Source organism: Colletotrichum chrysophilum (assembly GCF_026319265.1).
Source record: "Colletotrichum chrysophilum strain AFK26 chromosome Unknown scaffold_3, whole genome shotgun sequence".
Taxonomy (NCBI): Eukaryota; Fungi; Ascomycota; class Sordariomycetes; order Glomerellales; family Glomerellaceae; genus Colletotrichum; species Colletotrichum chrysophilum.
In genome coordinates, this window is record NW_026517290.1 from 480,723 (window position 1) to 721,521 (window position 240,799).

General features: G+C 56.7%; 66 protein-coding genes and 1 non-coding gene across 67 annotated transcripts; 34 read left to right on the plus strand and 33 right to left on the minus strand.

Moving 5' to 3' along the window:
• Positions 1–3,054: 3,054 nt before the first annotated feature.
• COL26b_000797 (uncharacterized protein) lies at positions 3,055–4,435 on the plus strand (the record flags this gene model as incomplete). Its single annotated transcript, XM_053173762.1, has 3 exons — positions 3,055–3,874; positions 3,919–4,141; positions 4,189–4,435. 3 exons carry the CDS (start codon positions 3,055–3,057, stop codon positions 4,433–4,435), a joined length of 1,290 nt encoding a protein of 429 aa, XP_053042319.1.
• Positions 4,436–4,824: 389 nt separating this feature from the next.
• Positions 4,825–5,582, minus strand: RIB3 (3,4-dihydroxy 2-butanone 4-phosphate synthase; the record flags this gene model as incomplete). Its single annotated transcript, XM_053173763.1, has 2 exons — positions 4,825–5,459; positions 5,519–5,582. The coding sequence occupies 2 exons, from the start codon at positions 5,580–5,582 to the stop codon at positions 4,825–4,827; spliced, it is 699 nt and encodes a 232-aa protein (XP_053042320.1).
• An 885-nt stretch (positions 5,583–6,467) lies between these two features.
• On the plus strand, positions 6,468–7,331 carry COL26b_000799 (uncharacterized protein; the record flags this gene model as incomplete). Its single annotated transcript, XM_053173764.1, has 1 exon — positions 6,468–7,331. One exon carries the CDS (start codon positions 6,468–6,470, stop codon positions 7,329–7,331), a length of 864 nt encoding a protein of 287 aa, XP_053042321.1.
• Positions 7,332–8,137: 806 nt separating this feature from the next.
• NIT6 (Nitrite reductase [NAD(P)H]) lies at positions 8,138–11,548 on the plus strand (the record flags this gene model as incomplete). Its single annotated transcript, XM_053173765.1, has 3 exons — positions 8,138–8,196; positions 8,242–8,392; positions 8,438–11,548. The coding sequence occupies 3 exons, from the start codon at positions 8,138–8,140 to the stop codon at positions 11,546–11,548; spliced, it is 3,321 nt and encodes a 1,106-aa protein (XP_053042322.1).
• A 1,516-nt stretch (positions 11,549–13,064) lies between these two features.
• On the minus strand, positions 13,065–14,657 carry COL26b_000801 (uncharacterized protein; the record flags this gene model as incomplete). The annotated part of the gene is made up of 3 exons (XM_053173766.1): positions 13,065–13,272; positions 13,350–13,614; positions 13,715–14,657. The coding sequence occupies 3 exons, from the start codon at positions 14,655–14,657 to the stop codon at positions 13,065–13,067; spliced, it is 1,416 nt and encodes a 471-aa protein (XP_053042323.1).
• Positions 14,658–15,567: 910 nt separating this feature from the next.
• On the minus strand, positions 15,568–16,824 carry COL26b_000802 (uncharacterized protein; the record flags this gene model as incomplete). The annotated part of the gene is made up of 1 exon (XM_053173767.1): positions 15,568–16,824. One exon carries the CDS (start codon positions 16,822–16,824, stop codon positions 15,568–15,570), a length of 1,257 nt encoding a protein of 418 aa, XP_053042324.1.
• A 767-nt stretch (positions 16,825–17,591) lies between these two features.
• COL26b_000803 (uncharacterized protein) lies at positions 17,592–19,037 on the minus strand (the record flags this gene model as incomplete). Its single annotated transcript, XM_053173768.1, has 1 exon — positions 17,592–19,037. One exon carries the CDS (start codon positions 19,035–19,037, stop codon positions 17,592–17,594), a length of 1,446 nt encoding a protein of 481 aa, XP_053042325.1.
• Positions 19,038–21,462: 2,425 nt separating this feature from the next.
• COL26b_000804 (uncharacterized protein) lies at positions 21,463–23,146 on the minus strand (the record flags this gene model as incomplete). Its single annotated transcript, XM_053173769.1, has 2 exons — positions 21,463–22,373; positions 22,861–23,146. The coding sequence occupies 2 exons, from the start codon at positions 23,144–23,146 to the stop codon at positions 21,463–21,465; spliced, it is 1,197 nt and encodes a 398-aa protein (XP_053042326.1).
• A 548-nt stretch (positions 23,147–23,694) lies between these two features.
• Positions 23,695–26,044, minus strand: COL26b_000805 (uncharacterized protein; the record flags this gene model as incomplete). The annotated part of the gene is made up of 3 exons (XM_053173770.1): positions 23,695–24,801; positions 24,845–25,375; positions 25,418–26,044. The coding sequence occupies 3 exons, from the start codon at positions 26,042–26,044 to the stop codon at positions 23,695–23,697; spliced, it is 2,265 nt and encodes a 754-aa protein (XP_053042327.1).
• Positions 26,045–27,650: 1,606 nt separating this feature from the next.
• Positions 27,651–30,629, minus strand: COL26b_000806 (uncharacterized protein; the record flags this gene model as incomplete). Its single annotated transcript, XM_053173771.1, has 2 exons — positions 27,651–29,747; positions 29,793–30,629. 2 exons carry the CDS (start codon positions 30,627–30,629, stop codon positions 27,651–27,653), a joined length of 2,934 nt encoding a protein of 977 aa, XP_053042328.1.
• Positions 30,630–33,006: 2,377 nt separating this feature from the next.
• Positions 33,007–34,623, minus strand: COL26b_000807 (uncharacterized protein; the record flags this gene model as incomplete). The annotated part of the gene is made up of 1 exon (XM_053173772.1): positions 33,007–34,623. The coding sequence occupies one exon, from the start codon at positions 34,621–34,623 to the stop codon at positions 33,007–33,009; it is 1,617 nt and encodes a 538-aa protein (XP_053042329.1).
• A 1,571-nt stretch (positions 34,624–36,194) lies between these two features.
• On the plus strand, positions 36,195–39,152 carry COL26b_000808 (uncharacterized protein; the record flags this gene model as incomplete). Its single annotated transcript, XM_053173773.1, has 1 exon — positions 36,195–39,152. One exon carries the CDS (start codon positions 36,195–36,197, stop codon positions 39,150–39,152), a length of 2,958 nt encoding a protein of 985 aa, XP_053042330.1.
• Positions 39,153–41,998: 2,846 nt separating this feature from the next.
• COL26b_000809 (uncharacterized protein) lies at positions 41,999–45,867 on the plus strand (the record flags this gene model as incomplete). Its single annotated transcript, XM_053173774.1, has 2 exons — positions 41,999–42,262; positions 42,310–45,867. 2 exons carry the CDS (start codon positions 41,999–42,001, stop codon positions 45,865–45,867), a joined length of 3,822 nt encoding a protein of 1,273 aa, XP_053042331.1.
• Positions 45,868–48,407: 2,540 nt separating this feature from the next.
• On the plus strand, positions 48,408–52,182 carry COL26b_000810 (uncharacterized protein; the record flags this gene model as incomplete). The annotated part of the gene is made up of 3 exons (XM_053173775.1): positions 48,408–51,818; positions 51,866–51,994; positions 52,060–52,182. 3 exons carry the CDS (start codon positions 48,408–48,410, stop codon positions 52,180–52,182), a joined length of 3,663 nt encoding a protein of 1,220 aa, XP_053042332.1.
• Positions 52,183–53,731: 1,549 nt separating this feature from the next.
• COL26b_000811 (uncharacterized protein) lies at positions 53,732–55,304 on the plus strand (the record flags this gene model as incomplete). The annotated part of the gene is made up of 3 exons (XM_053173776.1): positions 53,732–54,232; positions 54,280–54,522; positions 54,570–55,304. The coding sequence occupies 3 exons, from the start codon at positions 53,732–53,734 to the stop codon at positions 55,302–55,304; spliced, it is 1,479 nt and encodes a 492-aa protein (XP_053042333.1).
• A 213-nt stretch (positions 55,305–55,517) lies between these two features.
• Positions 55,518–57,286, minus strand: COL26b_000812 (uncharacterized protein; the record flags this gene model as incomplete). The annotated part of the gene is made up of 4 exons (XM_053173777.1): positions 55,518–55,646; positions 55,693–56,520; positions 56,567–56,929; positions 56,975–57,286. The coding sequence occupies 4 exons, from the start codon at positions 57,284–57,286 to the stop codon at positions 55,518–55,520; spliced, it is 1,632 nt and encodes a 543-aa protein (XP_053042334.1).
• A 4,452-nt stretch (positions 57,287–61,738) lies between these two features.
• Positions 61,739–63,660, minus strand: COL26b_000813 (uncharacterized protein; the record flags this gene model as incomplete). Its single annotated transcript, XM_053173778.1, has 2 exons — positions 61,739–63,391; positions 63,442–63,660. 2 exons carry the CDS (start codon positions 63,658–63,660, stop codon positions 61,739–61,741), a joined length of 1,872 nt encoding a protein of 623 aa, XP_053042335.1.
• A 706-nt stretch (positions 63,661–64,366) lies between these two features.
• COL26b_000814 (uncharacterized protein) lies at positions 64,367–65,165 on the minus strand (the record flags this gene model as incomplete). The annotated part of the gene is made up of 3 exons (XM_053173779.1): positions 64,367–64,543; positions 64,585–64,764; positions 64,812–65,165. The coding sequence occupies 3 exons, from the start codon at positions 65,163–65,165 to the stop codon at positions 64,367–64,369; spliced, it is 711 nt and encodes a 236-aa protein (XP_053042336.1).
• A 1,552-nt stretch (positions 65,166–66,717) lies between these two features.
• Positions 66,718–68,236, plus strand: COL26b_000815 (uncharacterized protein; the record flags this gene model as incomplete). Its single annotated transcript, XM_053173780.1, has 2 exons — positions 66,718–67,755; positions 67,805–68,236. 2 exons carry the CDS (start codon positions 66,718–66,720, stop codon positions 68,234–68,236), a joined length of 1,470 nt encoding a protein of 489 aa, XP_053042337.1.
• A 604-nt stretch (positions 68,237–68,840) lies between these two features.
• COL26b_000816 (uncharacterized protein) lies at positions 68,841–69,688 on the minus strand (the record flags this gene model as incomplete). The annotated part of the gene is made up of 4 exons (XM_053173781.1): positions 68,841–69,115; positions 69,175–69,297; positions 69,367–69,531; positions 69,676–69,688. 4 exons carry the CDS (start codon positions 69,686–69,688, stop codon positions 68,841–68,843), a joined length of 576 nt encoding a protein of 191 aa, XP_053042338.1.
• A 1,387-nt stretch (positions 69,689–71,075) lies between these two features.
• Positions 71,076–71,147, minus strand: COL26b_000817. Its single transcript has one exon. It is a non-coding gene; the product is annotated as a tRNA-Pro (tRNA).
• A 697-nt stretch (positions 71,148–71,844) lies between these two features.
• On the minus strand, positions 71,845–74,002 carry COL26b_000818 (uncharacterized protein; the record flags this gene model as incomplete). The annotated part of the gene is made up of 2 exons (XM_053173782.1): positions 71,845–73,624; positions 73,890–74,002. 2 exons carry the CDS (start codon positions 74,000–74,002, stop codon positions 71,845–71,847), a joined length of 1,893 nt encoding a protein of 630 aa, XP_053042339.1.
• A 1,145-nt stretch (positions 74,003–75,147) lies between these two features.
• COL26b_000819 (uncharacterized protein) lies at positions 75,148–76,176 on the plus strand (the record flags this gene model as incomplete). The annotated part of the gene is made up of 1 exon (XM_053173783.1): positions 75,148–76,176. One exon carries the CDS (start codon positions 75,148–75,150, stop codon positions 76,174–76,176), a length of 1,029 nt encoding a protein of 342 aa, XP_053042340.1.
• A 535-nt stretch (positions 76,177–76,711) lies between these two features.
• COL26b_000820 (uncharacterized protein) lies at positions 76,712–82,287 on the minus strand (the record flags this gene model as incomplete). The annotated part of the gene is made up of 5 exons (XM_053173784.1): positions 76,712–79,119; positions 79,760–81,852; positions 81,907–82,019; positions 82,092–82,158; positions 82,244–82,287. The coding sequence occupies 5 exons, from the start codon at positions 82,285–82,287 to the stop codon at positions 76,712–76,714; spliced, it is 4,725 nt and encodes a 1,574-aa protein (XP_053042341.1).
• Positions 82,288–82,891: 604 nt separating this feature from the next.
• On the plus strand, positions 82,892–83,799 carry NUO31 (NADH-ubiquinone oxidoreductase 30.4 kDa subunit, mitochondrial; the record flags this gene model as incomplete). The annotated part of the gene is made up of 2 exons (XM_053173785.1): positions 82,892–83,240; positions 83,291–83,799. 2 exons carry the CDS (start codon positions 82,892–82,894, stop codon positions 83,797–83,799), a joined length of 858 nt encoding a protein of 285 aa, XP_053042342.1.
• A 795-nt stretch (positions 83,800–84,594) lies between these two features.
• Positions 84,595–84,939, plus strand: COL26b_000822 (uncharacterized protein; the record flags this gene model as incomplete). The annotated part of the gene is made up of 2 exons (XM_053173786.1): positions 84,595–84,853; positions 84,908–84,939. The coding sequence occupies 2 exons, from the start codon at positions 84,595–84,597 to the stop codon at positions 84,937–84,939; spliced, it is 291 nt and encodes a 96-aa protein (XP_053042343.1).
• A 1,031-nt stretch (positions 84,940–85,970) lies between these two features.
• COL26b_000823 (uncharacterized protein) lies at positions 85,971–88,361 on the plus strand (the record flags this gene model as incomplete). Its single annotated transcript, XM_053173787.1, has 1 exon — positions 85,971–88,361. One exon carries the CDS (start codon positions 85,971–85,973, stop codon positions 88,359–88,361), a length of 2,391 nt encoding a protein of 796 aa, XP_053042344.1.
• Positions 88,362–88,547: 186 nt separating this feature from the next.
• Positions 88,548–90,278, minus strand: COL26b_000824 (uncharacterized protein; the record flags this gene model as incomplete). The annotated part of the gene is made up of 2 exons (XM_053173788.1): positions 88,548–88,978; positions 89,027–90,278. The coding sequence occupies 2 exons, from the start codon at positions 90,276–90,278 to the stop codon at positions 88,548–88,550; spliced, it is 1,683 nt and encodes a 560-aa protein (XP_053042345.1).
• Positions 90,279–96,450: 6,172 nt separating this feature from the next.
• COL26b_000825 (uncharacterized protein) lies at positions 96,451–98,502 on the plus strand (the record flags this gene model as incomplete). The annotated part of the gene is made up of 2 exons (XM_053173789.1): positions 96,451–96,876; positions 96,925–98,502. 2 exons carry the CDS (start codon positions 96,451–96,453, stop codon positions 98,500–98,502), a joined length of 2,004 nt encoding a protein of 667 aa, XP_053042346.1.
• A 1,976-nt stretch (positions 98,503–100,478) lies between these two features.
• Positions 100,479–101,748, plus strand: COL26b_000826 (uncharacterized protein; the record flags this gene model as incomplete). Its single annotated transcript, XM_053173790.1, has 3 exons — positions 100,479–100,497; positions 100,548–100,722; positions 100,770–101,748. 3 exons carry the CDS (start codon positions 100,479–100,481, stop codon positions 101,746–101,748), a joined length of 1,173 nt encoding a protein of 390 aa, XP_053042347.1.
• A 35-nt stretch (positions 101,749–101,783) lies between these two features.
• COL26b_000827 (uncharacterized protein) lies at positions 101,784–102,411 on the minus strand (the record flags this gene model as incomplete). The annotated part of the gene is made up of 3 exons (XM_053173791.1): positions 101,784–101,899; positions 102,010–102,150; positions 102,201–102,411. 3 exons carry the CDS (start codon positions 102,409–102,411, stop codon positions 101,784–101,786), a joined length of 468 nt encoding a protein of 155 aa, XP_053042348.1.
• A 984-nt stretch (positions 102,412–103,395) lies between these two features.
• On the minus strand, positions 103,396–104,069 carry COL26b_000828 (uncharacterized protein; the record flags this gene model as incomplete). The annotated part of the gene is made up of 3 exons (XM_053173792.1): positions 103,396–103,812; positions 103,854–103,991; positions 104,040–104,069. The coding sequence occupies 3 exons, from the start codon at positions 104,067–104,069 to the stop codon at positions 103,396–103,398; spliced, it is 585 nt and encodes a 194-aa protein (XP_053042349.1).
• Positions 104,070–107,121: 3,052 nt separating this feature from the next.
• On the minus strand, positions 107,122–109,045 carry COL26b_000829 (uncharacterized protein; the record flags this gene model as incomplete). Its single annotated transcript, XM_053173793.1, has 3 exons — positions 107,122–108,099; positions 108,156–108,253; positions 108,310–109,045. 3 exons carry the CDS (start codon positions 109,043–109,045, stop codon positions 107,122–107,124), a joined length of 1,812 nt encoding a protein of 603 aa, XP_053042350.1.
• Positions 109,046–111,104: 2,059 nt separating this feature from the next.
• COL26b_000830 (uncharacterized protein) lies at positions 111,105–112,996 on the minus strand (the record flags this gene model as incomplete). The annotated part of the gene is made up of 3 exons (XM_053173794.1): positions 111,105–112,411; positions 112,458–112,881; positions 112,931–112,996. The coding sequence occupies 3 exons, from the start codon at positions 112,994–112,996 to the stop codon at positions 111,105–111,107; spliced, it is 1,797 nt and encodes a 598-aa protein (XP_053042351.1).
• Positions 112,997–115,912: 2,916 nt separating this feature from the next.
• COL26b_000831 (uncharacterized protein) lies at positions 115,913–117,260 on the plus strand (the record flags this gene model as incomplete). The annotated part of the gene is made up of 2 exons (XM_053173795.1): positions 115,913–116,737; positions 116,787–117,260. 2 exons carry the CDS (start codon positions 115,913–115,915, stop codon positions 117,258–117,260), a joined length of 1,299 nt encoding a protein of 432 aa, XP_053042352.1.
• Positions 117,261–117,918: 658 nt separating this feature from the next.
• On the plus strand, positions 117,919–118,605 carry COL26b_000832 (uncharacterized protein; the record flags this gene model as incomplete). Its single annotated transcript, XM_053173796.1, has 1 exon — positions 117,919–118,605. One exon carries the CDS (start codon positions 117,919–117,921, stop codon positions 118,603–118,605), a length of 687 nt encoding a protein of 228 aa, XP_053042353.1.
• Positions 118,606–118,944: 339 nt separating this feature from the next.
• On the minus strand, positions 118,945–120,964 carry COL26b_000833 (uncharacterized protein; the record flags this gene model as incomplete). The annotated part of the gene is made up of 2 exons (XM_053173797.1): positions 118,945–119,796; positions 119,846–120,964. The coding sequence occupies 2 exons, from the start codon at positions 120,962–120,964 to the stop codon at positions 118,945–118,947; spliced, it is 1,971 nt and encodes a 656-aa protein (XP_053042354.1).
• Positions 120,965–123,548: 2,584 nt separating this feature from the next.
• On the plus strand, positions 123,549–125,342 carry COL26b_000834 (uncharacterized protein; the record flags this gene model as incomplete). Its single annotated transcript, XM_053173798.1, has 3 exons — positions 123,549–124,182; positions 124,241–124,633; positions 124,681–125,342. The coding sequence occupies 3 exons, from the start codon at positions 123,549–123,551 to the stop codon at positions 125,340–125,342; spliced, it is 1,689 nt and encodes a 562-aa protein (XP_053042355.1).
• A 163-nt stretch (positions 125,343–125,505) lies between these two features.
• On the minus strand, positions 125,506–126,513 carry COL26b_000835 (uncharacterized protein; the record flags this gene model as incomplete). Its single annotated transcript, XM_053173799.1, has 1 exon — positions 125,506–126,513. One exon carries the CDS (start codon positions 126,511–126,513, stop codon positions 125,506–125,508), a length of 1,008 nt encoding a protein of 335 aa, XP_053042356.1.
• Positions 126,514–127,270: 757 nt separating this feature from the next.
• Positions 127,271–128,660, plus strand: COL26b_000836 (uncharacterized protein; the record flags this gene model as incomplete). The annotated part of the gene is made up of 2 exons (XM_053173800.1): positions 127,271–127,468; positions 127,590–128,660. 2 exons carry the CDS (start codon positions 127,271–127,273, stop codon positions 128,658–128,660), a joined length of 1,269 nt encoding a protein of 422 aa, XP_053042357.1.
• A 66-nt stretch (positions 128,661–128,726) lies between these two features.
• COL26b_000837 (uncharacterized protein) lies at positions 128,727–132,480 on the minus strand (the record flags this gene model as incomplete). Its single annotated transcript, XM_053173801.1, has 3 exons — positions 128,727–130,570; positions 130,617–132,165; positions 132,214–132,480. 3 exons carry the CDS (start codon positions 132,478–132,480, stop codon positions 128,727–128,729), a joined length of 3,660 nt encoding a protein of 1,219 aa, XP_053042358.1.
• An 853-nt stretch (positions 132,481–133,333) lies between these two features.
• Positions 133,334–134,900, plus strand: COL26b_000838 (uncharacterized protein; the record flags this gene model as incomplete). Its single annotated transcript, XM_053173802.1, has 4 exons — positions 133,334–133,406; positions 133,473–133,594; positions 133,644–133,806; positions 133,855–134,900. The coding sequence occupies 4 exons, from the start codon at positions 133,334–133,336 to the stop codon at positions 134,898–134,900; spliced, it is 1,404 nt and encodes a 467-aa protein (XP_053042359.1).
• Positions 134,901–135,484: 584 nt separating this feature from the next.
• On the plus strand, positions 135,485–136,297 carry CHOL2 (Phosphatidyl-N-methylethanolamine N-methyltransferase; the record flags this gene model as incomplete). Its single annotated transcript, XM_053173803.1, has 4 exons — positions 135,485–135,545; positions 135,623–135,662; positions 135,717–135,733; positions 135,783–136,297. 4 exons carry the CDS (start codon positions 135,485–135,487, stop codon positions 136,295–136,297), a joined length of 633 nt encoding a protein of 210 aa, XP_053042360.1.
• A 1,112-nt stretch (positions 136,298–137,409) lies between these two features.
• COL26b_000840 (uncharacterized protein) lies at positions 137,410–139,311 on the plus strand (the record flags this gene model as incomplete). Its single annotated transcript, XM_053173804.1, has 3 exons — positions 137,410–137,845; positions 137,896–138,409; positions 138,507–139,311. 3 exons carry the CDS (start codon positions 137,410–137,412, stop codon positions 139,309–139,311), a joined length of 1,755 nt encoding a protein of 584 aa, XP_053042361.1.
• Positions 139,312–139,887: 576 nt separating this feature from the next.
• COL26b_000841 (uncharacterized protein) lies at positions 139,888–141,863 on the minus strand (the record flags this gene model as incomplete). The annotated part of the gene is made up of 4 exons (XM_053173805.1): positions 139,888–140,125; positions 140,177–140,561; positions 140,611–140,981; positions 141,034–141,863. The coding sequence occupies 4 exons, from the start codon at positions 141,861–141,863 to the stop codon at positions 139,888–139,890; spliced, it is 1,824 nt and encodes a 607-aa protein (XP_053042362.1).
• Positions 141,864–144,912: 3,049 nt separating this feature from the next.
• Positions 144,913–146,055, plus strand: COL26b_000842 (uncharacterized protein; the record flags this gene model as incomplete). Its single annotated transcript, XM_053173806.1, has 1 exon — positions 144,913–146,055. The coding sequence occupies one exon, from the start codon at positions 144,913–144,915 to the stop codon at positions 146,053–146,055; it is 1,143 nt and encodes a 380-aa protein (XP_053042363.1).
• Positions 146,056–149,568: 3,513 nt separating this feature from the next.
• On the minus strand, positions 149,569–150,652 carry COL26b_000843 (uncharacterized protein; the record flags this gene model as incomplete). Its single annotated transcript, XM_053173807.1, has 2 exons — positions 149,569–150,332; positions 150,379–150,652. The coding sequence occupies 2 exons, from the start codon at positions 150,650–150,652 to the stop codon at positions 149,569–149,571; spliced, it is 1,038 nt and encodes a 345-aa protein (XP_053042364.1).
• Positions 150,653–151,481: 829 nt separating this feature from the next.
• Positions 151,482–152,650, plus strand: CDC2 (Cell division control protein 2; the record flags this gene model as incomplete). The annotated part of the gene is made up of 3 exons (XM_053173808.1): positions 151,482–151,518; positions 151,630–152,305; positions 152,383–152,650. 3 exons carry the CDS (start codon positions 151,482–151,484, stop codon positions 152,648–152,650), a joined length of 981 nt encoding a protein of 326 aa, XP_053042365.1.
• Positions 152,651–167,476: 14,826 nt separating this feature from the next.
• On the plus strand, positions 167,477–168,622 carry COL26b_000845 (uncharacterized protein; the record flags this gene model as incomplete). Its single annotated transcript, XM_053173809.1, is given in 2 exon segments — positions 167,477–168,411; positions 168,430–168,622. 2 exon segments carry the CDS (start codon positions 167,477–167,479, stop codon positions 168,620–168,622), a joined length of 1,128 nt encoding a protein of 375 aa, XP_053042366.1.
• Positions 168,623–174,318: 5,696 nt separating this feature from the next.
• COL26b_000846 (uncharacterized protein) lies at positions 174,319–177,435 on the plus strand (the record flags this gene model as incomplete). The annotated part of the gene is given in 2 exon segments (XM_053173810.1): positions 174,319–176,673; positions 176,692–177,435. 2 exon segments carry the CDS (start codon positions 174,319–174,321, stop codon positions 177,433–177,435), a joined length of 3,099 nt encoding a protein of 1,032 aa, XP_053042367.1.
• Positions 177,436–178,741: 1,306 nt separating this feature from the next.
• Positions 178,742–182,218, plus strand: COL26b_000847 (uncharacterized protein; the record flags this gene model as incomplete). The annotated part of the gene is made up of 1 exon (XM_053173811.1): positions 178,742–182,218. The coding sequence occupies one exon, from the start codon at positions 178,742–178,744 to the stop codon at positions 182,216–182,218; it is 3,477 nt and encodes a 1,158-aa protein (XP_053042368.1).
• Positions 182,219–182,468: 250 nt separating this feature from the next.
• Positions 182,469–184,074, minus strand: COL26b_000848 (uncharacterized protein; the record flags this gene model as incomplete). Its single annotated transcript, XM_053173812.1, has 3 exons — positions 182,469–182,896; positions 182,959–183,991; positions 184,045–184,074. The coding sequence occupies 3 exons, from the start codon at positions 184,072–184,074 to the stop codon at positions 182,469–182,471; spliced, it is 1,491 nt and encodes a 496-aa protein (XP_053042369.1).
• Positions 184,075–184,926: 852 nt separating this feature from the next.
• On the plus strand, positions 184,927–186,087 carry COL26b_000849 (uncharacterized protein; the record flags this gene model as incomplete). Its single annotated transcript, XM_053173813.1, has 1 exon — positions 184,927–186,087. The coding sequence occupies one exon, from the start codon at positions 184,927–184,929 to the stop codon at positions 186,085–186,087; it is 1,161 nt and encodes a 386-aa protein (XP_053042370.1).
• A 1,979-nt stretch (positions 186,088–188,066) lies between these two features.
• Positions 188,067–190,286, plus strand: CLA4 (Protein kinase; the record flags this gene model as incomplete). Its single annotated transcript, XM_053173814.1, has 7 exons — positions 188,067–188,323; positions 188,381–188,427; positions 188,483–188,719; positions 188,865–189,100; positions 189,159–190,010; positions 190,064–190,220; positions 190,276–190,286. The coding sequence occupies 7 exons, from the start codon at positions 188,067–188,069 to the stop codon at positions 190,284–190,286; spliced, it is 1,797 nt and encodes a 598-aa protein (XP_053042371.1).
• A 371-nt stretch (positions 190,287–190,657) lies between these two features.
• Positions 190,658–192,169, minus strand: COL26b_000851 (uncharacterized protein; the record flags this gene model as incomplete). The annotated part of the gene is made up of 1 exon (XM_053173815.1): positions 190,658–192,169. One exon carries the CDS (start codon positions 192,167–192,169, stop codon positions 190,658–190,660), a length of 1,512 nt encoding a protein of 503 aa, XP_053042372.1.
• Positions 192,170–192,576: 407 nt separating this feature from the next.
• On the plus strand, positions 192,577–195,364 carry COL26b_000852 (uncharacterized protein; the record flags this gene model as incomplete). Its single annotated transcript, XM_053173816.1, has 3 exons — positions 192,577–193,038; positions 193,094–195,118; positions 195,182–195,364. The coding sequence occupies 3 exons, from the start codon at positions 192,577–192,579 to the stop codon at positions 195,362–195,364; spliced, it is 2,670 nt and encodes an 889-aa protein (XP_053042373.1).
• A 564-nt stretch (positions 195,365–195,928) lies between these two features.
• COL26b_000853 (uncharacterized protein) lies at positions 195,929–197,494 on the minus strand (the record flags this gene model as incomplete). Its single annotated transcript, XM_053173817.1, has 3 exons — positions 195,929–196,618; positions 196,675–197,123; positions 197,191–197,494. The coding sequence occupies 3 exons, from the start codon at positions 197,492–197,494 to the stop codon at positions 195,929–195,931; spliced, it is 1,443 nt and encodes a 480-aa protein (XP_053042374.1).
• A 5,900-nt stretch (positions 197,495–203,394) lies between these two features.
• Positions 203,395–205,655, minus strand: COL26b_000854 (uncharacterized protein; the record flags this gene model as incomplete). The annotated part of the gene is made up of 3 exons (XM_053173818.1): positions 203,395–203,952; positions 204,001–204,299; positions 204,350–205,655. The coding sequence occupies 3 exons, from the start codon at positions 205,653–205,655 to the stop codon at positions 203,395–203,397; spliced, it is 2,163 nt and encodes a 720-aa protein (XP_053042375.1).
• Positions 205,656–207,508: 1,853 nt separating this feature from the next.
• COL26b_000855 (uncharacterized protein) lies at positions 207,509–208,390 on the minus strand (the record flags this gene model as incomplete). Its single annotated transcript, XM_053173819.1, has 2 exons — positions 207,509–208,203; positions 208,264–208,390. The coding sequence occupies 2 exons, from the start codon at positions 208,388–208,390 to the stop codon at positions 207,509–207,511; spliced, it is 822 nt and encodes a 273-aa protein (XP_053042376.1).
• Positions 208,391–208,869: 479 nt separating this feature from the next.
• Positions 208,870–209,863, minus strand: COL26b_000856 (uncharacterized protein; the record flags this gene model as incomplete). The annotated part of the gene is made up of 2 exons (XM_053173820.1): positions 208,870–209,657; positions 209,722–209,863. 2 exons carry the CDS (start codon positions 209,861–209,863, stop codon positions 208,870–208,872), a joined length of 930 nt encoding a protein of 309 aa, XP_053042377.1.
• Positions 209,864–210,265: 402 nt separating this feature from the next.
• Positions 210,266–210,802, plus strand: COL26b_000857 (uncharacterized protein; the record flags this gene model as incomplete). The annotated part of the gene is made up of 2 exons (XM_053173821.1): positions 210,266–210,580; positions 210,626–210,802. 2 exons carry the CDS (start codon positions 210,266–210,268, stop codon positions 210,800–210,802), a joined length of 492 nt encoding a protein of 163 aa, XP_053042378.1.
• A 1,755-nt stretch (positions 210,803–212,557) lies between these two features.
• COL26b_000858 (uncharacterized protein) lies at positions 212,558–215,878 on the plus strand (the record flags this gene model as incomplete). The annotated part of the gene is made up of 2 exons (XM_053173822.1): positions 212,558–212,874; positions 212,923–215,878. The coding sequence occupies 2 exons, from the start codon at positions 212,558–212,560 to the stop codon at positions 215,876–215,878; spliced, it is 3,273 nt and encodes a 1,090-aa protein (XP_053042379.1).
• Positions 215,879–216,524: 646 nt separating this feature from the next.
• Positions 216,525–217,684, plus strand: COL26b_000859 (uncharacterized protein; the record flags this gene model as incomplete). Its single annotated transcript, XM_053173823.1, has 5 exons — positions 216,525–216,571; positions 216,626–216,654; positions 216,709–217,145; positions 217,195–217,453; positions 217,509–217,684. The coding sequence occupies 5 exons, from the start codon at positions 216,525–216,527 to the stop codon at positions 217,682–217,684; spliced, it is 948 nt and encodes a 315-aa protein (XP_053042380.1).
• Positions 217,685–218,555: 871 nt separating this feature from the next.
• On the plus strand, positions 218,556–219,079 carry COL26b_000860 (uncharacterized protein; the record flags this gene model as incomplete). Its single annotated transcript, XM_053173824.1, has 2 exons — positions 218,556–218,610; positions 218,685–219,079. The coding sequence occupies 2 exons, from the start codon at positions 218,556–218,558 to the stop codon at positions 219,077–219,079; spliced, it is 450 nt and encodes a 149-aa protein (XP_053042381.1).
• Positions 219,080–222,052: 2,973 nt separating this feature from the next.
• On the plus strand, positions 222,053–225,040 carry COL26b_000861 (uncharacterized protein; the record flags this gene model as incomplete). Its single annotated transcript, XM_053173825.1, has 3 exons — positions 222,053–223,028; positions 223,082–224,928; positions 224,987–225,040. The coding sequence occupies 3 exons, from the start codon at positions 222,053–222,055 to the stop codon at positions 225,038–225,040; spliced, it is 2,877 nt and encodes a 958-aa protein (XP_053042382.1).
• A 1,631-nt stretch (positions 225,041–226,671) lies between these two features.
• On the minus strand, positions 226,672–227,950 carry COL26b_000862 (uncharacterized protein; the record flags this gene model as incomplete). Its single annotated transcript, XM_053173826.1, has 3 exons — positions 226,672–227,149; positions 227,250–227,501; positions 227,601–227,950. 3 exons carry the CDS (start codon positions 227,948–227,950, stop codon positions 226,672–226,674), a joined length of 1,080 nt encoding a protein of 359 aa, XP_053042383.1.
• A 7,937-nt stretch (positions 227,951–235,887) lies between these two features.
• Positions 235,888–239,845, minus strand: COL26b_000863 (uncharacterized protein; the record flags this gene model as incomplete). Its single annotated transcript, XM_053173827.1, has 3 exons — positions 235,888–236,858; positions 236,913–239,154; positions 239,216–239,845. 3 exons carry the CDS (start codon positions 239,843–239,845, stop codon positions 235,888–235,890), a joined length of 3,843 nt encoding a protein of 1,280 aa, XP_053042384.1.
• Between the last annotated feature and the right edge of the window lie 954 nt (positions 239,846–240,799).

Here is a 240,799-nt window from a genome sequence, read left to right on the forward strand (position 1 = left end):
GAAAAAAAAAGTGAGGTGAGGGGGGCAGCAGCAGCGAGACAACGTCCCGAAGGGTTCGCACTTTCTCTTGTTTCCTCTGATTTGTGATAGCGCGCGTATATGGACTTTTGATGGCACAACGGGTAAACGATCTACGGAGTCTTGGCAAACTGGGTGTACTACTATCATGCGGCTGGATCACGAACGGTCTTTTAAAGTTATGGGCTGCATGGTCGGCCGTCTTTGAATGGGATGGCAGGAATAGCGAAAGGGCGCGGCGGGCGGATCAGGTCATGGCGATGACCATGTTTGGTTGGTTGGATGTTGGGCATCCAACCCGTTGTCATATGCGCTATTATGCGCGACGAAAGTATCAGACCAGTATGCTGGTTCCAACACGAATTCTCATCAGCACTTCATGGGTCAAACCCCGAGTGAAATGCCCCGAGTGAATGCCAACATTGACCGAGATCCAGTCAGCCCAATCGGTGGCCGTGGGCTCATCACCGTGCCTCTCATGAGCCTGCAACGTCGAGGTCTATGCGATGGCAGTGAAACATGGGCCAACCCATGCAGACGCCATCGCCGGTGGACAGACTATTGTCTTGTCTGATTCCTGTTCTTGTTGGTGTTGGAGCAGATGAGCCGCCTGGGCTGACTCGTCCGCGAGAGTCATCACCAAGGTTCCTGCCAGGCCTGAATTCCAAGATCGACTGATAATTAGGCTGCTAAAAACGAGGCTGCTCTTCGGCTGTCATGCAAGGAGACCGATCTTCACTTACCGACATGGCAGCAGGAGGGCGTGCTCCGGGTTTGCGGCAAGGGCACAGGGGAGCAGAGCACGGGAAGCAGGCCGAACGGGCTCTTCTCCTGTCCTCTGCGGCGCAGCCTCCTCACCGTTTGTTTCCCGCAAGGCGGGGCATCCCCCGGGGCTGGTTGTCGAGTGGGAGAGGGTTGACTGCCCCGGGAATGCCTGTCACCGTTTCGTACAGTCTTACACGGCATGCTGCGCAGAGCGTAAGGTAGGCGTGGCGATGTGTAACGCACCGCCGCGTGGGAAGGAAGATCTGATCCCAAATTGGCTCACGCGAGGCGCATCTGCCGCCTGGAAGGGTGTCTGCTGCATTCGCTTTTGTTATAAGCGATTGGTCGCGTACCGCCGTCGTGAGATTTTTCTCTTCGGCCTCGCCTGCGGGCATACACGAAGCCAGACGGATAGCCATGGCGTAATATACGGCAGGAGGATGGAAAAGGGCAAACGTACGTCTTCTCTGGCGCCAACGCTAACGCGACGACGAGGTGCTGGAGGGTGGCATAAAATGCCAGTCGTGGGCTTGGCCAATCGCCTGGGCCTTGCGGATGGCTGAGGTGGTACTACGTAGCTAAGCCGGTCTGGTCAGAGATGGGAAATAACGGGAAATGTGATGGGCTTCGAATTTCCCATGTGCCATGTCATAATCGACGGAGTCGGACATGAAGCCCGACTGAACCCCTCTTGGCTGAGCACATCTCCTGCTTCGCTCGTGTTACACCTAGAAGCAGGACGTGAGATTCAGCAGCGATGTTCTCGATCTGGATATGTCGAGGCATGGCGGATTGCAGATTCTGTCGATGGCGCATCATGGACCTGATTCTGGCCGCGAGATCAGAATGTGAAGATGGACAACCGAAAAAGAAACGACGGCCAGGAGACTGACACACACGTGTGGACATGATCCGGATAAGGAGCACAATACTGGGGCGGGCGGGAATCGCTGAAGGTTGCCCATCGAGGCAAGTTTCGCTGATATCGGCACCCCAGGCGGAGTCGACACCCGGCGATGTGATGTCGGGTGAGGGAAGGGGAAAGCTGGCTAGCGTGTCAGTGAACAGGGTCCTGGGAGAAGGGAAACCCAAGTTCCTCACGCTTTTTTTCTCAGTGGGCTGAGCTGGGCCGCGTTGGGGGCGTCTGGAGAGAGAATCTTGGAAGAAAGAGAAAGCAGAAAATAGGACGGCCATTTTGGTATGATTCTGCCTTAGCGATATGGGGACGTTTACCGGGTTCGTTTTAGCGACGAGACACCATGCACTAGATCGAAGGGGAGGTGCGGTGCGGATGGACGTGAAATGCGGTGCCCTGACTGTTCTCAGAGGAAAGAACGCTATTGACATGAAAAAGGCGGGGCGCCAATGGGAGCACCGTTCGGGCGCCCCAATCAGCGCGCGCGGAGCTCCCTCCTTGTCGAGTTGCGTTGGACCAGAGGAGGGGCGATGGGCATGGTGAACGGCGGCCGTGGTTGAGATCGTGCCTTCCAGCCACACCCACACAGCGACAACCCCCCTTGCTTGCCATACCATTCAGCTTACACACCCACTCTGGCAACCGTCATGTCACAACTCTTTTTCCACGAGCCCAACGTACCTTTTCAGGCACACAGAATGGACCTGTTGATTTGCAGATCTGTCTCCCGGAAGGCCTTCATCTCGAGCCGCGGGGGGCCTGGCTGACGACCTCTGGCCAGAGGTAGAGAGACACCGGATCATATACCGGGTATCTGCCTCACTTGTCTCTTTCTCAAGACCGAAACAATGACGGGGCGAGTGCCATGGCTTGGGGCCCATACGTGATGATGCGTGCTAGTTTATTCCCGCCCGTTCATGTCGCAGCCGCGTTAGTTTCTTTCTGCGCCGCGGCCGCTGGGATATGGATTGTTCAAAGATGCCAAAGTCAGATCATTCCATCCAGCTGACGACATGGAATTCTGTCCCTGCCCGGGATGGGAGATGCCGGTCTGCTGGTCTTGGATGGGGGTTTCCTGCACTGCCGCCGGGTGGGCGTCTCGAGGGGGAAGTTTGAAGCACCTTTCTCGAGGAACGGGGTGAGGTTGCGGTCGATGGCCGACGGGTACAACACCGGTGCGTATCGAGCTCTTTCTCCTCTGCCTGTCTTTTCCGTCTTGATGTTCCATGAGGAGAGTGGTGCTGACGTTTCTTGTATAAAAGGCTCGTGGCTTGCCCCTGAGATGGGAAAGTTTTGTCGATATCCAAGCAGCTCTCACTTACACAAGACACACTACTCATACATCGTTATAAATCATGGCTGTCAAGACGAGAGAGCGCATCATCGTTGTCGGTGCCGGCGTCTTTGGCGCCTCCACGGCCCTCGCTTTCCAGTACAGCAACACGTACAAGGACTACGACATTGTCGTTGTTGACCGTGATCCCCACGCGGACCCTGCCTCGGCGTCCCACGACCTCTCCAAGATTGTCAGGAGTGACTACGCCATCCCGGTTCACATCGAGATGGCGCGGGCTGCCATGGACATGTGGCTCGAGGACCCCTTTTTCAAAGAGTTCTTCCACCGTGTGGGCATGTACCGGTGCCAGCCGGACGACTTCAACCAGCAGAGCCTCCAGGCGTACAAGCAGCTCGGATATCCCACCAAGTCTCGGTGGATGACGGTCGACGAGGTGCGCAAGCAGACGCCCGTCTTTGCCAACGCCGACTTTGGGACCTCGGACAAGGTGATGTACAACCCTGACTTTGGCTACGTCGATGCCGCGCTTGCCTTGGAGGCGACCCGTCGGGAAGCCTTCAGCCACCCGAGAGTCGATCTCGTCGTGGGGGACGTGCAGAACCTCACCTTTGATGAGTCCGGCCACTGCGCGGGCGTCAACGTCTTGCTGCAGGACGGCACCACTCAGGAGCTCAGGGGCAAGGTGGTGCTGTGCACCGGCGCGCGAACTGCCACCTTGCTCGAGAAGAGCGCCCCCGAGAGGAAGGAGCTCCACGCTGGCGAGAGACTCAAAGCCACCGGCGCCATCAGCTTCACCGTACGCATCGACGGCGAGCTCAAGGAGCGTTTCGACGCCGGCCCCGTCCCCGTCTGGAAGAACCGAGTGAATGAAGTGATGGGTAAGTACGTTCATCATAAGAGAGGGCCGTGGCTGACTTATCAGGCGAGCTGGTGTCGTACAAGTACGGCTTGCTCAAGTTCAACCGCGACGGATGCTGGACGCTTGAGAAGGACAGGGAAATCCTCGTCCCAACCGACGCGAACCTGACCCGGTGGGTCGACGACATTGACCAGAACGACATCAAGAAGCTCTGTCGTGAGACCCTGGTTGGTCTGTGTGGCAAGGAGCTCGAGAGCTGCGAGATTGAAGAGTACCGTTTCTGCTGGTAAGTCGTGTCTGAGACAGTCGTGAACGTCTGCTGATGCCGCCCAGGGACTCGTACACCCCCAACCACGACTTCTTCATCGGTGAGCACCCCCGCTGCGACAACCTCTACCTCGCCACGGGCGGCTCGTTCCACGGCTGGAAGTTCCTGCCCGTCATCGGCAAAAAGGTGGTTGCCATGCTGGAGGGCAAGCTCTCGGAGCAGGAAAAGCAGATGTGGGCGTGGGACCGCACGAACCCCGACGCCGCCAACACCACATACCACGTCAACGGCGCGCTGGAGGAGATGCAGTAGGCGCGGCAGGCGTGACGCAGTAGGCGGGGAGGGAAGGCGGTCATTTGAGCAATACGGGTGCATGGCTGGCGTTACTAGACGGACACCTACTGGGCTGGTCATCATCATTTTGCGGGTACGGAGCACATTTGGGATCATGTCGCACATTTGGATTATGCCGAATACACATCTTACACGGTTGAACGACGCTCGCCGGTAACAGAGTGGTGTCTTTTGTGTGCCTCTCAGTGATGCTATACCAACCAGTACCCAATGCGCCGAAACGTGCGCAAACAGTGTATGTGACGAATTCCCAAGCGCCTTTTGCCAACCCGACATGGGTATATGTGGCCGGTCATGGACTCGGCTTTCTGCTGTTCTTCCTATGTCGCCTCCCCGTCCTTACCCCCCTACGACGAGCCATTGACGTCCAGCTTGCCCTGCGTCTTCTCCAGGTACGTCACCAGATCCGCAATCGTGCACACCTTGAGCCCGAACCGTCTCGCAAAGTCGATGCACTGCTCGCCCCTCATCATGCCCGGATTCTCGTGCACGGCCTGGCCCTCGACGACGGTGCCGTCGTCGACCAGCTCGCAGATGGCGGCGGCCTCCTTCTTGCCGGCCAGCCGACAAAAGTCGACGGCGGCCTCGGTGTGGCCCCTCCGCTCGCGCACGCCGCCCTCGCGCGCGCGCAGCGGCAGCACGTGGCCGGGGCGGCGCAGGTCGGCGGGCTTCGCTGCGGGGTCGGCGAGGACCCTGCATGTGAGGGCGCGGTCGTGGGCGGAGATGCCGGTGGTGACGGCCTCGTCGGCGGCGTCGACGGAGACGGCGTAGGCGGTGCCGCGGGGGTCCTCGTTCGAGGTGACCATCTGCGGCAGGTCGAGGCGGTCGAGGATGGCGGGGCTGAGGGGCGCGCAGACGTAGCCCGACGAGTGGCGGATCATGAAGCCCATCTGGGCGCTGGTGAGGCACTCGGCGGCGATGATGAGGTCGGCTTCGTTCTCGCGCGAGGGGTCGTCGAGCACGACGAGGAACTCGCCGTTGCCTGGGGATTTGGGTCAGCGGGGCAGTCACTCAGAAGGCGGGATGCGCGGGACGGCTTACGGAAGGCCTCAATGGCATCCGGGATGGAGTCAAACTTGGACTCGTCTATTGTCGAGGAGGGCATCGCGGCGTTTGGGTCTGTGGTTGGCGGTAGAAGGGTGAGGTTGGCGGCGTGGAGGAGGGGGACGTTGGAGGGGTAGTTGAAAGCGGCTCCGAGGGAAATTTAGTGGTGTTTTGCGGTTGCGGGCACACGGTTCGGGCAGGGGTCCTCGTTTTCTTCACTGCGCTAGGGATTCCGTCATGCGAGAGAGGGGCGACAACCGGCAGCGGGCAGATAGGTAATCTTGCAGGTGTAATTGACGGTAACCGCCGGCGGGTAAGGCACTTTTACAACGTGTTCTCACGATGCGCCGGTCGTTGCACTTAATAATCTATCGGCCGATGCTGAGCAGAGAGGACCCCAAGAAGCCCACCCGTCGCCAATCGGTTGACTCATGATGTGCCTGTCATCCATGGTTCCCATGTGCCTGGACCAGGGCGCCGACCACGCCGAGGATTCTCGGCCTGCGCGGGTTGTTTCTTGTTTGCTCGGTCGGCGGTCGGGCTTCTAGCTTCCAGGGCCCCTGTGGCGCCTTCTTTCAGATGCGAACGGCACCAAACCGATAGCGGGCTCGGTGAATTACGTAAGGATTGCGAACCGTCCGAGGGCCCGCCGATTACACAGGTGATGGCCTGGCTGACAAACCTTGGTGGAAGCACCCGCGCGGCCCCGTTTGATTGTTCATGAGGTGTTCCTGGGGCCGGGAGTGCACATCTAGGATAAGGGTCCGCCGCCGACTTTGCGGTGGAAATCCCGTGCCTGCAGAACGTCTGCCATCTAATGCAGTTGACAGGGGTGCACTGACGGTCGGCAACAGCGCCGACGGGAAGCTACAATTTCCAGCGGATCTCCTGCTTTGTCATCACCTGCCATTGATTCATTTCTGCACACACCACCGCAACACCAGCAATGGCATCGTCACGCCCAGCAGCCGCCCTGCTGCGCTCGTTGCGGGCGAGGCTTCTCGTCGCAGCCTCCCGCGCGGCTACGACGTCACCTCTCCTCCGCGCCGGGCTGCAACCCCGCCGGTTCAACTCGACCTTCTCCTCCGTCTCTCCCGACGAGGTCGAGCACTTCAACGCCCTCGCCGCCGACTGGTGGGACCCCCACGGCTCCTCGCGGCTGCTGCACCTGATGAACCCGCTCCGACACACCTTCATCCGCGACTGCCTCAACAGCCAGTACGACGCGCCGTCGACGCCGACCCGGTTCCTCGACGTCGGATGCGGCGGCGGCATCTTCGCCGAGAGCGCCGCCCGGCTGCCCGACACCACCGCCGTGACGGCCATCGACCCGACGCCCGGCGTGCTCGCCATCGCCAAGGCGCACGCGAGGAGGGACCCCGCGCTGAGGGGCAGGCTGGAGTACAAGTCCGCCACGATCGAGACGCTGCCCGTGCCGGCGCAGCTGTACGACGTCGTGTCTGTGTTCGAGGTCGTCGAGCATGTGTCGTCGCCGGAGGAGTTTTTGGACCGCTGCGCGCCGTTTGTGAAGCCCGGCGGGTGGCTCGTCGGCAGCACCATCGCGCGGACGTGGATGAGCTGGTTCACGACGAACCTCATCGCTGAAGATATATTGGGCATCGTGCCCAAGGGCACCCACGATTGGCGCAAATACATCAACGACCACGAGCTCAAGGGCATGTTCATGGGCAAGGGCTGGGAGATGCCGCGTGTCCTGGGCGTCGTCTACGTGCCCGGTCTGGGCTGGAAGGAGGTCAAGGGCAGCGAGAAGGTCGGCAACTACTTTTTCGGCGTCAGGAGGGTGGCGTGAGATGACTGTATGATACTGTACACTACTGGTGATACCCTAGAGGAATACGGGACTGGATTGCCATCTGGTTGAGTGGGCGTTCGTTATGAAATGATGGGATCGAGTCGGACGCAAGTGAGTTGACTGAATTCAGACATCGTCAGCTGGAGGCTCCAGGGAGGCTTCGTTGTCCAATCAAACGCCCTATAAATCAGATTAGCTCCCGCTTATCTGCCGTGAAGAAGAGTTTCCTTTCTCCTAGGACACAGCAGCAAGAAGAATCTCCCCACGTCCTTAGTTTCATGGGCAAAGAGAAATGCGGCTAGCAGGCCAGAGACGTCTTTCTCCGCGGGCGTAGCCAGGGCCGCCCGCTGCGGGCCGCAATCCTTCGTCTGTGATTGGTCAGTAGCAACCTTATCATCCGATGGCAGCTCACCTTATCACCTCGAGCGACCTAGAATGCGATACAACAACGAACCTGTAATGCACCCGTGCCACCCTCCACCAGAACGCACTCACATGTCCCTGCACGCCATGCGCAGACATGGCCGTGTGGCACGGAAACTCTGGTTTCGACCGTGGAAATGCATCGTTCAGACCGCCGCCGCCCAATCAGGTGCGGCCGTTCCTGGGACGTCATGGACCAACTCCCGGAGATGCTGATCCCAGCGGATCGTGCCAACTGACTTCATTGTGAGGCGACAAGACGATGCGCTGTTTATAATACTGTCCTGTAGTGTGGTCTCTTTCGATCTGTTCCATTTTGCTCCGTTTGCTCTTCGTACTCCCAACTCTGTTCGTGTCTCAGTAGCGTTTGGCATCTCACGATGGCGGAACGAAAGAGGCTCGTAGTCGTCGGCCTGGGCATGGTCGGCATGGCCTTCATGTGAGTCTGCGCGTGGTGTTGGAGGCCTTGGCTGACGTTTCACAGAGAAAAGATGCTGAAGCTGGATGCGCGGACAAATGAGTATAGCATCACAATCATCGGGGAGGAGCCCTACCTGGCTTACAACCGCGTGGGGTTGACGAGCTTCTTTGACCACCGCAAGATTGAGAACCTCTACCTCAACCCGGAAGAATGGGTATGTGGTTGTTGCTGCGTTCGTGGCTCGCGCTGACGTTTGTAGTATCGCGGCGCTCCCCAAGGTTCCCTGGGATACCACATCAACACCAAAGTGACGGATATTGACTCCCAAGCAAAGACGATACTTTGCTCCAACGGTGAAGTCGTCCCTTATGACGTCCTGGTCCTGGCCACCGGCTCAGACGCCGTTCTCCCAAAACACACCCCCGGCCATGACGCAACGGGTGTTTTCGTCTACCGCACAATCGACGACCTCAACAAGCTCATCGCCTTTTCCGGCACAAGAAAAGGCACCGACGGAGCAGTCGTCGGCGGTGGTCTGCTCGGTCTGGAGGCTGCCAAGGCCATGGTCGATCTTGAATGCTTCAACCAAGTCAAGATCATTGAGAGGAACCGCTGGGTTCTGAGTCGCCAGATTGACGAGGATGCCGGTGCCATGGTGGTGGACCAAGTGCGGAATCTCGGCCTCGACATCATGCTCAGCAAACGCGTTGGAGAGATTGAGACCACCGAGGACAACCACGTCAAGGGCGTGCGCTTCGAGGATGGCGAACGCCTCGACTGTTCGGCCATTTGCTTCGCTATTGGTGTACGGCCACGAGATGATCTCGCACGCAAGGCGGGCATCAAGTGTGCCGATCGCGGCGGCGGCATCATTGTCAACGACGACATGAGCACCAACGTTCCCGACATCTACGCCATCGGCGAATGCGCCAGCTGGAAGGGCATGGCGTTCGGCTTGATTGGCCCCGGCGTCGAGATGGCCGACGTCCTCTCCTTCAACCTCACACAAGCCAAGCTGCACCAGCCGCGGATATTCAAGAGGCCAGACCTCAGCACAAAACTCAAGCTGCTCGGTGTCGACGTGGCGAGCTTTGGCGACTACTTTGCCGACACACAAGGGCCGAAGTCCCTGCCCCCAAAAGCGGCAAGAAAGGCGAAAAAGGACGAGCAGAGCACTATCGAGACGTTAACCAACGGCCTGCCACCGGCCCCGGTCAAGGCGTTGACATACCGTGACCCATTCCAGAATGTGTACAAAAAGTACATCTTCACGGAAGACGGCAAATACCTGCTCGGCGGTATCATGATTGGCGACACCAAAGACTACATCAAGCTGGTGCCGTTAGTCAAGAACATGAAGGAGCTCGACATGCCGCCCAGCCAGCTGATACTAGGCGCCAAGAAGGAGGGCGAAGACGACGGGGACGACCTAACAGACGACACCCAGATCTGCTCGTGCCACAACGTGACGAAAGGAGACGTCGTCAACTCGGTAAAAGACGGCACCTGCAAGACCCTCGGCGACGTCAAGACCTGCACAAAAGCCGGCACGGGCTGCGGTGGCTGCATGCCGCTGGTCACCACCATCTTCAACAAGACGATGCTGTCCATGGGCAACGAGGTCAAGAACCACCTCTGTGCCCACTTCAACTACTCCCGCGCCGACCTCTACAACATCATCCTCGTCAAGAAGCTCAAGACGTTTGAAGATGTCATGAGAGAGGCCGGCAACGACCCTGCGTCCATGGGCTGCGAAGTCTGCAAGCCCACCTGCGGCAGCATCTTCTCCTCGCTGTGGAACCGCCACGTCATGGACACACCGATGCACGGCCTGCAAGAGACCAACGACCGCTTCCTCGGCAACATCCAGCGCAACGGCACGTACAGCGTCGTCCCGCGTGTGTCTGCCGGCGAGATCACCCCCGACAAGCTTATCGTCATCGGCCAGGTGGCCAGCAAGTACAACCTGTACACCAAGATCACCGGCGGGCAGCGCATCGACATGTTTGGCGCAAAGAAGCAGGACCTCTTGGATATCTGGAAGACGCTCGTCGAGGCCGGCATGGAGTCGGGCCACGCGTACGCCAAGTCGCTGAGGACCGTCAAGAGCTGTGTAGGGACGACCTGGTGCCGATACGGCATTGGTGACAGTGTTGGCATGGCCGTCCGGTTGGAGGAGCGGTACAAGAGCATCCGCGCGCCGCACAAGATCAAGGGCGGCGTCAGCGGCTGCGTCCGCGAGTGTGCCGAAGCCCAGAACAAGGACTTTGGTCTCATTGCCACCGAAAAGGGCTTCAACATCTTTGTCGCCGGCAACGGTGGCGCCAAGCCGAAGCACTCGGAGCTGCTCGCAAAAGACGTTCCTCCATCCGAGGTCATCCCCATCATCGACAGATACCTCATGTTTTATATCCGCACCGGCGACAAGCTCCAGCGGACCGCCCGCTGGTTGGAGAACCTCCCAGGCGGCATCAAGTACCTGCAGGAGGTCGTCCTCGAGGACAAGCTGGGCATCTGCGCCTCTCTCGAAGCTCAGATGCAGGAGCTCGTCGACAGCTTCTTCGACGAGTGGGCCGAGGCGATCAAGAATCCCCACATCGCCGCCAAGTTCAAGCAGTTCAACAACACCGAGGAGACGCTCGAGAACATGGAGGTCGAGCTCGACCGCGACCAGCCGCGTCCCGTGTACTGGGCCAAGGACTCGGCCAAGGAAGACTTCAAGGGCCTCATCAGCAGGTGGAGCAGCATGGCGTGGCAGCCGATGCTTCCAGCGAGCCACTTCTTTGGCGCCGACGAGACGCCCAACGGCATCTCCGCGACCGTCAAGCGGGGAGACACGCAGCTGGCCATCTGGCGAATCCGCGGCAGGTACTACGCCACACAGCAAATGTGCCCGCACAAGCGCGCCTTTGTGCTTTCGGACGGTCTCATTGGCGAGGACCTCGGGACCGACACGTGCAGCGACGCGAAGAAGCCCGACTCGGGATGCAGCACCAACGGCGATGCCAAGCGGTCCGCGCCGTGGGTGTCGTGTCCGTACCACAAACGTAACTTCGACCTGGCCAACGGCGACTGCAAGACGGACGCAGAGCTCAGCATCGCGACGTTCCCGGTGGAAGAGCGTCCGGAAGGCATGATATACTTGAAGCTGCCGCCCGTCGAGGAGCTTGACGCCGCGCTGGGGACCGCAAAATGGATGGTGAAGAAGGGCGAGGCGGGGAGCAGCCCGTTTGAGCAGCTGGATAAGAAGATTAACTTCAAGGGCCACCGTGGAAAGAAGCCTGGCGTGAGGCCACTGGGGACGTTGAAGATGCACAAGGCGGCGCAACTCGCTGTCGGTGGGGGGTGTGGGAGTGCGCCGGATTGGTGAGGGGTAGACATGGCATTGTTGAATATTGAGTGGTTGGGCGTACGCGGCAGGCGGCAAAAATAGAGCGTTTGACCTAAGATATGTCTGTTAGCGACGGAATGTTATGCGGGGTGTTACAGCTTCTCGATTCTTACCTGCCAGGAAAGAGCTAATTGAAACGCTGGTATTCGAAGATACGAAATCGATTGCTCTTGACGAGAGAAATCTTAGAACGACTAAGGCCTAGCTTGCCATGAAGACTATCATACAACGACTGCCTCGGAAGTGTCCTGCGAGCGGTAGATATGGGGTGCGAGAAGAGCAGTTGGTGTTACGAATGGTCAAACCCGTAAGTTGACGTGGTTCTCTGTGTTGAGGTCTGGTGTGGTTGATGTTAAGTTCGAGTGCTGCGCTCAGCGGGATGCGTCCGCTAGAAAGCAGAAAGCATTACACGCGATTGGCCGTTGGTATTGAATTATGGGTCCTTCGGACCAGGGGTTGAACCTTCTCCGACTGCATCTCATCGACTTGAGGCTATCATGCTTGAAACACGGTGTGTATTCAATTTTTGCTGATGAATCTAAGAATGAATATGGGACATGGCTTGGATCTTTTTCTCATCATCTGCGGCAGCTTTATTCGCGCGCAGCTTGTCGACTGGAATTCTAGTCATTCCAGACGAGGCACAGTGCAAGGATACTACATTCGCATGCCACTGTACAAGATTCAGGTTTCTTGTGAAGCAGGAAGGTGTCCTTTGCTACTTTGGTGTCTTACAAAGGAGTCTTTAGCCGTACAGTGTTTCCTATAACTTCAATCAACATACCTAATACCCTCATAAGAACGAGGGTAGTAGAGAAAACGACAGGGGGTGCAATAAAGACGACGACGCAGACGACAACAATAGAGACGACGACAATAGAGAAGACGACCATAGAGAAGACGTCAATAGAGATGCCGATAATAGAGGTGATGACGATAGACGATAACATCAGCGACGATCATAGCAGTACGAATAGTAGTATTGATAAAGACGACGATATATGGATTACATGCATGTGTGTGAACACTGTCCGGCCAGCAAAATCAAGCACACGCAAACCCCACATTGGCCCAAATGCACATGATTTTAAGCGACATCTATAGTCAACCGTTTGGCAACATGTCTAGAGGATGAGCGCCATCAACTACACTTATCACAATTAATGAATGGACCACTTTACATCGCCATGGAACAGGCACATGCAATTTCACACCAGAACCTTGTTTCTATTGACTACTGACTGCTGTTTATGACACCTGCTGCTGACCACCTAGTTCGAGAAGTCTCGAACAATTCCTGCCAATCTGCTAGTCTGAGAAGTCTCCCAGACACCCTACTCATCCAGTTGCCATCTCAACGGCGGCCGTGAGGGAAGCCGTGGGGTGGCCTAGTCCTCGAAGGCAGCGAGAAGGCCGACGCGACGGTCGAAGCCGCCAACTCAGGGGGCAGCCAAGACGTATGCACAACATTCGGCGTCTGCTGCTGCTCTTGCGTCTACTGCTTCTGTTGCGTCTGCTGCTTCTGCTGTGTCTGCTTCTCCTGCTTGCGACTCCAGTACCAGCTCGAAGCAGCCTTGGCGTTCTCTGCGACCTTGCCGTCGCCGTTGTACACACGCCACTGGTCGGAAATGACCGCGTCGACGTCGCTGGCCGAGAGTCGCATGTCATCCTTGTTCCTGAGGTTGAGAAGGCTCTCGCGTGGTCTGCCAGATCCGTCATGTAACTCGTCATGTCGCCAGGCATGACGTGATCCCGCAGGCAATGGAGTGCCAGCTCCGACAGCCTGCGGCGCTGGTCCTCAACGCGCGCGTCCTGAACAGGCTTGGGCGCGGGCGGCGCAGGCTGCACCGCACCGGCTGTCTTCATGTTCTGCAGAGGGCCCATCGCCACATTCTGCAGGGGACCCATCGCCCCCCCAGCTGCTCTCACGTTCTCCTGCAGGTAGTCGCGGAAGCGCTCGTCAAAGGGCTGGATGTCATTCACCTCCCATCTGATCACCTTGACGAAACCACTGTCGCGGAGAGCCCGGTACTCCGAATCCGTGACTGTAGTTGAGATAGTTAGCTATGGATCATTCAAATGAGACAGGAGCCTTACTGAATCTGCGATGCAGGCGAATTGTGGTCCACCAGTCGGTAAACGCACAAGAATACTGCTTCTCATTCCTTCTGGACAGCTCCCTGTAAGTGCCTTCCCGGATCGCGTCGAGCTTGAGCTTGACCTTCCTGACGGTCAACTTTGCCCACTTCGAGACGGCAATCTGAGAGACGGCGTCGGCGTATGTCTCTATCTCGTCGCCGTCCGCAGCCCATTCCCTAGTCTTGGGCCAGATGCTGTCGAGGGTCGCCTTGTACTTGCCCTGATCTATGGCCTCGTCGACAGTGGCTTCCAAGAACGTCTTGGACGAGCCCCAAGTCGGCGTCGGCTCAGCCGGCGTCTGCACATTCTCCTCATCTAACCCAGCGTCCTGGGCACCACCATCAGTTCCCACCGCGCCATCCGCGGTGGACTCAGAGTCGAGGGCCCCATCGGCTCCTTCACTCACCAGAGCTGCCTGAAACGCGGAAGTTCCATTCTCTGGACTCATCTTCTGCTTCTTGTTAGCAGCAACGGGGGTCCCCGTCATCTTTCTCTTTCCACTGATAGTCCGTTGACCGTCAGCCTCCATCGCCGTCTCCAAAAACCCACTGTGTCGATGTGCGCTGCTTGGGTCATGCCAAAAGTCATCATACCACACGTCAGGGAGCGCATCACGGCGCGGCCGGTCACCGCAGTCCCGGTCGTGGAAGTCATGCCGAGGAGCCGACACACTCTCTCTGCGGGGGGCTGCGCGATATCCCGTCGTCTGCTGCTGCTGCTGCGGCGGCGGCGGCGGGTCGCTCTGGGCACTAAAGCGGGTAAAGCACATGTTGTCGAGCCACCGCGGCTGCGCTGTCTGCGGAGGCGCGGACGGCCCACCCGTGAAACCACTGCTGAATGTGCGTATGCTCGGGTCATTGAAGCTGGCTCGAAGCAGGTTTGCCGCTCGGTTGTTCGCTTCGATATGGGCGGCAAGCTCGTCGCGGTCGACACGATGCCGGGAAACCATGTTCAGGTCGTACTGCTGCCTGCTATCAGTGTCCTGATACTGTCCGTTGGTGTTGGGAAAGTTGAAGAGGAAAAGATTTCGCAGCCGAGGGACTTTCTAACTAGACTAAAGAAAAGCAAGGCAGCAACAGGCATCAATCAATCGACGAGGTAGGTAAACAATGGGATTCACAGTTCTCCTCGGCCGGTGGGTCCCGCGGTGAAAGTCCTGACTCTCTCAAGGCAGGAGCCCTCCATGCTACCCCTACTTCCTCTCCTGAATTTTCACAGAGTCTCCAAATATTGCTGTTGCTATTATTCCTTTGATATCACCAGTTTGCGGCTTTCAGATGAAGTAAGCCGGCGCTCCAATGGCCCCCTTTTTCAGGCGCGGCCCGCCTCCGGCATATGCCAGAATGCCCACATCCAAGGGGTATAAATGACAATATTGTGGCCCAACAGAGCAGAACCAACTTTTCACCATTTGTATAAAACCTTCACTGTGATACATGGTGTGTCTTCATTATGTAAGTGGAAACTAACTATGAACGCTGAACATATTTCACCGGGCAGTGGAAGGAGGGATGATGGAAAAAAAATTTGGGAGGGAGGGAGCACCTAATCTGTCTTGAGAGTATTTGAATCCATGGGGTCTGAGGCTGAGGGAGATGAAGATATTGATTTACTAGCGGATTTGCGAGAGCGTCAGGGAAGCGGGCATGCTTCGACCATAGACATTGACGAACGGACTTGAAACCCCAATTGAGTGAGGAGACGTGGAGGATAGCGTTGGTAACACGCGGAATCCCTCGTGGACTGAGTGGCGTTCGTAATTTACTTAACAAGCAACATGAGATTCTCAGACTCTTGATGATCAATGCAAACTGGACCCTTCCCTCGTGAATATCTATCTATTGTAACATTAATACCACCTACACAGCTGTGGTCTGCTTCGTCTTTCTTCCCACGATGAGCTGTCTGTCGCCATTGCGAACTATACGTTTGAATCTGAGACATTTGTCACTCTTGCTGAGGCGTTTCTCCATCGTGTGCAAGGGGCACGTTGCCTTGGAGCTTTCCAGTCTGATGATCTCGTCTCCCTCCTCAGCCTCTACCACCTGCCAAAAACAATAGGTCGCGTTGACCTCCATAGTCGCGACGAACCTCCTTAGCTTATCGAATTCCGCGTCCCGCACGATTGCCATTCCAACTTCGTGGATGACTGACGAATGTGTGAGATGGCGACCGTCGTCGAAGATATTGAACGCGTTCAGTCGTGATGCCAGCAGTTCCACGGCCTTTTGCCAGTCAGACTCCGCGCTTCCAGTGCTATTTGGCCGTGCTTTTATCGCCTCGACAGCCGTCTTGAGACCTTTCAGCACAGTGGTGAGGCCCTGCACTTCGAGCCTTTCTTTGCTCACATCTTTCTGCGAACTAGACAGCTCCTCCCTGCGCTGGTCCACCTCAGCTATTGCTGAATTTCGCATAACCTCTATTGAGGCTACTGTTGATCTCAACCCCTCTAGCTCGGTCGTTACCGAGTCCCGCGCAGCCTCCGTCGATGTCAGCTTTTCTCTCACCTTGTCCAACTCGGCCTTTGCCAAATCTCGCTCAGCCTCTATCGAGGTCAGCGTCTCTTTCAGACGGGCCAGTTCGTTGTCCGCCTCTCCACGCGCCGTCTCGGCTTGGCGCAACTTCTCGGCGAGATCCGTTCTCTCCTTTGTCGCCTGATTCAATTTCTCCTCAACAATAGAGAACTCTTTCATGGCGTCGGCGAATGACTCATTGGTGATCCTGCGGGTCATGTTCTCTACAAACAGCTTGTGCTTGCTCTCGCTCATTTCCTTATACTCTGCCTGGAGCTTCTCGTGTTCCCTGGACAGCTTCTTGTTCTGCTCATCCGACTCCTGTAGGAGCTTGGCGTGTTCCGCCCGATTCCGAGTCTCGCGCTTGGCCGCCTCGTCGGCTCGGATGCCGGCGGTCTTGGCATCTTGCTCTGCCAAGTCCAGCTTCTTCTGGAGGGTCATAACCTTCTCCGGCGTCTCCTCTGCCTTCTTCAGCGCGTCTTCAAACCTCTTGAGGATTCTAGAGACCTCGATCTCTGTCCCGTGACTGCCTTCGGCCTGAGTGTCTCCAGGCACCCTCACCTCCGTCGAGGATCGCTCCTGATCTCCGCTCACAGGAGCCATGGCAACTGCAGAGACTCTCTCATACGAGGATAACCCAGAGTCCTGGGCACCATCTGCACCACTGACTGCACCTGCCTGAAATGCGGAGGTCCCATCCCCTGCGCTCGTCTTCTGCTGTTTAGCAGTTCTCATTGATGATGACGATGCGCTGCCCTCTCTCTTCCTTCCAACAGTCCGTCGACCGTCCATTTCTGCTCTGTCTGCTCCTACCGCAGTTGCGGTAGATACCAAAACCGCAGTCGCAGCCTGAGGCCGTGAAGCCGGCGTTCCTTCCACTAAATCGCGCTCCGGCGGCATCTTGGTCTCGGTGGGGGCGGTGGTTGTGGTCGTGGTCGTGAAAATTACAGAAGAAAATGCAGGGGTGATGATAAACGCAGGTGCGGGAAGGCGGAGAAAAGTTGAGGAAAGACGGAGGTGGAACGTTGCCACCTGGGAAAGGGAAGGAGCCTTCAACTTCGTTCCTTCTCCTTACACAACTCATCATACTAAGGTATCTCTTCAAACCACCTCTTTCCCCACTAGCCAACTTCCAAGAGGACACAGTAGGGATTCGTCAGTAAGAGGATCACTTTGGTTAGTCACAATCAAGGGTCAACTTTCAAGGGTTACGCACCACACAGGTGGTTCAATTGCAGAGAATGTGTATTGTTACAAAAGCATATTGGCTTCCCGAGTAGTAGGTATGGTCAACCCCGTGCCATATCTGGCAGTCAAGAGGGCGTAAGTCTGAACAAAGAAGGTGGGCGGTCGCCGCCGCCGCCGCCCTCTTATACGTAGCTGTCGTTCGGGTCCTCTATCGCATCCGAAGACGGGACCGGGTTATGCCCCTGCAGCCTCTTATATTTCCTTTGCCACTCGAAAACATCGTCTTCCAACTCCCGAATCCTCTCATTCAGCTGGTCGATATCGGTCTGAGTGGAGCCTGAGCCGGTCGCCTCGGCACTGACCGTAAGCCCCGTCAAAGACTCGACGGGCCTTCCTCGGTCCGCGAGCTTCTTCTGCAAGGCAACCCAGCGGCGCTCTTCGAGTAATCCGCGCTCGTAATAATCCAACATGTCGTCATTCGCTGGCAAGTCCTCCTTCATGTTAAGGTTGGCCGCTTCCATACTGTAGCCCTCGCCCGTGTACCTGAAGAGCGGCAGTCCTAGATGATCCGTGTCCGTCAGCGCCTCCAGAATGTCCCCAAGGTCAGTCGTCGAGACCTTGTAGGGACCGTTGTCTTCTGTCTGCCTCGGTGGTGGATTTGGATACTTGCCCTCTAGCTTCTCCATGAACATAGAGAACCAGCCACACGGGATGTCACGACCATGCATGTCGTCGCGGGCCATCTTGTGAAGCTTGGACACCTCCATGCCCTGACAGTCGGGCTTTTTGAGAACTCGAATCATGGTGTTGAAGAACTCATCACCAGTCGGGTTGAGGAGCTTCCATGTCCGGCAGTCGTTGGTGCGCACGATTACTGCGTACTGGATGGCGACGATAAGGCATTCGACCTTGCCCTGCCACAGCGGGTGGAACGCCAAATTCATCAGTCTCTTCATAAAGAGCGCAGTCCACGCCGGCGAGACCACCAGTTCATTCTTGCTGTTCCATCCCATCCTGGGACGCTTCTTGTCCGGATCAAATTGCAACGCGTACTTGGCCGAGATGACATCGGCAGGGCTCTTACGAAAGAGGCGCAGAAACACTTTCCAGAGTTTAGTGAATCTCCCTTTTTCTGGAATGTCCATCCAAACGGGCCGTTCGGGATCCTCATCCCACGCCCTCTGCAAGTCTTGCTCGTCCTGCTGGGTCCAGTTCGGAGGGAATAACGACTCTGGCAGTGTTTTAGGAGGAATTATGTTATCGATCTCGTCTTCTTCAAGCTGAGACACGGAAGCATTCGTCAAAAAGAACATCTTGTGCGACGCAGCTGGCTGCTTATCGACGTGAGACCTCTCAACAAGCGCCCACGCCTTGTCAGGGCGCACCAGACACCTGACGCCGCCATCGCCATCATCCCCGGTTGGTTCCTCTCTTCCAGCATCTGCCACGCCCTCCTCGAAATCTGTCTCGGCCTCTCCAGCATTCGTCGCCTTCTGCTTCTTATTAATAGAACCGGGTGTGTCCGCGTTCTTCCTCTTGGTTTTTTGACCTCGCGTTGCTGTGACAGCTGATGTCGCCGCCGAGGTCTTAGTCGCAGCCGCAGGCTTTTTTGTGTTCTTGGGAGGCATGATGGTGGTCGTCGTGGGAGGTGGTAATGGGAGGTGGTAGTGAACTCGCAATAGAGAATACACGAGCAATATGGGAGAAAGATGCGAAAAGCAAGTGTGGCAAACTAGAGATGTGATGTTGTGAGGAGAAGAAGAAAGACGTCGTTATAGGAGAAAAGAAAGCAGTCTTTTAAATACGCTCCTTCTTTGCACTCCTTATTGCAACTTCTCTCCCAGACACCTCCTTCCTTCCCCACTGTCCAACTTTTCAAGAAGGCCCAATCGCATCCATGGGGCAAGCACTGTCTTACAGAGGCAGGATGCAGCCTAGAGACGTCTCCTCTCAGTTGGACACATTGGATATTTGGACGAGCAGCTTTTAGAAGCCGTCATAAATGTAAGAATAGGACATGAGTCCATTTCGATTCAAGTCTTTCCTTCCCTCCTCCCCTTACTGAGCAAACACTGCCACCGGTGACGTCTGTCTCGGGAACTTCGAAAGCTATCCGGGCGGTTAGGAAATGGCAATGGTTGTTAAGGAATATCTGCCCGTGTCTCGGTACAATTACCATCGGATGAGCCCACCACTGGTCTCAAGTCCAGGCCTTCTAAGCAGGTACTTGGGTCTCCTCGAGTGCTGAGGCATCGGGCATGCGGTTATAAGGGAGGCACTGGTAAATTCAAGCATGGTCAGAATCACAAGGAAGACATATTGTGACTCGGAACCATCGAAGTCACTGAAGTGAGCACATTCGTCGTATATCATGTATTGCATGCTCGTTACTTCTGTACCCCCAAGGCACGATCGTAAACATACTCAATACCAGCCAACGCAAGCTCGCGTGCCAACCACTGTGCTTACAAATCAGTCTCCCCTTCCAATGTACCCGCGGGTGGATGCCGACTTCTCACGTACAGTATCGCAGGCTGTGTGTCAGAAGAAGCGATGCCACATGCAGCTGGGCCGTCACAATGGCCAAAAAGCTCTCGTCCCTGGCGTCACGGGGTCTTGATCTCAACCAAAAGAACTCGTCCCTGAGTCGGTCTCGACTGTTATAGAGGCCAGCGAGCCAACTTGGTTCGGATTGCTGTGTCCGGTCTTGCTGCGGTATAGGATAACCAAGGAGTTGCTGCGGTATGGGATAGCCAAGGGTTTGCTGCGGTATGGGATAACCAAGGCGCCTTCGATGCGAATAAGGGTACCGGGCCTGACCATGAAAGCCTCCAGCGTACTGATTCGTCGTTGGAAAGTAATTTCTGTGCTGATGTACGCCGTACATATTGAGACCGCCGGCTGGTGCGGGGGAATGCGAAGCGTTATGGGTCTCAACCGGACTCCTGGGGTCAAGTTGGAGAGAAGGAAGGTTTCCATAAAGCTGACTTCGCGGGCTGCCTACTTGCTGTCCAACATTGGAGATGGCGTTAGCCGGGGTTTGGAGACCAGTCGTGTTGAGGGCGGCGAGATTGTTATAGCTGTGGTGATGTTGGTGGTCATGACAGGGCTTCTTCGTAACATGGACCCAGTTTCTGCTACCGTCGGCGTTCTCATCTTCATCGACAGTATCCGACAAGTCTCCTTCGACACGATTGTGTGACATCTTGCGTCTGCTGTCTGCATAGGGACGATGGCGATAACGCTTCCGCCGACGACGTTGTTCTTCCTCGAGCGCGTTCATCCTTCGTAACGGGCCGCTGCCGAGTGGATCTCTTTCTTCAGACTGTGTTTGTTGGCCAGAGACATTGGTTTGAGCCTTCTGTAAGTCTCCTGAGCTGGAACTCTTGAGAATGCCACGTAGCCTAGGCACCGGCCTCGGACTGGAGGGCTTAATGGGTTCGTCGCCATCTATTTCGTCAGACCCAGCCATGGAGATGCCAGGCCAAGAATCACTGCTTGAAGTGGACATGTTATCACAATCCGTCTCCGAATTTGAATCTGCCACTTCGACGAGCTCGGTACTGAGAAGGCGTGGAGAGGGCATTTTGTCTATTGATGCCGCTCTGGGGAGGAAAGATGTTTTGTGTATGTGTACTGGATGTAGTCGTGCTCTTTTTCTAGACGTAACAAAAAAGTTGGACGTTATTGGAACAAATACCAGTTAATGGGGGGAATGATGGAGTGTCGTTGGAGAGAAGTTGATGGACGAGTGTCGGTTGAAAGAGGCGTATGCCCGGGCTTAGCCAGCTTCCTTCCGAATAGGGCACGTGAGGAACGTATCCGATTGGTCCAATGGGGGAAGTCGCTGCTTTAACGTCTACATCTCTTCAGTGAACAGCACCCGCGACTCAGCCATCGCGAAAATTACATGGAGATAACTTCACGAGAACGATGGCAGTGGATGCCGTGACGAATATAGAGAACGAGTGCTCAATCTGTGCCTAAAGACTATGTAAAGCAACCCAACAACGTTCTCTCAAACCCAATATTTACTTGCCACGGGAACCTCCACTAAAGAGTGAGCGCATTCTGCCCCAACCCAAGGTGCACCTCAGTTATGCGCAATCCCTCCACGCTGCTCAAGACCTTTTCCAAATTCTTCGTCTTGGGGTCGGTCGGCAGAGGCATCCTTCCCTCCTTTCCCGCCCTGTAGTCGTAGAACTCCCACAAGGGACCCGAGCGGTTCTCGTACTTGCACCAGGTGTGCCCCTGGCTCTTGGCAAAGTCCTCGGTCCAAGGAAACGGTCCCCCTTGTGGGTCCTTGATCCCGATGGAAGCAGTCGCGGCCTCCATGACGAGATCAACCCAAGGGGTCCTCGAGGCGATAGCTGGCCTGTTGCCTCTCCTATGGATGAGGAGATTGTATAACTGGGCCTTGGAGAGCTGCGATACTCGAGCACATTCATCCAAATGATGCAACTTCGTGTTGCACAATGGGCAGCCACTGATCTGGCCCGAGAGGTCTGGCCAGATGCAGTCGATCAGACGATGGCCTCTGTGGCCGCAGTTCCCACACCTGAGCTCAACATGAGGGTCGATTGACTGTCCGCCATGGGTAACGAGCTTCTCTGCGTCCTCCGTGTTGAGCTTGACCTTTTCGTGGAAAGGCGGCTTGTTGCAAATCTGTTGAGGGGGCTGGAAGGACGTGCCAGTGAACCGCCGTGGGTGGTGCGATTGACCTCGATCTGAGGTAACATCGGGCTCGCGTTGAAGTGATTGACCCCTGCCATGGCCACCACCTCTTGTCAGTGAGTGGTATGATGGCCGCTGGTCTCTATCACTGCCTTGTGTCTGGGGTGGCGAGTCAAAACGGGAAGGGGCAGGGCGGTCACGTCCTTCCCGGGCGAAATCGTGGTAGACCCCTCTGTTTGGGTTCTGGGGTCTAGATCCTGGTCCAGGCTTGATCTCGCGGTCGCGATCCTCTGGTCGTCGTGTCTGGTCTCGAGCCGGGGTTTGCTGCGGGCCGTAGCTGTCGTAGCTCTCTCGATGTACCTGATGCGAGGGTCGAGGCTGGTTGCTTGGACGATGCAGACTTGGAGAGAGCCGCGACGACAGTCTGTCATGAGTCGCCATGTCGTGGCGGGTCGTTGTGATGTTGAACCATGTGCTGTCTATCGCTGGCTGCTTGAGGCTGATTACTTAGGCGGCGCGGACCTGAGGATTGCCATGGCGACAGCCTGCCGCTTTCGCTCGTTGTAGCCACGTCGTGGCGCTGGTCGTTGTGTTGTTGCCTCCCGTGCGATCTATCGCTGGTTGCTTGGTGCTGGTTGCTTCGGTGATGCGGACCTGAAGAAGGCCGCGACGATAGTCTGTCGTGAGTCGCCACGTCGTGGCGATGGTCGTTGTATGGGTGGAACCTGTGCGATCTATCGCTGTTTGCTTGGTGCTGGTTGCTTCGGCGATGCGGACCTGAAGAGGGCCGCGACGACGGGTCGTGGCGTCTCTCGTTGTATGGTTGGAACCTGTGCAGTCTATCCGCAGAAACGTTCGCAAAGTCATGCGCCTCTGACATCGTCGATGTCTGGTGCTGAGTGGGCTGCTGTCTCTGGCGTCGCTTCCTATCCAGGCTGGCCTGGGCGCGAGCGAAGTCATCTTCTGCCTCCTCCAGCGAGTCGCGGCGAGGTCTCTTTGCGCGAGGGTATTCGCCAGCGGCGGAGCCCCTGCCTTCCTCCCGTTCACGCTTCGGTCTTGTCATAGTGTCTGTTGTTGCGTTGTGCTGAAAAGGGATACAAGTGCGAGGAATAAAAAACGAAGAGGTGGGAGTAGAGTGCGAGGAGTAGGAATGTGGTGGTGAGAAGAGTTCGAGGGGTAGAAATGTAGTGGTGGAGGGCCCGAGAAAAATCGAAAATGTGTGTTGTGTGTGTGTGAGAGAGAGAGAGAAGGAAGGAAAAAGGCAAGAGGAGTAGAAGAGTTTTCAACTCCCACGACGGGAGGAGGCTCGGGTTCGAGGTGCAAACAAGAACAGGTTCCGGGTGTTTACAGCGAGCAAGCGGGCCTGTTTCAATCACCCACCCATCTTCCATTCAAACGCGAGAACCCTAGCACCAAAGAAGCAACAGTGAGTTCATGTCGCGGATAGTCACCGTGGGCACAGGGCTTTTGTACTCTTTGTGACCATAGCCATCCATCAACTTACCAGGGACTGCAAACGACACATCTATCAACAGGACTGGCATAAATCGGCAACACAGATTAGACATTGACTATGAAATTTGTAATCCTGCACCCATGGTAGGAGGCATCTTAGACCAACGTAAAATTATTCGACGTCCCTTCAAACGCCGTGATGGACCCGATCAACGGCTTCGAATCGCCATAGTACTTGATCCGATACGTCCCCGCAGCAGCGCCGTCCCCGGCCGTCTCCCAGCTGATGGTGACCTCGCTGTACCCGAGCAGCCAGTTGGTGCGCGTCCACGTGTACACCAGAAACCAGTCCTCGTCGTTCCTCACTTGCGTCCACACACCGTTCTGCAGTTGCTCCACCGCCGCGTACGTCCCCTCGAGGCGCAGGTTGTTCCGCGGGTTGGCCGCTTGGAAGGTGGCGTTGACGACGGCGCCACGGGAGTACGACGCCGACGGCTGCGTGACGACGGAGCCGAAGGAGCGGCCGCTGGGGGTGCCGTCCACGACGACGCCGGTGATGAAGGACAGCGAGTTGCTGCGGTTGTCCGGGGGCGACGGGCCGGCGGGCGGCGTGGACGTGGCCGAGGGGGAAAGGAAGCCGATGTTGGAGACGGTGAGGTTGATGTAGGCCGGGAGGGTGCTTTTGCCAAAGAGGGTCGACGCGCCCTCGTAGCGCTGGATGGCGTACTCTTCAGGGGTCGCGATGTAGTGCGCGTAGGTGTTGGCAGGGCCGCCGAGGATGACGATCGGGTCGTTGTCGACGATTGACGTGGCGGCCTGCTTGACTGCTGCCTTCCAGCGGCGACCAGACATGGTTGTGGCCTCGCCGGGCGCGACGATGATGACCAGCTGGCCCACGCGGAGCATCTGGATGTCGACAATATTGGGGCTCCAGGCGTAGGGGGTGCTCATCTCGCCGACGTCGAGGAGGACGGGCTTCGGCTGCTGGCAGGCGGCCTGCGCCGCGCTCGGGGTCCTCAGGAGGCCGGACACGACCGCCCAGAGGGGGTTGGCGTCAGGGGTGCCCGAGTCGGCCTGGGTGAAGTCGAACGCGCCGGGGCCGTCGGACGTGCCGGCGGCGAAGGAGTAGCCGAGGGCGGCCGGGCAGGTCATGCCCTTGGTGCCGTCTGCCGCGGTGAAGTTGAAGTAGGACATGTCCTGGAAGAAGTGGAAGGACTTGACGCTGGTGCCGGTGACGGGGGTCGACGAAGAGCTCAGGGCGGTCTGTCTGGTCAGCCAGGCTCGGTGTGAGGATGGGTCAACTTACGTAGACGCTCTTGGCCCCGGCGTACTGCCGTTTGCCAATCTCATAGCAGCTGGAAATTCCCAGGTCTAGCTTCTGAAATGCCGGGCCTCTGCCGTGGCATGACTGGCTCTTGCCATCAGCGCACGTGCTGTTCTCGAGACTGCACTGCTGGCCAGATCCGTCGTCGCACCACGCGCCGAGGACGTTGGGGGTGGTGTCGCCGACGTTGGCTTGGCTGAAGCCAGCGACGAAGCCATCAGCCGTGCTCGAGTCGCCCGCGAGATCCTTCTCGAGGAGATACGCGGCGACGCCCTTGTTGTCGCCAGCCACGTGGGTGCTATTCTGAAGAATGGAAGTGCCATGCACAGGATACCACGTGAGAACACCAATGTTCTTGCCGTCAGAGGCACGCTGGAAGCGGAGAAGCGTGAGGGTAGTGTCGGTGCTGGCGCTGTACTTGGCCCTCTCCTCTTCGGGGTTGGCCAGGTACGCCCAGAGACTGCGGTTGATTGCGCCATCAGTCACCTCGGTGGTCCCAACGTCGAGGTAGCCCTGGATCGTCAGTCAGGTCTCGAGAAGCAGTGAACGACATACCTCGGCAAGCGACTCGTGCGCCTTCTTGATCGACAACACCGCGCCGTCAACGATGGCCTGGTAGCTCTGCTTGTCGAACCCCAGGCTGGTGACTTGCGGCAGCAGGTAGTTGAACCACGCTCCCGGGCCGGCGTGGCTGTGGGTGCCCGTGACGGCAATGTTGTCCTTGGTGTACATGGAATAGCCGGACCCGAGAGCCTTGACGCCCTCCAAGATGCCATTGCGCACGGCGGTGTCACCGCTCTGAGTGTCCAGCACGAGATACACAAACCGATCGTTCGGCTTGCTCACATCGCCGACAATGAAGGCGCGGCTGTAGATTCTCTGCCTGAGACCAGTCCCAACCTGGTCCAGGTCAGCATACCCGGCAAACCCAATCTCGACGACGGGCCCCGTGATGTCAGCCTTGCCGGCGCCGATCAGGTACTTGTCACCCGCCGCGGCGCGCGTCTTGGCCTTGAGGTGCGACTTCCACGTATCATCGCGGCGGATGTTCAGCGCGGGGCCCTGTTGAGCGCCGAGCTTGGTGAAAGCGACAGTGGCTAGGAGCACAAAAGACACGAGTGCAAAGACGGCGAAGAACGAGCGCCGGGGCAGCTCAAGGCCGGAACGAGAGTATCGAGGCATGGCGGGCGATGCGGTGTGCCCCTCGAGTTACGATAGGGGACGCCAGGGCAGCCGTCGCCCTTTATGACCGCACACCTCGGCCATCAAGCATCGTAGCCCCCTCGACAGCTACGGCCAGCTGTTCCTGGCCCTGGATGCCGGTGACGCGGGAAGGGGAAGGTATGCCGACACATCTCTCGCCGTGATTTGCCCATGCCCTGATGGGCGCAACGTTGAGCAGCCCCAACGGCAAGCGAGGTCAATAAAAGCAGGTAGGGGCGGTCATGTCAACACGACAAGAGATGGACACTCCCTTGCGCAGATGCAATCTTGCGTCACATGGTGGCCGGCGATGTCGCCGTCTGATTGGAGATGTGCGTAAGGGTGGTGTCCATTGGGAGTGCGGGGAGTTGTAATTGGGGTCACCCGTTGCCATCATTGGGCAGGTCGTCGTGAAGATGGGCATGTCCCGCTCGGCAGGATGGGCTCCGATTTGGCCGTCAGGGAGAGGAGCACGGTGAACTGGTGCGTCCGGGTGTTCGCAGGGTTGTCGTCTTGCTGGAAGAAGAGCTCAGCTCGTGGCTAATCGCCCGTCGAGAGGCATCACATCGTTCCAGGGCGATGCTGCAGGTGCCCGGTTTGCAGAGTTGGCATCCCGGTCGCAGGCCTTCAGTCAGCGTCAATTGTGTAGATAACAGCGATATGCCCGCGCGGCATGCGAAGCCCGTTCGAGCAGGACATTGCTGCGACGTTGATAACCCAGTCCTGGCCGGTGTGCTCCCCTTTTGGCCCGTCATGTGCCGTACGCAGGGAGTTGGCTCGGCCCCGATAGCGACGGCTATGTGTTGTTTATCTGGGTGGGGCCTGCAGCTTTGAAAGGTGGGGATGTGGACTCCTCGCCTGTGAGGACTGCCGTGCCGTATCCGCTCGACTCCGCTGGCGAGTCTCCGCTGGTGAATCACTCTCCAGCCCGTCAGGGAGCGGTCGTGGGCTGACGAGTGCGTGTTGTCGTATAAACGCAATAAACAGAAATACCACACATCAGGAGTTTCTCCTATTATTTCGCAGGGTCAGCAACGCGGTGAGTAATCGACAGACATAAACGTACCTGTGTAAGCCCTCCCACCACAGCCGAACTCTCAAGTCAGAGGGTGTCATCGACCATCGGCACCTCCTCAAACAGGACAGCCCCTCACCATCATCATAAATCACAATACAACTCATGCGCAGACCCGCAGCGACACATGTCGATATTGATTCTACATAGCGGCGGCCCACGGCCACTGATTATAGAGAATAAAAACATCGCAACTTTTTCAGCCGACACGTATATATCCCCTGACCGTATCCCTCGCCCAATTCCATATTGTGACAGTCCTCGAGGGGATCAATGCCAGCCCGAAGCGACATCCGTTGTCTCTGCTCATGCAAAATCCGCTGGTCCCAGCCTTTTCCAGCCGTCGTCACGTTGCTTCCGTACGAAACGCCAGGTCAAAAGACACATATATCCTCCCGGGTTGACGCCCAAAACCCATGTCCAGTCCGTAAAAAGTACAAATAAAGAAAAATAAATGCATCTAGTATGTAGTAAGGGGAGATACCGCCTCTAGACATAGGAATAAGATTGTCAGCACCCGTCCTCTTCGCACTCGCTCATACTGCCGTAGCCCGTGTCCGTCTCCATGCCGACGACGCTCTTGGTGATACTGAGGCAGCGGTCGACCATCTTGTGGCGAACGTCCTGCTCCAGACCGCACTTTTCACCGGGCGCGCTGCCAATCCAGATGCGCAGGCTGCCGGCGAGGCGCTCGAGGGATGTGCTGAAAGACTCGGTCGACGGACGGTGGGCGTAGAGCTCCTCCATCAGCTTGAACAGCGCGGTGCAGCCGAGGAGGGACATGTTGGCGGTGGCGCTGGGGCGGGCAATCTTCTCGACGAGGCGGAGGCCTTCCTGGGGGTAGGCGGCGGTCGACTTGGCGCGCTGCAGGTGAGCGATGGCCATGGCGCACTTGAGGGCCATCTGGACATCGGGGGACTGGACCATGGAAGAAGAGTCGATGATGGCGGCGATCTGGTGTAGTGACTTTTGCTCAGAGGTGGGCTGGACGTTCTGGAGGGCGGCGGCAATGTTGGCTCCGCGCTTCTCGTCGACGAGGACGGCGCGGGCGACGAGAGCACGAGCCTGGACGCCGGAGCCGATGGGTGCAGTCTTGAGGGCGTTTTCCAAACAGGTCGACACGACCCTGGGGGCGTCACCATCATCCTTGGTGGCCTCGAGGCTGGTGACCAGGGCGCGCTGAATGGTCTGGCTGGACCACCAGGCAGCGACGGCATCCAGCGGGGACCGCACAGCCTGATCGTCGACGACGGCATCCATGCCGTCGTTGTGCTCGGTGACACCCTCGGTCGTTGCCAGGTTCCACGCCAGGTTGTAGGCTCGCTGGATGACGCTGTTGTTGAGAACCACGTCACATTCTTGCTCGATGAGGGCGGCCAGGTGTTCGGGAAGGTCGTCTTCGACCTGCTCGGAGTTGCGGCGAAGCTGGGCCAGGGCACGGTTCATGTTCCTGGCGTCGTTCCAGAGTGAGCGGGCAAGCTTCTTGGCGACAGTGTTGTGCAGGCCCTTGGATCCAAGATCCCAGAGGAGGACGCGGACGTGAAGGGCCTTGAGCATCAGTCGGGACGGGGTGTCGGGGAGTGTGCCGGATGCCAAGAGGGTGAGAGTCAGGCGGCTCTTGTTGATCTCCACGTCACCTCCAGCCAATTGGGCGTCGAGGGCGATGGACCACGCCTTGACGCGAGCAGCCTCCTGCTCCTCGGTGAGGCCGGTGAGCATTTGGTAGCCGTGAACGCCAATAGCATTGCGGAGGCTGAGCTTCATCGTCTTGAGAATCAGAGCAGCGGCCTCGAGGATGAAGTTGTGTTTCGGGACCCAGACGGTCTGGATGGCCGTCAACCAGGCCAGACGACGCACGTGAATAGGGGACGCCACAGATCCGGCCGCCTTGAGAGACTCCCTGAGCTGGTGCGCCTTCTTTGGCTTCTTGTCGGACGGCACAAACAGCGAGGGCACAAAGACCCACAAGAAGGTGCCAAGGAAGAGCAAAAGTTTGAGATGCGAGATGATCTGGGCAGGGGAGATGTAGTACCCGCCAATGTGCATGTGTGAGTGCGATCCCAGGTAGCTGAGAAGCTGGACGGGGAGAGCGTACAGGCCGCGGCCCTCGGGGCTCTCGTTGCTCTGCTCGTTTTCTCGCACGGCCTCGATGATCATGAGACCAGCAAGAGAACCGACCATGAGCTTGCCAAAGTATTGGCTCGAGTTGCCCCAGCGGCCTTGCTGCTGCATCTGCTGCTGCTGTTGCTGGATCTGTTGCTGCCGCATGAGGGCGGGGTTTCCGCGGTACGCTTGTTGCGGCACGGGATACGGCTGGCCGGAGGCCATTTGCGCGGAGATGATGCGCTTCATGTCTTCGGGCACGGGAATCATGCCCTGGGCGGACTCGCCGCGGGGGGTGCCGATGGGCGTGTTGATGTACTGGTCCTGCGGGTACTGCATCGGGGTCGGCGGTTGCTGGAGAGGGCTCATCGCGCCGTTCATCGCGCCGGCCATGAAGAGCTTCTCGAACGCGGCGATTCTGTTCTGCATGGCGCTGTTCTCGTCGAGCAATCGGTTATTTCGCTTTTCGAGGTGGCGGATGTACTCTGTCGCCTTGCTCAAGACCTGTGGATGTTAGTGCCGTTTTACTTGATCTCACAGAATACATACCGTAGCCTTGTTCAGCTTGTGGGCAGGCGTCAAGCCGTGCAGCTCCTCGCGGTCCTCGGTGGTATCCTCTCCCCTGGCACTCTTGGACATGATCCTCAAACTGGGCACGCTGTCTCGGAGGGCGGCAATCTTGTCGTTCAGGTTGGTTCGATACCTCTTCTCAATCATGTTGTGTGCCGTCTTCTTGACGGGCTGGTTCTCGTCGTCCTCGTCATCTTCATCGTCAACGTCGGCGGACGACTTGCGCTTCCTGCTGGCCTTGCTCGAGTCGTGGGCATCCGGAGAGGACAGTCCTGCTGCCTTGTGGTCGCTCGTGGCAGATCCGGGGCTCGGCTCGCTCTTGGGTGACTGGTACTGGAGATGGGCGGGCATGGCGATATTCCGCAGCTTCTCCTGTTGGGCGGGCGTGAGGAGGTTCAGGGTGGTGTCGGGGAGGGTGTGAGGGTGGCCTCCTCGCTGGTGATGGTTGGAGGTGGCGGGAGTGGCATAGAAGCCGGCCGGAGCGACGATGGATTGATCGATGGCGGCGGAAACGTTGGGCGGCAGGTGTTGTTGTTGATGCTGCTGGTTCGGAGAGAGCTCCCACGGAGCGGTGGTCTGGAAGAGAGAAGTGGCGCCTGCGGCGGTGGTGGCAGCGATGCTGTAGGAGTCGTACGGGGGTGTGTCCTGAAAGCCCCAATTGGCGTCATAGAAGGACTGGTTGTCGGCGGCGATGTTTGGTTGACCGTTGGGATCAGATTTCACGGTCTGGGGGTCTTGATCGTCAAGGAAAGACGGCGCCACGCCGAGGTTAGACTCGTCGAGCCCAAATAAGGCATTCTGATCCTGGTCGGCCATGTTGCAGAGCGGTGTATATGCAACTATGGCCTGATGCTCAATTCATCGAAGTCGGTACCGTGGACGGCCCTTCGCAGGACTGGAGAACGGGGGGGCCAGGACCCGGCGAGGCAGTCGATAGGACTCGACGTGAGTGGCCGGTCGGTCGCGATGGATCGGTGTCGATGCCGCAGGGGGCAGATTACGAACAGGACGGACAGCGGTTGATTGACGGCAAACGGCGGCGTGGTCGCAGCGGGATTCGTTCTGGTCGTACGACTGTCGGCAGAAGGCGATGGGAAGGGATGGGGATTGCGAGGTGGTGTCAGGCGGGAGGGAGACGCGGGACCCAGATGGGCAGAAATCGGCGGGTGGAAGTCGTATGACGCTGGGCAGGTTTGGCGGTGCTCAGAGCTTGGGTTGCTTGGGGGTCCTCTCTCTGGTACGTTGGAGAGGGGGGGGTTACTGTAAGGTAGACTTCGGCACTGCACGGGGGTAAACTCGGTCGACGGGTCAGCAGCGACGAGGGGATTCGACGCGAGATGCACGAAATGGTTGGTTTGGGGGTCGATGTGCGTGGTGGGAAATTCAGGCACACGAATAGAGGTGCGCTCTGGAATGCTTGGATCGCGAAGAGAGGGCAGGGAATTGGGTGGGAGGATGGAAGGAGAGCGAGAATTGAGAAAGGGAAGAGAATGGTGGCAGATCGTACGATAAATGGGAAACCACAGCTGATAATGGGCCGAGTGGTACGGCCCCCGTCCTTGCCGTCGCCCACATCGAGGGCGTTGTATCTTTGCACGTTAAACACAGGCAGAGATACATCCCACCGAGTGACGACTGGCGTACAGTGCCCGGGGAGCCAGGAACAGCGCGCCGGCCTGCCTCATTTTCGACAGCTCCACAGCGAGAAACGCCACTGAGCCAAGAAAGCCACTGATAGCTGGCCTATGACAACGCGCGCAAGGAGGGGCTTTGCGCTGAACAACACGCTTCCAGTTCCAGCCAGGTTTGCCAGCCCAGCCAGCCAGAAACCCAGTGCCAATACGGACACAATCGACGCTGCCAGCAGAGAGCTTCTTCTTCTTCATGAAGTGAGTGATTGCCCGTGGTCCCGTCACATCCTCCCTCGTTGCCAACGGGCGTGAGCGTGGGAGCGGGCACTTTTTCCATCTCGTCATCCCGTCGGGCCTCATCAGTGTTTACTAGCTATGCACACATTATCCGTCACACACACACACATCTCTGCACAGCAAATAAACTGCCCGGTTTGTGTCTGCCCAGACTTGACGTCCCAATTTATTCCCATGTCCATCAGCCATGTCAGTCTTCTCCACGTGCCCCGGCGCTCGCCGTAGCGTCGTCCATTGGGTCCCATCGGATCGCCGAACAAGAAAAAGTCACTAGACCTCGAGGCTAGAATAACAAGAGAAAAAAAAACATAGACACACGAATGGCACACGCACCTACGCACGCTCTGTGGCCCCATTTCGTACAGTGCTTGGGCCGCTGCAAACAGCCATGGCCGCTGCTAGTTCCAGACCACTCCGATGCCCCATCCCCGCCGCCAATCCCAGGGACCGCATGTCGCCTGTGGCTGCCCTATCGTCTCTCTCTCCCTCTCTGGGTCTTGGTGCCTGGTGTGGGTGCGTGTCTCTCTCGAGTCTCTCATCTCTTTTTCCTCTGATCCGAATCCTCGCTCCGCAGTGCTTCCTCGGCCTTCAGAAGTTCAGAACAATGGGCAATGCCTCGCCCCGACCGTCTTCCCCTGCCTCTGCCCGCCCTCTCGACCAACCCGCCTCGCAAGTGTCTCACAATGGGCATGGCTGCGACTCGACCTGCCACGATCCCACGGCCAAGCACCCCCGCATGCCCTCGACAAGGCCGCTAACATACCCCAGCTTCGTTCCCTCTGCGTGCCCGCCAAACATGGCCGTCTGCTGTTAACCTCGCCGTACCCCTGCCGATCAGCACATGCAGACACACGCAGACGCGAGACACCCTTCACTCTCATTTGAATCATCTGAAACGCCTATTCGTCCTTGACACACATGGCACGAACCCTGAATGCACTCGACAAGAATGCAGAGAAAACCCTATTAAATACCTAGATGCTAGATTCGCGTTTCCAGAAGCATGACAGACCTGCTTTTCCTGACTCTCGCCATGCACCTAGGGCCATGACTCTGACTCTCGTCTACCCGTGTTTCCGCCAGCCCGGTGTGTGGTGGTGGTGTGGCATGTTTTCCGTGGACGCGGTGCATCTGCTGCTGCAAGTGTATGGACAAAGAAATCTCGAGATACACAACGCCCCTCTTCATCAAAGAAAATCGTAATCGCATTAACCCGGTCGCCCTTGCTATCCACAGTCTATATGGTATATCCCCTTTCTAACCTCTCACCAAATGTCGTCCTCGCTCTTGACCATCTCCAACGTCGGCGTCTTGGGCTCGAGCTTCTTCATCCGCTTGCGGTCCGCCTTGGTCACCAGCGACGGGGTCATTGGCACGATGGGCGTGAACGGCTGGTACGGCGAGTACGGCACAGCCATGCCTGTCGCCGGCGTGCGGGCTCCCGACGGCGACAGTGGTCCCGTGCGTGTGAACACGGTCTGCTTGGTGGTCTGCGATGCCATGGATGGCGAGCTGAGGGCCGGCTCGTATGCACGCAGGGGCAGGGCGCCGCCAGTGCGGACAGCCGACGGAGCCTTGGACCGGAATGTGGCCCCAGGCTGAGGAGACGAGGGGAACGTGGCGCCGGGTTTGGGGGAGGCGGGCAAGGTGGGGAAGCGCGCACCCGGCTTCGGGGACTGCGGCAGGCCGATGAGCGGGGCCGTTGACCTCTCTGTTGTGGCCGAGTTGGGATCCATATCAGAGGTGGCATGCGACGCGTGTGACGGCGCCGCGGAGATCTTGCGGGCGTGGCCAATCGGGAGCTGTCCTCCGATCCGCTCGTCAATGCTCTGCGTGCTCTCCGGCGAGTGGTCCGGGGTGATGGGCGACACCTGCCCGTTCTCCTGGTGCACCCCGTACGGGACCTGGTTGGTGGGTACCGGCGGAGGCGGCGGCGGCGCGTATTGCCGCGGCGGGATGGCGCTCATCTCCTGGGACTCCTGCCTCGGGAAACTTCCCGTCATGGGCGTCATGATCGGGGACGAGATGCTGATGCCCTTGACGTGCTTGTCCTTCTTGGGGGAGCGCAGGGCCGAGAAGATGGACGACGCGCGGGACTTCTTCTCCGGCTTGGGCTCCGCGCCGAGGTTGAGGTTGGCCGGCTTGTGCTTCTCCTTCTTGAGCGTCGGCTTGCCAAAGTTGGCACTGTTTGGCGGCGGGAACTGCGAGTTGCTCGCGAGGACCGGCGAGCCCTGCAGTATGATGCCCTGCGCCTTGGCCTCCTCCTGCTCCATCACGTACTTGTACATCTCCTCGAGCTGTGTCTGCGCCATCTTCTTGTCTTTTGCGACGATCCTCTGGTCCACGGAAGCGTCGATTCCAGGTGCGTGCAGTGTTGACGTGGGCGTCGGGGCCACGTACGGCGTCTGGGGAGACGGGATTTCCGGGGTCTGGTAGTCCTCCGGGGGCGGGTACGAAAAGTTGCGGACGGGGCTCCGCGGGATGCTTCTGGGCGAGTTTGGCACCTCCAAGATAAGTCTCAGCGGCCTGGGTGACGCCTTTGGTTCGTCAAAGTCGACCTCGTTGTCGCCAGCGGAGAGGGCCTCGCGACGTCTCTTGGACAGTACGAGCAGCAAAACGGCGACCAGCACCAATGACACGCCGTAAGAACCGACGATGGCGCCTATCTGATATGGCAGGTAGGCGGGATCTCTCAAAGCGTTTGCAGATGCGGGCGGACCGTCCTCGGGCGATGGTGCAGGACCCCACTGGATGTTGAGGGGATTGTTGTTGCGAGGCTCGTGGGCGGAGGGCACTGCGTGTGTATAACTGCAAAAGAAGAAAAGAGCGAGGGTCGAGAAGCGAAGTCGAGAGTTAAGTGTCGGGGCTTTGACGGGTTTCATGGTGGTGAGGACACCGGAAGTCTTTAAAAGTCAAATCCAGCTTTGATGATCTTACCTCCTGGTGGAGGGTCCGAAACACATTGTGATGGAGAAGTTACATGGAAAGGCACGGTCATGCGGCGCACAAAGGGTATATAGCGGCTGGTGAGGTTCGGCAGTGCGTCGAGATTGGCGCTGGCCATGTGCTCTCGACTCTGACTTGCTGAAGCCCCCAGGCACGAGTCTGCGAAGCGGTCGCACTTGCATGATGCCGACCTCAATGGAATTGCAGTAGCGCCCAAAATGGCCCGTGGCTATTAATGTCGTCTGCAGAGGAGGCGGGAGGACCAAGGGCTTCCCGAGATGTGGTTGGGCGGATCGACGTGATGGCAGGGGCCGTAAGCGCCGAGTAGGGCTGCCGGGGTCGTGATTGGGCTGCTTCGTCACATCTGACCCCGCGCCGTGCCACACACGAACTGACTCTGCCAACTCAATTCGTTGATGCAGGGCAAATGCATGCCGGCGAGGCCCCAATCCGCTGGCCACTCATGGCCGAATAGTCCCAGGAGACATGGTTCAAGATGTGAGAAGAATGTGAAAAGACGAGCGTCCCCGGGTCAGCTGTGCTGTCGTCTCGCTATCTCGTCCTGTCTTTTGGCTTCCCAGCAGTCGCCGCCGCGGGCATCCCCTGCGTCGGCCCATCACCCGTCTCTCTGACCGCATACGCACTGCTGCAATAGGCCACGACATATGGCACAGACCATGCCCTCTGCGGAATCGCTATCACAGGCATCCTCGAATGGGATCTCTGCGCAGTGTGACTTCACATTGTGGTCAGCATTAAAGCGTGATGATCGCAACTTTGCGGCCGTGATGGCATGCGTGATAGGATCGTCGTCGCCGTTCTTCTAGACTGATGGGACGTTGATTTGGAGTTTGCCCGTTGAGCTGCGCTGTTGCGAACCAGAAAACCTTGGGAAAACGTCCGCGTCGCTTGCAGCGGGAATAATGTCTCTTTGCGAGTCATCAAAGCGAAAACAAACTTTGTCCGAGCGATGCTTGACCCGAGTCCCGATTGAGCGTTCTCGACACCCTCTAGCTGGATGGCCAGAGGAAATCGAAACAATTTGGACGAATCAGCAGCGTCGAGCGCGAACGCTGCGGGTGGTATCTCTCTCGGGGGACAGCCGATGAACGTTTGATAGATATCCGGAGATGGATAAGTTCGTGAAGGCTGGTGTTGTTGGAAGCTTCTTTGATTCAATGATGACGTTTGTCGAAGCAAGACTGGCTGCCTGGATAGCCGGGTCGCCCGGTGGTCTGGCCGCTTGGGAACAGTTATCAATGTCTCGGAGGCGGTGGCAGTGGTGATGAAGCCGGTGGTGGAGTAGTGGTTATCCGGAGTGGGAGCGGACATCTCGCTTGGTCTGTGCTCAAGCGAGACACGTGCACGTGACACCGTATGGGCCGGGGATCTGCCGGGTCCTGGCGTGTTGATGGTCGCGCGGCGAGACGCGTCTGTAGTCTGATAGCCGGCACGCTTCCCTTACGACAACTCAGTTGCTTGACGTCTCCTATGACCGCCCTACACGATGAACTCGTCGAGTTCAGCCCCCGGCCCGGCTGAATCCATCCTGGCCACGCTCAACACTGCACAATGCCGAGCCGTCACGTCCAAGGCCGCGACGGTAGCCATCCTAGCAGGGCCAGGCAGTGGCAAGACGCACACGCTGACCTCACGTGTCGTATGGCTCGTTGACAATGTCGGATACGCGCCATCAGAGATAATTGTGGCCACATTTACAGTCAAGGCCGCTAGGGAGATGAAGGAACGCATTGGCAGGGCACTGGGAGGTGATCGCGAGAAGCGAATCGTTCTGGGCACATTTCACAGCATTGCGCGTCGGTACTTGGCTGCATATGGCAAGCGGATTGGGCTTGATGAAAAGTTTGGCATCGCAGACGACTCAGACTCGAGGGCCATCATCCAGAGGATATGCAAACGCTTCCAGCTCGGAGTGGAACCCCCGGCGGCGAGGTCCTGGATCAGCAAGAAAAAGGCCAAGGGTGACGTCCAAAGCCCTCCCAAAGGAAAGGCCTCTAAGCCGGAAAGCCCCGATCTGGAGACTTGCTACCGAGAGTACCAAAATCACTTGGAGCGGTCGAATCTCTTGGACTACGACGATCTCTTGACCAAGTGCGTGGAGCTGCTGCGCAAGCATCCTTCCTGCGTCGCCAACGTGCAGGCTGTGCTCATTGACGAGTACCAAGACACAAACGGCATCCAGTACGAGCTCATGAAACTGTTTGCGCAGGCCCGTGAGAGAATCACCATCGTGGGCGACCCGGACCAGAGCATCTACGGCTGGCGATCAGCCGAAATCAAGAACCTCTACCGCCTTCTGAGGGACTACCCAAAGACTGATGAAATCTCCCTGGAAGAAAGCTACCGATCATCGCAGGCCATTTTGGATGTATCCCTCAAGATTATCCAACAGGACAAGCGGCGATACCAGAAAGTGCTGCTACCAATCCACAATAAAGGGACGCGGCCGGTTTTGCGCCGACTGAAATCCTCCGCTGTCGAGGCCGAATGGATGGTCTCGGAGATTAAGCGAATGCTCTTGATGGCAGGCAAGATGTTGAACTACGACGACGTGGCGATTCTGCTGCGATCCGCCTCGCTCTCCAGACATATCGAATCGGCTCTTGGCAAGGCAGGACTTGCTTACCGCATGGTTGGTGGATTCAAGTTCTACGACCGCGCAGAAGTCAAGGTGATTCTTGATTACCTGCGCGTCATTTACCAGCCGGACAACAACGACGCCGTTGCGCGCATCATCAACGTGCCCCGTCGCGGTATCGGCGACGCCACCATCAAGTCGCTTCTCGAAGAGGCAGAGAGCGCCAAGCTTAGTGTCTGGTCTCTGCTGAACAAGCACTGCCGAGGAGACCGGACTGCCAAGACCAACATCAAGAAGGCCATGGAGCAGAAAATCAGCGGCGAACTGATTCGGATAATCTCGGGCATTAGGAGGAAAATCGAGGAGCCCCCGACAGGAAGCCCCTATTACCATCTCGTGGACATGATCGAGAGCCTCCTGAACCAGCTCAACTTCCAAAAGTACCTCCAGGAGAACTACCCGGAAGACCACGAGGCACGGTGGGCCAACGTTCAAGAGTTCATCAGCTTAGCTGGCGACTTCATGCGGGATCTGAGTGCCACGGCGGATGAGGATCGCCTCCCAGAGGTCGATGGGGTTCAGCAGGTCCAGGAGAACGACGCTCTCGGCCGGTTTCTGGCAAACGTCTCCCTGGCATCAGACGCGCAAAAGGGTGATACCGAAGGCAAGCCTCTGGTGACCATTTCGACGATTCACGCAGCCAAGGGACTCGAGTGGCCGGCCGTCTTCGTCCCGGCGGTGTACAACGGGTCCATCCCGCATGCGCGGTCTGAAGACATGGACGAAGAACGCCGGCTCCTGTACGTGGCCATGACGCGAGCCAAGTCCCTGCTCTACCTCAGCTGCCCCATGTACAGTTCGTCAAACGGAGGCAACGGGGGCGAGCGCACCGAGCTGTCCAAGTTCATCCCTTCGGAGATCCATCCGTACTTTAGGAAGCGCGGTCCGTCGTTTGAACCTGGTGTGCTACAAGAGGTTGGCCGGATACTCGGGCGAGAGTCCGAGGTTCCCTCGCAGAACAAGGTCTTTAGCGAGATGCCGCTGATGGAACGACCGGAAGACAACTTGTACCCCGAGAACCCAGAGGATGCGTTTGGAGATGGGGGCAACGACAGAAATCGTCAATGGCAGCGGCGCGCTAGGCCGCAGATGGCGTTGGCTTCAGAGGAAGACCCTCAGGTGGCCCCATCATGGCATACCTCTGGAACGGCCACGACAATGGATGCGGCATCAAGCTTTACCATGTCGTCCCTCCCCGGCTTCACAACCGCGACCGCGGCTCAGTCGGCGATACAGGCTGCCGCGAAAGAAATGGCAGCGTCAGTCCAAGGCCCAGACCGTCGCCAGGCGCCGCAAAAGTCGACAGGCCCCAGGAGAGGGACAACTAAGCGCCCGGCCGATCAGCAGAGCCTCCTGGGATTCGTCAAGCGATCGAGGTCCGACATGTCAGACACTAGCAGCATGCCCGCCCCTCCCCCGCGGCATCCTCTCCAGGAGATGCCCGAGCTGCCAAATCTGCACCGAGGGCAGGCCCCCACGCCAGCTATCGAGCCTGGTCTCGCCAGTCACAAATTAGGCGCCAACAGGATGCCCTCCAAGCCGTCGAAACCAGCATTCGACGGCGATGCAGGGCCAAAGAAACATTACGCAAACTTCTCGAGCTCGCCACCGAGACCAGAGAAGGAAAACGAAGACAAAGATGTGCCGCCGGCGATACGGGAGCGCCCGGCGAGCTGTTTGCATGCTACGACAACGACGAACGGATTTGGGGGTTTTAAGAGACCCGTGGCGTTGAAGAAGGAAGGGGGGATTGCACCCATAGACCGGCTGCGAAAGCCGTTCAAGCCGCTTACGATTAAGAAATGAGGGGCGTTCACGTTGCATTGGATTGGCGTTGCTGTGCGGATAGATTATGGCTCACGGGCAGTTGTAGAACATGTTGCACCAGGCGCGAAATATGAATCACCTATTGAACCAAGAATGTCATCTTCCAAGCAGGTTTGATTGGCGAATGAATGAATAAATCTGACCCGATGCGCTCCGAGGGATCGGGTTCCGGGCTCAGCCGGTCTCGGTGGCGCCTCACGCCTTACCATGCCGTTTAAGGATGACGCCTGACGCATCCTTCGTAAATATCGTAGCAGAGACGCTCGGGTCGTAAATAGCGACGAGAAAGATAAATACGACAGATTCGGCGCGTTATCAATGACCAAGAGATCAGAATAAATCCTACTTGATATTCACAGTCTTCAAACAAGATCAGTAATTACTGTACCCGAAAAAAAGACTCCAAAATGTCTCCAATGGCCGCGCGCATCACCAACATGGCCCTCCGCACTCCACTCCGGTCGCCGTACCCCGCGTTCTCCACCACCGCCCGATCCCGAGCCGGAGCAGGGAAGAGCACCAACGGCAGCAAGCCAGACGACGTCGAGATTCCGGCGTTCAACATCCGACACATCACATCGAGCCCCAGGGCGAGATTCTGGTTAATCTCGGGCTTCTGTGTGCTTGCGTCGATTGAGGGTTACGGGTGGTACAACTTTGGGCCGAAGATCTTGGGATGGGAGAAGGGTGAGGAGGAGGCTGAGAGTAAATAGGTGGATCATGTCAAGCCGTCCCATTTGGGCGCGGTTCGGGTGTAGCGTTTTTGGTTCGAGACTTTGTAACTTCACTCTTTTGCGTTCTCACGGCTGGCTTATTCACCAGTCTAATCACTACTCTTCAATACGTTCTTAGTCTTGGCATCTCTGTAATACATCCATAATGCCTGGCACAAGTTTTTGCCACGCATCGAAAATAGTGCAAAAGGTGCGGACGTAGAACCGAATGGACAAGGCTTCATAATTGAAGACCTTGAAGGGCACTCATACGCTTGGCGAAATGGGAAACTCAAATCACGAAATGATAGCCTTGACCACGGGATCATGGGCCATTTTCTATGACACGTTGGAAGAAGATTTACTACAAGATATAAAATAAACCTCACAGTGATTGTTGGTTTGATCGCATCATCCACAAACCTCTCCAACTTCAACCCCACCTCATTTTACGCTATCAAACACATCATGGACTCCGTACCGGAAAAGCAATCACTGCTTGATAAATCTACAGCAGATTTTGACAACATCTACGACGCCGAGAAGAATGTTGTGAAAACAGATCACGACCTCTCGGCTTCCAAGCGATTTCTCTTAAAACACAAGCATGTCATCATACGCCATGTTCGTCTGTGGCAGACTCGACTACGCTTGCCACACCTTTTTGACGACGACTATTACGACATGAGTGACAGGCGCTTTCTTGATATCATGGATTCGGTGATCTCAGGCACCATCCTTGTCACTATCTCCGCACTCATGTTTCTGGCGCTTTTTTCGATTTCCCATGCAATTCAGGAGGAGGTTATCTGGCTGTGGGTTGCCCTCAGTTGCTTCCCGGCAGTCTTTTCTCTGGAATGCTGGTTGTATTTGGTCTATGGACCAATTGAATCCCAAAATCAACCGAGAGCAGGAACTTTGTCTTGGTATGGTACAAGTGACCCAAGATGGATACTTGATGTTTAGCAACCGCTCCTCGGTATACTTGAGTAGGCTTGGGTTCTAGGTCAAGAAGACCCCAGACGGGCATCACCTGTCTGGACGATGTTCACAATCGACAAAGGAATCAACAAAAGGAAGAAAGTAAATGTCGGAGAGAGATTCACAAATTACATGCTGCAGAACCCTCTCTCCTGTCAATTGATGGACATCAACAACCAGTTTAGCAGTTTGCTAGTTTAGTGGTTTTGAGACAGAATTCGATTCATGGATCTTCTGCCTGTTAAATGGCCAAAAAAGTTGAAGCCTCATGTAAAAGTCTTCAAAGACTGGCTGCCTCTCTCAGAGCGACCTGAGTCAAGGGCTTGCAGGTCATTACCGTGTAGGTGTTAACTTGACCCTGCTTCCAAACTTACGATGGCTTATTGCGTCCCAACCTCCGTGGATTTCTCATGATGCCACCTTTCGTACAAATTAATGCCAAAATTCACTTTCAAGGTTCATCGCAAAGGTGGCAGAACAACAATAGGTACCAATGAGAAGAAGGGCACTTACAAGAACCTTGGTTGCGAGGCGAGGTAGAAGACTCAATGTATCGACCATCTCATACAACGGCACGTAGGAAAACAGATTCAAATCAAATACGTTCAAAACCCGGCTGCATTACCCGAGTTCAACTTCAACTCCTACACCTCACGCTGCCAATGAGGCAGAAGCAAAGACAAACACGCCTTCCGCATTCGGCAGGTGCTTCTTCCCCCACGTGACTTGTTTCGTGACGACATTGACATCCGGGCCGAGTGGCTGGGGCCCAGCCCGCCAATGGAACGTTGAGCTGGAGGTCTCCACTCCTCCTGCACGCCTGTGGCAGGTGCGTGTGGGCGTAGGTGCGGATGACGCAGGGCGGCACGCGGGCGGTACCTGGGTGTCGCAAGTGCCTGGGCTGACTACCAGACCACCGCTAACGTGCCGGAGCTCCCACGAAGCTTGTTGGCGTCGTACACCTCACCTCCGACACATCACCATCACCATCGCCGTCGCCATATCTCTGGCCTTTCCATCGTCGTCTTTTCTTTGGGTTCTGCCATATTTCCTCATTCTACATCTCCCGCCTATTCCACCACATAGTCGCCGATAACAGCCCAATACAGCCGCTGCGCGGCAACACTCGCAATGACCCTGTGGAAGCTCTTCGGAGCCGGCGGACTGCTGATCGCCGGCCTGAACGGCGCGGCAGCAGAGCCATATACACCGAAACACGAAGCCGGACGATGTGCGATTCGAGGCCACTGCGGTTCCAAGAGCTTCTTTGGCAAGCAGCTGCCCTGTGTTGACAACGGGCCTGCCGAGGACCCGGACGAGAAGCTGCGACAACAGATCGTCGACCTCTGCGGAGAGAAATGGAAATCGGGACCTGTCTGCTGCGATGCTGACCAGGTGAGCACACTCAATGAGCCGTTCGAAGCATTGTCTAACCCGCGTAGGTGAAAGCGCTCGCGTCCGAGCTCGGCACCCCGAACCAGATCGTGTCCTCTTGCCCGGCCTGCAAGGACAACTTCTTCAACCTGTTCTGCACCTTTACGTGCTCTCCGGACCAGTCGCTCTTCCTCAATGTCACAAAGACGATGGAAAAGAACAAAAAGGAGATGGTCACCGAGCTGGACCAGCTGATCTCCGAGGAATACGGAACGGGCTTCTACGACAGCTGCAAGGAGGTCAAGTTCGGGCCGTCCAACTCCAAGGCCATGGACTTTATCGGAGGCGGAGCCAAGAATTACTCGCAGCTGCTCAAGTTTTTGGGAGACGAGAAAATCATTGGATCGCCGTTCCAGATCAACTTCCCGACCTCCTACACCGAGCCCGAAATGTCCCCCAGGGAGATGACGCCGAAGAAGTGCAACGACGAGGACCCCAACTACCGCTGTGCATGCGTCGACTGCCCGTCCGTGTGTCCGGAGCTCCCCGCCGTCAAGAGGCCTGGCGAGTGCCACGTCGGTCTTCTGCCCTGCCTCTCGTTTGCCGCCATCTTCACCTACAGCATCCTGCTCTTCTCCGCGATTGCCGCCGTCGTTGGACACGTCTACTGGAGACGCCGTGCCAGGAGAGAGAGTGAGCGTCTGAGACTTCTGCAAGATGCCTCTCCCAGCGACGACGAAGACGAGGGCGACTTGGTCCAAAACGGTGCCATGTTTGACCGTCCCCAGCGCTATTACAAGATCAACACCTGGTGCGACGCGGCCTTCAGTAAGCTCGGACACGCGGCGGCAAGATACCCCGGCATCACTATCGGTGTGTCGCTAATCTTCGTCATCATTTTCAGTGCTGGCTGGGTCCGATTTGACCTTGAAAAGGACCCCGCACGTCTCTGGGTCAGCCCGACCTCCCCTGCCGCGCAGGAGAAGGCGTTCTTTGATGAAAAGTTTGGCCCCTTCTACCGCGCCGAGAAGGTCTTCCTGGTCAACGACCGGGACGGTCCGGCTCCCGTCCTCAGCTACGACACGCTAATCTGGTGGATGGACGTCGAGAAGAGCGTCAAGCAGCTGAAGGGTGCCAAGTATGGCGCCACGCTCAACGACATTTGCTTGAAGCCCACCGGCTCTGCCTGTGTCGTCCAGTCCGTGGCCGCCTACTTTGAGAACGAGCCGGCGCTCGTGGGCCGTGACTCCTGGCAAGACCAGCTCCGACAGTGCGCCAAGTCTCCCGTCGAGTGCCGCCCTGACTTTGGCCAGCCAATTGAGCCGAACATGATTCTTGGAGGCTACGACGAGGACCCAGCCAAGGCCACCGCCATCACAGTCAACTGGGTTGTCAGCAACGCAGCCGAGGGAAGCCCTGCCGTCGAGCGCGCCATGGATTGGGAGAATGCTCTCCGAGACCGTCTTCTCATCGCCCAGGAAGAGGCCAAGGAGCGCGGACTTCGCCTGTCCTTCTCTACGGAGGTCAGCTTGGAGCAGGAGCTCAACAAGTCCACCAATACCGATGCCAAGATCGTCATCATCAGCTACATCATCATGTTCCTGTACGCTTCTCTCGCTCTGGGATCCACCACTCTGTCTGTCAAAGACATGATGAGAAACCCCGCCGTCGCGCTGGTGCAGTCCAAGTTTAGCCTCGGTGTCGTGGGCATTCTCATCGTCCTCATGTCCATCAGCGCATCAATCGGTCTCTTCTCCTGGGCTGGTCTGAAGGCCACCCTCATCATTGCCGAGGTCATCCCCTTCATCGTCCTCGCCGTGGGTGTCGACAACATCTTTTTGATTGTCCACGAGTTCGAGCGAGTCAACGTCAGCCACCCCGATGAGATGGTTGAGGAGAGAATCGCCAAAGCACTCGGCCGCATGGGCCCGTCCATTCTATTCTCTGCCCTGACCGAGACCGTTGCTTTCGCTCTCGGAACCTTTGTCGGCATGCCCGCTGTCCGCAACTTTGCCGCCTACGCCGCGGGTGCCGTCTTCATCAACGCCATCCTGCAGATCACCCTGTTCGTGTCCGTTCTGGCCATGAACCAGATCCGCGTCGAGGACCACCGCGCCGACTGCATCCCCTGCCTCCAGGTCAAGGCTGCCCGTGTCCACCTCAGCGGCAGCAACGGAAACGCCAATGCCAGATTCTACGAGGTGCCCGAAGAGAGCCTGCTCCAGCAGTTCATCCGCCGCACGTATGCTCCGGCCATCCTCACTCGACAGGCCAAGGCTGCCATCACCGCCGTCTTCCTCGGTATCTTTGCCGCCGGCATTGCTTTGATCCCCGAGGTCAAGCTCGGTCTCGACCAGCGTGTCGCCATCCCCGACGGGTCCTACCTCATCCCGTACTTCAACGACCTGTACGAGTACATGGAAACGGGCCCTCCTGTCTACTTTGTCACCCGAGAGTTCAACGCCACTGAGCGAAGCCACCAGCGGGAGATTTGCGCCAGATTCACCACCTGCGATCAGTTCTCCCTAACCAACATCCTCGAGGGCGAGCGCAAGAGACCCGAGGTGTCCTTCATCTCTTCGCCCACGGCCAGCTGGATTGACGACTACTTCCTCTGGCTGAACCCGGACCTCGGCGACTCGTGCTGCGTCGAGAACGGCAAGGCCTGCTTCGCCGACCGCAACCCGCCGTGGAACATCACCCTGTCCGGCATGCCGCAAGACGGCGAGTTTGTCCACTACCTCGAAAAGTTCCTCACGTCTCCCACCAACGACGACTGCCCTCTGGGCGGCCAGGCCTCCTACGGCCAGGCTGTGGTGATTGACTCCGAGAGGGACACCATCCCTGCCAGTCACTTCCGAACGATGCACACACCTCTGCGTAGCCAGGACGACTTCATCAACGCCATGTCCGCCGCCCGCAGAATTGCATCTGATATCACGCGATCGACCGGCGTCGACGTCTTCCCTTACAGTCTCTTCTACATCTTCTTTGACCAGTATGCCAGCATTGTCTCGTTGACCGGTGCCCTCCTCGGCTCTGCGGTGGGCATCGTCTTCATCATCTCGGCAATCATGCTGGGCTCCCTGCTCACCGCTCTGGTCGTGACGGTCACGGTCTGCATGACGGTCGTGGACATTATCGGTGCCATGGCGGTCTTTGGCGTGTCGCTCAACGCCGTCTCTCTGGTCAACCTTATCATCTGCGTGGGCATTGGCGTGGAGTTCTGCGCCCACATCGCCAGGGCCTTCATGTTCCCGTCCCGCACCGTCATGGAGCGAGCCAAGAACCGCTTCCGCGGACGTGACGCGCGTGCCTGGACGGCCTTGGTCAACGTCGGCAGCTCTGTCTTCTCGGGCATCACCGTCACCAAGCTGCTCGGAGTCTGTGTGCTCGCCTTTACGAGATCCAAGATCTTTGAGATCTACTACTTCCGTGTCTGGCTCGCCCTGGTCGTCTTTGCAGGCACCCACGCCCTCATCTTCCTCCCGGTCGCCCTCAGCTTGTTCGGCGGTGAGGGATACGTCGACCCCGAGAGCGAGGGCGGCATCGAGGAGGACCTGGCCAGCCGCAGATACCGGGCGTTGGTGCCGGATGAGGACACCGACTCTGACGATGATTATTAGATACGAATTTGCTGTAATATTAGTTTTGGGTGAATAAAAATTGTAGTCTGTTTGGTTTGATCCAGTCTTTTCTTCCTCTTGATACATACACGTCCGTCCCATCGTCACTTACACGACAACATCCACAGTATCTGGAAATTCCACAGAATCGCGATGCGAGTCATAGCGGGGCGCAAGGGAGAGATGATGGCGCCAGCAAGGAGCGGCCGCAGATCAGATTAGGCATGGAACACTCAGGCGCCGTCTCTCTGGATTTCTCCGATGAAGAGTTCTGGGTCGGGCTCCCTGGGCTACGATGCAGGTCAGTTGGTTGCGACAGTCCGACTGAGGCGGGCCAACGGTGAGGTGCCACATCGCGGCGGAGTGGGCTGCGGTAACATGGTGACAACGCATCGGCGATTGGGCGGCTTGGGCTCGGTGGACAGGCGGGCGGTGGAGTGGTTCATGTGTCTTTTGCTGTCACGCAGGATCTTGGATGCGAAACATGTTCATGGTGACATCAACTCGACGCCCAGCAAGGTTCTTTTTAAAGGTGAGGCGGAGGAGGACCCCTGATCGGTGCTTTTTGCGCGACGGAAGCCAGCAGACCCATGCCGGGAAATGGACGAGGATGGAATGAGGCTGATTCCAAGTGACAACTTTTTTTTACGATTGATCTAAAATCTCTCAATTCGACAGCGCACAATGGGAACAAAACATGTGCTTCCATCCGATGGTGGATGAGGGAATATCAGATGAAAGCGCGGGGGTTCTCGAGCTACCTGAGGACAATTTCCCGTCTAGATTGGACCGGTCGCTCGTGCCCCTTTGCGACTCGTAATCTGGTCGTTTTTCCTTTTCCGCAGGGGAGTTGACACGAGCCAAAGAGGCAAAGACAGGCGTTCGCGGGGCCGCACGTGAGTTGCTAATCATGTTATTAGTTCAGGGGTTCAGGAGGGCTCGTTGATAGCTCCGGGTGGCTTGCCGCCGGACAGCAGCGTCTTCACAGTTGACAGCGACCGCTAGAAGGGCATCCGAGTTCGGGGGCATGCATCTTGGCGAGCGAGCGAGGGCAAGGCAGAGAGAGACGTCCGGTCTGATATTCGGTGGCCAGTTGCATCGGCGTTGGGCAGTCGTCAATGCCATACCTGTGTCGATCCCGCGAGCGTCTGGCAATGGCGAATTGAAACGGCCAGTCGCGGGTGCATAAAGGTGCTGGAACAGGCGCTTCCCAGGCCGAGATGAAGACGATGGGGACCTGGAGGTTTGGAACGTGGAGGTGGTGGTGGTGTTGGGAGACACTGGTGGAGGCGAGGCGACCTCAAGGTACCTCCCGAGTACCGAGAGACGTTGCGGTACGTACCGCGAAAGCGAAAGCCAATTGGCGTCCAATGTCGCGTCGGCAAATGACAAGCCTGAGATGGGCCCACTGCCCGAGCTCCTGAGCGCTGGAGCGAGTGCCGCTGTCAGCACCGTCCGTTGGCTGTTTGTTTGGCACCTTATCGCTGGGCTGTCAGGGGCTGCCGGGCCTGTACCTGAGTATTCGTTCCGTCGGGTGCCTTAGCTGCAACTGAGGTAAGTAAACCACTGTGAGAAATCATTGACGATCCGTCAACAGGAACTTGGGCATGAAATCAGAGAAGAGATACAACCGTCTACAGTGCTCACGCACTTCGTACAAACGGTCGACCGCCCTGTCTCTTCTCCAGTGCTCCACCCCACCTCTGCTGCGCAGCGTGCAGACCCCGGCTTCGTTGCCGCTGGTGGCCGTCCCTACAGGCGGCTTCGCTTAATCTGGGCGCTGCTCTCGTCGGGTGCCAGTGCTGCAAGGGCCGCCTAATGCCAGTTCACCCGCACCTTTAGTGCAGTGCCCGCCGTGCCCGCCGTGTTTTGCGCCTGTCCCCCATGTGCTGCCGCCCATCCCATGCACCACCCATCACCTTATCCAAAGGGGAGAACTGGGGGACCTTCCAATGTGGATGTGGACGTGTCCAGGCCAGAGCGACTCCATCCACGCCGCCAGCATCGAAACAACTTTTTTATATCCTCGCCGTTGCCTTACCTAATAAGACACCTTACACCTCTTCCTCCCTCCATCCCGCACCTCCCATTCCAATTCCTTTCTGTTCAGCTTCGCCACTGACCAGAGCTTCGAAGCTTGTAGACAGAACGACCCTCTGCGCCGTTCCCCGTACCTTTCTTTGCTCCTTTTGTGTTGTTTTCCTTGTCTCGTTGTGTGTCGCCGTACCTGAAGCGCGAACCAACGCCCAGCTGCGAGGAAAAGAAAAGGAGAAGGCCTCATTGTCAGACGTCGCGAGGTGAGTTCCATTCCATTCCGTCCTTGTCGAGCCCAATTGCCCTCCTTGAGGGGTCAGTGCAGCTTGCCACGAGCTGCTCCCACCAAGACATGCCGTGTCTCCCACCCTCTCCACCTGTCTATCAATTCCTGCAGCTACCCGCGCCCGCGCTCTATTTCCTGAACTCCTGGCTGACCCGACTCGCGCCGACAGAATTGCCCAACGACACACACATCTTTTGCTGTGCCACGATAATCTCCAGCCATGTCCGACGCCGATAGCTTCGAGGTCGTCCAGCACGACGATGCGCCCAAGGCCGCGCCCCGCTCCCCGAGCACCAAGTCGACCGCCTCGGCCGCTTCCTCCCTGAAGAAGCCTGCCTCGAGCTCGGGAACGACGGCCACCGCTCGTCGTCCTGCTGCGTCTGCGTCGAGCACCGCGAAGCCCGCCGGCACTTCCTCAACCACCCGCGTGGCAGGCGGCCTCAGCAAGCCTCCCACCCGTCCTCCCGGTAGCAGCACGAGCACGACGAGCAGCGCCACCCGCAAGGTCCCCAGCAGCACGTCGTCCACCGCCACTCACCGCTCGCGGCCCAGCGTGTCTGCCTCTGAGGACGAGACCAAGAGGACGGTCCGCCGCACCTCGGCCGTCCCCAGCAGCGCCGGCTCGCCGAGCAAGGAGAAGAGGACGTCGACCACGACCACCGGCGCCGCCACTGCTGCCGCCAGAAAACCCGCCAGCTCCGTGAGCAGCTCGTCCGCCCCGAGGACCTCGACGGCTTCGCGACAGTCCATCAGCTCCGCCCCGCGCCCCTCTTCGACAACCTCCCGATCCGCCGCCACCGGCACCGGCGCCGTCGCCGAGGCCAAGAAGCGCCTCTCGACCGCTGCCGGCACAACCTCCTCTGCCACGCGAACCTCGCGACCGTCGATTCGACCCGACTCGTCCGGCGCGTCCGAGGCCTTGACCAAGGAGATTGAGCAGCTCAAGGCGCAGCTCACCGACAAGGAGTCGCAGCTGGCCGAAAATGAGACCCAGCTCACCGAGCTCAAGGCGCAGGTAGAGCAGTCGCAGTCGCGGATGGCCCAGATGGGCGAGGCCACGTCCCAGGAGGCCGCCCAGGTGCAGAGTGCCGTGAATGACATTCAAAAGGCCCACCAGGACCAGGTGGCGGAGTTGCAAGCTAAGCAGGCCGAGCTCGAGACCCAGGTTGATGACGCCAACGAACATCTTGTCGCTACGGATGCTGACTTGGAGAAACAGCAAAGCGAGTACAAGGAGGCGATTGCCGCCAAGGAAGCCGCCGAGACTGAGCTCGCCTCGTTGAAGCAGTCCCTCGAGACTCTCCAGGCCGAGCACGAGGAGAAGCTGAAGCAGAGCGAGTCCGACCTCAACAAGGCCATGGAGGAGCACGCCAGCAAGCTCGAGGAGCTGCAGAGCTCCCTGACCGACCAGCACAAGGCCGCCATCGAGGCCCTCGAAGCCAAGCACGCCGAGCAGCTCGACCAGGGCAAGTCTGACTCCGCCGGCCACGAGGAGGCCCTCGCCAACATGAAGTCGAGCCACGAGAGCGCCATCGCCGAGCTGCAGAAGAAGATTGACGACCTCACGTCTTCCCAGAACGACCTCGAGGTCGCACACGAGACCAAGGTCAGCGCCGAGCTCGAGGCCCACAAGACGAAGCTCGCCGCCGTCGAGGCCGAGGTTGCCGAGCTCAAGAGCAAGCTCGAGGCTGCCGAGCAGACCGCTGAGCAGGCCAAGGCCGACCTGGATGCCAAGATTGCTGAGCTGGCCGCCGCGCAGGCCCTCGTCGCCGAGGTCGAGTCCAAGCTTGCCGTCGCCCAGGCCGACCTCGCAACGGCCCAGGAGGAGGCTCTCGAGTTCAAGAAGCAGATTGACAGCATCAAGGAGGAGATTGCCGCCAAGGACGAGGCCCTCGAGCAGGCCAAGGCGGAGCACGCTGCCCACGTCCAGAAGCACGACGAGGCGCTCAAGCAGGTCTCTGCCGACTACGAGGAGGAGATTGAATCGCTCAAGGGCGACGCCTTCTTCAAGCGCAAGTTCCTGGATCTTGAGACCAAGCACAACGAGCTCGAGGCTCAGCACACTGAGCTGGCCACAAAGCACGGCGACCTCGAGTCGAAGCACACCGAGCTCACCACCCAACACGGCGACCTCACCAAGGCCCAGGCCGACAGCAGCGAGAGCCACACCCAGGCCCTCGAGGCGGCTAAGGCCGAGCTCGCCGCCGCCGTTGCCGCTCTGGAGGCGCGGGAGGCCGAGCACCAAAAGGCCCTGGATGCCCTCCGCGCCAGCCACGCCGAGGAGCTCGAGGGCGCTAAGAGCGGCGCTTCCGCCGACAAGGACGCGCAGCTCGCCGAGCTCCAGAGCCTGAAGGACAGCCACGCGAAGCAGCTCGAGATTCTCAAGAGCGACAGCGAGTCCAGCCTGGCCAAGGAGATTGAGGCGCTCAAGGCGTCGCACGCTGACATTGTCGAGGCGCTCAAGGCCGAGACCAGTGGCGAGAAGGAGAAGCTGCTGGCCGAGATTGCCAGCGAGAAGGAGAAGGCCCTTGCCCTGACTGAGAGCGCTGGTGACAAGGAGAAGCTGATTGCTGCGCACAAGGAAGAGCTCGCGTCCACCACCGAGAAGCTGCGCGCCGCCCACGAGGCCGAGCTTGCCGAGGCCCGCGAGAAGATCATCGCCGCCCACCAGGCCGAACTCGCCGACGCCAGGGAGAAGCTGCTCGCCGCTCACCAGGCCGAGCTGGCCTCTGCCAAGCAGGCCGGCAGCGCGCAGTCCGAGGAGCTGTCTACGCTGAAGCTCCAGCTTGAGGAGGCTCTGACGAGAATCAGGGAGACCGAGACGTCGAGCGCGGCCGCCCTCGCCGAGGCCAAGCGAAACCTCGACGACACGCACTCCGCCGAGGTCGAGAAGCTGATCACGATGCACGCCGAGCAGCTCGACGCGCTGAAGCAGCAGTCCGCCTCTGGCGCGCAGATGGAGCTCGAGGAGCTGAAGCAGGCCCATGCCAAGGTTGTTGCTGAGCTGACGAACCAGTACGAGAACAACAGCGAGGCTCTCGCCGAGGAGATTGCCAAGCAGAAGGCGCAGGCGTCCGAGCTCGAGGCTGCCCTCAAGGCGGCCAAGGAGTCCGTCGCCAAGGCCGAGGCTGAGAAGGCCCAGGTCGAGCAAGAGAACGGTGAGCTCGGTCAGATGTTTGCGCAAGAGAAGATGGCTCGCGCTGAGGCCGAGGCAGCCCTGGACGCGGTCAAGAACAAGTCGCCGACGCCCCCGGACACCACCGAGCGGGACCAGCTCCGCGAGCAGCTCGCCAACGTCAAGAAGGGTCTCGAGGACGAGCTCCACGTCGTCCAGACCAGCCTGGCCGCGGCCAAGCAGGAGGTTGCGGACGTCAAGGAGGACCTCATCCTCGCCGAGAAGGAGCTCGAAGCCTCCAAGCTCGAGGCCGACAAGCAGCTTAAGACGTACAAGGCCGACTACGAGGAGCTCAACGACACGATGACCAAGATTGTGGAGGAGGAGCAGGCTAAGCGCCGGGCCCTGGAGGAGCAGATTGACGGTCTGAAGAAGACGCTGACGGACAAGGAGAAGGGCGTCGAGGAGCTGCAGGCGCAGCTCAAGGTGAAGGACGCCGAGATTGCGGAGGCCAAGGTGCGTTCATCACTCATGTCTACTCATTTCTTCACTAACAATCACAGGCCAACGCGGCCGTCGCGAAGCCCAAGGGACTCGCGGCCAGCAGGTACGCCGACGGGGACGACGAGGCGAACGGCGCGAACCAGCCCGAAGGTGAGGAAGAAGACCATTCCTCCGAGGCACTTGCTGTGGTGGGATCGCCCCCTGCTTGATGCTCCCCGTCTACGCTGGTGATGCAGTCGCTAACAGTCCGCAGTTGCAACGAGCTAGAGTCAACGCCAACCAGATCCACGCAATGGACCGCGACATGCAGGAGAAGAACCTGGCCATGCTCGAATCCATCACGGACTTTCAGCAGTCGCCGCGGGCCGACAACTGAGCAATCGGTAGAGGCACGCGCATGTTCAGTGGCTAGCAGGCTCGCCGCCTGACTTGTACAGCAAGCCAGGGCCCTTGGCCCGTTTCTCCTTGTCCCGCCCGGCCGGGTTTTGAGGTTTTCGTTTTAATACAGCGCGGGGGTTATGCATTCCGGCACGGGGCCGGTCTGGCATCGAAGAGGGTGCTTGTTTTGCGTACTGGTACCAAATTGATCCTTTGCAGGAGATGGATAGAGAGAGAGAGACAGAGCTGTTGAGTGCTGTATGCGTTGCGTCGGACGCGATGTAATTATGGAGGAACGCGTGTGATGGGACGAGGTAGCAATGGACGATACCCCCTTTTCCTCTCGCTGCAGATGCGGGTCGAGGCCGGTCCAGATGAACTGATTTTGAGAGTGAATTGATTTGATGCGTGTTCGACAACGCGAGTCCAGAAGCCACGAGGTGGCAGTGCCAAACCCGGCGTGGTAAAGCGGGTGCGGCCACGATGTGCGCCACGGCCAGGCTTCGTAAGCGGCCGGTCCGGGGTGTGCGACCCTTGCACCCGCTAGCAGTTGACGAGTATCCATCCGTATGTGCGTGTTCCTGAGCCAAGACCCCTCCCGCATCCCGTGAAACGAAACGATTCTTGATCGAAGGGCGGGGAAATCGTCTCCTCCTCTTGCTGCAATTGCTGCAATTGCTGCAGAAGCACGAGTCGTTCGGTGACACGGAGCCAATGAGCCATTGACGTCCAATGGAGGCGGATGGGTGGGGGATGGCGAAAGGCGGTCCCGCTGCCTCGTTGGAGAAGAGAACTGAAGTGAGCGGGAGTGGAGGATGACTACGCCGGAGAGGGTGACTTCGTCTGCTGGCGCGATGAAACCCATTTAACTGGGCTTGCCATCCGCTGCGTTCCGCGGGAGTCCAATTGATCTGATCCTTGTTGCACTTGTTTATCGATAAAAAAACCAACTCTTTGACCTCTTGCAGACGCATCTACCGAGGGGATTGTGGTACGATTTTTCTCGTCTTCTACCTTGTCTGCCTCGGAGGACGAGAGCTTATTTGGCTTAAGCTTGCCCCGCGGGAGATTTGAGCTGAGCTCCTCCGATTTGTCTAGAGGTACGCTCCGTAGCAGTTGATTAGCTTGCATCCCAACCGCGACCCTTTTTAAAAAGAAGGGAAAACCCAGGGAGCTGACCTTTTGCTGTTCGAGAAGATTGCAGCTGAGATCCCCGTTTACGCATTCGTACAAGACCCAGGTTCTGGACTGGTCTAGCTGGACGAGCTGCTCTTTTGTCCCGCCTTTGTTGAGCCTCCACGAGCCGTACTCTTGGGTTCAGCGGACTGCAGCCTTATTTACGGTATATTCCTTCTTCTTTCTTTACTGCCACGAGGCATCGCCCGCAACCCCTCGTCGATTTCAGCCCCGATCCAGATCCCGGGGTTGGAGGAGATTTGCATTGTCTTAAAGCTCCGCGGATCGCACGCAGTGCTGAAGAAAAGATGTCCAGACTTGGAAACCGCATACCCGCCGCACGCAGGGAACAACTACTCGCCGCCGCAAAGATGCCCGCGCCGCCTCTGCCGATCCTCTTCGCCGAAGACACGCCGTTTTCGGAGTACTCGGCCGCCGTCTGGGGACGCGTGTTCAACGCCATGCGGGACTTCCACCGGCGGCCCGTTGCCGTCGTCCAGGCCACGCACCGGGCGCACGTCGTCGAGGCCGTTAAACTGGCCAAGGAGAAGGGCTGGCGGGTGAGTGTGCGCAGCGGAGGCCACAGCTGGGCCGCGTGGAGCGTGAGAGACGAGGCGCTGCTGATTGACCTCGGAGGGTTCGGCAAGGACGAGGGCGGCGAGGACGGGCTCGTGTATGATAAGAGCACCGGCGTCGTGAGCTGTGCGCCGGCGCGGACCGGGAGAGAGGTGAACGGGTTCCTGGCCGGACAGCTTGGCGGGCCCGGGGACGACAGCGAGGAGGGCGTCGGCAGATTCTTTCCCGGAGGACACTGCCCCGACGTTGGGCTCGGCGGTTTCTTGTTGCAGGGCGGTATGGGGTGGAACTGCAAGGTAAGCCGTTTGCTTCCCCTCTGAGACTTCAAGCTGACGGGCTGCAGAACTGGGGTTGGGCTTGCGAGAACATTGTCGCCATTGACGTCGTCACGGCCGACGGCAACGAGCTCCGGTGCTCGGAGACGGAGAACCCAGACCTCTTTTGGGCGGCGCGCGGTTCGGGCCCCGGCTTCCCGGCCGTCGTCGTCCGCTTCCACCTCCGGACGCGGCCTCTGTCGGGCATGTACCAGTCGCTGTACTTTTACTCGCTCGACCGCTTTGAGGAGATCCTCAACTGGGTCATCAAGGTATGCCACCCTGCTGCGTATGGAAGACCAAAAACTGACCGTCCCAGATCTGCCCTACCGCGCCGCCGTCGACGGAGATCGTCCTGCTGACGCTTACGCCGCCTGGGGCAGATGCCCCGCAGGTGATGGCCAACTTCCTGTCCTTCAAGCCGGACCCCGAGGACCTCATCCCGCTGCACTCGTCCCACCCCTCGCGGCCGCTGCAGACCGTCTTTGCGAACCCGACGTCCCTCCCGCAGCAGTACGTCGACCAGGACGCCAGCAACCCGCCCGCGCACCGGTACATCTCAGAGAACTCGTACGTGTCCAACGACGCGGACGTGCCCAAGGTGCTCAAGAAAGCGTTCACGACGCTGCCGACGCCGCAGTCGTTTGCGCTGTACTTCGCCATGAACCCCTGCTCCCGCCGCGTGCAGCTGGGTTCGGCGGCGGCCAACGGGGACGTCGACGAGAAGGCCAAGACGATGCCCGACATGGCGCTGAGCATGCAGAGCGACCACTACTTTGCGCTGTACACCATCTACCCGGACGCCGAGGACGACGAGAGGTGCCACGGCTGGGTCCAGGACGTGATGAAGGACGTCGAGAAGAAGTCCGTGGGCAGCTACCTTGGCGATGCCGACTTCCGCCACCGCCGGACCAAGTTCTGGGGCGACGAGCAGGGCAAGAAGCTGATGCAGATCCGCAAGGAGTGGGATCCCGAGGGCAGGATCTGCGGGTACCTCGATGCCGACGACAAGAGCGGTGCTGAGGGGTTGAAGAATGAGTTTGAGTGGGCTTGAGTTGAGCATTCCGAGTTGCTTTTATCCTGTTGCCGAAAGATATCCTGTAGAACGGCGGGTTGCATATTATACCAGGGGCCTATTTGAAATTGGTTGTGTAGATGGCGTAGATTCAGCATCAATGGAGCCTGTTGAAATTGCGTGTATAGATATATATATGTGTGCAGATTGATTTGATACTTCTATGGTCATCATCTCATCACTCATCGTCTTTTATGAACTCTTTTCGTTCACCTCCGGCTTGACGATATCCCTAGGCGTAAACATGGTGTAAAAGTTGACTTGCTTAACAAACCACGCGTTGATGAGCTGCCACTCCTGGTTGGGGTCCTTAAACTTAATCTACGAACTGTTAGCGAGGGTCTGCAGAAGGTGACAGATTACTTACGTCGAACCTCCTCAACAAACTCGGCACCACCTTGTAGATTTCCAACAAGCTAATGTTCTTTCCGATGCACGTGCGGCTGCCCATGCCAAACTGGAACATGTGGCCGTTCATCTCCTTGATGCGCTGCTCTTCCGCCTCGCGGTCCTTTGTCTCATCCACCAACCACCGCTCGGGCCGGTAGGTGTCGACGTCTGCGCCCCAGATCTCGGGTCGGCGGTGGATGATCCACGCACTGCAGCCCACAATCGTTCCGCCCTTGACAAAGGTTCCCGCAATCTCGGCGCCCTGCTCGGGGACGATACGCTCCAGGGGAAGACCGGCAGCCGGGTGCATGCGGAAGGCCTCCTTGATGCAGGCGTCGAGGTAGACCAGCTTCTGGCTCTCGGTCCAAGTGACCAGCCCCGTCTCAGTGTCGCTGAAGCCGCCCTCGCGGCCAAACTGGTCCAGCTCCTCCTTCAACCGCGCCAGCGCAGTCGGGGTGCGTAGCAGGTAGTAGAAGACGGCCGCCAGACTGATGGCGGTGGTCTCGGAACCGGCAAACGCCATGCTGACGGCCATCGTCTGCACGAGCACATCTGACATGAAATCGGGGCGGGCCTCACGGGCGGCCAGGAACTTGGACAGGAGGTCGGGCTGCTCGGCCAGCTTCTTGCCGTTCGTGACGGGCAGCAGGGGCTCCTTGCCGTTGAGCTCGGGGAGACGCTCGGCCATGCGGGCACGAGCGAAGCGGGCAACGGGGAACGTCGAGTCGATGAAGCCCCATTGGGACAGCTTGAGGTAGATGGGGTTTTTGAGGAAGAGGCGGTCGAGCAGGGGGATTTGGCCAATCTGCTCACGTCAGTAAGATTCTGCGACGTGCTGAGGTTAGACTCACCGGCGCGACGTAGAGGAACAGCTTGCTCAGGTACGCCACGATTCCGTCAATGTCCTCGTTCTTCTCGATGAATCCATGGCGTTTGCTGTAGGTGATCTCTCCAATAACGTCAAACGCGTAAAACTGAAGCCACGTCGTAAAGTCACACCCCTCAGGGTTTCCAGCAAATAGCTTCTCCGTCTGTGATAGAAACAGCTTGGTCGTGTTGTCGACAAACGGCTCATACTGAACCAGGGCCGACATGGAAAAGGCCGAGTTGACACATCGGCGGAACTGTGAGTGGAAGCTGTTGTCTGTTGTGCTGAACAGCGACTGCAGGCTGTGGCCCTTGACCACGGACTGCTGCACAATGTAGAAATCAGACTGACATTGTTAGCTGCGTAGCATGACGGCATAGAGAGAGCCTACCTTGACGAATCCCTTGTTCAGCCCGTAGATGGTCTTCAGGGCAGCGGGGTCGGCGAACGACAGCGTATTGGGACCCAGCCGAACAACGTTGCCATATTTTTCGTGTAGTTTTTGATGTGTTACCTCTGGGCGTTGTCCCTTGACGTCGAAGAAGCGCCACCAATCCGTCAACGACGCCAGGAAAGGCCCGGGATACTTGTTGAGTCCGTTGTTGTAATGATTCTTAACCAGCCAGGCCACAATAAGTGATGCACCTATTGACAGCCAGTGTGTGGCTAGGGTTTCTAGTAACGTCTCTGTGATGCCGTGCATGTTTGCCAAGTCGTATTGAGGTTGACTAAGAGTTGCAAGAGTCGAGTGCGCCAGACCGGGCAATACCAACGGGGCGGTTATGGGGTTGATGTAGCCGGCGACCAGACGATTACCCGGGCCAGGTACCGAGAGTAATTTATCCAGTTTCTATCTTGGGACGCATCGACCGGATCCTATGGGGCTGGGAGGTATGCGAGGGGGCATGCCGTGTGGTCAACGTGCAGCTGCACCTGTGCCTCGGCGGTGGAGCAAGCGAGCGTCACTCGAGATGGCAGATGCGCCAAAGTTTGCGGTGACTCTGGTGAGTATCCGGCGACAGGCACGGCAAGTAATGCAGCGTGCGGGTTCCGGGGTAGCCAAGATAGCCAAGATCAGAGGATTCCCACGCCGTTGAAAGTGAGGACAGAAAGGGTAACCCTCTCAGACGACGGTCCGCTGGCTTTTCTCGGGGACCAGGACACGCAGCGCTGGCGTCGGCGTTTGTCTCGTACGAGATGAGACAAGAGGGCGGGCGAAATAGAGTTAGAATTCGCAAGGGTTCTTGGGTTTCTGGGATCCTGGGTTGGGGGAAAACGGGGACTGGCGGATATGGATGTGGACGTCGATGTGGGTTTGGAGGAGGGATGAAGTGAGTGACTGAGTGTACCGAGTACTAGAAGGAGCGGCGGTTGTAGACGCCGTGCCGACCTAGAGCCACCACCACGCGAGATCGGGTTTGCAAATCTCGCAAAAACCGATCAACAGCGGCAAATTCAGGCTCGGGATGACCTGGACTAGGACATTGCAAACCGTCCGGAGCACGCGAGGGGCCCAGATGTGGATTTTGACTACTCGTTAGGCCGGTCGTCGTGCCGTCGCCGTCGTTCCAAGCAGACTTGATTTGGGAAAATGCTAGACTTAGAGGCTCCGGAGGTAAGAGAGCTCTCCCAGAGAGACGCTGACCTCAAAAAAAGGACCCGTCCGAGTGTTTGTGGCCGCAGACTAGGTGCGGCGGTCGGTAGCGTGGAAGAGTCGGTGGAATCGCCGCTCGAAAGGCACCCCACGTCACCACGGCGCAAATCAGCAAATCGAATGCCACACCTTACGCAGCAAGCCTCCAAAGCCAGCGGCGTCAGCGCACCCTAGCATTTAGGGCCCAGAGGGAGGCGACACGGGCTAGGCACCGCACCGCAGGTCGGTCGTCCTCAGGTACAGCGGCGGATGGCGGCCACTCAGAAGCTCGCAGAATGACGCCGGGGGGAGGTCCAGCCAAGGGCAACAGATCCTGGGGTAGGGAGGGGCCCCCCGGTCGATGGGCCCGCAAGCCCGTCACTGAGGAGGGGGAGTTTCCGCTGCCGAGGGGACCGAGCCGGGGGTATTGTGCCTCTGGTGATGTGGTGTGTGTGTCCTTGTGTGTGTGTGCCTCGAGACATGCAGCGAGCGTATCGGTTCACAGCAGACGGCAGATCGGGGTCCTTGTCGTCGATGCTGATGCTGTCATGGTTGAGACAGCTACGAATGAGGGGTTGCCCGCTTGCCTGCCGATGGGATTGATTGCCCTCTCGCGTTGCGTATTGGGACTGCGATTGGCACGAGACGCGCGCGGGATTGCGACAATAGCGCAGCTTGCAATACGATGGATGATCTGATGGAGGGGGTCTGGTCTTGGTCGGTGGACACTGGTGACACTCTTCTGGGTGTCGTCCAGGTCGTCGACTTTCGGCAGATGCATTTCGCAGTCTTTCGTCCCAAGAGCGGACGAGGTGGCCCGGAAAAGAGGGTGCGTGCTGGCCGTGGCCATGGCATGGCTGCCATGCGGTCGATTCATTGCGGACTTGAGAGATCCATCGCTCGCTGGTCGGCCGGCATCTCCGAGACTCTGTTGGTGGCAGACAGGGCCAGGTGACTGACTGTCCAGGTCGGCTTTGACACAAGGGGACAATGGAGCCGCCTCTTCCCTTCTCCCACCTCAGCATCAAACTCACGACAAGCCTTCCAAACCACAGCGCAATCCTGCTGACGCTGCCAGCGGTCAATTGCCTTGCCGTGCCGTCCTCTGCGCAAATAATACAGGGCCGACGACCCACCGTTGGAGCACCTTATCTGCGGGGGAGGGGGTCGGCGGCTGCTGGAAACAGGCATGACTTGGTCATGGCATCTGGTGGGGGCACGGCAGTTGAAAACGAGCAGCAGTGTGGTTCAGTTCACTCTTTGCAGTGTGTTTTGGCTGCCCTCGTTGTGTGTCCGGCTGTCTCTATTGTCTCTGAATCCGATTGTTTGAGCGGTCTCTCGGAACCTTCTCCGGGAACGAGGCTCTTTGTTGGCATTTGAATTCATCTCGCTGTGGTGAGATCTGACGCTGCTGCCCTTTGTCTCGCTGTCTTCGCCGCCTCGCCGCGAGACTCAAAGACATTCGAGGGCTCAGAGACACTGGAAATGTAATTCGATCCGATTCTCACTGCCGACTCTCTGGCCCGAAGGTTCAAGACACCCAATGGGTCCGCCAAATTTGCCCACTTGGAAACTCCACACATTCCAAGACAAGCTCCATGCATTCCACCCCAGCCTCTCTCTCTCTGTCTGCCTCTCCAACATCTCCCAAGACGCCAATCAGGTCTCGTCTCAAGCGACTCTGCTTCCACAAACCGTTTTCGGCCCCGAATAAGACGCGCGCCGACGGCTGACCGAAGACTGACTGACGGTCGAATGCAACACTCCCTGATGCACAGTAGAGCCTCAGTCTGCACAGCTTGCCGCGGCACTTCTGCCATTCGTCCATCGCCCATCTCGGCCTTCAGCTCTGTGTCGCCTGTCCAATGCCATCGCTCTCGGCCGTCCTGCGTCTCCGCCGCCCGAATCCTCCGCACCGCATACCCGCCCCGGACGTCTCCCAGTTTTGACAACTCAAGGGTTCCCCGCACCTGCATCCCTCCAAAGCCTAGCCGAGGGGACGGGTTGGTGGTGGGTTGCAGCGCAGCACGTTTGACGTCTCCCACTGACGCCCGTCTTGCTTTTCGCTTTTCAAGCTTTGAGCGTCTCTGACTTCCAGCGTTCGACTTCAGCGCGGCGGTGGTAAGCCCAGCCCAGCAGGAGAAAGCCTACCGCGGCAAATCAGAACGTTGCCGCCGGTCCCAGACTTCCCAGGCGGCACGAAGGCGATGCTAGATTCGCCGCTTGAGGCATGTTAAACGCCTACTAGTCCTTTGGCCAGAACACACCACCACCTCGACGGTCCAGTTTCATCGGCAATTGATTCCGTCCCCCAAATTGCCCGACCAGCCCAGAAGAGACCGCCCGGTGGTCCTTAACCCTTCCCCAGCACGTGTCGACCCAAGATCCAGTGCAGTATCCGAAGACTGCCCGCTTGTGCGCCGCCCCTACTGCTACCATGTGTTCATTAACAAGGCCGCCGGTCTCTTATGTGCTTATGTGATGCGATACCGCCGGAGAAACGACGGACTGGCGCTGCCATTGTCCTCATCGAAGTTTCGGAAACAAGATCAGCGTAAACGCATAAGCAGATGCGGCTCGCAGCTCAAGCCAAGCCCCTTCAGGCTTCCCGAGCGCCCACGAGCAGCACCAAAGCTTCCTTCGCTCGCACTCGCGATCCAAGATTCCTCGTCCATTCCTCTGATCCGTTCCATCTCGCCTTTTCGTCCCATAACGTAGCCCGTAAACCCATGAGGCCGACCTCCAGGGACCAACCCTCATGCCTCTCACCCAAACAGCACTCATTCTCATCTGCCGAAGCCCCACGGCCAGCAAACCAGCGCACCTCCCAAAACCAACAAGCCCGCAGTGTGCCAGTGTCACCTACGTGGCGTATCAGTCGCTGAGCCAAAATCTTCGGCAGATGCGAAAATGGCGGCCGCCCAGGGCGTGTGCGCCCCCCTCCTCCCCAACTCTGGAAGGGTCTCGGTGCGCCCCCTGGCCTTGTTCGTGTTGCTTCTGCCCTTTGCCGTGTTGCGCGCCTCCGTCCGTTTACTGCCGCCGCCCGACCGTACCACCCCTATGACACGAACAGGTGGGATCGATCGGAGGGCCACGTGGGAGGTGCTACACGCCTGCCGTTTCCGTGCTGATGTAGCGTGCGAAGATCGCGGCGCCGTCGACTTGGACCATCATCCTGATGCCATCGACGGCGGCCGTTTTACAGCTCTTCTCTTCTTCTGCCGCCGCCCGTCGCGGTGGGTTTGTAATCGTGTTAGCCTAAAGCATGATTCATGTTGGACCGTCGCTGCAACCGCAGGGAGTCACAGTTTGATGACAATGGGCGTCGAAACACCAACGCCGAGTCATCGCCGCCGGCGAGCGAGCGAAACCCTGTGCGCAGAGATGACTGTGTTTGACATTTCCGGGCCGGCAGAATGAATCAAGTGTTTGTACTGCGGATTCGATAATTGCGCGCATGGCGCAGACTGGGTATCATTTAAACCACACGCTTCTAAGCTAATATCGTAATCATTGAACGCCTCAGGTGGCCGCGAACGCTGGCAGCGGCGTGCCCTTGTTGGCAGCGTTTGTCCTGGCGGCTTGCTTCAGCACCTCCACTCTGTCTCTCACATCGTCGATGCTGCGGTCCAACTCCCACGCCAGGAACTGTGGCTGAACCTTTGGGTTGTTGAGCAGTATTTTGAGCAGGTGCTTGTCAGCTTCGAGCGACCAGGAGTCGTTAGTACCGTCCTGCTGCGATGTGCCTTGTGATGTTGCTGCCGGTTGCAGCCCCTGATTTTGCCGTGCCGTCGAAGTCTGCTGCGCTGCTTGAGTCTGCTGTGCGGCAGTTGCGCGATGTGCGAATCGTTCAGCAATTTGCCGGTCAACCAGTTCTCGCTGCCAACGTCTCCTCTCCTCCTCTTGAACACGCTGTCGCTCTTGGGCCTCCAAGGCTCGCCGTACTCTCTCGTCGTGAGCTCGCTTGCGCCAGGGGGCCGCCGTCAGCTCTGCGTCCAGGTTCTTGAATTCCACCTTGAGGTCTGCCAGGTGTCTAGAGAGTTTTTCTCGGCTCTTTCTCTGCGTCCCGGTCTGGTCTCGCGGCCTCTTTGCGAGACTATCCATCATGGTCACGTACAGCCGATGAATCCATGCTAGCAGTCTCTGCATAATCTGGAGAGTCGACTTCGTAAAAGTCCCAAGCCATTGCTGCTTGCCGGCCACGCCTCTCTGGAAGACGCTGTTGAGAGTTGCTATAAGCATGGGTATAATCTTTTCGTATAGGTCTTTCGTGAGTGGCTTTGGGGGCATGAGCTCTTCAAACCCATTGGATGTCTTCTTGGCCCGCTCGACGGTCACGGTGACGAAGCTGTCAATCCTCTTGATGGCCTTTTTGGCCCGAGACGCCAAATCGTCGTTGTGCAAATAGTCGCACTGTTCGTCAAAGTAGGGTGCCCGTGGCATGCCAGACCAGAAGCTCTTCAAGAAAACAAAATCATCCCAGAACTCGCGGCTCACTTTCGACTTGGGCAGAGACCCTGCGACGTGTGGATTGATTCCTCTAGCCCAACCAGACCCGCTCATCAGCTCAGTCATGTACTTGAGGGTGTGAGTTTTGAAAGGTGCTGATGCCGTCTTCTCGTCGCCCGTAGGCATCGCGAAAATATAGTGGTCGTCGGGGTATGTGAAGTCGGTGGGTTCAGCGTCGGGCGCAGCCGGACCCATGTCAACGACGATATCTCTGAGTTTCTGGATAGACGGGGAAGGTTGTTCTTCAGCTTCTTCGGGCGTCTCTTCTGAAATCTCCTCGTCGTTTCCGTTTCCCACTCCCGTCGGCTCCTCGTACAGATCCGCATCACTGGCCTCTTCCTGCGGCACAAAGAGCTCGTCCTCAGGGTTCGATCCCGTTTCTTCAGACTCGTCTTGAGACGCGCGGGGCCTCGGCTGGCTGCCTCGTGGCGGACTCACGGGCACATCGTAAATGTCTTCTTGGTGCTGAAGCTCTGGTTCGGGGCTCTCTTCTTGCCGCGGTGGAACACGCCGCTTCTCCAACGCAAACGACCTCCTCGACACCCGTTTCGTGGTCTGGTTCGCCTCAGAGGCACGCTGCGTCCTACGATGCGTATCCTCTGCGACTTTTCGAAGGGTGTGTACCCTCAGATTCGAGCCAGGACGTCTTCGAGTGGACTTGTTTTCCTGCAGGGCATGTGAGCGGCGATCGCACCTCTGGACATGATTTGGCATACTCTTGTGGCAACATCTTCGCCCCCCGCCTCATACTGGTCTTCGGGCTCCTGCTCGACATTCTCTTGGCTCTTCCTCGGTCTCTTAGGTTTCGGTAGTTCGCCCATCTCGACGTCGTCCTGCCTCAATCGCCTACTGCGACGCGCTCCGGCGTCGGGGCTTGTCACCTGGGCGGGGGCGGTGCTTGCGTCATCGGGTTTGGCAGTTCGTGCTCTTGCCATTGTGTCACTTTGTCGGCTAGGTGCATGACAGTAGCAGTTGGGATCGTCAGAGCATTCCGATTGCGGGGTTGTCGTTCGAGACGCGGTAGCTGGATCGTGAACGCGTCGGACAGCTCAAGCTAGATGTGAAGCTAATTGGACAGACGATTGATGGGTGGGTCTATCCCGCTTAGTCAGACAGCAGCCACAACCCAAGATCACGGACGACAATGCTCAGCCACTCTTACATGCCTCTATCCACACGGTTATGAAGACCATCAACACCGAGAACTTCATCGAGTCACGAAGCTTTAAGCTTACACATCCAATTGACTTTGCGATCGACTGGAGATTCCCGGAGAGCTGCAGCACACACCAAACTCGGTCATGCGAAACCGACAACGTCTCTAAATACGGATTCTCGATTAATTACGTCTATGCTTAGGTTCTTCAACCCAACCCTCGGTCGGTCTGAGCGCCGTCTATGGCACCCTCTATTAAGAGACGTCGGGATATTTACTTTGCGGTCTGGCCGAACTCGGTTGTAGGAGTTGGAGCTCGGCAAAAGCAACTCGAAAAGCACAATGCCCTCCCCACCCTCCCGGGCATCTATTATATCCAGGAACGCGCGGCCGAGAATTTTGAGGGTGTTCTGTCATATCCGCACGTGTCCGAGTGCGAGCGCGAGCAGTCGCAGACTTTGCTCGCGATGGTCTCGTATCTCTGTCTACTTTAGTTTATCGCTGACAAACTGCTTGATCTGGTCGCCGTAGATGTTTGGATACTGCAGGTGTGCTACTGGGTCGTTGCCGTTGCAGCAAAAGGGGTCTGCCGAGTCGCAGAAGGACTTGATGTTATTCCCAAACGGGCATTGGAAGCCCTGGGGTCGGGGAGCGAACTGATCCTGTTAGTCGGTGAAGTGCTTGACAGACCCGAGCCACTTACTCCCTTCGTTTGGCAGGTGCCCACTTCATAGGGCAGCCCGGCAACGTATCGCGGGTCTCCCATGAAGATGGCAACCTTGACTGCCCCCAACGCTTGCTGCGAGATGAGCACGTTGGTGTTTTTGACTCCTTCGATGCTGTCACCGCCGCCGCAGTATGCGTTGTCCATGATTTGAGCACCCTGGTTTTCGTTAGCTTTTGTGCTGTACGCGCGGACAGATGACTCACCTGCGAGAACCCCAGCATGACAATCTTCGTTTGGGGACACCGCTTGTTGAAATCATTGATAGCCGTGGCTACAGAGTCTGTGCCGTTCTTGACCGAGTCGGCGTAGCTCACACCCAAGCAGTCCGTACCACCGCCGCAAGCAGGGTAGTTGATGGCCTCATTCGTGGCTCCCTGATTGGCTTTTGTGAGATCGTCGACAATCTTGGCTGCTGCCCCGAACCCCGGGGGCGCAGTCGTCTCCCGCGCTCCAAAGATGTGAATGGGCGGGCAGTCGTTGCCCTGTCTTGTTTGAAGAGAGTGAGGCGTGGCCAAGGCTTGGCCGACGAGAAGAGCGATTCCAACGCTGAACCACATTTTGGACGGCAACGGCTATCGAAAAGAGCTTCTGAAGGAGTGACGTGAAAACGATCAGACATTAAGACCGCCGGGGTACCTGTTGGCATATATAACTTTTTTCAAAGGAAGCTCTCGACAACGACAATAGCGGCAATCGCGCCTAGTGCAAAACCCGCCTCACTTTCGGAAGCTTGCAGCTGTGCTTTTTCGTGATGGTTGTGTGGTGGATAGTTGAGAAGGCATCCGTCAACTGCCTTGGCAAAAGACTGAACTGACGGATGAACCGATTACTCCGGCACGGCGAGCACAGCTCTCAACAGACCGCGAGAAGCACCATCCATACCACACACACACTCACGGCAAAGGCGGCTGCGCGTTCCCTGCTTTCCCATCGTCCTCCCGCCCAAGGCCCGAGACGGGACGAAACGGATGCGGTCGCCACCAGTATGCGCTCCGACAGCTTATGACGGTATGACGCTCCAGCTCCGGGAGGCTGAAAGGACGGGAACGGGACACGTCGCACCATTCAGACGAAAGGCTGTGTCTGCTTGGCTGAATTGGAGCCGCATAATGCAAGGCCAGGAGACATGTTTCTGAGAACCATATTGAAGATGGAATATCAGACAACGAGACCAAGCAGCAAGCGAGATAAGAGCTTCCACTGGTCGTCCGAAACGAGGTGGAGTTGTTGATTGGTCTGGAACATGTTGCTGTTTGACATGGAGGTCCATGTCCGCAGAGTCAGTGCTGCAGTGAATGATTGAGCTTCCCAACGGAGATACGCCTCGGACTTCGCAAGTGACTGCGTTGATGCCAGCAGATCTCGCATCGAAGGCTCTCAAGAAGCTTGCCAAAGAGGTTTAGCCTCGATAGTCGTCTGGTTCTCATCAGACCATCGCGTTTGAAGCCAGGCTCAGCCCGCCTTGCGGCAAGTCGGGAAGACAAAACCAATTGAAAATCTTGTATAATTTCAATTCAAGATTGAATTGATCGCCTCGGGCGGCTGCGAGGCTTTGGAATTGCAGATGCGAATGACGTCCAGCAAATCGTATTCGCTGCCGGCTACGGCGGACGGCGCGGAATCGAGATTCATCCGAGGGGTTGGACGACAGCGCTAGCCGTGCCGAAGCCCAGGGAAGAAAGCAGGTCGTCAAGAGGTTGTCAATGGATTCAATGAGGTGAGACTTCTCACCTCCAGAGTCAATCGGGGAGGCATGTGAAGTTGCCGATGGGAAAGTTGCGAAGCAGGTTTCCGACGTGACTCGAGAGAATCCGGGACGTGAATCACTCGAAACATTTCCGGTGCAGAGGCCAGCCCGTTGCCTGTGTAGTCTCGCCAAAGAAACAATGCGCTGTTGGTGTGTCGAACGTGCTGAGAACAGGTGGTCGTGGTGTTCTTGAAGTTGCTTTGGAGGTGTGGCTTGTTCTCGTCTTCATCACCGATGACTAAGCAGACACTTTCGTCACACCCCTCCATTGAAGCTCCAGAAGCTTTCAAGATTCAATCGTCACAAATCTCATACCACGTTCTCAAACCAGCTTCGCCCAAGCTGGAAACGAGACAGCCATCATGGAGCTTCCAGCATCAGTATCAGCGCCGCCAGCGCAACCCTCCTCCTTGCCTACCATCAAACCTCTGCCAAAGACGACCCCTCACACCTTCCAAACCCCCACCAAGCGCATCAACACCGGCACCGACCTCGCGACATTCCTCACCACAACCGCATATCGCGACATCCTCCTCTTCCTCCTCCAACTAAACCGATCTCTCTGCCCGCGCCGCTCCCCCTCGGGCGGCCCCGCGACAACCTACCCCCTCACCTCCGTCCCGCCGCCCACGAGCGACCGCCTCCCGGCCCCGATCAAGGCCCTCCAGAACCTCCTCTCCGCCGCCGAGTCCCTGATCGAGCTCGCGCCCCCGGATCCCGGACCCCGCCGCTTCGGCAACGTCTCCTTCCGCAAGTGGCACGAGCTCCTCTCCGAGCGCGCACCGGCCCTCCTCTCCGAGCACATCCCGTCCGCCGTCCTCTCCTTCCCGACGACGCCCTCCTCCGAACCGCCCTCATCCGAGCTTCTCTCCTACCTCCTCGGCTCCTTTGGGTCGTCGCAGAGGCTCGACTACGGCACGGGCCACGAGCTCGCCTTCCTCGCCTTCCTGGGCTCCCTCTACAAGCTGGGCTTCTTCGGAGATGGCTCCGAAGCCGACCCCGCCGCGACGGACCGCGCCATCGTCCTCGGCGTAATCGAGCCCTACCTCCGCGTCGTGCGCAAGCTCATCCTCACATACACCCTCGAGCCCGCGGGCTCGCATGGCGTCTGGGGGCTGGACGACCACTCTTTCCTCCCCTACATCTTTGGCTCAGCACAGCTCACAACCACGATCACCCAAGGCTCCGCGGAGCCGATGCCGATGGAGGGGTCCGTCCGCGGGGCGCCCAAGACGGGAGACATTGTGAAGGCGGCCGTCGTTGAGGAGCAGAGGACAGAGAACATGTACTTCTCCGCCGTGGGGTTCATCAACGACGTCAAGAAGGGCCCATTCTGGGAACACAGCCCCATCTTGTTCGACGTATCTGGCGTCCAAGCCGGCTGGGGCAAGATCAACAAGGTAAGGTCTTCGTCTCCGGTGCTAACGAGTGGTTACTGACACGGCGCAGGGCATGCTCAAGATGTTCAACGCGGAGGTCCTGCAAAAGTTCCCCGTCGTCCAGCACTTCACCTTCGGCTCCCTCTTCTCCTGGGACCAGGACCCCGACGCCGCTCCCGTCGCCCCGTCCGTCCACGCCGCGAACCAGCCGTCGTACAACTACCCTGCAACGACAGCCCTGCCACCACCGCAGGGAGCAGGCACAGCGGCACCGTGGGCGGCAGGCCGCGGGCAGGTGATGCCGCCGAGAGTACCCGCACCGCCATCTGGTGCCAGAATACCCCCGCCTGGTGGTATGCCGTACACGAGACAACCGCCGGCGGCTACATCGGGTGCGCCGCCAGCTCCGGGCATGCTCCCGATGCCTGCTCCCGGTGCGCAGGCCCAGGGCGGCTCGACGGATGCACAGGTCACCTTGACCAAGGCACCGTGGGCCAAGTAGGGAAGCGATGATCATGATTATGAGACCAGCCTGGCGAGAGACGCCAGAGCAATGAATCAAAGGATATACCCTAAAGAGCCGTAGACGGCTGAATGCAAGATCAATTGAATCAAATAAACCATACCTTACCAGAGTACAACACTCAGCGTCATCCGTCGTCTTATACTTGTCGGTCCTGCACAGCTGTGCCCTCACCAACACTTGAAGCATCACAATTCAAGACGTAGAAGCAAAACGCTTTGATTTAACTACTCAAGTAATGGGTATCCGGCAATTAAGCAAATAAACAAAGTAGCCCGCGGGCTTTCATCGCTCCCTTCAGCTGTTTTCTCTTCAGAACTTGCATACAGAACTTGCATACAATGCGGTGACGTTTGCCCACCTGGATCCAAGCCGGACCAACATTGGGGACTTCAACCTTCTGGTAGGCAGGGTGATCTTCATACCAAGCTTTCTCAGATCCGCCGGACGTGAAGTATTCACCAAGAGCGTAAGGTTCCTCGGGCTTGGCCAGCGTCGTGACGCTGGGAGTCAAATCATGGTCGAAATCATAGGTGAGAGGATCAAAATCAACTTCAAGGTCATAAGGAATACCGACTGTCAACTAGGCGGGGGGAGCTCCAGAAGCCGGGGCGGGAGCAGCGGCGGGAGCCGGAGCGGGAGTCTCCTTCGTCTCGGTCTCCGTCTTGGCTGGCTCTGCCGCCTTGGGGGCCTCCACTGGGGGCTCCGCAGCCGGGGGAGCAGCAGCAGGAGTCTCAGCGGCCGGGGCGGCAGCCGGGGCTGCGGGAGTCTCCGTCTTCGCGGGCTCGGTGGCAGCCGGTGCAGCGGGTTCAGCAGCCTTGGGGGCTTCAGCGGGAGGCGCAGGTGCAGGTGCAGCAGCTAAAAACGCGTCAGTCTCGGGTATCTGTGCCGGGTGGATCGCCAACACGTGAACGTACCGGCCTCGGGGGCCTTGGCGGGCTCGGTGGTCGCCGGAGCTGCCTCCGGCTTGGCTGCGGGCTCGGGGGCCTTGGCGGGCTCAGAAGCGGGAGCGGCAGCGGCAGCAGGAGCTGCGGGCTCGGCTGCGAGAAACGTCAGTCACTGATCTGAAGACGCGTCTCCTCTGATAGGAATGCAAGGCAATCACGTACTCGCGGGAGCAGCGGCGGGAGCGGCCTCGGTCTTGGTAGGCTGGGTAGCGGTCGAAGTGGTGGCAGCAGGTTGTGCCCCGTTAGTCGGCTGGGTTGTGTTGTTGGTCTTCTTCTTCTTGAAGATCTCCTTGAGCTTGTCCTTGAGGTTGTCAAGGGCGCCGAGAGCTGCCATGGACGTGTTAGTGATTTGTCTTCGCATTGTGATTTGAACGACATGGAGATCGGCCACAGGAGAGGCGTTTCCGAGGTATCTGAGCATGATGCTCTCGCAAGCTCATGGGCCGCGGACGCAACGACGGGGCTACTCACGAACTCCACCCATGATGGCGGTTTTGAATGACTTAGTAGAGCTGTCGGTGGTTGAATACGCTTATAATGGTAGCGATAGACTGGCAGGTGGTTGATATTGAATACTCGGATGATGACAGCGAGAACAGACGAAGGACGTTGGATGTAAGGACGACGACAACGACGATGCCGGGGCCTCGAGTAGAAATAGCCACGCGCCCAGCAGCAGCAGCGGCAGAAAAGGGTCTCTCGTCTCAGCAGAACGGCGGGAAGGAGCTGGGGTCCAATGGTGCGTGCCTCGTTCCCTGCTGAGGCAGTGACAATCAATGGAGAGGGGCCTGTGGCGGCCAACCGTGCAGCTGCCATCCCTACCAGTGACACCGACTACAGCACACTTTGGTCTCCCTAGCGCATCACCAGGTGCGCCCTGACTCCTCCACAACGGCGGCCAGTGGGCGACATTGGCGACCTCCCCACGCGGTACGTACCCGGGCAGAGCTTAGCACTTGCCATGGCTGCTAAATTAGGATCCAGAAGCACCTCACACGCCAAGGACGACCTTGACTGTGGGAGGCGAAGGCGGCCGGAGGCATCCAGCGAAGATGGCAGTGAACACTGAACAGCAACAGAAGACGTGATTTCCCGCAGATAGAGCACGCCTCCCAGAGTTCATCCGTCATCGGAGATTCGCGCCGTTCGTATCGCAGCAAGTCTGGCAAAGTTTGATGAACAGGATGGGCGGGCAGCGGCATGCTGAAACCCTGCTTTTCCAACGCCCTTCTGCTTGCTGGAAGCTGTGGCTGCATGCTGCATGCTGCGCGCCAAGAACGGCGTCGACCTCTCTGCCGCAGCAACTTCATCTCACTGCACTCGCTCTCGCTCCAGCTGGCTCCTGATCAAGGCGATGGTGCCGATGGATTATGCAGCGTTGTTATTACCACCCACCAAGAGCCTGGCCCTGATGAGTGGCATTCGTCCATCGTCTGGAGCTGCAGGTCGCCCACACAGCTCCAGAACAAATCTGACAATATGCCGTCATTTCATCAGACCGCAAGCCAGGGTTGGCTGGCACCAGATAGCCATAGACTCAGGGCCGGAGGACTACACCGCTTCGGGTTAAAGAAGTTCTGATAATCAGATGCAGCGGTGGTCAAACATCGGATCAAGAGGTTTGAGATTGCTCGAAATTGGTGCGGATGCCCGCTGCAACGTCGAGCAATCTCGACTCGCCCGTTGATCCTCACATGAGCGTCTCGGAAACGCCCAAACAGAGCAGCTCTACATGTCACGTGCGGACAGAACATCGACCCACTCGTGCTAGCACAAATGATTCTGCACGATTCCGACAATCACAGAACGTCGCGAGAATCATCATTGGCACCATCTGCAAAAAAAGAATTCATCAATTCAGCAAAAGAATGGGGCCTGACCGGGGATCGAACCCGGGACCTCTCGCACCCAAAGCGAGAATCATACCTCTAGACCATCAGGCCGGAAGAGCAGATCTTACTCATCAGCTGCCAACCGATTGGCGATGCCGGGGAGGCTAGATTCAGCGCTTATGTTTGACATGCGCCGCACAGTGGGTGCGCAGGAGAAGGAATGTGGGTGCGTACCACGGACGCCCAAGTTTGTGCCAGCCTGCGGCCAGGGATGTCATCGCCGAGTGCAGGAGCGGGTCGGCGGCTGCAGTGCCGCTGCGTGGGTGGAGTCGGCTGGAAACCTTCGAAGATGAATATGGGACGAATTCGGGAAGAACAAAGTTGTTTGTTTTTCTCTCTGTCGGATTCAGGTCGGGAAAGTAGCGTCGAGAATTCAGATTTTTATTTCTTGCACGACGGGCGGCTTGTTGTGAAAATAATGCAAGTGGCCCCCTCTTGGCGGCGAAATTTGAACCGTGACCAGATTGGTCGGCGGAGCCAAGCCAGGGTTGATTGGATTGCAAAGTAATTATGCCAAGGGCTGGCCTGTCAATGCCTGCAATTCATTGGATACAGATCCAGCCAAGGTCGACCTGCCGGGAGTGTGCAGCGTCGTTGTTTGACTTGTTGTAAGAAGGATAGGATCGACGGCCAGGTGAAGCTGTCTAGTCCTTTGTCGAAATAGGGCAGTCTTTGACTTGGTGCAGTGAATGGTCGATATCAGGTTGTGACAGAAATACAGAAACATCGTTGGGTATCATTCGCAAAACTACATAATCTCATCCCCGGCGTCCTTCTCGCCTCGCACGTCGCTGCTGCTGCTCTCGCCACGGACAACATCAAGCTCGTCTCGCAACTTCTCCGTCAACTTCTCGATAATCCACTCGCACTCCTCCAGGCTCCCCATCAGCGGCGACTGCGACCCGACCCACGACCACTTGTCTTCGTCAGGGCACTCCATATCCTCATCGCGCACCTTCCTCCGTCTGCTTTTCTTCTTCTTGGAGTGGATATGCGGACGAGCCTTGCGGTGCGTGGCCGAGCTGCTTTCGTCCTCCCCAATCAGCTTCAGGTACCACGCCCACTCGGCGAACGAGTACTTTTTCGCGGGCTTCTGTTTGGAATGCTGGCGGACGGCGGCTATCTCCGAGATGAGTAGGAAATGGTACTCGGCACGAGAGGATGGCAGCGGTGCCGTGGGGTCGCGAGATCGGGACTGCTGTCGGCCTGAGGTGGGATCGGGGACGGAGGAGTAGGCGTCCGTGTCGTTGTCGTCCTCCTCGGAGCTGCCCTGCTCCAGCCGGTGGGCATTCCCAAGGAAGCCCGGGGGCAGCTCGTCTTCCTCGTCCATGAGCGGCCCTTTGAATATCACGCCGCAGGTCCATCGGTCCAGCAGAGCGAGGAGCTCCTTGCGGAAGCCGCGTTCTCCCGGCAGGATGGTAACGTTTCCAAGCTCGAGCGTGGCGTCGCGGACGGCCTTGACGACGGTGTCTCCTGCATTCGAAATCATGACCGTCATCGTCGGCAGCGCCAGGAGCGACCAAAAGACGAAGAATGCCTTGCCCGAATTAGAGACAGGGGTGCGGTCTCCGTAACCGATGGTGGTCAGTGTGACAAAGGCAAAGTAGAAGCCCTCAAAGTACGACCAGTTCTGGTACGGACGTTCGCACTCCTGGAAGATCTTGGCGCCGACGAGCCAGAGGATGAGCCAGGACGAAAAGGAGATGGACATGGCCATCCAGCGGCGACGGACAGAAGCAGAATCTTGGATCTTGCGCATGAGGTTGAACTCTTCCTGGCGACGCTCGAACTCGGTGGCCGGCAGGGGCGAGGCATCCGAGATGGGAGACTCGACGTTGGACGGGATGGGCTTGAGGATGTCGTCCTTTCCCTTGCGGGTCATTGTGCGGATCAGCTGCCGGCGCTTCTTCTCGACCATGCGCGCATCCAGTCTGCGGCGGCCGCGTTCGAGAACCAAGCTGCGGATGGAGCCGATGACCAGACCGAGGCTGATGACTCCGATGAGGGCGTAGGGGATGAGCAGAGCCCTGCCCAGGGGTGAGGCGGCTGCAAAGTCGCCGAAACCGACAGTGAAGAGCGTCACGTCGGCCCAGTAGACAGCATCAAGGTAAGACCAGTCTTCGATGGTGGAGAATATGAGAGCGCCGAGGAGCAGATAGAGGAGGAAGAGGATCGTCTGCAGCATGAGGGTGCGCTGCGCCGTGGTGAGTTGAAAGTCCTCTGCGTAGTGGCGGGTGTAAGCGCCGTACACGGTGACGACCATGAGGGAGGCGGTGACGAAGTATAGAATGGCTGCGAACATGCCATAGTAGAAGGCCTGGGAGTTGATGTACTCCTCTCGCGGTTCAATCACGAGTGGTCCCGAGGCAGTGGCATTGAGAGCGATTAGGCAGATCGCAGAGAGATACCAGCCCACGATAGTGATGGGCTGGGCCAGGGAGAAGCGGACCCGGCGGGCCATGTTCAGCAGGAGGAATACATTCGAGATGATGGCGATGGCCAGCTGGATGGCGTTGACGATGATAAGCCTGGTCGTGTTAGAAAACTCCGGGAGCAAGGGGACGACACCAACCATTTTGGATCCGGGACAAAGGTAGCGGCATCGATATCGGTTCCTGGCGGGAAGTGCTGCCGCCAAGGGCGAACGAGAGCGCATATACTGAACGCCGATGCAACGGGGCCAAGGGTGCCGGCAATCATGGGGAACGCGGAGGACGCGAACCACCATCGGCTAGGCAGGTCAGCGACGGAACAAATACTGTGATGACAAGCCCATGTACGATGGACACTTACCTCGGATCCAAGTGGGCATCGTCATTCTGGAAGCGCTTGTCTCGTTGGGCCTTGGCCTGCTCCGACTGGGCCACGCGCTGCTCGATATTATCCCCCAGATCGGCGTCGTTCATGGTGCCGGCTTGCGGAGAGGTTTGTGGCCAAAATAAGCGGGTTCAAAGCGGCGGAACCACCAAAACGAAGGCATTCCCGATGTGGTCCAAAAACCGCTTCTGAGCAGAAACGACGGCGAGATCGTCCAGGGCAATGCTACCCAGAATAAAAAGACACACAAATTCAAGGGATGAGTGCTTCGAAAAAGGAGAGGCGTCACTCGACCTCAAAATCAAGGTCTTGGCCCGGCCGGACCTCTAGACCCGACGTACCCGGGTTCCCCCCGAGGGAAGATGGTGGTACAACGCGCTTCGGCGATGACGTCGGCTGGTGGACGTGAGGGTGTGCAGCTCTGATGCCCGCCTCTTAGGTTAAGACGGCCGGGGCTTTCTTAGCGAACACGGGGCTAGACGGATTCGATGATCGGGAACGTGGAGTCGGGTGCGAGCGCAGACCTGTATCAACATCAAGTCGTCGAGTGTGTGACTGTGCTTGGCGAGCATCCTTTATATGTATCTTTCCCCCCAGACTCGCCCAACTCGTGAGGAATGGAAGATCAGGTTACCCATGCTTGCAGAAACGAGCTGATGATTACTGCTCCAGTCTTGTACGAGTGAATAGCGCACGTTGCTTGGCCGCCGGTGATGCCACGCGCTGCCCTTTACAGCGTCTTAGCGGTTTGCTTGAGCGCGCTAATGAGGGCCACGGGGGACCCTTGGCGAGAGCGACGGCAGGGATGTGGGGGGCTGCGGCGGTGCAGCACACCACGACGGAATGGCCACTGGCTGGCCAGGCCGCTCGCTGTCAGGGGGTCGCAAAAACGCGTCAGGGTGTGCTGGCGAGCGCCTCGTCTACGTCTTGCATCCATTGTTGGTGAATCGATTTCAAGCCTGTCGATATGGAATGAGGAATAGGGTCTCTGATCCCACGCCGGCTCTTATTTTTAGACAATGAGAAGATGGCCAAGACTGTGGCTGCCGTGTCGTCTCCCACGTGTCCAACGGCGATGCTTCCACTCCGAGCAAACCCTTGACGACTCTGTCGAGGTGCCGATCGGCTCATCTGGCAGCATCACAGTAGAGTATGTCTCGCTAAAAAGCTCAAGATCGTGTCTGACAAGCCCAGCCTTCACAACATCGTGCGGCAGTCCTCTTCAGCCCCTCTGATGATATACATACCACCACACTCGCCACTCCCGGGCACTCACCCGTCCGTCCCCGGGTTTCTTCGCCCATACCCGACGGCCATCATCAACTACCGATGGTCCGCCCCGGACTCCACTCCCCCGGACGCATCGGGGGAGCCCAGCTTCACCACGCCCCTGCAGTGGCCGACGCCCATCCACGACATCCTGGCCGGCTACACCTGGATCACCGAAAACCTCCGTCCGGAGAGCACCTCCCGCCGGGACCTCTACGTCTACAGCTCCCACGCTGGCGCCAGCCTCGCCGCCTCCCTCGCCCTGACCGAGTCTCACCACCACGAACGCGTGGCCGTCCGCGGTCTGGTCGCCTGGAACGGCATCTACAACTGGTCCATGTTCCTCCCAGACCACCGCATCAACAAGCCCGCAACCCCGCGCGGCCGCAAGCTCCCCTCGCGGCCGAAGGAGGGCTCGGCGTTGCACGCCCTGCAGATGGAGATGACCGATCTGTTCAGGAAACCCGCGGACCTGTTTGACAATTTTGCGAGCCCGAGTCTCTTCTTCCAGACCTCGGGGATGCTTCCGCCGTCTACATTCACGCAGGCAGCCGTGATGACGGAGATGTTGAATCGCATGTCGTCTTTGACGTCTGGCGGGAGTGTCAGTGATCTTCTGGCCGCGACAGGCAGTGCGTTCACGGCACCGAGGCGGAGCGCGCTCATGTTTCCCCCAAGAAAGTCCACGCTGAAGCTGCCGGCGTCGTTGTTGCTCCACGATAGCCCGCCTTTGCAGACAACGAAGAGGGGGAAGCGCAGGGCCGCGGGGCACACGTTCGAAGCCCAGGCGTCGGAGTTGGCCTCGCTGATGAGGAAAAGCTTGGAAAAGTTGGAGTTCAAGTCGCGATTGCAGTGGGATGAGGACTTTGACGCCGAGACTGAAGCAGAACGGCGGGTCAAGCTGGTGGACGTCGGGGACAACGAGTACTTGCAGCTGGGGGAGCGTGGTCAAGAAGTCATCACAAGATGGCTGGAGGACAGATTCGAATCGTGATACCCATTCCACTCTTTGTACATACTGAATCAACTCTGATTAAGCACTAAGCCGCTGGTGCCGTAGTTGGGCTGGGTGAAGCACCGTTCAAGAAGTCACGTCATCACTCAAGCTCATACGTCCAGGCGAAGCAGAGCACGTAACCATCAATCCTAAGGGTATCGATACTATCATTAAGTTTATGAATCCGGTGGAGCCATACTGCCCCACGCTGCCTCATCTAAGGCCAAGACGAACCCAAAGCCAGGGCTGTCCAAGCCTCCCAATAGAATACAAATCTTTGTACAAACGCTACGGCTCAATGCCGGTAGCAAAAGTCATACACAAAATCGTTACAAACGTTGGGGCCAAATCCCCGTATCTGCTTCGTTCCATCGCTTCCTTACGATGGCAGGATGTGGACTCACCACATCGCTCGTCTGGCACCTGCCAGCATGTCCACCACGGTTCCAACGACTCCGACTCCAAGCATGAGAGTCTGAATCGTCACGGCCAAAACAATCCTTTCCACGACTCCCACCAGCTCTACGGCTAGTCATCTGCTTCCGAGCAGGATTCTGCGGTTGCGCTTGATGGCCTGGTTGAGGTTCTTCTCCAGCTTCTCGGTCTCCTTGCGCGCCAGGGCGAGGGCGGCCTCGGCATCCTCGACGCTCATGAGAGTCATGCTGTTGAGGGGGGTGCCGGGGAGCTTGGGGTGAGAGCTGTGCTGAGCGTGGGCCTGCGCGGCAGCAGCGGCGGCGGCAGATGCAGAGGCAGCGGACACGGAGATGTTGGGCATGGGGCCGACGGCGTGGTGCGGGGAGTCGAGGCCTCCGAACGGCGTCTCGTCCTCGGGAATGTCCTTGCCGGAACCGCCACTCTCAGCAGAGTAGATGCCCGCGCCGGCGGCAGCGTCGTGTCCGTAAATGTACGGGGCCAGCGAGTTCAGGCTCTGGGCGGCGGTCTCGCGCGCAGAGAGAGCGTCCTTGGCACCCGGAGCCGACTTCCAGCTGCCGGGGAACAGGTTGGTGTTGCCGAGGTTGAGGCGAGGCAGGACGTACTGGTTGATGTAGCTGATGGCTTCCTCGCGCTGGATCTTGTTCACGGGATCGTCAGAGAACATCTTGTGGGAGGTGGGAGGAGGCGGGAAGTAAGACGGCGCTCCGTTGGGCACCGCGCGACCCTTGATGAGGGAGAAGCCGCCAGGGCGAGTGTGGTGGCGGGGCGCGACGAAGCTGTCAGGCTGGTCGCTGGTCTCAGCAATGCTCTTCTGGAGCTCGAGGTACTTCTCCTCCTCTTCTTCGGTGAGGTTGCGAACGCAGTCGCCATTGGGAGTGATGAGCACGCGCTGACCCTCAATCACCTTGCGCACCGGCTGCCCAGACAGGAGCACGGCATGGTCTGCATCGTTCACGATACCCTTTGTTGTTGTGGAAGGAGGCGGGTTGGTTCCCTGGGCTGCGTGCGCGCGGTCGAGACGGATGTTCTGCTCAACAAAGGGTCTCAGCAGACTGAGAATCTCCTCGGGAGGAGCTTCACCGCTGCTGACAAGGTCGTCATAGACAACCTCAGGGATGGTCTTGGGGTTCTCAGCCATGTCCTGGGACTCCTCAGGCACGGCAGTTGCAGGGGGTGTAGCTGGCGAAGCGACGGCAACAGCAGCAGCTTCCTTGGCCTTGCCCTTCTCCTCTGCAGCCTTGGCAATCTTGAGGGCGGCTTTGGCGGCCTTGCCCTTGGGGGGAGGCAGGTCGACGACCGTCCGCTCGATGGGAGGCTTGGGGACGGGAGGCTCCTCCTTCTTGGGGGGCGCCGGGGGGTTGGCAGCACGCTCCGCGGCCTTCTTAGCGGCAGCCGTCGTGTCGACCGGCTTCTCCTTCTTCTGCTTCTTCTTGCGGCCGAGAATGGGGGCAATCTCCTCGGGCTCCGCCTGCTTGGCCGCCTCGGCGACGGCCGCGGACTGCTCCTTGTGAGCCTCCTTGCGTTGTTTGCGCTGTTGGCTTTTTGTAGCTGTACGCACAGGAGCAGCACCGACTCTGGACGGAGGGGGCGAGCTGGTTCGAGACACAGAGACGGACGTGGACACGATGGACGCGCTGTCACTGATGGCCTCGCTCGCAGGGGTTCCGGGCCGACCAGAGGCGGTGGAAACGGCTCTGGCGGCGGCGGAGATGGCACCGGAAACCAGGGGGGGGGGGACTTCAGTCTTGGGTGTAGGAACGACTCGCAACGTCTTGGGGGCGGTTCTCGTGATGGGCGAAGCGACGGCTGTCGTGGGAGTTGGCAGGGCTGGGAATGCAGCCGAGTCTTGCTCCGTCGATGCAGACTTTGCAGACTCTGCGGGCTTGGTCTGGGCAACCTTTGTGGCGGCGGCAATGTTCAAGATGCCAGGCACTGGCTTCTTCTCTGCCGCCTTGGGCGTCGGAGTGGGAGGCTCTGCAACAGGAGCAGGAGGCTCTGCCTGGGTCTTCTTGATGCTCGCTGGGGCGATCTTGGGAGTCGAGACGACAGACTTGGCCGGCGTGCCGGGTCTTTGAGCGTTGGCCTTAGCAGCGCTCGCCTTGATGGCATCCAGAGCGGGAAAGTCTTCCTCCTGGAGAAGAGTCTTGCCCTTGGACGGGGAACCCTGAGAGGCAATGTCCTTTGAAAGCCCACTCTCGACGGCCAGGGCCTTGATGTTCTTCTTGGCCTCTGATCCAGGGGCATTCTTGCGAGGCGTGACGTCGGGTGTGGATGCCCGAACGACGTTGGCCATCGTGGGCGTGGCCTTGGGAGCGCCTGGCGTAAGAGGAACGGCAGGAATCGGTGCCTGCCGTGGCGCCGGCGATGCCAACCTTGCGGGAGTCCCGAGACCTGGAGGCGTCGGCACCGTGGGCCTTGAAAGCCCCCCGTAAGGTGGCATGGGGTCATCTGACACCAGCGCGTCGACCGAAAAGGTGGCTTCGTCGAGTGAAAGCAGCTCGTCATCTAGGGAACCAGTTAGCCAAGGTTCCCTAGAGCCATGAAGGTCGCAAAAGCAAAAAAGCCGCAAAAACGGGAAACACATATGTACATGCGGGAGGTCAAGTCACGGCTGCCATCATCGTCTTCTTAGCGATCTGCGGGTGGAGAGCGAAATATGTGCGCAAGATATAGTATTTGTCCTTTAGCCACCTCCCATCCTCGTCGCCGGAGAATGGGCTGCAAGTTAACGTACATTAGGCGATTGGAAGACGATGATGGCTTGCCTGACTGTCGTGACCCCATAAACCATGACATGCGAGTCCAAAAGAAAAGAGGTATAATGTCGGGGCGATTGTAGGTGTCGGTCCAGCCCCTAAACGCGAGACGACGCCAAATGCAACCCTTGCCACTCCCCTGAGCGGCCCTGATTTTTTTTCCGCAATGCTCGCTGAATCAATGCGTGTAATGTGCGGTTGTTCCCGGTCCCTCGAGGACGGTCGTCCGCTGATGTGCCGCGACGCCCTCCCTCTCATGATACATGAATGTGTAAAACAAAAATCCCTTGAACGACCAACACCGCCCCAGATCTATCGCGCTCCCTCCCGGCTTCACCAGCCGGCGCCAGGGAAGCGCGTATTGTACATCATGTTCGGGTTGTACCCACCTTGGCTCTGACCACCGAACAGTCCCTGTCCGACTCCGGCGTTGCTCTGCGACTGGTGTTGCATTCTCGCTTGCAGGATACTCGGGTCCGCAAGATCAACTAAGCCACCTCCCCCAGAGGAGGAAGTGTTAGCATGTCTGTGCTTCTTCCCCTTCTTCTTCTGCTTGGGACCGAAGTCTTGGAATGCTCCAGGCTGGTTACCGTAGAGCGACGCCAGGAGGCCCGAAGCAGGAGCTGGGGTGGAGGAGGTAGAGGACGGGTACTGATTAGAAAAAGAAGATAACATGTACTCACGCTTACCAGCATCATGGCCCTGACCATTGGCTCCTCGGCCCCGGATCAACGTCTGAAGAAGCTCGGCAGAATCCTTGGACTGATTGAAGCTGCCACCGAACGAGTGGCCCTGTCCAAACATGCTTGGCGGGGTGCCCGTCGACTTGAGGCCCGGAGGAGGGCCGGGCATGGACGACGCATAGTACTGGCTGCCGGGCTGTGTCTGGAATGTCGAAGGCATCATGGCCGTCTGCTGCGCCATGATGCGAGGGTTGGCGGCCACCTTGACCGAGGCGGAGGTGCCCGCGCTGTCGTTAGCAAAGCTGAACCTCGATCCCTGTCTGTTGTGGCCGTTGCCTCCTTGCTGCTGCTGCTGCTGCTGTTGCTGCACCGAAGGCTGGACGGTAGCGATGCCAGGCGGCAGGTGATCGCCAAAGCCGTTCTGCGAGCGGATGAAGAGCTGCTGCTGGGGGGTCATGGATCGGCTGCCGGCAACAGAACCAGAAGTGACAGAGGCCTGGCCGAAAGCCGAGCCGAGCGCGGGACCAAACAGGCCGTCGGTGTTGGTGCGCTGAATGGGAGGCTGCGTACCGGGCCTGCGCTGCTCAAATGCCGCCTCTCTGCTGACGTCACGGTCTTCAGGCTCGCCGCCGAGGGCGAGGCTACCGCCGGTCTCTGGCTCGCCCTCAGAAGGCTCCTGTGCCTCGCTCTGCTGTTCTTCAACACCGAGGCGCGACTCCTCCTCCTCGCGCATCGCTCGGCGCTTCTCGCCACCACGCAGATCGAACATGGGCGGGTAAATCGTCTCGAGTGAATTCGTGTCGGGGGCGTGATAGGTAAACGGGCATCCTTGCATGGCCATGAGAAGCGTCTTGAGCACCGTCTCGGGAAGGCTGTTAGGCTTCTTAATCTCAGCCTTGGGCGCCACCATTGGTACCTTGCTCTCAGTCGGGGGTGCGGGAGTCTCCTTTCTTGACGGCGTCTCATCAATGGCCTCGGGTACTGCCTCGGCGGTTACGGGGAGCGATGTCGAGATGGCGGGGCTGGAGGCGGCACCGCTCGTGGCGTGGCTTCCTCTGCGACTGCGCTGAGGATTCCTGGCCCAGTTGGCCGACGAGGGAAGCGCCGAGCCATCACCGCCGTTTTCGGATCCCTCTTTACTCGACGAGCGGGCCATGGGTTGCGACATGGTGGGAGCGGGGGTGTTCTGCTGTCGAGAAGCAGACCGCGAGGGACCGCCACCGCTGTTTCCACCGCTGTTTGATGATCCACTGGCCAGGGGCCGCTGCGTTTGCGAGCTGATGCTGTTCATCGATGACAGGTCCTGTCGAGTGTAGCTGTCCTCCTCGTCGCCGAGCTCGTGCAGGAACATGCATTGTCTGTTTGTGCACTGCTCGTGTCGCAGCCAGGCGGAGCAGTACTTGGTCGTACCGAGCTGAGCTCTAAGCACACGGTCGCCGTTCTGGGATCCGTTGACGGCCTGGATGCACCGCTGTGCGTCCTCCTTCTTCTCGAACGTCACGTAAATGCCGAGTGATTGGTTTTGGCCGTCCTGGCTCTTTCGGTTGCTGATCGAAATCTTCTGAATGTTGCCGTACTGGCCAAAGAATTCGGGCTTGCGCAGCGTCTTGAGCAGCTCGTCCTCTCGCACTGTAGGTGTCAGACCGGTCACGTAAACCAGGTTCTTCTGAACGACCCGCACGCCGACGAGGTTCTTGCGGTTCTCCTTTTCGGCCTCGCGTTTTTGGACCTCCTTCTGTCTTTGTTCTTGAGCTCGCTTCTTCTGATTCTTTTGGATGTTGGCTCTGAACTGGGCGACCCTAAAAAATGCTTGTCAGCGTGGCGTCGCTAGGCAGGGTGGGGGAGGAACGCACTCTTCTTGGGTGACGACCTTCCACTCTATCGTCTTCTCATCGTAAGGTCTGCGGCAAGCGGGACACAGGCCATTCATGTTGTTCTTGATGTTGTTGAAGCAAAACTGGCACACCTATGAAACTGTCAGAGATCGTCCTTTGACGATGGAAAAAAAAATATAGCATCGGGGAATCGGACGGCATACCTGGTAACCGCATGGGCATGGTCGGAAATTCCGATCTGACAGGTCGAACTCCTCGATGCATAGCGGGCTGGGAGGCAAGTTAGTTCGTGGTGCCCAACTGCAGGCGTGCGGCCATCGCGAACGGCGCGCAATGACGGCAGGGGTCGACATACCAGGTATCTTCCTCCTCGTCGAAGAATGTGTCTTGGGGCGCCATGGTGACAGTCTGCGGGGGGTAGTGATGTGTTGCGGGAGGGTAGTCGTCGATTTGTGAGTGGAGGTAGTCAGGAGAGGGAAGTTGTTCAATACGGATGAAGCCAAAGCCTTTCTCAGATGGGTCGCCTGCTGCGCTAGCACCTTAGGTAAGCCGGTTGACGTGAGGCAGTCTCACGTGATTCTGAAGGCGCCTGGAGCCAATGACAACACTCTGAATGAGGCGAGTCAGCAGCTGCTAGGCACACCCTGTCCGTGGATAGCGGCAGTAAGTGATGGTAGAATGGAGGATGAAGGTGTGGAAAGGGTAGGATGGTGTTGTGGGAAAATTCGTGAAAGAATAAATCCACAAGGTGGTTGCTGGTTTTTGAATTTGTGAAAAGGTAAAGTCTTTTCGAGGGTCTGCGTTTGTTGTTGTTAAAAAAAAAGTCCTTCGAGGCATGTCAGGTACAGTGAGAGTCTGGTGAAGCAAACAGCGGGCTAACCCCACCCCGGGTGTGCCTAATCCGGCTAGCTTCTTTCAATCCCCAAGCATCGCAGAAGCACAGCATCATCAATCAACTCCCACAGAGGCATCGAGCCCCCCCAGCATTGCAAGAACCGCGACAATGGCGACGAGGCTATACCGTAGCAGGGCTCTGGCGGGCTTGCGCAACTGCCGCCCTACCGAGATTCGATGCTTCTCGACCTCGATCCCTCAATTGGCCGGCTTCCCGACCGGCCAGCCCGACGTCGCGGACGTCAGGAAGTCTCCTCGCGAGCACATTGGCACCCTCAAGGCCCCCCTCGTCAACCCTGCCGACAAGTACGGCTCCAAGGCTGAGAACATGCACAAGTACGGATCCTGGATCATGGGCTGCCTGCCCAAGTACGTCCAGCAGATCTCCGTCTGGAAGGACGAGCTCACCATCTACGTCTCTCCCTCGGGAATTATCCCCCTCTTCTCGTTCCTGAAGTGTAAGTACCAATTGGAGGTGGCGTTGCGGACTCCTACTAACACGACACAGACAACACCTCGGCCGAGTTCACCCAGATCAGCGACATCACCGCTGCCGACTACCCGACCCGAGACCAGCGATTCGAGGTCGTCTACAACCTCCTCAGTGTCCGCCACAACGCCCGTATCCGTGTCAAGACCTACGCCGACGAGGCCTCCCCCGTTCCCAGCGTCACCCCTCTCTTCGACGGTGCCAACTGGTACGAGCGTGAGGTTTACGACCTGTTTGGTGTCTACTTCACCGACCACCCCGATCTCCGCAGAATCATGACCGACTACGGTTTCGAGGGCCACCCCCTGCGAAAGGACTTCCCCCTCACCGGTTACACCGAGATCAGATACGACGAGGAGAAGAAGCGCATTGTCACTGAGCCTCTCGAGCTCACTCAGGCGTTCCGCAACTTTGAGGGCGGCACTAGCGCGTGGGAGCAGGTCGGAGCCGGCACGGACAGACGCCCGGATAGCTTCAAGCTGCCCACACCGAAGCCGGAGGAGAAGAAGGAGGAGCCCAAGAAATAAATCAGAAGGTCCTGATGTGTATATAACTAACCGCGCTAGAGTCCTTTTGTACAACCATTTCGCGTTGCACTATTGATGTGTGCGTGTGAAATCTCGTGGCTAACCTTTCATTTTATGACATGCAAAGAGTTTACAAAGTCGTTCGATCAGCCGGTTGGTCGCATACGGGAAAAGGCAATCCTGCTTCTCAAGGTCATCGGTTGAAGCTTCGTCTGGTCAATTGGTCTCATCACCGTGGTTTCGGAGCGTCAGTGCACTCGGGAATCAGGCCCAGTAAGGTAGAACGTTTAACCTAAGCTGTTGAACTTTTATCTCAATTGTCTTTTGCTACTGGCTAGGCAAGAGAGTAAAGTTGTTTCTGTTTTGTTCGTTATTCTCCTTTTTTTTCCCTCCTTTTTTTGACCTTGCTGCGCTCCATTCCACCTTTTTGGCTGATGCCTCTCTTGCGGACACTTTGACGGGTTGGATGTTGCTTTGACGCTGAGGAACACCGAGGACTTCCCCATACATACCGTGAGGTCTAACCACACCATCTCGGTCCTCAAGTTGTATCGGGTATGCATACACTTTCAGCAACTGTCAGTGTGCCGCTGTCAGTGAGAAAGTCAGTGTAAAGTGAGTCCATGTCCGGCCAGCTTTGGATGGTATATAACACTGCGATTTGTCCCAAATCCTCCGTCCCAGCTCTTCATTCTCTTCATCATCCGTACACGAATTTCTTGATTTCAACCTTTTCTGACTTCCGCTTCTTCACTTCACATGACTACCTTGCCAAGCTTCGTTAACATCAACAAGATGTCTGAATTTTCTGTTCCCCGTTCTGAACTTCTCTCTAGCGCCCAGCTCATAGAGCTTAGACGCGAGGCCAAGGATCGCTACTACATACAACACATTTGCGACCTTTCTATCAACGATGTCGACCTCGAAGACTTTGTTAACGACTATGTCGAGGCTCACTACAGAGCGATGGCCAAGGCTGCGGTAGCACCAGTCGCTTCTGACCCCTCGACGAAGACGGAATCCAAGTTTAGACGTCTTCTGCGCCGTATCAGCGGTAAGCAGACATTGGGGAGTGATAAGATGTCTTCCATTCACTAACACTGCGAAGGTGCACAACTCCGGCCGGCCCCTACAATATGACGGGCATCCGAGACTCAGTCGACCTGAGGATTCTCCATGAACCTCCTCTGACAAGAACGTACAGCCACAAGGGTACACATTCCATGGCCATGAAGCAGGCTCATTTCTTAAAAAACTACAACTTAAACAACACTACCTTGACGGTACACGACTTGACGATTCACGGCTTGCGTTCTATGATGTACGACGAATGATTTACGATCTCTAATTTACGACTTATGACTTACGACTCACGATTTATGACTTACAACTTACGAATGACGATGCACGAGTCCACGAAAGGTTTCCCAAGGACCGGTCTCACGACTCATCAACACAATACAGAGCTCACCACAAAACCACAAATCCATGACTCTGGTCTAGGAGACACGCTCATTCAATGAAAGGATAGAAGGCTGCCTTCATGTGCCAGTCTGGAGCTGCGCAAACATGAGGGTGGTCTTAGAAAGGCTCGGCCTAGGAACTAATGGGATTATGAGATAATGATATGATGAAATGATGAAATGATGATCAAGTATCAATCGGACCTAAATGGTCTGAAAATCAACACTCTTTGGCATGTCTGATTCAAGTCGTTCTCTCTGGGAGATGCGACTGCTGGCTACTAGATCGACATCGCTGGAGGAGGGGATGAGCTGCGCCCGTTAGTAGATGCGGCACATAGACTATAAATTCCAAATAATTAATACCCCTCCAATCAATGAACCTTAGTTCATCATGCCGAATATCGAATGAAATAAAGTCAATTCGTCTCATGATGTATCAAATCAAAAGTGTGATGTCGCCGTCGTGATGCACCTACTGGAGGACCCCGGCTCAGTGCCCCGCTATTTGCATGTGATGTCACTCCCACACGCCACCACGCGTAAAGCGATTCCACCCACACGCGACGCGACCTCAACGCCGCACAGGGACTAGTCGGCATGCACATCGCGGGCTGACATCTCCTGCGCACCCAAGAACTTGTCGAATATACACGAACGATTGACTATCCGGCGTAGATTCGCCGTTTCGTGACGACCACGTCCAACATGCCAGCGCAAACTCGCTCCGGCGGCCGGGCTCCTGCTGCCCCTCCCGACCGAGTCTACAAGTCCAGCAAACCACTCAAGCAGGCCAAGCTCCCCCATCGAAAGACCGAAGTCCGCACCTACAGCGCCCGCAAGCCAACCGCGCGAGTCACCAGCCACAAGCAAAAGACGTTGACCCAGATGTACGAGTCTACGCGCTCCTCGCCTGTGCATCTCGACCTGTCAGATGACGAGGAAGAGCCCGCGCCCAAGAAGAAGAGGAGAAAGACGATGGGGGATGAGCCAACCCCGAGTTCGTCTTTCCACACGCAGACATTGACGCAAATGTCGCGGAGGTCGTCGGAGAAATCGCCCGAAGAGGAGGAAGACATTTGGCAGTTCCAGCCGTCCGACGACGAGGTTGACAAGCCGGTCCTCCCTTCAGCGAACGATAAGGAGAACGTTCTCCCTGTAAAAAAACCTACGAGCAGGCAGCCATCCGTCGTGCCGCAGACCCCAACCAACAAGCGGACTGTTCTCGAGATTCCTTCATCGCAAGGCAGCCCGCTTACACCGATGCTGGCTAGGTACAGCCCGGCCCCGAAGAGGTCTCCCTTGAAGGACAAGTCTACAAATACCAATACGCCCATCAAACTCACAGGATCTGTGAAACGCCCGCGGACTCTCGAGATTCAAGACTCATACGCGACAGTCGGCAGCCAGAGCCCAAGTCAGCGGTCGTCTCCCCGCCGGCCACTACAACCTGCCAAGAACGTCCGCTTCATCACGCCACATCCCACGGCCAGTCTGGTACCTGTGGAAGAGGAAGAGACGGAAGATGAGGAGAATGAAGAGAACGCGCGTGAGGTCAGTCCATCCCCTCGAAGGCCGCCTAGATCACCTCTGCGTGAGATTGCGGATTCCGAGGATGAGTCGGATGCGCTGGACATCTTGGACGAGGAGGCCGAGGGGTACGATGCGGTCGGCGAAGAAACCCAGTTCCAAATGGATGAGCTTCTCACCTCGTCAGAAAAGGAAGCCACCAGGGAACTCTCCCCTGCAGAAGAAGGTGACTCGGATAAGGAAAACGTCACCCCTGCTGCCAGCGAGAAAGAGGAGGAAGCTACGGTGATCCTATCTAAGCCATTCGTTCTACCAAAGCTGCACCATACGAACTCGGCGGAGTCGGATCGCAGGGATACAGTGGAAGTCATTACTTCTTCACCGGAGCCCACCCGGAGCAGTGGCTCCAGTGTCCCCAAAGCATCTGACGAGACGGTCGAAGAGTCCATCTGTGAGACCCCAACCAGAAGCCAAAAGACGCCCAAGGCCAAGAAGACGGGCAAGGCTCCTGAGGAGACACCAAAGACCCCGCATACACAAGGCCTCGAGAGTCAGCGAATCTCTCTGGACACAATCCGCTCCATGGCACCCCAGACGGACAGATCTGACATCTTCATCTCAATACACCCAGAACACATGGACAACATTGTAGCGGGCACCAAAAACCACGAATTCCGCGCCTACAAGATATCAGGCACCGTCTCGCGCATGTGGTTGTACATCACCAAGCCGGTTGCCGAATTGAGGTACATGGCTTGCATTAGTGAGGCAAAGGCGCCTGGCGAGATTGACGGTGACGGCATCGGCAACGCAGAGTTCAACCAGCGCAAGTTGCCCGGCGCCAAGTTCGCGTACCAGTTGCATGAAGTGTACGAACTGAACGATCCAGTCTCGCTGCACGAGATGCGAGAGCAAGGATGGCTCAACGGGCCGCCGCAAAAGTACAACTTTGTCCCGCCAGCAGTCGTTGGTCATCTGATGGCCAACCTGCGGTGCTCGCTGTTTGGCGGCGACGATGAAGAGACGCAAGAAGATGAAGAGATTGTTTCCCAGCCAGAGATTGGCAGAAGAGAGACATCTCGGACGTCAGCCGATCTCACAGTGTCTGAGGAGCTGGCGGAGCAAATTCGAAGCGACATCGAGCACTCGAACGTACATTCGTCCGAGGCAGATATCCTGGTACCGGCGAGCCAGACGCCGACCCGTAGCCGGAGGGCGTTTGGCACCGAGCTCTTTCCCAAGCCTGCACTCCCTCCGACGCCCATCAGTCGGCCACCAAATCCCACGCCTCGACGCGCTATCCGGCCCTCCCAGGCGACCACCGTAAGCCAGGCGTCCAGTCCTTCACAGTCACCTCTCAGATCGGTACCGCGCCCGGCTCAAGCGGGTTCCAGCATGCCGATATTCATCGATGACGAGGACGACAGCCCCATCCGTCTGCCGCTGGGGACCATCCAGCTGGACTCGTCTCAGCTTCTGACCAAGAGCCAGATGCTGCCGGACAGCTTGCTGATGGAAGAGGAGAGGGAAGAAATTGTATACGATTCGGAGCAGGATGACGGACTTTGAGAGATTGATCATTTGTAACTTGCGGGTAGGGCGGTTTGCTCAGCGATGGAGATGTATTGTTGGCTTATATGGCAGTGGAGGGTCGGAAAGGGAATGGACACAACGGTAAAGGTACCTTCGCGGGATAGGATTCATGGACTTGCTTCACTTTTTAACTATCTTTCTGCATATCTTCTCCAAAGTGCATCATCCCAGCCTTACCTGCCGCCACATTCTTAAACATTCCTGTAAGTCCATGCTCAACGACCCCTCCGCGGCGGCCCCGACGTCCTTAATCACCGCAACCAGCAAGCTCGCCAGCGCAAAGCTCTTCAGGCTCTCCCGGAGCGTCTCGAGATCCGACTTGCGCAAGCCGCCGTTCTCGGCCCACGCCTTCCATTGGTCGAGCATCCTGCTCATCTCGCCGGCAAACTCGCCATCCAGGATCATCCGATGCAGGAGCCCTGCGGCAACGGCTCGCAAAGAACCGCTGATCGGGTCCGAGGAGACCAGACCATGCTGCTGGAGCCAGCGGAGGTTGTGTGATGCAACGAGCGCGGCGTCCCATTTCGGGGACTGGATCGCCTCGTGGGCGCGGGTTTCCCGGCGTTGCGTGTCGAGACGCATGCGATCGCGGACTGTGGAGGCTGTTAGCGGTGCTCACGGGGTTGGCGAGGGCTACTTACGATCGTCCAGTCGCTGCTCGTTCTCCATGCGCATGCGGTCCCGCGCGGCGTGCTCTCGGTCAGCCTGGCTCATGCGCGACTCCGCTGCCATGGCGTTGCGCTGCTCGCGCATGCGGCGGCTCATCAGGTCGAGGTGATGCCTCGAGTCGTCATGCTTCGAGGCCCATTCTGGCGTCTGGGAGTCGTCGACGATGCCTAATAGCTCCAACACGCCGCATGGCACGGAAGAGCCGCGGGCAAGGGCGAGAATGTCCTCTGGAATGCGGTAGTTCCACAGGATCGTCGAGCTCGAGGTGCCGTAGGCCGTGGCGGCGCTGGCGAACCAGATACCCGTGGAGGAAGCGGGGCGCACGCGGACGTGCTCGATGTAGAGGCTGGTGGTCGGGTGGTCGTCGTCCTCAGGGATGGCGCTGATGAGGCCGTGGCTGGAGATTTTGCAGGCTATGGGTTTGTGCGCGTTGGTTGCGACGGCGCGGGAGATGGAGTCAAGCGAGGAGGTGTAAGACGGTGCCTTTTTGGTACCTCCGGCGTCGTCCTTTGTTTCGGTATCCCTCTCTTCTGTGATTGTGTCTTCCGAGATCTCGTTTGAGTCAATTACTGGAGCGGGTGGCAGGCGAACCCAGTACGGAGGGAGGGACTCGTAACTCCTGGTCGTCCAGTGGGAAGACCAGCTCAGTGACAGAGACAGATGGCCATCCGAATCATTCAAGGACGCAATCGCGAGGGCTTTCTCTTGGTCGTCGGGACTCTTCATGAGGGTGCAACCCACCGGAGTCCATAGCCCGGTGCTTCGCAGTAACCTCCAGCCATGAGGATCCGGGACGGCGCCGAGATCGAGGAGGTAGCATATAAGCTCGTCGAAACTTACGTCGACCTGCGGCTGGCAGAGCTGGTCTGCGTATTCCACCCGCTGGGTCTTGAGACCGATGGTGTTGGTGCGCCAGTTGAACACCGTCCAGCTACCACCGGGGATGGACGACGGATGCCGCGCGAGAGACCAGTACTCTTCACGGTTGTCGAAGCGATCCCACGGCGTGACGGCATAACGCGGCAAATCAACTTCGATTACACGGTTCACGACGTCTGAGCGGGTGAGCGCTGTTAGTCGGGCATGGCGGAGCATGCGCAGGATACGTGAGCGGGCGGCGAGAGTTGCTACGGTATTGTAGAGGATAGGCAGCACACCAAGCACGGCGAGAGGCACACCGATGTAGGTGATGATGTCTGCGGAGGAGGTGCCGGAGTCGGACATGGTGCCGGGTGGGGCCGTGGTCCGGGGGGTGCACGGAGTCGGATGAAGGAGCGACGGCGAGGGAGTTCGTGTGTTTTCTTGGCGAGACTCGCGATTTAAGCAAAGTCGTCAAGCAATTGGGTTGACACCGAAGAATTACCCCTGAACGATCGATTCAGCCGCAGCAGCTTTAGGGAAGCCATTAGCGACGGCGTTGTCCGACCTTGCCTCTTTGGTCTAGGCATTTTACACTTGGAGTTTGCACCATTGTCACATAGGCAAATTGTCCTGGCTATGGCTTGACGATGACTAAATCGTGTTGGACGTCTTGGCAACGTCTACTAGTCGCCTGGAAATGAAGGTATACAGACCTGTCATGATGATACCTTGCAATCCATCTGCCTCAATGCTCATTGGCTTGTTCTGGCTTTCTTGGCTAGGTACAAGTCCGGCACACTCCTCGCGACGATGCCTATTGTCGATAGAGCGGCGAGGTGTCTGACAACGGCCTCGTACTTCCCGAGGCCTGCCTTCTGTCCAGCGGTGGAAATGTAACATGATACCCTCTCAACGGCGAGTACGTTCACTGAATCAGGCGCCTCGGCAGGCGGTAGACCCCTTGCTTCAACTCTTGATGCAGCACCGTGAGACATCACCGCCCTCCGCTGATCGCGATACCTCGCTCTCAATGACCACCAATACCCTGGTCCTGATCAATGTTTCATCTCGAATATAAGAGCTGTTCTTCAATTTGTAGACTCCTCGTTGATGACTCCATTTCTAACCCCAATTCCTCCGGGCAGAAGCCTTGCCGCGAAATCCCATATTGATTATCAGAAACCGGCCTTGGTACCTCTTCAGCGATTGTGGTTAGCCCAGGCTTACCAGCGGTCACAAGAAGCAGACCCAACGTGCATACACGCATGACATTGGTCGAATAGACCGCCAATATTGCCTCCTAAGGTCTGACAACAGCCACAGCCTCACTTTTCCAAGCTTACCGCGTCAGGCTGCTTTCCAAAGCATTTGCAGGTTTCCTGTTTCTTAAAGTCTCACCATTTCCCCGCTCATACTCTCATCGCAAAGCTTGAGTCTCGTCACCAGTATTCTCGAGAGTCATTCCGCCTGTGTCCCAAATATGTCGGACCCGCTGATATACCATATCGGATGGATCTGCGCCATCCCTACAGAATTCAGAGCAGCTGTTGCCTTCCTTGATGAAAGACACCAACTTCCCAGTACGATCTCTCAAAATGACCACGTCTACGCATTAGGCAAAGTGGGCATACATAATGTCGCTATTGCCGTACTGTCCAATGGTGATTACGGTCTGGCATCAGCTGCAGTCGTCGCGGGGGACATGTTGCATCACTTTCCCAACATCCGGCTCAGCTTGATGGTCGGCATTGGAGGCGGTGCGCCAAGTCTGAAGCATGACATCCGTCTCGGCGACGTTGTTGTCGGTAGTTCGCGCAGTGGAAGAGGTTGTTTTATTCAGTACGACTTACGCACGGCAACGCTGGCACAGAAATTTGTTCAGACAGGTTTCATAAATCAGCTGCCAAAAGCAGTCAGCATGGCTGTCAGTGAGCTCGAGGCTTCGAACATGATCGAAGGTCATCGGCTTGACGGCAACATCAAAGAGAGTCTGGAGAGGTCCCCACAGCTCCAGAATAAGTACTCACGCCCGCCTCCAAGCGCCGACAAGCTATACAAGTCGCACATCATTCACACCGGGAAATCAGGCGAGTCCTGCGGCGAAGCGTGTGGAAATGGTCCATCACATCTGGAGCTGCGCCATGAACAAGGGAGATACGGGGACAGTCCAGTGATTCACTACGGGCTAATCGGCTCTTCGAGCCAGCTTATGAGAGATGCACGTACACGGGACCGGCTTGCGGCAGACGAGGACATATCATGTTTTGAGATGGGAGCAGCTGGTCTCATGAATGACTTCCCATGTTTAGTCATTCGGGGAATATGCGACTACGCCGACTCCCACAAGTCCAAGGCGTGGCAGGGTTACGCAGCCATGGCGGCTGCTGCATATGCGAGCGACCTTCTTCGCCAAATCCCGCTAAACAACATGGAGGCGGAAAGGATAATAACAGACGTTCTGTATGACAGTAAGTGCTCTCTGAAGTCCTGAATATCAAGCCTTGAGTAGTACCCAACTAACTGTCTTCTGTGGAAAATGTCCTAAGTCACATCAAGCCTGCCCAAGTTGAACTGGTAAGAAAGTGGCTTTCACCCACAGACGCATTTTCCAATTCCAACCATGCGAGAAACATCCAACACAACGGAACTATTGCATCGTTTCTGGACAGCCCTGCTTTCAACAGGTGGAAAAGTGAAGATAATCAACTTTTGTGGATTCGAGGGCATTCAGGAAGCAAGAACACCGCGATTGTCGACACGATTCAACATTGCATATTGCAGATAGATGACCCCAGTTGCACCATTCTCTCGTACAGGTTCAACAGCACAAGCAAGCAGAATGCTAGCTCTATGTTTCGGTCTTTTGCGTTTCAACTCTACACGCAGCAGGAACAAGCAAGGAAGGCCCTCGATAAGATCTACGCATCACACGATAACGGGCGGAAGCAGCCAGCAACAGACACGCTTTCTAGGGGCCTGCAGACAATGTTGCCCGAGGGGGAGCCTGTTTATCTATTCATCGATGCTCTGGATGAATGCGAACACCAGGGTGATTTTCTCGAAACATTGATTCCTTTCTTTTCCAGTCTTCACCTTCTTAACGTCAAAATCGTTGCCTCCAGCCGGCCAATGGGGGAGTTTGAACTCAACGTTCGCAAATGCCTCGGCGAATCGAATCGCGTCTCACTTGAACCCGAAAACGCCCAAACGGCTCTCACCGAAAGCTCTTCCAGTAGTGGCAGTCAGATATCTAGCCAGGGATCTGACAAGATTTCCGTCTCTACGAAGCCGTCTTCGCTTGAAGAAGACGATGAGGTAGTTGTCGAGGCTTACACAACGAGGCAGATCGCAAACACTTTCTACAATCACAAAAAGACCGAAAGTCGTTGTGATGACATCAAGGACGACATCAGATCCCTTATATCGGGACCTGAAGATATTCAGTCGCAAGATGGATCACACTCAACTCGCTGGAAAGTTAGAGAAGCTGCAGCGAATTACTTAGCCGAGATGTTGACCAGCGATTCCAAACTCGGCCCCTTGTATGAGAAAGCATGTAAGTGTTTGGGCGATGCACGCTTCGTTCGGAACCATACACGGTTGCTCAGGAGATACTACGATTCGCTGCTCTCACATGCTCCAACCCAGAAACAAGGTGCAGCGGTGGACTTTCTTAGGCCAAGATCTCACAGAGATCTCATCTCGAGAAAGATTACCAATAATGCGAGGAGGGAGATAGTTCCCTTGACCCTCCCTCAAGAAAACGAGCGAAACTTATACCTGGAACGCTTTCTTAACAAAGTAGACGACCGTTCAGATGTTCAGACAACTGCGCTTATCGCAGAACGGGAAACATCGCTGGATACTGATGAAGGGGCGAGGATGAGGATTCTGTGGATAGTGATAACGAGGAAGGTGATCACGAAGGACTCTCTTTCGTTGATCTTGATGATGCTAGAAGCTATTTCGTTTCTGGATTACCGCTCATACAATTCGAAGCCGAGTTTCGAGAGTTTCTTCATCCTTCTCCCAAGGGTGTTGTAGAGACGCAGGAGGAGACAGGGAGTCAAGGGCAGAAGGAGACAGAGCCAGTGGTGAGGCTTAATCCAATTGGATGGTTTTGCGACATTGTCCACTGGAAAGACAGATTATCCTCCTGGCTTTGCGATAAGTGGCGTCCACCAAAACAGGGGTATCTGAGAGTTCGGTACATTTGCGTGAGTGGCTGATGCTCGTTATGCTCCTTGTTACTTCTCACATGATTGAATCGAGACTGACGAGGTATTACAGGAATGTGGCGATCATATGTTTCTAGACGTCAAAGAGCTTAGCCCGGGTGGGATTCGGCGATTTTGGCGAGGCTTTGAGAAAGATGGACTTGCTAGGCTTCTTAACCCCAGTGATCCGATGACAGATCCAGACGTGACAGCGGGTGACAATTCTCGGAGTGGTATTTCTGCCCCTCCTCCCGCGCATCTTCGATCGGAGAGGGGCCAATCTACCTCATCACCTCATAATCCTGGACTGAGCAGTTCTCAATTAGGAAAAGGGCCGTCAGCACCGGTAAACGACACAGCTGAATCTGGGGAGGTGGCGTTAGCTCCAGGACAACGAAATACTCCTCAGTACTTGCTGTTGTGCGTTAACGAAAAAAGCCTGCCAGTGCTGGAGCACATTAACTGCGGCTGTCTCATCAATGACCAATTCCTTTTCCAACAGATCTTGGGGAGATATCAGACAATACGTGAGAAATCAACCTGGAGAATATCTTTGATTTTCCCAGCATTTGTGCGCGCGTTGGTAGGCAGAGTGGCAACCTTTCTCAGGAACAACACTCCATGCTGGTTGGAATGGATATTCCATTTCTTTCAGGAACTGTCTGAGGCTAGTCTTTACAAGATGAGCAAAGGCGACTACGTTCAGGTATGGTAACAAACCACACTATATTGCCGTGGAGTACTGCAGCTAATGTAATAATACGAAAAGTTCGAACTTGTGCCTATGGGAGCCGAATCTAACAATCCACAACATTTCAAATATGGGGAGTACCCCCCATATGTCGAAGTTGAAGGAAAAAGGTATTTATATAATCCAGTGCCAATGGATGTCGCCATAGATGGGATCGACTTGCCGCATCTGACGCGACCTGATCGGCGTCACCGGACCAAGTACTGGGTCACAAGGTTTCCAAAAAAGCTTCAAGGCCGATTGGAACGCCATGAAGACGACAATGGGATTGTCGTCGGTTGGGGAATCCGGACTCACGAGCGCCTTAACTGGCACCTCGTTTTCTCTCTCTTGTTTGTATCCCTCGTGGTCATCTGGGCGATCGTGGCCATTTATCTCGCATGCAAGGCCGATGACTCTTCGGGCTTTGGCCTGGGTGCTTTGCTTGCGGCATTTGCTGCAGTTTACGTGCCTCTTCAGTATCAAGCTTGGAAGGAGAAGCTCGATTGAGACTGTCTTAGATCAGTGTTGAGATGAGAAACCACACGGTCGGTCCTTCTTCATCTGTTGGTCGTATATCATACCTCCTTTTGACGCCCTTCTATCATCTTCATCTTATGGCTGGAGCACTCCTGAGTATCTGGTTCATTTCATGAGAACCTAAAATAAGTGCAGAAACCGAGACAAGCAGGCTACGTGCTCGATCACCGAGACAGCCAATGCCTCCCGACCGAGTGCAGAATTCCAGTCAAATTGCGGGGATGTCGCAGAAGATTATCGTACGCAGCGCCCTACTCGGGGCGGTCGCATCTGCAAGTCGAATCACCGACATCCAGCGCAGATGCCTCTGCGCACCGTCCGATGCCGGCAATTGACTTTTGAAGGATTCGGATTGACGTCTACCAAATGCCAAGGTGATCCCATGGTCGAACAAAAGTCTCGTTGGCGGTGTCCAATCCGAATCCTTCCAGCGCTCTCTCAGGCAATCCCGGCGAGAGTTCATCTCCCCCCCTCATATTACTTGAGACGAACGCCCGGCATCGCAGCGGGTAAGGCGGCAGGATACGGGACTTCCAGGATGAGCTGCAGGCTGCAATGCACCTCATTGAGAGGGGATGGTTGCACATACGGTGGTTGGGGCGACGACTCAGGTTCCTGCTCACCTTAGCGACTCCCCCAGAGCACCTCCAATCCAAGAACACAGCCCCTGCCAACACTGTCGATCCGTTAAAACTCCCCGCGGGCCGCGTGTCAGCCAGTATCCCCGAAGGTTGAGGTCGGGCGAGGTGGGCTGCTAATTTGGGTGTCCGGGGCTCCGTAGGGCACTGTGGGCGCCCGTTACACCAACAAAGGGCCGCTAAATGCAGGGGCGCACGTCTGCCAAGGCGCTACGGGGGAGGACCTTCAAAACCTCGACATTCCCGTCGTCGCAGCTGTTTCCATTCCGCGCTTCCTGGTTCAGCTAATACGGAAAAAACATTGTCGGCGCCGATTCAAAACATCTCTACGCCCCTCCTGTGCGCGTGCCGGCCCACGATATCCTGTAGAGACTACTATGCGCCCAGGACACGATGCGGGTCATCTCACAATGCGCTTCTTCCGTTCTTTCGCCGTCGGCAGCCTGCTGCTCTGCGGCTTTGCGACTGCCCAGTTCCCGTCCACGTCGGTGAACCTCACCACCATCACCTCGCCCGTCGACGGCAACATCACCGTCAGCTACAAGATCCCCAAGGGCGCCTGCAAAACGGCCTACGAGAGCCAGCAGCAGTACACAGGATGGGTCAGCGTGCCGGGGCCGTTCCCGGCCAACATGTTTTTCTGGTTCGTCGGCGCCCGCGAGCCCACGGACACCATGACGATTTGGCTCAACGGAGGGCCCGGCGTGAGCTCTCTGTTCGGCATGTTCACGGAGGTGGGACCCTGCGAGGTTGTCGAGAAGGGCCTGGACAAGTACGACACGATTGCGCGGGAATGGGGCTGGGACCGCGCCTCCAACATGCTGTTCATTGACCAGGTAAGCTCCAAGAACTATTCTCGTCGCACCCGCATGCTAACCGCCCAGCCCAACCAAGTCGGCTTCTCCTACGACATCGCCACCAATGGCTCGATGGACCTGTTCACTGCCAATCAGTCCACCCCGCCACAGCCTGTGCCGAGCGGACAGAACCCGGCGACATTCCTCAACGGCACATTCAGCTCGCTGAACACGAACAACACGGCAAACACCACCGAGACGGCCGCGATGGCGATATGGCATATGCTGCAGGGCTTCCTCGGCGCCTTCCCTCAGTACAACCCGCCAAACAACAGCGCGCTCGGCATCAACCTCTTTGCGGAAAGCTACGGTGGAAAGTACGGGCCGGTCTTTTCAGACGTCTGGGAGGAACAGAACGACAAGCGCGCGAACGGGACGCTGTCCGCTAACAAGACGCTCGAGATCCACCTGACGTCTCTCGGCATCGTCAACGGCTGCATTGACGACCAGATCCAGCAAGAGTACTACCCCCAAATGGCCATCAACAACACGTACGGCTTCAAAGCCATGAACGATGTCCGCGCCAGCCTGGCCAACGGTAGTCTCTATACGAACGGCGGCTGCCTGGACCTCATCCGACAGTGCCGCACGGCCAACTCTGTCTACGATGCTAACAACACTGGCGCGGTGAGGGAAGTGAACGACCTGTGTTCAAACGCGTATAGTACTTGCTTTACGAACGTCATGCTGCCGTACGCGGAGGCGGGCAGAAGCTGGTATGACATTGCTCGCGAGAACCCAGACTCCTTCCCCCCAAGCACATACCTCGAGTACGTGAATACGGCAGGGTTCCAGCAAGCCATTGGCTCTGTCGTCAACTTCACTATGACCAGTCAGGCGGTCTACAGCAGCTTTAGTGACACTGGCGACTATATGAGAGGTCCCCTGATCCCGAAGCTGGCTGATCTCCTGAAGCGAGGCATCCGCGTTGCGTTAATCTACGGCGACCGCGACTACATTTGCAACTGGCTGGGCGGGCAGGCTGCATCTCTCAACCTCGCCTGGCAGGCCGGGACCACGTACGGGCAGAAGTTCAGTTCCGCTGGCTACGCCCCCATCATCGTCAACGATTCCTATATTGGCGGCGTCGTTCGGCAGTTTGGCAACCTGTCGTTCAGTCGCATCTACCAGGCCGGCCACTCGGTCCCGGCGTACCAGCCGGAAACGGCGTTCCAGGTGTTTGCGCGCGTCATCCTCGGCACGTCCGTGTCGACGGGCGACCAAGTCAACCTGACCACCTACAACACCACGGGAGACTCTGAGGCTACGCACACGGACAAGCTGCCCGACTCGCCAAAGCCGACATGCTGGATCCGCTACATGGAGTCCTCCTGCTCCAGCGATCAGAAGAAGATGCTGCGAGAGGGGGAGGGCACCATCATCAACGGCGTGCTCTACAGCGCGGAGAGCGACTGGCCCCTGGCCACGAAGGCGCCCACGTCGACACAGCCTGCCGCTTCGTCTTCCACGACGGTCCTGACGGGCGTATTCACGGCCACGTCGACGCCCAAGAGCAGCGGTGCTATGCATGACCCGCGCGACTCGTTTGCTGCCTTGGTGGCATTCTTTGCTGGCGCTGTGTTACTCGGAACGGGAAGCATTTAGAAAAATTGACTCACTCCGTACATGACGGGTCTGGAAGGGATGGGAAGGCATCGGTTCGGCGTTTGGGTTTGGATAAAACAGAAAAAGGGCACGCAGCAGTGCTCGCATAGTGTTGCTGATGGCTTATGATACCCCTAATGATAGCTAATATTAACTAAAAACAATCTGTCTTTGGCATCATGATTCATGGGAACGACTGTGAGAGCTCAGACACGACGAAACATCACACAGCCTCAGTACCGCAGCTCTTCTTCATAGCGACGCACATGGGCGACGCATACAATGAAAAGACAAGATCCCGTAGGAAAGTCAAGACCTGGACGACTTCAGTTAGCAATTGTTTTCAAACCACGACTTTCAAAAACAACAAAATGAAGCGTCAAATATCAGTATGGGAGCCCTGTCAAAGGCACTATCATCAAAGCATATGGCTATGGAGACCGTCGTGAAAATTTTATGATCATCACATGAGACGATGGGGAGTGGGTTCTAAGAAGAAAAGTGTATGCTTACCGAGTGGTACATGCTCGTGAACGTGAACATGGAAGAGATCACAGCACTGGTGATCGGTTAGCCACCTGCATTCTCCAGACTTCCAAAGGCGTTGCATGTGAAGTGTCTGATCAGAATGACTAGTAGTCAACGTTTCTCAGCTTCGCCGTGAGGCTCTGACATATGCTTGTCTTTTGGTTTATCGTTCATCAGGAGAACGGAGCCCGGGAGGCTGGGTGTGAAGAATGATGGAACATACCCATTAGTATGGTTCCGGTGGAGTCTGAGAAATGAAAGTTAGCGATGTTCATGCCCATCTTGATAAACAATTGATTTTGTGAAGCCAATTCAGTGTTGCATGAATGGAAAGGTATAAAAGTTATCCGCATTGGGTAGATGCCCAAATCAGACTCGTCATCTAATAACTCATCACGAAGGCTGGGGGATGAAGCGAAAAGCGACCTACCATAACAACACCGGAACGGCGACTCAAGTCAGAGAGGCGATGCTCAGGACTTCCGACACTGTTGTTGGTCAGCCTCTGCTGCGCAAAGTCGTGGCCCGACAAGTTGAGTGTGCGGATCGAGGATCAGTGGGCGAGGTTTTCTAGGCCTGCCGCAAAGTGGCTTGTCTGCTCATGTAGCGAGTCCCATTGGGTACTCTCGGAGCCCAGTGCCGTTTCATCATACGATGATGAGGGAAGGGGGATGTGTTTGGTATGTACCTTGTCGGGAAGCTGGTGTCCATGTTAGCGACAGTTCAAGGTCGACGCGAGGCACAAAACAAGAGACAGTAGGGGTGAACAGTCAGAAACAGCCAGTTTTTATCGTCAATGGATTTCAGCCGGTAATTCCAACCGTGCAAAGCACGAAAAAATGAATCATCAGGTTCTTAGGGAGGCGGAAGAAGAAAATGCAAGAGCTTACCTTGGCAATCAGCCATGTGAGAGCAGCAACGTAGCCATGATGTGTCCAGCGTCAGAAGAATCTGCAAAAGCCTGCGTCGAGTCAGCGTCGTGTCGTTGCAAGGTGTTGAGCTCGAAACGCAATGTGAAATTGTCAAGGTCGATCAGACTGACGTGTAAAACAGAGTTTTCATTCCAGTGGTCAAAGACTCTAGTTTGCGGTGTTTGGTGTGTCATCAGAAGAGATTGGGAGGCGAGAAAAAAGCGCGACGTGCGCGCGAGCGTAGACTTACCGGACCATGCAAGGCTGCGAAGCCGTTGTTGGTGTTGTTGTTGGTGAAGAAAGATCGTCAGGTCGGGAGGAAGCGCAGGTTTTTTTTTTTTTAAAGGTCGACGAAAAATTGAGCCGCCCAATGTGGGGAAGAGCTGGAAAAATCCGACGCCCGCGGTCGGCCACGACCCACTTGAGCTGTTCAAGGTCACGTGCTACGCGAGGTTGTCGCGCCGGTGGGCCCTTTGACGTCGTCGCGTCATGAGCTGTATCCGTACTCAGTGTCCGAAGTGAGTGTGCGTGTTGAAAATGCCTGAAATCGCTGAAGGTGAGGCTTGATTTGCATGTAACGCGATAAATGTAGACTGACTCTCTCAGTTGCTCGGTGCGTGCACTTCTTGCGCCGTCACCTCTTGGGCAAGAAGATTGCTAGAGTCTCTGCCCCCGGTGACGCCAATGTGTTTGGAAAGGTCGGGACCAGCGGCCTAGCCTTCGAAGAGGCCGTCAAAGGCAAGAAGGTTGTGTCTGTTGGGAGCCAGGGAAAATACTTCTGGTAGGTCCAGCGCAGCCTCTGATAAGCCCTCTGGCTCACCCGTCCAGGATCACCTTTGACCAGCCACCTCACGCCGTGATGCACTTGGGAATGACGGGATGGATCCACATCAAGGGCGACAAGACCGCCTACACCAACTACTACAAAAAGATGAAGAAGAGCGAAATGGACACCTGGCCCCCCAAATACTGGAAGTTCTGGATCGAAACGGAGGGCGACCCCACAGTCCGGGCCGCCTTCACAGACCCCCGCCGCTTCGGCCGCATCAGACTCGTCGACTGCCCCGGCGCGGAGATCCGGAATCACTCCCCGCTCAAGGAGAATGGCCCGGACCCCGTCGTCGACGTCGACGTCTTCACGGAGGACTACTTCAAGCAGATGATGCAGTCCCGGCACGTCCCGGTCAAGGCGCTGCTGCTGAACCAGGCCAACATCAGCGGCATCGGCAACTGGGTCGCCGACGAGGTGCTGTATCAGGCGAAGCTGCACCCGGAGCAGTACTGCGACGACTTTACGAAAGCGGAGATTCGGACGCTGTACGAGAAGATCCGCTACGTGTGCCAGACGGCCGTCGACAAGCTGGGAGACTCGGATGAGTTCCCCGATGATTGGCTGTTCAACCATCGCTGGGGCAAGGGCAAGGGTGACGGTGTATCCAGTGTCTCGCCGAATGGGGAGAAACTGGCTTTCATCACGGTGGGCGGGCGAACTAGCTGTTACGCGCCGGAAAGGCAGAAAAAGACGGGCCAGGTCGCAGTTACGGCAAAGGAGGCGAAGGAGGCGAAGAGAGCGGCAAAGAGGGCGGTAAAGGAGGAGGAGGAGGCGGAGGTTGAGGAGAAGCCGAGTAAGAAAGCCAAGCCTTCCAAGGCAAAAGTAAAGGAGGAGTCTCCAGAGCCGGCTGTCGAAGCTCCAAGCAAGAAACAGCGGGGTGTAGCAACCAAGGCAAAACCCAAAGCCCCGCAGGTCAAAAAGGAGGAGGAGGTCGTTGGTTCTGGCAGAAGAAGGTCACTACGATTAAGGAATTGAACTATCGAGCCGGCGATCGATTAAAGTTACACTCCTCACGGCTCCGACTCCACATCCGGCGGGAACGTCCCGAACAGTGCCATCAAGTGCGCCGTATTCTCCCGCGACAACTTCTTGCCCTCTTCGATGGACTTGCCCATCATGCGGAAATCTGTACAGTTAGCTTGCCCATCGGTCTCCCGGGACGCTTTACTCACAGTCCATGTAATACCCTATCTCAGTCAGCGTCACTGTTGCATATCACAACTGGAAGCAACTTACCAGGGGTAGAGGTCATGAAAAACTCCGCAGGCTCCGTCTCTGACGGGTTGGCAAACGTGTGGATCGCTCTCGGCGGAACGACCATCAGTTCTCCCTCCTTGGCGTCGAGGTCGCCCTCGGGCGTCTTGAAGCGAATCGTCCCTTGACCAGTCGTGAGCGTACACTCTCCAACATCTCAAATGACAACCCACCCTTGGTCACGAAGAAACATTCATCGTGGAATCGATGCCAGTGCATCGGTGGCCCAGACGTCCCAGGCGGCAGTCCCAGCGTCATGCACCCGATGCGGTTGTCCGTGTTCGAGCCGTCCTCATAGATGTAGATGGTCATCGGGCCCAGGACGAGCTTTTCGGTGTTCTCTTTGTTGCACAACCTGACTGGCACGGGTCCGCGGAGAGGCATCTTGTCTGCTTGATTTACTCAGGATCTTACAATTCTTGATTAATGAGATGTGTGGATTAACATCTGCAATGGGAGCTGACGTTCAGAAGCCTTCGGACTTCCGAATATACAGTTTCGTGGCCAATCATATGGGATGAGATGCGGTAGGCTTAGGTAATACAGAACGCCTCCATGTGAGACACTGTTATGGTTTAGGACTAGATGAGTTGAAAGTCATTCTTTGTCACTTCTCGGGAGATGCACCACGGGGTTGCGATGAGAGAGTCAAGCTTATTGTGGCTATTGCTTGGCTAGCGCTGGTTTGGCGGACGTAGCTTGCTTGCAGGTATTTTATGACGCGGACAATCCGTCAGAGGAGGGGTTAGAAGAACACATGGGGGAGCTTGACCAGCTGAACTTGTTGTCAACGCAGAAAGCTATTGTTTCGGTGCGTCCGAGGGCACAATGCAGCCGCACAGATCTCTGCTCAAATAATACTTGTTCATTCGTGGACGGCCTGGGCCTTTGTGCTATGTATCCCATGTCGTCATGATCAAAATATCATGGCTAGTTCGTCAAAATGCCTGTCCAACACCTACCCCAGTCAAGGCCGATGCCGACTGGGATTGCAAACGCCATTCCCAAATGCTTGCTTTGCGAGTTTGTGTCTGTAAAACAAAACGCTGCCACCCATGAACCTCCAGTGAGGCGGGGGGGATGATATCCTTAACACCTAATAGTGATCCGATATCCATGCATCGCTTTTTTGTGTGTCGCTCCTTGTGACGCCGAATAGCAAAAAAAATCAACAGTTGTCGTGACCGGGAGATGCCTGAGCTCTAACTCATATGCGTGTCTGGGTATCGTAAATGCCTAATAGCAAGATGCCGCGCTCGTAAGATGTCGTAATGTCGCCGTATATGTTGACGTAAAAGGTTGTTGACAGTAGGAACGACCGGTCGAGTCAGATCGGACGGTCGGAAGTGTACGAGAATCGAAAAGTGTTCAGTCCTCCCGCTCCACCTGGAAGCCGACAGAGTACCGGAAGCCGGGGGAATCCCATCGGACGGGGATCATTGTGAGGATGTTGACAAACGGAGTGCCGTCCTTCTTGAAGTTGAGTACCTCGAGCTGAACCTCGGTGTTCGCCTCTACAGCCTTCTTCATCTTCTTGATGGTGGACTTGTCGACGTGCTTGCGTGATGACTCCTTTCGTACCTTGCCCCCAGGTGCCTGAAGGAAGCGGCAGTTCTTGCCCATGATTTCCTTGTTGGAGTAGCCGGTAAGCAGGCTGAAGTGCTCGGAAGCGTATACGATGGGGCAGTCGGGTTGCTCCAGGTCGCAGAGGAGCAGGGCAACGGAACAGTCGATAGCACCGAGTTGCACTTGTGGGTTGGGTCTGCCGGCAACGCGGAGCTGGTACTGTTAGACGTGGTATTTGCGTAAAACAAGAGTAAACTCACGAGAATGCTCATCATGTCGAACCCACTAGGAGCGTAGAGGCCGGGGTACATGACGGGGTCGGCGGCGGCAGAGGGTTGCCTCCATCCTGAGGTCGTCTTGCCCTTGGAGTTTTGTTCCGTCTCCTCGGAGAATTGATACTATGCAAGTTAGTAAAGAAAGCTTGGCGAGATTCCCGATCCACGTACCTGCAACGCGCAGGATTCCCACGGGTTCATTGTGCTTGGATTTTGGTAGTGCGCTCGAAATGACAGAATTCGCTCTGTTTCGGCTTGGATGTAGGCGGCGGGATATTGAAGCTCCTGGCGAGACATGATGAAGGTCGGCAGCACGATTCGTGATTATAAGGCGGCAATGAGGTAGTGAAAGTCGATGGACCTGTCCGGGGTCTCGAATGGGTCGGGCTGCGGGAGCCGGGCCTCGAGGCAGTGTGATGTGAAGTGACAGGGTAATTAGGCGGTTTGCATTATGCGGCTGGATGCGTTGGCAGGAAGGCGGCAGGAAGCTGGATATTGTTGGTTCGAAGACCAGCAATAGAATTCTCAAAAGAACTGGAAAAGGTGACAGGTCGTTATGAGGATTGCAACGGTGCAGGATGAGAGAGCCAACACGGAGTATGATGGCTGACTACAGAACGTCAAGAGGCGGGCGTGTATGGTTATGTGACAGAGGAGCACCAGGCAGGAGACGGGTACTTGTGGTAATTCGGTTACTGGTGGTGTGGGAATGAAGATACCGTTGTTCCATGGGAAGCGGAGCGATCGTTCATGTCGTTGGGCTGATCGCGAGTCGATGCAGTAGACTCAGTGATCGGGGAGGGAGGGAGTGGGGATAGTAAACGGGAGGCCCAGCGGTAAGGGTCTGCGTCTGCCTTTGCGTCTCCCGCTGATCGGTAAAGAGCGTCCGACGGCTAATAGGAACCTCCTTCGCCCTAGCTTCTTCGCAGAAATATACGACTTGGGGCCAATGAGCGGGACGCCGGGCAGGGTGCCACTCGAGAGCAGAGTATATTCATCCAATCCAAGAGGGGGACAAGCTGTTCGATGAGCGATGGGCATTACATCAACGGTGGTGTCCTGACGAGTCCCATGTCGACGGTTCGCCCAGCTGTCCATCCACTTTTGCATGCTCTGCAAGGGGTTTGCCGTTGATGGCGTGGGAGAGCCGGAGAGGGGACTGCGGGGTGTGCAATGATGGCCACGAGCGTCATGCCTGGATGGAAGCGGCGTTTGAAAGGTTCCATAACGGCAGCCTAACAGCTCATCGCTGTGATGTGGTGTGAGGTCCCAGCGATCGGGGATGGTGGAATATGGCTTCGTGTTAAGCTCATGTCAGGGCCAGTTCGTGGCTTGGATCGTGTCTCGGTAGCATTCTCTGCTGCCGGCCTGATGGTTGCTGGAGCTGTTGCAGAGTGAGTGCGCCTGTGGCCCACGGGGGACCGCCGAACGCGGTGTGGGTGTTGGGCACCAGTAACAGAGAGGTGGGTGATGAGTCGGAGCGAAATCCGATGCCTCGATGCTCAGATTTGCGTTTGGCTCCGCGATCACGGCGATCGACGCAACGGCTTTCCCACAATCTCGATTTGGACAGACCCCTGCAGCCCACCCAAAGTCCCTCGGTTGGCTGCTGGAAGCGCATTTTACCCAACTTTGCCCTTTTGCCCATGCCGATTGCTGTCTATGTCTGCCGCGAGCGTGGCCTGTTTTTCTGAAGAATTTAGAATCAGCCATCGCGGCATCCTCTGCCCATCCTATCTCCCGTGCCCCCCTGCCCGTTGCACGGCGTGCGGCGTAGACATTAGACTTTGTCCTGACAGCCCGCGAGGTCGGTCACGCAGCTGAAAATGGGTCCATTGCATCGTCATTGTAGAGCAGAGATCAGAGTTGCAATGCATTCTTGTCCAGTCCGCGTTTCAGCATCGGGACGGCCGGCCGGAAAGGGGACGATTGAATTTCGAGAATGACTGCTTTGTGAATGATGAATATGTCCATCCGCAGGCGTGGTGCGTGCTGACAGCAATCGTCCGTGTTAGGGGTGTTTGGTACATCGAGATCGCTCACATTCTCACCCCCAGCAATCCGGCGAGTTGCCGGAGGCTGGTTGCAGCCTACGTTGCTCGCTTCGGTTGGCAAGGGGCCTAGAACGTAGCCTCTAATGCCTGCTCGGTGCTGATGAATCGATTGAAAAAAAATCGGCCGAGAGACAAGGGCGGACAAATGTACGGTGAATCTGGTCGTTGAGCCAGCGTGACAATGTCAGGGATGGTGGATAATTTCTTATTTTGCGAGCCAGCAGCGTCGTCTGTTGACTTTGACAGCATGCGGGTCGGCCCAAGAATGGCCTCAATCACCTCATTCAATGACCGTCTCTGCGTGATCGTGATGCCCCGATTGTGAGCCCCCCGGAGAGGAGTCCCCTATCGCATCGCATCCGAACCCGCACTCCGCATCCGCCGGGCTGGATGGGCGCCTGGGCTGGGTATCGGTAAAGCATTCCCCACCGAATCGAGAGTCAACCGGTGTGTGTTAGATGCGTCGACGCAGCTATGTGCTGGCATCACGGCATTGGCAGCAGAAGGCAGACGGGCAGCATCGATAGATTGACGTCGGGCGATGGGGGTCTCAATCGAAGACACTCCCGGCTTTGAGGCTGACTCCGACGCACTTCTCAAAGCCCGCGAAACGACGGCCAACCTCGTGCAAACCAACCACAACCCACGCCCTGCTTCTGTGTTTCGACGAACACTGGGCCCTTTGGGTGTCTCTCGGAGCCGTCCACTGCGTCGGGGGGCAGCCAGTAACGTAACCGCGAACCGTTCGGTTAGAACACGAGACGGGCTTGGCGCATGCGCCGCACATGCCCGTTGCGAGGGGATGCAAGAACATCGATGCGGCAGCATGGAAATCTGGAAATCGGGAATCCTGGGGACTGACGCACATCGAGAAAACGTGTGGCATCGTGGCTGTCGACGGAGATCGCGATTGGTGGCTGCGGCTGGTTGCAGCTGGTTGATCTGGATTGCCAGCTGGGTGGGTTACATGCATCGAGAAAAGGCGTATTACATAATCCGCTTTTCTGTCAGCATCTCGATGAAGAAAGTGCTCAAGCTGGAATCCTGGAACCAGTTCCGATGACATGGAGGTTCTCATTGGACGTGTCCTTGGTATGAATAGGTACGACAGTACTATGCAACCGCGATGTTTCTTTTGTTTCTTTTGTGATAACCAAACAAAAGTTTAGCTTCTATTGGATGAGCAACTCGCCAATCGTCTAGTATGCAAAGTCTTCCCAAGCAACCTCCTCTCCGTCCAGCCATTCGCTCAGCGTCCTCAACATTGCGGGCCCAGTGCATAGAAAGTACTTCCTCTTTCCAGAAGCAGCTTCCTTTACATCACCCTGTTCCATGCGTCTCCTCTCCACCGAAGCCCCTGCCGCCTTGATCTCCCCGATCAAGCTCTCCTCTGAGTCTCCCAACCGTCCCGTGACGAACAGCCTGGTAACTCCAGCAAGCCCCTGAATCCGGTCAAGAACATACTTGACAAACTTCAAGTCGTCGCTCTTGACGCTCCACAAGACCTTCAACCGTCCCCCGGACCTCAGTACCCCCTCCGCCTGAGCCATCACCGGCGTGATCCCCACGCCCGCCGCAACGAAGACCTCTTCTTCAGCACCTGGGGACCTCCCCATCCTGAAAGCCTCTTCACCGCCAAAGCCCAGCACCGGTATCTCCAGCGGCACCCTCGTGTTCCACTTCCAGAGGAACCCCGTCACGGGCCCCTTTTTCCTGGCCGTGATCTCCACCGTCTGCCCCGCCCCGCGCTGGTTCGACACCGTGAACGTCCGCACGTAGTCGTCGTTCAGGCTCTGCGGCTCGTCGTCGCGCATGTGACTCCATCCCACGTCCAGCTCCGGAGCAAAGTCGAGCGTGACGTATTGTCCGGGCTCCCACCGCCCTGCCGGCTCCAGCCCAAACGTGAACCTCGCGACGGTGGGTGTGATGATCTCACGGGACAATAGCGTCGCTGTGCCTGCGGCTGACGCTGCCGCTGCCGCTGGTGGCTGATGTTGCTCGGTGTGCAAGTGGCGAATGGGCGGGTTGTATGGCGACGGCTCGAGAGGGGCACCGGTGAAGGGCAGACCAGACTTGACAAAGACGGCCGAAGACGCGGTGATCTTGATCGCCAGCTTGGTGCGTGGCAGGTAGGCTGCCGCGTCCTGTCCCACGAGGATCGACGCCGTTCCCGTAATCTTGCATTGGTTAGTTTCTTCTTCGACAGACACAGCTGCGTTGGAGCGGGACGTACGTAAAGGACATCAGACGTGTCAAAATCTGGGATTGCAACGCCGACGCGGGGGTTGACTCTCAAATTGCCCAAGGTTTGGTATAACCTGTTTCCAGAGACTACGGCTTGTCAGCGGCCGTTCTGATGCTGCGCTGAGCAGGGTGATGCAACTCACATTCCGGGTAGATTATCTCCACGCCCCCGTCATCGTTCCTCGCAACCCGCACGAAGCCCTTGGAACCCCCACGGTGATTTGTATCCATGGTCTCGCCGGTGCCGCTGGATAGGAAGACCATATCAGCCCGTGTCACCACGGCGGCGGCATCCTCGGATAACGGCAGTCCCCGTTCGACCCGCCCCTTGACCAGCGACTCTCTTTCTCTCACATCCTTCTTGTTGAGATACTTTGGGCAGTTGCCGAGGCTCTCGTCAACCTTGACCGCAATCTGCAACTCGCCCCCTCCATTGCCATTGACAGTCGTAACAGCACCAGCAACCATCTTCCCACCAAACTTTACCCGATCCCTGGTGCTCAAGTCAATAGCCAGCCCGGAGACAACCTTCCCCTCCCCTCCTCCCGGTTGCACAACCTCGCCCTCTTTGATCTCCCTCTCCTCGCCTCCCCACAGGGCTCTTATAACGGGGTCATCCGCAACGTCAACCTTGCTCCGCACACCAAGCACATCCTCCGCGATAGGCCTCGCAACAGCCCCCGCGTTCCCACCCCAGAGCGTCGTCCACGGGCGGTCCTCGTTGTCGAGCGTGCCGAGAGCCAACAGCGGCGCCGCGGCGATGCGGTACCCGTAGGACGCCGGCAGCCCCGCGGACGTAGGGTTCGGGCGGGTGGGGACTTTGAGGAGGTTGTGCACCGCGAGCTCGCCCTCGTGCCAATCAATCGTCCTGGCCGGCATTCTTGTGAATGATCCGAAAAATATGCTATCGTGTGCGATGAAGTTTGACGCAAACAGGCTGCTGAGCAGAAGAGTGTAATTCATCCGAGTTGTGTGTCGTGAAGATCCAAAGTCGCTCGTCCGTGGACTGCGGAACGAATTCCTTTTCAGTTGCGACCCCCAATTGAGATCAAGCGCGCCCTTCGTATAATCCTACCATGACTACAGTCATGGCTGATGAAATTGTTTTCCTCGTCAGCTCGGGATCTGAGGTTGACATGGCGGTGACAAATCAAGCACCCAAAGGGCGCGCATCGCAGCACGCCATGTCGAGCACGTCGAGGGGACGCCGAAACGTCCCTGACGCCCCTAGCGCCGCACCCATTTGCGTTTAACATTTCCGAAACCCCTATTAATACGCGATTTTCAGGTTTTTTACCCGCCACCACTTTTACCACGTCACAACACATTTAATTATATTAATTAATACCTTCTTTTCATCGTTTTTAACTATTATTATCATCTTTCGTTATATCTATATTAATTATATTAATTATACGCTATATTAGAAGGGGAACTAATAATCTTAGCCTATATATATATATATATATATAAATATATTATATCACTTACCTTATTACCCTATTTAGTAATTAGCCTAAAGTATTTAAAAATCATATTAAAATATATTATAAAGAATTAAATTATTACTAGTTATAGAAGTTATAGTTATAATATAAAGTAATATTTTTATATTAATAGTTCTATAACTATAAAGTATTATAGCTTATTCTTTAAGCTATAGATATATAGTAGCTAATAGTATAATATAAATAAGATTATACTAATATCTCTATTCTTACTTACCATCTACTAACTATTCAATTATTTAAGCTAATAATAGTATTACCTCTTAGTAAAGAGTAATAAGAGTTACTTAAAAAAACTATTATTAATATTATTCTTTAATAATTAAGCTATAATAGATCTAATATAATACTCTAAATAAATCATTTATATTTATTATAAAGTATATTTAGTAATAAGGGATATACTAAAGTCTTTTAGTTAACTATATAGTTCTAATAACTATAAAATAATATTAATATATAAATAAGTAATCCTCAAACTACTTTATAATGAAGAGGATTACTATTTTAATAAGATATAAAGTTTCCTTATTAATAAGTTTAATCTATATACATTACTCTCTATTATTTTATATTACTTTTAGTTAATATAACTAACTATATATATATAATCTTTTTATTATATTAAATCTCTTAGTCTATATATCAAACTAGATTATATTAATATTAATATATACTTACTAGCTAGAGGTATTTTATATTGATAAGATTAGCCCTTAGATATAAATATAATACTAGAAATTATACTAATAGAACTTAATACTAATTATTAAGTATAAATAACTTTAATTACTATTCAGCTAGTTAAAAAGGATAAAAAACGCGTTATTAATTAACTGCGTTAACGTAATAAAAGTAGTAGCAAGCAAAAAACCCAAAAATCGCGCATTAACAGGGGTTTCGGAAATATTAAACGCAAATAGGTGCACCCTCTAGTTACTTACACCACACTGGACATTATTAAGGTTTCAGCCCCGCTGCTTACCCCAGCATTCCGGGGACCCTGCAGCTTTAACCAGGGGATGTCATCACGAATGCAGGCGTACAACAGATCGTCATCAACGTTGTATTTTACTAAAAGTACAAGTGCGATTCTTTCTCTCTCTTCCGGCCGTGAACATGACCCTTGCTGACGCCGAGGGATACGCCCTTTTCCTAATGGTACACTGAGAACTGGGTAGAAGTAAAAGTCGGGGGTATCGAAAGGATGGTTAGTCGTAAGGAAGAAGCGAATCCAGATCTTGGTCCAAGCTCTTTGATCCAAGTCTGCCAAGCCCAAGGGGGGCTGGATAGGTAGAATGGCTGTAAACCCGTTCGCGAAAGATGGAAGCGTCCTGTGACAACTGCAAAAAGTGGACGCCCAGGAATCATAAAGACATTATGAAAAGAAAATGCTGGTTTGAACCGAACCCAATGCTCCTCTATGAACCCTAGTACCGCGGGCCCTGTTGAGCCTCCACGTCGTCGTTGTAGCCGCCGTAACCCTGGTTGTTTCGTGGAGGTCTCTGGCTCTGAGACGTTCCCGGACGGGCAAAGTAGTCCTGCTGCGGTCGAACAGGCACTGGCGCCGTCATGTTCCGCGTGGGAGCAGTGGGCGGGCCGCGAGGGGGGACGGGGCCGGTGGCGCTCCGTTGGGGGTTGGCGTTGTACGGCTGGTAGGCCTGGTATCCCGGGCCGTTCATCGCGGGACCGCGAGGGGCCGCAGAGCGCGCCGAGTAGGTCGACGGCGCAGGGCTGGCTCGGCCGTTGGACTGACTGGAGTAGTCGTCGTAGGTGGCCCTGGGAGGAGGCCGCTGGTTGTAGCTTCTGGTGCTGCCACCAGTGTTGGTTCGGGCAGGAGGCGGGAAGGGTGGCATCGTATCCGGAGAGTAAGTTGCGGGGCTCTCCGAGATATTTCGCAGCGAACTTTGCGAGTTGGTGTGCACATGTGACAGCGCGGGGCGGAAGCTTCTTTGCGAGTTCGAGGTACCCGGGCGAACAGGTGGGTAGTTGTTCAGGTCCAAAGGCGGGAGAGAGGGAGCAGGGGATGCTGATCGCTGGTAGCCCATGTCCGCAGCGCCGCCAACGAGAGGAGCGCTGGAGGAGTAGCTGGCAGTCGACGTCGTGGTGCCCATTCTCGAAGGAGGCATGGGCCGCTTTCGATCCATGGCACCAAGCTCGATGCTGCCGGGGGTTCCAGGCCGGGACTCGTACGGGGGAAGCGTTGCAAAGGTATCGCTGCGACCAAACATGGGCATCTCGGCGAGCTTGTCTGGATCGCCCACGTTGGGTAGGGTTGGCAGAGTGGCCTGTCGCTCCGGGGCAATCTTTTCGCCGTTCTTCTTGGCTGCCCGCATTTCCGCCTTCTTCCTGTCCGCTTCCTGTTTGGCGAATGCTTTATTGACCTTGGCGGTGACGATCTTGGTGAGAGCCTTGTTGACCTTGCGTTCGCAGTATCCGGAAAGGCCACCGTCGTCCTTGGGGATCCAGTGCCAGAGGAAGAAAACGTAGAACATGACAGCCAGAATGAGGTACAGAGCGGAAAAGACCCAGATGACGAGGGTGAAGAGCATACCAGACAGGATCAGGGCCTGCTGGTAGTCCTCGGTGGCAAGAGACCTAATCTTTTCAAAGAAACCCAGCAGAGAACCCTCGACGGATGCCTCGTGAACGGCAAGCTTGGCGTCGTAGACGGACTTGAGCGTCAGGGCGTTGACGACCTGACGGGGACCAGAACAGACCATGACGCGGATCCAAGCTGTGAATGTCAGTAGGATGCTATGAGACATGCCGGTGTAACTCACATTGCAAGCTGAAGTAGGTGAACAGAGCGATATACTCGGCTCCCTTCTTGCTCTTCGTGAGCTCGGCGAATACGAGAAATCGTCGCCATCCCTGTCCTTTGCCCATCCGAGTACTCTCCAATCGGACGGCGATGTTGTCCAGGTAGCATTCAGCAACGTTTCCTCGCTTCATTACACGCATAGCCCGGAACTGCTCAAAGGCGAGGTTGACGAAGGAGGCGATGATGGAGACGGAAAAGATCCACTTCGATATCTTAAAGTCGATGGCGGGATCGATTTCGGATGACCACTTGTCGAAGGCGAGCAGGTTGACGGCCGTGAACATATCGACACCGTAGACAGCGACGGAGATGAACAACATGAGCCAGAGGTAAAAGTAAGCGAACGGGGTGAGGCATCCTCGCGAGCGGAAGTCGTTCAGAGACTGCAATTGGTTAGCACCGTCACCTTTCGTCAACCACGGTCGCACTCACAATGTAATCCCACTTCTGTTCCGCCTTGTACTGGATGCCCTTCCGGCGATGGTTGAGACACCCCATCTTGAACTAATAGCGAATTTTGATGACGGGGAAAAAGGTACCGATAAATTTCGACACAGTCGAGTCGAAAAGAAGAAGGGGAAAAAAGGAAACGGCGTCGTGAGTGAGTGTGATACCGTAAATCCGGGCCTGCCGCCTGCACACGTCGTTACTCGCCCGCGAAGTAATCGACTGTGCTTTCGTGTTGACGGGCTAGGAGAAAAATCAGTCGACGCAAGAGACTGGACGAGTGAAAGGGTAAATGGACGAGAAGTTGAACGAGAGGGAGAACGGAATGTGGGCCCAAGGGTCGAAGGGCTGACTTTGCGAGACAAGAGTTCGGACCGCGGGTCGTCAGGAAGGCATAGTCGAGCGACCGGGCGTTTGAGGGTGGATCAAGAGGGAGAGGGAAAACAGCCGCGACGACAACGTCAGCTCCGGCTGTCAATCAGTCAATCGGGGCTATCCGAAGTGCTTTGATTGACAAGGGAAAGCGAGGAAGGGCGGTGTCGTGGGCGCTGGTGTTGATGTTGTAAGTGATGTGGGCGTTATTGCTGGTAGGGCGAATATCCGCGTTTGATCGGCCACGCTGGGTTGCAAGGCTGAGTATCAGAATGTCGAAAAGGGCAGAGTGATACAGTGTGGACAGTAGCGAGACTGGTGAGTGAGCGGACGGTCGTCGAATCGATCGCGAGCGAGGGACAATGGCGCAGAATGAGCGGACGGTGAGGTTCTCACGCGAGACTGGAATGTTGGCGGTCGATGGAACAATCGACGCTTGCTGTCGAGGCCATGGGACTGCTTCGCGAAGCTCGAGAGAGGAATGCGGGAGGTGTCAGTGTCAGTCCAGTGTGCAGCACTGCGACTGAAGAGTGTTGGCGTGAGCGTGACCAGCGGCGAGTAAGACGGGAGTGGAGGCCTTCAAGAGGGATCGGCGAGAGGGGGGGCCCTAGGGACTTCTGGGGACCCAGAGGGACCAGACATGACAAGAGACGCTTAAAGAGGAAGGAAAGGGGGGCCTTTCTGGAAAAGCATCCAATAATTGCGACGAGTTGAGGTCGCAGCGACAGGGCCGGGCGGACGTGAGCAGTTTGGCGGTTTCGAGCATCCGAGGCGCATGTGGAGCAACAGCGACTGAAGCGCGGCCTTTAACGCAGGTACCGTGCCCCGGCCGTCCCGAATCGGAATAGCGCCACCATCAGAGCGTTTGAGGTCCCATTTCCCGTCCTGTTCTGGCTCCGTATTGGCCGGGGTCACATATAGGGTTGATAAGGGGTTCCACCGTGTGTTCCCCCTGTTAGCCTCCAGCGTCCAGGGCTGCCTCTTCGACAGTGTATCAGTCGGCCTGTCAGAGCCGTTTCTGCCCCCAATCAACGGCGGATCGTCTTACTCGCAGCACCACCAGTCCACCACGGCCTCCAAAGTATTGCCGCAAGGCTCTGCCACTGGACGAGTGCTCTGTACGAGACGGTACTTCCGTTCGAGATTAAACACGGCCACAGGTTCGCGGCCTCACCTTGACAATCAGCCGCGCAACGGACGCGCCCGCCCAACCCATCCAACCATTGACCCAAGTCCTGCGCCTCTCGAAGCGGCGGGACGCCACGCACTTGGGGGCCATCTGGCCGCGTTGTTTCGACCGTCCTGAATGAGCGCGGCCAGTCGCTAGCCACTCCCGCAGAGTGCAACGTCAGCTCTTCGAAACGAAAGTGCCGCCGTTCAGAATCGAGCGAGGCCGACCAAGAAGCGACCGTCGTCCAGATCTCTCTCACGAGCACCTCACTTGTCCCAGTGGCTTGTCGAACTCAGACGTCTCCGTGGTGAACTTACTCGTCCCTCTCGTTGCAGCCAGAATGGATAATCTGCGCCCGCCGGGAATCCCGTCTCAACTCGCCGCAGACTTGCTCAGCTTCCCCTCGGGACAGTCTCGATGAAACGCCGTCCCCCTTGGCCGTACCACGGTATGCATGATGTCGAGCACCCCCGGAGACGGGACCTGGCCTCGCAAGTGCTTCTTTTACCTCAGACTTGGCCTATGCGCCCCCTCCGCATTGATTGAGCCCTGGACGGCGATGTCATTCAGCTGAACTAATTCATAGCGACACTGCCAGTCGCCCTCCTCCCTCTCCAGCATAGCCTGACATTCAGAAGGGCTTCGCAACCCTCGCAAACAACGCAAGGGCAAAGGGCCAAGGGAGGATCCTCGCAAACAACCACGGATCAGACGGCAGGTCTTGGCCAACACGGCCCAGAGAAAACCGGGCACCTCCCACTTCGGGACAAGGACGCCATTTCGCTTTGCCAATGCCAATTTTCCCGCCCCGGAGGCACGTGGATTACCCCGGGCATTCGGCTATCTTTATCGTCAGTCTAATCTTGTTGAGACAAACGACAGTGAACGGCGCGGCCGATATAGATGCAATGTTTCTGGGAAAGACCATGTCTGCGTGTTCGCCAAGTGGCGGCGCGTCGGGCGCGAAGGCTTGAAATGTTTCTGGCTTTGGCCGCCGCTGCGGACTGAGGGATTGTGGCTACCGCGCAGTTCGTCCGACCGCTCAATGTTCCTGATGTATGTTTCCTGTTCTGCGGCTGCAGAGCGGCATCCAACGGTCGTGACACTAATTACGGACGGGGCGCACAGGGTGGCCGTTTCCGGGCTGCCAAGATGAAAGCCGTTGGACGACAAACGACAATGTCTGACTGCTCTTTGTGTCGATGCAGGAAGCCTGGATGACCCCATTCATAGTGATATTCTGACGGCTGGGACATTGGAGACAAGCCATTGATGCAGATGAAGCCCTGCCAAGTCATCGCAGCGTCCCGAAGAAGACATGCTGATTGCAAATCATCACAATGATCACAAGAGATGATATATGTCTACAGTTCAATCCCTAAACCCGCGATGCCCGTCTTCATCGATCCACGTAACACGCCGCAATGGACGACCCAGACCACCCCCAGCCGACCTTCCAGCTCGTCAAGAAAGTCCAGGGCAACATCTGGCTGGCGAGGAGGCTCGCACAGCACCTGGGATATGCCGACGGCGAGGAGTTCGTTGCCCGCAAGGTTGACGACTTTGACGAATACTATGACGCTGGGAAATACGCCGCCGGCTTCACCACCAAGAGGCAGCGAGAGGTCAAGGGCTTGATGGACCTGCTGTACGACTGCAACATCGGGCGCAACATTGCACACATCTTCAACCACGAAAACATCATCTCGCTGGCGGGCTACCTGCGTCAGAAGCCCTTCCACTCGCAGGTGGACGCCACCGAAGACTACCTCGTCTGGGACATTTGCGATGCCGGCACGCTAGAGCTCCTCTTCGAGGACCGGACGTTCGAGAAAGAGCCCGGCTGCCACATGCCCGAGTCGCTCTGCTGGCACGTCCTCACGTCCATCATGCGCGCTCTCGTCTGGCTCCACGACGGCTGTCGCCATGAGATTGATTGGGTTACGGGCCAAGGGCACTGGGAGCATGAAGACTTGGACTGGATGCCCATTCTTCACCGCGGCATCAACGGCAAGAGTATCTTCTTCCAACACCCGCGCGGCGACGAGACGTACGGCGTCTGCAAGCTGGGCAAGTTTGGCACTGCGTATGTGTCTGGTGCTCCGGCACGTCGCAATAGGAAGATCAACGATGACAGCAAACCTTTTCCCAACTCCGATGGACGGGCCGTGGCGCCCTTTGATGACGAGCACATGAGCTTGCCCGAGATGAAGAAGCAGTGGAGAGAATACATCATGAAAGGCGACCTGGTAAGCTCATCACTCCTGGTCCGAAGACTTGCCATCTAACACATGCAAGGCCAAACGCCTGTACACTATCAGCGACGACCATTGGGCCCTCGGCGCCGTCCTCTTCCGCATGATGCTCGGCTTCCCCCTCCCCTCGCTCGACGGGTGCGATACCTGCGACTGCGTTCACATCCGCCGATGCCAGGACATCCAATGCATCGGAACGAACCGCCACGTTGGCCGCGGCTGCGAGCGCGTCAACTTCCGGGGCTGTGAATGCACTCACCAGTGCGATGAGCGCGCAGATGTCCACATCGACGAGACACTCATGCAAGTCGGATACTCTCAGCACCTCAAGCTCGCCGTGCGGCTCCTCTTGAACTACGACCTGGTCAGCCCGGCTGCCGAGTCGCGGACGCTCTGCGACGAGATCCAGAAGCTGTACTGCGAGTGGCGGGTGAAGACGGAGGACGGGCGGGAGTACGTGGACGTCATGGACGACCTCCGCAGGCGCTTCATCTCGTTGAACGCTCCGAAGGCGTAGACTGGTGTTCTGAATTTTTCCTTCTGCGTGTTATTTCAGTCTGCAAATGAACCTAAAATAATACCCATGTAGTCGCTTCAAGCGCAGGATGACTCAGTGCACCTCAGCTCCTCCCGCTCGTCCTAGTTCGTCCAATGCATCACGGGACGGCATGACCATCGTAGAGCGCAGTAGCCCGCAGTAGACGCCGAGCACTAGGAATGTTCTTAAAATATAGCCAGGGCCGTGATGTCCGCTGACAGGGCCTACGTTCCCACGTGCCACACTAACACCGCCGCCGGGGCGGTACGTACCTCTTCCATGATGCTGCAGCTGTCGGGCGTGTGCCCCGCCACAGCCCAAATTTCCAGGTTGCCTGGGTGCACGAACACTGGAGGCTGCCACAGCTCCGATTCCGACTGCCCGGTGGATCAAATCTCGACCTCAACCCGCTACCTTCGCCAGCTACAGCTCGAGCTCGAGATTCTCCGACAACCCAGTGTCATCTCAGCTCGACGTACACCAGCAAACTACAGTTCAAAGCCAAACGACGCGCGACGACTCTCCCCAAGTCGGAAACGCACCAAACATCGCCCATCAGCCCACCGTCGGGCACCAAACTCTCACACATCCGAAGCCATCACCACCACGCGAAAACACACACAAACGACGGCTCAACATGTCCTTCAACCAACCAACGCCCCCGCTCCTCCTAACGAAACGCCTAACAACCTTCCTCTCCGCCAACCTCAACGCCCACCTGCACACGGCCCTGCTCGCGACCCCCTCGGGCCGGCTGCTCGCCCACGCCTCGCCGCACCCCGTCGCCCTCCTTCGCACCCAGTCGACCGTCGCCTCCTCCCTCTTCGCCCTGCACGGCTCCACGGCCCCGGACATCCCCGACGCCCTGCCCACCTCGCACTCCTCCCCGTCCGCCGCTTCCTCACCGCCCGTGGAGAAGCCGCTGACGATCACGGTGCAGCTGGCCGCCGGCGTCGTCGTGATCAGGAGGCTCAAGTGCGGGCTGCTGTTCGTGTGCATCGGACCTCTGGCAGAGCACATCGAGGAGGGGAGCGGCGGCGGCGGACAGCTGCAGCAGCAAGGTGGTCTGGCGGCGCACGGCGGACACAACGGGACTGGCGAGAGGTCCGGAGGCGCGACGCCCAGCCAGATGCCCGCGTCGCCGAGCGAGGTGGACAGCGTGCTGAGCGTGGGCGGCATCACGACGGCCAGTCTCGGCAGTGTCGGAAGCGTAAACACTGCGGGTGTCGTGGTCATGAGGCGGCATGCCGAGGAGCTGGCGAGGTGGCTGGATGATAAGCTGGGTAGTCTGAGGGTCCCGGAGGAGGGTGTCGGCGTGGAGTGAATGATTACAGGCAGTTTAGGAGGGGAGGGGACCTGTTTTTACTTTCTTCGTTGCCATTGGGAGCATTTAAAGGCGTACACAGGCGTTGGGAAAAGATACCACGACCACGAAATATCAACTTGTTCAAAACCAATGTCTGGTCATTAGATATGCCTACTTCATGCGCCGCCGTGTGATGCCGGGTACGGCTCTATGGATATTTCTTGTTCCTTCCGTTGAATAACCGCCGATTCGCCTGCACCGTACTTTTGTTCAAATGCAACCCTGACCCAAAAAAGAACTGCAAGAAACGCCTACTGACCAGCTCTGCTCCTGCCTCCCTTCCTACACCGCTTCAGGTCACTCGATGCTCATCCGCATCATGCCGTCGCTGGTGTCTACCATCCCCTGGAACCCGACGCGCCCCTTGGTGCCGTTCACCCGGCCGTTGGCGTTGGGGTTGCTCCCCGGCGTCCCGCCCAGACTTCCCGACTCGCTTGGCGCGCCGGAGCCTCCCCGGTCGCCGCTGTTACTGCCAGGGCGGGATCCCCACGGCGCGACGTCCCGTTGCATGGGGCTCTGCATGATGGGGGAGTTGTGCACGCTCATGCCTGGGCTGACGGCGCGTCGCTTGAAACTCACAGGGTCAAAGTCGTCTTCTCTCCTGCGCTTGCTGTTGATGCGGCGCGTGATCTCGGCCGCGCTCGGCGCCGGCTGCGGCCCTTGTGCCAGGAGGGGTGTGTCGCCTTTCTGGGACTCACCGCTGCTGGCGGCCATAGCGAAGCCGGCGGTCGGCCCGAGAGAGGGCGAGTCCATGGATATGTCCTCGCTGATGCCCGAGGAAGAGCCCCGGGGGAGTCCGCTGGGCGGAGGCGGTGTTGTACGCGTGCCGGCGCTGCTGGCTTCCGAGAATGTGTCCCAGAACTTGGTGCCCTTGGAGTTCTTTAGTGCCTGCTGCTTGAAGCTGCCTGAAAGGAGTGCGGAGTCGGTGATCATGCTCTCGGGGATGTCGTCCAGCATCGGCTCCTGGGTGCCGAGATTCGGTGATGAGTGAGTCGTGGCCGGCGCTGTTTGCTGACGGGGCGGCTCGAGGTCCACGTCGCTCTCCCGCACTTGCCGCACGACTTCGGCCTCGCGCCGGGTCTCCGTCTCAACAGGCGCGCCTTCCTCGAACAGAGCTGCTCTGATACGAGCAAAATTCTTCGTTTTGGGCTACACACGGTTAGTACGCATAAGTCAGAGTGGATGAGAGCCAACTCACCAAAAGGTTTGCGCGACGGGTGACTACGCGTTTCATAATGGTAGGTCGCTGCCCGTCGCGGCTGGGTGTGGTCAGGAGGTGGTCAATGTTATCTCCTCGCTCCTCCTCACTGCCGGATATATGCAGTTGGTTCGCCTGCCAGCTAATGCTTTCCCTCCGGTTGTGAGCAGACATGTCCTTGGGTCCATTGCTCGGCGGCGACTTTGATAGACCGGCCACGGTTGCGGGACTAAATCCAAGACCGAGCGGCGGCTTGTACTTCTTTTTGGGCTGTTTCCTTGCCCGTTGTCTCTGCTGAAAGCTCATCAGGCTGTTCATGGCCGGGGACCCCATCCATGGCGCGTTGGGAGCCTGAGTGCCGATCGGGGTCATAGACTTGTTGGCCTGCGGCGTACCAACGTATGGTTCGTCCATATCCTCGTCCATCAAATCGTCGTCGTCTGAAGAAGAGGAAGAGTCCGACCCGAGCGGGTGGGCGCTTCCGAGAGAGCTCGACACGGTCATGCGCTCGTGGTTGCCCATCATGGACCACAGCGAGTTCGTCGTCTGTTCGGCCTGTCCGTAGTCGTTGCTTCTCCTGCCGGGTATGTTCATTCCTCTGCCTCCGATCGTGGGCGATGAGTCGGGCGAAGACTCAGCGAGGGTTGAGTGGTGGAGGCTCGTCGCGGCACGGGAGAAGTCGAGGCCGCGTGAGCGACGCGGGAGTATGTTTGTCGGGCTCGCGTAAATCTGGGAGTGGTCGAGCTTTGGCGACAGCGGCGCGGGTTTCGTGAAGCCGGTGGACGAGGAGGACGGGGAGTTGGCAGGCATCTGCAGTGACAGGCCGCGGAGAGGAAACTCGGACCGATGGGGAGTGACGGGAGGCGCCACGGTCGCCGCGGCGGTGTTCCCGATGTGGCTATCATCTTTGGACGTATTGCGTTCGGCGATGTGCGGAGAGGGCGAGAGCTTCGAAGGGGTGCCGCCGTCGGACATGGAGCGCGTCTTGGACAAGGGCGAACGGCCGAGTATCAGGCGCTGAGGGGTCCCCGCGATGGCGGGAGGCTCGGCGTCCCTGTCATCCTCCATGATGGCGCTCTCATCGTACTCCATGTCCCTCATCATCATGGCGCGGTCCATGGCTGCGAAATGAAGGTCGGGAGGCCAGGCTCTCGACCGATGGGGAATGATATCCGGCGGCAGGTGGGTTTAAACGGTGGACCGTTCGTTCGGTTGGGGGCTCTCGTCTGTCGGTTATCGCTTCGGCGTGGTCATTGAGGAGCTATCGGCGATGGGTGGATATGCAAATGGCATTGTCTGTCGTGGACTGGCAAAAGATGCCCATGCGAAGGGGACGTCGACGCAGCAACTTTACGGACAGAGGTTGGAAAGGTCGTTGGTTTAGCGCAGACGCAGACGCAGCAGACATACGAATAGACGCGGCCGACGATGCGGTGCGGGCGGACGTGCAGGGTTCCATGGTTTGGATGCGCCGAGATTAGATAGGGCGCCCATCCACGGCCATTTACAGCGAACCTTGGCGGGTGACGCTGAGGCTCTGTTGCAGGCGTCACCCTGCACTCTGCCTCGCTTGCCCTGCCACAGGTATCTTCTCACCCAAACAACCAGCGTCGATACTTTCAAACCTTGAAGAGCTGCCGTTCTGCCCCCTCCTCTGGGGATTTGTTTCAATCCACAGCGGCACTTAGCCCGAAGCTCACTGGCTGACGGGAGGTGGTCCCCATAAACGGCGCCGAAACGCCGCGGGGATGGGCCTTAAAATACCTTACCTAGGTGCCCAGGTAGGCGGTGCCCCAAGACTCACGTCACGTTCTTTTACAGTAAGGCTCTCCATCTCCGAAATGCTTAAAGGCAACAAGCCCGTCCATCAGTCGATCCCAGGCCATCGCGTTCCATCGGGGGCCGTTTCAAGTGGATGGTGAGGGAACCTTTTCCTGACTTCTAGCCTCTGGCTCGGACGCCAGACTCGCAGTCTAGCCTCTGCAGAACTTGTCAGAAGGTCAGGTGTGTTTCCCCAAGTTGATGGATGGCGGCGGGATCAACCTTGTCTTATGATCCTGCTTGCACACACATTATGGCCATGTGAATAAGCTTAAGATGCTGGCTGCCATGGGAGCAAGACAATCTTTGTCAGCCACGTCGCGTGTAAGTGCCGCTGTTGGAGAAACGTCCCGAGCATGGGAGGGCGTGACAAAAAGGTTGACGCGGACGTTGCGCAGGCCCTGCAGCCATCGTAGGCTGTTCTCCTGAGTTGTTTGGTGGTGGTGGTGTTCTCGCAGCCTCATCTCACCGATGAGGCATGCGGCCACAGATGCGTGAGCATAGAGTAGGAAGACGTAGACTGGGCGTCAGCAACGCGTCGATCCGCGTTATATGACGCGCACGTTTGTGACACGATGCAAATCCAAGGACGTGGAATGGGGATTCGAGTCCTCGGTCTACGGTGCAACACTTTCATCGCCGTCCGACGAGGGCCGGTCAAGCCACCATGACTAAACACGGACGTCTCAGTCGGATAGATTTCAGCACCGCAAACATGAACGATGGCAGTACATTGGGCCACCGATGAGTCACGACGGGGTTCTGCACCAAAGAGATCTTTTGATGGGCAAGCCACAGCAGGTGCTTGCGGTGCCGCCGCTAGGACCCCAAAGTCCCTTTGGTGCTCCCCCAGCTGAAAAAAAGAAGGATTGGTCAATTTGGCGTCTTGACGTCGTAAATCCCAAAGTGGAATGACCAGGTGCGGTGCGAGGGCCGAAGGGCGCTGGAAGCGACCAATCACCGGGGACGGCGCCGTGTCAGTCGGACATGTTTACACGCCGACCTCCGAGAGGGCCCGACCGACATCTAGGCTTTTCCGCCGCCATTGCTTGCTCCTTTCCCTGCGGTCTGACTTGCCTCGCTACCGGCCCACTACCACATGGCTGGAACTCCCGAAGACTCACTCGCTCTACTCCGTATGATGAATTCCCCCCCGCTGCAGCACTCGTAAATCTTCTTTCGTGTGATCCATGGGCCCCCGGACTACTCAGACATGCCCCGGCCCACGTTGTTGCAGCTGGAGCATCCCACTGGCACGTAACAGAATATGATCGTAACTGCGGCGACGGCCATGTAGTCATCATCATCCATCTGGACAATCGGGCAGATTTTTCTTTTCCATCCGATACTGACCCCGACCCCTGCGTGGCCCTCAATTTTTGTCCGTACCCTCGTCCGCCCTTTGGCACTTTCCACCCACCCAAACGCAGACAAGCTCATGCTAATGGGCTAGTTGGCCCTTGGCTTCATGTACTCGTGCTTTGTGAGTCGGCAGCCTGGACCATCCCCCACCATCCCTGTGGCTTGCAAACACGTCCAGATCGGGATGGGGCCTGGTCATGGTCGGTGCTGGTCCGCGCTGCTACCCGATGTGATGTTGCACTTGGGAAATTTCACGATCTGAGATGCAATGTAGGGGACCGCCCGAGGTCGTTAAGTACGCCCGCTTCCCGCCGTCATTCTTTTTTGCTTTCGTCCGTTCTTGCTGTATCATCTTTCAGGGTTGATCTTTCCTTTTGCACGCCGAAAAGGTAGATCCCACCAAGGTCCTTTCAACCTTGTCTCGACTTATAAGTGATCCCCCCCCCCTTTGACCTTCACACCCTTTCCTCAGAGACAGCTTCCTTCCCACCTTCTATCGCTACTGGGAAGCTTCGCCAACATGGATACGAAGCATCGCGACGACAAACTCGGCGAGACCACCTCTGCCGACCCCTCGATCCTCACCGAGAAGCCTGCCCACGACCTCAACGCTGCCGATACAAAGGCACCCTCAACCCACCAGTCCAGCGAGGATGAGGTCGAGTACCCACACGGCCTGAAGCTCATTCTCATCATCATCGCCCTCTGCCTCGCCGTCTTCCTCGTCGCCCTCGACCAGACCATCATCGCCCCAGCTCTCGGCGCCATCACCTCGGAATATGGCAGCGTCAAGGACATTGGCTGGTACGGCTCGGCTTACCTGCTGACCACCACCGCCCTCCAGCCAATGTACGGCACCGTCTATAAGCTGTTCAGCGTCAAGTACATCTACATCGCCGCCATCGCCGTGTTCGAGATTGGTTCCCTGGTCTGCGCCCTCGCACCGAATTCGACCGCCTTCATTATTGGGCGCGCCGTCGCCGGCATTGGCACGGCCGGCTTGTTCTCGGGTTCCATTGTCATCCTCAGCTACACGATGCCTCTGGAGAAGCGACCTCTTGCCTTTGGTTTGATTGGCGGCATGTGGGGTATTGCGTCGGTCGCTGGACCATTGCTTGGAGGCGTATTCACAGAGAAGGCTACTTGGCGGTGGTGTAAGTCTCATTTCCTGCTGATTGCTTTCTAGAGAGCGTGTACTGACCATCAACGCAGGCTTCTACATCAACCTCCCCATTGGCGGCATCGCCATGGTCTTCGTCTTCTTCTTGCTTCACTTGAGCCGCAAGAACAACCCCGAGGGAAAGACGCTCGTCCAGCGCCTCATGCAGCTCGACCTCATCGGCACGGCCATCTTTATCCCGGCGATCGTGTGCCTGCTCCTTGCTCTGCAGTGGGGAGGTGCCGAGTACCCCTGGAAGAGCGCCAAAATCATCGGCCTCTTTGTCGGATTCGGTCTCATGATCATCATCTTCATCGGAATCCAGCTGTGGCAGGGAGACAAGGGCACGCTTCCCCCCTACCTCTTCAAGAACCGCAACGTTGTCTGCGCCATGCTATTCGCCTGCTTCTTCGGCGCCGCCTTCTTCCCCCTCATCTACTACCTATGTAAGTTTTGTCCACGGCCTGTCCGCTTCAACAACTAACAAATGCAGCTCTCTACTTCCAGGCAATCCAGGGCGTTAGCGCCGTCCAGGCCGGCATCAAGATCCTGCCCCTCCTGCTGGCGACCGTCGTCGCCAGTATGGCCAGCGGCGCGCTCATCTCCGTCATCGGCTACTACAGCGCCATCATCCTGCCCTCGCTCGTGCTCTTCACCGTCGGCTCCGGTCTGATCACGACCTTCGATCTCGACACCCCCATGCGCGAGTGGTTCGGCTACCAGGTCCTCGCGGGCCTCGGCATCGGCGCAGGCTTCCAGATCGGCGTCCTCGTGGTCCAGACCGTGCTCCCTCTCGAAGAGGTCCCCGTCGCGACGGCCGTCGTCCAGTTCTTCCAGTCGTTTGGCGGCGCCATCATGATCGCCGTCGCCCAGAGTCTGTTCCAGACCGGTCTTGTCAACGGGGTCGCCACCCGCGTCCCCGACCTCGACCCGTCCATCTTCATCAACGCCGGCGCCGACCAAGTCCGCAGCATCTTGACTCAGATGGGGCGTCAGGACGCAATTGACGCGGTTTTGGAGTCGTACATGGTTGGTTTGAGACACACGTACTACGTCACCGTTGCATGTGCTGCGGCCGCTTTTGTTGCGTGCTTGGGTCTGCAGTGGAAGAGTGTCAAGAAGGAGGGCAAGGGGCCCGCGGTTGCTGCTGTTTAGATGGATAACATCACTGTACGATACTTGTTTTTTTTTTAGAGGATACCCGGGCTAGACCTCACTCTACCTAGACTAGAGATTGTAATAACGACTACACATAGAGTCGATTAATGATTTATGTATCCAAGAAAACCCTCTATCCAAGCTTTGCTACTAATCAGTCTCATTGGGTATCATCAGGCGGCAAATCCCATCCTCTCTTCGTGCCCTTCCCCTTGCTTTCTGTCCTCGCCTCACCACCCACAAAGCTTAGCACCCACTCCCACACCCTCCTCGTCTTAACCAGCTGCGGATGCGCCCTCCCCTCCCCTTGGCTCTCCAGATCCTTGCGTCTGTAGTACCCGCCCTCGTCGCCCTCCCCCATCCTCCTCCGGTAGAGCACCGTAGTCCGCGTCAGTCCCTTCCGGAGACTCTGGCCGTAGACCTTGCCCCGGAACACATGCAGCGCGACATTCTGCATCAGCACCACGTCCTGCCTCCGCAGCTCCGACGGCAGCGTCGTCCCGGGCGCGCTCTTCGCCGCGGGGGCCAGCCAGAAGGTCACGCCGAAGCCGGCGCGGGTCTCGTCGCCGAGGAGGACCTCGACGAGGGCCAGCTCGGTGCCCCAGCGCGTGGTGATGGCGCGGGACGGCGAGACGGAGATGACCCCGGCGATGAGGTTGACGGTCACGGTCTGCGGGGCGAGGCGGAGCAGGGCGGGCGCCTCGGGGATGTCTTCCAGGTCGGAGAGGTGGTGGGATGTCGTCACCGGCGTGCGGATGCTTGTGGTGGTGTCGTCGAAGGAGTCCGCGGAGTCTGTGACTGTCGTCTCGAAGGACTGCGACTGTGACTGGGACTGAGATTGCGTGGGCAGCGGCAGCTGGGAGGAGGGGACGTCATGGTGCAGGGCCAGCGAGTGGTCGTAGAACTGCGACAGCAGCTCCTGGGAGGCGGAGACGGACTGCGACTCGGCGGCGGTGGCGTCTACGGAGAGACTGAAGAAGTGCGCTGGGGGCTGGAAGGCGGAGGGCAGGCCGTGGTGCTGGGAGTAGCCCGTCACGAGGGGCGCGCGTTGGAGGGCGAGGGAGCGCCAGGCCGGGCCGGGCGGGGTGGAGGTGGATGCCGGAGCGGATGGGGAGGTGGCGGACCAGTCTGCCTCCGGGGCGCCGGCGAAGATGAGGATCCGGGGCATGCAGGGCCGGGGAGGGATGCCGTCTGCTTCCGGGGTTGAAATGTGGGTGTTTGCTGCTGGGGGAATGTGTGTGGAGGTGCAGAATGAGTGGGGGGCATGCACTGCCATGGATCGCGGGGTAGATTATGAATCTGGGCGTTGACTGTAGCGGCAGCAGCGTTCAAGGGGCAGTCACACAGAGGTTCACATCAACCCCTTCGACCACCCGCCGTCTTACCCTGAAGAACAGATGAAAAAGGAGAGCGTGCCACGCCAGGCGCAGGATTGACAGCTAGGTTACGCCAGCCGTGCTCGGGAACTCAATTCATTCACACGCCCTCCCTTCCCTGTGTTCCTGTCCAACGGCGATACAGGCAGGCAAAAAGGAAAGAAGCGCGACGGTTGCCGGTTTCATTTGGTTTTACCGACGATAACTGCCGCCGCCGCGCTCCTGTCTCGGGGAGATGCAGAGTGGCTACTCTATTAGTGTTTTGAGCTGTCCCCGGGCTGTACAGTAGGCTGGGATGCCGGCGCTGGTACCTCGGCATCTTGCTCCACAGAACCCCCAGAATTCCCCAGACGTCCCAATGTTGCCGGGGCCCTCGGTCTAATGTCGCAACTTCAACTCCGAATCACCTCCAACGAACGCTACTTGGAGAACTTTTTGGTGTTTTCTCATCAATCTCAATCATCAGACGACTACTGCATCTCAGTGACACGCTTCGGCCACGCGTAAAGGTTGAACTAGCCAGAGTTTTGGTGGCGCCCGGAAGCCACAATGTCACCCTCGTCCGTCTTCCACATCAAGGAACACGTCCTCGACGCCTCACACATTCGCGAATTCCCACGCGCCCTCGCAAACTCACAAGACGATGTGCTCAAGCTGGCCGTGAAGGAGTACATCCCCAAGGATAACCCGAACCCGCAGCCTGGGGATGTGACCATCATCGGCGCGCACGCCAATGGGTTTCCCAAGGTAGCTCTTATCCAAATCTCATTTCATCGTCTCAACATTCAAAAGCAGCCTACACAAATCTACACATCTCATGACTTCCTTGATTTAAATGAGATCAATCCACCGCTGACACCGCACCCAGGAACTCTATGAGGCTCTCTGGGAAGACCTCCACGCCGAGTCCAAAAAGTCAAACTTCCGCATCCGCTCAATCATCATCGCCGACGCCGCGTGGCAGGGCGCCTCCTCCGTCCTCAACGAGGGCAAGCTCGGCAACGACCCCGGCTGGTTCGACCACCCGCGCGACCTCGTGCACGTCGTCAACACCCTGCGGCCCCCGCGGCCCCTCGTCGGCGTCGGCCACTCCTTCGGCGGCAACGCCATCGTCAACGTCGCCCTCATCAACCCGCGCCTCTTCTCCGCCGTCGTGCTGCTCGACCCCGTCATCTCAAAGTGGTCCTCCAACGCAAAGGGCACCATCGGCGCGAGCCCGGCGGCTGCGTCCGCCTCGCGGCGCGACGTCTGGCCATCCCGGGACGAGGCGAAGAAGGCCTTCCTGCGGAGCCCCTTTTACAAGGCCTGGGACGAGCGAGTCTTTGAGAGCTGGGTCCGCCACGGGCTGCGGGACGTGCCGACGCAGCTGTACCCCGAGGGCCAGGGGGTGACGCTGGCCACGACGAAGCACCAGGAGGTGTTTACGTATTTTCGGCCCAGCTGGGACGCCTACGACGACAAGGGGCAGACGATCGTCAAGCCGGACCTGGTGCCCGACCTGGACCCTTCGCTGAACGAGCGGTACTACACCTTCCCCGTGTACCGCTCCGAGGGCGCGAGCACGCTTGCGAGGCTGCCTCACCTGCGGCCGGGGACGATGTACGTCTTCGGAGGGACGAGCGATTTGTCGACGCCCGAGCTGAGGGAGGAGAAGATGAGGCTGACGGGCACGGGGCCGGGCGGGAGCGGAGGCGTGGAGAGAGGGCGGGTGAGGGAGGTCACGCTGCCCGAGGCGGGACACCTGTTTCCCATGGAGATCCCGGGGACGAGTGCCAAGTTGACGGCGGAGTGGATCGTCAAGGGGCTGGGAGAGTGGAGGAGGGAACAGGACGAGTATGAGAGGTGGGCAGCGCTGAGCGTAAAGGAGAAGACCACTCTCACGGATGAGTGGATGAAGAGGATTGGACGGCCCGAACGGCCTCCCAAGGCGAAGATGTAAATGGTCACGATAGATGAGCGGTTTTTTAGAGTTCTTTAGATGTAGAGTATGTATACAAGCGTGTGACTAGCTGTCTTTTTCTTCCTCCTCTTCCGGCGGGATCCATACCAGGAGGCCGTCCTTGTCGATCTTCATGCCCTCGGTGGGTATGATTCTGAGAACCTTTTGGAAGTACTTGTCCCTGACGACCAGGCTTGGCCGGATGAAGGCGCCTCTGACGAGCGGCAGGAGGCGGTATGTCGCCGATCGTCGCGACACGGGGAGAACGTGCATTGTGGTCTGCTTGGCGCCGGAGAAGGCGAACTCGTCGCTCGGCTCCATGCTCAGGCCAAACGTGAGGAAGTGGCTGGAGGCGTTCTCGATGGTGACGTTGAGGTTGACGAGTCCCGTTGCCGGGTTGGCGAGGGTGTACGAAGCCAGCACGCGCGGTTCGGTGCCGAGGACGATGTACCGCGGGACGAGCATCGTCGTGGTGTTGACGGTCGACGAAGTCGATGATGTGCGGCGCCATTTGAGAACAAACGCGAGGTCTAGCGAGGCCGGCCCCCGGTCGTCGAGGCTGTACTTATGAGCCACCAGATTGAACTGTGCCTCTTGCATTTGCTTTGGTGCTATGCGGAGACCATCTGCGGCTATCTCTGGGCGGGAAACTGTTGTGCAGCGGGCATTATTCTGGCAGGAGAGGACCTCCGCGTCCATGCTGATGATTTCGAGGTCTTCGGAGGCAAAAGATGCAAAGTGGCACATCAGGCACCACTTTTGGGCCAGGCCTCGGGGCTGGATTGCGGCGTCGTCAGTAATGTTTGGATCCTGAACGCCTTCGTGGTCGAAGAGGGAGGGCCAGGGGTCGGGGTGGAGGCGGGGAATGAGGTCGTAGTTTGCTTCAAAAGGGTTGACCACGTTCAGTTGGACAGGCAGGATTTGCATAACCAGTGTTGCCGGATCGGAAACGAGATGGTAAAAGACTCTGAGGGTCACGTCATACGACGTTGTCAGCTGTATGGGATCGAGCGAGACCTTGACACGAGTTGGTTGCGATATTCCCAGCGTGCCGAGCGGCAGACCCGTAAGTTTGGCTTCTTCTTGACCAGCTTCCGCCATGTGTTCGTCTTGGTCGGCGGCCTGGACTCGGAAGGCCGGGATCTGCTCGCCAAAAACATGGACCTCGAGCTTAGCAACAGCCTCCTCGTCTTCAGCGTTGAAGACGTCGAGGAGAAGCTCCATCGGCTCGTTTGCGTAGAACTGGTCCAATGGTTTCGCGAGCTTGATTTCCATTTTTGGTGGTCGGGGTTGTACTTGAATGATGTGCGCGCTCTGGCGTACAATTCTTCTCCTCGCGAGAGACGGGCTGAACCAAAAGTCCGCTGCGCCGAGATCTCGGAAATCGACAGTGTAGTCTAGGCGGAACGCGTCCGTTTCCAGGAGTAAAGTAACGGAATCAGCTCGAGCCTCACCGGGTTCTCGCAGTGGGATTGCCATTTCATAGACGTTGGTAGAGCCAGGCACGATGGTAAGATTGGCAGATCCGCTGAGAACTGATGCCCCCTCTTCGTCTTCTCCAGCGCGAGCGGTTTCTTTCAATGGAACATTCGACAAGGAAACGGCGCCCTTCGCTGTAGTCGCGTCGGACTCAGCTGCGTGGTCTAGAGTGATGGTTTTCAGGCTGCCCTCAAAGTCGACTCGCAGCCCTTTCAGAGTGATGGGCGCTGCATCTGAGAAGGCATCCGACTTGATTGCCAGTTGAGCTTGACAAGTCTCGCCGGCCTTGCCGTCCTCGCCCTTGAAGATGAACGACGCGGAGATGAAGGATGATATGTCGTCGTTGATTGTCACCGTGGGCTTTGACTCAATGGACAAACCCTCCAGCGATCTCGAAATGTCGTAATGCCACTTGGGGCGCCGCGTAAATCCTGCGACGAGTCAGATCGAGAAGGCCGACATAATTGAGCAACTTACTCTTGTTCATCAGCTCCCAGTCAATGGCAACCACGAGCTCTGCATTCCCAGTGTGCGCAGCGGCAGCCCGAAGCACCCAGCTGAGATCCTCTGCGATGTTCGTCCAGCCCTCTTCCCGGAACGACATGTCTTCCCATAGCGGTCTGAGTATTGTGACAATGTCTTTCCACGCCTTGAGGTTCACCATCTCCTTTGCACACTCCAGCGACAGCTCTGCCGATATCCGGTGCTGCCTCCTTGCCTGGAACTGAGACCTTGCCGCCATCAAAAGATCAATGATGAGCTGGGAGTGGTTTACACCCATCCCTTGGAGGGGAAACTCTTCATGGGGATCAGGACACATGTACGTGTCGTAAGTAAAGGCTTTGCTAGCAACTGCTGATGCTGGAGTGGTGTCTGGTGAGCGGCGATCCGATTCAGGGATCGAGCGAGCCAGGCGACGTCGAGCAGCGAGATGCTCTGCAGCAGTGCGGTACCAATATCCCGTATGATGCAGCATATCCCACGGTTGAAGCTTGTCCACCGCGGCGGCCTTTTCCGGTTGGAGATACAGGGTCTTTGTAGACGGCGCGAGACTGCGCACATCTACCCTTTCGATTAGGTTTGCCATGACAACAGCCCACCTCGACTCCCATGCCTCCCAGCCGTAGTTGTTTGTCCCGCGCCCTCGGCGATCTACAAAGTCGGCTATCCTATCACGGTGCATTTGCCATCGCCGCACAGCAGACGTGGTTTGTGCGCCCCAGAGCACACAGCGTATGCCGCGTATCGCAATGGTGTCAGCGAGCATGCGAGCTTCGTTCCAGCGTGGGCTCCAACTTGGAATGATATCCATCACGTCCTGGCTCAAGAGCTCCTCATAGGCTTGATCGTACGAGCGCAGGGCCGCATCCATCTCTTGGCGGAACTCTGCGAAAATGCCCGTCTTGAAATCATACCTCACGTTCCAGTCCTGGACTGAGAGTGTTTGCGAGGTGCTCGTAGGGGGCACCGTGGGCTGCGGCGCTATTCCACGACCGCGCTTCTTCCGCGCGTGACGGCCAAGGTCTCTGTAGTATTCTAGGGCTTGCAGAAACACTGCGGCTAGCATGGAATCCGCCGTGTGCTCAAGGTCGATGGACAGGTCGCCTGGTGATAGATAGAAAAACGTCTTTGTATCCAATGCGACACCCTTCCGAATGTTGTCCAGCCGGTCTTGAACGAGGTCTACCATGGAAGAAGAGGCCGTGCCGTCGGACAGAAGCACGACGGCGAGGCGCGTCCTATAGCCTGACTTACCAAGGGCGGCCTTCAAGTTGTTGATGTCGGTCTTTAGTTGGTTATCGTGGAGTGTCGCAAGCGTCGGGTCAGAAGTGAGGGTGTAGAAAGAAACGTAGACACTGGGCACCATGTCCTCGTGCTTCTGCAACCATTCGGTGTTCATAAGTCCGTCTGGGTACAAAGGTGAGACCGGAGTCAGGGGCGAGAAGGGCGAGTGCAAGACGGGAACGCCCTCGGGTGCCTCGATACCCTCAGGAAGCCTCGCTCGGCGTGGAGGAAGGACGAAGGACTGCCCAGGGTTAGTCTAGAGGACACATTTGAACGGTGTAAGCCGTACCCGACCAGCGACGGTGACCCGAAGCTTGTACGGCTTCCCGCTGTCTCTGCCGTTCCATGGCTGGTTCCTCCCGTCCTGGCGCACAATGTAGTCCCTCAGTGATTCGGCATCTGGGGTCTCGAGGCTCGGCAGCTCAGATCGCAGCAAAATCGCCTGGTCGCGGAGCTCGGCGGTCAGTGGTAGTTCTTTGGCCGGGGCCGAGGTCAAGCCGGCGAGAACAATGTGTGGGATGTTATGGTCCAGGCTTCCAACCGGATATCCGTCCATTTTCCTGGTGGTCCTATGTCTTCATAGGAGGGGGCAGTCGAGATATGGATATCGAGGGGTACTTGGAGATCGTCGCGGAAGCTCTGGCGCGGGTCAGCAGTAGCGCTCGATGGTGCCTCGGTGCGGGATGTACAGTGACAGACTCAAGGGAGCATTGTCGCTGGGCCGAGATTTGGACGTTTGGAGTGGACGAACAAGACAAAGCAGCAGGTTGGGCGCAAAAGAAAGCTTCCCCGTTCAGTTGCGAATCGCGGCATGGGTCCTCTTCTGGTGGCACGGGAGGTAAAGTACTCTGTCACAGGTATCGCAGCTCCATTCCAGCGCCAGAGCCAGAATCAGCGATCCCGGCCCACCGTGCCCAGTGACTTCACAGCAGGCGGGACCCCTGGGAGAGCGCTGAGCCCAGGCGGGTGCCAACCGGGCCACACCACCTCGGGATCGGGAAAAATGGGTGCCGACAGCGAGGTCGCTGATTGGCCACTGCCCCAGATGCGGTCATGGTGTATGGGCCCAGAGTGCCCTGAAGGAATGGGAAACTGGTTCTCGCAGCGCAGACGGCCAGCCTTGCCGCCCGCGTGATTCTCCTCCCGCCTCGTCACAGAGACTGCGCGCAGAAATTGAGGGCTACTCGTCCTACATCTCTCCCACACCACACCACCACGTTGTTCAAGCACGTAAATGCCTCCCTTTCGACCGTCCTCCGATCCGAATCGCATCCCGACCGCATTCTACTGAGTATTTTACTCCCATCACTCCAGAACCCTCTCCAAAGACGGGCCCTCTCGTCTTCGCTGCCGACCGACCTCCGTGATCGCTCTGGGCTCATCACCAGGTGCAGACGCACAACGGCGCAATGGCGACACAACAGATCCTCTTCGCCGAGACCGTGGCCGCTATGAAAAAGGCCCTCAAACGCAAAGCTTACGGTACGCGACCGAACACACTCTGACGCCCTTCACTGTCGACGTAACGTTCTGACGACTAGCCCCCAGAATCCGATTCTGACGACGAGATTGACCACTACGGGAACCGCGGCCACAAGCTTAAGAAGCGAGCCCTCTTCTCTCACCAAGGCCAGCTGGTGCCTCCCACTGGCCCCGAAGTCTACAGCGAGGTGCGTCGCGCCCCCCCTTGGGCGGGCGAAGCGGTGCTGACAACCACAGGTGATCGACTACGCTGGGCAGCAGCGGACAATAATCAGTCGCAATCCCCCGATTGTCGACGACGAGGGCTACGAGATTGACAGCGACGATGACGAGGAGCGCATTCAAGAAGCTGTCGCTTCCGCCACAGAACTCGACCCCTATGCCAATATTCGCATCGAACGTTAGTATGCTCTGTCGACACCGTAGAGACTCCACTGACCCTGCCCAGAGATTCTCGCCCCATTGACCGCGTCGACCGACCTCCCGACCCATCCCACCCTCTCGAAACCATTCACCGCCAAGACCCTGAACGAGATTACCGACCAGGGCTGCGAAGTCCGGCGCAAGGAGAACAGGTCGCTTTGGAAGGTCAAGCACCTCTACACAAGACTATGCGGCGACTTCACCTGGGTGCCGTGTGGCATGATGGTGGCGCCGGACGATGTGGAGCTCTACTCGTCCGAATACCTGGAGCGCGAGTATTTGCGCGGCATGAAAGTCCTTCCCGAAAAGTCAGAGGTCTCACCAGCGACACTGAACGGCGACGCGATCCCAGGACAAGCGCCGAACGGCACAAATGGGGAGCCCTCGGGCGACAAAGACAGCGGGGACGGGGACGTCACAATGACTGACGCCGCGTCAGACAAGCCGGAAGGCCGCAAACCACTGCCGGACAAATCCGCAAAGGATGGTGCCAAAGCGGAGGGCGACACATCGAAGCCTACCAACGGGGAATCATCAACCCCTACAAAAGAGGGAGAGGAGGCCACTGTCGACAAGAAGCAGAAGCAAAAGGCTACCGACGTAGAGATGCGACACGCGAGCGCAGCTCCTCCATCTCCCCACGGCACAGTTCAGGCCGGCGGCAACGGCACAACTGCGCCGTCAATATTGTCAGACCAGATGGAAGAAACCTTTGTTCACCCATTCTTCCGGCCGCCTCCCAACGTCCGTCCAGACCGAGATGTGGGTCTACCGGACCCCGAAGCCGAGGATATCCGCCGGTTGCTCGCGCTGTACGTGCAGAAGCAGGAGGAAATCTGCCGTGGAACGACAAAGCTTCACGAAGGCCTTCTCAAGGCCAATCGCCTGCGCAAAACGGTGCTGGCATGGTCCAAGGCGGAGGCGCACAGCGGGCCGAACAGGGACATGTCGGACGGCGAGGACTGGTACGACAAGGAGGAATGGGGCTTGACCGAAGACCTCAAGAAGGGCCAGGACGACGAAGAGGAAGACACGGGCACAGTGGCCAAGAAGACTAGGAATCGCAGGTGAATTGTGCCCAGGCATTGTTGTTGGCTTGCTCCGACGGGGTGGTTCTCTGTCGGATATTTTGAGGTTGCGGTTGATACCCATTGCGATTTAGCGACGGCGCCATGTCATATTAGACTCAACATTTGTTTCTTTGCTCGCCTTTGAAGACTTTGTGTGTGTGTCCTCTACCGGCCTTTCGGTATTTCCGCCCAGGCCTCTTTTCTCCGCGAGCTCGGGTGCATTGCCTTGAGGGAAACAACTGGGGCCTAGCTGTTCTGCCTTGCCCCCGTTTACAGCGTCCGGTAAGTATCGGCTACGGCGGGGAGGGGAGGTTGGCCGTACCCCATGCCTCCAAGGCCACCAAAACCCCAGCGAAGAAAAGCAACCCCATGCACTTGTGCACTCACTACTGCGTAATGATGCGACGCTATGGCCAGGTGTCCCCGCCGACATAAATACTGGTGGAGCTGAACTCTGTCACAAGCAAATGCGCACTCAGAACCTACAACTGTTCTCAACGGTTTTTCCCACGATTTTTGCTCAGCCAGAATTCGACCAGTTCAGCCATTTACCTCCAGGTTTTCCCCTGATTCAGATCCTAAACCATGGCGCCTGTCGACATTGAACCTAAGGCGGTGGTCGACTTTGACCAGAAGAGCTTGTTCAGTACGTCATGTCGTCTCAGTGGAGCTTGGGCCTCTGGAGCTCACATCTTCGTCGACTCTGCTGACCGCGCCGGATAGTCTCTGCTGCTGCTATTGCCTTCAATCCTCTGTTCTGGAAGTAAGTCGACTGTCCCTTGGTCTGCCGTAAAATTGTTGGCTGACAAGTGCATAGCATCGTCGCGAGACAAGGTTCGTTGCGCCGGCTCCGCCTCCGAGTGACCCCATCTAACCGAACCAGAGTACAACAACAAGCTCCTGACCAAGCTCTTTGGCGGACGCTCCCAGATTGCATGCTATGGTCTGGCAATCACGATCTTTTCGCTCGGAATCTTCCGTGATCTTCTCTACGAGCGGGCCTTGCGCTTCCAGCCCTCACACCCGTTGCTCGCGTCCGACGCAGTGACCTATGCCGGGTACGCCCTCGTCGCGTGCGGCAATGTGCTCGTTCTCTCCTCGACGTGGCAGCTGGGCATCACCGGCACGTTCCTCGGTGACTACTTTGGCATCCTGATGGACAGCATTGTGACTGGCTTCCCGTTCAACATCACCGACGCTCCCATGTACAACGGCTCCACCATGAGCTTCCTCGGCGCCGCCCTCATCTACGGCAAGCCCGCCGGCATCCTGTTGACCGTGTGGGTCTTCATCGTCTACAAGATTGCCCTGAGCTACGAAAACCCCTTCACGGCTGGCATCTACGCCAAGAGAGACCGCGAGCGTGCCGCCGGAAAGGAGACCAAGAAGATCAGGTGAATGCGTGAATAGAGGCCCGCAAAGCTTCAACAGCAACCCCCATAAATCTGCACCGTCGCTCTGGTTCGGGGCCGAACGTCAGGCCGGAGTGACATGGGTGTACGGAGACACGGAGACAGGGGCCCGCCCGGGGAAAACATAGACGAGATGGGTCCCGGTGAGCCAGGTCAGCCCGGTGAGCTGCTGACCGTCCCAATGTGCCGGCCAGAATCAAGTCAAGCCAAAAACGGCCCGCCAAGAACAAGAGATCAGCCTTCAACAGAGAGCGGCTGGTGAATAGCGTTCATAAAAGGACGAAGAACTTCGCTTCTAGTCAGGCCGAACCTAGAGGCCGACCCAGCAAATACAAAATTACTTGACAAAAAAGAGGGCTGCGCGCCTTTCTTCACGCCACAAACCCGTACCACACTCTCTAGCCACTCTCATACTGAATCTTGCAAGCCATGCCGTAATTGCAGTTTTTTTGCCATGCTGATTGCCTCTAGCATGTGCCATCTGCGTTCGCTATTCCGAACCCGGCGGCCGGGTCTCAGGCATTTCCGGTCCAGAAGCCATGCCCTGGCCACTAGTGGGCGGCCGTCTTTCTCGAAGGCAACTCGCTCACGGTCTCGCCCGACTTCACTCTAGCCAAGAAGGACCCTTGAGATTGATTGTCTGAACATGGAGAGCCAGTCACACTCTCCATCATTCCATGGCCCTGTTTCGGGGCGTCCCACTGGGCCGGACACGCTTCAACCGCGGCTTGCCTATGACGAGGGATATGTCTCAAACGGAGGAGGCCGGTTTCTCGCAACGGCCGCATTCGGCATGCCCTACCGTTGTGAAGGAAGTCGAGTTGTTTGAGGTGATGCTTTCAGCCGGCGAGTCCTTGACCTGACAAAACTACTTGGCCTCCAGTCCTTCCGCCTGGATCGGCCGGCTTTTGTCTCCCTTTCTTTTTTCCGTTTTGTCTGTTCCCTGATGTTGCCGAGGGGCATCTAACGCCGTACGCTCGCTGTCGCCCATGTTGACTGTGAGTCTTGCAGGATTAACACCTCGGGCCCTCTCGACGGAACTGATGTTCGACAGCTTCGAGAATCCGCACGTCTGATATCGTTGCTGCCCGGAATACGATGACGCCCGCCTGGCTAGAAGAGCCCCAGCATGGGAGCAACTCGCGCAGGAGCAGCGCGAACCCCTTCACAGCGGACTACACAATCGACCAGACCCTGCATGGGCTGTCACATACGGATCGTCGCCGCTCGAGTTCACACACTGACCGCCGCCGCTCGAGGCGGCTGACGATAGAGATTCCGCCAGATTTTGTCCGCCTCGATACCATTCCCGCAACACCGGGGCCGTCGGAGAGCACGTTCAAGCTCGACACGCCATTAGGGAAGGAGTCGAGGATAGACTTTGAGCCAGTGGCCCTCCTGTCGGGCCCCACGCTTCCTTTGCCAAGCCACTCCTACAACAAGAAGAGGCCGGGTTGGTTCAATCGAAGATGGAGTGACCTCGTCGTTTTTGGCAAGTTCGTTGGGCCAGGGTTCATGATTGCCGTCACATACAGTATGTTACTTGAAAGAATCACGGAACGCAGCCAAGCTTACAATCTGCAGTTGATCCCGGAAACTACGCAACCGACATCTCAGCCGGAGCATCCTACCACTTTGATCTCTTGTTCATCGTCCTCGTGAGCAACCTTATTGCCATCTTTCTCCAGAGTCTCGCCATCAAACTCGGCACCATCACCGGTCTTGACTTGGCCACCGCTAGCCGTGTGTTTCTCCCGAGATGGATGAACATCATTGTCTACGCCCTCGCGGAGATTGGCATCATCGCGACGGATATGGCGGTGGTCATCGGTACCGCCACCGCATTACATCTCCTCATCCCCAAGCTACCGCTCCTCGCCTGCGTTATCCTGACACTCCTAGACGTTGTGTTCATCGTGATATTTTACCGCCCAGACGGCTCCATGCGTGGTCTGCGGCTCTTTGAGATTGGCGTCTGTTTCTTGGTGCTAGGCGTCGTCGTCTGCTTCTGCATTCAGCTCTCGCTCATCCAAAACACCACTGTCGGACAGGTCTTCCGCGGCTACCTTCCTTCTGGCTCCATCATTCAGACTCAGGGGTGAGAACTATCACACATATTACGCTTTTCCCTTTGCTAACTCGGCCAGATTGTATCAATCCTGCGGCATCCTCGGTGCAACAGTCATGCCGCACAGCTTACACCTAGGCTCCGGCGTCGTCCAGTCCCGCCTCAAAGACTTTGACATGAAAGAAGGCAACCTCCAGGAACTCCCCCGCTCCGACACGATGACGACCGTCGACAGCGTCCAAAAGGTCTTCTACTTCCCCTCCATGGCCGCGATCAAGCACTGCATGAAGTTCTCCATCGCCGAAATCACCTTCTCGCTCTTCACGTTCGCCCTGTTCGTCAACTCGGCCATCCTCATCGTGGCCGGCGCCTCCCTCTACCAGGGCCAGACAAGCCTCGCCTCGGACATCTTCGGCATGCACGACCTCCTCGCGAACAGCATCTCCTCCGCCGCAGGCGTCATCTTCGCCTTCGCGCTGCTGCTCTCGGGCGTCTCGGCGGGCCTGGTGTGCACCATCGCCGGCCAGCTCGTCAGCGAGGGCGCGCTCAACTGGCGCATGAAGCCCTGGCTGCGGCGCCTCGTCACGCGCGTCATCAGCGTCACGCCCGCGGCCGTGATCTGCGCCCTGGCCGGGCAGCAGGGGCTGAGCAACGCGCTGAACGGCACGCAGGTGGTGCTCGGCACGGTGCTGCCCGTCATCACGGCGCCGCTGATATACTTTACGAGCTTCAACAAGTACATGACGGTCGTCCCCGGCGCAGCGAGCTACGGCAGCGACACCGGCGTCGTGCCGGCGCGGAGGTTCAGCACCGTGGGCGTGAAGATGGCGAACTCGTGGTACGTCAGCGTCGTTGCGGTTGTGATTTGGTTGGTGATTACGGTGATGGTCGTGTCGAACCTGGTCATGCTGGGGTTAAATACCCAGAATTAGGGGTAGTAGGTGTATGATTAACGATGTTATGACTCGGGTCTTGGATGTAGGATTACGGTACATAGTATTCTACGGGCGATGACTGGGTGATGGTTGTAGATAATTCCAATGAGCGAGCTGTTGTTATAATTCACGATAGGACACTAGCTGTACCTGCAGGTGAAAATGGAATCCTGGTTAGATAAGTTTCGCCCTCCAGCAACATTCATGCAGATAGAACGGAACCGAGACTTGTGCACATCACCCTTCGAGACATGAAAGGCCACGAGAGCTGAGTGAGCCTATTGATGTCTTCAACGTTCTGCCTCGACTGCGGCTTGTGTCAGAAGGGTAAGGTTCGTTCCTTCAAGAGTACGGAACTGCCTTTTCCAGTGGTACCTCACAGCCTCAACGCTTCTTACACTTCAACTAAGAGAGAAGTACCGCGCATGAATCACCAAGTACCAGTACCCTCGGCAAATGAAAACGCCCTCTTTTCTTTTTCATAAACATCGTCAAAAGTCGTCTCATCAAGTCCTAGGCTTCACCCTTGGTATCTCTAAATGTTGAAAGCAAAGAATCAGAGTAGAGCATGTCTCAAGCCGATGCGTTCAGCTTCTCTTCCTTGGGCTCAGCGGCATCGCTCCCGTGCGTCTTGATAATCCAGTCGAGGAACGCGTCCCACAGCTTCTTCCACTCCTCGGTCACCGCCGCGCGCTCGTGCTTGTCCATGCAAGAGTGCTCCAGGCTCCATTCGATGAGCTGCCTCCAGCCGTGCAGTGTCATGTCCGTCTTTCCCACCATGGCCTGGTAGAAGTCATGCGAGAGGCTCGATCTGTGGTGTTGTCAGCTGGGTGTCTTCTAAGCCCGTCGCGAGACTAAATACCTGAATATTGTTCCGTTGTCCGAGTTCAAAGTGCAATGCACATTGTTCGCGAGGAGGTTGTACATGGCGTGCCCCGAGATCCTCGGCGTCAGGCCAAGCTCCTCATTTGAGATCGGGCACACCTCGAGGCAGACCCCCCTCTTCTTCATGTGCTCCATAATGTAAGGATGTCTGGCCAGGGAGAACCCGTGGCCGATGCGCTTAGAGCCGAGCAAGAGCGCGTCCACGATGTTGCCGTCGGTGTCGTTGCCAATATCGAGCGTCTCTCCGCAGTGGAAGAGGAAGGGGATGTCGATGTCTCCGCAGTCCTTTTTGAACTCGAGGAACTCGGGGATAAAATCCTTGAGAGGCCGCCCCTTTGACTCTTCGCCAACCAAATCGAATCCTGCTTCGTCAGTATCGAGTGCTTGTCGACATAAGAGTTGTAGACTTACCAGCCACCCACTCAGGCCACATCTTTTTGAATTTCAGACACTCTGCCAGCGCGGCTTTAACCAGCGTATTACTCAAAGACCGAGGCGTGCAGTAGATAATCTTCATGCCGCCAAAATACTTGTCATTGCCGGCCTGAAACTTGCGGTACTCGTCAATGATGAGCTTCATGATGCCCTCGTTGTCGATTTGCTCTGTGCCGTCGTCGGTCCACAGGTTGTTCGCCGCCATGAAATTTGGGCGAATCTCAGCATACTGAATTTTATCACGTACAAAGTCCTCGAGGAGGGCTTTGGTATATTTACGATAGGCCGTTTCGTAGTTGAACAGACCCTTCATCATTTGGGTGCGGGTATTGAACTTGTCCCATGCCCTGTTCACTCCTGTTAGCATCATCAACCCCACACAGATAGGGGTGCAATTACCCCTGAACCGTTTGAAGATAGCCATGCGCTTCTTCTTCATGGAAAACCACTTTACTCTCGAGCCACTTCTGGGCATCGCGGCCATGGAGCCTTGGGAATTCACTGAGGAACTGAGAATACTTGTACCACAGTCGGTTCTTGCTGTCCGGGCAGTCATATTCAGGGGAGAAAATATCTCCTAGTTTCTCTTTTGAGGGCGCGATGATGGAAAATTGAATTTTGCAGCGGTCGAGGGCGTCGTCCTTCTTTGCACCATCATCTTCATCTTCAGCGGGCGGCGCCAAGGAAATATCGCTGCTTATGAACATGCGGTCCATGTCCTTGGCGTAGTTTAAGAGTACCGAGGGCTCTAGGCAAGCATTGAAATGAATATGGAGATGTGCTCCCTTTGGCATCGCGCATGCGACCTCGAACAGCTTGGTCTTTTTGATCTGGTCCAGGTTGGAAAGAAAGTGGTCGGCCGGGAATCGAGGGTGTTTCTGACCCCCCCACCCCAGCCTTGCGTCAGCCGCGTCATAAGTAACGCGCTGGTCGTCTGCCTTGAGCTTCTGGATGATGGCATTTGCGTTCCGCTCCTTGAGCGAGGCCTGGACGGTGGCTTTGAAGTCAAATGAGAGGGTGGCCTCGCGACGCTGGATCTCGTTTCTCTGGCGCAGGTACTCGTCGACGTCCATCTCGGCAGCGGCGGCGGAGGAGACGGCTCTCGTCCTCGGGCGGGGCTGATCGAGGACGGTGGTCCGGCGACCCTTCTGGCCGTGGCCGACGTGGCCGTTGCCGGTGCCGTCAATGACTCTATCATGGGCATCAATCATTTCCTGGGCCATTCTCATGTCTGCTTGATGACTGGGTAGGATGTCGGGTGTGAGTGCGGATTGGTGGCGACGGCGGTGGTTGGAGAGTTTCTTCTGTAAACGTTTAGAGGAGTGTCGTGTGAGTGTGGTGCTGTCCCTTCTACCCTGAGCATCTTTTTCGCCAGGCGCATCGTCCTTTCCAATGTTTGAGCATAGGCTCCCCATTAATTTTGATGAAGGTCGAAAATAAACTTGATGAAAGCTCTTTATGAGGTCTTTTGAGCGAGCGGTATCAGTGCGGCGGTAACGATCACCAAAGCGCTTTGTCGCAATGAATGAAGCCTTTAATTGTCTCTGTGTCGCACATGGGCTACGGTCGCAGGGCAATGCATTCAATTATCTCTTTTGGCTGTCCCCTGTCTCGACCCTCATGGCAAGTACAGCAAGTGGAAAAAGAGTGAGTCGCTAGTCTTGATGGTCAAAGAAACGGCGCAATGGAGTGAGTAGGGCAAGGCAGTGAATGAGGTGGAGGGAGAAAGGTACAGTGAATTGGAAAAGTACCTAACGAAAGAGAAATGAGTACACGTTGGAGAGGTCTGCAGCTGGTCAGCCAAGCTAGAGCGCGCGCCTTAAAATTGGCAGTAACTGAAGCCAACATCAGCCAACTGATGGAACTTCTGAGGCAACCGCAGCCCGGTCCAATGACTAGGTCCGGTTGTCTCTTCGCAATGCAGGCTAGGTAGAACCGTCGGCAGGCTCGTCGTTTGTAGGCCGTTCGGGGCTGGAAAGAGCTGCGGTGGGACTGAAAGTGAGCAGGCTGGGGAGCCGGCAGAAGGAGGGGCTACTGCCTGGTACTAAGCGCCTATTACCCCATGTGGTCTAGCGTCGATTACATAAATTAGGCGCGGCCATTGGGCTGATAGGAAGGCTTTTCTCATTCGCTCTATCTTTCCCATGTCACAAGTGTCACTTGCCGGTAGGTAGGGCAAAGAGAGGGAGGGATTTCAATCGCTGGCCAATGCCAGATCATTTCTTTCTTGGCATTTCTTTGCATCGCCAAAGCGGCACGTAACTATCTCATCTCACTTTCACCGGCAAACGCTTTTACGACTTGACGCTTTCGGCTTCATATCACAGCCGTTTGGATGCCGTTTGGAGATGTAATAGGCTTTTTGTTTCGTATATCAGCAAACAACAAACCGCAAAACCCAAACCGGCGTCGCCGCTTTGCCAGCTCTCTCCCTGCCGTATGAGTCTTCAAAGGTCTCGTGTCATCCACGGCCACACTCACTCGCTTCCCTGTCACTCATCGCCGCCATGCCATGACCACAACTCACAGGGCCCAGTCCGGAGACCAAGCCATCTGCCAGGGGCTTTCCGCATGGCAGCCACAATGAGGCTCTGTACAAATACCCGGGGTACAGATGGTTCCCAGGAAACTGGAAACTCTTCCACGCACCCCTGCTAGGTCGTCTAGACCGATTCATCGGTTTTCAAGCGGCCTCATCGAACGCACTACCAGGCAGCAAGGCTCATGGCTGCGCTAGAAGCATGGCTATTGGGTGGTTCCATCTCGCTACAGTCACAGCCACCGGACGGTCTTGACATTCATCTATCAGAGAGGCCGCATCGTATTTGACACACGCGACCCCGCGACTTCTTGGTAGCTGACTGGAGTGAGAAAAACACCACTTGTATGCGCAGCCACAACACCAGGCTCATGATGGATTCCGCTAGCCAGTCTAGTTCATGAGGTCTGAGAGGGTTTTGCGTCATGCGGCCGCTTTCTGAGGAAGAAGTGAAAGAAGTGAGAATCAGTTATACGGAATCCTTTAGCAGGGCGCAGAGCAGTGTCTCGCACCGGACTTCCACACGGTTGATCATGGACGCATTCATCGCCATGATCATAATGAACGGCCGTTGAAGGGAAGGCGAGAATCACAATTCCCACCAAGGATCGCCTTTTCGCAATTGAGATATCTCGAGAAACCACCGGTAGGGCATGACAGCCATCGCCTATCGATGAGCCACGAGCTACGAGGGAGCTTTTGTGGGGTTTCCATCAGTCCTGCCCGCTGACCAGAATCGTCCATTTTGCGCCGCAGAGATGCAGCTACACCAAAGCATCAGTCCATGAATGGTTTCTACTTTACGTTTCTTCACAATAGGATGTTGTCTGTGATCATCAACGGATGTTGCACCGATTGAGAAGGTCATCCCATGTGAGTGCAGTTGCTGATGCTAAGAGATGCATCGGGTGGAAGTGTGACGCAGGGGTCACCGCGACCTTCCTTACATCGAACATCAACAGCCGATTCCGCGCTCGGCGCTCGCGACCGCCGATACGACGGGGCGAAAATCCAACCATTTAATTCATGGACGATTCATCGCTGTGGCAGCAGACCCGGAATTCCCGGTGTGGATCCAGCAAAAGGAGGGCATCAATAACACGAATGACTAGGAAGTCCGGGATTTCCGCCGCAGCGTACGTCAACCGAGTGGAAACCAACTCCTTCTCATCACCATGATGTGCCGTCCTACAGACAACATCCCTTCCAGAATGGAGTTCCATTCGGTCTGAACTTCGGTCCCTATTCGCCGCGGCGATCTTCGGCTCATCTATGCCCTGGTTCACGTCATGCTAGATTCCCGTCACCCCTGTGATCTCTATCTTCAGAATGGGACGAACAGCGGGCCGATGGCTACGAAACGGGACCGTTTTGGTGGGCAACGGAAGGCTTTGCATCAAGAAACATGTTAGTCAGCGGGGCCTTGGAAGGGAACAGACGCGGTCTCGACGTCCGCGACGGCCTTGAGCGTGGAAACAAGCAACATCTGCTGCCAGGGTTACACTCGACGGGCGCCTCCTTTCGTTATGGAGCTGGGAAGAAGCGGCTCGGACTCCGAGCGAATTGTGTATAGTCCGGCCACATCCCGTGGCAGTTGTCTTTTCCCCTTTATAAGCCCTATCGTTCGCGATTCGGGTGCTTGTGAGATCCTCAACCTCAGTCGTCGTCGATCCATTCTCTCGCTCAAAGTCTCTCGCTAACCGTTCGAACCCACCCGAGTCTGAGTCCAAATCGCCAACATGAAGTTCATCGCGACCCTCGCCGCTGGCCTCCCCCTTGTGGCGGCAGCTCCCCAGGGCCCCTTTGCCAAGGCCAACAGCACGTCCAAGGACCTCGTTCTCGACCAAGCCCCCAACACTTCTCAGCCCTACGTCCTCCGCAAGGGTGCTGGCCGCGCCGTCTCGGTTGGCGACCAGGTCTACCGCTTCTCCGTCACCGGCAATGCCTCCGCCGGCGCCTTCACTCTGATGCAGACCAACGCCCCCGGATCGACCGAGCTGGGCGTTCTTCCTCACATCCACAAGGCGCACTACGAGAACTTCTACTGCTCCAAGGGCCAGTTCCAGCTCTGGGCCAAGACCAACTCGTCCGGAGAGCAGGCCCGCCTCCTGACCCCGGGCGACTACGGCGCGGTGCCCCACAACACCATCCACACGTTTCAGATCACCGACCCGGACACCCAGCTCACGGGCGTCATCCAGCCCGGCGGCTTCGAGGAGCTCTTCGTCGCCATCGCCAACTCTGAGTTCAACTCCTCCACCGGCTCCGAGTTTGTCCCCGCCACCTCCAACAGCTCTGCCGGCTCCAACCCCGACCTCATCTCTGCCCTCGAGGCATTTGACGTCTACGCGCAGCTGGACTACAGCCCCCGCAGAGACCTGGTGAACGGCACCGCCGGCGGCGCGTCGACTTGGCACACCGCCGCCAACGAGCTGGCCGCCGACGCCGTCACACCCAACTTCATCGCCAAGAACCGCGGGCCCAAGTACCTGAACGCCGACGGCGGCATCTACCACCTCATCGCCCCCTTCGCTACCGGCAACCAGACCGCCGGCAACTTCACCATGGGAACCGCTACCATCAGCCCCCTGCTGTCCAACCAGACCGCCACCGAGGCGAACCTGAAGCAGCCCGTCGCCTTCCAGCTCGAGGAAGGTGCCCTGGTCGTCGGCGTTGAGGGCTACGACCCCGTCACCCTGATCCAGGGCGACGTCGTCTTCGTCCCCGCCAGCACCCCCTTCACCTACTACGCCTCGGCCGCCTTCACCAAGTTCCTCTACGTCAGCGGTGGCGGTGAAGGCTTCGACTACCAGCTTCTCCAGAACGCCATCCCCTGGGAGTACGCCACGTACCCCATCTACGCCGGTCTGACTGTCCAGTAGATGGGCGGTAAGGAGGCAGACCGTGATCCTTCCCGAGATGTGTTTTTTCTACTTTCATGTACAAAGTTCATCTATTGTTGATACCCTCGGGATGAGCACCCGACAAGCCGCATGAGGCCCTTGGCTTGGTGCAAGGGTACCGTATGCATAGTCTAGATTCAATCCACATGAGGCCGTTTTCGTTGCGGTACCGTATGTACACGATGGTCCCTGTTCCGTTCATAAGCTAGTGACACTGCCCCCTTGTAGACTCGTGATGTCTGTTCTGTGGTGTTTTGGGCGCTAGGGATCTCTGCAAAGGTTTCGTCGTTGACGCCTGGCTCGTGTTCAACCAGGATTTGCAATGATCGTGGAGAAGCCAAGGCGCCACTGGTAAGCTTCGCGGACAACACAGGTGTGTTGGGATCCTGGATGACCCATTGAAGACCAAGGCTGACTGCTCAAGTTTAGTAATATCGGTATGCCTTGATGCGTTTGAAACCCAGTGATCCTTGGAATAGAATTGAAGCTTGTTCGAGTCTCCACGAAATCGAAATTGGTCGGGCCTCGGGGCTCCAAGCAAGGCAGATCGACTGCAGGAACTCATTCTCACGAAACGAGGTTTCCCCTGGCTTCCAGTTTCAAAACATCCGACGCGAGCATGTCATGGATACGAAATATCCATCTGATAATTTCTCGGTGCCACAGATCGATCTTCCCATGTGCTGGTTGCCCTCCCCGCAACGGGGCCAGAAAAGGGGCTGGGGTGAGGCGCAGTGCGAACCAAAAGGCCCTACTCATCAACTCAACTAAGCTCAGTCCGACTAGACCCCAGGCAGAAGCTCTTTCACCAGCAAACAAAATCAAGGAAACGGCCCTGGCATGGGATTTCGTTATTCAAGCGACACTGTTGATTGACATCGCCACGGACGGTTTTGGTTTGTGGTGGTGTTGAGACCTCACCATCTCACCACAAGTGAGCTGTGGAATTTGCCTCGATTGCCGCCCCGTGTGTTCTACCAGTCGACCAGAATAGTTACAGTTCATTTGAGTTGTTCGAGCCGGGCGATCGGAGACTTTCGACTTCAATATGTTTCTTTCGGGCTTTGGTGTAGAGGCTAGGGTTCATGCGCAAGCAGTCATGGGCCCGGCAAGATAGTCATCCCAGAAAACGGGAATCCAGAGGTGTCGGCAGCCACGCGACTTGAATCAAGTAAAGTGGATGTAAGCGCATGGCCAGCTACATGTGCGACGCATGAGATAGCTGAGAATCACCTCGTGCCCGTCTCAGGGTCACCCAGTAAACAGCCCAAACATCGAAGGGAGGACTACAAATTTCTGGCGAGGCTTCTCTGCTTCGATACAAGCACATGACTTAGCATCAGATACATGCCATTTAAGCCCGACATGCAGGCTAATATTCTTGGCCGTTCATGGTCGATTTGCGGTAGTAGGCAAAATAAAACCATTCACTTTACAAATGGCACGTGATGCTCAGATAACACAGCTAAGTTCAAGCTGAAATCATCAATTTCAGTACTGCGGCGCGGTTATGAGCGGTCTTGAGAAAACCCTTGGGTTATCAACCCCATGTGTTTGTAACAATGTGTGTGATTGCTCTGTAAACACGAAAGTAAACTTCTGAGCCGTATGGAGCACTACCTAAGGCATCACGACGCTGGAGAGTAGACGATTCTCATGTGAGAATATGGTAAGCAATAGCTATTTGATTAGCTACCGTACCTCTACTGCTGGTTGTCAAATCTGGACAATATATGGAGCTAAAGCAGTTGAGCGCTGAAGAAATATTTTGCATATTGAGCTGTCGAATTTGGTCTCTTGCAGCGCAACTCCTATGTCTCCGAGCCATGAGAACCCCAAAAGTGAGGTGAGAAGGTTACCGGAGGATTTTCGATGTCCCGTAAGAAGGACTGTAAGAAGGATGCCCAAAACAAGTCACGGTGGTCACATAAGGAAGAATTGAGTTATCCACTCGTTTAGCAAGTAGCGTTCGCCCGGGCAGCAAATTCCTTTCAAATTGAAAGTAAAACTATACATTTCGAGGACTTTACCTGAAATCTCATGTACAACGTGAATAAGGCAGGAGCAAATCGGCAAGCTCTTCTCAGGCGCATAAGGGGTCGGACGCCTTGCCAAATACCACAAGCAACCCCACTGGTGTCGACTTCCAAACAAATTCATCCACTCACGCAAAAGCATTGTCTCATGAATGGCTTTATCGTGTATCATAATATGGGGGGAAATATCGATGACGCCGAGAGGGCCTGGTGGGGTTGTTGATCAGAAGTTCGCGGGTAAAGGGGTTGAGCATCAGTGATGCACGTGTGCAGCTAATTGCCGGTTGTGCCTAGAATATTTATACGATTGTCGCAAGTGCAGTGTTATTGCTTCGTAAAACATTGAGAAGCGACGAGGTTACTTTATTTACAAAGTGGGTGTTGGAATTGGCCGTGGTGTGGGCGTGAGGCGTCGAGAGGGAGACACGCTGAGGGTGTTGAGCGTTAGTGTAAGCAAACACATATCTCACGAAGGAAGCACAAGAGTTTTATTCACCCATACGCACTTTACGAAAAAGGAATCTACACTCACGATGGATTGCCTCATCTCGTTTGCGCTTTTGCGGCTTCACCTGAGGTTGGGGTGTGGGGCCCAAGGGGGAGGCATCACGAGGCAAGGTCGAGTTGCCTCACCTTTACCGGTCACCTCAGGCACCAGCTCCACCGCAAGCGAGAAGAAAGCAAAGCATACTCACCTCACAGCAGTAAACATACACACGGCCTCTATCAGGAAGTCCAGAACCAAGTCTTTCGTCACCGGGCGAGGGACGCCTCGCCCGGTGGCACAATGGTATGAGGTCTAGGATCAAGGAGGGTGGTGTGAAGGATAAGGGTTCGAGCCTACTCGACGACAGGCAAAAATTACCGATCGACCGACCGATACCGAGCGAGAAAATTCCCAGCATGTGCACCAGAGATTAGCCCACACCGGTGGGTGAACTCTTTTGACCCTTAGCTTCTATTTTTTGTTCTGTATATTGATTGTTACTGTTCCTTCTCGTGCTTTAGCTTGTATATTTACTTCTGTCCTGAAATATTCTGTGTTACAGTTGTTATGAGGCGTCAGGTGGTTCCTTCCGCTTGACTGATCACGTCTTGAATGACTATATGTATGGATTGCCCCTGACCGGCTTGGGAGCGATACTAACTGATTGAGCGTCTCACGATGAAGGAACGACAGTCTTGAATAAAGTTCATCTCACATTGGATGTTGTCGCTCTTTGCAGACGACTGGCGCGACGATCCCTGGCGGAACTGACAAGTTCTCACCTGATCGCCCTGACAGAAAGTCACTGGAGGCACGATACAGACAACAATATCACGGAACATGGTCGCATGAAGCACATAGAGTACACGGCACATGACGTCCATACCCAAGTACGCAGCAGAAGTCTATATGGTATCTTACAGGGACGAGAAATCCAACGCTCGTAAATCCATCGTCTATGCGGCTCCATCAGTCCCTCATTTGCCTTACGTTTAGGTTTATCCTTTTATTCTGCATCCAACCCTTCCAGCCTTCATACTTGCCATCCTCTGAAGGCCAGTCGGCGAGGTAGTCCGGGCATGTCCCCTTGAGCACCTTGGGCACGCCATGCCATGCGAAGCGCGAGTCCTTGGTCATGTAAATGGCATCGCCAGAGCGCAAACGCAGGAGCAGGTACTCCTTGCCAGTAGCCTTGGCTTCTTCCGAGATATTTTCTGGACCGTTTGGTGCAATCATAAAGAGCCCGTCGCAGCCAAAGCTGAGGCTGACCAGACCCTTATCGACCTCTTCGCTGACGTCGCGGTGCATCATCATGGTGTCCCCCGGGGTGTAGAAGTTGACGATGGCGGCTTGCGCCAGCGTTTCGGGAAACAGGGCTTCGAGAAACTGAGCGATGTCGGACGGGAACTGGGGTGGGAGGTCTTCTGGGTATATGCGGTTCGTCCAGTCGTACTGTCCGCCAAGAGTGACCCAGTGCAGGCGACGCTCCATTACCTGCTTGATGGATAGGGGCTTGTGGACCGAGGCATCTTTCGGAGTAAACAGTGGTGTCTGATCTGGCGGATATGAGAAGAAAGATTCTGGAGACCCATCGGATGCCTTGGGATAAGGCATGTCGTAATGGAGGTGAAGGTTGGTCTGATGTGTTGGGACACTGAGATCACGGTTGATCATGAGAGAAAGGAGGGTCTTTTGAATTTCGGGAGGGACCAGGTTTGGAACGACAATAAGACCTAAACTAATCAGCAAAGTAGAATGTCGTCAGGTAATTATACATACCTGGCAGAAGTAGATGGTAGAGTAGTGGAACCTCTTGAAGGTTTGATGTGTCGACTGCGTTCGGACTTATGTGAGAAAAGGCGGCCTTGAGTTGATCGACTGAAATCTTTCCGGCAACGCAGAATTTCTCAGCTTGCTCTGGTGATCTGGGATCATCAAGAGCATCTCCGTTGATGAGATCCTTCTGGTCTGCCCTCGAGTATCCTTTCCACTTTGCCCGCATCGCCTCGGAAGGCTGCTCATGAGCGTCGAGCTCGACGATTTCGGCCGTCATGGTGGGTCGATGGTTCAATGTGTTCGGGGTGGATAATTGATATAAAAGTCGCCAGGATGAAGTGTCGTGTTATTGAGTCAGCATCTCCATCAGGAAATAAATATGAATGTTTGTTTTGCTGCTCTCTCCGGCCGTCGCATCGTACGTTGCCTCACTGAAACTGCGGGACAAACTCGGTCGAGTGAGTCGTCGGACCCCACCAACCATTGCAGCAGCGATCTTATCGATAACGCACACCCGTGCGATAAGGCTGCTATCGATAAGAATAGCGGGGCAGGCGACCGGGGCACCCACGCCACGGGAGAACGCGACCCTGCTGTCAGAGGCCTTGGTTGGGTGAGATCAGATCGCGCCTTGTTTTTCTTCATTGCTAGTAAACAACGACAACGAGGTGCAATTTTAGCACCACAAAACATCGACCAATCCGCCCCCGACGACGCCCTTCCCGCCCGGCCCTGCGAACCTCGTCACCGACAAACACCTCTCGTCGACCGACCGATTCCCATGGAGATTTTTCTCTCGTAGCGGCTCCCCGTATCTCGACTTCCGGCTTGTGTGTCTTTTTTTTCTTGTTCCCTTTGCGTTGCCCCCCGTCGTCCCAAAACGGATCCTCTCTCACACAGCTCTGCCCCTCGTTCGGCCCAGACCCTGAGGTGACTTGCGGATCTCCACGACCAAAACCCCCCGCCACAAAACATCGCCCCCCGACTCTGACGACTGCCTCCGACGCTTCCTCGAGCGGTAAATACGAATTGCGTCGAGAATTGTTCTTTCATTCTTTCTCAACTCTCTTTGATCACTGCTTCGATACACCCGCTGCACCGCCACCATGGAGAACTACCAGAAGCTCGAGAAGATCGGTGAAGGTAGGCTGCGAATCCAACCCTCGCCCCGGGACCGCTGCCCCTGCGCACAATGACGCAAGCATCGTCCATTGCATCCCGCAGTCCCAAGCTGACTCTCCTCTTTCTCTTTAGGTACCTACGGTGTCGTCTACAAGGCCCGGGACCTGCTCAATGGCGGGCGCATTGTGGCCCTGAAGAAGATTCGCCTGGAAGCCGAGGACGAGGGTGTCCCCTCCACCGCCATCCGCGAGATCTCCCTCCTCAAGGAGATGCGCGACCCCAACATCGTCCAGCTCTTCAACATCGTCCATGCCGACGGCCACAAGCTCTACCTCGTCTTCGAGTTCCTCGACCTTGACCTGAAGAAGTACATGGAGTCCCTGCCCGTCAGCGATGGTGGTCGCGGCAAGGCCCTTCCCGAGGGCAGCTCCGAGTCCCTTGCCCGTCTGGGTCTCAACCAGAACGTGATTCAGAAGTTCATGTGGCAGCTCTGCGACGGCGTCCGCTACTGCCACTCTCGACGCATCCTCCACCGCGACCTCAAGCCCCAGAACCTGTTGATCAGCAAAGACGGCGACCTGAAGCTGGCGGATTTCGGTCTCGCGCGCGCCTTCGGTGTCCCCCTGCGCACCTACACCCACGAGGTTGTCACGCTGTGGTACCGCGCCCCGGAGATCTTGCTCGGCGGCCGCCAGTACTCGACGGGCGTCGACATGTGGTCCGTCGGCTGCATCTTTGCCGAGATGTGCACTCGCAAGCCTCTCTTCCCCGGTGACTCTGAGATTGACGAGATCTTCAAGATCTTCCGGTAAGTTTATCCTCTTTGAAAGAAGAAGCCTCGAATTTTTGTCTCGTACATTCGCTAACATGTCTTCCTCGTCGCAGCACGCTCGGAACCCCTACCGAGGATGTCTGGCCCGGTGTCACGTCGTACCCTGACTTCAAGAGCTCCTTCCCCAAGTGGATCCGAGATGAGTCCCAGCCTCTGTGCTCGAACCTCGACGCCGAGGGTCTCGAGCTCCTCGAGATGATGCTGGTGTACGACCCGGCCAGCCGCATCTCGGCAAAGGCCGCATGCAACCACCCGTACTTCGAGACCTATCCCGAGCAGCACTCGCGGACCGGCCGCACGAACGGATACTATGGTCACTAGGAGTACCCCATTATCCAGCAGCAGCGCCGGGCCCCCATTCAGGATCGGCACATGGCCTTCTTCTGATGGGATTGACCACGGCTCTCTGCATACATTGTTTATTCATGTGTTGCCCCTCTCAACCTTCTGTGGGGGCCGGCCTGGGAGACACACATAAGCACAGCAGACTCTTATCCAAACAAAAAGTACCTTACTTGCTTTTCTGGATACTTGAGAGTTGGGGGATGTTTTGTTTTTGGGTCACTCGGGCGGTCACCAGCGCCAGCAAAACAGACCTATCATCAGGTGTCGAGGAAGGGAAGGCCGGGGCAACCGTTCGTTTCGACCATGCTGGTGAGAGCGCGACGGGAAGCGTTTGTGGCAGTGGCTGCAACGAGCAACAACGACAATACTAACGCGCACACCCCCTACCGAGATTGGCTGATGCCTCGTTGCATTAGAACACAGAACAGTTCACTCACAAGGCTCTTTCGTACCGTGTCATGAAAGATGGATGAGTAACCTTGTCACCCCAGCACATTTGTAGCACGAGCGTCGCTCTTGTCCTCCCCAGCCATCCCTCCTAACAGCGAGGCAGCCTGATACCTCCTCACCCAAGTCATGTCCCCCGTTCCACGCGAAAAAGAGATTCACCCACTTTCTTTCTCACTCTAATTTCTTTTGTCGTAAATCTTAATGCACGGAGTAAAGATGATGCATACGGTCGGTTTCGGTAGGACAGGTTAATGGAACAAAAAAGACACGTTTGGCATTCTGCCGTTTTTCCGCATTGAAGGCGTTCTTGTCTAATATCTCATTCTCACTTTTATGTGTTGTGTGAAGAGGATGAAATGATTGACTGTATCAGTACAACCCATCCATATCACAAGGCAAAGATCGTCTCCAGCATCGGAGATGCTTCATGACACCAGATGCTTCCAGGCCCTGCGCCTCGTCCACAAGATGCGCAACGTGAGGCTTCTGGGCTCAACCTTGCGTCGCCTTGCAGCCGTTTTGCCGATTCATCTGCAACGCCACCTAGTCCGGTTGGAGGAACGTCCCTTCTTTTTGGTGGGTTTTTTGCCGAAGAGGACCGACCTTGTTACGTTTGGCACAACGTGGGGGAAGAGAGTTCGTAGTAGCCCAAGGGCCAAGAGAATCACACCGCCCTTTGGCGATGAAGATCTATCACAGCTCCCCCGACATGTGGATGGTGAAGATCAGGAGGTGGTGGAGGAGGAGGATGGTTGTTCGGCTGGAGCAACTGCCGTGCCCGGTCCGGCGAAACGGTTTCCATTTCCGGGGGAATCACGCCAGGTACCGAGCATCAGATTTGATTTACATGACTCTGTTTTACTTTGAAGTGCGCGGCTTGAACTGTCAGCAGATGAAGAAATGTACTCCAGGTTCTCGCTATGTGTGGGAAAAATTGCATGTATGCCTAGAACGGTTGAGAAGAAGGCTTATCTGATCGGCTCATGGCCTCATCGTCGCTTGCTCATGTGGCCTGACGCGCCGCCCTGTTCACGGCACTGGCGCGGTTGGCGAGTCGCCCGTCCCCCGGAGCCGTGATGCCCAGTTGGCTAGCACTGCCGAAACGTCTTTTCGATGCTGCATGCTTCGTCTTCTTGCATGCGTTTCTCCTCTTACCTTTTTGTCATGTTGGTTGGGTGGTTTGGGGGCGGCCATTGGAATGGAGGGAGGGTGTGACTCGGAGAATGGCGACTGCATACGGATACCCTCACGTGAAATCTCAAATTGAATATCATGCCGCCCCACGGCCCCCAAAGCTGATGGCCAATTTCAATGGTATGGACGTCGGATAGCCGAAGGTGCGAGGAGGGATAGACGGGGGGCCAGCGACGGATGATATCGCATCCGCGAGAACGCCCATGAAACGGTTTAGTTGCCATCGTCATCTACTCACTCGCTCACAAAGATTTCCTCCCCCACATCGTCGTCAGGATTTCAAAAGGTCCCCATCCCACCGGTTAGACGGGACGTCCAGAAGGAAAAAGAAGAAGGGAGATGGTTCCTGTGTGTGTGGGTTGTTGGTTGTGTTTTCCAAATAAACCGAAACATGGGGTACTTTGCGGTTCTTTGAGGTTTGCGTGGGGCCAGTATGTCACTTTTTTGTCTGCCTCATTGTTGTTCCTGCGTTGGTGCGGTGTAAGCAGGTCGGCCAGGCTGCGTTGCTATTCTTGGCATCAAGCCTATACTCTGGCTCTCACTCGGCAGTCGACTGGTCTACATTTTGTGTGTGGTTATGTCCTAACCCCGGTCGAGGAGAAGAAGGACCGGCCAGTTCGGGCGATTCGGCCTCGTGGGAGGGTTAGGATCGACGGGACGAACGGCATCCCGTAGGAAAGAAGGTAGACACACTCCGTGTCGGGGGATGGTCCGGCCCAATGGGGCCACCAGACAGTAAGGCATCCCCCAAAAGGGCGTTTGTTCTTCTTTACCTTAGACGGAGATGATTGTAGTTTCTCTCGGGCCGTCGCCGCATGGGTTTTTGCGTTACTACCTACTTGGACGGCACGCACTGACAAGCAGAAAGCACAATCGCTGGAACCAAATTGACATCCGCCGGGTTGCATTAGTTGCCACGGTAGGGCTGTTTGCGGACAGACTTGTGTGAGGAATGTTGTGCATGGAGAATGGTTGGCTGGTTGGTTGGTTGGAGTAGGTAAGCAAACAAACCACATACACACGCACATACTCCAACAGGGCAAGGCACCAACATCAAAATAGGCCAGGGAGGAGGGACTTTTGCACGACCCTGACTTACGTGGAAGGAGGACGAATAACGTGCGGCGAGGCGCGTGGAGAGAACCGTGGGAACCAACGACTCTGGACAAACTGCCTAGCGCCCAGAGAGGAAGGGGAAGGGGGGTCCAGCAAGCACCGTCAGTGTCGTCTTTGACGGGCGTGAGAAGTGTCACGTAATAGCGGGCATCAAGGCAGGTTCCGAAAATCGACGGGGCCTGTTCTGTCCCAGGCTTGTGATGTCGAAGCTAAGATCAGGAAGCCTCTCGTCAGACTTTCGTCACGGCTCTCTGGTTGGACTTCTCGAACGGGCGCGTCGTCTTCGTCACGACCTAGAGTTTCACGAGCCTTAGCAATCCCACCTCAGGCCCAGATTATCACAAGCAGGCTGTTTTTCGCCAGGCTTCAACTGCCAACTGTGTCAACCCCAGAATCCCAAGGGAACGGAATCGCACGTAAGAATGGTAAGACATGGTTCCAACGAGTGTTGCAAACGTACGATTCCGAGAGTTGGGTTCAAACGGGGAGAGACATTGAAGGCACATCCCAGAAAACCGGATCTGTTCAGCAGCAGCACCGGTTCAGCTGTGCGTTCCCCTACACCCCCGAGAGGGCATCCAGGGCTTCGCAAGGTTACGGGGGTGGATGCTATGCCGTTCGAGGATAAGATGAGAGACATTGGAGACAGTAACTCTTGCCACCTTCACACAAATGCCTCTTTTTCCTGAAACTTACAGCAAGAAGACCTGCGGGCGTTCTGCCCTGCGCCCTGGATGCCCGGGCAGACAAAACTAGACGTGAGAAGGGAAAAAGAAGTGCGTAAAGGCGTAGAATGCACGAGGGCATCTAGGGGGAGAAAATCCATCTGAGGGAAGTAACATAACCCAAGGCGTACGTAGATAACACGCTACGGACTCTCGGGGTGTTGCTGCAGATCGTTTTGACAGAGTTTGAGCGTGAACATCTCCGCGGGCGCGGCATGGGCCGTTTTGGGGCAGCAAATTGTGCCCTGAATACACTCCTCAGCGGGAAGGCACGACGGCGGAGGACCGATGGGCTGGGCGGGCGTGCTAGTGTGGGCGGCAGAACGCGCTAGAAGGCGACGAAGAAGGTTTCTGGACGTCACCGGCGAGGCCGCAAACGGGAGGCTGATGGCCGGGGACCTAGGAACATGAGCGCAAGCTGGGTCGAGGCGTGAGTTGGCTTGAGGCTATCCGGATTTTCCACAGGGAGGGTGTGTGACTGCGAGAGCGCGATGAGAAAGCGAATACGATTGTGTAAAAAAACAAGGCACTGGGCTGGCTAGGGGCCGTCTCGGGGACCTGGAGCTTGCGAGAAAGCAGGTTGAGCTGGAGGTGTGCGCCATGAAAAAGGCAGCCAGAAAGCAGACATCGCTCGCGTTGGCAGCCCGCAGACGGGGAGGATCGTGGGATCTTGTGGAGGCTGTGCCCGTTGGGATGTCTTGGGTGTTGGTGAGGCAGGAGGCAGGAGGCTGCCATGTGCGCTGGCGGAAAATGTCTCGCCGGATGCGGATGGGAACTCGGTCGTGGATGCGTGTGATGGAGGGATTGGAGGAAAGGTTCTTTTGTCCTGGCTGCGGAGAGGCACAGGGCAGTGGAGCCCGAGGGTGATGCGTTTGGTGAAGGCTTCAATTCTTAACGGAAGGCGATGGCAAAATGTCTCGCTCCTAGCTGGTTGACTCTGAACGCCATTATCCAGACTGTCGGGATCGTAATTGATGACGAGGAGGTAGCAAGCAGCAAAGCGAGAAGTGCGAAAAGTGCGAGGTGCGCGCGAAGATGGCAACCTTGATCCCCAAAGCGTACGACTGCAGATTGGGTCGAAATTAAGGTGTGTTGTCTGGAGCTGTTTTCGTTCGAACAGAGTCGTCCCAAAAGATTGAGCATGTTTGCTAGCGCGCTCATCATGCAGGACGTGTCTGGGGTTGGTTTGGGTGACTGCGGCTGCGGGGCCAATGGCATCCCGTGAGAACTGCATTATGCATAGCTAGCTGCGGCGGTTGCGCAGATTGCCGTGGCTATTTCCATCGGTGCAAGCCCGTGCGGCGTTTATTTTTGAGGCAACGGGACCAACAGCCTTCGCTGGCCGGGCGCTTGTGGGGGAATCGCGGGCTCCCGCTGACATTGGACGAAAGGCCTGTTCGGACGATAGCTGCATAAGGTTCATGGCATGCTGCCCTGGTCGTACAGGCCCTGCAGAGGGTGAACAGCTCTGAGGCTTAGACGAGAGGACGCGCTTCCTGAAACGCAGCGGTTGGGGGCCATTGAGCGGGCCGGACGCGATGCGGGATGGTTCGTCGCTTGTCTACTCCGTCAAGACGGATGATGTTCGTCTTGTGTCGAGGCGGGGTGTAGACCTCACCTCATTCAGCCTTCCCGGTCCTTTTGCAGGCGTTTGAGAAATAAGGATTTGGGCTAGGCAAGGAGAGGAATGAGCTGCCTGCGGGTTGCTGATGCTGGCGCTGGGCTTCCCAATCCTAGCCTCCTTGACGTCGCTGTTCCTCAGGTTCGCTCCTTTCAAGGCCGGGTACGCGGGAGCTTGCTTGGCTTTTCCCACCGGGCGGGGGAAGATGGACAGACGCAGCGAGGGGGAAAGGGTGTCTGTGTAGCATGGTTAGTGGAAGAGAGCTGGCGAAGGTGCCCTGAAGATCGATGGATGAGGCGTGAAAGGGTAAGGCAGGTCTCAGTTCTCAAGATTGAGTATATGCTTTTTTGTTTGTCTATGCGGCGTTCCTTGGGAGAGGCGGCGTTGAGCTTGATTCACCTTCCCAGAGAGGAAGAGCGTCTCGGCGACGTGCCGACGGAAGATGCCTTGCTGGAATCAAGTTGGTCTTTTGCGTGCAGGCTGCTGCATGACGAGCAAACGAAGTTTATCCGCATCCCACGCCGGCGCCCGAGACATCAAAGAAACGGAGGCAGCCGGGCGACGCCACGACCCGGCAAGCGGCACGCCGCAGCGGACAGCCACTGGCCCTTTTAGGACCATTCTGCGATGTCGAGTATCGAGTGTTGACGGTAGAGGGGTTGCCTTCGTACGAAAGAGTGGCTTGGCAGGCTTCTCATTCTTGTCTGGCTGCTGAGCGCTGTGCAGTGCACCAGGTTTCTGGGACGCAAATTCTGGCTTGGATCGTGACGTTGGCTTGGCCGCACCGCCTTGGCGGTGTTGATAGCATTGCTTGGTGCATTGCGGCTGCGGCTGCTCGTATTGCGACGCTTCGTGGGGTCGAAACGGACGTTTGCCCTTCGGACACGACGTGACTTGGTAACCATGACCAGGTTCGGATCCGGGAAGTGGCGGTTCGGGCGGGACTGAGTGGGATACTGCGTGCTCACTACGGACACTTAGTAATTGACGGCACGGCGGCGTAGCAATGGCGGGAGGCGGAGGGGCTGAGGCAATCAGGGCCCGAAGTGTGGCTGGTGGCCATCTGTTGCGTAAACGCAAACGCAGCCAGCACCCAATCACCAAGCGGCGCAGCCCCGGGGCCGAGGTCGACGGCAACATGGGCCCAGGGCAGCCAGCAAGGCGAGGGCGGAACAAGGGCCACGATGCAGGGCAGCACGACCCCTGGTGAGCGTGATCGGGGAATTGTCGATCAACTGACTACCTGAGCCGAGGCCGGCGATCAGCGATGGGATGACAGATTGGGGGGAGCGCACGCGCCACACCTTAGGATCCCTGCCAGGCGAATGGGAGAGGGCGAAAAGGCCGACTGCGCAGGGGACGAGGGGGGCGTGTGTCTTTCAGACGACCGGGAAGTGTGGCTCGAAATGGAGGGACGCTGTCCATGCGGGGTACGGAGGTACGAGCAGGCATGGGCATGCTCACTCTCAATCAATCAGCTGGCACGATCCGAACGGCCAAGGGGGGAGACACACCTAAACCGGTTCGTCGCTTTCTACCTTTGACGGGCACGCATGAAATCCCAAATTCGCATCACGAACGGCTCCGTGGCGGGGACGGCCGTGTTTGCTGCATCAAGCAGCCAGCTGTTCTTCCCATATGTACGTTATATGTCTGACTCTGGCAACCTCCTATACGCCGGGCTGAGCTGAGCCTCGAAGCACCACGGGGCCGGGGGGTTGCAATCGAGCAAAGTTTTCTCTCTTTCAGATGCGTCAAAGGAGTTCCCGAGTCTCTGGGTCGTCTGTTGAGCAGCCACGACCGGTACCAGCCACAAACTGTCTCGGGCCATAGGGGCATAGCCACCTCGTGTGGCCTGCGCTGGGAGGCGCGATTGGCGAGTTGGCCCTGCGAAGAGGGTGTTTGGTTTCAAGGCCTCTCCGGCCAATCAAGCCATCTGCACGGCATCAGCCCGGAGTGGTCTCCGACGCACCAGCACCGAAGCGGCAAGGTCGCCCGGCGTTTTGTGGAGACGGAGTTTGAAGAGAGGGCGATGGAGCCGCGGGAGTCGTCGAGGGGAGGGAGGAGGGAGGCGGTGAGGAATGCGGACGGGAGCCGAGACGGTCTAGGCGGACGGACGGACGGACGGATGCTTGAACGATTGAACGAGAGATCCGGAGGGAGCGTCTGCGCTGGCCGTGGATGCAACGTGGGCTGCGAGAATGGGGGACGTCGCAAGGAATGAGCATGAGTCTGGCATGATGGGCCGACAGCTTGCGATGCCTGTTTCGTAGTGCTGCAAGCCTGCAACGGCATATTTTCGCATGAAGGCTTTGATGTCGAGTCGCCCTCACACGCTTTCGCCTCCATTGACGGGGTCCCTGAGGATGGAGCCCACCACCGACCATCGACAATGCGTGTGCAAGTACGATACCCAGTTAAACTGCAGCACACCCCGTCCCATGGATCAAGCCACAGTCCTCTCTGGCCCGTGTCTCCGCTGAGGCTGCCAAACACAGCATCAAGATCCGTTGCGCCATCCAGGGGGAAACTCGAGCTCGGCCGGGGAACTCGTGTTGCTGCATAACTCCCTGGCGTAATAGCACCGCATAGTATGCAAGCACGCAACGCCCTGATGCATGGTGGCGGATCTTAGCACCTTCCTGCCGAGATAAGTCGCTAGATGAAGGCACACCTCAAAACCAAGCAGTCGCACAGAGGCGGCCGCAATAGGCAAGAGTAGGCATCTCGAGAGGAGGTGAGCATCCGGGGGTCCTGATGGTGATGCGGGCATCGAGAGGGGGGGCAATTTGGCCATGCTATCTGAGCAGGGCTAGCAGACCTGACACTTTTGGCAATCTGGTCGGGAGTCCGCGGGTCATGGCGAAGCCACCGTCGCAGGAGCTCATTTGTGAAGAGTGATAGCGCGAAGCTATCGACGCCGCGCGCCATAGGGCTCGTGCATGTGGCAGTTGACGGTGTCTCTGCCCTTTTGTCAGCTGCCATCCGGTCCCTCTCTCGCTGCTCATTTGGCTGTCAAGAGGGGCAAAGATTCAGACGACGGGACTCTGCACGGATGCCGCAGTTTGTTCACTTCAACGATAGAGGGCCGCTGTAAACTGGGGGCTGTTTGACAGTGCTTGCGTTAGCTTCCCTACGCCTCCGCATTCTCAATCCTTGCCCTGCGCTTGGGCGTCGGTCCATCGAGCCGAAGACTAGAGAAAAAAAAGGGGAGAATAGGGGGCTGGATAGAGTGACTATTGAGGCTTCTGAACACGTCGAGCCGGAGGGGAGAAGGGATGCATTCGATTGGGAATGAAGAGGCAGGCACATGAAACCGTAACGTGGGGAATGATCTACCTCAGGGGAGGGCAGTAACAGTTTGTGCTTGAAGGTTATCGATATCGCCGACGGAGGATTGGGAGGGGTGTTCGCGCAGTGATTGAGAGAGACGAGAAAGCGACGAGCTCCTTCCCTGTCCCGGGGATGCCATGAGACTGATCTTGTCAATTGCGGGAAGGGAGCGATCAATCATGCGAACTCGAAACTTTGACTTTCTGTCTGATTGGTAAGGTTGAGCCTGGCGGTGGGCATTGACAGGGCCCGTATCTTGTCAACGACGGCTTGATGTAGTGTATCTGTAACCCGTTCTGGCAAAAGGCATAAGGGCTAATCTCTCGACGTTGGCTGCGTGCGCAAGAGGGGCCATGATTGGATGGGAGTATTCGCCGGTTGGCTCAGGCGACAGAAGTCCAAGAGCTGGCTGACGGTGAGAATTGGATGGTCAGCCAGCCATGTGGAGGAATCGCAGCGACTGGGGAAGTCTGTTTAGGATCCTCTGTACTATGCAGCAGTAGAGCGAGTCGAGCTGCGAAGCCACACGATAAACGGCTCCTTCGCCCCTTTCAGACAAGCCAGGGTGCGCCAAAGGGACTGGGAGAGTTCCTGCCGATGGGCACCGAAAGCCCGACAAAGGAGCAAGCTGTATACTCTGTAGCCAAGACGAGAGGTTCGTCGGATGAGAGCTGGCTGGGCTGGGCTGAATTCACGAGGTGTTGAAGCTAACAGCCTGCCTCTGCTGAGCATGTTGGTGGGCTGCGTACGCCTGGTGTCGTTGGCCGACGGTTAAACTGGTGGGAGGATTAGGAACTTCAGGATCTGTCTCAGAAGATGGCGAGGGCGTTGGATGTTTCGTTTCATGAACACCACCAAACGCTTGACCCATTCCGGCGGGATTCCTCCTTGCTGCTGTTGAACTGCTATGCAGAACAGGATGGACAACATGATTTGCGAGGACTCGGGGGGGACAAATGCCTTGTCTTGATTGGCCGTGTTGCACGATTGTAGTTTAGCGTAGCGTAGGAAGCCCAGCGGGCGTGGTCACGCCTTTTTGGAGGTGTTCATTTTGTTCATTCCGCTGCAGGGCGGGCGTTGCCACTCCAGAGTTTACGGACCGAAACTTTTTCTCAACTCCGAGCGCTTTTGCGGCTGGTAAACCTGAGGGAATCTGCAGTGCAGGCGCTGGCTGCAGGGCATCTGGCTTTGTCGGGTCCACCACGTCCATCCGGACCGCGGGCCAGGCATGCAAAAGAAGCAACGAAGCGCAAGCATGGCGTTTGTTTGTTGATCAGCTGTGAGGGCACAACGAGACTGGCCAGAGGCCGATGTGGCTGTTAACCGCAGTGGGCGGCGACGATAGATTGCAGGTGGGTAGCAGGCGGACGGATAGCAGAGGCGTCTCGAGAAACACACGATGGCAGCACAGCCAGGCCTGGGAAGCAGCCCAGCAGCCAGCGGTAGCAGCCAGCGGCCGAAGCGATAGCCAGACCCAGACCCTGAGTCTGCACCAGCACCAGCACCAGCGCCAGCAACGCGCAGCAGCAGCAGCAGCAGTAGCACGATAGAGACCTAGACGGGCTCGAAATAAGATGACTCACGGAGGGGTGCAGACGGCGGAAGAAAGACGGCGGCGTATCGGCGTCAGGTCAGGTCAGGATGGTCGCGACGCGGGCCGGGCAGTTGTCCTTCTTGGTGGTGGTCCCGTCGTGTCGTTGTGGTGGTAGTTTCACCGGCTCCTCCAGCAGTTGGACAGGCGTGACAGGTAACCACGCGGCGTGGTGCCAGACCCGGGCGGGCTGGTACCGTCGCTTCCCTGCCCTGCGACAAGGCAAAGGCAGGCCTTGTTGCTGTTTCATCCATGTTCATCAAAGGAGGCGAAAACAAGAATAGCAGCGGGAAACGCCCATTGGACCGTCGCAATTTCCAGTCGCCAACGACGCGGGTGTGTTGTGTTGACTTGGAGTGAGTTTGGCGGGATCGTGGGTGGAAGGGTTCCCTCCTGCTTGGCCGCGAATCGATTGGCAGCGAGGGCTCGAGAAAGAAGGCCATCGCTTGTTTCATCTGTCTGTTCGACGTAGGACGCGGCCACCAATGAGCCGCGCGCAATAGTCGTGTCCGAGGGCCCCTGACAGCGACAAGACAGGACGGCAAGGCAAGCTGACGTGCGTAGCATGGGAGTAGTGTAGCTCTCCATCGATCCATGTCTGCATTGCGTAAGCCGGGGCTGCTTGATGCTTTTTTGGTGCTGAGCTGGCGGTTGTTGACTCCATCGTCGCCTTCCTTGGTGGTGTTCAGCGGCTGCCATTGGACGTTGTTGCACCGCGCCGTTTCCACCGAGAAACACGAGAGGCGAGAGAGGGGCAAGGGAGAGCGAATAAGGTGCTCGGCCGAAGCGGTACGTACCGGCTGCGGACCTACTGCATGGTAAAGTGTGTGTAGCGGCGTTGGCCAGTCAGAGTGCAAGAAGCAACGATGGCAGCGACACTTTCAGCAGACAGCAGAGGAAGGAATGGCTGGGGGTGGGGCCTGCCCGCGTGAATGCGCTTTTCTTCTCTCTGCTGCAAGTCGTGGTCGTGTCGCTCAGTGAGGATTGTCGCTCGCTTCGCTTGGATGCTGTGGACGAAAAGCTCCAGCGGGCTTGTTTTGGCAGACATGGACCCTTGCTTGTGGGATCGTGTCTCTGTGTTTCTGCAACCACTGGCTGAGCGTCCATCAGCCGGCTTTGGCGCGCAGCGGCACGAGAGGCTACGGGGATGACGGAGCCCAACGGAGCGGCGATGGCCAGTCAACGGCCGTCGTGAGACACTGAGTGAGGTTTGGGTTGACGTAGGGTGCTCTGTAAGGTAATTACAGACGCAGATGCAGCTTGGAGCCGCGCTTGTCTCCGTCCTGTCCGCACGGAAACCTGTCTCTGTAGCTGATTTAGCTGCAGCTGCAGATGATGGCCATGGTCGTGAAATGACCGTGTTCTTGATTCGGCCTTGGCCTGGCCGTGGTCCTGGGCCGGGTCTTGCTTGGGCTTGCAAAAGTAAATATATCGATCTCACCCACAGGAGCCGTCCAATCCATCCCTTACCCTCGGCGCCTCTTGTCGTATATTTCATCCCTGTGTCCTCCTCCCTCTCGAGCCCTGGGAACTCTGAATCCTGTCTCTTGCCAGGACCTTGATTCTCTCCTCCATCTCAAATCATTTGCATCATCACCGGCATTCGAGGGTTGTTGTATTGAATACGACACCCGACTTTCCTTCGCCTATCGTGAGCAGGGAGACGACATTGACGCCGAGACATCAACATCGACAACAACAACAACAATAACAACCACAGCCGGTCTGCTAATACGAAATCGAATCTATTCAACCCTTGTTTTTTCTAGACTCGGCTCTATTGTTCAATCTTTTCCCCTGGATAATTCACGTCTGCACTATTGGACGTTGACACCCTTTCGTTGCTGCTGCTGGACACCAACTGCGATATCCCGCCCCACACCCACTTGCACCATTGCAGCTGCACCTTGAGTGAGCTCCGTCAACCTTTGACCTCGACCTCGACCCGAGTCCGCCAAGGCTTCTTCTTGACCCGAGAACTGGAACAAGTTCTTGCATCTATTGGATCCGCATCATCATCGTCACCGCCCTGGAGAAAATCGACGTTTGGTCAGATTTGCGTCGCATTCACTCCGCCCTCGCGAGATTTCTGGATTAAAAGGCAGACACCCGTCTGATCTATCAACCTTGATCACCACCACCACCGGCATCGCTTAGGCTTTCTTTTGGTGCTCATCTGCATCCATCTTGCAACCCGCATCTCGATTGACACCCTACCTCGTGTTCCGTTCCGCCTTCGATTCTGCCCGAGAGCCTCGACCGTCGACGAACAGAAAGCGTGTTCCGTTGACAACCAGTCAGAGTCGCTTCCAACCTGGAGGACCCCTGCTTTCGGCACCCCATTCGCAGAAAGCAGCCTGCACCGCCTCAGCGCCCAACTGCCCAGACTCTCAGTGACCGTGTGCCAAGTACCGGATACCCTGGCCGCCGGGCATTTTTGGTCTGAAGTCACCGTACCCCATACACCCCCACCTCACCACTCTTCCAGGTGCCGACCGCGGTGCACCTCCGCTACCAACAACCCACCACCAGGTGCAACAGCAACAGTTCCGCAGTCAGCCAGGAAAAGGTGGCTTCACTTCGGAAAAGCGCATAACCAACGCCCTGCCCTCACGGTTCACATTGCGGCCAACCTGGACGTTGCTGAGCCTTAGCGATACCGCATCACGACCTGCGTCATTCTCCCCAGCTGTTGACTTTATCCCCGTCGCATCGAGAAAGACTCGGCCAAGGTTCACCCCGCCAAGCTACGGAAAATCCAACAATATCTCCAGTCCTTCATTCAAACCCCATCTACCGGCGACACAGCGCGGCCGGACAAACTATTCACGCTCGCTCGCGACGTCCGAATCGAGACAGACAATCATTTCCCCAACCTGCTTCACGTTTCCGGTCTTCGGATCCCGGCCGAACAAAGCCTGCCTTACCTTACCACCTTGCGGATACCACTACAGTCGGCACAGCATCTTCAATCTGCTGCTGGCTTACACGACGTCCGCCCCGCGGCCCCGAGAACAATTAATCAACAATCGACACTCCTCCAACGCCCTCCTCTCCGCCGGCTCGGAAGTTTTGGACTGCTCCCTCTAATTGACCATCTGTGATTTTCGCCGTACTGCACTGTCACTCGCGAGTCGCTGGGATCTTCGCATCGCACCGGTTCCGCTCTACCGCTCTGCCGCCGTCAAACTCACACACCTTGACACCCGTCTGCCATCCGCTATTCCCTCGCGGCTGCGCGATCCAAGCGTCAATCAATCAATCCAACCCAACTCAAAATCACACCTGGACGGCTCAATCTGTCCTAGACGTCCATAATTTCATCACATCGCGGCCGTGGCTCTTTCTCCAAAACCCAAACCCAAACCGCCGTCCCCCTGACTCGCCCCGTTGTTTTACTTGACGCCTTCAACTCCTCACCTGCAAACCTCTCCAAGCACTCGACGGGCGTGACTCGGATACTTCATCCGTTTGCAGACGTTCAGAAAATTCGAGCGCCTATCCTCCATTCGTCATAGAGCACCGGGCATTTTCCAGAACTTCGGGACTTTCTCTCTCGCCCTTGGCTGCCATTGTCGTCAGTCGCAACAATCGCACCCGACCCTCGTCCACCAGGCCGTCCGTCTGCTTCCAGTACCTCCACGCTGCCATCGTCGTTGGCGTCCGCTATCCTCGCTACTTTCGCGATTTTTCTATTCTCAGAAAGAAATCGCCACTTGTTCGCCGTCGTCGCCGAACGACCCGCGCATCAGCAGCAGCATTCATTACACCGCCAACAATACACCAGCACAACAGCCCGCCTCTTCTAGGTCTCTTACTCTCGACTGCCTCACTGCCGAAACATTATCGTGTTCCGCAACGCAGAAAGCGCTCAACGTCCGACTTTCCGCCAAGAGTTGCATTCGAGCAGAGTTCGTGACCAGTTCGTCACAGCCATAATATCGAGTTAATCTGGAGATTTACCTGGACTCGGAGTGTTGAGAGTGTTGCGCCACACTCCACCTGTCGAGGTTAAATACAGTACTACATCTGCAACTCCAGCAAGTCCAGTTGCTGCACCCGCACCGACGCTGCATCCCGCGAAATCCAGACCCCGGCCGGCCAGTCCGCCCCCTGCGACTTCGCTTTTCTCGGAGTGTTATCACCACGCCCCCCAGCGGCCAACTCTTTCACTCCGACTAAAAACCAACCACCCCCTGCCGACCGTACCCAAGCACGCCCTCCCCCCTTGCACGCCTCCCACACCCTTGCACGCCTCCCACACCCCTGCACCCCTGGGATCTACAGCATTCCAGCCCACCCCAAGCATCCAAGCCCCAGCAGGCACTTCCGTCGGCGTCCTGCTGAGACCCCCTAAAAAACTAACCCCCTACTACCGCTAGCACTGACTAGTACCCCCCTGACAACCCGCCCACTCAGCCTCGTGGACCGCACGTCAGTGGGTGACGACGAGCTGCCCGCATCCCTCAGTTCCCAGGACCATCCCCAGAGCCTGGCCCCGTCACTTGCGACGAGGCACATGAACTTCGCCGCACACCACACCCGTACCCTCCTTTTCGTCTAATATATCAGCCCAGCCTGCCCTTCCTCACTTCTCCTGCCTTTCCTTATTTCGGCACTCTTCACGACAACATCGACAGCACAAAAGGGACGCTTCCTTCACAAAAGGACCCCTGCGACTATCAATACACCACACACGACTCCATCATCATCACCAACCACCTCGACCACCCCTCATATCCCATACACACACACATACACACACAGTCACAATGGAGTCAAGGTCACACCTCACCCAGGCTGAGCTCAACGCCGCCGCCCTCGACCACTTCGTCTACCAACCAGTCAGCAAGTCGATGATTTCCTACCTGGCCGGCGCCGCCTTCAATGTCATCTCCTGCGACAGCGCCCTCATGCCTCCCGCTTCCGCCGAGGCCTACCGTCAACAACAGCTTCCCCCGACACCGCCAAGGACACCCGAGCCCCGCGCTGTTCGCACCGAAGACGCCGACCTCCCCACCCTCGAGGCCTTCATCACCCAGCTTGTTGTCTCTTCCAACGTCCAGGTCCCGACGCTCATGTCCACCCTGGTCTACCTCACCAGACTCAAGTCCCGCCTGCAACCCATGGCCCGCGGTCTGCGATGCACCACCCACCGCATCTTCCTTGCCGCTCTCATCCTCACTGCCAAGTACCTCAACGACAGCTCACCCAAGAACAAGCACTGGGCCACCTACAGCCACGTCAACAACGACCTGTCCAACTTTGGCTTCAGCAGGACAGAGGTTAACCTGATGGAGAAGCAGCTTCTGTTCCTTCTGGACTGGGACCTGAGGATCACCGAGGAGGACCTCTACCGCGAGCTCGACCCCTTCCTGGCGCCCATCCGCGCCGAGATCGAGGCTAAGCACGCTCGTCGCATTGCTCGCCGCCGCAAGCAGGAGGAGGAGATGCGCAAGAGGCAGGAGGAGATGATCGCCATGCAGTCCTACCCCAGCCCGCCATCCTCGCGCGCCAGCTCTCGCTCGCGACAGGAGACTCCCGACCACGCTCGCTCATACAGCGGCGCCTCCATCACACCACCCGGCCTTTGCTACAGCAGCAGCTATGGCAGTTCCATCAGCTCTTACGCTCCTTCTGTCGCATCTAGCCGGTCTCAGTCCCGCGCCACCACCCCGCTCGACAACCCCGCCGAGGAGCCCTACATGTACGTGCCCAACGGCAGCTTGTACGAGTCTCCCGTGGAAGTGCACATCGAGCAGCCCGCATCAACACTGCCGAAGCGCAAGCCTCTCCTCCCGTACGAGATCAGCACCGAGGAGCTGCGCGACATGCAAGACGGCACCAAGGCGAAGAGGGCACGCATGGGACGTGGCATGTGGGGCCGCGTCTTCGGTGGTGCGGTGACAGTGCGGTAGTCTGCTGCATCGCACAGATTCTTTTCCTTTTGTCACAGCCTCAACAACTTTTTCACCTCTCACATTTTCCTATGTTTGGAGTCACCCCAAAAAAAGCATGGTGTTGGATTGCTTTATAGAGAGAGCACGGAAGGACAGACTTGTTTATCTTACCCGAGGGCGTTGGTAATGGGACGACTGGTACATGGAACACGGATTATGAGGACACGGCAATCCTCGGGGCATTTGCATATATGGAGTGGTGTTTGGGGCGGATTTCATGAACATGATTATCACTTGTTCCTTTCTTGTCGGTTGGGCTTTTTGGCATCCTCGCATGGTAGAGGCTTGGCCCCTGTTGGGATCTTGGGAAGAACTGTTAGAACCGGTTCAGCAGTATCATATCAGTCAGAGCTCCAAATGAGCATCAGCACACTCTTCTCAGAAGGTGTGCCGGAAATTCAAAGCGCGGGCACCAACCACACTGGTGCCCGTTTCCAAACAACTTTTACTTGTCTCCTTCCGCTCGCGCACATACACTGTGACTCGATGTCTTCGTGAACGGCACCTGGCTCCTCCCGTCCCGTGTCGAACACCCCGCTTGCATCGGGGTCTAGAACGGTTGGCTCTAGTGCACCTCGTGACGTTGGATGCAGGCGGTCGGGGTAAGTGTCCTTTTTTTTTTTTGTCCCTAATGAAAATCTTCTGCGGGGTGGAGAGGACACTGTAGCGGAGCGCGCAGCGCGGTTCGCATTCAGCTTCACATGCGAGACAATTGGGGACGACTGCGGCCTTTGCAGTGTGCCCGGGCAGCGGGAACATCCAGTCATCTGCAGCCGGGGTCGGCGGTGAGGGGGTCGGTCATTCTGGGTCAAGCTCGGAAAAGAATCAAAAAAAACCCTCGTGATCTTATTTTGTTCATTTGTATTCTTTCGCCATCTGCCATCCATGTATTTATCCCATGTGCAGAAAATTTTGCAATGCAGCTTTTTGATGACGATATGCGATGGCGGTATTGGAGGGGTTAAAACCACTTGGTTGGTTCTCGTTATCGCAACAAGCCCATGACTACACCCAGAGTTTATCGCCCCCAGGTCATGATTCGCATCTTGCTCGGGGACAGGACATGAGTCGGGTTCGCCGGGTTCTTGCAACCTTATAACATCATAGCTCGACCAGGGTGCACACAGCACACGCAGAATGAATCAAGGCGGGAGGGGGATGGATTTTCACAAAAGTTTGATGCCATCTTGTTACTTCCCGCTGGGCGAGTGGTGGTGGTGGTGATGGGCAATGACTTGGGAGGCGGCGCATAAACCGGCTAGAGTTGTCTCTCTCTCTCCCGCACCTTGGGCGCTCCCCGTCACGGCCGGATCAGAGACATTCTCTATCTCACCTTGCAAGATTGGGCTTGCATCCGTCCGTTGAGGAAGACCCAGCCATCTGGAAGCCGCAGCAGAAAAAAACGGCAAGTTGGGTTTGCAAAAGGCGGAAAGGGGAGGCTTGTGTGTGCCCAGACGCTTGGATTTTACAGTGACACATTAACGTTTGGATGCAGCTAAGCTGGCGGCGTCTCCTAGCTCCCTAGGTTCTCTGTCAAGGTAAAGGTACAGCTCCCCGAAAACCGGGGGCTTCTCCCCGATGGTTCTTCGTCTGCATGGAGTTTTCATGTTTGTGTGGTGTGCTGCGGAGGATCGGACATGTTCTACAAAAGTAATCGCTTCGTGAACTCCGAAAGAAGGAGGTTGTTTGGGCTTCCCCGGAGATTTCATGGGGGCGAGATTGTCGTGATCGACCGGAAGGGCGGATCGTGACGTCGACGTCGAAATCCCAACGGAGGGGGAAATCTCGGGTTGTTTTCGCTCGTCTTCGTGTTTCCTCTAGATGGTGTGTCTGCATATGTAACCCGCCGTTCCATCGTTTACCGTTAAGAGACCAGGAGAGAGAAACAGAGTTTCGTAACATCGAGATGCATGGCGTTTTGGGCATTGCAGAGAGTTGCGGAATGCAGCATGCAGAACGCCCGACTGGTTTTAGGGGTCCAAAAAGGTGACGTCTAGATGTGTTGGGCGTGCCAAAAAGTTAGATGGCTGATGGCGGGGATCAGCTTGTCAGCAACGGTACACGTAGCGTGCGTACTGGGACATGATCCAACGAGCAGAGGCGGGGTTTGAGAAGGGGGATTGGCTACACCGTCAGATGGGAAAAAACGAGATCCCGCCGTGGCATTCACACAAAGGTGCATCCTTGTGGTTAGGATACATTCAGGTTGCTATCGCGGGCGCTGGAGACTGCGTTTTGGAAATGTCGGTCAGTTGGGAGGGTGTGTGTGCGCGCTGCTGCCGGGCGTGTGGTTCGTGAAGGATGTGGCTGGGGGCGGGCAGCAGGAAGCAGGAATTAGGCTCCGACCCCACGCCGGATCGTGATGTGCATGCTGGGAACTCCTCTCCGCGATTATCGGGCTGTTGTTATTCATGCAAGTGCGATGGCGTGTTTACGTTGCGGTCGTGGTCGTGGTCGTGGGCTACGTGTTCGTGAATGGCAGGGCGCGCGCCTTGGGCCGGCGGTCGGGTTCCGGGTGGGTCTCGCGGCCGGCACGGGGGCTGGGAGGTTGAGTCACAAGGTCGGGGTCAGGTCGCGGTGTGGCGGTCGGATGCTGCGGTCGCGTTCCATTTGTCAGTAACAACAGTGAGATGCCGATGCACACGACAGTCTCAGTGTCAGGTCTGGCGACGGAACGCGTGCCTCTCAGTGGCATTCGACGTCGCGGGGTGCTGCACTGCTGCCGTAAGCTATCAGACCATCAGGTTTAGGCATTAGGTCAGCCCGCCCCGAATCCGCGGACACAGGCCGTGGTAGAGTGCTTAGAGCCAAGGTCAAGTGATTTCATCCCTGTCTGTTCGCCCGGCAGTCAGCCAGGCAGGCCCGCAACGCGAACCCGAGTGCTCCGGCTGTGCGAAATCGAGAAAGTGTCAAAGATGTGGTCTGCTGTAGGTTGGGTTGACTGGTGTGGCTTGGGCCAATAGTTCGTCGCCCCTGGGTGCTGTCTGAAGCGTTGCGAGTTACGCCTGATTGATTTTCTGGGGAGCATTGGCACCCATGCGAACGTCGAAGGCCTGCTGCGCCGACTCAGCCTCAACCCGAGCCCGCAGGCCACCTTGCGCATCGATTTCTTGGCGTTGGCAGACTCGCTTTCTGACCATTGGCATCATACGGCCCGGCGGGCTTGGCGAGGTCCGGAAGGCTATGAGCCTCTCAGCCTGGAAAGGGCCGGCTGGCTGGCCATGGTGTAAGCACCGATAACGAGAGGATGCCGAGTCCTCCTGCGATGCCTATGACTAGATCATCCTCGGAAGGAGTCGACAACAATGTGGAAGATGGCTCAAGCGGGCACTGTCATGTCGCCGTATTAGTCGCCAGGCGATGAGGACTCAGCCACGACTTCGGATGCACACGCTAGGGAAACCAGCTTGACCCGACTGTCCGTCGTGAAGCTGACGAAGCTTCAAACAACGTGGAATTCGTCTGAAAAGAGGAAACAGACATCGAAACAGGAAAGCGGGAGGGAGTCGCTGCGTTCGCGTGCGCGGGCTGAGTCGACTTTGGGCGGGTGTCTTTATAATTGACACCGTTGACATTGCCCAAGCGGTAGTGATCCGATCTCAGCACAGGCTGTGCCGCTCCCACTCGTTGACAAAGCAGCATATCCGAAGTTTCCGTTCCAGAAACTTCGTTGTATCGTGCCGTCGTTCGAGAAGCTCGCGTGGCACTTGTGCTGTCATGAAGGTTGTCGGCTGGTAGGCTGCTGATAGAGCATACTGGAAAGTCAAGTGCGGCATCTCCAGAGGCGTTCAATCAAGTGTTCGTAAACGAAGTCGACGTCCTTCCATGTTCGAGTATTTTCGGCATGCCGAACATATTTGCTTCTTCCTCTGGCGCATCATCATCTCCGTAGCACCGAGTGAGATGGAAGAATTCCCCATGCGAGTACTGGCATCGGCCTTTCCATTCGGTAAGCAGCGAAAGACCGGCAAGTCCAACGTTCTGCAGCTCTCATCAGTAGAGACGCTTCTGATCGGATTGGATTTGGGTTCTCAATGATCGACAGGAACGGCGACAAGGGTCGACGAGGAGGAGGAGGCAACAAGATCTGATAACCAAGGGTCTGCAAATGGAGCAATAGGAATCGAGACTGCGCTTAGCAATACAGGAGAGGCGTGGGTCATCCTGCAGCTAACGGCTAGCGCAGTGCGGGGAGACGCGGCAGACGCCCCAGACGCCATCGGTGGGTGTGCAACCTCCAATGGCAGGCCATTGATGTGCGAAGAGGGTGGGCAATGAGTCGAGATGACTCCAGATCTCTCCAATGTGGTGGTTCTGACAGCGGGTGCCCGTGAATTGTAATCGGAAGGTTCATGTCGATTCCAGACCCAAGCGCGTTGCTTTGGCGTATCAGCGCGTCGCTTGAGGCACCAAAATGAAACCTGGACGGACCCATAGTGAGCAGATTACGTCACAATCTGCGCTTTTTCTGCGGAAAAAGCAGTGCAAACACTGTGCCATGGCAGACATCAATACAGTGCCTGGACTGTGCGGAAGGAGGCAACTTCGGTCGCCGAATGCCAAAAATCTGCAAGGCACAAAACGCGCACCCAAAAAAGGCAAGGGGCAATCTGGTCAGCCAACATTGCAAAGCAGCACAATTGCCGCGGAATGAAAAGTCAAATGGGCTAGGAAAGGGGAAATGACAGATGGCATTGCCGTACATAAGGCGCCTTACTTTACCTGAGATAATAAAACCATGGGTGTCCTGCCTTTTCTGTTCCGTCGCAACTTCTCGGCTGGCAAGCAAGGGATTCCGGGCTTTGACCACACCCTTTCGGCCACTGACAACCTGGAACTTTACGCTCTGCGCCGTCGATCTATTACAACTACATCCACACACAGCATCGACTAGTAGGCCACCGCAGCTCATTACGCCTCCCTTCATCGCTGGTTTCTCCGGTATTATCGTCCAGTGTCGTCGTCCGTCTCCGGCGCCCAAGTATTTGGCACAAGTTTAAAGTTCACCGCCGTCTTAAGGCCGGGTGGGCCTGTGACCGGAGAAGAGAGAAAAAAAGAAGAAAAAAAGAAGAAGAAAAAAAACCCAAAGATTCTGAATCGTCGACATTGTGTACGCGCCTTGGCCACCGTGGATACAAAAACGAAAGAAAAATTCAAACTAACGACCAAGCAGGATTACAGCAACCAGGGGCGAGGCTGCTAGAGAAGAAGACAGAGGAAGAGGCCGACGACGGACGCCAACAACGGCGACAGAAGCAACGATGAATCCACGCATCACCACTTCGTTTTTGCTCGCCAACCTTCACTGCCCGTCATGTGTGTATTCGATCCAACAGGCTCTCAAAGAGTCGTGCAGTCGCGACGTGATTTGGGTGTCACCCAACGTGGTGACCTCAGTCGTCACCGTTGAGCACAGGCACACTGAGACCCCCGAGGTCACTATCCGATGTATGGCGAAGGCGCTGCAAGAAGCTGGCTTTGAGATCAGTGGTGTGACGACGACGGCTACCACCACCAGTGACTTGGACGTACTGAATGAGCCGTCCGCGTGGCCCGATGCTGAATCGCCGGCTCAGCGAGAGGCTCATCTTTTGAATTGCAAACAGTGTCGCGACTCTGGGGAGTCTACCCCTCACGGCTCCTGTCGCTCACTCATGCACGACTACGCGTCAGACGACGCCAGTGCCAGCGGCAGCGGCAGCGGCAGCGACACACGCCGAGGATCAGGAACAGAGACGCCCGTCAAGTGGAGAGCAACCCTATCCATTGGGGGGATGACCTGTGCCTCATGTAGCAATGCCATCACCGAGGAGCTCAACAAGAAGGACTGGATCGACACCGCCGTCGTCAACTTGGTCACCAACAGCGCAACCGTCGACATTTCCGATAAGGCGGATGCTGAGAAGATTGCAGAGACCATCGAAGACATGGGATACGACGCCAACCTCGACAGTGTCGCAGAAGTCAGGCAAGAGGAGTCGGGTTCCAATCTGTGGAGGGCCGCCGTGGCCGTTGGGGGAATGACGTGTGCTTCATGCGCCAACACTATCACCGAGCAGCTCAGCAAGAACGACTGGGTTTCCAAAGTTTCGGTGAACCTAGTCACGAACAGCGCCACCGTCGACTTCACTGTAGAGGGTAAGCAAGACGAAATCGTTACTGCCATTGAGGACATGGGTTACGATGCCACGCTGGACAGCGTAAAGAGTGTCAAGTCCGAAAACAAGGGCGCTCAAGAGCGGACGGTTCAAATCTCAATCCACGGCCTCTACTGCCAACACTGCCCATCCCGGGTTTCACACTCTCTGAGATCATTCAAGCGCGTCAAGGTCATTTCAGAGCCCACGCCCGAGAAGCCCGTCATCAGCGTCAAGTACACGCCCGACGCACCGTCTTTTACTGTGCGCGAGATTCTTTCTGCTATCGACGCTGCGGATCCTGCCTTTCGAGCTTCGATTTACCATCCTCCCAGTCTCGAAGAGCGCTCTAAACTGATTACGCAGAAGCACCAACAGCAGCTTCTGAGGAGAATCTATCTGACCCTTGTCGTCGCTATCCCTACTTTCGTCATCGGCATCGTATACATGAGTCTTATTCCTGACACGGATGACGGCAAGCACTGGTTGATGAAGCCCTGGGTTTCAGGCATCAATCGAGCACAAATCGCCTTGTTCATTCTCTCGACGCCGGTCTACTTCTTTGCGGCCGACGTGTTCCATACCAGAGCTATCAAGGAGATTAGCAATTTGTGGCGCCCGGGCAGCAAGACCCCTATCCTTCGGCGCTTCTACAAGTTTGGCAGCATGAACATGCTGATGTCCCTCGGAACCACCATTGCCTATGTCTCGTCCATCTGTCAGATGATATCTGCTGCAATCAACAAGCCGGCGGAGATTGACGACACTCAGTTCTACTTTGATTCCGTGGTCTTTTTGACCATGTTCTTGCTTCTTGGTCGCCTGATCGAGTCGTACAGCAAGTCAAAGACTGGCGATGCGGTCGAGCTTCTGGGCAAACTCAGGCCTACGACAGCGATTCTGGTCACGAGAGCTTCCATCGGGAAAACAACAGATGCGACTGTTGGTGTCGACATGCTCGAGTATGGCGACATTATCCGCGTGCCTCACGGTGCCTCGCCTGCCGCTGACGGTATTGTTTTGCAAGGCGAGAGCAGTTTCGATGAGTCTAGCCTGACTGGCGAGTCTCGTCTTATTAAGAAGGTCCCCGGCGATGAGGCTCACGCTGGAACTGTCAACAAGGACTCGGCCATTCAAGTGCGCATTACTGGTGCTGCGGGCGCATCCATGCTCGATCGAATCGTTTCCATCGTTCGCGAAGGTCAAACAAAGAGGGCGCCGATGGAGCGCATTGCCGACATGCTGACGGCGTACTTTGTCCCGATCATTACCCTGATTGCAGTCCTGACTTGGCTTACCTGGATGATACTTGGCTATGCCGGTGTCATTCCCGACCGTTACCTCGATTCTGGGAGTGGCTGGGTTGCTTTCGCGTTGCAATTTGCAATCTCCGTCTTCGTTGTGGCCTGCCCCTGTGGCCTTGCTTTGGCAGCCCCGACAGCCATCTTCGTGGGCGGCGGCCTCGCTGCGAAGCACGGTATTCTTGCAAAGGGAGGTGGCGAGGCGTTCGAAAAAGCGAGCAATGTCGACGTCGTCGTCTTCGACAAGACCGGGACCCTGACTGTTGGCGGCGAGCCCAAGGTCACCGACACGAAACTGTTCCTCGACTTGGCGGAAACCAACATTGAAAGCAGCTTAGTATTGGCCACACTACGGGCAATCGAAGAAAACAGCAGCCACCCTGTTGCCAAGGCGATCGTTTCTTACTGCACGGCTCAGACCGAAGTCTGGGCAGAGGTGGAAAACGTTCAAGAATTGCCCGGCAAAGGCATCAGAGCGACAAACCGAGGTGATAAGCAGAGCGAATCTTTCGAAATGATTGTCGGAAATGAGGCTCTCATGCGCGACTTCAATGTCGAGCTCGTAGAGCAGGTGACTACCCAGCTCCAGATTTGGAAGACCGAGGCCAAGTCCGTTGCTTTGGCAGCCATCAAGTCAAAGGCCGACTCGGATGCGCCTTGGACGCTGGTTTTGGCTTTGTCCATCTCAGACCCTATTCGTCCCGAGGCGCTCCCCATCATTCGCGCACTCAAGGATCGTGGAACGCGTGTTTGGATGCTCTCGGGTGACAATTTCGTCACTGCCAAGGCGGTAGCATCGCGCGTTGGAATCAACCCTGACAACGTCCTGGCCGAGGTCCTTCCTTGGGAGAAGGCAGACAAGATCACGTACCTGCAGAACGTACTCAAAGCGCGGGTCGGCAGGTCGAGAGAGCATTCAACGAAGCGCGCCATGGTTGCCATGGTCGGAGATGGCATCAACGACTCGCCGGCGTTGACCAAGGCCGACGTGGGCATTGCCATTGGCAGTGGCAGCGACGTGGCTATTTCGAGCGCCGACTTCGTCCTCGTGACGAGTGATTTACGAGCGATAGTGACCCTCTTGGACCTGAGTCGCAAGGTGTTTGGGCGTATTAAGGTGAACTTTGGATGGGCCCTCATTTACAATCTTCTCGCTATCCCTATTGCCGCCGGTTGTTTATACCCCATCACAACATCCGGAGGACAGCATATCCGACTGGACCCCGTGTGGGCCAGTCTGGCGATGGCATTGAGCAGCATCAGCGTGGTTCTCAGCTCTCTGGCGCTGCGGACGAAAGTCCCTGGTTTTGGTTTCCGCCCGCGAGGGCTGTAACGTTATCATCGATCATTGTTGCCCTTGGGCATGTATTACTGTAAAATGCACTGAATAGCGCGGGGGCAACCCAATGTACAAGAAAGGAATAGAGCGCAGCAACAGCCTAATAGAATGAGTCAAAGGAGTACGTCGTCGCCCATCTTCGTCGTCCCTCTTGTTGTCCTCATGTGTCGCCTTCTCTCGTCGTCCCTCTCCGTCGTCCCTCTCCGTCATCCCTCTCCGTCGTCCCTCTCCGTCGTCCCTCTCCGTCGTCCCTCTCCGTCGTCCACTCTGAAAGTTCTAATCACTTACACCTTCTGCCATTTAACCTACCACAAGGGATTCAAGGCATCCTCAAGTCCCGTGTACTCATTGATGATAGTAATTCAATCCCTGGATAGATGAGTTACTTGGGTCATCCGAGTCACATGTGCAGCACCCATGGCCGTGGTGTTGGGCGGAAGTGGTGAAATCATCGGGGCGGGTACTGATGCCGCGGCCGAGCGGATACCGCACCGAGAACCGGCCGGGGAACCGACAGCCTGGGGACAAAAGGGTCCGGCAATTTTGCGATCGGACGGGATTGCCACCGAGGAAGCAAAATCTGGGGCAAAGACCGCATTGAGGCTTGCAATTCCGGGACGAGGAGGAGTCAAGTCGAGCACGCAATTGCAGGCGCGACGCGGATTTGGTAAGCCAGAGGTCCGGCCAAGGGACCTTTAGTGGAGCCAAAATGGTGCAATGTGGGGCTGCAGCACATGTCCCCGGGGCGTTGATTGGCGCGCGATGGCGCAATTGTCCCCTAGTCAATTCTGCGAGCTTCAACAATTTCCAAACGCCGAGTTTCGCACGCCAACATGAGCAAGAAGAGAGAGGTTGACGAACCGCAACTGGCGCATGAGCATGGCTGGGGCCCGGGAGGAGCAGCAGCGGCTTCCATTGCTAGGTAATCTGCGGCAAAGGACTGGTAAGGTGAGCCCGGCTAAGGACAAGTCCCCCTTGTCACTCTCTTTTGCTTTGCTTATTTTTTTTTTATATTCCTTCGGACCCTGCTCGGAGTCTTCGACTTTGAGATACCTTCGTCTTTTACTTACCAATCCCCTTCCCTCCCACGATCCCAAGGTCCTCCTAGAACGAAGAAGCTGTCGTTCGGGTTGACGCAAGTGAGTTTGCTTGCCCTTGGTGAATCAATTGCTTGTTCGAGACCATTCTCTTGCGCGTGGTCCGGCTTCTCTTTCTGGTCTTTCGTCTATACTTGACCATCTTTAATCGCATCTTCTTTGCTGTATTTACTCCCACGTTTCTCTCGAGACAACCTCCAAAGATGCAGTTCAAGCAGCAGGAGAGCAGCGGCTCTGCCGCCGTTCTCGATGCCAAGTCTCCCGCCCCCGTTGCTCCCGTCAAGAAGGTCTCCTCCACTCTTCCCTTTGGCCAGCCCGTGGCCCTCGCCTCCATCTCCGGACCGACCTACGTGACTGCGCAGCTGCTCGTTCAGCAGGTCGCCTACCTCCTGTCCGACAAGATCTTCTCCTACTCCGCCCCGACTTTCGATCTCGATGTTGCCGCCAAGGCCTGGGCCGAGGCCAAGGAGAAGAACATCCACGGCGAGGCCACCGACCTCGTCCAGCTGCAGACCAGGACCGGCGCCGGCGCGCTCGCTCTGGGCTACATCTTCAGCCCAGACTTCGACCTGGCCAAGAGGCACCTGCCCCAGACTCTGCTCGCGCCTACCCTGAGCTTGAGGAACCTGCGCGCTGCTCTTGACCAGCTGAGCCTCCTCTACGGAGTTGCCTCCCCCTTCGTTGCCCACGTCGCGGCTCTCGACTACGATGCCGCAAACGGTCTGGTCTCCGACTACGACACTGCTCTGCGCACCGCCGAGGAGCTTGGCCTCGGTCTGGTTGCCAGCTCCAGCGCCTACGAGACCCAGCACATGGCTCTCTTCGCGACCCTCATGGCTGCTCTCATGCCCACTCTTCACATCTACGACGGTGTTAGACTCGCCCGCGAGACTTCCCGTATCGTTGACGCGCTGAGCGAGAGCGGTATTGCCGATCTCTACAAGAACATCACATCCGAGTCCACTGGTGTCACTGAGAGAGCCGCCATCTCTTCCAAGGTCGCCGACCTCCTGGATGTGTTCAACAAGCACCTCGACCCCACCGAGGACCACGAGAGCCAGCACACTGCTCTGTTAGCCACCCTCATGACCGCTCTCACCCCCAGCCTGGGCGTTGAGGACGGTGTCAAGCTCGCCAAGAAGACCCTCAAGGCGTCCGACCCCATGGGGAAGAAGGGTGTTGCCGAGACCTACCAGAAGATCTCCAGCGAGGTCCAGTCTCTGAACAAGAGGCTTGACGACGCCGGCAAGGTTGTTGAGCTCCTGAAGCTCTTCAACAACGAGCTCGGCACCAACTACGAGCTCTTTGAGTACTACGGACACGACGAAGCCGAGAACGTACTCGTCGTCTTCGGCAGTGCCGAGGCTCAGCTCGCGAAGCAGGTCGTCACCCGTCTCGCTGCCGACGGTGCCAAGGTTGCCGCCATCAACGTTCGCGTCTACCGCCCCTTCGTCGAGGAGGCCTTCCTGGCTCGCATTCCCGAGTCTGTCCGCACCGTCTCCGTCTTGGGTCAGGTCAAGGACGACATCTCCGTCAACGACGGCTCTCTGCAGTCTGCTCTGTACACCGATGTTCTGACTGCCATCTCCTTCGCCGGCAAGTGGCGCCAGGACCCGGCTGTCAGGGACGTCAAGTACTCCGCCTCGGAAGCCTTGACCCCCCAGACTGTTGCCGACATCTTTGGCAAGCTCCAGAACGCCCAGGCCGAGTCCAAGCCTTTCCCCTCTCTGGTCCAGGCCCACCAGTACACCTTCTGGGACGTCGACGACTCTGCCGCCGCCGACTCGCCCGTCGTTGTCAGCAACCTGCTGTCCCGCGAGTCCACCAGCAACGTGTACGTTCACGAGTCGTTCGATAACCTTACCCAGGGTGGTATCGTCCGCACCGACATCCGCAGCTCCAAGAAGGCTGTCGAAGCTCCTTACGCTATCGAGGAGGCCGACGTCGTTGCTGTCGGTGACGAGAAGCTTCTCAAGGATCTTGACGTTCTCAAGAGCGTCAACGCCAATGGCAAGCTTCTTCTGAAGCTCCCCAACTTCAAGGAGGAGGACGTCGAGAAGCGTCTCTCCCCTGTCGTGCGCAAGCAGATCCAGGACAAGGGCATTGAGCTCTACGTTCTCGATGTTGCCGCCTCTCCTGCGTTCGAGAAGGAGCCCCAGGTCGTCAAGTTCCTCTTTGAACTTGCGTTCCTCCAGATCGCCCGCCCCGACATCTCTGCCGAGGAGGTTGCCAAGATCGCCCTCATTGAGGGCTTCCCCAACACCCTCGCCGAGTGCGTCGACGCTCTCGGCCAGTGCCTGCGCAAGGTCGAGTCCCAGGCCGCCTGGGCCGAGCTTCCCGAGGACGTTGTTGTCAGCGCTCTGCCCTCGACCATCAAGCCCAACAGCTTCGTCGCCTTCGACAAGGAGGAGCCCGAGGTCGAGTCCAAGCTCGTCGACTGGCAGGCTGCTGCCAAGGGTCTCGCTTTCAAGGAGGCGTACGGCACCCAGGCTACCCTGCGCCCCGAGCTGCCCGTCAAGACGTCTACCGTCACCGTCAAGGAGAACCGTCGTCTTACCCCCGCCACGTACGACCGCAACATCTTCCACATCGAGTTCGACCTCGGCGACTCCGGTGTCACCTACAACATCGGCGAGGCCCTTGGCATCCACGCCGAGAACGATGACAGCGAGGTCCGCGAGTTCATCGAGTGGTACGGCCTCGACCCCAACGCCCTCGTCCAGGTCGCCGCCCGCGAGGACCCCAACGCCTTCGAGACCCGCACCGTCTACCAGTCCCTCAAGCAGAACATCGACGTCCTCGGAAAGCCGCCCAAGCGCTTCTACGAGGCCCTCGCCGAGTTCGCGACGGACGACAAGGAGAAGGAGATCCTCAACGGTCTCGGTGGCCAGACTGGCGCCGAGGACTTCAAGAAGCGCTCCGAGGTCGACACCCTCACCTATGTCGACATCCTGCAGGAGTTCCCCTCGGCCCGCCCGTCCTTCCACGACCTCGTCCGCATCATCTCCCCCCTGAAGCGCCGCGAGTACTCCATCGCCTCCGCCCAGGCCGTCACCCCCAACTCCGTCGCGCTCATGATCGTCGTCGTCGACTGGGTTGACCCCAGAGGCCGCACCCGCTACGGCCACGCCACGCGCTACCTCAAGGACCTCCCCGTCGGCGCCAAGGTCACCGTCTCCGTCAAGCCTTCCGTCATGAAGCTGCCCGCCTCCCCCAAGGCGCCCCTCATCATGGCCGGTCTCGGTACCGGTCTCGCCCCCTTCCGCGCCTTCATCCAGTACCGCGCCCTCCAGAAGGCCCGCGGCGAGGAGATCGGCTCCATCCTGCTCTACCTCGGATCCCGCCATCAGCGCGAGGAGTACCTCTACGGAGAGGAGTGGGAGGCCTACCTCGACGCCGGCGTCATCACGCACCTCGGCGCCGCCTTCTCCCGCGACCAGCCGCAGAAGATCTACATCCAGGACCGCATGCGCGAGTCCATGCGCGACCTGGTGCAGAGCTACATCAAGGACGAGGGCAGCTTCTACCTCTGCGGTCCCACCTGGCCCGTTCCCGACGTTACTGACGTGCTCATGGAGGCCATCAACACGGAGGCCAAGCAGAGCGGCAAGAAGGTCAACGCCCGCAACGAGATTGAGAAGCTCAAGGAGGAGGACCGCTACATTCTCGAAGTGTACTAGATTGTCGCGCTTGGACACATTGCTGGATTTGCGTGTTACATATAGTCATCTACGGCCGCGGGCCTTGCGAAAAGTTTCTTTGATTACATAGCGGGCTGTCCTACTTAAGCACTCATCAATTCTCTAAACAATTAGACTCATCGCACCAGCGTCGTGATATTTCCTTTCCAATTGGTGCTGCCATGCTAGCTTGCGCGTGCTTTCCAATCTCGCAATGCATATTTACGCTCATCGTATCCAATCCACCGTATTAATGCGTCAAAGAAGCCTCAAACAACCCCCTCAACTGCTCCCTCTCCTTCTGCAGCTCCGTCTCCAACCCGGGGGCGAGCATCAGCACCCTGGCCTGCGGGATGGTGCCCTCGACGAGATCGTCCAGGTGCTCCGTGCCGAAGCCGAGCTCCTTGATGCCCGCGGGCTGGTCGCCGAGGTCGGCGAGGAACTTTGTCAGCGCGTCGGCCAGCACAGCGCCGGCGTCCTCCTTGCGCACGCGGGAGACGTCGACGCCGAAGGCCTCGGCGGCTGCGAGGTGGCGCTCCGGGTTGGAGGCGCCGGTGAAGCGGAAGACGGCTGGGGCGGTCACGGCGACGGACACGCCGTGCGGGATGATGGGGTAGTTCACCTTGTAGCCGGAGTGCTGATAGCCTGGGTTCTGGCCCGAGATGGGGTAGGACATGCCTGTTGGGGGATGGTCAGCGTTTCCGGGGCTCTTTGGCATGTTCAAGGGGTACTGATCGTACCGTGGCAGAGGTGGACTCCGGCGTTTCCGAAACCAACACCGGCGAGCGTCGCAGCGAGGAGCATCTCGCTTTGGGCCTCAAAGTCGTCCGGGTCGCGGACGGCGCGGGGGAGGTACTTGACCGTCGCGCGCAGGGCGTGAAAGGAGAAGACGTCGCTGATGGGGTTGGCGCCCTGGTACGCGGGGCGGAGGATGGGGTTCTTGGGGCGGGGGACGCGCTCGTGGAAGGGGATGGCGGTCCAGGACTCGAGGGAGTGGCACAGCACGTCGAGGCCGGAGGCGGCTTTTACGGCGGAGGGCATGGTGCGGGTGTTGAGGGGGTCGCAGATGCCGAGGGTGGGCTTGAGGTTCCTGTGGGCGACGCCGGTCTTTGCGCGCTTGGAGACGAGGTCGAAGATGGCGGTGCCGGTGGTCTCGGAGCCGGTGCCGGCGGTGGTGGGGACGGCGATGAGGGGCTTCAGGGGCTTGTCGACGGGGCGGCCGTTGCCGAGGGGCGCGTTGACGAAGTCGAGGAAGGGGGCGTCGGGGTAGCACGAGTAGAGGTTCATGAGCTTGGCGGTGTCGATGACGGAGCCGCCGCCGACGGCGAGGAAGGCGTCCGGGGCGAAGGGGCGGGCCCAGTCGATGGCCTCGCGGACGGAGCTGTCCTTGGGCTCGACGCGGGTCTGGTTGTAGACCTTGTAGTTGATGCCCTCGCGGTCGAGGGCCTCGCGGACCTGCTGCATGGCGAAGAGGCCGTCGACGGTGGGGTCCGTGACGACGGCGACGCGCTTGGCGCCCATGTTGGCGAAGTCCATGCCGACCTCCTGCGTCGAGCCCGGGCCGAAGCGGATGGAGGAAGCGGCCATCTCGAAGGCGTACTCCTTCTGGGAGTGGTCGACCGGGGTTGCGAAGCCGCGAGAGGAGGTCCGCAGGGGCCGCGGGGTGAAGTTAAGCGGGGAGTGGTTGTGGTGGTGGCCTGGGTTTGTGTGGCAGGGGCATGATGGCGGATGGGCTTGGATTGTCCTCAGGAGAGAGACGGCGCGGGACGCGGCCTGGAGGATGTCGTGAGATGAGAGCTCGTGAGGGGGGTTGGGAGGCGACTTACGTTGGGGATGACGCGGAGTGAAGGCGTCATTGTGGGCGGTTTGTGTATGAGATGCTGATATACAAGGTGTAGCACTATGGTACAGATGGATGGCTTACAAGATTGGGTGAGATAGAGGCTGGATGCGAGATATGAGAATCACGAACGGCAAATGTGAGACGAGAGATGATGTGAAGCTCTCGGTAAACTCAAGGTGGAAAGGGAGCGATGTCGGGATTCAGGTCCCGCGGCTCCTCCGCACAGAGCTGCCCGCTCAGGCTAGGCCATGTTGGAGTGCCCATGGTCGACTACGCCGGGGGGAAGTGTTTGGAGGCGTCTTCCCCCGCATCGAGGCTCCACTTGCCGGCCGAGCGATCTAGATGTGGAGCCCGTTTGCCGAGGTACACTAACATGGATCGAATTCTCTCCAAAAGTGGCCCTACTTTTGAGTCTTGTTCTCCGTCATGTATCTCGAATGCATCTGCCTGAGGGGAGCAGTTTTCTTACTTACTGCAGCCTGAGCTAAACATTCAGGCAGGCGCTGGATGACCACGCGGATTGAAGCAGTAAGACGGCGAGACATCCACTTACATCCACGCAAGCGGAGTACGTATTCCCCGGTAGGCAACACTTCCTTGCACGACCTGCCTGATGAAGCAAGTCGGAGCCCTCAAATCGACCAATTGACCAATCATTCACAATGGTTCATGATGATTCATCCGCCAAAGTGGAGGTTCTCGCGATCCTTCGCACGACGATTTTGCGATGAGGACTATGTCATTGTGCAAATCGAATAGTATAAAACGAAGGCCATTGAATGGAAGAGAGAAAGAATAATCAATCAGGTCAAAGGGCAGCTCAGCACGCTCAATAATACCCTATTTGACTTATCAAAACATCGCCATGTCCACTCAATCAACCACCCGCGGCCGCATCCGCGACATCCTCCCGAATCTCCACCTCGGAACCTGGCCGGCCGGCCCCAAGAACTCCATCACCGATATCCCCGGCATCCTGGCATCCACACAAGAAATCCACACCGACGAGGGCGTCAACACCGGCGTGACCGTCATCCTGCCGCACAAGGACTGGTTCAAGGACGCGTGCTACGCCGGCGTCTTCCGCTTCAACGGCTCCGGCGAGCTGACCGGGTCGCACTGGATCGAGGAGACGGGCCTGCTCGCCAGCCCCATTGTCCTGACGAACTCCTTCTCCGTCGGCGACTGCTACCGCGGCATCTACGAGTACTCCATCAAGAACTACTCCAATGAGAAGGGCGAGGTGGAGTGGTTCCTGTTGCCCGTTGTCGGAGAGACGTTCGACGGGCATCTGAACGACATCTCGAAGCTAGCCGTCAAGCCTTCGGACGTGATCAACGGCATTGAGACGGCCACGGATGCTCCTGTGCGGGAGGGCAATACCGGTGGCGGCACCGGCATGATCTGCCATTACTTCAAGGGCGGCACGGGCTCGAGCAGTCGTGTTGTCGAAGGATTCGACGGCGAGGGCAACAAGAAGATTTACACCGTCGCGGCGCTGGTGCAGGCCAACTACGGCAAGGCGGCGCACCTGCGCATCGGCGGGTTCCCCGTCGGCCGCATCCTCGAAAAGGAGAAGGCCGACTCCTTCGTCGAGGTCGCCAAGCACAAGGACAAGAAGGACGGCTCCATCATTGTCATCATCGCCACCGACGCGCCCCTGACGCCCATTCAGTGCCAGAGGCTCGCCAAGAGAGCGACGGTCGGGCTGTCGAGGGTCGGCGGGTATGGCCACAACCCGTCCGGCGACATTTTCCTCGCCTTCTCCACGGGCAACCACATTCCTGTGCAGACTATCAGCATGGAGAGACGCGAGGTCGATCCGTGGAAGGCGAAGGCGTTGAAGATTGAGTCCATTGACGATACCAGCATCAACGGACTGTTCGAGGCTGCGGCCGATGCGACGGAGGAGAGTATCTACAACGTGTTGTGCTCTGCCGAGACCATGACCGGTTTCTGCGGCCGGACGATCGAAGCACTGCCTTTGGATCGATTGAGGGAGATTATGAAGAAGTATGATTCATAGTACTATCTGGTTTGTCTGCAGTCAATAGCATCGCTTTCTACCCGTGGAAGAGAGGTCCCAGAGTGAATGACAGCAGTATCGATCAACAATCGCTCAGTTTCTCTTCCGCTTTGCCCAACAGTCTACTTCGTTACTCACCGCTATCTTTTGCTGGCTGGTCCCTTTCCGAGGAGGTCAGCGTACAGCTTGTGGCAGCCAGCATCTTTGATCGCATTCAGTTGTCCCGTTACTTGTTCCAATACCCTGATCCACTCGTCCTCAGTCATCCGACCCCGGTACTTCATTGCACAGTCGAGAAGGGGCTGCTCGGCATCCTTGACTTCGCTGATGGCGTTATAGAGTTGCACTCGCGTCCTGACCCATCTTGGCCTGGCTGACTCGTTCAAGCGCTTGGTATCGTTGATGTCGTACGGGTTTGGTGCTTGTTGGTATAGGTCTCTCATCAAATTACTGGCGGCTTGGAACTTGATGCGTAAATCATTATGGAGCGCGTGCCTTGGAACATCGGTCAGTTTCTCCTCAACGATGATGACAGATGGGGACATACAGAGGCTCCTAAAACTCTTTTCTAGTTTTTGTGGCCTGTTCTCTGGCCTGTCGTTCTCTGGCCTCTTGCTCCCTGGCCTACTGTTGCCTAGCCTGTTCTTCCCTGACCTTCTTCGCCTCTCGTTTCCTTGCCCTTGCGCTTGTCCTCTTACTTGCCGTTGTCTTCTTATTTGGGTCAGCCATTGAAGCTTATTCGTGCTTTGAGATGCTTTGAGTATCTTCCCTATGTTATGGCTGATGTTGGAATTCGCGAACGGTAAGTGTGTGGAGTGTGAAGTTGAAGAAAATCAACGACGACATCTTCCAGGGGGAAAGAGGTGGTTTGCATGTGGTGCCCGAGACGAGGTAGTGCCCTCCTAGATCCCCAGTACAGGTTTTTTGGGAAGGCATTGGCTTCCATATCTTTCAGGAGCTTTTGACATAGATGCACTTTGGAAAGAGGAACCCAAGAATCGCCAATTTGGGCTAGTGGAGGGGGCTGACAGGTTCAACTCCCCAAAATTGTCCTGAACTTTTGCTTTCTGAATCTTTGCTTCAATTCTTTTTTTCAAAACACTACCTGTATCCAACATGGGGAAAGTATCATAACATTAGCGATAGAGGCTCGTTCAGATGTTGGTAAGACTGAGAACCTTGGCAAGACACCCCATGAGAGTCGCTCATCTCACAGGACGGCGTAGGCCGTCCGCAGATATGTAAAGCCTCCTATAGCCTCAATTACAGCTATAATCTTCTGATATAAGCCTAAAACTGTTAATAATTCGTGAGACTGCCTAACTTTTCTGCGTTCGCGCGGTTGTTTTAGTGACTTTAATAAAGACAAGAACGACGACGAACGAAGACGATAGCTAACAGCGACAGACAATGATAACGGCAATCATCATAGCAACTACGACAGCAACAACGATAGCAAGCACACAGGAAACGAAGTCGCTCTAGCATTCAGTTCATATACACAGTTGCTGCTTGCGAATTCGCTGGGCGATGTGTAAAATTAAACCGTCGGGAGATCTAGGTTGGTTTGGACGACGTTGGGTCGCGTGGAGGCTCAGGGGCTAGTCGTGCAAAAATACAGTGTGCGACTACGAGGATCACAGTAGCATAACCCCTCCCCCACGTAGCGATTTTGGAAGTCTGCCCCTCCATCCAGGGCGGTGAGTCAGGGCAATTGCTTTTTTGACTCAGTGTGCGCCACTACCCCGCTGCAGCCAATACACTGGTCTGGTGCCCCTCGTCCCGGCTTTAAATAATTTTGACTGGTACATCTTCGATCGCGAAACGCAGGATTTTTGGTGAGTCAAAGCCGACCCTGAGGTGACTCGCAATCAGCCTCGAAAGAGAACACCAGCCATTTATAAACACCGATCTCTTCCCCGTATTTCACAAACTGACAGGGGAAACTCTTCCAGGCAAATACCCCGCAATCCGCAACCATGGCCGACTCCAGCGCCCCCGAACCCCCCACCGAGCAGGTGGCCAAGCTTCTGCTTGACGAGGTCACCGGCGAGATGATCTCCAAGACCGAGCTTAAGAAGCGCCAGAAGGCCCGTGAAAGGGAGGCTCAGAAGGCTGCCAAGGCCGCCGCCGCCCCTCCTAAGCCTGCTGCTGCTAAGAAGGGCAACGCTGAGGCCGACGAGAAGAACCTCGACCCCAGCCAGTACTTTGAGAACCGATCTCGCACCATCAACAAGTATGTCTCATATCTGGGTCAATTGGATGGAAATATATGCTGATCGGACTGGAACAGGCTGCGCGAGACCAAGTCTCCCAACCCCTACCCCCACAAGTTCCACAGTAAGTCCCCCGAACCATTTCGGACCACGAAAGAACGGACCTGATACGAATATAGCCGACTACGATCTGCGCAAGTTCACCAGTGACTTCGGACACCTCAAGTCCGGCGAGAGCGACAAGTCCAAGGTCATCCGTGTTGGTGCCCGTATCTACAACAAGCGTGCCTCCGGCAACAAGCTCTTCTTCTACGATGTCCGCGCCGAGGGCGTCAAGGTCCAGGTCATGGCTCAGGCGCAAGAGGTCGCCGAGGGCACACCGTCGTTCGAGGATCAGCACCTGCACCTTCGCCGAGGTAAATACCAGAACCGATACGCGGAGGAGACATAGGCTGACATGGTCCAGGTGACATTGTCGGTATCATTGGTTACCCCGGAAGGTTCGTGTCGCGTGACTTGGTAAACAGGAATCTCAATTCTAACGAACACCCAACAGGACAGCACCCAAGTCCAAGATCGAGAAGGGCGAGGAGGGTGAGCTCTCCATCTTCGCCACGGAGTTCATTCTCCTGACCCCCTGCTTGCACACCCTGCCCGACGAGTACTACGGTTTCAAGGACCACGAGGAGCGCCACCGCAAGCGTTACCTCGACCTGATCATGAACGAGAAGAGCCGACAGATCCTCATCGCCAGATCCAAGATCGTTACATACATCAGAAGGTACTTTGACGACAGGGTTAGTTGGGACTCATTCGCAAGCTTCACACCGAACCCTTGAAACTTACACCACACAGGATTTCGTCGAAGTCGAGACCCCTATGATGGGTCCCATTGCTGGTGGTGCCACCGCCAAGCCCTTCATCACCCACCACAACGACTTGGACATGCAAATGTTCATGAGAATCGCCCCCGAGCTTTACCTCAAGGAACTCGTTGTTGGCGGTCTCCACCGCGTCTACGAGCTTGGCCGCCAGTTCCGCAACGAGGGCATTGATCTCACCCACAACCCCGAATTCACCACCTGCGAGTTCTACCAGGCTTTCGCCGATGTCTACGACCTCATGAAGACAACCGAGGAGCTCGTCTCCGGCCTTGTCAAGCACCTCACCGGCGGCTACAAGACCAAGTTCCACACCCAACACGGAGAGGTCTACGAGGTCAACTGGGAGGCCCCCTGGAAGCGCTTCGAGATGATTCCCGAGCTTGAGAAGGCCACCGGCGAGAAGTTCCCCCCGGCCGACCAGCTCCACACCGCCGAGACCAACGAGTTCCTCCAGAAGGTCCTCAAGAAGATGAAGCTCGAGTGCTCGCCGCCCCTGACCAACGCCCGCATGATCGACAAGCTTGTCGGCGAGTACATTGAGGAGCAGTGCGTCAACCCCTGCTTCATCTTTGGCCACCCGCAGGTCATGTCGCCCCTTGCCAAGTACCACCGTGAAATCCCCGGTCTTTGCGAGCGTTTCGAGGCCTTTGTGTGCAAGAAGGAGATTGCCAACGCCTACACCGAGTTGAACGACCCCTTCGACCAGAGACTCCGCTTCGAGGAGCAGGCCAACCAGAAGGACCAGGGTGACGACGAGGCCCAGCTCATTGACGAGAACTTCTGCATGTCTCTCGAGTACGGTCTGCCTCCTACCGGAGGATGGGTAAATTTTGTTTTCCGAGCACTACGACAGGACCACGAACTAACAAATTGTAGGGTATGGGTATCGACAGAATGGTCATGTTCTTGACCGATAACTACAGTATTCGTGAGGTCCTTGCCTTCCCCTTCATGAAGGAGGAGAAGCAGGCGGAGAAGAAGGCCTCCGCCGCGGAGGTCGTTGGCGTCAAGCCCGTCCCTGAGGAGGGTATTGGTATGTCTCACTTAGCCCTTCGTCGCTAGTTCATGTCTGACTAAACGTATCGCAGCCCACAAGTAGAGGATCAACACATTAGATGAATGGACTGGTATGTCAAGAGACGAATGATGTTGTCATCATTGCTAGTCGTGAGGGCACTCGAAGGCGCCAACCAAAAACAAAAGATATCCGGCAGACATTCCATAGTCTAGAGTTGAGCTTCTATTTTAAATGAAAAAAAGGTTTTAGACAGGAGATGTGATGAACCAGACCTCAAAAGGGTGGTCGTGAAACGCATTCCGCCCCTATTGCGTGTTGCTACAGCTGTTATACATATCTACTTTTCTGTGTTCATGTGCCGTAATGCCATAATGTCAAATCGCTGCCATAATGCAGGTATCAATGCTATTTTAACTCAGGAAAAAACGCTAGCCTCAGAGAGAACATGCCCTTCAAGGCTTAATGTTCATGGCCTTGATCCGCTTCTGGACCATAGCGAGGGTGGACTTGGGCACGCGCAGACGGTGACCCAAGACCAGGGCGCCGGTCAACAGGGCCAGGGCGCCGGCCTGGTGCGTCGCGGCCAGGTGTGTGGGGACGATGTAGATGAGGGTGCTGATGCCAAGGGTGGCCTGCAGCAGGACCAGGTGGACGGTACCGAGTACGCCCTTCTTGACGTCCTTGGGGAGGGCGGCAGCGACGCGGCCGGTGCGGGAGTAGGCGAAGAGGGAGAGGATGGCGGTCAGGGTGGTCATGGCGAGGATGCGGTGGTCGAGCTGGACAGTGCTGGGGTTCTCGAGCATGTTGCGCCACCAGAGATCGGAGCCGTCGTCCTTGCGGGAGTAGAACTTGTCCCAGAGCTCCTTGGCGGGAGGGGTCAGGCCGAGGCCCATGTAGGGGAACTCGTTGTAGATGAGGCCGGCGTCGAGGCCGGCGACGAGGGCGCCGGACATGGCGGTCGTGAAGACGAGGGCGACGAGGGCAAAGGAGAGGCGGCGGAAGGTCTTGATGGCCGGGTTCTGCAGCGCGGCGAGGGCCTTGGAGGCGGCGACGGGGTCGGCGAGCAGGCGGCGCGTGCGGAAGATGGACAGGGCCGTCATGAGCATCCAGGAGTAGCAGACGAAGGCGGTGGCGAGGTGGGCGGTCAGGCGGTACTGGGAGACGCGGGGGTGGGAGCCGGGAGCGAAGAGGTCGTCCTTGAGGCCGGACTTGACCATCCACCAGCCGATGAAGCCCTGGAAGCCGATGAGGCAGGAGATTCCGCAGAGATTGAGGGCCATCTTGGGCGTGACGCGGCGGCGGGCGATGAAGTACAGAGTCGGCAGGACGAAGGACATTCCGATGAAGCGGCCCCAGAGGCGGTGAGACCACTCCATGAAGTAGATCTTCTTAAACTCGTCCATGGTCATGTGCGGGTTGAGGAGCTTGAACTCGGGAGAGGCGCGGTACTTTTCGAATTCGGATTCCCAATCGGCTTCGTTACGAGGGGGCATGGAACCGGTTACGGGACGCCATTCGGTGATACTCAAGCTGATTACGGTGTTAGTCAAGCTCCAGGAGAGTTCTGTCGAGGTGCAGGCATACCCAGATTCAGTCAACCTCGTAAGACCACCCCAGACAACGATGCCAAAGACACTGACGGCGGAACCAAGAAGCCAGTAGGCCACCGACTTGGAGTTCGTCTCCGGCCAGGCGCTCTTCTTGACGGTGTCCTTGGCGGCCTCGGTGGCCTGCTGGATAATCGGAGAGGTCTTGTCGACGACGGCGTTGCTGCTGAAGCTCAGGGGCGCCTTGGTCTGGTTGAAGCATCGGGTCTGCTGCTGCTGCTGCGATCGTACGATGTCGAGGATTCGAGAGGACGAGGAGCGCCATTGCGGCTGTTGGCGCTGGCATTGTCGGCATACGAACAGCGAAGGCGACGCCTTGAGGGCGAGCCTCCGCAGTCCCGGTGCGAAAGACGCCATGTTGGGCCCGTGGGGGGTGGGTGGTGCTTGCTGCGACGCAGTGGGAGCTGTTTGGTGATGCGCTGATCAGATTAAATTTGGAGGATGGGAAATCGAGGACGGCTTAGTGGTTCGTCGCCGGCACCCCTCGGCAGCAGGTGGGACCACTTTTTTGTCATAGACCCTTGAAGACCGCCCGGCGCACGCAACGACCCTGGGCCGTTTTACAGAGCACAGTGCAGCCCACGCCACGGCCCAGCGGTGCGAGCTGCCCCACTGTAAATTTCTTGTTGACCGCTTCTCGCCCACCACGGCAGAAAAAGTTCCCATGGTCGTGCGCTGCGCTCTCTCTTGGATGGGGAAAAAAGACGGGAGGACCAGAGCACACGAGCAGTCACTCACAGAAGCCTCTCTCGACAAAAGACAAAATGGCCGGAAGACAATCCCACGGACGGCCCCTGCTGTCGTCGAAGCAGCAGCCGAAGAACTTCCGCAAGTCGAAATCCAAAGCCCAGGCCAAGGCCCTCGACGCCTTCACGATCGCCTCGGAGCAGTTTCCCACCAAGCAGAAGAAGACGCCGAGGTTCCGGGAGATTGACGCGCAGCCCGACACCGGAAAGAAGCACAGGCGCGCCGAGGAGGACGACGAGGACGAGGACGAGGATGACGATGATGAGGAGCAGCCGAGGCGGAAGAAGGCCAAGGCCTCCGGCGGCGGCGGCGAGGGCGATGATTCGGAGTACGGAAGCGACAGCGAGGGCAACGAATGGCACTACGGCGTGAACGAGGACGAGGATTCGGAGCTCGACAGTGACGAGGCCTTTGGCGACAGCGACGAGGAGGATTTCCAGGGATACTCCTTCAGAGGCAGCAAGACTGCCAAAAACGAGGTTTGCGGCGACTAAGATGGACGTCCGGGAAAGCTATCACTAACACCACAGCTAGGCCGACTCTGAAGAAGACGAGGACGACGATGAATCTCTGGGCGAGGACGCAATCGACCTCGCGCAAGCTCTGGACGAATACGAATCCGACGAGTCCATGGAAGACCAAGGCTCCGGCTCCGAGGGCTCAGAGTCAGACTCCGACGCCGACAGCCCGCCCTCGTCCGACTCGGACGACGAAGAGGACGAGGAGGAGGTCGACCCGTCGAAGCTCGGCGCCCTGCAAAAGTTCATCACCAGCTACGGCGGCGAAGACGAGGACGCGGCGCCCACGAAGCAGAAGCAGAAGATCAGCTTCAAGGACCTCGGTCTGGCGGGCGTCAAGGACGCGCAGATGCGCAAGTCGGTGAAGCTCATGGCCAAGGAGGAGAAGGAGACGCGCCCCGGCGCGGGCAAGAAGCTCGAGGTGCCGCTCGCGCGCCGGCAGCAGGACAAGCTGCAGCGGGCGGCGGCGTACGAGACGGCCAACGAGACGCTGGGCCGCTGGCAGGAGACGGTCAAGCACAACCGGCGCGCGGAGCACCTCGTCTTCCCCCTGCCGCAAAACGCCGCGGACGAGGGGCTCGACAACCGCGAGCTGCAGGCGCTCACGGCCAAGAACTCGAGCAACGAGCTCGAGCAGACCATCATGTCCATCATGCAGCAGAGCGGGCTGGCGATGAACAAGCAGGAGGAGAACAGGATGCGCAAGGAGGCGGAGGAGGAGGGCCTGTCCAGGGAGGCGCTCAAGGACCTCGTCAACCAGCGCCGGCGGGAGCGCGAGATCGCCTCGCGCGAGACCAAGAAGGCGGCGCGCATCAAGAAGATCAAGAGCAAGGCGTACCACCGCGTGCACCGCAAGGAGAAGGAGCGCGAGGAGATGAAGCTGCACGAGGCCATGGCCGAGAACGGCGACATCGACTCGGAGGCTGAGCGCGAGGCGGCGGACCGCAGGAGGGCGCTGGAGCGCGTGGGCGCCCGCCACAGGGACTCCAAGTGGGCGAAGCTGGGCGCGTCCAACAAGCGCGCCGTCTGGGACGACGACTACAGGGCGGGACTGCACGACATGGCCCGCCGCGAGGAGGAGCTGCGCCAGCGCAAGGAGGGCCGCGCGGGCCACTCCGAGAGCGAGGACGACTCCGAAGAGGAGGAGGACGACGATGGTAGCGATGACGAGGACGAAGTGGTGCGCGAGAAGCGCAAGTTGCTCAAGCAGCTCAAGCGCATCGAGAACGAAGAGGACGACAGTCCGGCGTCGAACCTGATGAAGATGAAGTTCATGCAAAAGGCCGAGGCGTTGCAGAAGAAGGCCAACGACGAGCTCATTGCGCAGATCCGCCGGGACATCGATTCCAACGGCGAGGCCAGCGACGAGGAGGAGGTGACGGACGTGGGACGCAAGAAGTTCGGCGGCGCGGCTAAGCCCGCCATCTCCGCGCCCGCGCTGTCCAAGAGCAAGAAGAGCAAGAAGGCCGCCGGCGCGGGCGCGGACGCAGACGACGACGACGACGACGTGCCGGACAACAGCGCCGTCAACGCAGGCTACTCCATCACCGCCGAGCCCTCGACGACGGGCTCCGCGTGGTCCTCAGGCCCGCGCAAGAAGTCCTCCTCCAAGGCGCACCAACCGCGCGTGCTGGACCTGGACAACTCGCAAGCCATGACGGCCGTTGCACCGAAGCCCAAGTCCCGCTCAAAAGCAGCTGACGGCTCCGACTCCGACGAGGACGCGGACTCCGAAGAGGGCGAAGACGTCCACCTGCCCCTCGCGATCCGCGACATCGCGCAGATGGACAAGGCGTTCGCGGGCGACGACGTGGTGGTCGACTTTGCGCGCGAAAAGGCCGAGGTCGAGGCCGAGGACGACGACAAGATCGTCGACAACACGCTGCCGGGATGGGGCGGCTGGGTCGGCGAGGGCGTCAGTCAGCGGGAGAAGAAGAGGCAGCAGGGCCGCTTCGTGACAAAGGTCGAGGGCGTGAAGAAGGCGGATCGCAAGGACGCCAAGCTCGACAGGGTCATCATCAGCGAGAAGCGCGTCAAGAAGGTAAGTTTTCTTTTTCTGCCCCTTCATTGTATCGATATAGTTTGCTGACATGTTATGCCACAGAACGACAAGTATCTCGCGACCCAGCTGCCTCACATGTACGAGTCCAAGGCACAGTACGAGCGCTCGCTGCGTATGCCTCTGGGTCCCGAGTGGGTTACCAAGGAGTCGTTCCAGGAGGCGACGAAGCCGCGCATTCTCAAGAAGCAGGGTATTATTGCGCCCATGTCAAGGCCAACGTTGTAAGAGCCATGGTCGGATGGGGAGAAATGCATTGTCGGTTCATGTTGAGTACGTCGTCTACTTTCATATTACACATAGACATCTCATGACTGTATCCGGCGAGATACCAGGTGCTAAAGGCGAAATTAGACCAGAAAAGTTGATTTTGATTCAATGTCCAAATGGACGTCTTTTATTGCAATCGAACACTAATACTGCGGACCTCGCGAACCATTGTTTTCTGTCTTTGTGCCTTTGCAAACACCAATTTCTCCATTTCTCGAAGGAACCTTGGATACCGCCCCCCTAGAAGCCGCGCCCGTTGAATATTGTACAGATGAGATAGACACACCAAGGAAATATGCACACACGAGAGCGAGCTCTCTTTTTTTAACGATAGTCTTTGGAACAGGAGCCTCGTCTTGCAAGACAGACTCGGAATGGTTTGATACTGGTATCAAAGTTAGCTACGCGCCACCAAGACGTCCCGCTGGGTATATGGGAGTCATTGGTTCTTGGCGGAGCTCTAAAAATTCAGGTTCCAGGTTGTGTATGGAGCCTTCTGACACTTTTGAGAAAAACGTATGCTCAACCCATGACGGTAGAAAATGCCTTGTCCAGGGCGTCGCTGGGGCTGACGTAGAAAGCCAAGGCGATGATAATGTAGAGGCCAAGCAACATGGCTCCCTCAAGGTAGTTGGACTTGCCGTCCTGCACGGTGTACGTAACGACAAGCACGGAGAAGGCAAAGGCCACAGTCTCGAAAGTCTCGAAGCGGAGAGTCATGGGCTTGTCGAGAACAGCCCAGCCGAGGATGACAAGGAAAGGGGTGACGAGGAGAGCGATCTGGATGCTGGAGCCGATGGCAACGCCCATGGCCAGGTCCATCTTGTTTCGGATGGCCACAACCACGGCCGTTACGTGCTCTGCTGCGTTACCGACAATCGGAATGAGAATAAGACCGATAAAGTTTTTGCTGATGTGCGCGCTCTCGACGAGGTCGTCAATGCTGCCAACCAGGTATTCGGCGCAGATGGCGACCAGGACCGTGGTGACAACGAGAACGGCGGCGGCGGCGATGGGACCCATGAGGGCCTCCTCAGGCTCCTCGTCGTGGTGGTGCTGGATCTCGGCATCGAAGAGATTGGGGTGGGTGCGGAGCTGGAACCAGAGGTACATCACGTACAACGTCAGTAGAATAATGGCAGTTCCGCGAGAGAGCAGCAGAATGCTGTGCTCCTTGTCGTCCGAATCAGCCTTAGACAGGGCGGAGTAGAGCTGTAGGCGGTGTTAGTCAAGGAGCGGGGTACATGCATATTCCGCGAGAAGCTTACAGTAGCAGGGATGACCAGCGAAGCCGAAGACAAGGTCATCAGCGAGCAAGTGGTCTGCGCCGTTGCGGAAGCAAAGCTCTGTTCCATGCCTTGGCCCGTAACTCTGTCGCGCATGTTGACAATGCCGCCAAAGAAGAAGCACATGCCCATAACCAGAAGCAAGTTGGACAAGATCGAGCCCAGCATGGACGACTGAACGACCTCAATCTGACCGTCCTTCAAGGCGACAATGCTGACAATCAATTCGACGGCATTTCCAAAAGTAGCGTTAAGCAGTCCTCCAAGTGCCTCGCCCAGCTTCACGGAGATCTGTTCGGTCGCAAATGACAAGACGGCGGCAAGCGGGATAATAGCGAAGAAGTTGATGGTGAAGACGGCGGTAGAGCTCCAGTTGCCCTGGCCTGCGACGATGCCGATAGGCACCATGACCAGAAGGAAGTTGACATAGTCTGTGATAGAGGGTTTGTTAGCTACCAGGCGCAGCAACACGATGCGGCTGGCGGCTGGGCGACTTACTGCTGAGGAGAGTAACCTTGGTGATGTGCCAGGCGTAAGAGCCGTATCTCACGGCAACGTTGTCGCTGTCGGTGCCTGGAGTATGCCTTGGGTCGAGGAAGAAGCCGTAGGTCTTGTTTTGGTGGTGGTCATGTTCGGCGACGCCGTTTCCATTGCCATTTTGGCCATGGTGACCGGAGGAGTGGTTGCCGTTGAGTAGAGGCGATTCCTCGTCTACCTCGCCATCGCGGGCGTTGGGCTTGTTCGTGCTGCCCCAAGAGCGAACCTGTTCGCGAAAATGTCTGTTGGCTGAATCGTCGGACATCGCGCCACCATATCAGCCGAAGCCCAGGCCACCAGAAAAAAAGCTGTATCTGCGATGTCGCGAACGTCGATAACAGTGTAAGGTATGCGTTAAGTGGTGAGGCAACCGATGAGAAACGAAAATAGAAGGGAAATCAAGGAGTGACGATCCGAGGGACAAGGCGACCAGATGTGCGCCTGGAATGGGTGTGGCAGGAAAGAAGAGAAAGAGCCAGTCGCAGGAACAGGACGTTACGATGCGCGCAGTGGCTTGGAGGGAAGGAGAATGTCAAGTGCGTTGCCGGCGTGAGTGAAGTGCATCCAAGACTGGAAAGACTGGAGTGCCAAGACTGAAGTAGCAAGAGTAGCGCAGGCAATCCAGGGAGCTGCAGCTACCAGTACATGGGTGGGAGAGAAGAAACGGGGCTTGCTACTGGGGCCGGCGGCGGTGATGGAGGAGGTGACGGGAGGAAAAAGAGGTGAGTGAAGTGTAAGAACTCAGAGACAAGGCGATAGTACCTTGCGGTGTAGCTGGCGCAGCAGGGTATTTTTTCTCTCTCTCGATCGGAAAAAAATCAAACAGAAATCCAACGCAACAGCAGGAACGGCAATGTATCTATCTGTGAAGGATAGCAGCAGGGTACTTACAGACCATGGCTGCGGACTGACTGTCGTATGTACAGTAGTAGCAGCAACGGGAGTTCCTATCAGGAATCGCAGATAGACAAGTTGGCTGCCACGAACAGGCCGGATGAGAGTCCTGGGAGGCCCTGCTCGGCGGATGTGTCTATGTGTGTGTACGCAGTACTCCGTCTACTGTACCTGTATGCAGTACGCAGTATGCGCGTGCCGCCCGACGGGTGAGTGGGGTAGAGGACGGTCGGTCAAGTCGTGCGTGATCCAATGGAGGAGGGTTGCGCAGAGATGAGGGCACGTTGGGCCGCCAAGTCGCAAGGTAACGAGGGATCTGGTATCAGAGAGTCGTGGTGTGGTGGTCGGGTCGTGATCGAGTCGAGCGTGGTGTAGTGTGGTAGTGTCGTGCGCACTGGGGAGTCCAGACGTCCCTGACCGTAACGAGGAATGGTGTGCGAGCGCAATTGCCAACTGGCAGCCTTTGCGTAGATCTCAATAGGCAGGAAGAGAGGGCACAAGACGGGGTCCAGAAGCCGTGTTCCAGAATACAGATGCTGCTGCTGTTGCAATTCCAATGTGCTCCTCGAGCAAGCTTCAGGTGATAGCCAAGAGCAATCAATTTTGGGTTGGTGGACGGTAGGACAGCAGCTCAGACGCGGTGCAGGAAGGGGAAGAACATAGCCCCCTTTTCTTGTCAAGCTATTATGGGGAAACGTGGGACGGGATGTCGTAAAGGTAGGACGAAACAAGCAGCAATTCAACATTCAGCAAGAATGTGTCTGGTCTGGCTGGTGGTGGTGTGGAAGCCTGCTGGTTCCTCAAGTTTGGTGCTGCTACTGCTGCTGGACGGTTGTCCAACAGGACTCGACCTGGAACCTGATTTGCTTGGCATTTAGATGGTATGGATCCCCAGGGAGGCCTCCTTGGAGAATGATGATGGGGCCCATGACAATGGCACACTGGGACATTGGATGCCTCCCTCCATGCATGCGGTCATGGAGTACACTGCATCACTTCCCACTCCTCCTGCAGCGCTGGACTGCACCTTAGTCACTTCACTGCATACTAGAGCAAGCTCCCAGAAAGCTTCCTTCGGGTCCCTAGGTTCTCCTCCTCCCCCAACGTCATACAGCGGGCGAGCTAGTAGCAACTACCTGGCGGCAGGTTTCAAACACCCAGCAAGGGTGAAGTCGGCGGCGCCCAATGGAGGTGACTGATGATGCCAAGCGTGGCTGTGCTGTTTTGGCGTTAGGTTGCTTCACCTTCACTCTCGTCAAAATTTCTCCGCTGCTTCCTAGCGCCCTCCTGCCTCCTGCCGCCGGCCTTGAGACCTACTCTACTTTGTACCTTAGTTAGGTACGGACAGCACCCACTTTCCTCTGACAGTCTGGGATTCTCTCCCACTTCCCACTTTTCCGCCGGCCGATACGGGAGCGAAGCTGGGAAGAGGCGGAAACAACTCTGCTGCTTTCCATACGACAGGCGCATCTTGTCCTTGTTGGCTGCCCAGTGCCCTGGCCAGTGGCAGCAAAACCTCGCAAAGTGCCGGGCAAGAGAAGCTTGTTAAACGTCACCAAGGTACGCGGCAACTGCCCGCTTCCCCTAGCTTGTGGACACGATACCGTCATCATCGGACTTTTGCTCCCGTCCATCGTATCTTTGGCTTCCTATCGACGCATGCTCAGTCATCCATCCGAAAAGAAAGGAAATAGAAAACGACCATCCGTTTGCTTGCGGCCGCTGGCGAGCACGTAGGTCACAAGCAACTCACCCGCAAAAGGCTATTCGGTGTCGCATTCAACCTTTCTTCCCGAAGCCAATTTGCTGTACGGATACTTACCCGCCACCATTGCCGCAGCAACTTCCAACATCGAACCTTGAGGTCGAAAACGCACAAGTTTAGGCTTGGCTGACAGTCCCTTTCCACATATTTCGTCTCGGCACGAAGCCGTTCCACAGCCAGGGACGATCGTCTTGACCTTCGGCTCAGGGGACCGGACGATTTGCGACAAACAACAGCTCGAGCTCACCCGCCCACGCCCACGGCCTGAAGATACTGGACGGCAACAAAAAATAGCAGCAGCGGTGCTCTTACCAAACACACACACACACTTCAAACTCGGCTGACCTCTTCAACCTCAAACAGGGACATCTCCTGGTCTCGTCTGAAGTTTGACTTTTTCTGGGTGCTCCTGCGACTAACATACCAGCACTCATGGCGCTACGTACCCCCGAATGCCCACAATGATTGCTGCCAATGGAACCCTACAGTGTTCCAATGGTTGCCGGGCGAGGCAAACAAGCTCCAGACTCGTGCTCCCTGCCAATGGCGAATGCTGCATTCGGTTGCCCTGCGAAACGCCCTGCCTTGGCTTTGCTTGCTGGGGGCGGGTCCTCACAATGCCCACTCGGATTCGGAGCCCCATGTCCCGATCTACGGACCCCCCAGTTGCGAGTCCCGACCCGACAGCTTCGCAGTGAGCTGAGAGAACCATGCCCCCCCGGTGTGGACATGGACTTTGTCTGCAGCCCACCCGCTCTGGACCCTTATCGAGCCTTATCGATAAAGCTTCTGCTGGCCCTGCCCTTCTGCCCTGCCATCCGCCTCACTGGATCAACCCAAAGTCAAACACTCAAACTCGACGCTCTGTTCAACTGCACTTTATTCTTGGCTCATCGCCTCAACTATAATGGCCAGAGTGCTTACAGCCTCGTCCATCTCGAGTATCAAACTCAACGCTCAAATCCTCGCATGAAGCAGGCCCGTCTGCCTCGTCTCTTCAGCCCGCCTGATCTGATGATCCAACACACGATTGCCTCAACTCTGAAATGCGGGGACGGGGGAGGGGAGACGGGCACGGAGGCTGGTCAGAGTGCATGTCTCCGATTCATTTTGCAGACGTCTCCCGAGTCATCCAGCTCCTCGTGCTTCATGCGTGTGCTTTTTCGACGCCGCCATCGTGCGCTGGCACTTTCACAGCCACCGTCATCCGTCCAATCGACAACTCCCCCACCCCCACTCATCTCCGTTCACTTCCTTCTCTCGAGTCGGCAACTTTGACGCTGAGCGGCACTCACGGAACGCTGCCTTGGGCGCGTCGCAACATGCACGTGGCCTTCATGGCTCAGCCAGCACTGCGCAAACCAGAGTGAAGCTGCAGATCTGCCTGAAGTCTCGCGAATACCTTGATGGGCTCGTTATCGCAATCAGCATTCGTTGTTGGGCAGCCAGGTAACCGGACAAAGCCAATTCCGGATACGCTGGAGTTGTTGCGCCGAAATTCTCGAACCGTTAGCGCCGTCTTCGAGACTATCGTGAAATGATGAACATGGCAAATTTTGACTGCAGCATTTTTGCGCATTGGCCTAATTCACGTGGACTCAAAGCGCCCGGGCTCATAGCGGCTCGCACTTCGTCTCATGTTGAGGCGGTCCCAGAATGTCATCTCTTGTGCCCCCATCGGCCCAAAAGCTCGACGGTTGCGAGGCGGTCGTGACTGGGCCGATTGTGCCGTCTTCCGAACTAGACCACACCATCCTTATCAACCCGCTCAAACCGCGTCAGGGCAAGCTTCCAGGAGACAGCGTTGCCTCTGCTGTTCGTCAATGCATCTAATCAAGTCGCCTTGAAGGGCTGCAGAGCCTCACGGGTTTTGAAAACCTTGCCCTCAGCTGCACTTGTCAACAGCTGGGGTTTGAGGCTGTATTAACGACCAACCCAGTCAATAGCAAGGACAACTCCGGCGGGAGCCCCAACCGTATTCTGTGTCTCTTGGGTGAAATGGGGAAATGTTTCAAGAAGTCAACAAGAGACGGACCCCGGAATCCGGATGCTGAATGCCAATGCGCGCCGCGCACGTACAGTGCTGACCAACGGTGCGCAAGGGCCGAACGCCACGGTGTTCGTGCTCTTCAACGACACACCAACGGCCATGTTCAAAGAGCACCGCACCCAAATCCTCTACATGCGAGTGACGGCTTGCAAAAACAGAGTCAATGACGGTCACGGAATCCAAGCCAGCCTGATTATCAAAAGCGGTTACAATAAGCATTGTGGCGAGAAAAGCTTAGCCTTTTCGGCCCCCAAAGAAAATGGGAAACCAGGGGCCCGTGTTACGTAGATGGGTGACGCGTCATCAGAAAAGCCCCCCCTGGAAATTCCCATCTGACGGAATTTCGCATCTTTTCCCTCCTCCCCCGCGAATGAACAAAGGGGCGTGTAAATTGCAAAAGAGAAGAGAGCCACCCCCCGAGCTAGATCTAGCCAACCAACCGGCTCCTTAGCTGGTCCGTCCAGGCATTCGGGACTACTATCAGATTTCGAGATGCAGCAGCCGCAGGTTTGGAAGGCTTGGCACAGCAGACCCTCGAGATGTTCTATCCCGTACGCAGCTGAAATGTCTAGTAACACATGTGATATATTGTCCTGCTGTGGTTCGACAATTCAAGCACTCCGCAGCGGGACTAAACCTGATAAAACGAGATCAAATTCGCAACCTCTCCAGCGCGAGAAGAATGCGGAACTCATCCTCCGTAAAATCTGCCTATGCATGTTTCGCAGTGTCTGATTGAGCTTCCTCCAATGGTCATCAAACCGGCATAACTCAATATATCTCTGTTTCTCGAGTCTCCGCAGCTCGTCCGAACGCTCTTCACGCCTCATCTTGGCGGGGTCTTGGAACCTAGCCAGGCAGCTATAACTAGTAGGACAACAAACACGCTCAAACGTCGGCACTATTTTTAAGGCATTAATTAATGCCAATCATGAAGTGGCCAAGTATAGAGGCTTCAAGTGTAGCGAGTATATCGTGGGTTCTGCCGGGAATCAACATATTACCCGACTCTTGAGAGTTACGGTCCCCAAGGATATGCTCATTGGTACCCCAATGCGAACAGTACCAAACACCTCGCGATGGTAGCATGGACTTATTACCGATAGCACAAAAGAAGGCTGAAGATGACTGCACCGGCAGAGTCACAAACATCACAAACAATATGGTACACGGCGTTATCAAATGTGCGAGCAAAATGCAAAAGACCAAAGCATAAACTCCCATTCTCGATTCATAAAAGATACTATCTAAGCGTATTGCGGTCGTTATTTTTGATCGTTTTCGTCGTTTAGGATTACCATAACATCTCTTCATACTGGTCGTGTTCATTCTGTCATTACTCATGCAAGCAGGAATTCGAATGTTGCCGCCCTCCAAAGCATCGTGTCTCGTTCCTAGGTCATTACTTGCATTCTGAACGTGTCATGGGAGTTTAGATGCCGCCCATCGCTGGGTCTCATGTTAGCGGTAGTCCATCAAATGAAAGAGACATCGACTTACCCGCAGCGTAGGCCAGGTACCATGTCAAGCTTGCGCCTCCATCGATCCAACCAGGATCAAAGTTGGGGCTGTTGAAGAAGTCGAACGCAGTCTTCCCATCGATCGTCGCCAGGTTTCCATACAGGATTCCCCTCCATCCGCCGACGATGCTATCGACGCGGCCGTTACTAAAGTACACGTCCCATTCTTCTTTGACAAAGGCTGGGGTCCGAACGAAAGGCGACGATGCAAGGAGGGGAATCATGTGGATGCCCTGGATGTATTCTATATTAGCGCCGAAAAAGGTTGTGTGGTCGACCTTGTTCTCGAACAAGATGCCGGCCACCTTGTTTCCAATAAACTGGGGTGGCTGCACGACATTGTCGCTCTTGTAGAGATAGTATGACTGGAGGGAGCGGGCGATGACGGCGAGCTGAAGATTGCCGCGCATGGCCATGGTAGTGTCACCCGAGGCTTCTCCCCACATCTTGATAGCATAGGCGGCCATCATGTCCTCCGAACTTGATTCTTGGTTCTTTCGAATCGTTAGTCATGGCATTGCAAGCCCAGACAGGGCACTCACCTTTCCATCGTACGAGGCATACAGACCGTGTGCCCAGCTATGCCCGTGGTACCAGTCCATAGAGCGCCAAAGTGGGAAGTACGTGTCTTTGGTGCTAGGGTTGGCAAAATCGCGCACCAAGGCATTGACGTAAGCCTTATTGGCTTGCATCCATGTAGGATCCAGGTGCGCGATTGCAGCGGCTGCCAGGATGTGGTAGCCATAATGGAAGTGGTGGTCGTTGTAATATGTGTTGCCAAAGTCGGCGCCATCGTTGCCTGTTACATATGTTGCTGAGGATACAACACCTCCCCACGCGCCTGTAGAGCTGTTAGCAACAAGCGGCATGGTATGGCAAATCAAAACCTACTTTCGTACAAAAGAGGAAATTTCTGCTTGTTGTCCGCAAATCTGGCAAACGCTTCCTTCAGTCGGGGCAGGGCTGACTGGGCCAACCCCGTATCTTTCACAACGTCGTTTATGGCCACGATCAAAATAGCAAACTTGGCCAGTGCCTTTCCACTGAAGTACATCGAGTCCAGATCTGACTGCGCACTCATATCCTGAGACACCTCCTGGGTTGCTATCCCGCGGATTACGGTTTTCGCTTGTTCAGAGATGGTGGTGAGAGGACCTTTCTCGGGACTCCATGGAGCAAAGCCCATGCTGACGGGCAGGTTCGGCTCAACCATGGTCCATTGATCAGCCAGCACCAGTGTTCCATTGCCCTTGGTAGGGGTCTGAAGCAGGACTTGCTGAACCGCGGCCTTGGTTGTGGCGTCGAACGATGCGACGTGATGCGGCAGTGCGTACATGGCCAGCTTTCCATCCTGGTGCCCTTCCTTGGAAAACTTGAGGCTGTACGTGCCCGTGTTACCGTTCACGGAGCCAGACAAGGTGACCGTCGTAGGATAGACACCAGCTGCCAGATCAAACACCGCCTCGCCATTTCCAGGATCCTTGGCAAGCTGGATGGATCCGAAGAAGGGCTTCGTTGATTGGGCCATTCCGTTGTTGACAACCTGTAGGTCCAATTGATCTCCCGTGGTCGCGTATGCATACAGCCGCCAGATCTTCCCGTCTTCGAGTTGGAACGTGTACTTGGCGACGCCGGCCTTTGGGTCTTGGGTTGCCCGCGTAACAGTCCGGAAGAACACCCCGGTGCGGATCACAGGGGTAGCTCCAGAGTAGTTTGCCGTTACAAACGGCATCCCTTGAACCAAAGGAAACGAAATCGCAGGCACAGCTCCTGAATTCGGCTTCAGGTGGACTCTGGCGGAAAATGCTGTGACGCTGTCCATACCCACGGCTGTATCCGCCTCAAGTTCTTGGGCACTGATGACCATGGATTGAATGCCTACTGGGTTAATAAAGTAGGACGCCGCCCCGGAGTCCTTGTTCGGGCCAAAGACCCGCTGATTCGCATCGATATGAGAAATAGTCATGCCGTAGCTGGCGGCGGCTCCTTTCCCTGCACCCCATGCTATGGCGTACGGGTAGGTGTAAGTTGGTGCCGTTTGATCACCCAAGAAAAAATTGGCGTAGAACTTGTTGGTCTGGAGCGGCCCGCCTGATGTAATACCCTTCCGCGGAACAGGGTGGTCGCTTCGAGTCGTGATAGACGACGGCGGCGCATCCGTGCCAATAGGCTCTGCAAAAAGATCTCCTGATGCCATTGGTGCAGACGGCAGCGGCGCTATGACAGTTCCTCCTGAAGTTGGTTCAATCAAGGTCGACGGAGTCGGAATCGGATCCGACATCAAAGGGCAAGTAGTGACCTTGCCTGCGGTATCGAGATTGCTGTGTACGTCTCCGGTAGTTTGAGGAGTTTGACCAGTAAGTGATGGCAATACAACGACGTTTCCTCCAGATTGTGCGCTGGTGACGAATGGGGCGGAATTGGCGCCTGAAGCGGACCCCTGCGTTGGCTGGCTTCCTCTGGGAACCTGGACGGTAACGGTGTAATTGGTCGTTTCGGTAAGGCAAGTCAGATCGCGGCTATCGAGCAGCAAAGGACGGATGCTGAGTTCTCCAACAGCTCTCGGCTCTCGGTCTGCAAGGTGAAGTCGTACGTGTTGTTGGTGGAATAGGGCGAGGGCGCTCTCGCAGAGGAAAACCTGTATAAGAGTCAGCCTAATGATCCCCATCTTGTATCTGCGGCCCGCCATTGCGGGATAGCAGTGATCTTATCGTGTTTGTGTATGTGGTTTTCTTGATATCAGGCCGGTTATGGCAGCTTGACTTTGCGAATGTCGCGGTAAAGGGGCAAGAGATCATCAGCAGCCGCTCACGCTTGTGTGCGAGTGCTCCGGTTCAAATATCCGGCCCACGAGGAGAGCAATTGGGTCAACAATGAGAGCCACCGACGAAACGGCAGCATCATACCAGCGCCCTGAAGATCGAAGCCCAGAACTCGACGGGGCAGCATCGTTACCGCGCAACAGTGATGTGGGCAGGGGGCGATAGGAATGCGAGAGTCTCAGAAACAATGGGCAAGTCTCACCTGGTAGGAATGCTAAATAGTTTGCCCGGAAACTCAAAGTCGGATTGCAAAAGGGCGAGCTGTGTGATAAGAAGAGAGTCCGTTTTAGGATATGAGGGATCGTGATCGGACGAGACAGGCAGGCGTTGGCGATGATCGTGTCTTGGTGATGCTGGATTCAGTATCCAAATACGATGGCCGGGAGACGTTGTAGGATTGGGCGAAACAGCCTTTGTCAGAATCGAGATAGTAGGGGAGACTGACCTTCAGAAGATTTTAAAAGTTCAACTGCGAGGAGGGCGACGTTGTTGCTAGTTATGTCGTTGCTTCATGCCCGTGCAACATCATCAGATATTCTGAAGGAAGGAAGTTTCGGCACACGACTAATGCTGCGAGACCGACCCTCTTTGGCTGACGCATGCCTGCCCTTGGCGTGGGTACCCTCCGGCATCGAACCTGCCGGTTCATTGGCAAGAAGAAGAAACATTCAATTGTGGTGATATATGACAATTCACGGAGCAACCGGTCACTTGGCCTCAATCGCGATGGCATGCAACTTGGATCAAGGCTCGTTAGCAGACCACATTGCTTCTTGAAGAAGTCAGGTCGAGCGGGGTCGCATCGGGCCGTTCTGAGGCCATGACGCAAGCACACTATCGCCAACACATGTAGGATGAGAAACGGGTAGCATTTACAGCTCCTTCATCCTCCTTGAGCAGGTTGAAGTTGAGAAGTTGACGGTTTATGTGGATGTTGTTTTGAGATTGAGGTGTAGGAAGCCCGGTGTGACCAGGTCCCAAGCTCCAGATCAGCACCTTGGCCGGGCTTGGCGATCATAAGACTGGCGTCCCTCATGACCAACTGAGGTCTGAGCCAATCCAAGACAAGGAATGACTGATTCCAGAGGCGGCAAAAGTGATTTGACCTGAGAAAAACTGAATCGTACAAGCAGGACTCATTGGTTGATCATAATCCGTACCATGGACCCAAATACATTTCCCGGGTATCAAAAGCAAAGCCAATAACTCCATAGCGCCGTTTCCCACATCAAAGACCGAGGGCATTGTACTTGCCCCTCATGTTCTCGTCCAGAACATGTCGTAGTAGTGTAGAAGATGGTCCAGCGCCTCGCTCTTGTGCCTTCTGGCTCTTCCTCATCTTGTGATACCGATATCGATTCGCGACTTCTGCTTCGGCGGCAGCCTTGCGTCGCTTCTCTTCCTCTTCGGCAGCCCGCTTCTTCTCTTCCCGCCTCTTCTCCCTCTTTTTCTTTCTTCTCTCATCATCATCATCGCCGTCCTCCTGTTGCCTCTTGCACCTTCGTATTTGCTTGTCTGTAAGCAGCCATGGCTCTAGGAGGACCTCATCCCGAAACTGCGTGCGCCGCTCCCACAGCGCTACTTCCTGCTCCGTAGACCTTAGCACCTTGACCTTGTCAATCTTGATCTGCATCTCCTCGCGAAACGTGGTCAGGCCGCCCTTGATGTCAAGCACCGAGCCCACGTCGACGTCCACACAGTCAGCCGGAGGCAGCGGCTGAGGCCTGAGGCCGAATTGTCCACTAGGCTGGTTCTGAGGGGCGGAGGAAGGCGTCTTCAGCACGACAGTGCATTCGATGCAGGCGCCGCTGCTGTCATCGACCGTGTATATGCGCCGGCCCGGGTAGTCGTCAACTGCGACAACGATGCCAACAACGCGGACCCATTTGATCGGGAGATTCCTGTAGAAGTAGAAGTCCTGGGCTGAACAGTGTGTCAGCTTGGAGGTTTGTGCAAGGCTGCTGCAATGCGCGGCAAACGTACCTTCATAATCTGGGACCGATACCAGGCGATGGATGTCGGATACGTGCATCAAGCACCATGTGTTATGAGTGGGAGACAGCTCGAAGCAGTAGCGGGGGTAGAGGCCCGGAGACGAGTCGCCCGTCATGGCATGATTAGTAGAAGTCAAATCGCTGCAGCCCGGAGATGTTCGACCATTATTCTGTTACGATATCGCGGTGAGTCGAGGGTGGTCGATCGGAACGGAGAGGACGCGTCGCGTTGAGAAATGTGGCTGTCACCGGCGAGTTTATTTTACTGAGGGAAGCCAAACCTTAGGTGGTTGACCTGGGGATGTCTTGCAGGGTCGTTAGTGCCCCGCATTGTGGCAGGTACAGTGCAGCGTGCAGCGGCATCCTCTCCGCCACGCCTCAAAGGGAAGACGACACGAAGCACCAGGCAACTGAACCTATGCGAATTTTTGCGGTCGCAGAATGCGGAGAAACTTAAGATTGAGCTAAAAACGATCTTCTTTTCGTGATGTCAAGTTTACCAACTCCTGAGGCCCATATGATGAATCCTGGCCAACCCATAACCTCATATCCAGTGTATCCCATACCCTGTGACGCCAGACCAAACACGCTCTGTCTATCGCCTCGACTTTCTGCCGCCCTTTGCAGGCTTACTTTCATCAGCCTTGGGCTTCTTCAGACGTGCGGCTGCAGCTTGGAAAGCCTCCTCTGATGGCTCCTCCTCGACAGCTGCCCTCTTCTTACCCTTCTTGGGCTGGCTTGTCGCGCCGTACTTGGCAGCCAGGTCGTCCAAGAAGCCAGCACGCTTCGACTGGTTGCTCTTGATGAGCGCCGCAAGGTCATCTTCACCGCTGTCCTTGCCCTTCTTCTTGCCCTTCCCCTTCTTGTCGCCAAAGAGCTTGTCGTGGACACCCAGCTCCTTGGCGTACTTCTCGGCTTCATCGGCCTCGCCCTTGGCCGCCTTGATGCGGGCTGCCTTGGACAGCTTGCTCTCCTTGGTGTACCTCTTGTACGCTGTCACATCCTCGGTTGCGATAGCTTCATCGATGATCTTGCGAAACCGCTCGTCGTCCTCGAGGACATTGCTCAGCATCACCGTCTCGTAGATCTTGTCCATGTCTCCCTTTGCTTGCTCGTAGGCAATCAAGACATCATCCTTCTCCTCATCCGAACCCTTGTATTTCTTGGCGAATTTCTCAATAGCACCGGCAGAGATCGCATCGCGGAATTGTTCGCGGTAGTAGTCGGACCAGTTGAAGCCCTCCGAGTCGATGATGGACTCGGAGGTAGACCCAGTCGTATCATAGCGCTTGCGCCTGGCAGGATCTGAAAGGATGGCGTATGCGAAAGCGATGGACTGGAACTTCTCCTTTGCCTCATCTCTTTGGTCGTCGGGAACCTTGTCTACAGAAAACATTTCGTCAGAATGAGCTCCGAAGGGCCCCGATGAAGGTTAAGGTATTCATACCGGGATGGTTCTTGAGCGCCGCCTTGCGATAGGCAGACTTGACTTGATCGGCCGTAGCTTCGCGGTCGAGTCCGAGAGTCTCGTACGGATCGATGACTGGAAGCTCGCTCTCCACGAGATCATCTGACGCAGGGGAAGACATTTGGGAAAAGTCGATGACAAGGACGTATTGGGTTGATTCAGGCCTGAAGGCGAAGCTTTGCGACGCGCGTGGAGCTGGTCCAGACGCGACAGCTAAAGTGGTGGGTCAAGCTTGTGCACGCGTGATTGGACCACTTGGTGAGCCGTGCACGACAAGCTAGCTGCCTGGCATGGTCGGCGACCGTCGAGTGCAGCACCGACTGCTTCAAGACCTCTGGCGACCCCTCCCCCTCCATGCGACTGGATCACAGATTACCTCATCTTTTTTGTATCGAAGAGCTCGCACAACATCGGTTGAGGCGCTATATTGCTGTTCGAGATCTTGACCTGGCATCGCATCCCGCAGCACAGCAGTTTTGAGCGCTTCACCCTCGAGCAAGTTTTCTGTGTAACATCTCGAATCATGACATCAGAGGTTGATGCCATTGAACCAGCGCCGATAGCGCCTGGCGATCACAAAGCTTACCTGCAGTATGCCCTCTCTCTGGCGAAGCAATCACCGCCAAAACCTACCAACTACCGCGTCGGGGCAGTCCTCGTCAACCCTGCAAGCAATGCCGTCGTCTCAACGGGATACACGTTGGAGCTACCCGGCAATACCCACGCCGAGCAGTGCTGCTTCATGAAGCTGGCGGAACAGCATGAGGTGGCGGAAGAGGAGCTTGGCTCGGTGATCAAGACACCCCTCGTCCTCTACACCACCATGGAGCCGTGTTCAGTGAGGTTAAGCGGGAACCTGCCTTGCGCCAAACGAATTCTTCAGCTGCGGTCCGTCATCAAGGCCGTGTACGTCGGTGTCCAAGAGCCCGAGAAATTCGTCAAGGACAACACGGGACGGGCGGCCCTTGAGAGGGCGGGTATCGACTTTGTCCACATTAAGGGGCTGGAGGGCGACATTCTGAAGGTGGCGACGGCAGGACATGTGAAGACGCCAGCATAAGCCAGCTTCCTGACATTACGCCAGGTGGTGGTTGTTCGTTCTCACGATCGCGTAGTCAGAGACCAACACAGCACACTGGTGGCACTACATGCAACGATCCGCTGTCAGTTCCTACCTGTGCAGATGACAGCGCGGAAACAGCCATGGCGGCAAACGGGCAACGTCCAATTCCCGATTGACTATTGTCCTGTCATGCTGCCCGCCAGCAAGAAGTGGCTACCTCCAGGGCAATCGCCCTGCAGTGCAGGAAAGGAGCCAGAGAAGCAAAGTGGGAGAAGGAAAAAGCAAGACCAAAGGAGCGGTGTGTCCGCAATGGGAAAAGAGCCAGCAAGGAAAAGCAAACGGAACGATTTCGTCACTGGCTTGGTCCAGCTCGCGTTGCAACGTGGTCTAAGGCTGTTCTTAACACACAGTGCCATGAATGCTGCTGGATTTTCATCATTCAAGACGGTTTCTCTGCAATTCGACAGCAATTTGCTCCAAGCATCATCGTGAGAAAACAAGGCCTGCTCTATCGCCTCCACGTGCAGACCGTTCGGTGCACTGAGACAACAACCCTCAACTACAACTCGAGCACGAGGAACCTCCCTCGCTGCAGGGTGCACAAGTTGCGGCGGGTTTCCAGGGGCTTGGGCCCGATAAGGTGCCCGGAAAACCACCATCTGCCGCTGAAAACGACACTGGGGGCCCTGGGTGCGTTGCAACCCTCCCGCCTCATCTGCGCCAATTGGGAGCGTTCCTGAGCCAACAACAGGTGCATCAGGGCTGGGTCTGTGCACTCCCACGAGACGACATAAAAAGTTGCCATGGACACAATTGGCATCTGTCATTGGTAGATCTGCCCATGACGGAGCCCTGCCAGAACACATTGGTTTGCACAACCACTTATGGAGGGCCTTTTTTCCACTTCTCTCTGGCTTTACTTATCAAGGTGCTGCCCAGTGGCTGCTGAGAGCAATGCCGTAGCAGTTAGCTACCTGCTGTTATTGGCGTGCATGTTAAGGTAGACAGACATGCGAAGTGCTGTGCCCATGAGCATGTTGGCGGTAGAGGTTACCTTTCTTTGCACCTGTTTGCTCCGGGGCGGATGACGATGAAGTTTCGCTCCTCATTCTCTCCCTTGTTCCCTCATTCCCACACACCAATTGCTCTTTCCTGGACAGGTACCAATATCCTTAATACCCTATCCTGAACCAATTCCAATCTTCATCTCTGTGCTCGTCGGCGTCCCCTCTTGCTCTCTCATCCTTCCTATCCTTCCCTGCCCCCGTGTTCAGTGTGTCTTTAACTTTATGCTCCATTCCATTTGACCTCGTTCCCCACCTCGACTGGACAAGGGTTCGCTGTCTGTGTGCAAACATCGATCTCTGCCCGTACATCTCCTGTTCCAACGACATCCGCTACCTTATCAAGTCTTACTGTCATCGGAGCCTTACCATCAAAGTAGCTCCCGGCTCTCTGCATCCACTTTGTCTGGCCGGCCTCCGGCATGCTCCACCTCGTTTGTCTGTTTGCCGTTTCTGGCCACCCGACATCAGTCTTCATTAGCCTGTTTGCCGTCTGTGCTGGCGTCTGGCGTTCACCACGTGCTGCTTGCTCCCTGCCCGTGAACAAGTATCACCCCCAATATCCGTCCTTACTTGGGACATAGTTTTCTCTCTTCTATCTTTCTATCACGCCTGAGAGTTCTTGTTAGCCCGCACACATTGCTAGTTCGGAGAGACATTCGCTTTTGTTGAAGCTTTTCACGTCGACATGGCGGATTCAGGACGTGGGGGCCGCGGCCAGGGCCGAGGAGGTCGCGGCGGTGGTGATCGCGGTGATCGCGGTGGTGGTCGTGGCGATCGTGGCGATCGTGGTGGTGGTGATCGTGGTGGACGTGGTGGTAGCTTCCGTGGAGATCGCGGCGGCGGCGGCGGCGGCTTTAGAGGAGACCGCGGCGGCCGTGGCGGCAGTTTCGGCGGCGGAGGCAGAGGTGGTGATCGTGGTGGACGTGGTGGTGGTAGAGGAGGTCGCGGCGGTTTTGCTCCTCGCCGTGATGCGTTCGAAGGCGAAGCTTGCACCTTCTACGGGTACGTTGGACGTCTTTCAGCTGTATCTCGGTAACCAACACCTCTCAGACAAGGCTCCACCATCCGCCAGCCTGATGCCGATATCACCAAGCTCGAGGACAAGATCATCCAGAGTCATCAGTCTAAGGACCAGGCCCTCATCAAGAAGATGAGTAGCATGAAGCTCGCCGACTCCAGCTCGGCCTCCCTGATGCCCCGCCGCCCTGCCTACGGTACCAAGGGCAAGCAGATCATCGTCTGGGCAAACTACTTCCGCCTGATCGTCAACCCCATGGTGCTGTACCGGTACAACCTCGAAGTCCGCAAGGGCGAGAAAGAGGACGCGCCGCCCAAAGAACCGCAGGTCAAGGCCAAGGGCAAGGGCAAGCCTCCGGCTGGCTCTGGCGATGGCGCTCCTGCTGCCATTCCTGCTCGGAAGCTCAAAGTCATTCTGCAGTACGCTCTTGCAGAGCTCAGGAAGCTTGAGCCCGACGCCGTTTTCGCATCCGAGTTCAAGTCCCAGCTCGTCTGCCTCAACAAGTTGAAGCTCGTTAAGAACCCCATCATCGTCAAGTTCAAGAACGAGAACTCCAGCCGTGAGGAGTTGTACAACGTCAAGGTCGTCGGCGAGACAGAGGCTCCGTTGGCTGCCATGGTCCAGTACCTCCAGACCATGGTCGATACGAGCGACCCAGACGAAGTGCACTTCCCCCGGTTCGCGACCTCCATGGATGCCCTTGGTGTCATTCTCGGCTACACCCCACGGCTGAACGACCAGGTCACTGCTATTGGCAAGGGCCGGTTCTTCCCGTGGGGTCCCGGTTCCGTCACGGCACAGCTCGGCTCCCAGGATCCCCTCACAGCCATCAGAGGTTTCTTCCAGAGTGTTCGTCTCGGCACCGGCCGCACCCTCTTGAACGTCAATGTCACCCACGGTGTGTTCAAGGCCGATGTCCGGATCAGCGACCTTTGCAAGTGGTTTGGCGTTGACGTCTTCGGTACCGGTAATGTCCGCGCCCACAACGTAGCCAGAGGATCTCTGCGCACCTTATCCAAGTTCCTCGCAAGGACTCGCGTGACCATCGAATTCCGCACCGGTGACGGTAAGAATGTCATCGCGAAGAAGGCGATCCAGGGTCTCGCGTGCAAGCACGACCTCTCCAGGCCCCCTATCGACAGCACCGTCTTCTTCACCAAAGACTTTGCCTACGGTGGCCCCTCGGAGGTCAAGTTCCAGCTGGAGCCTGAGGAGGGCCAGACTACGGTCATGGGCAACAAGCCGCCTGGTGCCTATTCAGTTGGGCAGTATTGGCAGTGGAAGTACAAACAGGCTCCTGACAACACCTTGCCGCTGGTCAACCTCGGCACGGCCGCCAAGCCCATGTTCTTCCCTGCCGAGCGGTGCACCATCGTTGCTGGTCAGGCTGTTCGTTCCAAGCTTACCGGTGACGAGACTACCATGATGCTCGACTTTGCTTGCCGCTCTCCTTTTGCCAACGCCATCTCCCTCGAGCGTGACAGCGCAGCGGCCTTGGGCTTTGACGAGCCTATCCTGCAGCAGTTTGGTCTGTCGGTTGACAAGAGGCTCTTATCTGTCATCGGTCGTGAGCTGATGCCTCCAATCGTCACCTACGGCAATGCCAAGACTCTCCAGGCTCGCAGTGGTTCTTGGAACATGAGTGGCGTCAAGTTTGCCAAGGCAGGCCCCCGGATCACTAACTGGAACTGGGTCCGCATCGTTGACACTGGAAACCCCAGGATCTCTACCGACGAGGTCGCAGAATCCGTTCGGCAATTTGTGGCATTCCTGAACACCAGTGGAGTCGCCATTGACACTCAGGCTCCAAACACCGCTCACCAGATTAATGTAGGTCGCGGCAATGCCACTGAGGACATCAGGAGAGCCTTCGCGGCTATCGACGCCCACACTAAGAAGGATAAGGGTACCAACAAGAACTTCTTCCTGCTTGTGATCCTGCCAAGGCAGGACACCGCCCTCTATGGCGCTGTCAAGTCTCTCGCCGACACCCAGTTCGGTTTTCACACCATGTGCTCCGTGGAGAAGACGTTCCTCAAGAACAACCCCCAGACTTTCGCCAACATTGGTCTCAAGTGGAACCTGAAGAACGGTGGCAACAATCACCTGGTCAAAGACACAAGCGACATCATCACTTCGGGGAAGACCATGATTGTTGGGTACGACGTCACTCACCCGACCAATATGCCTAACGACAAGAATGCCGCGCCCAGTCTTGTCGGCATGGTTGCCAGCGTTGATAGGGACCTCGGACAGTGGCCGGCCGTTGCGTGGGAGCAGGGTGCTCGCCAGGAGATGCTTGGCGAGGAGCTTGTCGAGCATTTCAAGTCTCGCTTGGTCTTGTGGCGCTCGCGCAACCAGGGCAAGCTTCCCGAATTCATCCTCATCTACCGCGACGGTGTCTCTGAGGGCCAATTCACCCAAGTTCTCACTATCGAGCTGCCCATGATTCGCAAGGCGTGTGCCCAGCTCTACCCGTCCGGACAGCGCCCTAAGCTATCCATCATCGTGTCCGTCAAGCGCCACCAGACGCGTTTCTATCCCTCTTCTGACCAGAACATGGACCAGAAGTCGCGCAACATCAAGAGCGGCACGATTGTCGACCGCGGCGTCACTCAAGCTCGTTACTGGGACTTCTTCCTGACGGCTCACACGGCTCTCAAGGGCACTGCTCGCCCTGCTCACTACACTGTGCTCATGGACGAGATCTTCAGGGAGAAGTACGGTGTCGGCACCGCGGCGGCAGACCAGCTGGAGAAGCTCACGCACAACCTGTGCTACCTCTTCGGCCGTGCCACCAAGGCGGTCAGTATTTGCCCGCCGGCCTACTACGCAGACATTGTCTGCGACCGAGCCCGTGTCCACCGTCCGGATCTCTTTGATGTTTCGGACGTGGCATCGACAGCCACGGGCGTGTCCCACGGCACCACGCCTTCGAACGTGATCCAGGTTCACCCCAACCTGCGGGACACTATGTATTACATTTGACGAGGATCATGAATTAGGAGCGCTGAGTTCGATCAGCGATTGGACACGATGAAAAGCGATTGATAGCAACGTTTTGGACTAGGTTTTACAGAAAATGGATATCATGGAGTGTAGGGTAGTCACATAGCATACACTGATAGAGAAAACACCGCAGCGTTTTGCCTGGAACTCGACTGCTCAATCGTGTCACGGCGAGGTCGGTGGTTTCGGCCGAGCCCGGGGTTGAAGCCGGACCGGGGCCGGTGCAATGTCATTGGCTTCACATTGACGTCAGTGGGGTGGGAGGGGTGTCCCAGCATGAGGGGCAGAGCTGCTACGGCGGGGTAGGAGCTGTTACTGTGCTGACAAAATAGCAGTGACGAGACACTGGAGCTTTTGAGGAGTTCGTCATGCACTTTTTTATGTCCGAAGAAAGGCCCCATCTTTGAAGCTTCCATCTCCGAGCTTGTTTGAGCGGCATCCCACAAACCACTTCACCGGCTTCTATGAACTCCTTCAGAGCACTTCAAAGACTTAAGCTTATCCAAAACACCCTCATTGCCAAGCCCCTTGGTAAGAATCCTGTCTGGTCTCTATCGCAAGCGTCATATTGTTCCCTCTGACCTTATCTTACCCACGCGCAGGACGAACCAATCAATTCGCAACCATGGCTGCCACGACGAACGTCAAGAACTACAAGTTCAATCACTCGATGTGAGCCTTGCATACTCAATTGTCTGCCAGCCTGGAGATCTGACCGAATGCCAGGATTCGAGTGAAGGACCCCAAGCGCTCGGGTACGCACTCATAGTCTGACCTTGTGTGTCTCGTCCACTCATGACCCCCTCTAGTCAAGTTCTACGAGACGCTCGGCATGTCCGTCATCAAGGAGATCAAGCAGCCGGAGGCCAAGTTCGACCTCTACTTCCTGGCCTACGACTCTCCCAAGGCCGCCTCCGCGGGCAACAGCACCTTTGACCGCGAGGGCATCATCGAGCTCACGCACAACTACGGTACCGAGGACGATGCCGAGTACAAGATCAACAACGGCAACACGGAACCCCACCGCGGCTTCGGGCACACGTGCATCAGCGTCGACAACATCCAGGCCGCGTGCCAGCGCCTCGAGGACGCCGGATATGCGTTCAAGAAGAAGCTGACCGACGGCAGGATGCGCCACATTGCGTTCGTCCTGGACCCGGATGAGTACTGGGTTGAGATCATCGGACAGAAGCCGATTGAGGAGACGGAGAGCATCAAGACGACCGATGTCACTACCTACAGAATGGTACGCGGGAGCTGCGATTTGGGGAAGAGCTGGCGCTGACGAATGACAGAACCACACCATGCTCCGCGTCAAGGACTACGAGAAGTCTCTCAAATTCTACCAGGAGGTCCTGGGCATGACTCTGATCCGCAAGAACGAGGCCAGCGACTTCACGCTCTTCTTCCTGGCCTACGGCGACCTGAAGGAGGGCGAGAGCCAGGCGCAGCGCGAGGGTATCCTCGAGCTCACCTGGAACCACGGCACCGAGAAGGACGAGAGCTTCAGCTACCACAACGGCAACGACCAGCCCCAGGGCTTCGGCCACATCTGTGAGTCACGGCGGAACATAATAACGTATCGGGAATGAGGGCTAACGCGAGCTAGGCGTCACTGTCGACAACATCGATGCCGCCTGCGCCCGCTTCGAGGACTTGAAGTGCAACTGGAAGAAGCGTCTCACCGACGGCCGCATGAAGAACGTCGCTTTCCTGCTTGACCCCGACAACTACTGGGTCGAGGTTGTGCAGAATGAGAAGTTCGCTGGCAAGGAGAACTTCTAAATCTACGACTTTCGAGCCACGAAATTGCGACGTTAGGGGCTGTGTCTTGCGGGTGCGGGATTGGCGTTCAGTGAGAGACAACGGGCGGGCGGATGAGCGATTGCATGGGTGAGGCGTGAAAAAAGTCAAGGTTGTCTTCTGAGCCGTTCCAGGCGTGTAGCGTACCTAGGTCGTACTCATTCGGAGAGCACAGAATCCCGGAAAGAAGCCATCGTAAGCAAATGAAATAAAGTAATCACTCATCTGTGCGGTTCACATTCCAAATCGCAGTGAGCTGAAGGGGTGGCGATGCTGAAGGATGCTGTGAGGATGAGCTGTGACCCCTGCCCGCAATGGAATCATGATGGAATCCCCCACTAATTCCACGCTGTGGCGCCAGAGTGCATCCCGTGTGGCGGCGACACCCCGCCAAAAATCGTTGACGCAACACCATCCCGCGGTGGCCACAGGCCCTGTAAAGCCGCCCCGTCCCAGCATCCCGGGCCTCCGATTTGTCACTGCCTCCCCTCATTGGAACATCATCCCGTCTTCAAACTGCACCCTCTCACCCTTCGCGCATAAAACCTCACCAAGACCCCCACCACCACTCACATTCTTGCTCCTAGTCAAGCTTAAACGTGCTCACCAGAATCTCAAACCTCTGGTGATAGTTCCGAAATCAGCAACTACACATTTGGCAGAATCTTTGCAAATGCGATTCTCACCCTTCATCTCAACCATTGTCTACACCTTCTCCAGCCTCACCCGTCCCCGCGTCGTCTCCGCCGCCGCCTCATCGGTGCGGCAACCGTTCGTCACCCGCCCGCTGCGCGCTTCTATGCCGAGTATCCCCTTCCTTGGAGCTCTCTTCGGGTCGTCTTCGCAGGACAAGATGTCGTATCCCGACAAGAGGACCGATGACGAGTGGAGGGCTGTTCTGAACAAGGGTACGCCAACCTCTCTCTGATTGTCTCAACGACTCACTCCACATGAGATCACATCACTAACCCTCACCCCAAAGAACAATTCCGCATCCTCCGCCAAAAGGGCACGGAGGCCCCCGGCTCCGGCACCTTCGACAAGCACTACCCCTCGGAGGGCGTCTACGCCTGCGCGGGGTGCTCGGCGCCGCTGTACAAGGCCAACCACAAGTTCAAGTCGGGCTGCGGGTGGCCGGCGTACTTCGACTCGATCCCCGGCGCCGTCGTGCGCCACGAGGACCGCACGCTCGGCATGGCGCGCACCGAGATCGTGTGCGCCAACTGCGGCGGCCACCTGGGCCACGTGTTCAAGGGCGAGGGCTTCGACACGCCCACCGACGAGAGGCATTGCGTGAACAGCGTCAGCCTGACGTTTTCGGCGGAGGATAAGGGGGAGGGTGCGGCGGAGGGCGGCAAGGTTGAGAGCAAGGCTTGAGTTTGAGTGATGGTGTCTGGGTGCTTTGGGGTGTACGGGAGTTGATGAGAGGGTGGGTGGTGTTGTGATTACAGCTTGTTCAGGGGCGTCGGTGTGTGTGGACAGATTCATACGAGAAGAAGAAATTTTAAGAAAGTCAATCCGTAAAGCTCATTGCGGGCTCCATAGGAGGGATATGTTCATGTTGCAAGACTTCAAGTTCTGAATGAATTACGTCTATTGTAGAACATGAGGTCTGCTTTCATTTCAACGCACTGTGTTGAAGTCTATCGTGAATACGTTTCTCGTATAGCGTGCAATCGTAACAATCGTGGCATGAGCTCCTGCAAATCCATTATGTCTTCGTCAAATTCTCCCATCATAAACGCTGTCTGGCATGGGACAAAATTCGTTTCCTCCACACATCGCTGCAGCCAGCTTCGCCAGTGGGATATCCATAGCCCCTGGGCCGTAGCGGGCGACGGCTTCATGGCATGACTGCCTGTTTCTCTGCAGCATCTCTGCAATCACCCGCTGCAGTGTTTCGGGGCGTGGGTCTTTGCACCATTTGTCGTAACCGTCGTCGCCAAAAAGGTTTATTTTCCACAGGAGCGTCGACTTCGCGACGAACAAAGCTATGTCATCAACACGGGGCGGGTGCTGTGTTTCTGCTGGAATGCTCTCTTGAACAAGTGGGCTTGTATATTGCGTAGAAATCTCCTCATTCCCTGCGAGATCATTGCTAAGAGTTTCCACGATGTCGTCGGCCCGGAATTCATCTCCATTGGTTGAAACTGGTTTGAGAGTCTTACGCGGAAATCCCTGAGAGGCTGGAGTGGGCATCCTAGGTAGCGGGATTGGAGTTGTTGAGATGCGCCTAGATGGCACATCAGACTTCTGCTTCTTGGAGGCGGCATCTTCCACTTCATTTTCGAGATTTCTCTTTGTGGTCCTCAAAGTGATTTTTGTTTGCTTCTTTTCAGCCGGGGTGTTCCTTCCGGATGCTGGTAGCGCTGGAGGCTTCGACCGATCGGTGATCATGGTGCTGCTCCTGATGCCAATGTCGGCATTTGAATCGAGACTTTGGTCTGCGACTTGAGATTGGGTCGGCTTTACTGAGGCTGACCGTCGGAAGGGGAGTTTTCGAGGTGGAGGAAGACCCTCCAAAGGATCAGTAGTCATAGGTCGTGGCCGACTAGAAAGGAGTTCCTCGACAGACGTCAGACCACCGCTGCCGGAGCTGAGCTCTTGACTCAAAGCGTGCCCGGGTTGCGACGATGACAGAGATTGAACGGAGGCTTGGCGATGAGGCGGTTGAGAAAAGTAGCCAGAGGAGGCTTGACTAGCTGCAGGAGCGACTGATGTGGCTGTACTCTCGTTGATCCTTGAGAGGGTACTGCTTGGTCTTTGTGCCAACCGAGATGGGGGGTGAGCACGAGAGGGAGGCCGCGTATGCCCGGCGATTTGGCTATGACCAATTGTAGGCCTGCTGCTGCTGATATATGACCCTGAAGATACAGGGGCTACGCTGCTCTGACGAGAGTATCTATGGTCTATGGCCGACCTTGGCCTGGCATCGGAGGGGGCTTCGCTCATGCCTCTGTGAAACGGTCTGGGCTGAGATGCCGCCAAGCGGCCAGAGAATGGCTCCGGACGTCTGAACACTGGTTGAGAAGTGCGTGGTGCCTGCTGAAGTGCTCTTGGAGGTAGGTTCAGATCCCCAAAGTCCTTCAAAACGTGGTCGAAGTCTGCAGGAATCTTGAAAATCAAGCAAACTTGGGTCTGCGTTGGGGTATCGTCCTGACCAAGGTTAGTCCTTCTGTGTTATAATTGTGACTGTCTCTGGTGTCTTCCGGCGGCGTCGTCGTCCTTACTCACCTCTATCGTTTCCCACCGGATGACAAGACGCAATGCGTGGTCGTCACGGCACAGCATGTAGTTGCGGTCTGGGGGCCTGGACCCATCGAAGCTCCCAAAATTGAGCTTCTACAGGCTTCTCAGCATGGAAAACCTCCAGTGGACCTTTCAGCTTACCAGCGAGCCCCCATGCTTGGGTACAACAAGTACATAATCCCTCTGTTGAGGGGAGGGCTTGTGCAACAGGCTCTGGCTGGAAAGCAGCTCCTCCAACTTCACCCCCAAGATGCAGTTGCCTTGGTCAGATGAGGTAATCCATTGGGGGGATATATGAGAGACTCTTTTCATAACCTGGGAGCGGCTTAGGCCAAACTCCCAGCGCAGCGCCTGGGGGAGCATGTCCGGCGATGTCCACGGATGGGGAGGATGACGACAGCGTAGAGAAAGAACAAGGACGACAACAAAGGCAGGGAAGGATGCAGAAAAGTGACTGACGGAGGGGGAAATAAGGAAGTTGAAAGATAAGAGCAATGGTTGGGAAAGAAAGAGCGAGCATGACTTACACCAGATCTCCAAGCCTAGGGCAACAGCTACCTACCTTAGTTGCAGGGGTCTTTCCCCATCAGTCAAGCAGGATCGTGGGGCAGGCAAGTGCAGCGCTAACCCCACTGGGAAAGCATAGTCCACCCGCTGCGGTCTTATCAGAAAGCTCTGAGTCACGTGATGATAAGCTCAGCAGCGACAGGGATTTTTCCAACGTCCAGTCTGTCGCGAAAACACGGTTGGTTTGGTTGGTTCCAGTCTCCGGCGCATCACCGACCGATCGCAAAGGGCCCCGAACCTGCGCGACAGCACCACCAACCCCTCTCCCATCGTGTGTTGCATTCTCAAAAAAAAAAAAAAAAATTCACAATCGGCACCTGCACTTCAATTAAACACGCGTGGTTCAACTGCCGAAACACGAAACGAGCGCGTTTGCGACAGCTTCTGGAACCCTGAGGCTCTCCTGCAGCCTGTCCTGGATCTCCACACGAAGGAACCCCAAGGCTTTTACACAGCTAGTTAGCCAACTGAATTTCTCACGATTGTAGAACATTCTAACCATTCTTTGACAGGTTCCACCTCGCAAATTCGACAATGGCGCCCTCGAAAGAACCGGAGAAGGAACCCGAAGTTCCCCTTCACTCCATCAGCCGAACACCAGAGTACGAGGATTTCATGAACAAGCTGAAAGCATACCACAATGAGCGCGGCACTACTCTTGAGGCCGAGCCTAAGGTCGGGCCGGTCTATCTCGATCTGTTCAAGACATACACCCACATCTGCGAGAATGGCGGTTACGACAAGGTCTCCGATGAAAAGCTAGCCTGGCGGAGGATGGCAGAACAGTTGGGCATTCACTCTTCCAACGTTGCGTCGACTGCCTTTTCCCTGAAAGAAAAGTACTATAAGAATCTTGCTGCCTATGAAATCAAGTTTCATCATGGCAAAGAGCCTCCCCCAAAGGACATCTTGGAGGATGTGTCAGCCAAGGGTGGAGGTCTGTTGATGCGTACAAGGGAGAACTTCCGCGGCAAGCGCGAAAGCGGCACTGTTGGAGACTCTGCGGCGGCCTCTGGCGACGATGCCACCCCTTCTCGAGAGCGGCCGACCCCAGACGCCCCCGCTCCTTCAAGCGTCAGAGCCTCCCGAGGTTTACGTGAAGCCCCCCCTCAGAGAGTCATCTTCCAGCCGGACACCGGCCCGTCTAGGCCGACGCGCCATGCTTCCGGTCAACAGCCTGGCCATGTAGGAACGCCTACTTCTGCGGGTCAGCCCGGTGCTCACCATGCCCTCCCGCAACAAGTACAACACACTCCAGTTCCTCTTCCGCATCAACCACGTGCGGCTCCAAGGGGACCAAGCAGCAGCTTCAACCCTGCCAATAGTGAAAACACGTCATCGGCACTTGACGTTTACATCCCCAGATCGTTGCAGCCGCCGCAGCAGCAGCAGGTCCTTGCCATGCGACCAGTTGAGACTCCCAGCAATAATCCCGGAGAATTTGCCCGGCGCCGGCAGGTGGCTCGTTCTCTTCTGGAGCCGCCTCGCCGTACGGGACCCCATCCCGGTGGTATGTGACCCTCGTTGTTTTGCTTCACGCAAGCTTGCTTACATTGTTTGCAGTTGGATTCGAGGGCCCGAACATCTACATCCGCTGCCTGATGGCTCTGCGCTCGAACATCTTCCAGGAGCAACAATTTGCTCTGTACCATCTGGTCAAGATTTCGTACGAACGGCATGACAAATTCAAGTTCGAGGGCTTCCCCGGTCTCAGCGAAGGCTTGGTCGAAAAGGTTCTGGAGATTGGCAGCTACTTTTACGACATCAAGTGGAAGGTTTCTTGGACTTCTCACTTGGCCGCCGACAGAATCGACATTCTTGATGGTAACGAAGGCACCGACGATATCCTCGAGCGCATCGATACCTTGGAGCCCAAGCAGCTCAACGAACTCATTGTCCCCGCAGAGCTTGCCGACAGGATGGTATTGATTAACGAAGCCGCCTTGACGCTGAGAAACATGTCGCTCCTTCGCGAGAATGCTGCACACCTGGCTGATTTCCTACCGATCAAAGACCTCATCTGCATCGTCTTGAGCCTTCCCAAACACGAGTGGGTCGTCGAGTTGAAGCATGCCATGCTCGATATTGCCGAGTCGCTTACCCCGTACCTGGAGATTGACTCTCGAGATCCCTTGTATAAGGTCCTCATGTGGCAGCTCCGTGACTCCGACGACCGCGGCGTGATCCTCACGTCTCTTCGCGCTCTTGGTCGCATTTCGATGAACTTCGAGGCCACCAACAAGCTGGACAAGGTCCCGTCTGTCGTTTTGACCAAGATCAGCGAGTTAATGTTGCTTAACGACGACGAGCTCATGGATGCCTGTCTCGATTTTCTCTATCAGTACACTGCCGTTGTCAACAATGTCGACAACCTCGTCAAGTCGCTCAACTGCGAGCATTTGGTCCAGCACTTGGTTCGCCTGCTATCGCACAATGCCAGACGCTGGCAGCACGAGACGTCTCTGCGGCCTGCGATCAAGCCAGCTCAGACAGACGACCCTGCTGCCATGCCTGAAGACCTGCTGCAGGAGCTCCTTAAACTCGAAGAACCTGAGCGATGTAACCAATGGGTCAAGTGCTTTTTCGAGGAAGATAAGGACTCCTTCGTCACGCAGATCGCGGCCTGGCAGGCATACCAGACCGCATTCAAGGCTGCCTTGCAAGCTAAAGGCCAACCGCTCATCACTCCAGCTGACTTTATTAGGAACAGCTGCTCTGTCTACAAGGGCTCAAAGGCTGAAGTGTGGCATGGCTCGGGCGCTCCCGGTGAGATGCAACAGAAGTTTATTATACACGGCATCCGCTGCAGGACGCAGCCCGTGGGCCTTGACGGCAAGGTCTTCCTCCGTTGTCTCTGGGACTCGTCGAGCGGCCGACCGAACGAGAAGTGCGGCCATTTCTTTGGATCGAAGGAGACCATGTGGAACCACGTCGTCTCGACACATCTCAAATGGACTCGTAACGAGGAAGGCGCATTTGACAACAGCGAAGAAGAGGTTCGGTGTCAATGGGCTGACTGCACCAAGTACGCGAAGGCAACCAAGATCAAGCGCGCCGAAATGGGCCATCACCTCCAGACACACTGTTGCCAAATCTTCAATGGAATCGAAATCAACAAGAACAAGTCTCTTCCCGGATCCCAGCCTGGCGACACCATGGTCTTCCAGTACGAAGAGACGGCCGCTATCCATGACGAGCAGAACCCCGCCGCGGGCCCCCAGGCTGCTGGCATTCCTCTCAGCGCGGTGCTCATCCTTCGCAATATCGCCCGCAACGTCGTCAAGACCCCTGCCCAGGAGGATCTCCTCAAGTTGCACGAGCTTGGAGGCGAAGGCGGCGGCTGGAACGAGCGTCTGTTCCGCACTCTACTTCCCCGTCTTTACGAGATCATGAGCGAGAACAAGATTCTGGTATGTCCCACAAGCCCTACTCTGTGCTGGCAAACACGCCGTGCTAACACGTTTACAGGCACCTTACATCGTGTCCCTCATCCGGTGGGTTGAGTCGGAGAGAGACTTGTAGAACATGATCGCGCCAAGGATATCCGGACGATGATGGATGAGGCTTCCGACGATGGTGCCATTAGGAAGTACCGTGATACGAGAACATTACTCTGATTATTATTTGGGATGGCAAAGACCCAGGCGTTGGAGAGAGCGGTGGCCTCGGAACTTTTGCGATTGTGGGATTATTGCAGGCGTGGTTTACGTCTTTTTTCTTTCCTCTTTGTCGACTTAGGAGGCTCACGTTGGTAATCATGCGTCCGAGAGAGGAAGGGGAGGAACTGCATCTGGAGTCTTCATGCATCTGACGCGTAGAGACGTCACTTGCTACGCTACTTGTATCTATATGTAAAATAATACGCGCGGCAATACCGTTAGGAAGATAAGAAATGCATGTGCAAAGAAAGGTTTCTCACAGCATAGAGTTGAGCCCATCTCCCGTCGCGAAACCCAATTGACGTCAATGTTTGTAAACACACACTTTCGAGGGAACGGTTAAAGTTCATCTCATTGTTGCTTCAACTTATTTTTCGTTCCAATTATCCTGCTTCCCATTCGCGTTTTGATGCATGCCATGTTCCCCCGGACATCATCCGCACATGATTGACGCTGGGAAAGGCACGGGCCGAAGGAAAGAGTGGGTGTGACCGTGTGTGGGTGAGCCTGTCCTTTTTTGTTTTTCGGGTTCTTTTTCGCTGCTCGCACGCAATGCTGCCGGATCGTGGTCCCCGGGGGCGGGAAGGGATCGCCCAGGGCATGGATTGACGGACGATGGATGGGACTGAGGGGTCCATTTCACGATGGTGGGCCCGTGGCGGAGCTGGAGCTGGAGCTGGAGCTTGAGCTTTTTCAAAGCTAGGGGGAAAAGGGCGTGTTAGTTATCGTACGACTCGACGCTACGTCATTCTTGGGCGCCGCGGGGAAAAAAAAAAAAAAAAAAAAGGGATCACCCATCACATGCTCCACGACGGTCTCACGTTGCAAAGTCAAGGCAAGGCGCCAAGGCGTATGAAGTACGTGACACAAGGACGTGTCCTGGATTCTATCCTGCGATCTTGTCTGTCTGTCTCATCTACCGTGGAAACCCAGAGTCCAAGCCTTTGACGTTTCTCTCTATCCTCTTATGTTCATTTCCCAAAGCCACCAAGACCCAAAACCCAGAAAAAAAGAACGGTGTCCCCCTTCCGAATCCATGATTCGTTCCAAAAGACCACACCTTGTTTTTTGAGACTCCTGAAACTGCCTTGCCTGCTTCGAAAACAACACACTCGATGATGGGGTTGGAAAAGCCAAAGTGATTAGGTGCCGTGTGACCCTTGGCGCTGGGGGGTATAGTCCCGGAATGTTGCAATCGACGAACGTAGGAGAAAGTGTAGACACAAGGAAATCGGCACGAAGTCGCGGAAGGCCGCGACCAGGACGAGGCGGTGGTTTGCTGAAGCCACGGGTAACACGTCTGCACGAGTCAGACGTACCGGAATGGTAGCACAGCGATGCCTCTCATCGTGGAAAGCAAATGAACGGCCTCAAGTGGCTGCGAAATGCAAAAGACGATGTCGTTGTAGACTGGTTGTGTAGTAAGCAACTTGCCAGATTCGTGCGACACCTTCTCGGCCGCGAAGCCGGGAGGAATTTTCCTTGCGCACCCGCTTAGTAGCAGGTGTAGCCACCGTCAATGATGACGTTGGAGCCAGTCATGAAGCTGGAAGCGTCACTAGCGAGGAAGACGCAGAGACCGTTGAGGTCGTCGACGGCGCCGAGGCGGTCCTGAGGGGTCAAGGACTTCCAGATCTTCTTCTGGGCATCGAGAGCGGGGACGCGGTTGAGGGCAGTGTCCATGTATCCGGGAGAGATGCAGTTGACGCGGATGTTGTACTTGGCCCACTCAGCAGCGAGGGACTTGCCAAACTGGATGACACCAGCCTTGGAGGCGTTGTAGCAGGACTGCTCCTGGGGGTAGTTGACAATGCTGCCAGACATGGAGGCGACCAGGATGATGGAGCCGGGCTTGCCAGCCTTCATCATGGCGCGGCCAACAGACTGGGACATGAGGAAGGAGCCAGTCAGGTTGATGTCGATGAGGCGACGGAACATGGCGGGGTCGTAGGTCTCGGCCTTGATGTTGGAGCTGTTCACAAAGATGTATGTTAGTGGGGCTGCGTAAGCGAAAGGGGACAATGTGATGTCGTGCACTCTGTGTGCACACTGCATTGTGGGGAATGACGTACTCGGCGATACCAGCAGAGTTGACAAGGACATCAGGAGCGCCGTAGAGCTCAACCACAGAGTCGACAGCAGCGTTAATGGCAGCGCCGTCACGGACATCCACCTTAAAGAAGGTGACGGGCAAGCCGGTCTTCTGGTGAAGCTCAGCAGCGGCCTCATCACCCAACTCCTGGTTGGCGTCAAAGATGACAAGGGCCTTGGCTCCGGCCTCAGCGCAGGCGCGGGCCATGTAGTTGCCCAGACCACGGGCACCACTGTCAATTGAAGTCAGCGAATTGTTCCATCATGATTTTCGATGGGAATCCGGGCCAATTGGGTGGTAATTGGGAAGGAAGGGGGGAAACCAAGCTTACCCAGTGACGATGATGGTCTTGCCCATGACGGACAGCTTCTGCATCATGGGAGGCATAGAATCGAAGGTCTTGCGAGTGAGAGGGACGACATTGTCGTTCTCAGGAACGGGAAGGGGGGTCTCGGTGGGAGGGCGAGAGTCGTGCTCGCGGACGGGGATCGAGAAGTGGTCCGACTGACCAGTGCCCTTGGCGTCGGGGGCATAGACCGAAACGGGGATCTCCTTCTCGCGGACGACGTCGCTCTTGAGAGCGCGAGCCGAGATCGAGAAGGGACGGGCGACCTGGCTGCGGATGGCGAGGCGGGGAGCGAGGCGGGAGGTGAGACGCAGGGCAGAGCGAGCGGAAGCCATTTTTGCTGTTGTCGGTCGGGTTGAGGTAGGTAGGTAGGAGGGAGAAGATAAGGATTCTGTAGAAGATGGAAAGTGGTGATGCTGCTTGAGAAAAAAGAGTAAACAGACGTGAGAGAGTCTGAGACTGTTGATGTAAAGCGCGAAGATGGGAGTTTGCGCAAAAATACAAGCTTGGTTGGGGAGGGGAGGAAGAAGATGGCAATGGAATGTGGATGGGAAAGGGCAGGTCGAAGAGGTGCGAGCAGGAGCGCGTCCAAGTTGATATAGGTCCGAAGGGGGGCGGGAGGGGACTGGCGGCGTGGTCCGTGTAAGCTCAGCCAGACGGGGGAAGGTAGTTAGGTAGGTCACTGAACTGAAGGTGAAAAAGTTATCCGTAGGTGAGGTGAGGTAAGGTAGGGGAGGGAAGGAGGGAAGGAGGCGGGAGGGCAGGAGCGATGGGGACTGCCCCGGGCAAGACGGTGAGATCAGCTTGGGAGGGTACAGCTGGCACGCAGTAAGGTGAGGTGAGGGACCGGGAGGAGAGGATTGGATCGAACGGGGCAGCTACGGTGAAGTTCTACAGTGCAAGCTGGAAGGAAGGCGTCAGGACCGTCCGCTACCGTATGCGTACCTTCCAGCAGCGGTTTCTGAGGCGAGCTCTCTACGGATACCTGACATCAGGCTTGGGACCTTCCTAGTCGACTAGTGTTGCAAGTGACGGACGTGGAGTGGGTGAAGTGTGAGTGCCCCCCAAAGAGCCCGGTTTTTTTTTTCAGACCAAAAAAAAAAAGTTGCCCAGAGAATGTTTTTCGAGGTTGCAGCTGCTTGAGCTCCTGTTGGTGTGACTGACGGTGAATGGGATTGTTTCCGGTCGGGATACGATGGGATGAGATGGCAATTGGGGAGATCTGGACACACCCACTCGGAGCTGGTGGTGTTGCCGCCACAGGGGTAATAGCCGTTCAGTTGCCTGGGACTTGGAGGCAACACCATGCACTGCGACATGCACCCGTGGGCGGGCATATCTGGAAATACAGCAAGCAAGGGGCCCTGGGCTTCTCTGCTGCAACCCTCTTCGTGGTGAGAATGGGGGTCAACTCAGCTCGTATAAAATGTCTACTTTTGCTCTTCGCTGAGGAGAGACCAACCTTTCGCCTGCGAGACTTCTGAGCTGCCAGTTTCTGAGCAGCCCCTGGCAGCTCGCTGGCCGCAATGGATGCGAACATAATCTCCATCTCCTGATGCTATCCGGGATCTATTTCAATACCTACGTCTCTGGAGACTGGCGGATGGCGGCACCTCTACAAATGGAAGTACATCCAACACCTAGCTACCCGGGCATTCAGTAGAAGGTGGAGTGCAGCGTTGCATGTCCGCAGCTGCAGTGCAGGTGCGGTGGGTGGCGGCTACTCCGTTCGTCCTGCCCGTCAAGGCCGCCCTGGACGCTAATGCAGACCCCGCCGTAGCGCATTTACCCCCCTGCAATTCCACCCTACCGTAAATAAGGGTAGATATCTAGCGTTTATTAAGGTACAAATACGTCACATTCGCATCGAGCTTACCTTACTTGACGGGTCGCTGGGTCCATATCATGTTGTCGTCGTCCTCCTCCTCCTTGTTGTTGACGGGTCGCCCCTGATGACACAACCAAATATGAGGTGCATGACGGACCACCATGACAGCTTGTTGCGGTCGAGGCTCTGCCGCTGTCGTGGACCGAGATGGGACGAGACCTCACCGCTGTCGTGACATGCCTATAAAGCCTACAAGAAAGGCTTGAGTTGAAAATTCGAGGCGATCTAGTGTTGCTCGCTGATAAGGAATCAAACACCATAATCGGCGGAGGTGGGTGCCCCCAATCATCTGCGGGAGTCGTGCTCTGGGGCGTCATGGTGGGCCGCTGAGTTGATTGTGGAGTGGAGGGAACAACGACACATTGCACCTAGGATGTTGCTTGCTTGCTTGCTCGCCCATAGTCAGGAGACTCCGACCTCCTGGCACTGAAGTATTCTTCTGCCCTGGATGCTCCCGCCAGCTCACCACCCTCCTTGAGTCGGGCATACTTGTGTTGAGAATGTCAGGTTGCTGGTTTTTCTGATGTTTGCACACTGTTTCTTCTGTGTCTGGATCTGTTTCTGAGGAAACTGTGTCTAGAGTCTGGGACCTTGACTCTGAGAGCTGACAACCAACTCATGCCAATGGCAGTAGCCAAAAGCGCGGCTGCATTGACCCGCGAATTGCTCTGTAATTTTTGCAATGTCTTTTGAACTGAGCTTGTCCACCGTTGGTACGAGGCAGCTGTACATTTTAGCATTCCCCAACTCCGTCTGCCTCTTGACATTGTTTTCTCTGACCGGTCGGAAGGCGGCAGTAATGGCGGCGCGACAGAGGCAAATTCCGCAGAGTACAAACGGTGAAGTGGCAAATAGCTGCGTGTCGATCGTTTTTCACACCTCCCAGCGCTAGGGACGCCTTACCTACGATGTAGACATAGGTCTTGTGGTTTTCTCATGTCGTTTGAGCTTCAAAATGATGCATCTTGAGTTCGAAGCTGTCATCAGCGCCTCAAGATCGCACGCAAGCCTTAAACATTGTTTAGCAGACCAACTGCCAGCAGTCCGTCATTCGAAGACAGTGTCGCTGTAATCAACCAGCCTGCTTTGCGCGGTGCAACTTAGATTGACGTTCATGAGTATCGAGCAGAGGTTCCAAGTCTCCACGCGAGAGACCGAGAGGTTCCCGCCGGAGTGAGCGATAGGTATGGTGGTGTGGAAGGTGAGATCCGAAAGCCAACCTGGTGGCCCATAGACCGTCAGGGCGGTAAGTTTTTTTGGGCAGTGCAGACTGACAGAAGGCTGGCACACTCGGCCGAACTGTCGCCGAGAATTCTGTTTCTCAAGCATCTGTGGCGGCCAAGCTTTTCGGTGCCTCCCGAACCTTCAGAGATTGCTGCAATGCAATTCTGAGCCGCGCGGCGAGTTTGCTGTACGAAGAGGCACTAACGCCGGCTCGTCTGGTTGTTGTCCATCTGTCTGTCTGAGATGTATGCAGCTTGCGCAAGTCTCAGATGCAATGCACCTACTCCGATTTCGCTCGAGATGAGCTTGTCTCTCCTTCCCATGTCCGCGACACGAGAAAGGAAAGGACACGGATGGGTGCTGGTCACCTGGACTTGAAATATTGATTAAACAGGCCGGAATATGGGGAAGCCGGGTGAGGCGTGCGTAATTGCGCCGTCAACGGTCGGGCATCTTCCAGATAGTTGCTGCTTTTTTGAGCACCCAAAAGTTCGTTTCGCATACTTAAAGCCTCGAAACACATTGTTTTGGCCAAGAACACCACTCAGAGATTTCAAGACAGGGCCGTCAGTATGCCTGCTCTGACGGCTCTGTGCAACAGTGACATCGGACAAGCTGGCGAAGCCGTTTGAAGAGCAGGCTTGTGTTCACTTTTCTTCCGTACAAGCAAGAATAGCAACCGTCAAGATAGATCAGTGTCAAGCGGGGGAAAGGGTCGCACGAGCATCCGGGGCGCTGGTTCATGCGAGTCTCACATCCAGTTGATCCCCAGGAACCTGTCTTCGAGTCAAATGAGACGTGTTGCGTCCTTCTGGATCGTTCAGCTAGACGGCATCCGAATCGTTGGAAGTGTGAGTGTCGAGCTGCAGCGGGGCACGTGGCTACAGTTAGCTTCAGGCACCGTCTCACCCAACTCTGGACCCTGCTGGAGGCCCTGTGCTTTACACGACACATCTCATCCAGGTATGAGAAAACGTGGGACGGACAACTGTCCGTGTTCTGCGTGCGTTCCCTTGCCTCCTCCTGCGGCATCAATACAGGGGTAGCTTTTTCCTCCTGAGCTACCTTGTCCCCCAGCCGCTCTTTCCAAACACCGTTCCGCTGGTTCCCCGGATGACTCGCTAGGTAGGGTTGCACACAATGGAACCCAAGGGCTTCGAGGGCGGTCTGGAATGAGTATTGGGAAGCTTGTCCTCGCATAGAAAAGCATGCCGTGGCAGTCACCGCCTAGGTGCAAGTGCTCTCGCATGTTCAGCGGCCGACAGTTCCAAAACTGGGGCCGGAGACCATTGCCTCTGGAGGCGTGAAAGTACTGTAGCTCGAGCATCCTTGGCGCTGTCGGTAGGCGCCGGTAGCAGGGGAGGGCTGACGGCCGACTATTCCTCAAACGTCGTCTCGGGTGAGCTGGCAGAACGCCGATGTTGTTAAGAGTGCGGGGGAGAGTCTGATATTATCTAGCAAGTTTGCATTGCTATGTAGAAAGCATGCCTCAGCTGGGCGTCATGGGCAACGGCAGAGGGTCGGTCAGGCCTGAGCATGTCTCGTATGAGGGTTGGAAACCGGCGAAAACAAGCGGCGAAAGTTTTCGAGACATGTACAGGCCAGCAGCAAACTTGTTGCTGGTTTGGAAAGAGCTTGTGGCCAGGTTGCAGTTCCCATGGACAGGATATTGGTTCCAAAATACTGAGACTGAGCACCGCGGTTGTGTTCCCGTTGCCGGTTGGGGGATCGTCTGGAAGCTGGAGGAGACTAGCGACGCTCGGCGTGGAGAAAGGAGACGGTGTCCGTCCCTAGCTGGCGGAGCTATCGTGGGTACCCGGAAGAGGAGCCATTGGCGGTGCCTCGGGGAGCTGCTCATCTGGGAAGTGCTTTTTGCAACGTGTCCCAGGTGAGAGTCTGGAGAGCGTCGATTCCTCAGAAGATGAGCTAGGCTCCGGTGGTGGTATGTTTTGACGGCGGAGGTGGTGATGCCATGGCCGGGGTGTCTTATTGGAAGTCGATCAGATGATGAGAAGAGATTTTTTCTTGCAGTTGGGTTGTCCAGAGGAACTTTGGCTCAGACATCCCTGACGAGCCGCATTAGCAAGGTGCTGAGTTGGCTGCGCTTGCCTTTCTTTTCTGGTGCAATGGTCATGTAATTTTGTAGTAAAACTTGGGAAGGGGGTAAGGCCAGACTAAAACTAAGGTTGGTACGAATATTAGTAAACTGCGGGACACCTTCACGATGTTTTCGTCTGGAGAAGGAGCGGGAGCTTGCGTGCTCACAGTGGATAGGTGTACTATGTAAGAAGATCAGCTCCAGTATTCCAGCCCATCTTTGAGGCTCTCGTGGCGGCTGCTGGCATCCCCAGTCGTCCCAACTGCCTGTTCCTCTAAGCTGCCCCAGCTAGAGCTTCACGATGCAGGCACCGCACGCTCTCAAGCGAGCCCGACTGCTAAAATGGGAACAGGCAATTCGGACTTGCGCCTGGACCAGAACCTTAGCACCTGCCAGCAGCACAGACGATCCTCAACTTCCTCCCCTTTGCCAGAAATGTTTGGTTTCGGGGAAGGAGGTGCACTCGATGTAATCAAAGTCACGCAACGTACTCAACTAATTACTATTACACACCCATATCCACGGAAACTGTCCGCCCTTCCAGCCTCTACCGAACGTTCTCTGACACTCTGTCTTCTCCCACATACTCATCAAGCGGTCTGTTCTTGACTCCCAGGTCCCCGGCAGGGATTCGTCTCCTATCTTTCCACGAGGCCTTCGACCTTCCAGCGTTTCTTCGCTGCAGTGCAACCCTGCGAACACGCACGCACCTATCCCCACAAATCCCGTCCGTCGACGGGAGTCTCCCCCAAGAACAAAAGAAGCCAGACTGACTCCATCGTGACCCGGCATCAGCCTGCCACCTCCACCCCCGCGGCTTGGACGCTGTAATGCCGTCCCTAGCGTCGAAACATCGTGGCGGTCCACCATGGGATGAGCACCAATTTTGTGGGTTTCTAGGCCGACTCCATCACCTGTCCGTCGTGCTGCCCACCATCACTGACCTAAAGATATCGGTGAACCGAAAGACCGGTCAAAGACTAAGGTGACTTACATCACAGAACTCGGATCATCAGCGACTGGTAACGGCTTTCTTGTCTCGGTCTAGCTCGGCTCCGCAGTCATTGTCAGATGATACTTCTGCATGTTAAAACTCCGATCGACCTGGGTCAGTGTGTATGACTGGTCATATTGGAAACCGAATCAATATTGGTTGTTCTCTCGACGCCGAAAAGAGACACCCGAAAGTGAGCGGCGCCGTGACCCATACCTCATTTGTCTGCCGCCAGCCTTCTCGGACCTGCCTTACGAGGCAGACGGTCTCAGCTATCAACACTCGTCAGGCTTAACAGATTAAAACGGTGCTCTCGCAGATGGCGCTGTCGATCCTCAAAAACACACGCTCTGGCGCACTCCGCCGCAATGATTTACTTGGTTCGTGTTAGATTCATTGCTTCTTCTCCTGACTCGTTTAGGGTAGCAATCTCAGTGGTTTGCACTGCCATAAAAAAACGAACGAGCGTGCCCACTACATGCTGTGCAACACCCACCTCTATCTCGGACGAATCTCCGAAAACCGTGGATGCCCCTCTGAGTTATGGCCAACGGGATTGAATGTCCTCGCGTCAATGTTCAATGTCAGTCGGACTCCTTGAACTTACTTAATGACACGGAAAACGTTCTGTTACTATAACCTTCAAGAAGACCAGACACATCAACTACTTCCGACGCGGTTCAGGCGCTCGTTGGTCTCCATTTGCTTTTGATGATGGACCAACTCCAGGGTCAGAATGGGCGGTGACAGCAACATCGCTATCCCATCTGCCCTCTCGCGGACTCGACAACTCCACGTACCTTCTTCAAGATAAGTTGAGAGGAGGCGGTCCTGGGAGCCTCTGCCGTAATTCGTCACGATGTTGTATTCTTCACCGCGCCTCCATGCAGACTGCCTCCTCAAGATACTACTGGTGAGCTCTGGCTTCATTGACAATACACGACTTCGGTACAACAATGTTGGCCACCCCACGCTCGCCCAAGCGGGTGGCAACCTTTGCACAACGCCGTGTCGCCGCAAAAGGGAAGATGAAACAGACCACGACGGATGAAGAGCTTCTCGAAGCCTGCAAAAAGTCAGGGCTTCCCCGTTACCGTGGGAGTCTCGCCGGGGTCCCGTGGCCGAGCGTGGGCGCCGTGGGGGGTCAGCAAGCGACCCCCATCCCGCATCGGCGGCTAGGTTTTCTATCAGAAAAGTTTTCAATTTCGCCCGTCATTTCCTCCAGTTGTGAATTTCGTGCGCAAAACTGTTCTGTGCTGTCGACCTGCTCATTTTGGCTCCCGCCGCGGGTGCGGACATGGAGGTTCTTGGGACATTCGGGGAACCCCCAACCTGGTCTTCCGGTCGAGACTGATTCATGATGGACGTGTTGCTGCAAGTTCTAGAAGACGGATGCAAGAGCATGACCAGCGTCACCGCTCAGGAAGGGAAAATCTCTATCGGGGCGATGTTGCTCGATGTGATGCTGACTGTGTCTCGGCGCCTCTGGCTGATGTTGCATGCTATGCAGTAAGACTTTTCTTCTGGCGGCGCAGATGTTATGATATAGCAATTTTACTGGATCATTCAAGACTAACAGATATATGAGCTGGGACGAAGGAAGCTGTCTACAACAAGACGATGGATAGCGATGGAAGGGTAGGACGTAGCCAAGGCAACTCACTGCTCAAAAGAGGCCTCGCCAGATCAACAGTTGATATACGCTGGGATGCATCAAGATAAAGTCAGGTACGGGGTCACACTTTTTTGAAAGACGTAAATACACATCACAGTCTGAATATAACCAAAAGCAGAGGTAGATCAATCCAGTATGTATTGCCATTTTTGTGTGTTATATATGTGTCAATGTGCCTGGTATCATGGTATTCTCCCAGGTATCGATGATGATGAGGTGGCTCACGCATGCAGCCCGAATACTCTCGCTATAAATCTCCTACCACTGCAGCTCTCCTCTCGCTGCGTCTTCGCGAGGCTCCTCGGACCAGTCCATCACGAGTGCTCTCAGCTGGTCTCTGAACTGATTCAGCTCAGTTGTTGTATCTGTTGTGCCATGCTCAGCCCCCGACTTCTAATCCCGGGGCGCACGCGAGCTGAGGCCCTCCTGCACGGCAGCCAGGATCAGGTCCTTGGCCTTCTCAACACCCTCAGCGGTGCCGATAACCTCGATGGCGTCCTCATTGGCGTCGTTGCGAGGAACGTTGATCTTGCAACCGCTCTGCTTGCGGATGGTATTGACCTTGCTGCCGCCCTGGCCAATGACGTAGCGGTAGGTCTTGGGGTCGGGAAGGACAAGGTAACCAGTGTGGGTGTTCTTGCGGGCCTGCTCAATAGCGGCGGCGATGGCAGCCTTGGCCTTCTCGATGTTCTCGGGAGAACCGCGCAAGACCCAAGGGATCTCGCCGTCCTCACTGGCGCCGGTATCCACAACCTTCCAGGAGTGGGCATCGGCAACGGCATCCTCGTCGTCGGTGATCAGAGGCAGAGCACCGCCGTTGCTGCGGCTGGCGCCAGCGCTGGGCTTGGCGGGCAGGGCAGCGCCAGCGTGATCGACGGAAATCTGGTGGTTGTTGCGGAGCTGGCGGAAGAACTGGCCGTTGTTGGAGATGGCGTGGTGCAGACCACGAGGGACCTGCAGAGTCTCGCCATCCTGCTCCTTGACGAGAGAGGCAATGTGCTCCTTCGCCTTCTCGACATTCTCGGGGCGACCAGTAATCTTGACGCCCGTCTTGCCGTCACCCTGGCGGGGAATGTCAATGGAGACGTTGAGCTGGGACTCGAGCTGGCGCTTGGCCTCTCCACCGCGACCGATGAGGGTTCTGTGCTTCTCGGTGGGGACATCCAGAATCTCGGTGACCTGGCTGTCCTTCTCCGCGACAATCTCCTCGATCCTGGCAACGATTTTGCTGACAACGTCCGAGCGGCCCTCGATCTTGATCGTGTTGCCATCAGCCTCCTGCTTGGGGAACTGAATGGTGCGTGCAAGCTCGCGGCGGTCGTCAGAACCGCCAGCCTTGACAACGATATCACGGAGGGTAGCACCTATCAGTGGTTAGCTTGGAGAAACAGAATGCAGGTTAGGTTGAACAATCTCACCTCCAGCACCAATGAGAGACTTGTGGTGCTTCTTATCAACCTCAATAGTCTTCACAACGGTGTCGTTGAAAACATCTCTCTTCTCCTCGAGAGCCTTCTTAGCAGCAGCGACCTGAGACTTAGTGCCCTTAATCTGAATCTCGACGGTCTCGGCATCACGTCCGCTGGGGATGTCGATCTTGGCACCGGTGGTCTGGCGGAGCTCATCCAGCGCAGCGCCACCCTGGCCAATGATTGACGGGACCTGCTTCTGCTGGACAGAGACGGTTGCGGTGAAGGAGGTATCCTTCAGGTACTGGAGAAGAGACAGAATCTCGTCGCGAGCCTCATCCGCTCCCTTCTTGGGACCGCGAACGATAACCTCGTCGGGGTTCTGCACGCGCTTGGGCTTGCCAGCGTCGCTGGCAGCGTCATTCTCCTCCTCATCCTTGTTGCTCTTTCCAGAGCGGGGGAAGAAGATGAGAACCTTGTACTTGGACTGCAGGCGGTTGGTGACGCTTCCTCCAGAACCAATGAGCTCTCTGTGGAACTTGGGTTCGACCTTCAGGACGTGAGTAACCTCATCGGCGAGAGTGCGACCAAGGGAGCTGATGTGGGCCTTGGCAGCCTCGGCCTTAGCCTTGGGGCCCTTCAGCTCGACCTTGCCATCCTGAACCTGAATCTCGACGTCGAAGCGCTCGCGCAATTCCTTGATGTTTGAGCCGCCCTTGCCGATAAGGTGGTTGGCATACTTCTGAGGGAAGTCGAAGGACATGGTGAAGCCACGCTCCTTCTCATCCTCCTTCTCCTGCTCAACGAAGGCGTTGACCTTGGCCTCGAGGTTCTTGACGGCAGAGGCGGGGCCACGGAGAGTGACAACGGTGCCGACAGAAGAGACACGGATGGGGATCTGGTCATCGGCACGGTTGGCCTGCTCCTTCTTGATGAAACGGCGGAGGCGCTCGTGGAACTTCTGGGGAACATCGATGGAGGCAGAAGCAATCTGCTCCTGCTTGTTGATGATGTCGAGAATCTGCTTGCGAGCATCCTCCAAGCTCTGCTGGAAAGCACGGATTTCGTCCTGAGACGGGCGACCGGTCTTGATCTGGGGCTTGGACTCAGGAGCAGAGGGTCCCTCAAAGACAAGGAGGACAGGGGCGTCGATCTCTCCGGCCTCAGGAAGGACAACGTGGACACCGTGGTTGTCTCTCATGCGGGGGCTGATATCCTTGTTCAGGTACTGGTGGTAGAAGGGGTCGACGGGGATGGGGACGATTCTGGCAGGCGGGATGGCGTGAACAAGCTTCTCGATGGCGGATTGAGCCTGGAGAACGTTCTTGCCATCACGCGCGTACAACTCGTAAGGGGAAGCGCCGTTGGCACCGAGGGGGGTGTTGATGTGAGTGCTGTGAGCCCTCTCGATGTCGTCAAACATGTCACGATGTCTCAGGAAACGGGTGACGTTGCGAGCGTGGCTAGAAACACCACCAGGGGCACCCTTGTGGAAACGGCCAATGTCGAAGGTAGAGAACTGCATGTTCATGGCTCTGTCCATGGCAGTCTCAACACCCTTGCTGATCTGGGCAGCAGGGCCAATGACGGTAACGGAGTCATCATCCTCATCAGTGGGCAGCAAGATGGTGCAACCCGTCTCGTTGAAGAACTCATCGAGAGTCTCGCCACGGCGGCCAGCAATGAACTGGTGGCGGCCCTTCTGAAGACTGAACTGGTCGACAGCAAGCTGCTGCTGCAGCTCCTGGACGCGACGCTCGATCTCAGCACGGGCAGCCTGCACAGCAGCGCGGTCACCGGCCAGCTGGATGTGGTTATCACCGGCAGGGACGAAGACGGGGCGCTCGCCCTCGTTCACGGCCATGTTACGGCCGCGAGGAGCCCAAATCTGGTGAGGAGGAACACGCATCTGAACACCATCGGTCTCGTAACGGTTGACATGGCTGTTGCTGGGGCCCGCAATGAAGGGGTAGAACTCAGCAGGAATACCACGAAGCTTGGTGTTGACGTTGGCAGCGCGCTCGCCGGCAATCTTCATGATCTGGTCGCGGGCAGAAGCAGCAGACAAGGCGTTGCCCTCAACGAGGACATCGATGGTGGAGTCGTCATCCTCGTCAAAAGTAGCACCGTCCTCGACCTTGGGAAGCTGGACACGGGCACCAGACTTCTCCTGGATGGACTTGATGGTGGAACCTCCCTTGCCGATGATGTGGGCGCGAGCAGACTGGGGAATCGGGACCTTGATGGTGGTCTGTTCAGAAAAAAAAAGTTTAGCTTGAGCTTTGTGGGGAAGAGATCTGGGGTTTGCCGACCTTGGTTCCGATCTGCTGGACAAGATCCTTGAGTGCCTGTTGAGCAACGTCTTGAGGACCAGTAGCGTCGAACTTGAGACGACCGTTGGTGGCGGTGGACAAGGTGATGTTGGCGCGCGACTTGCGGTTGATGTCCTTCATGATGTCCGGGATGGGGCGTCTGAGCTGGTTACGGGGAAGGATGAACTGGGGCTCCAGAACAACCGTTTCCACGTTGCGACCGGGGATCGACATCGAGGGGGCAGCATTCTTGGGGGTCGCAACACCGCCCGAGGCGGGGGTGGAAGAGCGAGAGAGACCGTTGGCGGGGGTAGAGACGTTGCTCTTGGCTCCCCAGATGGGGGCGACGTTGGGGCTGCTCTTGGGCTTTCCGGCGCCGAGCTCGGGGAAGAGAGTCTGATCGTTGGGATCGATCTTCTTTCCGGGAACGGAGGTCTCCTTCTGCTTGCCAGCAGCCTTGGATGACTGGGGCTCGGCCCAAGAGGCGGAGTCACCGGCATTGCTCTTGAGGGGGAGGTCCTCGTCAGGAACCTCCTCGACCGTGGGGTGATGGTCGACGTGAGTCTGAAGCAGCTTCTGGGCAGCTGACGGCTCAGCGCCGTTGGCAGTTGTAGAATCGGTAGAGGCCATTGTGAACAGTGTCGATCAACGTCGTCGGGTGGTTGAATGGGATGATAGGGGTTGTGTGGGTGAAATCGGTAAATCTGCAAGGGGGACAGCACCAGTTAGCTCGGGACGCTGCAAAGACGGCGATGCAGCAGCATGCAAGCTGCTCGGCTTTTACAAGACTTACAACTGAGGATATACACAGCAGTTGGGGACAAGACCAGTAGAATCAGTCTTCCGATTAAAGAAGGCCGAAGCGTGTTAAACCGTGGAGCAGCAGATAGACCGAGGAGAGTAGCTTGTTGCTGGCTTAGAACATTGCGACCCTGACCGGCAACAATGAACAAATCCAGTGGGCGAGACAGAATCGGGGGAGGGACGGCGAGGGCGAGGTTGACAGAATTGCAAATCCTGCCAATTGATGGTTGGGGGAGATGGAGAAGTCAGAGGGCGAGATGGACTCGAAGCTCGGATGGGCTAAAGGGTGAGGTGGAAGTTTCTCGACTCCACGATGGTGTTCAATTGGGGATGGAATTTCTGGAGCTGGCAGGGATCCTTCTTCCAGAAAGGTTCCGCCTGCCAGTGGTGCTCTCCACCTTGAGCTGCCCCACACTAAGCCTCAGCCACAACCTAAATTGTTAAGGCGTCCTCGCACCGGCCAGGTGGCACTCGCTGGAGGGCCAGGACGGGGGACGGTTGGAGTCGGCCGTTGGACTCTCGGCACAGTTGGTGAGGCCAGTACATTCCAGACCGCCTTCTCATTGGACCTTTCAAACCCACACCGCTGAACCACCTCCGGGAGCCAGCTCCGGATCACGTGGGGTTCGGCTTGACTCAGGCCCGCCGCTATTCTCCGCCTGGTCTCCCTTGCCGGGCCAGATGGGGGCTATCGCCGGCCCGGAGTTCGGCCCGGGGCACGATGCTCCGAGATCTAGGGGTCCGTTCGTCCCGAGTTGCTCAAGATCGCGGTTTCAACGA